The 278,384-nt window shown below is 34.4% G+C and overlaps 15 protein-coding genes, 2 long non-coding RNA genes and 1 pseudogene across 41 annotated transcripts; 11 read left to right on the forward strand and 7 right to left on the reverse strand.

Moving 5' to 3' along the window:
• The first annotated feature begins 8,111 nt into the window (after positions 1-8,111).
• On the forward strand, positions 8,112-16,367 carry LOC128159094 (mitochondrial inner membrane protease subunit 2-like). Its single transcript, XM_052822147.1, has 7 exons — positions 8,112-8,265; positions 9,055-9,197; positions 9,505-9,614; positions 11,694-11,759; positions 14,972-15,019; positions 15,184-15,286; positions 16,078-16,367. Exons 2-7 carry the CDS (start codon positions 9,072-9,074, stop codon positions 16,198-16,200), a joined length of 576 nt encoding a protein of 191 aa, XP_052678107.1. The 5' UTR covers positions 8,112-8,265; positions 9,055-9,071; the 3' UTR covers positions 16,201-16,367.
• A 2,088-nt stretch (positions 16,368-18,455) lies between these two features.
• Positions 18,456-31,254, reverse strand: LOC128157806 (leucine-rich repeat neuronal protein 1-like). Of its 3 annotated transcripts, none has more exons than XM_052820436.1 (2): positions 30,997-31,254; positions 18,456-22,058 (listed from the first exon to the last, which is right to left on the reverse strand). In XM_052820436.1, the coding sequence occupies exon 2, from the start codon at positions 21,537-21,539 to the stop codon at positions 19,386-19,388; it is 2,154 nt and encodes a 717-aa protein (XP_052676396.1). In that variant the 5' UTR covers positions 21,540-22,058; positions 30,997-31,254; the 3' UTR covers positions 18,456-19,385. The 3 variants fall into 3 exon arrangements, with proteins under 3 accessions (XP_052676396.1, XP_052676398.1, XP_052676397.1); XM_052820438.1 differs by lacking the exon at positions 30,997-31,254 and adding an exon at positions 22,218-22,369; XM_052820437.1 differs by lacking the exon at positions 30,997-31,254 and adding an exon at positions 22,149-22,369.
• Positions 31,255-34,504: 3,250 nt separating this feature from the next.
• LOC128157809 (tumor suppressor candidate 2-like) lies at positions 34,505-36,786 on the reverse strand. The gene is made up of 3 exons (XM_052820440.1): positions 36,573-36,786; positions 36,301-36,409; positions 34,505-35,998 (listed from the first exon to the last, which is right to left on the reverse strand). The coding sequence occupies exons 1-3, from the start codon at positions 36,710-36,712 to the stop codon at positions 35,915-35,917; spliced, it is 333 nt and encodes a 110-aa protein (XP_052676400.1). The 5' UTR covers positions 36,713-36,786; the 3' UTR covers positions 34,505-35,914.
• A 238-nt stretch (positions 36,787-37,024) lies between these two features.
• Positions 37,025-41,747, forward strand: LOC128157808 (uncharacterized). Its single transcript, XM_052820439.1, has 3 exons — positions 37,025-37,104; positions 40,015-40,145; positions 40,994-41,747. The coding sequence occupies exons 1-3, from the start codon at positions 37,086-37,088 to the stop codon at positions 41,558-41,560; spliced, it is 717 nt and encodes a 238-aa protein (XP_052676399.1). The 5' UTR covers positions 37,025-37,085; the 3' UTR covers positions 41,561-41,747.
• A 1,004-nt stretch (positions 41,748-42,751) lies between these two features.
• LOC128157805 (uncharacterized) lies at positions 42,752-82,450 on the forward strand. Of its 2 annotated transcripts, XM_052820434.1 has the most exons (34): positions 42,753-42,809; positions 45,929-46,889; positions 48,080-48,185; positions 49,182-50,269; positions 50,633-50,804; positions 51,508-51,681; positions 53,747-53,889; positions 54,453-54,563; positions 55,054-55,359; positions 55,674-55,844; positions 57,033-57,113; positions 57,339-57,462; positions 58,737-58,852; positions 59,063-59,165; positions 59,984-60,165; positions 60,733-60,846; positions 61,910-62,080; positions 62,473-62,583; positions 62,917-63,048; positions 63,291-63,486; positions 63,988-64,117; positions 64,320-64,489; positions 64,791-64,870; positions 65,162-65,356; positions 65,793-65,923; positions 68,309-68,393; positions 68,487-68,684; positions 69,499-69,636; positions 69,773-69,918; positions 75,727-75,850; positions 76,840-76,959; positions 77,277-77,423; positions 77,838-78,079; positions 79,945-82,450. In XM_052820434.1, exons 2-34 carry the CDS (start codon positions 45,945-45,947, stop codon positions 80,093-80,095), a joined length of 6,603 nt encoding a protein of 2,200 aa, XP_052676394.1. In that variant the 5' UTR covers positions 42,753-42,809; positions 45,929-45,944; the 3' UTR covers positions 80,096-82,450. The 2 variants fall into 2 exon arrangements, with proteins under 2 accessions (XP_052676395.1, XP_052676394.1); XM_052820435.1 differs by lacking the exons at positions 68,309-68,393; positions 68,487-68,684; positions 69,499-69,636; ... (4 more) ...; positions 77,838-78,079; positions 79,945-82,450 and adding an exon at positions 66,442-67,421 and having other exon boundaries at positions 42,752-42,809.
• Positions 82,451-83,402: 952 nt separating this feature from the next.
• Positions 83,403-86,876, reverse strand: LOC128159333 (uncharacterized). The gene is made up of 2 exons (XM_052822389.1): positions 86,403-86,876; positions 83,403-85,316 (listed from the first exon to the last, which is right to left on the reverse strand). Exons 1-2 carry the CDS (start codon positions 86,555-86,557, stop codon positions 84,266-84,268), a joined length of 1,206 nt encoding a protein of 401 aa, XP_052678349.1. The 5' UTR covers positions 86,558-86,876; the 3' UTR covers positions 83,403-84,265.
• Positions 86,877-89,070: 2,194 nt separating this feature from the next.
• LOC128159141 (uncharacterized) lies at positions 89,071-119,832 on the forward strand. Of its 7 annotated transcripts, none has more exons than XM_052822191.1 (6): positions 89,071-89,169; positions 94,929-95,075; positions 115,645-115,904; positions 116,567-116,702; positions 116,973-117,179; positions 117,610-119,832. In XM_052822191.1, the coding sequence occupies exons 2-6, from the start codon at positions 94,994-94,996 to the stop codon at positions 117,717-117,719; spliced, it is 795 nt and encodes a 264-aa protein (XP_052678151.1). In that variant the 5' UTR covers positions 89,071-89,169; positions 94,929-94,993; the 3' UTR covers positions 117,720-119,832. The 7 variants fall into 7 exon arrangements, with proteins under 7 accessions (XP_052678151.1, XP_052678156.1, XP_052678154.1 ...); XM_052822196.1 differs by having other exon boundaries at positions 89,072-89,169; positions 116,985-117,179; XM_052822194.1 differs by having other exon boundaries at positions 89,169-89,186.
• LOC128159140 (uncharacterized) lies at positions 96,118-102,088 on the forward strand (annotated as a pseudogene).
• Positions 119,833-121,620: 1,788 nt separating the features above from the next.
• On the forward strand, positions 121,621-126,862 carry LOC128160182 (uncharacterized). 3 transcript variants are annotated; one of them, XM_052823466.1, is made up of 4 exons: positions 121,621-121,667; positions 122,493-124,895; positions 125,073-125,240; positions 125,888-126,862. In XM_052823466.1, the coding sequence occupies exons 2-4, from the start codon at positions 122,531-122,533 to the stop codon at positions 126,652-126,654; spliced, it is 3,300 nt and encodes a 1,099-aa protein (XP_052679426.1). In that variant the 5' UTR covers positions 121,621-121,667; positions 122,493-122,530; the 3' UTR covers positions 126,655-126,862. The 3 variants fall into 3 exon arrangements, with proteins under 3 accessions (XP_052679426.1, XP_052679427.1, XP_052679425.1); XM_052823467.1 differs by lacking the exon at positions 121,621-121,667 and adding an exon at positions 121,715-122,304; XM_052823465.1 differs by lacking the exon at positions 121,621-121,667 and adding an exon at positions 121,715-122,282.
• Positions 126,863-131,978: 5,116 nt separating this feature from the next.
• Positions 131,979-164,897, reverse strand: LOC128158287 (membrane-associated guanylate kinase, WW and PDZ domain-containing protein 3-like). 13 transcript variants are annotated; one of them, XM_052821054.1, is made up of 24 exons: positions 164,252-164,897; positions 162,761-162,871; positions 161,472-161,591; positions 158,413-158,695; positions 157,505-157,587; positions 156,108-156,140; positions 150,654-150,711; positions 150,178-150,239; positions 148,876-148,983; positions 148,283-148,321; positions 147,721-147,906; positions 146,424-147,062; positions 145,231-145,268; positions 144,979-145,090; positions 142,595-143,550; positions 142,057-142,246; positions 141,680-141,784; positions 141,031-141,078; positions 136,518-136,685; positions 136,349-136,383; positions 136,028-136,092; positions 135,137-135,359; positions 134,615-134,753; positions 131,979-134,384 (listed from the first exon to the last, which is right to left on the reverse strand). In XM_052821054.1, the coding sequence occupies exons 1-24, from the start codon at positions 164,601-164,603 to the stop codon at positions 134,227-134,229; spliced, it is 4,311 nt and encodes a 1,436-aa protein (XP_052677014.1). In that variant the 5' UTR covers positions 164,604-164,897; the 3' UTR covers positions 131,979-134,226. The 13 variants fall into 13 exon arrangements, with proteins under 13 accessions (XP_052677014.1, XP_052677011.1, XP_052677010.1 ...); XM_052821051.1 differs by having other exon boundaries at positions 141,668-141,784; XM_052821050.1 differs by having other exon boundaries at positions 141,680-141,805.
• Positions 164,898-169,111: 4,214 nt separating this feature from the next.
• On the reverse strand, positions 169,112-171,314 carry LOC128161161 (high mobility group protein HMGI-C-like). Its single transcript, XM_052824388.1, has 4 exons — positions 170,913-171,314; positions 170,294-170,368; positions 169,726-169,764; positions 169,112-169,422 (listed from the first exon to the last, which is right to left on the reverse strand). The coding sequence occupies exons 1-4, from the start codon at positions 171,003-171,005 to the stop codon at positions 169,384-169,386; spliced, it is 246 nt and encodes an 81-aa protein (XP_052680348.1). The 5' UTR covers positions 171,006-171,314; the 3' UTR covers positions 169,112-169,383.
• A 9,422-nt stretch (positions 171,315-180,736) lies between these two features.
• Positions 180,737-193,971, forward strand: LOC128161738 (E3 ubiquitin-protein ligase TRIM71-like). Its single transcript, XM_052825117.1, has 2 exons — positions 180,737-180,768; positions 190,040-193,971. Exon 2 carries the CDS (start codon positions 190,059-190,061, stop codon positions 191,727-191,729), a length of 1,671 nt encoding a protein of 556 aa, XP_052681077.1. The 5' UTR covers positions 180,737-180,768; positions 190,040-190,058; the 3' UTR covers positions 191,730-193,971.
• Positions 193,972-203,789: 9,818 nt separating this feature from the next.
• Positions 203,790-207,836, reverse strand: LOC128159221 (uncharacterized). Its single transcript, XM_052822289.1, has one exon. The coding sequence runs from the start codon at positions 207,834-207,836 to the stop codon at positions 203,790-203,792; it is 4,047 nt and encodes a 1,348-aa protein (XP_052678249.1).
• A 4,577-nt stretch (positions 207,837-212,413) lies between these two features.
• Positions 212,414-217,265, reverse strand: LOC128161740 (uncharacterized). The gene is made up of 3 exons (XR_008240405.1): positions 216,799-217,265; positions 216,508-216,589; positions 212,414-212,532 (listed from the first exon to the last, which is right to left on the reverse strand). It is a non-coding gene; the product is annotated as an uncharacterized LOC128161740 (long non-coding RNA).
• A 6,373-nt stretch (positions 217,266-223,638) lies between these two features.
• Positions 223,639-224,688, forward strand: LOC128160070 (uncharacterized). Its single transcript, XR_008240231.1, has 2 exons — positions 223,639-223,900; positions 224,357-224,688. It is a non-coding gene; the product is annotated as an uncharacterized LOC128160070 (long non-coding RNA).
• Positions 224,689-227,247: 2,559 nt separating this feature from the next.
• LOC128158062 (E3 ubiquitin-protein ligase TRIM71-like) lies at positions 227,248-237,326 on the forward strand. Its single transcript, XM_052820747.1, has 2 exons — positions 227,248-227,353; positions 234,341-237,326. The coding sequence occupies exon 2, from the start codon at positions 234,357-234,359 to the stop codon at positions 236,028-236,030; it is 1,674 nt and encodes a 557-aa protein (XP_052676707.1). The 5' UTR covers positions 227,248-227,353; positions 234,341-234,356; the 3' UTR covers positions 236,031-237,326.
• An 11,555-nt stretch (positions 237,327-248,881) lies between these two features.
• On the forward strand, positions 248,882-258,476 carry LOC128157892 (uncharacterized). The gene is made up of 7 exons (XM_052820553.1): positions 248,882-248,951; positions 249,028-249,098; positions 250,694-250,770; positions 251,058-251,281; positions 257,012-257,108; positions 257,658-257,806; positions 258,166-258,476. The coding sequence occupies exons 2-7, from the start codon at positions 249,037-249,039 to the stop codon at positions 258,352-258,354; spliced, it is 798 nt and encodes a 265-aa protein (XP_052676513.1). The 5' UTR covers positions 248,882-248,951; positions 249,028-249,036; the 3' UTR covers positions 258,355-258,476.
• A 5,919-nt stretch (positions 258,477-264,395) lies between these two features.
• Positions 264,396-273,958, forward strand: LOC128160397 (uncharacterized). 2 transcript variants are annotated; one of them, XM_052823708.1, is made up of 7 exons: positions 264,396-264,468; positions 264,545-264,615; positions 266,386-266,456; positions 267,328-267,569; positions 272,050-272,146; positions 272,882-273,027; positions 273,638-273,958. In XM_052823708.1, exons 2-7 carry the CDS (start codon positions 264,554-264,556, stop codon positions 273,830-273,832), a joined length of 813 nt encoding a protein of 270 aa, XP_052679668.1. In that variant the 5' UTR covers positions 264,396-264,468; positions 264,545-264,553; the 3' UTR covers positions 273,833-273,958. The 2 variants fall into 2 exon arrangements, with proteins under 2 accessions (XP_052679668.1, XP_052679670.1); XM_052823710.1 differs by having other exon boundaries at positions 264,439-264,468; positions 264,554-264,615.
• The last annotated feature ends 4,426 nt before the right edge of the window (positions 273,959-278,384 follow it).

Here is a 278,384-nt window from a genome sequence, read left to right on the forward strand (position 1 = left end):
TTCATCTATGGATATAGGACTATCGAAATATATAAAAATATTTTTGATAATGAAATGTTTGATATGCAAAACCTTTGCCGGAATGAGCTGTGGTCGTAAAAACTAGGTGCCGGTGTAACGAAGAATATTGACCCGGGTTGAAAATTGACCCGGGGGTCATTTTTCAACGTTGAAAATTGAGACCAAAATCGTGAAATTTATACCCGGGGTCATTTTTCAACGGTATGAGAAAGATTTTTCTAAACTCTGATGACATCGACCCGTTGAAAATTGATCCTGTTGAGAATTGACCCAAACCTCAGAGTTTTGATCTGAACTGGAACTTACTCTACACGGTTTAAATGTACAATCATGCACATATTTGAAAGTTTCAGTTTTAAAATGTACATACTGTCCGATACATATGCGGACGTGGCTAATTTCTTTTAGGCTGATATGTCCAATTAATCATTTTGTTTTTAGATTGAAAATATGATATCCATTTATTATTACAATACTATGTAAATAAAGCTAAGAAGATGACCGTTTGCTTCGGAATCGAGCAGGCGAGTAGGGCTAGAATACTTTTTGACATATATATGACATGGTTTTCATTCCCTCATGTGACAGAATTTTAAGTTTAAACTTGTTACAATCTCTGATAAGTATATCAAACAAACATATTGCCCGTTATCGTCACTTTTAAGGCAATTCAACAGAGCTCTTTTCGACAGGCACCTGACGTTGTATATTTTTCTAATAATTGAAAATATATAACCTCTGTACTGCTTTATTGGGTAAAGGGTGTATATATTTATATCAAGACAAAAGGATATAATGGCAGAAACCTACGCTTAATTTGAAGAAGTCAGAATATTTCACTGACAAAATAATAAATAAATGGTTGTCATATTTTTATCCTTTTTCATATATACTGGGTTTTTTATACATATGTATACAGCATATACATATTTACACATGTTTTTAATTTTTTACGACTTAAAAATAATTTTTCATAAACTTGTCTGATTAACTTTATTGAAGCACCATCCAATTTTCTGCATATACAGTCATAGTTCTTCTTAAAAATGCAATTTATTTCTATTATTTTGAGTTTTCAATTCTATTATTTACCTGTAAATTAGAAACACAGGCAACTGACGTAATATATTTTCTCAAAATTAAAAACATATACCCTCTACAGCAAAAATGTTAACAATTTTAAAAAAGTAGGTTTGCATCTAAATATGCAGTCGGAGGATGGTTGATCTTATTATATTAATGGTATATACATGAAAAGGTATGCGAAAAGTATACAACTGATAGATATGTTATTTGGAGCAGCTGTATCAAGGAAAAATCCGAATTGCTTAAACATGTACAAATTAAAGCAACCAGGACAGTGCCAGGGACCAGAGTTAATTCTTCTAAAATGATTTTATATAGTGAGATTAATTTGGAAACCTTGCAATCTCGAAGGGATAGCTATAAACTAATTATATTCTACAAGAAAATAAATAGTTTAGCACCACAAGATATGTTAGATTGAATTCAATCATATTTTCTTACTGAACATGCATATAATCATAGATCAAATTAGCTTTTTTACTATCTACCACTATATACTTATTACAATAGCTTTGCTCCGTCTACATGTAAATTATGAAATAATCTTCATGCAGAAAAGAAAATTTCATCAACTTTATCTTTCTTTTAAGTCAAAACTTAAAAAACAAAATACACCTAGAGCGTACAAACCTTTCAGTTAAGACAATAGGAAATATTATTTTACGCCAATTACGGAATAAAGCTAGTAAAGCTTACTTATTTAAGGATTTTTTATCTGATGTGAGTCGATGTTTATACTGTGGGTCTGAATCTGAAGGAAATGTGATTTTTCCCCTGGATATCCAAGATACACTCAACAAAGAGACGAACTTCTTAAACAACTTATTGACATTAGTGTACCATTTTTTATGAACTATATACTTTATGGTAGTTCTGATTTTTCATATAGATAAAATTGAAAAATTGTTTCTCATGTTTATACTTATATTAGATCTCCAAAGCGTTTTTGATTCTCTTAAGGTACACTGTTTTAACCTATTTAAGTATTATACCTGTATATTTACTTAATATACAGTTCCCTTTTATTTACTGTTCTTTTCAAATGGGCTGGATCATGAAAATCTCATTCTTATGTTTGTATCTCTGCAGGTATAAATAAAGATGATATGTTTGTTAATATAGGTGTGAGTGAACATGTCTACCAACACTATGTAATACAATCATATATGATAAATATTCAAATAATTATTTAATATTCAAGTACCTGATCATGTCTTATATATACATACTATACACATTAAACACGTTTAAATTAAATTAATAATGTAGGTGGCTGTGATAGGAACGTCAATCATCTACTCCAACGCTGCTGTATGATCTTCCACTACTATTTCTATTCAAAAAATGCAAGTTACCAATATATTGACGAAAACAATTACTGTTAGTAAATTTATGTTAATGTTTGTGATCAAAGCAATTTAGAAACTTTAAAGCAAAATTCTATTGTCATCCTGTACAAAAATTAGGTTGCTAACTTGCTACAGATTCCATGAAGCAGAATTGCTAATGCCTAGAAAAATTAGCGATTTGATGATATTTAGTTACATCAGAAGTTATTCTAACGGAACAAATAAAACACCAAAAAATCGGCTTCAAGATATAGTTACTACAGCATTGTTCATGAAAGAGTACAATCATGTTAGCATATCATCATTTTGTAAACTGTTATTGGTGGATGGGTGTGAATACAAAATTCAGATAGGCACAGTTTTAACAAACTGAGTGGGTGCAAACACAAAAATCTCAATATGACATACTGTAATTTTTGGGAGTTGATTTTAATCAACTCTCCTTTGCAGTTACTCCGGCAAACCGAAAGTGAAACCGTGTTTGGACCTAAGCACAAATCAACACCGCTGACAACATTTAGTTCTAATCAATAAATTCGATGAAATGAGTTCTTAGGCATTGTTTTTCAAGGAAACTAATTTATAGATACCTTGTAAATAGTCCGATTTTAAATGATACGAACAATTTAGATATTTTTTGAAGTCGTACATTTTATGCATTCCTACGCCAGAGTTCAATATAGTCTCGTTCAACCAGACGCTCGGCTGTCTCCGTAAATCTCCGACAAGCAGAGAGTCTCTCTTGCTTGTCGGAGATTAACGAATACAGCTGAGAGTCTGGTTGAACGAGACTAGAGTTCAATTTTGCTTGAATCCATAAAATTTCTCATAACTATTTCGATTACTGATACGCAGTTTGATGGACTAATTCTTTGAATATTACACAACATGATTGATATTGGAATTTCACGAATTTCCTGTAGGAAATATTACATGTATAAAAAATATTACATAAAAAATGTGCGTAATTCAAATACTTACAGGAATTTACTTGCCATGCATGCACAATTACAAATCGCTGATTTAAAATAAAAAATAATCGATAAAATCAACTCCCGTCAGTACTTCAGTACTTTGATTTTTATTTACACCCACTCAGAAAATTTTCAATGAACAATATCAAAGTTTCAATTTACTGGGTGAACGTAAAACCAAAATCAAATAATATGACATATTGTAATTTTTTAAAATTATTTATATTTGTACACTTCTCCAGCAAATTAAAAAAAAATAGTTTTACTGAATTGAATATTTTAACGTGTAACCATGTATACTAATATTATTAAGAAACATATATTTCTTTAAAAATATATAGATATCACACAAAACAGCATTATACGCGATTAGTTTATTATGAATAAAATAGTTATTACATGTACATATTTAAAGGGATACTATGTAAATTCAAAAAATAGTTATTTAAGTCTCATTTTAACGCAGTTTGTGCATGCATTTCAACGGACGGGGGTGGAAGGGGGTTCCACCCCCGTCCGTTGAAATATGTGAACATATAAATCTAAAGAATAAATATATAAAAACTGATAATTTTTAATTAAATAAACTCAAGTTATAATATTGATTCGTTAATTTGTGCTTCTTTGCTGTTGAATTTTGAACTGGTTTCATGATCAAAATTCCACGATGCGGGTCAATTTTCAACGATTTAGGGTCTTTATTCAACACCTTTGGTCTCAATATTCAACGTTGAAAAATGATCCCCGGGTCAATTTTCAACCCGGGTCAAAATTCTTCGTTACACCGGAATGAGGTAGTCGTCTTCATAAAAAAGTTAATATCTCAAAAAGTATTTAACATTTTTTCATTCGGACACGATTGCTTTTAATCATTACGACCATATCTTTGTAATATGTAAAAATTTAATCCATATGTTTTGATTTGATTTAAACCTTTGCCGGAATGAATTTTATTCGTTGAAAAAGAATGCCGTTAATCAGCTGTTAATTGCGTGGACCCTGAGGTCCACGCAGAAAATATATAAGCGAGGTTAAACCGGATGCTATGGGGAAAATTCAGCCTGCGCATGAGCTAGCTTGGTTCCTGTGCGTAATGGGTAGCTCAGGGAACCAGGCTAACACGATTATCTGGATCGGGATCGGGATTTCGTGCCATATGCACACATAAGTTCAAAGGCGCTGTAATTGTAAAGTACAGAAACAAAGTATTCCTTTTAAAGAAATGATTGGCATGTGATATGAACTATCAGTTTTATGAAATAAGTTAATGTTATGCCGAAACTACAACATGCATCAAATAGCATAATTTGCAATGTTTTGTTGTTTTCCGAATACACATGTAACTTGAATATACATTTATAGTAGTCGAGGCTAGAGAACTTCCCGATTAAATTTTTTTCAGCATTTTTAAGTTTGATTGAATAATTATGTCACTATAAAAGTTTCAATCTCAAGAAAAATGCATCAAAATATGAAATTTTTAATTTACACAAAGCTGTCACTGCATAGTTAACAAAGTAGTGCGAATCGTAATGTGTGCGCAAATAGTAGAATTCACCGAATGCCTGATACTATACATGCAAACTTCATTCATAGATAAATCAAAATTATTATATAGAAGTATGAATCCTTTAAATTCTGATATAAAAAGTCAGGGCTATACATACATGTATACGTAATACAACGTACAAATTTAGTGGTTAAAAGCAGAGGGCTAGAGTCGGTGGAATCTCTGATAATCTTAAGTCTTTCACGTTTTCGTTGGAAACACATGCAAATGGTCCACGTATTGTAGTCCTTTTTTAAAGGACAGCAACTTGTAATATTTATATAGGAGATATTGAAAAGGGGCGAAACCACTCGGCGCGAAACCTCTCAGCGCGAACAAGCGATCGGAGCGAAACCACTCGTTACCCCGTTATCAGTTATCGTGCAGTCATTCCGACATAATCACTTGTAGCTTTAATACCATTAAATATTTTTTTATTCGGTAAAGATTTTTTTCATCCTGGGATATATACCTTTCAGAAAATATATAGTTTTGTATAATTAAATAAATTTATCGCATAGGCCCCTAACTCCGTCACTTCCATAACTCCCGTCACTTTCGGGAAACTCCTCGCCGTTTGAAATCAAGTACGTTGTAAGAATATGTCAAAAAAAAAACCAGAGTTAAATCATGTTCATTTTATGCACCATTAATTGTGTAAAATCAGCTAAAACTTTTTCACGGGTGCACTAAAATATCGATATTTCTGACATGCGGGCCCATTCGATCATTTACGGTGGTCAGCCATTTTTAGAGAGGTCAAGATGAAACATTTCACATGTAATACATTTTTGATTAAGGTAATTAATACATTTTTTTCAGACCGCAATAGCCTTTATGCACTACTCTTGATGGTAACGTCAAATCGCTCATGCCGATACTTTTGCCTTATACACGGTATATAGACATATCCGGTATATCGCTATTTAGAATATGCTACATTTCTAAAAATGTAATAAATAAATAATTTAATAAGTAATATATTAATTAATGATATAAAATATTTGAAATATATAAGGACATAAATCAAACGGCATCCATAAATTCTGAAAAGGCCATTGTGATTGTTGTTACATGGACCCATTTTTTATTCTGGCGGTCATTTCATTTCGATGAAATTAAATACAATTTTAATTGTATGCACCATTTTTACTTATTATAACTTGGCCTAGATACAAATTGAGTTTTAACTAAATTGTTAATGTGTCTTCATTCCCTGCCATATCATAGAGCATGTGGGTGACGGAGTTATGTTCATAAGATATAATAGTCACGTGTGATAAACGTCGTATTCAGTGGGCTTATTTGAATAAAAATAAAAATATTTTTGTTAATAACTTTATAAATTATATTGTTTCAGATTATATTTAGTGATTGCAAATAATAAAAACCACAAAAAATAATTTACAGAGAAACGCGGGAGGTTTTCTGCTTATGGTGACGGAGTTTAGGGTACTCGGGGATAAATGCTCAAAACCTTTGCCGGATGAAAATTTTACACACAAAATTTACAAATCTTAATCGATTCACTGAGGTATCGCTCGTGTGTTGCTAAAATGCGGAACGGAAAACGGAACGGAAAGCGGAACGGAATGAAATACGGAAAATGTTATATAATGTTATTCACTTGATAGATTGTGTTAAACAGGCTAAAAATTATATACTTTATGTATTTTTGATATTGTTAAATCTGTTATCCATATTCAAGTTTATTTATTTAGAAAATGTATGATTTAAAAAATAATGAAATAAACGTTGCTAAATTAAATTTCCCATTACTTTTCAATTATGAATACAATACCCAAATATTTCAGAGAATGATTAGCATGGTCTTCGAATAATCGCCGGTATTACTGTCTTATTAATCATACAACATTAACCTGTTAATTTAATACATGTGTACAGGCACTTCAAAGACAATAATGCTTTAAATCCCGAAAAAAACTCAAGTATTTTTATCTTGGAATATTCATGTATATGTTTTATTAATCATTCATTGTTAAGAATGTATTCGATGCGAAACATCGCGGTGCGAACCATCTCAGCGAGAAACAGAATAGGTGCGAACAATCTCAAACCATATATGTCTCAGCAAGAAACATGTTTAGGTGCGAAAGATTGGCTTTTCATTCGCTCTAAAACGCGTTCGCCCTTGATGCCGTTCGCTCTAGTTTTCGTTCGCCCTAGGTCCGTTCGCTCTTGACGCCGTTCGCACTGCGTCCGTTCGCCTTAATTTTATATAGAATTAATTTATTTATATATTTTTGTGTATTCTGTTCAATTTAAACATTTTGAAAGATATATATATAATTAATGAAAACAATACCACCCTTTCCACTTCTATATAATAATCGCTTTTTACCAGGTTTATTAGGAATATTTCAATGTGAACGTTGTTTTTTGACAACATTTGCAACATTGTGTGGGAGGATTTGCGTAACTTTTGACAAGTAAGTTGTTTTTTGACATTGTTTACAAATCGTGTCCTACTTTCCATTCTTCCCTTGTGTATTATTTATATATATGTCATAGAGTGTAGAGCGGATACGATGCCCCTGTGGATTGTGTTATGTAAATTCTTCAAAGACAGAATAGGTGATAATCATTTGCTAAGCTTCTGAATGAGCCAATTAAAGTCTAAAATTCTTTAATTGTTAAAAAAACACCAAGCGAATCATTATAAAAACAAGAAGAAGGTTATCAACAATTTACGGCAATAAAATCTTACAATTATACCAATTACGTTTTTTTTTATGAAGGAAAAACATAGAATATACGAATAATTAATAAAATTTAGCAAGTTTTATGTTAAAAGTAAATGAAATAACTTATATATGGTTTACTTATAAACAAAGAGCGAACGAGGTTTAAGGCGAACGATAATTTTGGCGAACGATAATTAGAGCGAAGGGACCTAGAGCGAACGGACTTAGGCGAACGTGTGGATAGGGCGAACGCACCCGATACCGGTGCGAAACATCCCGTACCCATTGCTCAACCGGTCTCAGGGCAAGTCGCCTCCAAGACAAGTCGTCCAAATGACATTCGTGTAAAAAAAAAAAGGCTCTATGACCCATAAAAGCAACAAAGACTGAAAAGTTAACACAGTTAATTTGAAAAAAAATCACAGTAAGTCATCCGACCCTTGCATTAAAAAGTGTGAAAAGTGGCTGAAGTGTCGATGGGCTGAAACGTGTTGATACCAATTTTAGGACGAACAACATATCGAGGCAATGCTGGCTAAGTTTTCAGCATGTTTATGTTAAGTCATACTAAAAACCGTAAGGTAAAATAAAAATTATGTATTCTTTAGCTTGGTAAAAAAAAAATCCTCTATATAAGATATACCTTATCAATCTGTTCCATCATTTTGTTGTCAATCAATGCAATGGTACATATAACCATGTTACAACTATAGAGGGGTTTTTCATGAGCCTCAAGTGATGAGAAGAGGGTGGGGTTCCCCGTCCCTGACGAATAAAACGTAGTTTTTTTTTTACTACAGAGTGTTTAATACGAACAGCAACTTTCACATTAGTTATATGCCATTAGCCCATAACACTTGCATATCTCTGAAGGTTATAAGCAAGTGAAGGCATTTCAAAGTTATAAAAATATTACATAAAAATTTCAACCACAGCTATTCAATTTACTATAAGCATACATTAGAGATTATAAGGATAATAAAGTATCCAGAAGAATTTGCAACAATTTTAAGTAGAGCCCTATTGTTAGAAACTTAATTGTGCTCAATATAAAATTAAAGGACTTTGCACATAATGGTACATGTAACGATAGGTTTCAGACATTCACTACACCATATTTCATACATTATAACATTGTTTATCACATACTGTATTTGCATCATTTTTCAGAGAATATTAAAAAGATTTAATATAATTTTGATGTTACATTTACTCTTGAAATGATGTTAAACCCTGCACAGCTGTCGTACCAGGCTTAGGACTGTGTCCCCAAAGCCAGGAAAAATGCAGAGTGCCAAGATGCACGCAGTGAAGTGATGTGACTTGTGAGTAATTTGAAGAGTAGTTTATTTTGAGTACTTATTTTGTAGGTTGACTGTCTACCATTATGAGAGAGACTTTGATAAAGGCGGGTAAGGTATGCCTGGGGGTGGTGATGACCACTATCCCAGGGATGTACGCCTTCCGAGAGGCAGTGGGTTACGTGGCCCGGGTCGATGGAATCTCTATGCAGGTTTGTTAGAAGTTACAGTTCTGCTTTTTAATAAATATCTCTTTACCAGGATGTGTGTTAGTATCTTGCTTAAGCAGGTATGATTCAACCATTATATGGTTATAAATTTCTGAGGTTTATACCAGGATATAGCATCAGTGTTGATAGTTGGGAGGGGGGGAGGCTCATCCAAAATATTATTGACAAGCAAAAAAGATAATAGATTCAATTTTTTTTTTCTTTTTTTCTGAATTTAGAATTCAGAATTTTGCTGCAATATAGCACACATGAATACAACAATTACGTTGTATCATATAATATATTTCAGGAAACTTTGAACCCAAGTGACTCCAAAAGTCATGACTACGTTTTCTTGAGCAAGTCCAACAGTCTTCTGAAGAAAGGAAATCTCCGACATGGAGATATTGTGTCCATCAAGTAAGTCCTACCTATAATTAATGTACCTGTATACTGTACACAGAGTTATTTTAGTCACATGTACTTTTCAGCCTGATATACTTGCAGTAAGTTTTGCCCTGTCTCAAATTGGCAAAGACACAGTTGTGTTGAAAGAGAGATAATTTGAGACATTGGAATTCGTCCAGTCTTAAATTCACTGACAATGGGAGTGAAAGGGACGAAAATAAGACGGGGGCGAATATTTCCCTGTATACAGTATTAATACATCTGTAAATCTCAGTGGAGTATGAATGTGTCGGGGGTCTTAACATAAACTGATTACTATACGTGAATAGATAAAAATGACTACCAAGGTAAATGCTTTATTATTTGTTTTTTTAAGTTCTAGATCGTCCTTATAAATAAAAGAAAATGCATATATCATCAGTTGCCAAAAATTCGTAACAATCCTAGAATCGTGTTCCTTTTGTTTTCCTCCTGTAGCTCACAATAATTAATAGAGGTTGATGAAAAAATAATGAATATATGATTTAAAGTATTACTACAGTAAAACACGCTTATAACGAAGTCCCAGGGACGAGCAATTTAACTTCATTATAAGCGTAATTCGTTATATCCGTCAAGTTTACAACATGAAATTGAGTCTTGGGAATGAAATTTACTTCGCTATAAGCGTCAATTCATTATAAGCGTGTTCGCTATAACCGTGTTTTATTGTATAAGAAGGCTTATTTCATGTCACGGCTATAAAGTAGTTCTTTAAAATACAGTGTTATAATAAGTTTAGGGAACCAATTTTAACCAAGAACCTAATGTGGCACACATTCTAAGGGTAACAAATCATGAGTCTTGTAGGATACATGTACGAGGGTTCAGAAATTATTGAGACATTTTCTCTTATTCTTTTAATAAAAAAGATAAACTCTTGAAATTTCACCAAAACGTAAATCAGGATAGAGATTATCAATGTGAAAAGTTTCCTGTCCATGGCATGAAAAGATCATTCCTGGTAAGCTGACCAACGTGCCTTCGTCCAGTGACCCGGCGCAACCGCAAACTTTTCGCAACGTCATTTTATCGCTTCTTATTGCGCCTGTTTTTTAAACACCTTATAAACAAACGGAAATAATAATTATTCTTTATTTCTCATCTTTTGTTTTCATTTCAAGATGTCATCATTTACATTTTCTCTCATTCTTGTTTTTTTTTGGGGGGGGGGGGGGGGATCGAGTTATTTTTACCCGAAAGTCTAATTACTGTGAATGTCTCCTGTAGTCATTTTCATATATATTTTAAAATTGTTGACAACGGTAAGTGTGTCAAAAGTACTTGATAACTAATCCCTAAGGCCTAATTCTAGTTAAACAATAGTGAAAAAAATATAATGAACTGAAGCTCTATACCTTGTCTTGTCATCGTATAGTTATTTTAAGCAATTGCGTGGCCTTAAAAGGTCTTCTTCTGATATTTCCACTAGTTTGACGGTTTTCAAAGCGTCGCCATGACGTCAAAATTCAATGTAAAGTCGTTCTCAGATTTCTATTGTTTAGTAAATATGTGTGTACCATATTCGTATTTCAACTCGAACATCAGTGAAACTTAATCAAATGTTAGTCGCAAAGAATAGCAAAATGAACATATTGAATTTGATTTTTTTAATCATTAGCTGTAATTCTATGGACACTTATAAAATAGATGTTAAAGTTGTTAAATCTCCGAGTTCATGGCTGCGCCGGGTACCCCGACCACCGACTTGTTTATATATCGTTGTAAACAAAATATTAAATATTCTTTTAATATTACTTTGTTTTATTATTTGTTGGCGTTTATTCAGTGACTATGCCAATCTTCACCAAAATTTTGCAATTAGAAAAGAAAATATTCGAGTTGTCTCAATAATTTCCGAACAACCCTCGTATAAAATAATATATACATGTATATACCATTGTAACTTGCTGTCAAAGTTGGGGCAAGATTTCGAGAATGACTGTATGTGACATTGGATAAAGGTCTGAGATTTGGAACAGGCGTTATAGTCACAATATATCTCACTGAGATAACTGAGATAGGAATTAAGGTTTAATGTTCTGTTTACAGGTCTCCCAGACATCCTGCTACGTACATCATAAAGAGGGTGGTAGGACTGGAAGGAGACATCGTTCAGTAAGTCACAGAACCCACGACTGTAGGTGTTACACCCAGCATATAAAGGATGTGAGATGATAACACCCAGTAATGGCCCTGTGTTGTTAAGCACAGATTCTTTGTAAAGATCATTAAACATTTAATCCTGTCAGCATTGTTTCAGTAAGTCACAGAACCCACCACGGTAGGAGTTACACCCAGCTTATAAAGGATGTGGGATGATAACACCCAGTAATGGCCCTGTGTTGTTAAGCACAGATTCTTTGTAAAGATCATTAAACATTTAATCCTCTGTGTTGTTAAGCACACATTCTTTCTAGAGATCATTAATTAAATATTTAATCTTGTCAGCATGCGCAGTAAGTCCCAGAGTCCACAACTGGAGGAGTTAACTAGACTCATAAAGGATGTGAGATGATAACGCCCAGTTATGGCCCTGTGTTTTTCATATAGATCCATTGCAGAGATCATTGTATATTTAATCCTGTCAAGGTTGTTGCTATACTGTAAATTCCTTATATTACGAGAGTACTTAATTCCACAATCCCACTGTTTTGTATCAAATCATGAGAATATAAAAGCGTGAACGAGTAACATTTATCCATATTTCTTATAGTTCCCAACCGTCAGAAAATAATAGCGAGAGTTTGAAATTTGCAAGGGATGCTTCTCGCAATTTTACGTGGACAAAAATTCCTCGCGTTTAAGTAGAAATTTACAGTAATCAGTTGTTGCCTATTGTCAGATGTTTTTATGCCAGTATTTAAAAAAACAAGTGAGATAACAATTATGGTATAAGATCATATTTAAAATGTGTTTTTAGCTCACCTGAGCTTAAAGCTCAAGTGAGCTATTCTGATCACATTCTGTCTGTCGTCCGTCTGTCTGTAAACTTTTCACATTTTCAACATCTTCTCAAGAACCACTGGGCCAATTTCAACCAAACTTGGCACAAAGCATCCTTAGCCTTAGGGGATTTAAAGTTGTGAAAATTAAGAACCACGCCCTTTTGCAAAGGGAGATAAGTAGGAATTTATGAAAATTTTCGAGAAATTTTCAAAAATCTTCTTCTCATGAACCATAAGACCAGGAAAGCTGAAACTTGTGTGGAAGCATCCTCAGGTAGTGTAGATTCTAATTTGTGAAAATCAGGACCCCCTGGGGTAGGGTAGGGCCACAATGGGTTGGTCGAAGTTTTACATAGGAATATACAGAGTAAATCTTTAAAAATCTTCTTCTCATGAACCATAAGACCAGGAAAGCTGAAACTTGTGTGGAAGCATCCTCAGGTAGTGTAGATTCTAATTTGTGAAAACCATGATCCCCCGGGGGTAGGTTGGGGCCACAATGGGGGGTCGAAATTTAACATAGAAATATATAGAGTAAATCTTTAAAAATCTTCTTCTCATGAACCATAAAACCAGGAAAGCTGAAACTTGTGTGGAAGCATCCTCAGGTAGTGTAGATTCTAATTTGCGAAAATCAGGACCCCCGAGGGTAGGGTGGGGCCACAATGGGGGGTCGAAGTTTTACATAGGAATATTCAGAGTAAATCTTTAAAAATATTCTTCTCATGAACCATAAGACCAGGAAAGCTGAAACTTGTGTGGAAGCATCCTCAGGTAGTGTAGATTCTAATTTGTGAAAATCAGGACCCCCGGGGGATAGGGTGGGGCCACAATTGGTGGTCGAAATTTAACATTGGAATATATAGAGTAAATCTTTAAAAATCTTCTTCTCATGAACCATAAAACCAGGAAAGCTGAAACTTGAGTGGAAGCATCCTCAGGTAGTGTAGATTCATATTTGTGAAAATCATAACCCCCGAGGGTAGGCTGGGGCCTTAATGGGTGGTCGAAGTTATACATAGGAATATATAGAGTAAATCTGTAAAAATCTTCTTCTCAGAAACTAATTAGCCAGAAAAGCTGAAACTTGTGTGGAAGCATCCTCAGGTAGTGTAGATTCAAAGTTGTGAAAATCATGACCCCTGGGGGTAAGGTGGGGCCACAATGGGGGGTCGAAGTTTTACATATGAATACATGTATATAGAGTAAATCTTTAAAAATCTTCTTCTCAGAAACTAACCAGCCAGGAAAGCTGAAACTTGTGTGGAAGCATCCTCAGGTAGTGTAGATTCAAAGTTGTGAAAATTATGATCCCCGGTGGTAGGGTGGGGCCACAATGGGTGGTCTAAGTTTTACATAGGAATATTCAGAGTAAATCTTTAAAAATCTTTTTCTCAGAAACTAATTAGCCAGGAAAGCTGAAACTTGTGTGGAAGCATCCTCAGGTAGTGTAGATTCAAAGTTGTGAAAATCATGATCCCCGGGGGTAGGGTGGGGCCACAATGGGTGGTTGATGTTTTACATAGGAATATATAAAGTAAATCTTTAAAAATCTTCTTCTCAGAAACTAATCAGCCAGATGATTCTTTATAATTGTTAAGACTTTGGCCCCAGGACAATTCTTTGGCCTCACAAGAAGGTTCAGATTTTGATGTACATTTATATCCCATATATAAACAATTGTTAAGGATCTTTTTGAGAACTGCAATACTCAACATATGATATGACTATAAAATCATCCTGTTAGAAAAGGGACTAATGATTATAAACATAAGAATATCCAGGGGAAAAATGGATTTTATTTATACAGGATCTACATGTATTATTGTACATTGTCCAGATAGTTTGTATTATGACTCCATTAAGCTGATTTTATCATACCTATTGTTCCTCAGGTGAGCGATGTGGCCCATGGGCCTCTTGTATTTATTTCTCACCAATAATACATCATGTTAGTCAAACAAGAGAAATATTGACTGGTTTTCAGTTTTGATTGTTGACTGGTCTGCAGCAACATTTCAACTAGCTGTGAAATGTATATTAGCAATTATAGTTCATGATGCTTTAGATCGCTGAAAATATGTTTACCACTGTGACAGTAACTAGCTATGTATACAAATTCATCTTTCTGAAAAAAAACCTGTTGATCCAGTCGTTGCATTTATTGAATTATGAACACAGTTGATTGTAAGGTATGTGGTACATGTATGAGGTTGCAGTAGGTGTATCAACATTGTCCAAGAATCACTCAGTTTATGAGGGTACAGCATATGTCTCTGAATATTTCTGTTGTTTATTGTCTGTTGTTCCTAACTATATACATTTGCAGTGTACATAAATCAAGCCTTACGTTTTCAATTTTTTACATCGCTTTATCTTCAGGATTCCAGAAAACACAAAAATAAACCCACAGTGGGATAATCCCAAAGGGTAAGTGAACTTAATTTCATTTTGTAATTCTGTTAGAAAAAAATATTAAAGTTTATATGTGGGGTGTTATTTGGTTAAAAGTTTTGATTATGGAGAAACACCACGAGCCTGTTTTGATGGTAATTGATACAGTATTGCAGTTGTTCTCTTTATGTCTGTTTTAGAGTGTTGAACTATGCCAAGAAGACAATACAAGTTCCTAAGGGCCATTGCTGGGTGGAGGGCGATAATGCTCGACTCAGTCAAGACAGCAGGTTTTACGGACCTGTAAGTATTCTCACCTATCTTTGTACAGTTGTGTTAACCCATTCTGTATCACATATAAAATCAAACAGTGAAAATTTTTTCATGTGAAAGGTAAGCTCACCTTAAGATTCAAAGGTGTCCAACTTGTAGCGGTACGTTTTGTTGTCCTCATAGCTCCGGATGACTAACAATGACTTGACCTTTATTAAAAGTCATTTCCAAAAGGGTCAAAGGACATAAACACGATAAATCCATTCATGAATGCCAATATTTTATGGCAGAGAAATTCATAGTAAAGTTTTGTATTCATACCTGATGCAAATTTATGCAAAGGTGCTAACCTGATGCATTTGATAAATGCACAATAGCACCTAATGCATTTGATAAATGCACAAACGTATCAGAACCCAATGAACTTATTGAAGTTTTTGCAGAATATATGAAAATGTAGTTTAAATACCAGGAAAAGATTTATTTTTTGATGGGGCCAATGATGATTATGATGCTGAAGGATCATTGTGCAGTTTTTGATTTATGTCAGACTTTGTACTTTGCCTTAATAAATTGTACATGTAGTTACAGCAACATATACATGTGTAAATGTAGACTGCATGCCTCCATTTCAACACAAATAAGTAGATAACCGTTTTAAGAGAGATTGAAATTTTGACTTAGTTACGTCTGAGTTTTTCATGATCTTGAGACCATATTTTTTTTTATTTCATTGAGGTTAAAAGGTTTGAATTTTGTTATTGCATCTTTTTTCTGATAGTGTAACAGATTTAGAGTTTTCTCCCTTACTCTGTTTCCAGATTTCGCTAGGACTTATAACTGCCAAGGCAACACATGTAGTATACCCCCGCTGGAAGCGGTTAGAGTCAGTCGATGTGTCGGATGGACGAGTGATTAAGGAGCAAGAACGACTGAATATCTGAACACTCGCCACATTCGGGTGAATTGTGATTTGTAGCAATGACAATGTTTTATATGTCACTGATGTGTTGCTTTCTGTTAACTCTCTGAGTGATATACAGGTTTTTATGACAGAAAGTGATTGTTTTGTAATTCTTGGTATATATTGCAAATAAAATCTGAACATTTTTGTAAGTTGCTGCATTTGTGATATGTGATCAGTTTGGCATTCTTTAACTATGTGTTATTTTATTTTGCTAGTTATCAATCTTTAAATCAATTTAAGGTAAGCGATTTACAAAATACTTCAGAGATTCTAGTCTCATCTGTATTAGTTGGCAGGAATCTTATGACAGGTCTCTTTTTATTATTATCATTGAACAGGAGATTTAGTGCAATGGTGCTTGATTGATAGAATTTTGGCTAGACCACATGAAATTACTCCCAGCTCAAGAAAAGATTTAATGCATACTTTGTGAAAATGTGTGTTTGAACCAGGAATTGAACCAAGATTCATTCAATCATTGTCAGTTGCTTTTCAATTGCACACTTCGGATGAAATCCATATTCCTCATACCAGTGATTAAATTCATTTAAAAGATACAAAAAGTGTATAGCTTTATGAATTTTAGACAGACAGTTTGTAAGATGAAGTACCCTGATTTTGATAGTGATAATCCTTTTGAAAAGTATGTAAAGATATTTTTTTTTTTTATCACTCAACTCAAATCTTTTTTAAAAAAATGTCAGTCCAGACTCAATATCTCTGTTAAATACATGTGTATGAATGACACTGACAAGGAATCAACATTTAATACAGCCTCTGACAAGTTACCTGGGAAACAAGCAGGAAGGAATAGGATATCTTTTGGGTAAGTGTATGAATTGATTCAAATTATAAATGGTAAATTTGAAGTAAATTCACACATTTTGAAGGATGAAATAAAGTTGCATACATGTACGTATTTGCTTTGTAGCAGGGCTGTCATTGAGAGAATACTGCTTATACTGACCGCGGTTTTCATCATTTGGTCTCATTGGAATAATTTCATCATTCAGTCATCATCATCATCATCATCATCACAAGTCCTGTTATTTTACCATGGTATAGTATTTCATATTTTATCAAATAACCTTTATAATTAATAGTATCAAATAGTCAATTTTCAATGAAGCTTATTAAAATTTCACACAATCTCTCAAACCTTCACTTCTATTAAATGTTCTTAAGATTCCTATAACAGTCCTATTCCTTAAAAAGGCTGGCTAGTCATGGCCTTTTTTAGACTGTATTGATCTCCTTTAGAAAAAGAGCTCTGTATAGAAATGTAGGTAGAGGTAGATCTGATGGCTAGTTGTTGACCGCCAAGCCAGTGAGCCTACTCTGGGGTTTTTGATAAACAATGATCTGTCTGTTTCCCTCTCTCCACCACCATCAAAAGTAGTATCTGTCTGATCTGTCAGCTTTTCTCTCTCTCTCTCTCTCTCTCTCTCTCTCTCTCTCTCTCTCTCTCTCTCTCTCTCTCTCTGTATTATACTTACATTCAGTGTATATTTCCCCTTGTGTTTGCATTGGAAATTTGCGAATTTCAATTTTCCATGAATACACTTTGCTAATTCATGCGCCATGAGCACAAATACAAACGTCTTCACGTTGAGTATATATATTTTTGTAACATCAAATAAAACTTTCAATCTTACATAACCAATTTGATAAGTACTTTTGCAAATCAATCTTTAATATTTATCTACTCCGTAATAAAAGATTTGTCCCCTTAAAGTTTCTGCCACAATATTTTTCGTCGCAGAAGCTAACTAAATACCATGTTAATGTGGCTGTTCCATGTATCCATGACTAAGAGCGCAAATAATGGCTTTATAGCGGCGATACACAATATTTCATACAAATATACATCAATATAAGCATTGAATGCTTATTTTTGGATGTCGTCAGTTCTATAACACACCAAGCCGTGCAGACAAATTATCATACTGTGCTAATCCGCTTTTTTCAATTTGTCTGCACCGCTTTATGTATCATAGGACCGAAGACATCCAAAAATAAGCATTCAGTGCTTAAATAATGATATTTTGACTTTGAACACTGTTTTATGACACACTTGGCTCTGTATTCCTTTTTAGTATTTTTTTGCAAAAAGCAGCTTCCACTTAATCAAATACTTCTCTTTATATCATGGATATATCGGGATAAGATGAGATAAATGAATTCAGAAATGTGCACAGTCAAATCTTTACTATCTTGTTGTGAAATCAATTTCAGCCAAATTTCTTACGGGCTAGATATTTTATGCTTACAGTAATTATACTTGATGCTATAATTCAGTGCAGCCTTTAAATAGCTGAATTTGATGTCTTTTCAGAAAATGTTCTTTTTTATGAACTGTTCCATGATCAAATTTTTAATTGTTAAACATATAATTTGAGAATTATGTTTTCCATTTTTGATACCGGTAATTCATAAAACTCACAAAATGCACCGTTTTACTCAATCTGTATCAATGAGATCCTATTCATTATATTGATTGAGCAGACCATAAACTCTGGTCCATTATTTACCCTGATTTAGGGTACCTTATGCTCAATTTTTTCCGATAGAAGGTTTTTTCTATAGATATCTAAATCGTCTCTAGTTCTGCATTGCCAGCAATATGCACTGCATTTTTAATATCAGTGTTCAGTGAAAAGAAGGAATGCGATGCATCAAAGGTTGTCTGCATTGAAAAGTTTGCATGCAATCCAACTCTCTTGAGGAAAAACAATCATATGCATTTGTGAGAGGAAGAGTTATTCATGGTGATTGAATTCAATGTCATAATATTCTGTTGTATCTCAAGAGGCTAGTCAGTCAGGAACAGAATAAACGTAAACAAACACAGCAAGAAAGGCAAAACAACTTAAAATGTACTCAGAATTGTATTTGCTCTCTCTCTCTCTCTCTCTCTCTCTCTCTCTCTCTCTCTCATATCAGTTTTTTGAAAAGATCTTTAAAAATTAGTTAATATGATTAAGGTTTATTTGTGAATCGGTAAAAATGCCCTAATATGTATTGTATACAGTTGAACACACTATTTATAATACTTTGACAACAGTCATTGTGAATGACAGTGTATGTAAATCGTTATTTTTGTACTTGTAAATTTAAAGACAAAAACTGTCCTAATTTTGATTCCATAGCACCTGTTGGAAGTCAGTCCTGAGACTGAATCAGCGATGTGCGTGAGGAGCATGCTGCCGGAGTTGTCTGCCCTTGGTACATTGATTCCAAGGGTATTACGTCTATTAGACTCTCTGTGTCTTTACTGTACAGCGGTTCCAGGTAGTCTTTTCGTTTTCCAACACGACGAACAACAAGGACACAACATCCCAGAATCAACAACATGAATATTGATGTCACAACGCCCACAATCATCTTGGAGTTAATGTGTGTGATCCCCGTTGTGCTCAGATCTTTGTCGCCTGTTGTAATGTTCGTGCAGTGAACAGTGTAAAGCTCTGTTTCAAACACGTACACAATACAGAACATGTAGGTGGTTAAAGGAGACAGATTGGTAAATGTGTAACGAAATTGTCGAAGTCGGCGGTCCAATGGAATGATTTGAAATTTTTCTGAATTGTCCAATGGCTTGTAATGGATCTCGTAACCAGTCATGGACCACTGGTTTCGAGTCCCATTCCATGAAATGGTAATGAAATTTCCAGCTACATATTCTGCTGAGATTCGAACCGGCTTATTATTGACAGTCACTGTCGAGGATTCAGTGTCGAATCCTGACACACTCTGTGCTTCACAGGAGTACCTCCCTGTATCACTCTCATATAGATATCTCAGTATGAACCTCGAGTTATTACGAATTTCATAACGACCTGTGCGTAAATTTTTCTTGTCTAATAACGTACCGTTTGGCAAGCGCCAAGTTATCTTTGGAGACGGTAAACCCATTGCGTAACACTCTAAATGCAGCTCCTCCCCGATACTCAGATTGTAACTTCTTCTGAACAGGGGGATAATTACAGGGGCACATGTAAAATTCAGAGCGGAAAGAGGCAGATCTCGCAGCAGAATGCCCTTTCTGTTTGGAGGGGAGCCACACTTCAACAAGGAGTCCCCGAAGAGAACAGATCTATAAGTTTTGTTTGATATTTCTCTCAGATTTTCCTGTTTCATCCACATTGCATTGCAGTCACATTCAAGCTCGTTATTGTACAAGTGCAGGGTTTTTAAAGCAGGCAGACTGTCTTTTAAGACGGAAGACACACTTTGAAGTTTGTTATTATGAAGGTATAAATTTTTTAAGTGTGAACAATTCACAAATGCGTTGGGATCAATATATACAAGTTCACTGTTATCGTGCAGTTGTAAAGTCACCAGATGCTTCAAATTCAAAAAAGACTCTTTTTCTATAACTTTTAGATGGGGCATGTAACTCATTGTGAGCATACTTAAGTTCATAGAATGAAAGGCGAGTGTAGGAATACGTAGAACGGGGTTCTTGTCAAAATACAGGTACTGTAACAACGGAAGATTGTGTAGTTCTTGTGATGGAATGGTTTGAAGGAGGTTGTCAGTCAGATATAGAATCCGCAGGTGCGAAAGTCCATTAAATGCACCAGGCTCGATGTAAGAAATCCGGTTTTCATCAAGCTTCATGGTAAAAAGCCCGGAGAGCATTTCAAACACATTAGCTTTAAGTCGACCAATTAAATTGTTAGACAGAAAAAGCCAGCCCAGGCTTGGCATGCTGACAAACCACTGAGGCGACAAAAAATGCAAGCGGTTACCCTCCAGGTTCAGTTTTTTCAGATAATTTAATCCGCCAAAGGTATGGGGTTCGATTGAGTAGAGTTGGTTGTTGGAAAGATCAAGTACCTCTAGGTACAGCATACCACTGAAAGCACCGTTCTGTAGATAGGACAAACTGTTGTTTCTCATGATAAGCTGTCTCAGAGCTGTTAACTTGTGTATTTGCCTGTCCATCACCTTCAAATCATTGTATGAGATGTCCAAGAATCTCAGATGCTTCAGCGTTAGTCTCAGACTGAGACGAGTGAGACGACAGTGGGATAGGTCCAAGATCTCAACATCTAGAGGAATGTTTTCAGGGAAAATGTTATTGAGGAATTGGACTCCAGTACACACAACAGTCTTGTTAAAAAGACTCCTGTATTTGGGGTAGTCCATGGCTCTGCAGGTGCAGTTCTCTGGACACGCCTCCCCTGACCCCCAGCCAGAGTCTGTGGTATTTGTTGCATCGCTTCGCATGGAAATCATGTGTGAAAATAAAAAACTCATGACAAGAAAACTGAAAAATTGAACAGACAGGTCTGTGTTCGCTTTCAGCATGTCGCTATTTTAAACATGTTGTTGAAGTTTTCCATTTGGTAATTGTCTTCCAGTAGGGTCCTGACACATGGTGCTGGTTTATTTCACTGAAGGCAAAGTATTAGATCCCAGAACAAAAAAAAAAATTGGAAGACAGTGATTAATTCTCAACATAACATGTCTGACAATGTCATCACTTCAAGCTTCTTGCCAAATCAAGATCACTATTTTCTTAAAATTGAAAATGAACAGAAGTCATTTTTTTTTTCACTGAAAAAAGTTAGGAAGTTTATGTAGAAACTTCTTGGGCATAAAAACAATCCACATGCTCCCTCACTAGAAATGTTGACAATCCGTCTGCTCGGAGAGATCCGCTCATTTCACATTAGACTCATTTGACTTGCAGACTCTCTTCACCAATTCTCAGCAGTGGTTTGATTTTTTTGTAGCCATGCGATTCTAATGTAATAAGATGTTCCTGAAGGCAGCATTCACAGGTCTCCAAGTGCTCACCAATTCCAACAGCTGGCTTCTACACATCTGAAATTTAAGAAAATACAAATATCATTAACTATATTTAAAAAAAACCCATCCACTTTAAATATAATAATATCTGAAACAAACACACACCCATAGGGAATCTTGAGCCTGCAGAATTAAAAGCACATTTTTGCGCAGAGAAATAAATGGTCTCCTTACACTGGTAATGTAATCCTGTTTTTCCCCATTATTTCTGTAAAGAATGAGAGGGGGGTAATTTAGAAGTCAGTCATAAAGGTTAAGAGTGGTGACTGGAGAATCAGTACTGAGTATTCACTTCTGAGCCAAGGAGCCTAATGCTGGGTTATATAGGCTGGTCTGGTCCTCGTCCATACAATCAATACTTAGCATTGAGTTCTATTGCTCTCCAGAATGATAGAAAACTCTGTCAAATCTCCTTCAACAGGGTATAAAATTTCTCGACAACCTCCACAAAGGATATAAATTTTCTCAACAACCTTCAGTAGAAAAACACTTTTTTTTATCTTTTTAATCTTCTTTATTTTAAGACAAAGAACAATATCTGTGAAAGGGAACGGTGGAAAATTCTGTTTGATCAAAATTTGCAGCTTTTAAACAAATGAAATTGTTATTGATGCTTTCTTCTTGGCACTGTGCAGCTTCCCGGTTGGTAGGAAATATTTGGGATTCTTTGTGCTTTCATTTGGTGTTTATTCATTTAAATCAAAAGTACACTTATGATAAACAATTTAAATCAAAAGTAGATTTCAAAGTGCACAGTGTGTTGCATTTTTAAGTTTTTGTATAGATTTGAAAATAATTTATAATCTACAGTTATAGAAAGTTGCTGATTTTTAAATGCATGGTTTATAGTCTTATATCGTACTGGTTTCTTCCCATTTCTTTTTATCTACCTCCCTATTTGTCTACTTAAGGATGACTCAGTAGTCAGATCTACCTTAATTTTTAGACATGATTTGTTAAGCTATAAATTATCATTAATTAAAGAAAAATTCCATTTAAAATTTGATTATTTTTTATACCTTTATACAGAACTCTTCTTCTAAAGGAGATCAATAGAGTCTATAAATAGCCATGACTATCCAGCCCTCTTAAGGGTGCAAAGCACAGTTTTATATTTAACGTCATAAGGACGTTTTTAGATGACAAGCAAAACTGACCCGTATGAAATTAAATTGTAAAAACATTTTACATACATATCTATATATCAATAGAAAGATAAAATTGTGAATTTTGTAAATATTTAAGAATGATGCACACATGTAACTTATTGCTAGAATTTATTTGCCATTCAAAACATGAGGAAAATAGGCAAAACAATGCCTCTAAATGCAGTACACCCATGCATTTTAGGCTCCCCCTAACAGCAGACTGCAAATAAATCATCCATTTTAATTTCCATGCATTTTCAATAGCCTTAGGTATCATTTTATAGTATTTTCAGGGTACATTCACCAGCTTTTTAAAGAGCTACATTACCAGCTAAAAATATCATGAAATTCTGCATGCGTAAAATCCGGATATTTTTGGAGTTACCTCCCTTTATTTTATAGTGTCAAAAAATTAATTTAAAAATTTTTCTACTTACTTTTTTCATGTATTAGAAAGATAAACCTCTATATTATGCAATTGAGAATTTTAAAAATCAGTTTTCATGTATACCGTATAAAAATAGCAGGAAAATCCCTACCCATCATGCTTTTCCCCAGAGAAAACCCCCCTGGATTTTATACGAAACCGTGTTTAGCTACCTTAATCAACTCAATTTTCAATTTGCTATTTCTTCATCTGCCCCCTTCTACCTACTTGATAACATCCCTTAATTCATTAATGACATTTTCCTACTTTTATTAACTTGTCTACAACTCGATTTGTCTACCTGTCTCCTTTATCAACTTGTCTACTTTCCCAATATGTTTATTGGCTGGCTGCCATTTATGAGCTTGTTTACATCCATATCAGCCTATTAGTGTCTACTTATTTACACCTTAATTGTCTATTCATGTCTACTTGTTTACATCCTTATCTCTTTATTTGTGTTTACTTATTTACATCCTTATTTGTGTATTCATGTCTACATGTACTTGTATACATCTTTATCTGCCTATTTGTGTCTATTGTAAACATCATACTCTGTCTATTCATGTCTACTTGTTAACATCTTTATCTGTCTATTCATGTCTACTTGTTAACATCCTTATCTGTCAATTCATGTCTCTACTTATTTACATCCTTATCTGTCCATTCATGTCTACTTGTTTACATCTTTATCTGCCTATTCATGTCTACTTGTTAATATCCTTATCTGTCAATTCATGTCTACTTGTAAACATCATAATCTGTCTATTCATGTCTACTCGTTAACATCCTAATCTGTCAATTCATGTCTACTTATTTACATCCTTATCTGTCTATCAGTCTGCCTCTTTTATGTCTATTAATTATCCTCCTTACATTTTATTTGTCTACCTTTGTATATATTTTCTCTTGTTTTAGCTTAAATTAGTTATTTTTCCTATCGGCGTTGAAGTTTAATTTCCATCTATATACTGAGACTCTGTGCCTGATGCATTCAGGCCTTTCCGGCAAGCTCAGAAAAACACCTTGAATGTATTACCTAGGTGTCCATGACAACCCCCCTTTTTTATAAAACTTGATATAAATACAACACATTTTACGATCTGTTGAGATGTAAGCTAGACTTCATTAAAGTAAATGATTTACCCTTAAATATAACACAGAAGCGACTTATAAGGCTTTCTAGCCGATACTTATATTAATGGGATGCAACTCCATTTTGTATAAAATTCTAACAACCGGTAATGTTAATACATTCGAGGTGTTTTTCCGAGCCTGCCGGAAAGGCCCGAGAAGTTGCGATTGTGCAACAACTCTCTCAGCTCAGAGAAATTGTAAAACAGGTTGGTAATTGATATATGATACCATTAAAGACAATAAGTAAGAAACAGTCTTTTTATTGCACAATTCACTTCTTGTTCCGTAAATAACAAATTCGACCATCCCGCAGTTCTTTGCAAAGATACAAGCATGCAATTGATCTTAAAATGTTCTATGAATAGCATGCATTTTTATGAAGAAATTCTGTATAACTGGGCAGCTACTGATTGTCCTATAGCTATATAAAAAGAGAAAATGCTTCAGAGAGACCTATTGTCATTTATAATGTTGTAGATACCACAAGGAAATCAATGAAGGATGTCTTTTGATTGCACGTCCAGATAGGTTTTTTCTTACAATTGATAATTCAGTTACTTAGGCTTCCTGATTTTTCTCACATAAGCAAACTCTGGAGCTGACAGCAAAGGCGGTAAATTTGCCAGTTGCCAGCTTTGCAGGAGCTGGGATTGTCAAGTTCTCTCTCTGTCACGCGACAGCACTGGTCAATATACCTCTGATGTTTGATGGAACGACTTTGTAATCAGATACAGAGCATGGTGTTTTTTATGAGGATTTTCTGGGGTTTATCAACACTAAGTGACATATTCAATTGATATCTAGATGTTTACAACACTACTGCATAAAAACCAATAAGTATCCCTCTTCATCTGCACGACACTTCTGTGGTATTGGTGTTTTCTCTCAAAAATCCATGTAATTATAAGAGTTTGGTGAATTAATTTTATCTTGCTATTAACACACACCACCCTTAATAACTTGGGAGAATAGGGGCAGTAAATGTTATCATTATTACTGATAGGAACAGTACTATGATTTACAGATAGAAATATTAATTATTATATCCATTGATAGAAGAGAAAGGACCAATAGTATTTACTATTAATTTCCATGAGCTACATTCATCTACAGCTCTGGGGCAAATTCTATAATATCTGATCAGTTCAACAACCATTAAATCTATCTGATCCAGATCTCAATTCTCTCCCAAAATTTTCTGCAATATTTCACCATAAATCAGAAGGGTTTATTTGCAGATTAGCTCAATTATCCAGGATTATCTGGATGTGTAGAACAAAGGCGGAGATGGTCAGTCCAGATTGTAAGTGATTGCCGATGATGGTAATGGGCTGGTCCAGGTCCCTGAATAAACACCCATCAAATCGCCTTCGTTTTAGTCTCATTGATCGGCTGCTCATATGTTCTTGTATAACAAAGAAATGGGTGTGAAAATGGTTTATATTTTTTGTTTTATCTGTATGTATAAAAAAACTTATTTACCAGACATAGATTAGATCTATTATATTCAAAGACAAGTCTATGATAAATCATGTCTTTGTTTACTAAATATTAAATAGTAGTTATGGCAGCAAGGCCCGAAAACACACTAGAATCAAGATGTAAGAAAATCCTGAGAATGACCATTTTTTCAAGATATCTTTTTGACATTTTTTTTGGGGGAGGGGGGGAGGGAGTAATATTTCATGATAGGTAAATATATCTCTTTTAATGCTTCTTTAACTTATTTCAGCCATTTTCAAGTCCCTCTTTAAAAGGAATTTTCTATGGAGCTTTTAAAGGGGAGATTACTCTCCAACAGTGGCCAATTTTATCGAGAACATGCATAATGGATTGAAGCATGCACCAAAGCGGCACATGTTTTAAGTCGGTTGCGCATTCTGCAAAGATATGATATAATCTTTATTGAAGTGCCAACAGATGTAAGCCACAGCTCAAGAGCCTGTGGGATTTTTAATGAACTAAATGAATAGCTGTTTTGTTGTTCAGAACATGAAGGGAGACTTGCTCTGTGATTATTTTTCTCAGTAACTTCAGTACAGTTCATTTATGATATATGTCAGTAAGAGGGATAAAAGTTGAATTCTCTAAATTAATTAATAATCTTTCAAAACCCGGGGATAAAACAATACTCTTTCAAACACAGATGCATGCACCGAAGTACAAACACACAAAAATCCTGAAAGGTTGCTTTTTGCTTACCATGCATGTTAATCAGTTTCAGGGTGTACAAACTTCAGTATATTTCATTTATGGTGTTTAAAAATGCAGGACAAAAGTTCAAACAATCGGATCAGATAAACATAGAAAAATATACCCCCCTCCCATCCCACAAAAAGGTTACCCGGTGAAAACTTTTGTTGGGAGTCATGTAACGATGTAAGGAATTAAGGCAATGGATGTACATCATGTCTTTCTCAATAGACTCTTTTAGGGCAAAAAATTGTCCAAGATTCTGAGAATGCCTGTGCTATGAACTTGGCACAAGGTCATTTGATGGAATTCAAGGTCACTTAACTATTCAATTGAATTTCAGTGTGAATTGGACATTGAGTTCTTTAAGAGGTCATTTTTAGTTTTAAAGATTCTAATAAACATCACTGGTTGTTATTTAATTGAACTGATACCTAGCTTTTGACACAAGTCATGCATTGATGTAAAGTCTGTAATACAAGGGAAACAATTAATGCAAAAAAAAGATAATGTTCAATAAGAATTAGATAAAATTTATCCATATGTTATGTCAAAAGGGGTTTGGTTCCCCCAAAACATTGTTACTTTAATAATCGATGATTATCTAATTCAGGAAACTTTGTTGTTAGGAATAGCAGGTTGACCTTGCGAAGGGAAATAATTACCTCTCATGTAATATTTACTACAGTTCCTGATCAACACATAGGATCAAGTATTAAATCATGCTGTAAAAATTCCTGCCTTACGCACTAGTAGTTTTGCACTTTTGATGTTGGAAGGTTGCGTAGTTCTGGTCGGGAGTCATTGTCGAGGAGTTAATGATGCGTTTATGTCAGTTTTCTGCTTCATCGTAGAGAAAACATTCAACCATGCAACTCTACTTCAAAATATCATTGTATCTTCTGAATCTTTAATGTTTTGTTTTTCTTCCATGAGCTGTGAGCTCATTAAGTTTTCACTTTTGTAGATTGGTGACTGTTTCTTCGAAAGTTTTGGTATTTATTAAAATGCGTAATAAAATTCTTCCAATAGGAATTCTTACAAATTGTTAAGCTAGACTAATTCTGTAAATCTAGCGTGGGATGTTCTCTTTTATCAGAAATTTTACATTCATAAGGATTGAAGATTGTTAATTCTGCTAATAAATTAGACTTAGTTAAGTAAAAGGATAATTCCTTAAAATAACCGACTCCCTCTATGCACTGATAGATTTTAGCAATTAAATCAAACAGGCAGTTTTGTGCATCTTAATGGGTTATTTTGAGATATCTTGTTTATTTCTGAACAGCAGTCTTAATAATTCTCTTTCAGATCATTTACCTCTGTTATGAAATTGCCTCAAGTCTTTTAAGATTTATTCTTTTAATTAGTTATGTGTGTTAATAATTTGTTGCAGAAAATCAAAGCTGATGTCAATGGATTGCAGCAAGCATGCAGAAATACTGAGGTGGTTTGAGTCATTTTCTCTGGGCATTAGTTGCAGACATGAAATGATCATGCAGAATTCCCAATAATTTACAAGTATGAAAATCAATTTATCTGCCAAATGAAATCCTTTAACAAATAGAGTTGTTTGGTTCCTGGCAGTCAGTCTGGCTCTCCAATTAATTCCTTTTGTTCAAATGCTGGGTGTCCGGAATTCATGCATTTGTTAGCTTGAGATCCATAATGGAGAATAACTCACAATGATGCCCCATTAAATGACCAGTGCATTTTAATTAAGGACTAACCCCAGGGGCTGTTCATTTGTGGTCGGTGAAATTTATTTCCGTTTTTGGTTAATCATCACATTGAGTAGATTTATACACAGATTGCAAGCTGGGTAAACAAGTTGGCTTGAAACACCCGTGAACACACCATGATGGTGTTTGAATTTGTCAGATAGCAATCAAAAATACAAAAAAGAAATCAATGAAAACCCACATTTTTTATAATTACCAGCTATTATGCAACCAATGCTCTTAGCTACAAAAAAGAAATCCACTGGTCCAGATTTCATGCTATCTTGTCCTTTAAATTTTCCTGCTTTCCTACTGGGTAATCTATGGATATCATTGAACTAGAATAAACATCATTTAGATAATTAGGTCACATTGATATTGGGGACTTCTGACCAATTACAGATATTCTGCTTTGAAGTGCAGATCATTGGACAGTTTTACAACGTCATTTCTATGGTCTTTTAACGGTAATCTGACCTGGGTCCGTCCAATAAAGGTTCACTCAATCCCCCTGCTGAATATCGGACTGGTTTTTCCTAGCAATGGACAGCTGGAGCAAAGTTATATTGAGATTTAATTACAGCTATTAGCGCTTTGATTACAAAAGCAAATATTTTTCTGATTGATTTTTTGCATTGATTTTACAATCGCTGTTATTGATATTGTGGGAAGCTTTTATTGTGAGAGAGTTTTGAAGGACACCTCCTGGGTTTCATCAGGTTGAAATCAAGATGACCCGGTTTGTAACTTAATACATATTATTAGGGTTACGTAACAGAAGGACATAAAATGCACAGAATTATCCCATCAAAAGAAATTGGCCTATCTAGTATGCATAACCTAATCATAAATAAGAGTATAAAATGTATAATTATTTTAATTATGATTATCGAAAGTGCATGGGTTTATATAGCGTTGTTATATGTAGTTATGTAATAATTTAGAAATGGGGGAGGGGGGGGGGGGGATCAACATCATTATAATATTACATCATTTAAGCACATCTTACCAAAATCTATACTAGTATATATTGCATATTTGTATACTTTGATTCATTTACTTTTCTGCCTCAAATACTCCCAGAACGCAATATCCTAGTCTGAGGAGTGTATAGACAATTCAGACATAAAGCCGCAGGAAGTAGATAGATCCTAACATTGTTCGTAATTAAACTTTGTTCCTCGTGATCTGTTCATTTAGAATTGGAAGGTTAATTTAATTTAAACTTGTGTTCGCATTTTTTCCCCTTAAGTTTGTCCCATTTAATCAAATTGAAATCTTTTCAGGCAAATGATTAAAATAACAGTCTGGTAAAAAAATTTTGATTTTCAGTATCAGACGAGGGGTCTATTCATTAAATTTTAATTAAGATTGTGAGAATTAAATGATCTTTATAAAACTCTCTTAAGTACGGTAAATCTGTTAAACTTATTCAAAAAAATTTATCATGAAGCCATTTATAAATTATTATCTTCAGTTGAAATAGTCTATAAAAAAATTCAAATTATTTATTTATCAAGGTATGAAAAATGCAATGCAACATTAAATCATAGTATTACATAGTACCGGTATATTGGGTCTTTTTTTTTAATGGCTTTATCCTTTTTTAACATTTATTTTATTTATCCGTTTAGGTCCAAATCTGTTACAATGCCGTAATATAAGGTATCAGACTTGTGTTAGTAAATAGTACAATCAATACAGTGCTGAAAACAAATCGGGCAAAAATATTTTACGATACAAAAATGCAACACAGATGTTCATTAGTTTTGTTAGGTTTGTTTACAGTGCAATTACGATTCAAGTATTTCAGGAGGCTTGCACTGAAAACCATTACAAAACAATCAAATACAACCTATGCATGCATGCAACTTTGCATAATGGATGTTCAATTGGGATGGAAACTCTCATCGACATATTTTTTTAAATATTTTCTGACATTATTAAAAAAAGTGTCAGAATGTCCAGCACATATTTTGTAGATAGGCTAATTGAAAAGTTTATAAAGAACTCTTCATTTGAACACACATCTGATAGGTAATTATACACTAGTATATATTTTAAATAATTATATTTTTTATATACTTATCTATCATTCTACCTGTTCAACTATAACATTATCAGTGGACTACAATTGACACACTGAAAATTGACCTACTTTCCTGATGATTTTTAAATTGACTTGTAAATGTTTCTTGTGACAAGAATTTTTCTGAACTTTGTAAAAAAAATTCCTGGAGATGCATTATCATTTAATTCAAAGCTATTTAGAAGTATCAAATTTGATTGAGTTTGAATCAAAGAGTAAAGGAGAGAAGCAGTCTTACCTGTTGTGTGGCAATTACGAGCTGTGAATTTCAGGTCCCCAAACACCTGACTCCAATCACACATCCCAGAAACGAGCAGGTAAAAAACACACGGCATCTGTAAATATGAACTGCAGAAACATTGTGGTTATGTTATGAGGAATTCTCGGGTTGCTAGCAGAGATAATGTTCATAAGAATCAATTTAACGGTATTCAGTTATCTCTAAACCCCGCACTACTCTGGAAGTTAAAACAATGCCAGAGCACGCAATAGCCCGCCCATCTGTGCTTCATGGTACCTGGAAAGAACTATTGATCTTAAGTGGGGGGAAAGATTTTGCAAATTTACACCCTTCACTCAAGTCCCCAAAAAATTAAAATCAAAGAGATCCTTAGATTGCAGATGTATAACAGGTGGATTTCTGCCTCAATATTGCAGATTTTCAATCCCCCCCCTCCCCTTTAGTGATTTCCACACTTTTGAGAATTTAACTTTTTGCCTCTTCATTCATCAATGTCATATACATGTAGTGTCAGATGCTGGTGAAAAACAATTATCTGGGTTTAAATATGATTTTTAGAACATTGTTCAAGAATGTTGAATCCTAATCAGGTTTCAAGCCACCAGTTGCTCCCATCTGTCTGTCTGTCTGTGTTATAAGAACCCCTTTGTCATTACAATTATAAGATTCTCTACATCCCAGCTCCTGTAGACTACCAGTACTCCTAAGATTTCAAGGTCCCATCCCTGGAAAACTCATCACCTTCTCATGCTAAGTGGTTGAAGGGAAACAATATGAACCTCCGCAGATTGATTCATCATTTGGCAGATGGATACGATCAAGCCCCCACTGTTCTACCCCCCACCCACCCCCAAATCAGGCCCAGAAAGTGTTGAAAGCAAAGGATTTCAAACAATACTTCAAAGGACTACCTTTAGGCCAGCGGTTGTTTTGTTTGGCACCTCTTGCATATTTACACCCAGATCACTAGAAATTAGTTAATTCAATACAAGAATGATGAAGCCTGTACTTTCCTCCCATTGCACCAAGCTCTGTGTCGATGATTCACTCAACACTGCCATCACATCATTGTGGTTAAGTTTTAGATAACTCAGATATTCATAGCTTAATTATCTGGAGATTCCTGATGATTTTCACCTGATTAAACAATGGCTAAGTTTTTTTGCTGTCATTTTGTTGTTGATCTTCCCAGTTGCCTTTAGTTAATTGTGATATCAATTAAATTGTCAGTAAAATACTGTACTATCATTTTACAACCATATCAATAGTGTATATTTCCTTTGTTCTTGAAAATTGTCCCCTTCAGTTATAATTGAATGTATATGTTGGATAGTCTCCCTTACATTTCCTGGCTCTTCTTTTTAACTGGCAGGCCAACATTTAAGAATGTTAAATAACTCCTAGTCGTCTACTCATTGTTATTGTTATCCTGACACTCTTAATTTACATATGCAGATCTGTGAACATAAGTCATTCAATACCGAGTCTTAAATGTATATATTTCTTATAAAATGTTCTAGAGTAATTATGACATACATCTATTGATATGATAATAATTAGCAAGCCAATGTAGTTACTTATTACTGTTTATTTCACTATTGCTAATAATGCCAGAATTAAACCCTTGCCAAAAATTCCTTTTCTAAATCGTTGATTATTGATACTTTTCCTTCCTTTGGATCAATTAGCCCCGTGTGTTTCCCTCAAAAGCCTCATTCAAGTCCATCTCAGAAAGTAATGTACAATGTCCTACATACTTAAAAAATATTGCAATAATATATAATTATGATTTTTTTTTTACATAAGAGAGGGGATAAATACCGGGTTATCAGCTGATCCAAGTTCAAATCAATATCAGCAATGGGGTCAATTGTAATTCTGTTAAATCGGTAATAGATGATGGTTTTTGTCTTGTTTGCGAGGTCTTTTTTAAGCCATTAATTATAGAATTAATTGATCTGCATAAAGATGCCGTTTGATTGATTTTTGTCGGATTCATGTTTACATTTTTAGCACTTCAGAACACAAGTAGAATTGAGCTAATAGCCATATAGCGCTCGGCGTACACTTATCTTGGGGAGAACAAACTTGTTGTGCAACCAGGCTGTTGTCCTGATAACACTGTGTTCACTTTGTGTATTGATTCTCTATAATTCATAAAACAGATATCTATACTTATTACAGTGAAAGTGAATGGCAAGCTGGATTAAATGTTTTATTTATTGAAAAAATCTTTAAAGGAAGGTCTTTAAGTTAAAATTTAAAGCCAACCAGATCTTTGATTAATGTTAACTTTTCTACTTGTTATTCATTGAAAAAATGCAATTTAAAAATGCTTGTTTGCCTTGGAAAACTCCAAGATGACTCTAAATGGGGGTGGTCATCGACTGTTTAAAGAATACAGGTTTAACCATCTGGACTTATCTATTCAAAAGTCTTACATGTACATACATCTCTCAAACTTCATATTTGTATTTCTCAATGTATAAACTCTGCTGGACAAACATTGCTAAATTTCTTAATGACATTTTTAAATTTCTTTTGGTTTTATTATGCCCCCTTCAAAGAAGGGAGGGCATATTGCTTTGCTGCTGTCTGTCGGTTGGTCGGTCGGTCCACCAACTGTTTCCGTTCATTTTCTTCGCAGAGGATAAACATATTGAAATGAAATTTGGTATACAGGTTTATAATGATATTATCTAGGTCAAGTTGAATATTGGGTACGATCGAGCAATTTTCGACAGAGTTATGGCCCTTGGACGTAGAAAAATTCCAGTTATTTGCAGTTTCTGCTCATTTTCTTCGCAGAGGATGAACATATTAAAATTTGGGTACGATAGAGCAATTTTCGACAGAGTTATGGCCCTTGGACGTAGAAAAATTCCAGTTTTTTGCAGTTTACGTTCATTTTCTTCGCAGAGGATGAACATATTGGAATGAAATTTAGTATACAGGTTTATCATGATAATATCTAGGTCAACTTCGATATTGGGTACGATCAAGAAATTTTCGACAGAGTTATGGCCCTTGGACGTAGAAAAATTCCAGTTATTTGCAGTTTCTCCTTATTTTCTTTGCAGAGGATGAACATATTGATATGAAATTTGGTATACAGTTTATCTAAATAATATGTATGTCAAGTTTGATATTGGGTACGATAGAGCAATTTTCGACAGAGTTATGGCTCTTGGACATAGAAAAATTCCAGTTATTTGCAGTTTACGTTCATTTTCTTTGTGGATGTTTCCAAGGGAGGGGGGCATAAGTGTTCACAAACATCTCTTGTTTCATTTTGTAACATAGATATTTTGAGAACATTGCTTTATTACATGTGTATTTGTTAAAGCTATGAGAGAGAGAGAGAGAGAGAGAGAGAGAGAGAGAGAGAGAGATTCTGAAGGGGAATAACTCTGAAAAGTCAATTGATATTCATTAGTTAGGTGGTTTGTCCTCAAATTGTCTGAAGTACTTGTCAAAAAGTATATACACTGTACCTGTATATTTTATTGCCGTATGCAGAAACAAGACTTTTAAGTCTAATGCTTTTCAATTTTTGTTTTGATAATACGGGAGTGTAGCTTTTTTACTTAAATAGTTAACATAAATGTCACACATTAGGATAAGAAAAACTTATAAAATACTGACCATAAATTCTGTATTTAAGATAAAGATGTACCATAATCATTTGTGTGGGTAATGTACATATTAAAACAAGATACAACAGGAAAAGTACTGGAACTTAGTACACTAGTGACCAGTGCCTTACAAAGAAAATTGTACAGAAGTGACCAAAAAAAAAAAGTCTTAAAATTGATTAAATTGTAACATCAATAATTACAGACTCTTTCACTTTCTACATTTTCATTTGACAGCCTTTTCAACCCAATGCAATCACTCCATAATAAATTCTTAACACATTTCAGCCTCTTATACAAAGGTTATAGATTCAGGTTCTGTAGATTCCTTATTTTACGCGAGTACATAATTCCGCAATTCAACGGTTTCATTAAATCGCGAATGCAGAATTTTTCACAGAATTTCTTTTAGTTAAATCAAGTTTTTAGAATCCGCGAGATGAAGGTTCTCACTATTTTACTCGAATATTAATTCCTTGCTTTTGATTACAAATTTACAGTATATTTTAAAGATTGACATCCTTGTTATGCACTATAGATGAAGCTACAACCACAAGAACAAAGATTTTTTAGACTTAGATCTAGAAGCTTCATAGTATAACACTTGATTGTGATATTAACATTTATATAGAAATATCCAGCAGATCAAATTTCATTTTACTTTATATTACAGTTGTAAATCTACCTAACACCCTTTATCTTAATCTGTATAGGAATTTGCAAATCCAAGCGAATGTGTTGTTGAAACAAAATGTACAATGAATAAACATTCTTTTTATGTACCAGTACACACTTTCACACGTCAAAAAAAACTATAACATTCATACTACTGCATGTAATATAATAAATATATACATGTATTACAGACATACAGATACTGGTATGTGATCATGCACAAACATACCAAGTTATTTCACAAATCACAACTTGTCAACTTTGTAGGTACTTGATGTAGTATATACATACTGTATGTACATTGAATACCTGAAAACATTTTGTACTCACACATGTTTATACACATTTTACACTGACACCTTTCTCTTTGGCAATCTCAACTAACTACAGTACATCACTAACTTTTCTTCCATGACAAGCTACTACATTTACTGCAGTTTATACAGAATGTACAATGCAATAAATATTTAATGTACACTGCTGTAAATATTTGATTTAAAAGTAGAACACAGCTATTAAGCAACTTCTCACAACAGAAGGAAATAATTCAATATCTTCACATTAATGATGAAGTCTTTAAATTTTCACATGTTTCAGTAGCGGTACTACCCTGGACCTGAATAAGGTGCCTCACATATAACAACAGGGAAATCCACATGGAGCCTTGGAATGCGAAGTTTAACCTCTCCCTGGAGAAAAAAAAAACAACAATAACAAAATTAACAGAAGACAGAGTAATTGAACGAAGAAACTATAAAAACACAAATGAACAGATAAATTGAAACATTTTGTTTGTTTGAATACAGTGGATAAACAAAACCAGCTGGGAGTCCAAATCCCCATTTCTTTATGCATGTACCTTTGCAATGTAATCTCCGATCAGAAGGTTTTTTTATTGGTCTTACATATGATATATGTAAATTTGACTATGACATCAAAGTTAAATTGCTTATAAATATTTCTGTAATTAACTAAAATAGGTAGAACTGACCTCTGGTGTCAGATTTCGCCAGTGTTGTTCCATTATAGAATGGCCACCTATATCTCTTTCTTCATAGAATTCATGGGCAAGGTCTCCATCTTCATCATAAAACCTTGATCTGCAGAAAATAATTGTAAATAAACGATATTAGAATACAAGTAACTATATTATTTCAAATAAAATAACAATCTTTTAAACAAGCAAACAATTTTGTGCCTGTATATGCAAACTAGTCAAAAAATGATATAAAGATAAAATTAATTATGTGAATTCTAAGGTACCCTTTCTTAGTATATATAAATGGCGTTATCGCTAATGCTGATGAGTGGTTTGCTCCATCCTTGTCATCACCCGTTGCACCAAACATTGATGATACTGACTGTGACACTTTTCGTGCCATGGATGATGTTTTCTGCCCCATTTTGTTGCATTTTAGGACCAAGAACTTATAACATGACTTTGATCACCATTTTACCGGAAATGATGTTATTCACACTAAAAAGAGAGTGGTGTCGATTTTCATTCCGGAAAAGTTCGTGCTTTGAACATTTCAAAACTGGAATTTTATCGAACAGCCAAAAAATAGTTTCTGTTCTAAGAAAGTTAATAAAGTACTTCATAAAGTGTAGAACAAGTTTATAAAGGTTAGAATAAATACAAAGTTAAGCGACATAAACGTTGATTATATTGCATTATCGGTGACAATACTATTTAGTTAAGGACTGCTCCCTTTTATTGGTAGCAACAACCAATAGGAAAGGCGCACTTCTAAAACAACAACAAAGTGAAGCACGATGGATAAAGTAAAAGAAGGTATGTTATATTAATGGTGTCCTCGGTTTATATATCTAAAGTTAACGACACTGAGCGCACACCGTATCTCTTTGCAAGCGTACGTGTTTATCATAAACCAACAGATGTCAAAGCTGTGCACTAAACGCTCACATTGGAACATGCGATCATCTAGCTACCTGAATTGTCGAATTTTTTGTTAACTTGAGGGAAATAGTGTGTAACCTATACTATTGGAATAATCCGGGTCCCCTGCGTTACTAATCCGACGAGCACTCTATAACATCGGTCGATCATCGGCAAAGTGTTAGTTAAAATCCAGCGGACCCGGGTTCAAACCCTACGTACTGCCCATGCAAAGACAATATATCAATGTAAAGTAAAGAAAAGTCCTTTATGATTTAAACTTATGCACTATGTAGGAACGCTTTTATTATTACATTCCACAAAACATATATATAGAGAGGGAGTGCATATCTAATGTACAAAGTTGGTGAATTGTCACCCATTGTTCTGCAACTGCCCGTTTTGGTCGTGGCTTATGGGCTTAAATTTTCCTTGTAATTTTTGAATATGTCAGACCATAAATGCGAAGCTAATATAAACACCATATGAAATTCACTGCGTACAATTTTAATGATTTAAGTCTTGGGTACAAGAATACAATGCAAAACAAAGCTAACCTAAAGAAACGAAACAATCGAAACGAAAAAAAAAAAAATTATAACAGAGGTTTTGAGACAGCAGTTGCACATATGTTTTGAAAGTAACGTATCCATGCTAAAGGTATGCCAGAGGGGTATTTCATGACATGTACAGATTTGGAAAAAGAGTGCATGATTTTGCTAACTATTATACAGGTGTGGAATATTTGTTAAATTCATTATCTACAAGTGTGAGCAAAACTACAGTATGACAAAAATAGTGTTACTGTAGTAAACAATTAAACCAGGCTTTAAATAATAAATGCATTTGATTAGCAATTAAATTAAAATAAACAGAATTTCCCAATTTTAGGATTCTTGCAAATGCCGCTTTCGATCTGCCTTTGTCTGAAAGCAACCACATTATAATTTAGATCATGCCCCAGAGCATGTGCACTAATGCTTTATTTTGAATTAATAGGGGAAAAAAGAACTAGTATTTGAGAAATCGGTTTAAAATCAAAATGTTGAAGTTCCTGCACTATCACAGGATATCCAATTTAAATGCAATCAGTTTTAACTATTGAATCATCTACGATAAGATTTCGATATGATCTCCATAATTACTTGTATATGATTCAAATACATGTACAGTTTTTAAATACATGTATCTATATGATTTTGTTTTTACATGTGCAATCTATAGTATATCTCGTACATCTGCATAATTGAACAAGTTTATTCTCTATACATATGCGGGTTATTTTTTTTTGTAAAAAACGGTTTACACTCTATGTCCCTGTCCGGCGTAATTCAGAAGAGTGCACTTTTGTACAGATCTGGGTTTATGAACTTTTTCTTGTATATATTTAACGCTGTCGAAATGTACGAGGCCCAAATTTATTTATTTTTTTTTTATTTTTTTTTTGAAATACACATAATTACACCCGCACAAACCAGTACAAACACACTAACTCGTACTCACGCATATCTGTTTTGACAAATATTTGCAAAATCTATATGCATGTAATTACATTATAATGCTAAGCAGTGGTTACAAACAAAATATAAGATAATAATAGTAAGGAAAAGATATTATAGTTGTAATAACATTCAATGCTGAAAAGAGAGAGAGAGGGAGAGAGAGAGAGAGAGTTATCAGTCAAAATGTCTTTTCAAACAACCCATTTATTTATAGCAGGGAGGCTCTAATGTTGATTACATGTACTCGAATAGCTAGTACTAACCCCTGATTGGCTAGCAGAGATGGAATTTGAATTGATTTAGTAAACATGGTAAATATTTGTCCTTCTGTACCGGATCTAAACCTGCTCACACACACTATGTCCTTGGGTTACGGTCTTGTTTTATAATGTAAACTTGACCACTGCAACATTAAATATACTGGCCTGTAAAGAATGTTTTCTTTAACTTGAGAGATTACACAGGCGAATTCCATATACATGTATTGCGTGTTACCTGTAGGAACGTTATATATAATTGCTCGTCCATATTGCCATTACACAAGAACCTATTTCGTATCTTTCTTTTTCTTTCGATTTTGTTTTGTTGTATTTTGTTGAAAAGGAGTTTCTATATTTAATTTCGTTAGATTTTGTGTCGTTCGCATTTTACAAATACCCAATTATTTTTTTTTACATTTTCCCATAAAAGACCAGCAGCAGTACGTTTAGCAACACCAAATATGTACGCGTAGAACGTACCGTTATTTTCGTAGTTTGATTGATCAGAGTGGTGTAACAATACATCGATATATCGCGATATGCATCGATGTATCGTGATACAGAAGTAGTCGATATGATACATCGGTACATTAAACGAAGAACCGATATATATATTTCGATACTACCCAGGGTTGTGAAAGTGTAAAGATGTGTGTGTTGGTTTTAAAATTATTATATTCAAATAAACATATAGATAAACAACAACCCGATTTTCGTAAGTAATTTTGTTTTGATTTAATCATGGTTAGAACTTATTTAAAAAGATTAATACATGCACGTTAAGAAATGTGAAAAAATTGTCAAAATGTATATATATTCTTTTAAATCCGCATATAAAAAAACACTATTTAACAATTTGATAAATTCTGATAAATCGATATTCTATTTTCTCAAAATTAATGATATATCACGATATTTCCTTCATAATAGTGTTGTTCACTGTTTAAAATTGTACATGTACATTATGAATTTAAGTCGTGGGTTAATGATCAATGTTATATGTATAGCTACGCATTGCATTGTCTGACTGTCTTGTCATCCAGAGGCGGAGCGCTACAGTGAGTACGTCCGGGAGAAACTGGGGGACATCCTGTCGTCTGCTGTGGCGGATGTTGCGGCTGCGCGCCCCGAGGATCCCATTGACTTCCTGGCCCACCGACTGTACACCACCAGGGTGAGTACTTAGTAGTAGAAGATTCTCCAGCAAGACCGAATAGGAATGATAAAGCAGTCAGTTATACCACCCCCCAGTCACGGATCATGTTATCCGGTTAGTAGATCGCATTGTGTTTTACAGATTTTACTTTTTTCAGGAGATTGATTGTAAAAAAAAATTTCTATTATAATTATGTGTATGTCAAGTTTACTATGCTTAAAGCCCTTTTTAGGGGAAAAGGGGTTCTTGAAAAGCACGTGCTAGTTAGAAAAATTAAATGCTGCACCGTTGTGTATTTTGTTGATGAATAATATACCTTTTGCAGAACGAGGAATTAAAAAAGAATTGTTTACTTACATGCAACTTTTTGCCGGGGTTTTTTCCTTTCTTTTTTCTGGTCATATTTTTCGTGTGGGAAATTATTTTCTTCAACTTTTATAAAGATAAAGGTTGCGAAAGCGGGAAAGTTAAACAATTTTCATTGCCCTTATATACAGGAAATCTTCATATAGACCTTATATAGTTAACTGTTTTATAAGTGATGTAGATTGGACCGTTGAATTCAGTGGGTATTTTTAGATATTGACGTACTGTTTTGACATCGTACATATATACATGTATATGATGTCTTTTATTTAACGGTTTTTACTACTCATATATGTACATAGTTTCAATACATTTACTTATACTTTAATATGATTTAGATATTCCTGCAAGCATGACTCGTTTTACAAACCTTTATTTTAACCTAACCTGTTAACTCTTCGTCCCCGATACACAACAAAAATAGTTGTACATTAATTATTCCCGTAAACGAATTACGCAATAAGAGGAAATACCAATACAGGTTTCTTGCTTCGTCACAGAGACAACACATGGTCACGTGTTCAACAGGAACAGTCACGTGTTCAACAGGACCAGGACCGGTCCCCACGAGACCTACTTTCGGAATTGCTACCCTCAGGCCGCGACAGAGTCATGGCAACCGGGCTACAAGGTCAAGGTTAACGCGATACAGACCGGAAAATGAGATGTCTCAAATACATGTTAAAAATGTCAAGAAAACGGAAAAGGCAACAACGAAGGATGCATCCGGAAACAGCTCCTCTGAGCTGGAAGCAAGTGTCTTAAAGAAACTGGGACTCAATGAAAATGGACAGTTGCCAACAGCAACTCAACAAAATCAAAAGGAAAATAAATTCTATGGAGGAAGCTTAGGAACAACAAGAGTAGTGAATTTGCCTGGTGATCACGTGCTACAAGATGCTACGTCATCAAGTAGCAGACGCAATGTGTTTGCAGCAGACGATGAAGGGTTTGAGGAGACAGTGTCTTATGGTTCTATGACAAAGCCAGTGTTTGTCCACTTGTGTCTTAAAAATAATTTAAGCGGCCTTCACTGTGATTTGTTTGATGATTACGATTTGACCTGATCTTTGTTGAAGTACCTGAAAGCAAATATTGGAATAGCTACATGTATTTACGTACGTAAACTTGTTGGTGTGCCAAGCAAAGAATTTATACGCGTGAAATATATATATGTGTACATTTAATTTGTTAAACAGTTTTATAAAAAGATAAACTATTTATTTAAAGAATGTGTTTTTGCTTACTGGTATATAGGTTGAACTTTTAGATATTGACTTTTACTAGTTGACAATTATACTGAATACTGATTCCAGGTATACATTTTCTTTTGTTGATATACAGCATATTTATAAATAAGTAAGTAAGTTATTTGGGCCTATAGCCTATGCCACTTTAAACACACACGTTATAGATGAAAGAAAAAGAAAATAACACAGCGCCAAGAGCTAGACAAAGATATGATTAAAAATATACATACGTGAATTTAAAGACTCCATCATATATGTTGACATTTTATTTATCAATTGTCTTGGAAATCATCGAGAAAAAAATGAAGAAAAGAAGAATGGGAATTAATTTCTATAATGAAAATTAACTGGACAGAAGTGTTATGTATATACGTGAAAAGATTTTCAACTTTTCTTTCATAACAATGCACCCGTATATCAACAATTGAAATACAGTTATTGTTGAATTTTGGTGTAAGCATAAAATAAATGCGATACATGCATGCATTCTTTAAAATCTTTTTAAAATAAGACTTGTTAAAACCTCTCCTCATCGAATATCTCAATACTTGTATTAGGCCTTTGCTGCGTGTCGTAGGGAAGAAGTTTTACAAGTCTTAATTTTTATAATTTGTAGATACCTGTCTTTACCAGTATAGATCAAATACATTTATAATGTGAAAAAGAAATAAATTAACCCAAAATTATTCAGTCTAGCTTTCACAGTGTGAAATGCCAATGAAAAAGATAAAAACATTTTACATTTCTGTTATTAAAATTGTCCTATGGTATGTAATAACTTTAAGTTGCTTAAATTGTTGTAATTTAAAAAATATTTCGGGAGATTGATAATCCTTTGAATTCATAAATTCTCCCCTCCATGATTAGAAATGATTTTAGAAAGAAATTATTTGTAAATAAAATGTTTTAATATTAACATCCCCTTTTCAAAATCAGTATCGTACCATAACTCTCGATGTCGCAGTAAAACTATATTTTGAGATTACCCCTAATTTGCAAAAATAATGACAACTCCCTGAATAATTACTCTTCTGTGAAAGGAGGTACAGCATGGATTGGTGAAAAGGTACGTACTCCAGGTATAAACAGGTAAAAAAGAAAGAGAAAATAACACAGATTCGTCTCTTTGTAGGAAGATTTAAATAAAGATTCAGAGAACTATTTTAATTTTAATTAGCGTGACTTCTCTCGCCACGAAATTAAATCTATAAAGGGATTTTCAGTTATCCCTTCACATTCCCAGAATTTGAATCTTGCAAAATACCTGTCAAAGACGCATATTATTTTATGTCAATTTCTTCTGTAAGACTAGGGACTTAATGTATCGGTCTTTCTGTGAGTATTTCTTGTAAAATGAAAATCTTTGAGAAATTTCATTTCAGCAATTGTTTTTAAAGAACTGAAACTTGATACATTAATTTGTAATACCAAATAAACAATCGCAATGTTCCGTAACCAAGCTCTGTCTTTACTTCTGGAGAAGCACGTTTATAGTATTTACATTAATTTATGAGACTCAAAACATATCATGACTTTCTATATATAATTGGTAATTGGATGTTTCACTGCTAGGTCTATAATGAAAAATGACAATAACAAACTGTCAAGAAACTCAAAAATCCATAAAACGAAATACAAATTCTAAACAGAGCAACACGGACCACTAAAAAGATAGATGCCTAGAAGGAGTAAGCATTTCCTGCTGATAAATATGCGATAAAATTTACTCCATATAGCCTAATACAACTGTAATAATAACACTGTCAGATATTTACAATTACAAATCATATGCCTTTATTTTATTTTCCTTGGTCCAGTAAGCAACTTGTTTGGATGCTGCTTACGTCACTAAGATAACAGACAATAACGGCAAGCCTAAGCCATATTATAGCTTTGAAAGTTAACTGTCATTGTAAGGGAGAATTATATAGAACATACACTGGCCTGTTTCTTTTCATTTGAAAGCAATAATTGTAGCTGTTCATTGAAAAAAGGTAATTCACTAAATTTGGAGTAAGGTACATTGTGTTATTATCATAGTAAGGTGTAAACTTTATGACATAAAAAGTACATGCTTGTGTAATGTCTTTATGCGCATGGTACAAGATGAGATAAACGAGGTTTAATATAACTAATTTAAGGATCATAAATCAAAAAAAAACCCTCAAAAACAAAAATAAGATGGACAGTGTGACAATGACGTGTATATAAACTATCTTACAACCAAATTAAAAGACGTTCTGAATCAGGTACTAAAACATGAACTGCTTCTCCATTGAAAAAAAGCACCTCATTCAGAATATTTTGTCTTAATCAGGTTTATATTTTAAATCTAGGAACCTTTCTTGCATTGTAATATCTTATGATTCATAGGAAGGAAGGGAGATGAGATGGGCTTAGTGGCTGGCACTGTGTTTCTGGAATAATGATTTGGTCTGTTAATTTACTATATTCAGTACAAAAGAAACATAAAGATTTTGATAAAGCCTTTGTTATTTGTTGAAATGATAGGAAAGTGTGCTGTGTTATTTTTTTTTTTTATTGATTATACTGAATTGCTACATTGGAATAAGTATTATTGTAAGTAATTATATCATATTATTGAACTCACTCAGTACAGGAAAACATATTATAAATACAATCTGGTTTATTCACCAAGGCAGGCAAATGGTTAGATCAATTAGATATTTGTTTAATGACACAACAAGCAGCTTTGTTCAACTTACACTACACAGAACAAATATTTATTGTGATATTGATTTAATTCCATGATTTTGATTTTGCTCATTGAACCAAACTTACCAGGAAATCAATGAAAAAACCCTCAGATAAACTTTAAGTAATTTAGTCATTATCTGCCCAATGATCAATAGAAGAAATTTTCATGTTTGATTACAGAGTAGAAATTGTTTACCTCATGTTTGTGTGTTTGAATGCACTTTAGATTCCGTCTGCACTTCCTTATACAATGTATGTTGTGATCAATGTGTATACAGAACAGTTAAGTGTTCATCAGATGTGACTACAATGTAGTTGAGTCTTCCTAAAGTATGACTACAATACAGTTAAGTGTTCATCAGATGTGACTACAATGTAGTTGAGTCTTCCTAAAGTGTGACTGAAATACAGTTAAGTGTTCATCAAATGTGAATATGATACAGTTATTGTTCATCAGTGGGACTACAATACAATTAAGTATCCATAAGTTTGAGTACATTACAGTTAGTTGTTTATCAATGTAACTACATTCAAGTTATATTTGTTCATTATTGGGACTACATTACAGTAAGTTGTTCGTCTGACTATGTTACAGCTAGTAGTTCATCAATTTGACTACATTACAGTTAGTTGTTCATTTTTGTGACTACATTACAGTAAGTTGTTCTTCATTATGACTATGTTACAGTCAGTTGTTTATGTGTTGGACTACATTACAGTTAGTTTTTCATCAATGTAACTCAATACAGTTAGTTGTTCATCAATATGACTACATTACAGATAGTTGTTCATTAATATGACTACATTACAGTTAGTTGTTCATCATTATGACTACATTACAGTTAGTTGTTCATCATTATGACTACATTACAGTTAGTTGTTCATCAATATGACTACATTACAGATAGTTGTTCATCAATATAACTACATTATAGTTAGTTGTTCATCAATATGACTACATTACAGATAGTTGTTCATCAATATAACTACATTACAGTTAGTTGTTCATCATTATGACTACATTACAGTTAGTTGTTCATCAATATGACTACATTACAGTTAGTTGTTCATTAATATGACTACATTACAGTTAGTTGTTCATCATTATGACTACATTACAGTTAGTTGTTCATCAATATGACTACATTACAGTTAGTTGTTCATTAATATGACTACATTACAGTTAGTTGTTCATCAATATGACTACATTACAGTTAGTTGTTCATCAATATGACTACATTACAGATAGCGGTTCATCAATATGACTACATTACAGTTAGCTGTTCATCAATATGACTACATTACCGTTAGTTGTTCATCAATATGACTACATTACAGTTAGTTGTTCATCAATATGACTACATTACAGTTAGCTGTTCATCAATATGACTACATTAAAGTTAGTTGTTCATCAATATGACTACATTACAGTAAGTTGTTCATCAATAGTATATGACTACATTACAGTTAGTTGTTCATCAATATGGGGTGTGGAACAAGCAGTCAAACAGTAGAGAGCCCCAAGGGAGCGGGGTCAGGGCACCAAACCAGGAGAACCAGCAACACCCAAGGCCGTGCTGATGGTATTGTGGCAGAAAATCCAACAGTACAAAATATGGGACAAGCAAGTACAACAAAGCAAGTAGAAAGACAAAGTGGAATATCAGAAAAAGAAGCAATACGGTCCTCCTCCAGGGAAAACTCACAGTTGTCTGTAAAAAGCAATGGTGTAATTAAAGAGGAAACTAAGGATCAGGTGTCTATAAAATCTAGTAGTTTGTCAAATTGCAAAGAAGACAAACAAGAGAGTGATCTGTCTGAAGAAAAGGCTCAAGATGGGAAGAAGGAAGAAAATGTAGTGGAAAATGAGAATCTGCAAATAGCTATGGAAGAGAGACCATTATCTGGAGCTGATGGTATGTCTGATGTCAAAGAAAGGGAATCAAGAGAAGAGGAAACCAAAGAAGCTGATATAAAGGAAGAAAATAGGATGGAAGATGAGAATCCACAGTTGATGAATGAGGACAGACCATTGTCTGCAGAAGAGAGTAAAGTCAATGCTGATGACTCTTCTAACATTGAACCAATCACAAAAGAGGATTCACAGCTGTCAATCATGTCTGCTTTCAGTGGAGCATCCAATGGTATCATTTCTATGACAGAGGATGATAAAATAACAGCAGAAGAATCGGCAGCTTTGGTTGCTAACGTGATACAGATGGCAAATGAAAATGTTCAACAACTGGAGGAAATGGAGGAAGAAAATGACAGCAGCCTTAATGAGGGGTCAGTTCAAAGTGTGAAAGATGAAGAGTGGGCGTCATCGTCATCATTGAATGAAGATAAAGAAGATAAGGCAGAAACGACTTCTAAACCACGGACCGCAGGACAGGTTTCACTTCATGAAAAATCAAAGGGAGAGAAGCAGGTTAGACTGTTGGACAGTAAGATGGGAATCGTTCATCTCACTGACCCACAAACGGAAAAACAAAATTCAGAAACTTCATTAGGGATGCTAACTTTTAGAAAAAAATAAATTCACTGACACTGTCATTGGCAAATATAATAGTTAATAGCACATTGATTTAGAAGTTTTGTTTTCTGCACTTTCACTATCTTTCAGAGTATTTTTTCTAACCATCTACAATAATATATTGAAAGTTTTCTTAATAACTTGCCTAGATATTATTTATTTATTTATTATTTATACTTACAAAGTCTATTAAAGCAATTTACTTAATTTGTTTAACCTTATTTACAGTCCTTGAATCATTAATTTTCTCACATTTTGCTCTCCATGTATCTATGCAGTGTACTCCAACACACATTCTCCATATTGCCCTACCATTCACTATTGTCCATATTGCCCTACCATTCACTAACTGCTCTGTGTCATCAAGAAATGGTCAACCTCGTTCAGTGTACCTTTATTCCCTCTCTGAGTATTCATTCCATTTTCAGTCCTTTTTAATTGTTTTTGCTCATTTTTTCCCCCAATATTTTTCTTTGGTAATACATGTGCTAAATTCTTATCTGAAGAAAAATGATACCTTTTAGCTACCTTTTAGACTTTTCTAATTTTACAAATATGTATTGACCAAAAAATATGTCTTAAAAAGTTTGGAAAAGTAAAAATTATAAAGGTCCCAGAGGGATTCGTTGTCATGACTTACAGATTCGTAGTTGACGCTCCAACCCATTGCGCTACATGTTTGGTAACAAATTTAGGAAAGAAAAAATTATAAAAATCACACTTGATTTTATTGTTTATTTCAACAGGAAGTACTTCACTACATGGAGGTGTCCCATATACCACCTTATGTAAATCGTTTTGCCTACATTTTGGATTTAAACTTAATTTTAACTCCTGTTTGGGTTTTTTTGTACCATTTTTCATTTGCTGACTATTCAGTGTATGCCCTAAGCGTACATTCTCTATTTCATCTACCTTTGGTCAGTGTCTGCTCAATGCTGAGTGACGGTTGGGAAAGTAGTATGTTTCAGGGACTGTAATAACGCATACTTGTATCTATGCTGATTTCTTTTTTTTTTTTAATGAATTTTTAAATTGATTTAAGCTTCATTCAATGTTTTATGTGAACATTCCTTATTTAACAGGAGGAAAATACTGTATCAAATGAAGATAAACCAAGGGAGATAATCAATGATAATGTCTGTGATGAATCCACAGAGTTACCTCCCCTACCTCAGAGGGAAAGGCCTGGTAAGAAATTGTAGACAGTGCTATTATCTTGAAAACTTAAAACACAGAGAGCTATTAATATCATATTTTCTGCACTTTCCCCATGGCATTGACATTACTACCATTATTTCACATATTTTGCAGTTTGCTCAGCTACCAAGAAATTTTGAGATGTTTTAATGAATTTTCATAGTTCTTAAGGTATTTGATCCATAATAGCCCCAGATTCATTGAATCTGGGATCATAACAGATATGTATGGACTTAATACTTAGTATACTTGGACATAATTTTTATATTTAAGTATCAGTACATAACAGTGGAATATGTCCTAATTAATGACCTTTCCCTTTTTTGAAGAGTTGTCCCCCTTTGCTTTTATTCCACAAAAATTATTTCTAGAAAAATCTATTCGGTATAAAAATTATTTTCTTTAGGTTTTGTAAATGCATCTTTCCACCAAAGCATTTATTGATATTCCTAGTATTAATATTTTATTTAAAAAAATATGTTTGTTCCCATAGATCATAATGCAATCTTAATTAATTAATTACTGCTTACTTAATAATATTTTTGAAAATTTCTCTCGGTAAATCTTTATCTACTCTAAAATGCTTTTAATTAATATCAAAGTATTAAATACATGATTGATATTCAAGGTTGGAAAAATTAGGTCCTATTATGGATTCCTTGAGCACTTAGTTTCTATTATAGGAGCTATATGTATGTCATTATTTTTACCTTGACCTTGACTTTTTTCTAATTTTGGATTAAAAATAGTCTGTTCAAAATGTTTCCATCAAGATTCATTTCCAGATACAAATTATAAAAGAAATATTTTTTCTTTCACAATATTTCACTGTACAGAGATGCATTTTGTTTTTGTTTTTTTTTATAAACGTACTACATTTATTAGGTGGGGCATTCATGTCTTACTGTCTTACTGAAATATTTCTAGTTTTTCATCTATGATGTTTTGTTCACAACAATTACAGTTGTATTTTATATTATTTTCCAGCAAATTTTAAATGTCTCACAGCTTTTGGTCACTCCAAATGGCCAATTAGAAATTTTGCGAAGTTAGACTTCAATGTTAACTCTGGCCATGGAGGCTGTGCTGGATTGCTCCTGGCATCAGATTTCTACGGAGGGGCAGGGAAATGCTGCAACTCGAGGATCTCCTTCCTCAGGTGTGGCTTTGACTGTAACCATTTCAGCCATGCTAATCTAAAGGACAGCAAAGGGGAGCACTTCGGCCCAGAACAGAAATATATTGTGGATGAGGAAGGGGGATTTCTGGGAGACCTGCAATTCGGAAGCAACCATGTGATGTTGCTGACCAACGATTCCAAGAACGGCAGGCTCGGTAATGGGTTTATGGTGGAGGCGTCCGGGAACGAGACTGATCTGTGTGTCAATGTGAATGGGTCAGAAGGATCCAAAAATGGTGGGGGGACCACCTTAATCTTATGCAGTGGAACAGAGGAAAACAAGCCTGTAACAGCCATCTACATGATCAGCACTGGTGGGAAGGAGAATTATATGGCCAGTAGTTTAATGTCAGGAGGTGACAAGTGGAAGTTTGGGGTGACAGCTCGTAACACTCTAAGTGTGAGTGGTCCCAGTGACAGTCGCTATGCAGTGTACCACAACAGAGAAGAGCTTGTCTTACAAGAGCCAGGAATGAAGCAGTCAAACGTTCTGATGACCCAAGCTTGGGATGGAACAGAACCCACAGTACTGGCAGACGATGTTCCCTCACATGGCTGCTTTGTTGTCCTCTGCTCCAACAGCTCTGGAGCTGACGATCATACTTGCGCTGCATTTTACCTTGTTTCTGTCGAAGCAGATGGCATTGCTTATAAGCTGGTGAGTAAACTTCATGGAGAAGGCTACACCACGGGAGATTTGTGGAAGTTTGAGAAGTCTGGGAACACCATAATTGTGACTGGTCCAAAAGGCCCCTGTCGCTATGTGGTTCTGTCTAACAATGAATACAAGGACCAGCAGTATATATTCCAGGACGTGTGTCTGGCCACCGGCTCACCTCAGCCAATCAGAGGACAGGTGGAGATCACCATGCAAGGAGTACAGGGCATTGTGGAGGTAAAAGATCTGTTGTACCAAGATGATGTTTTTGTTGATGAAATACCTATGTTGGTTCATTTTCATGTCTAAATGGTGTTACTGCAGAATCATTTAAGTTCATGGTGATCTATTTATTTGATAGGTTTTTGGCAATATTGTTTCATGGATGTGATGTTTGAATATTAGTAAATATAGGTCAAACTACATAATTTGATGAAGTAATTTTGTGGATCAATGATGCCAATAGAATCCATGAAAATTGTGTCACCATGACTGAAGTATATATCTCCAGACTCCTTCTGATTCTGTTTGGATGCCTTTATTGATACGAGTTACTAAAAAATAGCAGACATCACTGAAATGACATTTTTTCATCTTCAGAAACCCAGCAAAATTTGCATCCAGGTTGATGGGAAAGTTGTAAGAATATTTGAACCAGACAACCTGAAGAAAGTCAAAGACGGATTTGGATTCAAGCGGCTCTGGAAGTCAAGAGAACTCCATTGTGGGGCAAATTTGATCAAGGTCACCATTCTGGGGAAACATGTGACATGTAGGTAGTCTGAGGTCAAACCAATAGAATTGGCAACTTTTAATTTTTATTAACTTGATGACAGTAATAATGGAACTTAAATGAGACTTATCTCTCAGAATTTTTTTTATAAATTAAATTATTCATAAGTATATATATTGATATATTTTCAGTTAGAGTAACTTGGAACACATAAAAATGACTTTAATTATCCAATTAACCTTAGCTTTCTGTGTCTTGAGATGAATGCTATACTAAGTAGTCTGGCATACTTTATTGTGTATTTAGATGAAATGCAACCCTTATTTGTTTTAATGAAAACAAATCTTATGAAAGTTCTAAATTGAATTCTAAAGCAAAGAATCTACAATTGGAAAATAATATAATGTAATATATACATAGACAAACTAATAGGTTTGTTGTTAAACAATATTTCAAAACATTGTTACAATGTACAACAAGTACTGCTAATGTTCAATTGTTAAAGTGGTTATTTATGCGTCTGGGAAATTTACACTAGTTAGGCAGTAAGCTTAAATCTGCCTAATTACCCCATGCATATTGTAAAAAATCAAATCTTTAGAGAGGTAAATCGTGTATCTGTGTTTTAACCGGGTCATACAGCATGATTTTTTTTACTCCAGAAAATGCGTACTTATCCACTAACATAAATAACCACTTTTACAGTAAATCTTGATAATTAGATAAATTTGTTTCCCTGTAGTGGGTACGGAGGAGGTGATTCCCCTGCAGGGATCCCCCTGCCAGCTGGAGGTACAGAAGGACTTGGTGTACTATGGTTTGAACTGTGGGGGACCCACTTATACTGCCCTCAATGGTGTCACTTACACCAGCGAGCACAGACAGTTTGCCAGCTTCACCTACGATTTCAACTGTGGTAAGTGTTTTAATGTAACAAGAAGCTGTGTAGTACCAAAAGCTGTGTAGTACATGTACCAAAAGGGACCAACTTTGTCAGATATCGGTATTGTTGATTTCTGTTCCACCTGTAGTGTTACTTGTATTTTCACCTGCCTAACCATAACTGTACTAATGCCTCCAACCTACCTGTACTAATGCCTCCCAAATACCTGTATTTATGCCTCTCACCTATCTTTTATTTATGCCCCCACTTACCTGAACTAATGCCTGTATTTATGCCTCCCACTTACCTGTATTTATGCCCCTCACCTACCTTTTATTTATGCCTCCCACCTACCTGTACTTATGCCTCTCACCTACCTTTACTAATGCCTCCCAAATACCTGCTTCCCACCTTCCTGAATTTATGCTTCCCACTTACCTGTACTAATGCTTTCCACCTACCTGTACTAATGCCTCCCACACCTTCCTGTATTTATGCCCCTCACCTACCTGTACTAATGCATCCCACTTACCTATACTAATGCCTCCCAAATACCTGTATTTATGCCTCTCACCTATCTTTTATTTATGCCTCCACTTACCTGAACTAATGCCTGTATTTATGCCTCCCACACCTACCTGTATTTATGCCCCTCACCTACCTGTACTAATGCATCCCACTTACCTATACTAATGCCTCCCACCTACCTGTGCTAATGCTTCCTACACCTACCTGTATTTATGCCTTCCACTTACCTGTATTTATGCTTCCCACCTATCTGTACTAATGCCTCCAACTTACCTGTATTTATGCCTCTCACTTACCTGTACTAATGCCTACCACCTACCTGTACTAATGTCTCCCACCTACCGGTATTTTTGCCTTCCACCTGTTCAAAAACTCACCACACCATCAAATTAACAAATGAAAAGGCTGTAAGGATTTTTTTTTTTTAATTGTCATTGTGTAATTCCTTTTATTTCAAGTCCTGCCTCGGAAAATTTTTACATAGGCCTCAAAGGAAAACAAAAATGTAGATAGCACAGATGGACAAAGTTCGAGATCATGCATGAAAACTTCCATTTAAAAAACATTATCTTGACAGTTATATCTTATTATATATCTATTATTTTATGGCTCAAACGATGTAATAATTTGTGTCAGTACTAGGTGGCACATAGTCTGAAACCCACGGCCAGTCTTGTATAGACATACTGACCATGGGCCAACTCTAAATATACCATTTTTGAATAAGTGTTCTCGTTATGTCACAAATGAGATAATTTTATTACTATGCCCTGAAAATTGCTGAATCACACCGGAAACAGTTATATTGCCCTCCCGGAAACAGTTATATTTCATAGGAAATAGTTATATTGCCCTCCCGAAACTGTAATATCACCATCGCGTGCAAGAATTCTGCATATTAATTACGTTGGGTTCGAAATTCAACGAGCCAGTTGCTAAGCAAACGTAAACAGATCCGCGAATTTTAAACATTTCAGGCCAACGTCACCGGTTTGTTCACCTAAATTCAGATGAACTCGATAGTTTAATTGATGAAAAAAATTCGGCAAATACGACAAAAGTGATAAACTCAAGCGTTGGTGTTTTAAAAACATTTGCCTCTGCCTTGTGAATTACAAGTAAATAAATATGTTGATAACCCGAGTTTGATTTGTTTAAAAATGTTATATAACATATATTACATGTCTTCTCGGGTGACAATACCAGAATATTTGTCCCTCGGTGACAGGAAAGCCCTGGAGTGTTATGTCGCCCTCTGCCTTCAGCATCCGGCAACATAACACTCCAGGGCTTTCCTGTCACCTCGGGGCAAATATTCTGGTATGTCGCCCTCGAAGCCATGTAATATATGTATAATATTCCTCTGTCTCATGAATATCAAACATCTCCAATCTGCCTTGATTAATTATAAAGCATAATACCTGTAGTTTTTGGAGCCATGAAAGCAGAGCTATGCTGTTTTTTATTAGTTCTGTATACAGTAGTTGACAAAACAATTCAGAATGATGTTTAATTGGATGCTTACAATGTGGGACAATTAATTACTGGATGATCAATATCTATTCTACAGGGTCCCGATGTTTGGCTTATGGAAAGAGTTGTGGATTAGTGACCATTTATGAGCTAATAAACAACACTCACGATGGATTTCTGTATGCCACGGTCAGAACAAAGTACACAGAACCCCTCGATGAGCAGAAAGTTATTTACACTGTAAGTTCATGAACTTAGTTAGTGGTTAATGCTGAAAATATAGCTCAGTCACCATGGTAATTCAGTAGTTAAATGTGCATGTAGCAAAGTCACTACCGGTATTTTTAGTGAGAATGAAGCAGACCTTTATGTTTTTTTATTTTCATAAGTTGATTTTTGCAATTTCAAAGTTTAAAAGCAAATAACAACAGACATATTTTCACCACGTTATATTTTTTTGCAATATACTGTTAACTGAACATGCAGAAAAATGCTGATTGCTGATGCTAATTATGGATACCGTATATTCGGTAATTTTCGCGATGATCTAATTTTTGCTTTATTTTGTGTGTGTGATCTCCTTTATGTCACAAATAATTGAATACGCAGAAATTATATCCTGTTAGTATCATTTTCCATAAAAAAAAAATCTTTTTACATCGCAAAAAATGACTGACGCAAATTAAAAAGAGATTACAGATTTTTCCCATTTTCGCAAATTTTGTGACTCACCAAAAAAAAGGATATATATGGTATTCAATAGCATAGTTATGTAGACATTAGCCTTATGACATTATCTATAGGTGAAGTCGCTACAGATTCCTGATGGACAGTATATACTACGCTTGCATTATGTCGGTAAAGGCTATAAAACACACAGCATTTCCTTTAACGGGCAATCCATTGCATCCCAGGTAAGAGTGGAATAGAGAATTTTAAAGTACTTCTGCATGTAGAACAGATTTTAATTCAAAATATATTCCATAAACTTTATTTTTCTTTAAGATATTGAAAAATAAATCAAAATTTAAGTGTGTATTCTTTTGGAGAACATATTTGTCATCAAATCTTTAAGGTGCTGAATATACTAAGCAGTTTTCAAATATCTATAGGTCCCCAGAACTTAGCTATAATTGTGTTTTACTATGTTGCATAGCTGTTACACAAAAAAAACAGGTATTAACTGTTGGAGTTTTTTTTTGCTTGCTTGGAGAACAACAACATTTTGCTCTGTATTAATCATCTTCTTGAAACAATGAGGTGTTGTTGCCTCTATGTTTGCTTTGATACCTATGATTTTGTTGTTACTACAGAATGCTTGGCCTGTTTTTAGAAAGAGGCCTATGATTTTGTTGTTAGCACAGGATGCTTGAATACAAAGTCCAATGATTTTGCATATTGTAGGTTGCTGCTGCCGGAGATAAAGTGATGGATATCGGGGAGCAGGGTCTGACAGCATTCCATGCAGACATACTGGTCACCATCAACAACAACCAGTTTGTGTTGAATTCCATGGCTCCCATTGCAGGCTTCGCTCTGTTAGACAAGGCCTTCAAAGACCCCCAAAAGTCTGAGGAGGAACTCAGGAACGATAGAGAGGAGAAATCCAGATTATCAGACAAAATCGAGCCAGTAACAAGAGCCATGTTGAGGAAAGAAATGGAGATTGTGGGTTGGTCTCAAAACCTGTTAAAAAACTTCAGTGGTGAGGTAGGTGGAAGCTCAACCTGATATTAAGGTCGTCTCAAAGTTCAAAATTTTAAAGTTCATTTATTTAGCAATGATGATCCTGCTAAGTGTCATATTGTGTTTACGGTATTAGAAACCTTGAGGTCCTGGAAAGAAGCAATGTTGATAAATGTTCAAATTAGTTTATTTGAAGTGAACAAATTGATTAAAACCCATTAGATTGAGATCCAGTATTGGCAGTAGCCATAAGAACACAATCAAACTTTTTGAAAAAGAATTAAAACATGCTAGTAAGTATATGTTAAAGTTATTTTTTTCCACATGATTATTTCTAGGAAGGCGACTTATCCCATTGGAATATAAGTGGTGACTGGGTTATCCATGAAGGCGGGTATAACACAGAGAAAGCCTTCAAGACGTCAAACATGTGGTGCACCAAATACCAGGAAGTGGACCTGACCCAGCACTTCTCAGAGCAGTACCTAGACACAGCACCGGACATACAGGTGTGTATCACTCAGTGTACACAACAACTGGACACAGCACCGGACATACAGGTGTGTAAAACTCAGTGTACACAGCACCTGGACACAGCACCGGACATACAGGTGTGTATAACCCAGTGTAGACAACACCTGGACACAGCACCAGACAAACAGGTGTGTATAACCCAGTGTACACAGCACCTGGACACAGCACCAGACAAACAGGTGTGTATAACCCAGTGTACACAGCACCTGGGCACAGCACCAGACAAACAGGTGTGTATAACCCAGTGTACACAGCACCTGGACACAGCACCAGACAAACAGTTGTGTATAACTCAGTGTACACAGCACCTGGAGAATGTACAGGTTTGTACAGTCAATCTCTTGCATCCCTTAGACACAGCAATGGCTAAATGTAGATATGTATAGGTATGTATACCTCAATGTACAATATCTCACGCCACCTAGACACAGCATCAGACATCATATAACAATACCTAAACATGTGTGGATACAATATCACACAACATCTGAGCACAGCACTAAACATACAGGTGTGTAAAAACAAGTGTGTGTGTGTGTATATCTCAAAGCACCAGGGCACACTTTCTGACATACAGGTGTGTACCTAAAACAAGCGTACACAATATCCAACAACCCTTCACAGTGCGTTTTACACAGAGCCTTACATACAGGTGTTGTACAACTAAACACCTGATCCAGGTGTGAGTACAATATCTTACAGCTCCTGGACACTGTATCATTCATGCAGATGAACATAACTCTCATGAACTTAAATTTTATTTTCAGTTCTATCAAGTTTGAGATGACAGGGTTTCACTGTGTTTATCACAATGTGATATCATTGATACTGACTCAGTATTTCATTTAAGTAGGCTGATTTGGATTTTTTTGGCGTAAAAATTACAATAGCATATTTATCGTAATGTCACTACAAAAGCATATTTATCATAATGTCATAGAAGCACTATTTGGCAACACACATCTATTGAACAATGTTAAAAAATTTCAGAATCGGAAAACCTTTCTTTATTGTGTTTGATATCCTAATTAGTATTGAAAAATTCCTTAAAAGGTATAAATTCACTGTATTTTACAAGATTGCACAAAAACATGTGCAATGAAAATAATTTAAAAGTGAAACACGTTAGAAGATGTAAAAAAATATTTTCTGTTGTAATCTAGGTGACAGAGTGGTACAGAGAAGGGGTGTGTGGAGGTGGGCACTACAAAATGGAGGCTCATCTGCTGGACGGCGAAGGCAATGTAAGTAATGTACTCTCTGTCTGTCTGTCTGTCTATCCATTCCTCTGTCAGCTGTCTGTCTGTCCATCTGTCTGGCTGTCTAACCATCCCTCTTTCAGCTGTCTGTTCTTGTCTTACTAATTTCCTCATCTATCTGGATCGTTAAGAAAAATTACAATCAAATAAGTCTGCATTCAGTAGTTGAACCCGGCAGTAATATAATGTTTGATTGCCTCTTTCATGTAGCCTATCAAGAGTCATGTGATGCCGGAAACGGGCCGCATCTACCGTAACAATAAGTGGGAGCAGAGTGGGACCGTGTTCTCAAACTACGGACCAGGGGTCAGATACGTGTCCATCGAGAGCTCAGGTAAGAGTTAGTGCATACATGAACCATCACGGAAGAAAATGAGATTTGTTAATAGAGTTGAGATCATTGTTGTGTGATCAATGGTTGAGATCATCATTGTTATGTGATCAATGGTTGAGATCATCATTGTTGTGTGATATATGGTTGAAATCATCATTGTTGTGGGATCAATGGTTGAGATCATCATTGTTGTGTGATCAATGGTTAAGATCATCATTGTTGTGAGATCAATGGTTAAGATCATCATTGTTGTGGGATCAATGGTTGAGATCATTGTTGTGTGATCAATGGTCAAGATCATCATTGTTGTGTGATCAATGGTTAAGATCATCATTGTTGTGTGATCAATGGTTGAGATCATTGTTGTGTGATCAATGGTTGAGATCATTGTTGTGTGATCAATGGTTGAGATCATTGTTGTGCGATCAATGGTTGAGATCATTGTTGTGTGATCAATTGTTGAGATCATTGTTGTGTGATCAATGGTTGAAATCATTGTTGTGTGATCAATGGTTGAGATCATCATTGTTGTGTGATCAATGGTTAAGATCATCATTGTTGTGTGATGAATGGTTGAGAATCTTTGTTGTGTGATCAATGGTTGAGAATCTTTGTTGTGCATTCAATGGTTGAGATCATGGTTGTGTGATCAATGGTTAAGATCATCATTGTTGTGTGATCAATGGTTAAGATCATCATTGTTGTGGGATCAATGGTTGAGATCATCATTGTTGTGTGATCAATGGTTAAGATCATCATTGTTGTGTGCTCAATGGTTGAGATTATTGTTCTGTGACCAATGGTTAAGATCATCATTGTTGTGTGATCAATGGTTAAGATCATCATTGTTGTGTGATCAATGGTTGAGATCATCATTGTTGTGTGATCAATGGTTGAGAATCTTTGTTGTGTGATCAATGGTTGAGAATCTTTGTTGTGTGATCAATGGTTGAGAATCTTTGTTGTGTGATCAATGGTTGAGATCATCATTGTTGTGTGATCAATGGTTGAGATCATTGTTGTGTGATCAATGGTTGAGATCATTGTTGTTTGATCAGTGGTTGAGATCATCATTGTTGTGTGATCAATGGTTGAGATCATTGTTGTGTGATCAATGGTTGAGAATCTTTATTTTGTCTGTGAATCTATTACAAGTTTATCAATTCATTTCACCAGTGTAACAGATATAAAATCAGAACTGGCTATTTTAAGGAATGTAATTACTATATACTCTGAAGTGCTGATTTATCAATGAAATATTCTGTTTTCTGTAGGGAAGGATGACAAGTATTGGGGCGGCCATTATGGAGTTATTATGTCAAACTCGGTCATCCGTGTCAAACGTGAAGTCCACTCAGCCGAGGGCGACAAATTTGAAGATATTGAAATGGTAACAAAGTTTTACCTGCAAAAACATTCTGAAATTTTACTTGCAAAGAATACTATCCCATCATGTGGATTACTGAAATCTTAGAAAATTCCTTTTTTATAATATAAACTTTATTTTGGTAAAATAATGGTAAACATGTCATAATTTTTCAAAGTTGAATGTTATTATATAATGTTGATTTTTTTGTGACCTCCACTTTTGGCTGTACAGGACCCTGATGACAACTCTAAGCTGTCCAGCAAAGTGGATGGTCTGGTGGGGAAGGTTTTGACGGACAACAGCGAGCTGCTTAAAAACTATCTACAGGATCTAGGTAAATAGGGGACACACTGTACAACTCTACAGGATATGGGTAAATAGGGGACACACTGTACAGTTCTACATGCAGGATCTGGGTAAATAGGGGGACACACTTAACAACTTTGCAGGGTACAATGCAAATTAATAGGGGACACTCTGTACAGTTCTACATATCTACAGGATATGGGTAAATAGGGGGATACACTGTACAATTCTTCAGAATCTATGGAAATAGGGGATACACTATACAATTTTACAGGATCTGGATAAAAAAAGGGGGAGTCAGAACACTTAGTACAATTTTATAGCATTTTGGTATAAGAGAAAATACACTTGCAACTCTCCTGGTTCTGGATAGAAAGGGCGAATTAGAGCACACTGTACAGTAAAAAGTCTCATATCTGAGAGACGCACAGTGAAACTTGTGTATTTTGACATCCATACCATCATCAGATTCAGCAAGTCACATGGTTTCATCATTATTCTTTACATATATATCAATTTTCTTGGATGTTTTGGTTGGGTTTATACAGGACATTAAATGTCCTCTTCTTGGTTAAACCTTAAGCCTTAAAAATCATATGTCGTATAAAAGAATTCACAGAAGGTATTGGACACAATAGTAACTATAAAGTGAATAAGTTTCCCTCAAACAATCATTTTTTCATACATATATGCATTATTATCCAATTAAATCATTAGCTAGAATCATCTTTTAAATTTTAGAAAAATGTTTTTGATAAGATTTAACCCTGTTGTACGCTGGGGTTATTTTTATCATTGGGTGAATGAACTAGCCATTTTGAACGTTGACATTTGACCTAATTGTAGTTGTCCCTGTACTTGATGAGAAGTTTGAGAAACAAGTCGAGATAAAACCAGAGGCACCGTCCGGACGAGTCAGCAAGCCGCGGGTCAAGCGGAAGAAGAGGGAGATCCGGGTGTTCGTATCCAGTACATTCAAGGACTTCTCCCAGGAACGCGAGGAGATCATCAAGAAGAGCTTCAGAGAGGTCTGTCTACTGTACCAATCTAATTAAAATCAGATCCTTTGATCTACTCACGAGGATCGCTACACTAGGATCTACACTAGTGTAGCAATCCTCGTGAGCGGATCAAAGGATCTGATTTTAATCAGATTGTGTACTTTACTAGATGCCTAATTAAATGCATAAAATATTTGCATTAAATAGCGAGAAACACACTTCATGGTTTTGAAAATCTTGCTTTCATTTTTCTGACAGATGTAAATTAAACAAAACTAATTTTAACTAAGCGTTCGTGATTTTATATTCTGGTGATTTGTACTCATATAAAATAATGAATCTACAGTAATTAGATAGGAATAGAAAATGTCCATTTGGGTTAGATTCAATGAACCTGTGCATTGATGAATTTGATTTAGATAAATATATAAATGAATTTGTTTTGTAAAGCATTTTTTTTCTGGTAGAAGATTGTGCATAGATTCACAGTCTTATAGCAATGTTTTGTGTGTGTGTGTGTGTGTGGGGGGGGGTGCTTTCTTATAGTTGAGTTTTATTTTGTTACCTACCAAGACATTATTCTTCACATTGTAGATTAATAAACTGTGTGCAGAGAGGGGAATCTTCTTTACCTATGTGGACCTCAGATGGGGAATTTCAACAGAGCAATCAGACAATGGGAAAACTATAGCTATTTGTTTGAAGGAGGTATGGATTCTTCTGTTGCATATAACACACACACTTTTTAGAGGTGTTTGATATGATTTAATTTGATTTATTGATTAAAACTGCCTTAAAAAGCTTCTAATTATTTAAAAGTATGATGCATTAAATTGATATCTCACAGTTTGATCATGAGTAATTGAATTATATACATTGATATCTCACAAGTTAATCATGATTAATTGACATATATTGATATCTCAAAAGTTAATTATAATCAATGGATTCATACATTGATATCTCTCAGAATGACAATGATTATTGAATTCTCACATTAATATATCACATTGTGAATTAATCATGATTTATTGATTAAACATTAATATCTTGCAGATTGGTTATGAATAAATGAGTCATACATTTGTACCACACATTAATCAATGAATAATTGATTTTTGCATCTGATATCTCACAAATTAATAACTATTTTTTGATTCATTACTGATATCTGACAGATTGATATGATTTGTTGATTCATTCACTGATATCAGATTGATACAAACTGTTGACTCATTCACAGATATCTGACAGATTGATACGAACTGTTGATTCATTCACTGATATCTGACAGATTGATAAGAACTGTGTATTCATTGCTGATATCTGACAGATTGATACGAACTATTGATTCATGCACTAATATCTGACAGATTGATACGAACTGTTGATTCATTCACTGATATCTGACAGATTGATAAGAACTGTGTATTCATTGCTGATATCTGACAGATTGATACGAACTATTGATTCATGCACTAATATCTGACAGATTGATACGAACTGTTGATTCATTCACTGATATCTGACAGATTGATAAGAACTGTGTATTCATTGCTGATATCTGACAGATTGATATGAACTATTGATTCATGCACTAATATCTGACAGATTGATACAAACTGTTGATTCATTCACTGATATCTGACAGATTGATACGAACTGTTGACTCATTTACAGATATCTGACAGATTGATACGAACTGTTGACTCATTTACAGATATCTGACAGATTGATACGAACTGTTGATTCATTCACTGATATCTGACAGATTGACCGTTGTCGTCCTTATTTCCTGTGTCTGATGGGAGAGAGGTTTGGCTGGTCACAGAAGGTTGGCACTGACGATAAATTGCTCTCAAAGACGTACGATTACGCCATCGAGAATGAGAAGTCCCTGAAATGGATAGAGAATCACAGATATGATACCAGTGTTACTCAGGTGTGTAATGATACCAGTGTTACTCAGGTGTGTAATGATACCAGTGTTACTCAGGTGTGTAATGATACCAGTGTTACTCAGGTGTGTAGACCTGATTATTTTAGAATATAAAAAAACTGTAAACGGACTACTAAAATCAAATTATAGATTTTAAATATCTTGATTTACAATAGCAAAATGTTTGAATATTGATAAGGTTATATAATTTACAAACATGGAAAATTATGGAAATATATCATTTTAAAATTATGTCAGAAATCATACTTTGAATTGTGCAATGAGTTCATTGTCGATTAATGGTCATAGGGCCTTGATTACTTTAAGAAGAAATTGCAGTTGGTTAAACTTAGCTAAGATCTGATGTGAAAATATTTCCTTCTCCTCTTGTTCAGCTGGAAGTCCTGCATGGGGTCCTTAATGACGTTGAGGCTAATCATGACAAAACCTTCTTCTACCTCAGGAACCCAGTGCAGATGGGCAGCATGGACGAGAAGGAACATAAGGTCACTGATAACACATGGTTAATCACAGAATCTGTCGACTGCAATCTAACTTTTATTCACAATTGCTTTTTTTCTAGATTTAACAAAAATAAACTATATGGCAAACTTCATGGCAACTATATTTTCATGAACAATATGAAGGTTATCTTAAAATGAAATACCAGAGGCATTGATGGCTGGTTCGCAGCAATAAATATTCGCAACAAGGCTCTTTCAAACTTCGCTAAAATTTCTTGCACGTACACTAATAAAAGTTGGTTTATAGTATTGCCTACTGATAAGAAGAATTGATGACTCTTTCTGATTGGATAATTATAAATCTTCCAAATTTAGAAATTCAAAGCTGAGTCTGAGTGGCATTTTGAGAAACAGAACATGTTACGACACATGATAGAGGAGCATGCCGGCAAGATCAATGTCAGGAAATTCTCCCTCCCGGCCGAGGTCTCCAATATGATCAAGGAGGTATGCTTCTTCAAATTACTTTTTATGATGTAAAAGACACAGGTGTATATTTTTATTATATATTAAGCATGTATCTCTTATGCAATGCTAATGAATCATTAATTATATAATTCAGTATGGGAAAAAAGAACTTTTCATTATCAGAAGTTATTTACTGAAATTTTTTTTTAAATTTTTTAAACATTTCTGAAGATAGACTGAAATGATTGTCTTTATAATATATTTATCAATTTTCTCCTCAGGATTTACAGGCATGCATAGAGCAGGATTTTCCTGTAGGATCAGAATTAACTCCCCTTGAGCGTGAGAGAGAGGCTCACCAGGCATTTGCTGATGTTCGCTGCCAGGTGTACATCGGCAGGCAGGAGTACTTCACTCAGATTGATGAGAAACTGGAGGCAGGAATTGGGGAACCTATGGTCCTACTGGGGGAGTCAGGTATGTTTATAATGTCACGTAAACTTATAATGGGGAAGTCAGGTATACATATAGTTATACTTTAATGGGGGGAGTCGCATATCCTTATAGATATGGAGTCAGATATATTGGGAAAATCACATACCCTTATAAAAGGGAAATTAGATATACTTGTAACAGGACAGGTACCTTAATATTTGTATAGTCAGGTACACTTTTGATGTGACAGTCTACATTTATACTTGGTAAGTCAGGTATACTTATGATGGATTGGGGGTCAGAGGGTTGGGGTAAGGTATATTTAAGGTATATTTATATTATGTATTTATATTAATTTACTGAGAATCAGGTACCCACTTACTAAGTCTCTATTCCTGGTGTAAACATTTTTTTTCATTGAAGTATATTTTCAATTGGTTTTTCAATTCAAACTATATTTGTTTGTTTCCCCAAAAATTATTTTAATTCTTAGAGGATTTTAAGTACATGTCTCATACAGCTGTCTTGATTGATATAATGTAGGCTGTGGAAAATCGGCACTGGTAGCCAACTGGGCAGAGAAAACTCGGACTAAATACCCAGAGGCCTTCATGTTTGTCCACTTCATCGGAAGTTCTGCTGAAAGTGCTGGATACTTGAAGCTGTTAAGAAGGTAAATGGTCCACCTCTTCCTAATAATTCTAATAATGCTTCATAACTTGGAGCAATCTTTGATTTAAGTAGGACGTGAATGTTACATTGATTTTTATTCTTATGCAATAGGGAATGAAATAAATGCAAATTTAAAAATTGGAAATTGTGATGATCCCAGCAGGTGTTGATATTTTAGTCCTGTTAGTTCCTTTATTTTCCAGATTGTATGAGGAGATGAAGGCTTTCTATGGACTGGATATGGAGGTCCCTACCTCTGAGATGGCATTGGTGAGAGACCTCAGCAAGTGGCTGAAGGCTTGCAGCAGGAAACAGAAACTGATCATTGTTCTGGATGCACTCAACCAGCTGGATGATGGCTCCAAGGAAGATGGTCAGTATCAGGGGTCATAGGTTAACGATCAAAGTACTGAAGATTTCTTATTTTACGCAAGTATTACACCATTTTGAGTCGAATTAAGGGAATATAAAATTAAGAGCATCAAATTTTTTATAATTTCACATACTTCATAACTGTCGAAAAAAGGCAAGATTTTAAATCTACTTGCAAATATATGAAGATATTTAAAATTCCTTGCATTTAATTTAGAATCTATAGTAACAAAGGTCAAGAATGAGAATAAATTATAGCTTGTCAAGTAATACATTAAAGTTGTTTCCCTTGCTTTAAAAAGGTGTGGAGCATGACCTTCATTGGATACCTGGCAAACTTCCAAAGAATGTGTTTATTCTGTTGTCAACTTTACCAGGAAGGGTAGGGCATGTGATGTGTAATGCTTGTGCTTAAGGAATGGGCAAAATCTTGATATTATTTGTAATAAAATATGTAATGAAGTGTTGACTGTAGAGTTCAACTATGAAATAAATGATTTTGAAAGCCATTGAAAGAATTGATGGTTTTAATCAGTTTTGCATAATAGCTGTCAAATATTTGCTTAATATAGCATAATCATTTACACAGAGACATAAAAAGAATTCAGCGTTATATTTTCCAAATATCAAACCTGTGATCATGAGTACTTTCAGTACTTTGATTGTGTTTCAGGCAATGAATGCTGTGGTCAAGTTTGGCTGGCCCACTATGAAGGTGTCTCCCTTAGACAATTCTCAGAAAATGGAGATTATTACGGGGTATTTGGAGGGGATCTACGGTAAAACCCTCAGCCAGGAGCAGAAGGAGATGATAGTAGAGGCCAAGCAGACCAACAACCCCCTCTATCTCCGCTCCCTGCTGGACGAGGTCAGTCGAAATTATATCGTCTCATCTGTTTCGTTGTCGGACCAACTGTTATTCCATCTATTAGTCAAACAAAAGAAAATTCAGAACTTCCTACATCTCATTTTAAAATTTGGTGTCAAAAATGTGTATTGATATTAACTTTATTTTTCAATTCTTGTTGTCCAACCATCTACGCTCTAATTTGTTAGTCACACAAAAGAAGTCATTTGAGCTTAGATGATGTCAACATTTGATCTTGGAGCTTTGCATTACAGACTTAAATGTTATTAATCTAATTAAAAGGTTAATAAAGATTCACATGATCCAGGCAAATAATTTCTACTTAAATGAATGCAATATCTACTCTACTTTATTTCAATTCTTGAATATTAAAAACTTGAATGTAATTTGTTCACCATCGAATGAATTGATTCATTTCATTTGGCCTGTGTTGTAGGTGAGGATGTACGGGAACTTCCGCATGTTAACACAGAAGATACAGGATTATCTACTGGCAGACAGCCCTGGCGTGCTCTTCACAAAAATCCTCGAAAGACTCGAGGGCGATTTTAATGAGGAAAACTCTTCGTAAGTCCTCTGTCCTCAAATCCTCAAATTAAACATTGGTGAGAGATAAATTTAAATAGATACATAATAGACATTTTACTGTCTTGGCAATTCATAGTCTAGTCTAAAGTATAAATTAACGTGTAAATTTTGAACTATGCAAAATAGAGTCTCATTAACCGGGACACCCTGTACCCAACCAAACCATCATTGAACTATCTAGATATGAAGTAAATCAGTGATGTTGTAACGTTTCAACATTATTTGAAGCATTGATTAACATTTTCTTTGTCTGAAATATTAAGTGCCCCCATGGGCCTGGATTGTTAAATTTTCACAAAAGCAGTTCAATAGCGATCTGATTTGTACTAGTAAAAAATAAAAGAAGGATTAACTTTTCTATTCCAGTATACATTGGGTATTGTTTGGTATTGTTTAATATTATAATTGGTAATGTAGTAAAATCTCTCTCTCAATTTAAAGCAAGAATTATTATACATGTTTATTTTATTATCTAATATTTGTTTTTATTCTGTCAGGTTGTACAGGTCAGTAGTGAGCGTTTTGAACAATAAGCAATACACATTGATTGAATACTATATAAATCAAGACAAACCTATTTACAAAAAAGCTATTTCATTCAGTTACAAGAGTTTATGAAAATATTAATCATATACTGCTATGATATAAATTAGTGCAAGACTTTCTCACGCATGCAGATAAGATTTTGAAGTTCAGATGTTTTTGAGAATAAGTAAACCACTCATTTTTTATTAATAAATATGGACATAGATAAGGCTAGTGTGCTGACGATTCCAATGTAGTGTTTAGGCTAGACTCCTGGCCCGGTAGATTGGAGTACCCAGAAGGCTTCCTGAGGAAATCATAGAGCATGTGTCTTTTATTTCTCTGCACAATTTTGAGACTAATAGAATCATTCATTATTACGAGTGTGGGATAGTGAAATTCCACCAAGGGGACAAGATTCACGGTCTAGGATGAGGCTTTGCCGAGTGAATCTTGGCCCCGAGATGGAATTTCACTATCCCACATGAGTATATAATGAATGATTATTTTTCTCGCATTATTTTACATTAAAAAATCATGTCTGACAACTTTCTGTTATGACATTCAACAGATTATTTTCGGTTTATCCCTCCGTGTGCTTTAAATAGTGCAAGTCAAAATGAGAGCACACGACAGTTTTATCAATAAAAATAGGATAAATTGTAATTAACTAAGCTAAACAATTACTTAATGAATAATCTCAATCAATCATTTTGCATTTCCCTACAGCAGAAAACGTTTGTTTACGTTTTAAAGCGGCATAGTAATACACAGTGTAAGACAGAAAAATCTCACATTGCTGTCTCACACTGGACAAACCGATCTCACACCGGTGATAATGCGAGAAAATATCTAGTCACAAAAATGATGAACACTTGAATTAAACATTTTCTCTCCCCATCTTTGACATATTTGCTTATCATGAAATTCTTTACTATTAAAGGCATTTTTTTTCTTCAGTTGTAAAGTTTAAATGTATGCATTGTATTTGTTGAACCACGTCGTGCACACATATTTCCAAAGCCAGTCACAGCAAGGACATTTAAGATTCTGTGGTTTGGAGAATCTAAAAATCTTTTAGCATGGTTGATCAGTCAGCTATCTGGACATTGACAACTTATAAATACATGTACTTGTAATTCATATACTTTGTTAAGTGAATTTCTTCCTTGATTTTAGTAGATATTGTTTGAGTTTTACTTTGATTTGATTCCCCGAAAAGTACTAAATCTAGTACCGGTAAGTAGAAATATTGATTTCAGAGTTGTGATTCACATGTGTTAAGATCGGCAAGCGATCTTTCTGTTTTCTTGTGTGCCTACTTCACAGATACAGAGAACTGAAAATCATGAATTTCTATTATCATGTGTTGTTGTTTTTTCACGAGCCTGAATTACTCTAGATTCCTTATTTTACGCAAGAAATTAATTCCGCAAATAAACCCGTTTGCATCAAATTGTGAGAATATAAAATAAGGAATGCCAAATTGTTAGCGTAGTCTCATTTAGATTACATATGTCAGATAAAATAAAGTGAGAATTTCAAATTCAGTGAGATGTGCTTCTCGCGATTTTACACGGAATCATATAAATTCCTTGCATTTAATTAGGAATCTACAGTACTTTTAATTAAAAAAAATGATTGAAGACCATTAGACTTGTTACAGACATATATCTTTACATACAGTATATATATATACCTACATGTAATTAAGTTAAATTTTCTTCACCAGCTCTTGAGATTTAAAATTACTTGTTTGAAAAAAAGCTAGAGTTCAGAACACTTTTGCACAATATATGATAATTTTATCAACCTGTTTCTTTTCTTCTTTTTACTCAGTAAGAACATAGTCCAGGAAACCACCACTGCCCTGTGGTGCTCAAACCGCGGGATGGCTGAGAGCGAACTAGTGGAACTCCTCGAGGTAAGACGGCAGTCTCGAGGGAAGGGAAGGGATGAGCTACTGAATACTTGGCCTAAGAACAATAAAACCACCATGTGATTGTCTAACATTCAGGTACCTATGGCTGTGTGGTCTCCGTTTTACATGAGCCTGACGGACAGCCTGGTCAACAAGGATGGGATCCTGAACTTTTTCCATGACCATCTGCGGCAGGCGGTGGAGAGGAAGTACCTGAGCACCGCAGAGGACAAGAGAGCCACCTACCACAAACTGGCTGACTACTTCGCCACTAAAGAATTGACAGACAGAGTGGTGAGTCAACCACATTGAAGGGGTCTTCTGTATGGGGGTAAGGGGCTCAGTGATCAGACAGTCAGTGGGGTTTGTTATCCTTTCTTACACCAGTAATAGAGTATGGCTCATTCAGTGAAGTTAACTAGCCATAATATTTTGGGCTATTTCTAACTGAAGCTAGCTTCGAAGACTTCTAAAAAAAATGAACATATTACAGAAACATAAATGAAGTCACTGATTATCATCAAGCTAAACACTTCCTCTAGCTTTTTTAAGAAAGTCATATAGTACAGTTAACAAGTCAAAATATTTCTGGGTACTTCTAGTAGTGAAGATAGCTACATTGGATTATTTCTAATTAAACAAACAAGCAACTGACCAAGTAATGAATAAAGCCACTGATTTATTAGGACTTAAGGTTGCTCACTACACCTTGAAATATTTTTTCAAATCAGCAGAAAATTACTTGATTATGATAGATATCATCATGGATAAGAAGTATTTAGGTCAAACAGGGCCAAAAAATGTGCAATTTTGGATGAAAAATTACATTTTCAAAAATTTGATTCAGTAAACATGAACAAAAGCTCCAGGCGGACTCGAACTCATGATCCGCAGTTCAGAATCCCAATACTTTAATCACTGAGCTACGACAATATACAACCCAAAGGAACAATTTAAACGCTTCAACAAAACATTTAAATCGCCATCTTGTGACGTAGTGTCTTAAAAAGTGTAAGTCTGGGTGTAGTGAGGTACCTTAACACTTCCTCTATCTAGTAAAGCGAGTCAAGGTCATTACATTGATGATTGACCTCTGTGACCTCTGTAGGTGGATGAGCTGCCCTTCCTGTTGGCCAAGGCCGGGGAGCTGGAGAGACTTAAGGCGACCATCAGTGATCTCAGCGTGTTCCAAAGGCTGAGTCAGGAGGAGGACCGCAAGTTTGAGCTCATCAAGTCCTGGCAGATTGTAAGTCTCGTTGTTACGACTACTTACTAGTAATTTCCACTAACTCATCAAGCCCTGTCATAGTTTATAGATGATATGTCATTAGATAGAATTAATGGAGTAATTTACATTACATCTATCATTTTACCATCATTAGCTAGGTGACTATAACCTGGTAAAAGAGGAATACTTCAAGAAGCTCTCGGAAATCCCGGAGTCTGAGCGGGGCACAGAGAACTACTCCAACCTCCTGGATAAGTTAGGTGGTTTCTTTGTGGACCTTGGGCTGTATGAGGCTGCCAGGTACCAGTAATTCTAAGTGTAGAAATATGTCCTCTTAATTAGGGCCCCGCAAGGATTTGCGGGTGCCCTATAGTAATCACTCTGTCCGTCCGTCCTTCTGTCCATCCGTCTGTCACTCTTCTGTCCACAAATTTTCTGTTTTTGTCTAATAACTTTTTTTATGGTTGCCCAATCAAGTTCAAATTTGGTATGGTAGTTCAGTAGGCAGAAATACATATTTTGATGCTAAGTTTGGTTCTCTTTGTCTTCTGGTTTGGAGCTGGGGTGGTGGGGTAGATTTCTTAACTATGCATAAGAATGAATGGGCAAAGAGAGATAACTGCTGAGAATGTTACCATCCCTGTATACTTGGAAGGCTGTGCAATATTTGTCCTTTGGGATTAATTAACCTTCCACAGGAAGAAAATCCTAAGCTTTATTATACCCCCGCAAACGAAGTTTAGGGGGGTATATTGGTTTCACCCTGTCCGTCTGTCCGTCTGTCTGTCTGTCCGTCTGTCTGTCTGTCCGTCTGTCCGTCTGTCTGTAGACGCAACTTTGTCCCCCCTATAGAATTTTTTATTACTGCATGGAACAGTTTGAAAATTTGTACATATGTTGAACACCATCTGAAGATGTGCACCTGCAATTTTTTTTAAGATCAGACAAGATTTAATGATTTTATGACAGTTTTCATTTTCCTTATTCTATATATTGTACACTAATGTTGAAAAGTAAGGGAGGTAATCCTTACAGATTTTATTAATTAATTAATAGAAAACACTCTAAAATATATTTATATAAATACATCCAGATGGAGTTTTTTGTCTTTATGTCTTAATTAATAAAAAAAAAAAATTATTTTTTATAAGTATAATTCTATCAACTGACAATGCAAAGTTTTTGTTTGTCAATGATAAATTCTTAGGAGCTAATGAGAACATCAAAGACAAGTGTGGCTGAATCCATTTGTCCCAAGGGAGCCATTATCTGAGCCATGGTTCAGTTGGAGCATGTGTTTAGGGGAAATTGATAATCTGTAAAATGGGTGATGGTTTTGGGGCTATTTTAAAACTGTTTCATGTAAACCAATAGGTCTATCATTATAAGGAAATAGATAATATTATAATTATTAATAAAGAAGTTAAACTATTTTTAGAGGTTGTTTAAATTTATTTGTCAAGTAATTTGATGAAGTGACACTATTGGGCATTAATTTAAATGAAATTCAAAATTACTGATATGATTGTAGTGTTTTGGCAATTTTAAAATTGTTTGTAATATTAAATTTTCTTTTTTACATATTTTTACATAGTATGGTAATTATGGTAATGTTTTGGAGTTTATTAAATTTAACAAGCTCATCAAAGAAAATCATAGTCCTATGGGATCAATTTTCTGATATGGAGTTCAATTGTGCCATAGGAGAAAGTGAGGAAAATTTGAAACAACTAATTGCATCTATCAAGACTCTTATTAGAAAGATATTGAAAGTTTTATCAACAGAAGAGCATTGCTTGGCTACTGGCATTTCTATTCACTGCAAAGGGAGGGGTTATAGTCAAGCATCTCAATAACTTCATTCTTGAAAATAACATTTTGTACAAATATCAATCAGGTTTCCAAAGTGGAGACTCAACCACTAATCAGCTGGTTGAAATCTACAACACCATTGTTTCCAATTTAGACAAAGGCAAAGACATAAGGTTCATATTTTGTGATATATCCAAAGCTTTTGATAGGGTTTGGCATGAGGGTATCATTCTTAAATTAAAACAGTATGGCATTTCAAGTCAAATTATTAACTGGGTAAAAAATTATCTATGGAATAGAACACAAAAGGTAGTCTTAGATGGTTTTACATCTTCATTGGGTCCTACTAACTCTGGTGTCCCACAAGGATCAGTGTTAGGGCCATTCTTATTCCTATTGTACATTAATGATATTGCCTCTGACTTGTCCAATAATGTTCGACTATTTGCTGATGACACATCACTCTATGTTATTGTTGATCAGGATATTATGGAAGCAGCAGATTCTCTAACAAAGGATCTCGACAAGTTAGATAAATGGTCCAAAAAATGGATGGTTGATTTTAATCCTAAAAAAACTATAAACTTAAACTTTACTAGGAAAAATATTCCTCATCCTACTATTAAATTTGGTAATAATGGTCCTGATATTACAATACAAAATAATCATGTTCATTTAGGACTTAATTTCCAGTCTGATGCAAACTGGAAATTACATATACAAGGCATATATGAAAAGGCTTGTAGTAGATTAAACATGTTGCGTATGCTCAAACACACACTTTGTCGCGATGCATTAATAAAAATATATCTGTCCTTTATCCGACCTGTTTTAGAATATGGCGATGTTATTTGGGACAACTGCAATGACAGGGAATCAGATCTTTTAGAAGATGTTCAAATCACAGCAGCTAGAATTATCACAGGCTTAAGAATCAATTCCTCTAGAACAAAGTTGTATTATGAATTGGGATGGGATATGTTATCAGAAAGAAGAAAAGTGCACAAGTTAATTTTGTTTTATAAGATGGTAAACCACATGGTACCTACTTACCTTGAAAATCTTTTAGAACCATGTATTCCACCTATAACCCCATATCCTTTAAGAAATCATGATGAATCTACTTACACTATCCCTCAAGCCAGAACAACATCTTATTTAAAAAGTTTCATACCATCTACAGTTAAGCTATGGAATGATCTTCCACTAGCTATTAGAAGTCTTCCAAAGTTGGCTTGCTTTTCAAATGCTATTAAGAAATATTTTTTTAAGACTCCAACAAAACTTTTTAATTTAGGGAATCGGAGGGAAAACATTATACATTGTCAACTAAGAAATAATGCTAGCAGTTTAAATGCTGACTTATTTTGTGATTTTATTCGAGAAAATTCTGTTTGTGATTATTGTGGTTTTCATACTGAAAATGCAAATCATTTTTTCTTTGAGTGCCCAAAATATAATGATGAAAGAAATTGTTTCTTGCATCAAATATCTATGTTAAATCTCCAAAAACCAATTACCTTAGATCTATTACTGTATGGAGATAATGATGTTTCATATGATGAAAATGTTAAATTGTTCAAGCTTGTACATGAATACATTAAAAAATCCAGAAGATTTGTGTAAAGAAAATAATGTAATTAGCACATATACTGAAAATGTAAACAAAATTATGCATATACCTATATTTATATATATATGCTGTAACCTTATTGACAAAACTTGATAATTCTGTTCTACTTTTGTTATAACCGGTTTTGTCAATTTTATCTTTTTTCCCCCTCTTTTTTTCTTTTGTTCACTTTGCTACACAAAAAAATCATGTATTCTTAATTGTATCATTTAACTCTACAATTCTTGTATTTTATACATATGACTACCTTGTACCTAGTGGAGAAGGCTTAAATAGGCTTTGCCTGCTGCCCAATCCTATTATGTAAATATTATTTTGCATAATAAAATATGTTCAAATCAAAAAAAAAAAAAAAGGGAGGGGTTATTGTCATTATGTTGGTTTTTCTTTAAATCAATTAAATTAAAAAAATATATCATCAAATACATACATTTGTAAATGTATTACTGTTATAGATATGTATTTAAGGTGAAATTCTGACAATTTTGATTTTAATTTTTCTTTGTTAACTATTTTTTTTTTTTTTTACAATTCTAGAATTTTTTTTTTGTATGTGTTCCAAACCTTAATTATTATTCAATTAAATTATTTGTCCCATTTGAAATTAGCCTAGCGGGGGTATTAGTCCCATTAGGACAGTTCTAGTCTTTATCTGTCACATTGAGATTAATTAATGCACTGCCTGTGTCTGCAAATGAACTTTGTTTTTCAATTTTGAATGATGTCTAGTATTGTGTACATTCTTTGAAATATGGATTTAAAACATAATATTCATACTTTATTTTGGTTAAAATACTGTACACAATGATTTATGATAATTTTATTGAATTCTAAAATCAAGATATACCGTATATTAAGATATCCCTTTTCACTATTTTATTTTTTAATTATTTATTTTATTTTTTACTGCCTTTATGCTGTTAATTTTAACAGGTACGGTAATCAGATAATTGTCATTTCTGAAAAAAAAATGTTATTGTAAATTTAGAAGAAAAGGATGAAAGATCAGAACAATTAATCCCCTGGGATTAATTATCTTGCCTGCTGCAGAAAATTTAGAGGCTTATCTCTATCTGTCATATGAAGATAAATGAACACCTTTATCTGCAACTGATGTTTGTTTTGAAGTTGAGGTCAACCCTGGGTGATACAATGTATTTGCATTCACTGAAGGATTGCATTTTATAAAACACGTACCTGTTTAAGTCTTTTTTAAATACATATTTAATTTAGTTTTTTTATAAGACATGAGGTTATCCCTGTTTTATGCAGATACAAGGTTACTATTTAGAGTTTTTGGATATTCAGGAATTATCTTAAAATTTTAAAAATACAGTTGTTACTTGTAATTTTCATATTTTTTTTTACCACCTTATATATATTGCAGTTCTTTACATCTTATGCCGGGCATTTATTTTTCATCATTGTTAATATAAAGAGGATGGAATTCAAAGTTTTTTTCACTTCTCTATATTAATTGTCATACCTTCCTGACTGGTCAGTTTTCTAGTTTCTGCTTGATATTATTTTTTCTGCATTTAAAAGAAAACCTTTTTGAATTTTTGATGTTAAGGGTATTATTTACTCAGGGTTTGAGTTCTCAAATTCTGATTCTAAAAAAGTTCAATGTAATGAGTAAAATTTGTTCTAAACACAAAAAGTATTTAAGAAATGAATTATTATTGACAAAACATTCAATAGTTTTACTTTATTTTGGAATTATGCTCAAACAAAAATTGACTTTTACCAAACAGAGGAAATTCGGACTAAATTTTGCAGATTTTGTTTTCTTCTAAAAAAAATTTTGGCAGTATTGTAATATCAAAAGTTAAGATTTTATATTTAAGTCTACGTAATTTTGCATATTTTCCGTTGGTTTTACCTCACTTATTCATTAAAATAATCTTATGGCACGAATAATAAAAATATTGAAAAATGCTTAAAAACGATAAAAGACATCATATCTCAAAATTTTGATCATTGACCTCATATAAATTTTATGCCAACAGAATAAGATCAATATAAGTGGTTCAATATCATAAATGTTTTTGTATTATCATCACTCAATTTTTTGTAAAATTGTATCAAAAATGGGTAGGGATTTGAAAACTGATAGAGGAAATACGGACTGAATTATTTTTAAAAATTGATGCTGAAATCTTAATGTTGTGTACTTATTTAGTGCCACTATCATTCCTGAACTGTATTTTATTTTTTAAAGTGTTTAATTATTTGTAATATTTTTAGAATTAAGAAAATCCCAATCGTAGTGTAAAATTTTATGGGATTTTTCTTGATTTTTCAATAAATATTCAATGGCCATTAACTCAAAAAGTAGGTCATTGACCTACTTTTCTGAAAGTTAAAAATAACAATACAAGCAAAGTCTATAACACACAATAGATGGTTTTTCATTATCATCAGTGGATTTTTTTTTACTTAAGACAGTTAATATAAAATGATAAACTGTCTCGTAACAAATTGATGCTTACAGTGAAGTCATTTTTATTCCTGTAATATTTGAATTGTATTGTAAACAAATGCAATGTTGGAATTACATGCACAATGAATCAAAATTTGCTTACCCCTGCTCCTTTGTAAATATGTTTAACTGGTTGTAACCCATAATGATGAAGCTAGCCTTGCGGTATGTGACATTGTAGAACTGTGTATGAGATGTTGGTTGCTGATCTTGAGGCTCGGTACAGGGAGAGCCACACCACTGTAGTCTACAACGCCTTCGCTCAGAACTGGAAGTACAGAATAGAACATCCACAAGTTCTTAATGTAAGTATCTAATAAAACATTCCTCAGGTCCGTTATGTAATTTTCTAATAAAGGTCCTTAATGTAAATATCTAACAAAGTATTTCTCAGGTCCTCAATGTAAGTATCTAATAAAGCATTCCTCAGGTCCTTTATGTACATGTAGGTGTCTAATAAAGTATTCCTCAGGTCCTCAATGTAAGTATCTAATAAAGCTTTCCTCAGGTCCTCTATGTAACTATCTAATAAAGCATTCTTCAGGTCTTTAATGTAAGTATCTCATAAAGCATTCCTCAGGTCCTCAATGTAAGTATCTAATTAAGCATTCCTCAGGTCCTCAATGTAAGTATCTAATAAAGTATTCCTCAGGTCCTCAATGTAACTATCTAATAAAGCATTCCTCAGGTCCTCTATGTAACTATCTAATAAAGCATTCTTCAGGTCTTTAATGTAAGTATCTCATAAAGCATTCCTCAGGTCCTCAATGTAAGTATCTAATAAAGCATTCCTCAAGTCCTTAATATAAGTATCTAATAAAGCATTCCCCAGGTCCTCAATGTAAGTGTCTAATAAAGCATTTATCAGGTCCTCAATGTAGGTATCCTATAAAGCATTCCTCGGGTCTTCAATATAGGTATCGGATACAGCATCCCTAGTTTATGAATGAGAGTGTACTTAGAACTTATTGAAGTACTCAGAATACTCAGAAGTATTGAATAAAGAAAGTGTGGCGGTCTTAGCCCAATTTTGGTCATTGCAACACAATCTTTCCTCTGAGAAATCTAAATTTTTTTTTACTAAGGTAGCGTTGACTTGTCATTATATTGGTCAACACTTTGCTCTCGGGGAATTTAAAAGCCCATGGGCCTTTTGTACAACTTTGTGTGTAAATCATTTTTTGATTGGCTGATTTTTGTTGTAGCATCATGAGCTTAATAGTCCGATCTGTGAGAAACTAATAACTACAATATACATGTACATGTAATATCTAAACTCCATTTTCTTTTGAAGGCTCTGCAGAAGCTTGGGTTGATTTGTGAGAAACTGATGGAACTGGATGCCAGTGAGTACTATTACAAGGACGCCACCACCAGGCAGAACAGAGTGGTCACCCCCTCACAGAAATTACAGGTAGATATACCTTTACAGCAAGTGGTTGTGATGATGAATAATCTAACAGTAAATGTCATTGAGCCCCCCCCCCCCCACCCCCACACTGTCTAAAAAGATTTGGAAAGATCACATTGTGTTATAGTAAATAGGAGATTTTTTTTCCTTTTTGAGATTACAGCTTATTTACACTGCATTAAAAGAGAACTGTTTGAGTGAGTCAACAGAAACATGTATGGGTTTAATTTGTAATGAATAATGCACTGTATTTCAACATTAGACTATTCTTCATGAAGCAATAATGATATCTGACATTAACCTTTATCAATTTTTTTCAGTTGTGTAAGAGTCTGTTGGGGTTAGCCAGTGTCATGAACTTGAAGAACAACATGCCCCAGTCCCGGAAACTCCTGATCCGAGCCCTGGAACTGGCCACGGAAGTCCTGGGGATGCAGCATCACTTTGTAGCAACCATACTGAATAAGGTAAAAAATGGTGATAACCATACAGAAGAAGGTAAACTTTGACATCCTATTTGACATGGTAAGGCCTGGGTTAGGTCAAAGCTAGATGGGATGTGATTCTTAATCATTGTGTTTTCTGTCTAAGATTGTATTATATTGCATCCCTCGGTTAAGAAAGGTAATTATAACTTGGGTAAATTACATTAAATTTGTTCTTTGGCAGAATTGCCTTATGGATCTTATACATGCACCGGTACTTGTACTGACATTAAATGCAAGTAATTTATCCAGACAAATATATGAAGAGTTATATTTTATATACACTTAAAAAAAACCCAACTAGTCTGATGTACCTGAAACATCTTAATAAATGCTAAATACAATACAACATGTAAAGAAGTCAAGTCACATGTATCGGGTACATGATTTTTACAGCTTGGAGTGTTGGGGTACACCCAGAGTCGTGTGGACGAGGCCCTGGCCTACTACCTACAGGACTTGAAGCTGACCCGCAGTGAAGTGGGGGTCACTCATCCCCGCGTGGCCCGCATCCTGGGCTCCATTGGGATGGTGTACGACGACAAGAATGACAAGATGGCAGGTGAACTGTATGAGAGCAGCCTCGCCATGTTGCTGGACACGTATGGATCAGCTCATGTTGATGTGGCCACTGCTAGGTAAGCTCAACTCACATACACGGCTCATTGCTAGGTAAGCTCAACTCACATACACGGCTCATTGCTAGGTAAGCTCAACTCACATATACGGCTCATTGCTAGGTAAGCTCAACTCACATACACGGCTCATTGCTAGGTAAGCTCAACTCACATACACGGCTCATTGCTAGGTAAGCTCAACTCACATACACGGCTCATTGCTAGGTAAGCTCAACTCACATACTTGGCTCATTGCTAGGTAAGCTCAACTCACATACACGGCTCATTGCTAGGTTAGCTTAACTCAAACACTCAACTCACTACTAGGTAAGCTCAACTCAAACACTCAACTCACTGCTAGGTAAGCTCAACTCAAACGCTCAACTCACTGCTATGTAAGCTCAACTCACATACACGGCTCATTGCTAGGTAAGCTCAACTCAAACACTCCACTCACTGCTATGTTAGCTCAAATCAAACACTCAACTCACTGCTAGGTAAGCTGAACTCAAACGCTCAACTCACTGCTATGTAAGCTCAACTCACATACACGGCTCATTGCTAGGTAAGCTCAACTCAAACACTCCACTCACTGCTAGGAAAGCTCAACTCACATACACGGCTCATTGCTTGGTAAGCTCAACTCAAACACTCCACTCACTGCTATGTTAGCTCAACTCAAACACTCCACTCACTGCTATGTTAGCTCAACTCAAACACTCAACTCACTGCTAGGTAAGCTCAACTCAAACACTCCACTCGCTGCTAGGTAAGCTCAACTCAAACACTCCACTCACTGCTAGGTAAGCTCAACTCAAACACTCAACTCGCTGCTAGGTAAGCTCAACTCAAACACTCAACTTACTGCTAGGTAAGCTCAACTCAAACACTCCACTCAGTGCTAGGTAAGCTCAACTCACATACACAGCTCATTGCTAGGTAAGCTCAACTCAAACACTCCACTCGCTGCTAGGTAAGCTCAACTCAAACACTCAACTTACTGCTAGGTAAGCTCAACTCACATACACGGCTCATTGCTAGGTAAGCTCAACTCAAACACTCCACTCAGTGCTAGGTAAGCTCAACTCACATACACAGCTCATTGCTAGGTAAGCTCAACTCAAACACTCAACTCACTACTAGGTTAGCTCAACTCAAACACTCCATTCAGTGCTAGGTAAGCTCAACTCACATACACGGCTCATTGCTAGGTAAGCTCAACTCAAACACTCCACTCGCTGCTAGATAAGCTCAACTCAAACACTCAACTTACTGCTAGGTAAGCTCAACTCACATACACGGCTCATTGCTAGGTAAGCTCAACTCACACTCAACTCACTACTAGGTTAGCTCAACTCAAACACTCCACTCAGTGCTAGGTAAGCTCAACTCAAATACATGGCTCATTGCTAGATAAGCTCAACTAAAACACTCCACTCGCTGCTAGGTAAGCTCAACTCAAATACATCACTTGCTCCTAGGTAAGCTCAAATCAAACACTCCACTCACTGCTAGGTAAGCTCAACTCAAATACACAGCTCATTGCTAGGTAAGCTCAACTCAAACACTCCACTCGCTGCTAGGTAAGCTCAACTCAAATACATCACTTGCTGCTAGGTAAGCTCAAATCAAATACTCCATTCACTACTAGGTGAGCTCAACTCAAATACACAGCTCATTGCTAGGTAAGCTCATCTCAAGTACTCAACTCGCTGCTATATAAGCTTATCTCAATTGCTCCACTCACTGCTAGGTAAGATCATCTCAAAGGTTACCTTATCTGAAATACACCACATATTGCTAGGTAAGCAATGTATGAAACAGCACTGAAAGCACTTATTTCTTAACAAGATTTGTAATACACAATAAGTGTATTTTTTTTGTAGATATAACCTTGGAACCTTTTACTTTGCCACTAACTACTACGCTAAGGCAAAGTTCCAGTTTCAGGAGGCCTATGATGTCTACAAGGCCTTTCTCTCTGATGATCATCCCGACACACAGGCAGCCAAAAAGGCCCTAGAGGCAGTGCCTTAACAAAATTATGTACAGACAGATGGGCTCTGAAAAATAAACAACTGTCCCAGATTTAAGTTTAAAAAAAGGGCTTTGATGGAGAATGTCAAATTGCTTGAAAGTTTCTGGAAATCAACTTTGTTTATTTATTTACAGTATTGACTGTATTGTTGCAAAACCTTTTTTATTTATTCTACATATTTATATTGTCCATACTGTGATATTAACCTTTTTTGTGGCAAATTTCATATATCCCATATCTTTACATTGTTAATATTACCAAGTTAGCCATTTTTGTGGCAAAAATGTCCGATATTATTGTTCTTGTTACTACAGTATGTAGTTTGCTGGAATTATTGGTCATTATTGGTCTATTTGATGCTATATGACATTTTTTTTATTTAGATATTTCAGTGTTTAGAGGTTTTGTTTTGATTTAAACCAAGTTTAAGATTTGAGGATTTTTAGAATCATATACCAAAGATGTGCTAGTTGTATTAAAACAAGGTTTTTAGACAGTATTGAAGGAGTTAGGTATAGCTGTGTTAAAATGTTTATGTAGCTTACAGCTGGCTTAGAAGCCTGTTAATGACTACAGGCCATGCATAAATACTCAGATTTCTCAAATGGTTTTTTTTCTCCACTTAATTGCACCATGGACATGTACATAAAACTTTGGTTTTAAGTATACTACAGTTGTAGATTTTATTCCTTTCACAAAGTTTTCAGGCTAATAGCACCAACTAATCTGTGTCCACTTCTTATGTTACAGTAGAAAAATGATTTGGTTTTCATGACTGGTGAAAGCACATATGTTGTCTACAAAGCTGTTTCATGACCCTCAACCAAAGTCATTAGATGAAGGTCAGGGTCATGTAACCTTGTTCAATTTTGGTTTTATTGCATCCAAAAATTTTTGATTTACACAGAATTTCATGTTTTGGGAATAAAGGGAGTCACTGTGAATCTGAGGGTACATCTGATTATCAGGGAAACTTTGTTGAACATCAGTATGTGATTTATATAAACTTTGTGGTCCGTGGTTTTACTGCAAAGAGACATCAGAGGTTCGTAGTTGGCACCACTAATGTTCATTATCTTGAGCATTGAGAAATACTGCGTATCCTATCTTTTTTTACATTAAATTATTATACATGTCTTAATTTAAATGAGGTTTTTTGGCCGAATCTGTATTAGGACATGAATTTCTTTCTGACAGCTGTGGTTTATTTATCTTTATACATTTACATGTATATTTTTATTTATATGATATGTATTTTGGGTTTTTTTTCACTCTGTCTCATAAATTTTGTAATGTGATGAATATTTCCACAATTTGTATTTTATTTTACATATGTAACTGGCTGTGGTATTTTATGACAATCATTTGTTGTATATTGTTTTGCCTGTAATATAAAGTTAATAACAAAGAATTAAACAGTATTTATCCCAAATACAGGGTCCTTAAAAATAATGACTGTATCTTTAATGATATTTCTTTTTTAATTGGTGTGTGTGTTTTGTGTGTATTTTGAGGTCTTGTGGGTCAAATATTTTGACTCCTATGACCTATGAGCCTTTTTATACATGAATGTACAGTTTAACTTTGATATCTCGAACACTGATATCTGGATTACAAAGAATATGTCCAAGTGATTTGTAAGTCCCAACCACTTATTTTATATGTATTTTACCTTCGATAACTCAAATACTCAGATATGTCGAAGTTTTTGAACAGTCCCATCTAGTTCGAGAAAACGAAGTTTGACTGTATACACATTATTGTTTTTTCATGGAAAGATGGTTTCATTTTATGAAATTGTTTAAGAATGCATTGAAGTTTACTCATTTGGAGTAAATCAAGATAGTTATAGTGCAAGATGCAGGTGATATTGAACTTGTAAATTAAAACTTTGTTAATCTTGCTAACAGCATTTAAAGGTGGTTTAGGACACTTGTCAATATGAAATTCATATTATGAATGTGGATTAAAGTACATTTTAATCAAAATACTTAAACCATTTTCAAATTTTTACATTTTTTGACCCAAAAAAAGTTTGTTTTAAATTTTTTGGAAAGGTAAAAGTTTCAAAAGCTCTAGTATGATTAAAACTCATGACTTACAGATTCCCTGTCAACGCTCTAATTCATTGCGCTAGGCTGTTACGAGAGAATATAGGTATAGGAACAGTTTTTTAAATTATACCTGATTTTATTTGTTAATTCAATTGAATTGTTACAATTATAGGAGGTGTCCCATTCCACCTTTAATTTATTTAATACTGTATTTACAGTGTATATCTATTGATTAAAACACTCCGTCCTGTAAGCTGTACATCTCTGTGATTTCATATATTAAACGTTTTAAGTCCAAAATCGTGTTGTTTCTTTTCTTTTTAAATATGCTTCATAGGCATTTAGCTAAGATGTGTAAGAGAGGCTTATGGGCAGTATTGTCCACCAAATCATTGATGTCAAACCGTGACAAGTTTTGTAAGACCTTTACTATATCTAATAATTCAATTGAATGTATAAAGAAGCCCCCCCCCCCCCTTTAAAAAAAGCAGTACTGGCCTTTCTTAAAACTGCAACTGTACTGTAGCACTAATATTTAAGACCTTAAAATATTTAAACATCTTGCGTTTCTTTACATCAAAAATAAAGTATTTTCCTCAGAATTTTACTTGTGACCTCTGCTTAACCCAAAGAAATGCGATATAAATGGATTTGAAAATCACTAGCCATCTCTTATCCACCATGCATAAATATATATATATATATCACATCTCGAAAGTTTTTAAGTACTTATAGTTTAAATTGTTTTCATATCAATTCGCATCTCGTTTTCTGTAGAATAATTGTATTTGTTAGTTGGACTCTCACATCCCCTGTCTGTGGCCCCTCTCTGGTCTAAAGGGTTATTGCTTCAATAAAAATTATGTGCGTGATGGGTTTTCGTACGTACTCGAATGGGTTTCGGGTCAGGTGGTCAGGTAATATAAATAGAAGGACCATGCGGTTTCGTGGCACTCTGAGCTCACTCGCTTGTAGCGATTCAAGTTAAAATGGCTGCAGATGATATGGAAAGTGTTGATTTTTGGCTGACAGATGGTTGTTTGGTATGAGCAAGCCGACCGGGGTGTCATTGTATGAACGAACGTCGACTTGAGGCATGTTTAAGGAAGCTTTACATTTTAACCTCACCAGAACATTCAGCACAGGTGAGCTAATAAAAAAAAAAAAACAAACACAACACAACACCTTGTATTTCATTGTTTTTTATTTAATTATGAATGAAGATGATTCACCTTTTTGATGACCCCCCCACCCCCACCATTTTATATTAATCGACATAATGAACATTTTTTCTGTCAATCTGGAGAGAATCAAGTTCTAAATAAGGCATTAGCGTGTCCAAACATCGTCATGATTTGAGTGTGTGCACTCAGGCACAGTCGTCTGTAACAAATATATATAATTTAGGTTTGTCAAGAAGGCAAGAAGGACATAATTTCAGATTTGCCACTAAAGAGAAATGCAATTAATTTTGGACATGCTGAGTTGGTAAAGCAAGGTTATATTCTTGAATCTTTAATCTTCTTATTGCATGAATGAAAAATGTAGTATATTTATGACATGAAATATTGTGCATCCTTGTTTATCAAATGACACCATATAAAATGATGCCGTAAATATACATGTGGTATGGATACTAGTATTCAATGGCCATTCTCGCAAACGTTCATGAGACTCTGGTCGTGGGTTTCCGATGATGTTGATATCTTCAAGAAATGTCATTTATGATAAACCACCCAAGTCAGTTTTCATTCCAATTTAATACTAACAAAGAGTCCTGAAGTCCTGAAAGTTAGACACTAGAAACTTAGTTCACTGTGTTTGGAAGATGACAACATAACGATTGTTTATAAAGCGTGTTGTTCATGATGAAATCTGAAAAATTGTTATGTGGTGGTAGTATAAATGAAAATGTTTTCTATGTAAATTGTTAACGATTAATTTAAATATTCTAAGTGAAAACAAATCTGGCATAAAAATAACATTAAACATAAGTATTTAAAAAAAACAATATCACAGTCAAAGAAATTAATACTAATTAGTTATGATTCAGTAAATCATGGTGTGTTTGTATATAGTATAATTATATGCATATATATGCAGACATTTCTGCCATTAACTATCTGCATATTCATCAGATATTTCCTCTAAGTCGTCACGTAGTTGCCGTCTTTGATCTAGCAAACTACGCAACTCCGTGGCAACGTAACTTAGTCTTCGCCCCAAATCACGCACTTCCTCTAGCTGCTCTTGGCGCCTGCGCTCACGAGTTTCCTGAAATTCTGTCAGACCTCGACGTCCTCTTTCCAGCTCGGTTGAAAATGACGTCATCAAGGTGTCCAGACGCTCTCTGCTCTCCCTCAGTCTCTGTCTGACATTAGTGTACCCAGGATTGGTGGGGTTAGGGTTCGTTCGGACCCCTCTAGACACGGTGGTGGTTGTTCTCGGCTGCTGCGGGGGTTGCGGGACGGTATTTGTTGCTCTAGATCGATCGATACGATTCTCGTTCGTTGTTGAGCGCAGCGGAAGCATCCTTCCTTCTTGTGCTGGCGGAGTCTGTGAATTATTGTTGATAATACTGGGTAGTGTTGGCACCCGTCTCATTGCTTGTCCCGTGGGGCGGGGCGTGGTCGGTGGGTGCGGGGTCCGTGGTGTCGTGATGGCGGACGCGCTGCTTTGTTGCGGCGATGCACTGGCCGTGCCGTTGGCGGGGTCACGTGCGGTCTGAGTTCCCGCCAGACGGCTCCTGGTCAAACGATTTGAAGTGGACGGGGGACGCAGGGACAACCTCGTGCCTGATTCGTGGCTGCCATTGTCCAACCGCGGCAAATCATCCTCTTGTTCTGCCATTTCACTGTACATACTTCGATAGTGCTCATCGAATCTACTCCTAAACGGAAGTCCAGTTCGCGTGTATGTGGTATGCCTGTGTTTTGGCAGTAATTTTAAAGGTCCTTTCCATTTACACGATTCTAAGTGACATTTAACCCTAAGATTTCCTACTTTTTCTTCTAGTTCCTGGTCCCGGATGTAGTAGCCCTCTGTCCGACAGACTGGACACTTCCGGTGGTTTGCGTGCGGTCCGGAAGTAGACCACACAAAAATACACGTGTAGCAGTATTTGTGTCTATTGCTGCATCTCCTTGGGTCCCGCAGAATTTGATAACTGAAAAAACAAACAATTTTGGATAAAATAAGAAATACTTCATACTACCGGTATGTTCAGGATAAAATACGATATTCCATAGTAATTGTTCGGAAAACAGAAATGAATTTACATTAAAAAAAACACCATACTGTGCACATAAAAAATCTAACTAAAAAAATTCACACTGTATACGTATAGATATGAGTTTGTGGAGAGAGAGAGAGAGAGAGAGAGAGAGAGAGGCTTCTTTATCAACAGCATATAAATGACCCCCCTCCCCCCGGCCAGACGGTCACAAGTATAATGCTAACTATGGGCGAATCTACTGGTATATATACTGTAAATAAAAGTATATATACAGTCTATACAAAAAAGTTGCGTTTCTGCGAATCAAGTATTCAATTTTAAATACCAAAAAAAAGCATTTTATAATCAAAGGTTAATTCGTAGCCTACATTTTAAAGTCATGTAGTTGTGTATGTACTTTTATTTCTAGACCACTGATTGAAGAGATTAAACATTTTAAATCCCTGGTCTTTTTAGACAGGGTGTTGATACATGTGTTACGATGTACAGACGATATATATCCTGTATATTGTGTGTAAGAATAGCCGCGCGTGAATGAAAGTGGGATAACATGATTCTATTAATATAGCGATTTCAGGATTTGAATATTAACTACAATGACATTGATCTCATCTATTTAAATCACTTTAAATTGTTGACTAAATATAATTAGACTCAATGTCCCTATAAAGTTATTTAAATGCAGTACCAAATAAAAGTTCTAAATTTTGTGAAACTAACACGTTATATGTGAGGATCAAAACTCTATTCTATTTGATAAGTTTTTAAGAAGGCCTGTTAAAACGAACTTTAACTCATTTAACGATCGAATTTCACCACAGACCATAACCTAGCTCATGCGCTTTGTTCTTTATTATAGTAAAAATAAACTATGAAGGCCTCTGATATGAATTTAAAGCAGATTTAACCACTGAATCAATAACCTATATACATTTAAGTGTGCAGAAAACAACTATGTGTTTCATGTTAGTATTCAGATTTTAACAGCACACAATGCTATAATAGCCTACTTATTACCATATCGAGCATTCGAACTCCTCTTTCTGCTCTGGGGTCAGGCTCAGGAACAGGTCCTCGCTGTACCCCCCGGCCTTTACGTCCACCTTGGGGGCGGCCAGGTCAATCATGGCCTCCAGCAGAGTCAATAACGGTCGAACGTTCAGATCTGACATTTTGATTTCTCTCCTATTTATTCCTTTGTATTTTAAAAATCCCAGACACCTCAGAAATATAATGACTACTGGTCCCTTGGAGCTTGTCGTGAATCGACCATTAAAATCGATTTTTTAACAGCGTTGGTATCTTTCCTTGAATCCCGCATTCTCACTTTTAATGGTTATGTGTAAGTCCTAATGAAGGAGTCGTTGTGAACTGAGAATACTTCGTCTTCAATGAGACTCCGCCGGAACCTGGAAAATCTGCCCTGGACTTCTGCCAGGGTTCTGTAGCGTCGTTCGTTACCAGCCCGCACGACACATTTAAATGTACGGCGAACTGACCCGGATAAAATCCAATACTTCAGAGCGAGTGGCAGGAAATTACACTCAACGGTGTAAACCACAATGTAAATTCTATTTTGTGTCAATTTTAATCGATCAATATATATGTCTCATATATTTTTTTTAGAAGATATGATAATGAATTTCATGTACGGATCTTTAGAGGTGGGTGTCGTGTTCAATGCGTGGATCAGAGAGGGAGGGGGTGTCAAGAGGGTCCAGACCTCCTTGAAACACTAAAAATAGTCTTTAGACACCCCCCCCCCCCAAAAAAAAAAAAAACCCGTAATTTTTTTTAATCCGTACATGTGTCCGAACGCCTTTGGCAAAATCAGAGTTCCAGTACTTGCATTCAAATTCACTTAGTATTTAACAATCTCCACTATCTAAAGGTAAAGGGGTTCGAGCCATAGATGCATCGGTACAACCGGTGTTTTTTTTTTCTAATTTTATCTCAACTTATATTCATCGTGGCCAAAATTGCAATAAATTCGTATGATGCATGGATGCCATCAACAAAACTCTTTTTTATTTATTTCATTTATAAAGTTTGAAGGATAAATAACATTTTTATGATGAAAAAAAAATACGTTGAGGCCGAGGATCGGAGTACCTATCCTCCCTCAACCTACCTTAGCCACACATCAAAGAATTTTTGGATCCGCGTCGGATCGAGCTGCATGTCTTGAATGAAAATCTATGTTATATCATCTAACAAGAAGAACTCCTCGAGTCTTTCACAACGTTTCAACAACAATCTGTAGTCCACGTACAATTAGCTAGCATACAGTAAGATGGGGGGGGGGGGGGGGGGGTCGTACATGTAGTACATTTCGACAATGATTAGTGGGAGGCACGATGGATGTTTCAATACTGTAATAGATAAGTAAACCTTAAAATATAATTTGAGTCAGAAGCGTCCATTAAAACAAATAGAAAATTGCCTACATATAATTTTGATGATGTAAAATGTGGAAATGTTATGTTATCAAACATAAATTCATCTTCCCAAGTCAAAGGTTTCTGTTTACCCATCTCCTGACAAACTTTAACTCCCCATCTTTTGCAGGGGACGGTGGCGCAGGAGACACTATATTGAATGATGCACCAGAAACTATAATGGCTTATGAAAGAAACAGAGTTGATACTTTTTTTTAAATAAAACAATAAAATAATCTGATAAAGTTGCACTGAATCGGTTTTCTTATTTTAGCAATACAATAATACTTTCTATTAGGTATCTTTTTAAAGGAAAAACGAAATATATATTTATGAAATCAGTTAATTCAATGTATATGTGTATTGTGTGTGGAATATGAATATATAACAGTCTAACAAAACGACAGAACACCATCGAAAATTCTGATTTTTAAAACTAAATTAAAAATCATCAAACAGAGAGTTTAGTGACATTTCGTTTGCGCCCTTTTATTTTATTGTTATTTTATTCGGTCCTTGCCATGGATATTGAAATCGTTTAATTCAACAGTATCCAGTCTGTTTCAATGACATAGTTGGACGAAGATAGATTCGTTCATGTACATTTAAATCAAATAGTTTTGTAACGACAATGTACTTGTTAAAAAGAGTTTTCCAGCACCCCCCCCCCCCCAGCAGGAAGGGGGGGGGGGTTACCCCGACAACGTACAAATAAAATTATCACTGGGAACACAATATATATGAATGAAATCAGCCTAAATTTAAAATAACCCTCACTAGGCATATAACTGTATAGTAAAGACTGAAAATGTAGACAGTGCATGGCGAAAATCCTACGAAAAACTTTGAGGGGAAACGCTCTAGAAAATGTAGCAAACACAAATGCATAATTATACATGTAAAAGACACACATTTTTTATTTCTATACATTAATTATATATCATAGCGCTGTTCTCTATTCAATTTACATGTACATTGTTTCACAAGTCTAATTTTAATTACATTGCATTGTTTCCATGCGCGGATCTAGAGGGGGGTCGGGGGGGTCCCGACCCCCCCTGGAAAATGAAAATTTATTAAATTTACATAGTAAAATTATCGCGAAAATATGCCTCGGACCCCCCTGGCAAACACAATTATCCTTCGGACACCCCCTGGAAAAATTTTCTGGATCCGCGCATGGTTTCGGCAATAATTCCAAAAAAGTTTTATTTCCGGAACTATTTATTCTGTGTCGGGTTTCGTTTTGTACGTTATTCCTTACAAAATACGCCACCTAGCGGCGGAATATTGCTGCTGATGCTGGAATGTGTGGGTACCTGCATTGTTTGTGTGCTGTCTGTCAGGTAACGTGTCTTGTCAGGTAACGTGTCTTGTCAGGTAACGTGTCTCTTGTCTAGAATTATTGCAGATTTAGATAAATTGTTACGGAATCATGATATCGAATGTGAATTAGGTTATTGATATCTGGTTCACGGTAAACCATGCAGTCGTTCGACCAGTCTCGAATTTAAGAGGAGTTCAAGTTTCATACTCATAGGAGCCGGTTGATAGCGAGCGCAGCTCGCCGGCGCGCAGCGCCGGCGAGCGAAGCGAGCTCTAAGAACCAGTGTGCGCGGGAAAAAGAACGAGCTAAACCTACAGTTCATCAAACAAAATTTTTTGTCTACGTCCCATAATGCTCTCTAATGTTTTCACCCGTGGTGCTATACCAAAAATGGCCGACTTTTAGCTCGTAATTTTCAGTGACTTAAAGTTTGAAGACACGTTTTGAGTACCGCATATGCTTTTGCGAGACTCAAAAGATTTGTTACATGCTTCCATACCTCCGTATTGAGTCGAGAAACGTAAACAAAGACGAACAAAGTCATGGATGACGTCACAGTGCACTCGCGCTATATTTCCCGCGATAAATTTAGAGGTGGATCAAACATCTGTAATGCGTGTACTAGCTATTTCAGTATAGACTGCGATACCTGCCTCATTGACATATGATTATTATTATTATTTTTTTTAATATACAGATTTTATGTATATATATTAGCAAGAGCCATACTTTACTGTCATATCGATCCATTTTTAAGCTAATTGTGCATGCATAAGTAGGGAGGATTTAAATAAACAATAGGACATTTTGAACTAAATAAAATGAAAAAATAAACACTTTAAAAAATTATGTAGATATTGCATATAGTCAGACCATTAAATTTAAAAGTGGGGAATTACACACCTACAAACAGGTACCGGACTCTCTCTCTCTCTCTTCTTCTCTCTCTCTCTCTGGGAAGGGGGTTGCGCTGTATGTATCATAACCATTAAAATTAGTACTTTTGGCATACTTATTGTAGAGCAATACTCTCTCAAAAATTCTTTGACGTTCGTTGATACCTAAATAAAACTATAAATTGACAATGATGCAAGGTATGTGTAATTCTTGCTGCGCTCGCCAGAACGGTAGCACCGTAAAACATATTATTAAGTACAATCAAGTGATGGTTATTTATTTATTTGTTTGTTTAAAATTCTTATTTGGACCGGATGGTATGGTATTGTTAGCAAAGTACAGACTTCATTATATTTTCATTTATTTATTATTATATTTTATCTGTGCTATTAATGAGATGACATATCTGTCTCAAAATGTTTTAAAAATTCAACATTAATTGTTCATTTTGTAATTTTCAAATTAGTCTATCAGGGTGAATACTTACTTTTGTTTAGTGTATATATACATATTTCTCTGTGACAAATCATTCAGACTCAGTTCTAGTTTTAATTTCATGAAAGTTACATTTCTTTTTTGTCAGATAATGAGATTCTGAAGTTCTACCTGACATTGTATCATCACAAATCATATTTATATCAAAATGGAAATTCATTCATAATGGCTGTGTATAGTTTTTTTAAAGTGTAGCAATGTTGACATAATAAAATATCCTTTTTTTCAGTCACAGTTAATTGTAACAGTTAGCTATTCTGGACATTTGAAAAATTTGACATATTAAATAGTGTTTTTCTTAATATGATACACTGTAGAATCCTTATTTTACACAAGTTCTTAATTCCGCTATTCAACGGTTTTGCATCAAATCGCAGGAATTAAAAATGGTGAACAGCGAATTTTCATCATAATTTCAAATAGTTTACATCTGCCCGAGAAATAAAGCGAGATTTTAAAATCTGCAAGATGTGCATCTCACAATTATGCACACGAATGTTAATTCCTTGCATTTAATTAGGAATTTACAGTGCATGTACATGTACTGTTAGTGTGTCTTACTACAAAATTTAACCAAGAACTACTTACAGTTCGTACTTATGTTTATTATCATGATATAACAAGGCAACGATCGAAACAGGGAATGGCAATGCTGTGAATACTTAATCCTAGTAACAATATACAGATGAGCACTGGAGATTAAGTTTTCCCAGGCGGCTATGTAAACAAGAGTCTGAGCATAATGGATACCGTTATATCTTATAAATAAATAACTTTTAATGATTTCCTTGCACCTAATAACAGTTCTTCACTTTCCCTACCATAAAAAAAAATACATGATTGTAAAAAAAGGTCATTTAAGCAAGATGATTTATTGCATTTAATCAAAGCAAAGAATCTACAATGATTTTATTAAGTCATTTAAGGGGATGTGCAAGTATTTCTATCATTTGAAATAAAAACAGTTTTTGAACTTTCTAAATAAACAAATAGACTTGTTAATAGTAAAGTAATAATCACTGATAAATTAACAGTACATGTAAAATGATTTCGGTGTAAATACCAGGGCTGCGTTTTATCAAAGAACTTGCGACAAAGTCGTAAATATTTTCAGTCTCATGGAATGGACTTTAATGAACAAAATTTATATCAAACCATTTATTTACAAATATTTTGATTTCTATTATTATATTTTACAGATATTACAATAAAACATTGATTAGTTTTGTGATTAATAAACATTCATTAATTTTGTCGTAAGTTCTTTTGTAAAACACAGCCCAGATGGTGATGAAATGCTAGTGAAGGTTAATATTCAAAAGCTGGATCAAGAGAAGTGAGAAACATTTTAAAGCTTTTAAAGCTGTTTTTTTTTTTGTTTAAATACCTACAAGAGAGTTTCTGTCTGCTCCTGGGGATGGGGGATGGGAGGTTGTTTTAGATAAAATATGTATGTTATATGGGAAAATGATTTTCTTTAAGATTCTTGCACCTTTTCAATACCAGGTCATGTACTCTATAATGATCTTTTAAGTTTTTCGCTAAAATCATAGGTTTCATAGTCATTTTTGAAAGATTTCAGGCAGGAAGGTGGTCTTTATTATATCATAATTTTTCTACTCCTGAATGAAACATAATTAAATGCAAATATGAGACTCCACGACAAATTTGTGTATGGGCAATGGTACTCAGGTGACCGTTACGGGGTATTGGCCTCTTGTTTCCAAAAAAAATTGTAAAGCTGTCCAATTTAATTCTACGTAACCTGCACGCGTGGGAAAAATTGGGGGGTTTTAAACTCCTATTTTAATAATTTTTATTTTTTTCCATTTTGATTATGCTAAATACTGTAATCTGTAGAAATTTGAAATGTTTAGAGCACATTATGAACAACAGATAAATCAGATACCCAATGCTATTATCAGGAAAAGATCACTATTAAAGAAGTATCTATATGTAGTTTGAATAATCACTGTATTTGTATTAATATGATTGAATAATAATCATTTGTTGGAAAACTGTGTTTGTTTTGAATTTATCGCCCTCCCTCATAGGTTTGATATTTTGAAGTGGCGTTGAATGGAAAATTAATTTTGGGCGGCTTAATGTTAAAAAATTGCAGGAAATATTTCTGAAAACCACTAAATTCAATTATAACAGATTTTCGTAAATTTCTGCAATAATTAAATGGTTTTTTTTCTTCATTCTTCAGATAGTGAAAATACTGGGAGCAATATTATGTCAATCAAGTAATAATTAGACAATTTCCCTGTTTTCACTGAATTGATATCATAGGTATGTATATCGGTATTTATAGAAAAATCATTAAAAAAGGTATAGAAAATGAAATAGAAAGCTGTCACAGAAAACAAAATACTGGCCTGGCCATCATCAACTTCATCAACTTTATTCTCATGAGCCTCAACTCTCAGTTTTACCTCAAATTTTGTTTGTGACAGTGAAGTCTGATAATTGCAGAATTAGGACAGCATTTCATCATTCCTAATAAGTTTTTAAGGTATTCCTTATATTGAATGTTAGAGAATCTGTATATTGAGGTATTGGGCCTTATTAGGTCCTATATATAATCAAAGTTATCAAAGCCCCCAGTATAATTTTTTTAAGGTCCTCCATGTGGAGCTGTTTTGCGCCTCCATGTTGGTACTTGTTGATATGGCTCCTTTTATATCTGTGTATTTGCCTGATTGATTGATCTGCCGATCTTGTTGATGCCTTTTAATACAATGGCCACAAGGAAAGGCCCTGGCAGCTTTCAGTGCTTCATTGATTAATAGAACCGCTGCTTAACTAGGGGATGTTGAGGTATTGATCCATCTTACCGTTGATCTCTTTACTGTATGAGAAAAAACAAAACAAAAGCAAGCTCCAGCAGGGTTCTGTTTCAGTGCAGACAGTTAAATGATTCTGGAGAGTTTTTGGATTTGAATTACTGGATAATTTCTCACTCCTACCAGTATGTATTGAACTTAGAGTATTGTGGCTAATTGTTTATGTATTGTATAGATAAAAGGATTGGTCAATATGCCATGTCATGGCAGGACTCTTAGATAATTGTTTTGTCAATAGGTTTTGTTTGTTTAACAATTATTACTTTTATAGTTATAGAGAGAGAGAGAGAGAGAGAGATAGAGAGAGAGAGAGAGAGAGAGAGCCGCAGCGCTAATGTTTTCTTTTCTGGTAGTACGTTGTATACAAAATTAAATGGAGGAACTTCACTCATGGGCTTGAGTAGACTGAAAGGTCTTTCAATTTTATTTGGAAATATTCTAGACTAGTACATGTACAGATATTACACTACCAAGAAACCTAGTGCCTTTTCTGTTATGATCGATGCAGCACATCAACTTCTATGTAGAAAAGCATTAATGATTATACATGAATATTTCAAGAAGATGGTGTCGTACTACAAGCTAGTACTTTAAATTTGTAATGTAAGTGCTGGTGTTTTTATTTATCTTTTGGGACCAAGTGCTCTATTTAGCCAATTGTTGACTACTGCTATATTCTTTGTTGACGTAATATTCAATCATGACTGTCAGATGGATCCAGAATTTGTTTAATATGCGAATAAAAAAGTATTTATACAGTAACAACAGTACATATCGACGACTGGCTGTATATGTATTTAGGGAGAGTCCATTTAAGCATCATTGATGTTGGAAGTGTGGTGAGATACTTTTCACCTATTAATTTCTCACATGGGAGATTTCATGACTTTATACGATACAAACCATAATATACAATCAACAATGCAGAGATCAATACAAGCTTCTATGCATGAAGATAAAAAAAAAAAAAGGTATTAATATATGCACATCTCAAAAATTGGTAAACCTTTTTTTTGCTGTACAGTATACAGAAGCTGATAAACATCTGTTGTATATTCATCACCTGTTACACAAGGTAAACGTGTGTTGCACGTACTTCTGCATATTAATACCGAGTATACATACTTTGGAATGAGAGGAGGGACAGATAAGCAGCAGGTGACTGGTCTCTATTACTACAGTAACATATTGATTGAAACCTCACTTCTCTCACTCCGTTATTGACTAGAAATTATAATGTGTTAATTTTTCTGTGTCCTCAGATTGCAAGTTTCAGTGATAAGTGGAACACAGCATTATGGCAGTACTGTGAAACAACTTTTGGATGCCATGTAAATTTACCCATCATTGTCTTTGAGTAGCCTATCTCAACGGATATAAGAGTATGAATAATGAATCGATCATAGAGGCTTTATTTTATTGCTCTTTGAGTCAGACAGATTGATACCGAGTCCTGTATTTCTCTGTAATATTTAGATTTTCAATTGTAGGACACATGATGTGGTTTATATGTTACTTATGTAAAGCATTGTTGTAGGACACATGATGTGAAGTGTACTGTCCATTAGGAGACTATAGGACGGGGAATTCCCAGGGAACAGGATGGAGCCCCGCCCAGCTGCACTCTACCCCCTGATTCTCCTGATATCCTCCACCCTAGCGGCCGACATTGGAGCTATAGACAGTAATTTATGAATTTCTAACAAATCTCTGCCTGTTGTCTGTGTGTATTTGTTTGTTTATTGTAGTTGAGCCGCGACGGATAGAAATCGACCTTATCGGTAAAAATTACGATTTTTAGCTTTAATTGTATTCCAATAGCCATGACACTAGGTAACAAAAATCTGAAAACAGAATTGAGATATCTTAAAAAATAACAAAGATATTGCATTTTAAACAACATGATTTAATTAAAATGATTCCCGTTTCAATGGGTTTCGAGAGCCTTTTGTGACGTCACAACGTTATAAATGAGACATTCAATATAATTAAAAAGTATCGTATATAACCATTATATCTATAGCAGTAACTTTAAAATGTGAGTTTTAAACGTATTTACAAGTTAATGCATCTAATAATAACCACGGAGTTGGTTATTCCTCGTCAGGAGCAGGGCACGTCAAGTCTTTGTACGGCGCCCTTACGTAAGGTCTAATCTCTTTGAAGAGATAGCGTTTTCTGTCTGCTGAAAGTCCAGCTGGAGCGATAATATGGAACGCCATAGCTGCCTTATGTGGTTATTTAACGAGAAGGTGGTGCTTTATTATGTTATGCTGTGGTTATTTCATGTGAAGATGGTGCTTTATTATATGAAGATGGTGCTTTATTATATGAAGGTGGTGCTTTATTATATGAAGATGGTGCTTTAATATATGAAGGTGGTGCTTTAATATATGAAGGTGGTGCTTTATTATATGAAGGTGGTGCTTTATTATATGAAGGTGGTGCTTTATTATATGAAGGTGGTGCTTTAATATATGAAGGTGGTGCTTTATTATATGAAGATGGTGCTTTATTATATGAAGATGGTGCTTTAATATATGAAGGTGGTGCTTTATTATATGAAGGTGGTGCTTTATTATATGAAGATGGTGCTTTAATATATGAAGGTGGTGCTTTATTATATGAAGGTGGTGCTTTATTATATGAAGGTGGTGCTTTATTATATGAAGGTGGTGCTTTAATATATGAAGATGGTGCTTTATTATATTATGCTGTGGTTATTTCATATGAAGATGGTGCTTTATTATATGAAGATGGTGCTTTATTATATGAAGATGGTGCTTTATTATGTGAAGATGGTGCTTTTTTATGTGATGGTGATCACTCGGAACTCCTCTTATTTTGACGACTGAGTTTAAACGCTATTTTTCAAAATTTTGAAAGTTAAACAAAAGAATTAATCTTATTAAAATCTAGTTAATACACAATTGCTAGCTCCTCTTCTTCTTTGCGTAATAAGTATATACGCCAACGAGATGATCTGTGTTCATGTACGACTTGACCTCAACCGAACGTACCATTATTGACGAAAATGGCGGAACCGACAAACTCAATCATGCCGATGAAGAGAATATTAGAAGAACTTAAGTTAAGTAACCTAATCCCGACTTTTGAGTCCGAAAAAATTGATAGTTCTAATTTTTTGAGTTTGAGCGAAGAGCAAGTAATTATATTAGGGGTAACTGCCCTAGGAGACAGGATAAAACTGGAAGAAAAAGTACGGGAAAATCAGAGGGAAAAAAAGACAAATTTAGCTGATCTTATAAAGTCACAACGAGATGTCCTTTTTATTGGTAAAAGAAAAGGGAAAAAGCAAAGAAATACTAGCAAGATATCCTCATCTAATAAAAAGCCGCGTGGAATAGGTAATAGACGTTGGACTGTTACAGTTGTATGTTTACCAAACAAAGATTCAAATTCTATTCCAACTGCACTGCAGAAGGAAACAAATTTCAAGGCTGGCCTTGGACCGAAAAAAATCTGCCTATCAACCAATGACACTGAATCTGAGGTAATGGCAAAAATATCATCAGATGCTATAGATGAGAATTCTGAGAATTTGGGAATTCCTCAGTTACAGACTTGTGGAGGGTTTGAGCTTTTAAAATGCAGACAGAATTGTCGTGACTTAACATTGATTGACTGTGAATGGAATGCAATGACTTTAAAGAAGTTTTTGGGAAATCAAGCAAAAATATACGTCAGACCAATTCAGAGAAGCTTGTCGACAGATCCAGTAAATGAACATAGCGAGCAGGAACAATCGAAAGCCCACTGTCATTACTGCAGGCAGATGTTTAGTGTTCGGGAACTTAGAGAACATTTACATGCATGTGAACTCCGGTCTAATCTAATTAGTGAAAGTGAGGATGAATTACCTGACCCACACCTGACACAAGATTTTTCCAATAAAAAAAGTGACTTTGAAGAAGTGATAGATCAGAAAACTGCTCTTGAACAAGTTGAGGATTTTGTCAGTGATAAGAGTCCAGAAAGTCCTGAACAATTAAGAACTGGCCACTTGACCGTGCCTGAGAATACCAGTTCTGGTGATTTATTTGTTGATAGAAGTTCCGTTCAAACAGAATTTTCATCTCAAATCTTAAATCAGACAGTCATTAATGATGTCACCCCTGCTGAAGACATGGAAGATGACAGTCAAGGAACCACATCTGATGCATGTGGAGGCCCGATGGACTTTATCATAGCAAAAGCCATAGACTATTGTATTTCTGAAAGCATCCAGGACCCTGTAGAAATTCTGAGATACTTGCAGTCTGTTATTGTTTGTGGCAGACAATTGGAAATCACAGACACAACACAATGTGATGAAGGAGACACAAATTTCATCATAGTGGACAGAAACAACATATTGGAGACAGGATTCGAAGAGGTCAATTCCATATCAAATCTACAAAAGACACTTGAAGTGCAGTTTTATGATGAGGTAAATGAGAAAATTTTATTGTATTAATTTCATTTCAAAATAGCTATCCTTGCATATATGCACTGTCCAAAAATTTGATTATCAGTTAAATTTAATTTGTGTATGAAAGTAATATAACCCTAATTCTATTTTTTTAAAACATGTTTATGCTTTCCTTGTCATGTTCATAACAATTTAAAGCAAAATTGGCAGATTTAAAAAAAAGGTCCCTTTTTTTTGGCAGACAGCCATTGATCAAGGAGGCCCCAGAAAAGAGTTTCTGGCCCTAATTTTATCAGCCATAAAAGAGAAATATTTTGACAAAGGACTTCGAGAGTTCATGGCTGCTGACTATACTGTGATCGGAAAACTCATAGGTGAGTATGTATTGTAAATCAATTATCAAAAACATAAAGAAAATATAACATGAATTAAATATACAGTTTAATAGATAAATTATTCAGAAGTTAGCATCTAGACTATTAGTTATCCAGGTTCAATCAAGGGTTTACGAGGATTAAAATGAACATAAATAAATTTACACCTGGTGTATTTTTTAATCACGTGAAAGTAATAAAATCCAAAATGCACACCTTTAAATTAATTGCAAATACATTTAATTTTGTTAATGCATATGAAAGCAGTTTCTGTTCTGATAGTAATATGATAAAAAATGTGTTTACATATACTATATAGTGAGTTTCATTAATTACATTAATTAGATTAATGCTTAGATCATATACAATATTAGAAAGGCAAAGCTTTTTTGCATGTACGTGAGTTTCATATATTTCCAAATGTAAATTACATATTTTCAGGTTTAAGTATGCTACAGAATGGACCTGTGCCAAAATTTTTTGATGAAAGCACTCTAAACAGGCTTTTTTCAAACAACAGCTCAGAAGAATTTGAATCAGCATGTGTTCACAATTTGAAGAAAGGTTTAGATTGTCTTGGTCTGATCAAGGTAAATGATGATAAATTGTGTGGAATCTGTTGTCTCCTCCATCAAACTCATATTAGTAATAAAAATTGATATACATATTATCATTAATTTTATAAAAAAAAGTTACATATGTTTGGTAAATACATGAATGTATATTTAATATACATGACAATTTTAGGTTGGCTGTGTTTTGCCAATGTTCCGCCATCTTTTTCGACCAAGCAGTTGTACACTCACAATTAAAGCTGTGATACAGCTTTTGCAGCCAAAATTTTCAGAGGAGGGATCAAACAGCAAACGATATGAGAGTGCAGTTTATACATTATTTCTGAAATATTTGAGAGCAGTTGCAAGTAAGCTTTTTATAACTCTTCCATCCTTCAAATCTTAGGAAAAAACTAAGTTGGTGAAGACATTTGATGTGTCTTTTTGTTTGTAGATATTTCAATTTACAAATTGATATAAGAAACTGATTTTTGGTTGGTTAAAATGTTTAAATCTTTGTGTGTTACAGTATTATTATTCAACAACGTTACACGCAAAGAATATGTGGAATGTAAATATAAAAGATTGACCACTAAAGGCATGCAAGTCTCTTTTTACCAAAACTTTAGAATTGTTGACCCCTGAAGCTAGGGTATAAATAATCTGATCATCATCTAATGAACATCTGACCCCCTACCCCTTTTTAATGTATTGATGTTTGTAAAGAGCAAATAGTACAAGTGGAAGAGTCTTGGATTAGGGTTAAGACTCCTAAATGAAGCTTAAAAATAAATATGAAAATACGAGACCCCTGACAGGTCCATCTAAGGGCTATGGTGACTGTCAAGGCGGTGGGCCTCTTGGATTTTGATAATGCAAAACATTTAGTGCAATTTAACTCCTAAATTGCAAAATGAAATTCAAGTTGGATTGGGGGTTCATGTATCTCATTTTCACTAGGCCTCTAAAAAAAAATTGTGTGTTTAGGGTAACATTAATGAAAAATTTAGGTTAGGTAGGTAGGGATATTTTTTTATTTTATCATATTTTTTTCTGCATGAATCCTAAGAATGTTTGTTTGTGTCATACTTAAAACCAGATTTTTTGATAGAAATAATATAAAATCACAATCGGATAAAAACAGACATCTAAAAATGGTAGGATCAGGGCATTTTTGTAGGTTAGGTCGGGTTACACTAAACTTACAACTTTTTTTTATAGCAGGGACTTGGTATAATATTCAACCATTTCCATGAACACAGAAAGTCAAATTTAAAACAGTAGTAAAAGTGCAATATGTGTATAAATTCTATGACTTAATATGAGAAATTAAGAACATTGTTAAAGAGGAAAAACCACAATTGGCAACAAAAATATGTATACCACAATGCTTCCTTAAGAAATTTATATTTTATGTTTTAATTTATAGAAATATATTTATCCATTTTGTTCGGAAACTGTTTTGTAGGTGGTAGAAGGGGAACTGTTGGTCTCAGGGATGTACTGCAGTTTGCTACTGGAGCAACAGAAGAACCTGTTCTTGGTTTTGTCCTGCATCCATCCATTGAATTTGTGGAAAGCACACCGGGCACCTCCTTTATTCCAACTGCAAGCACTTGTACCAACACTTTGAAAATACCCAGACCATCTGCTGAAATTCCCCTCCCACAAGAAAAGGATCTTTTCTCTTACTACGATTATGCATTTTCAAATGCATATTTTGGTCTTATGTAACTTGAAAGAACTATTTCTAAAATTGATTCAGCACATCACATCGCAGAACCAACATTGCTACATGTAACACTTTGATGGAGTAACATTCTCTTATAATATGAAATGCATGTAAGGCCAAGGTGTAAAAGAATGTGAATAACTAAAAGATGTCTTTATTACAGGTTTTGAATAATGTGTGGTAATTGATTAATTTGGACTCATTGATCTGCGAACACCTTGTAATTTTTTGAGTTGAGTTGTTGAACAGATCAGCGTGTATTCTTTTTACCGGTATATGATTTTGCATATTTATTTTTTAGCTCCCCTGAGCATCATTTTGTCTGCCACTGGTTTGTCTGTCTTTGAACTTTTAACATTTGAGTATTTTCTAGAACCATTTTATTTTTTCGCTAAAACCATATGGCAAAAGCAATTGACACTTATGTGGAAACATCCTCAGTTTGGGTAGATTTAATTTCATTCAAATCATGATCCCCAGGGGATAGGATGATGACACTATGGGATTGGGGTGTTATTATTTTTACACAGATGTTTTTCAAAATGTGTGTTCCATTTTAAAATATGTGTGGAATTTTAGATATTAACTATTTGAAAAAAAACATGACATGCTATTTTTTATAGAAATTTCTGTTTTTCACTTTTTAAAGCTGCTTGAAGTATCCTTATCATTTGACTGATGTTTCTCATGTGAGAGTGAGGATTGTGGCCCCTGCTAGTTTTGCATTTTTTTAAAGCAGTAGTTCTTAGTCATTAAGGTGTTGAGTTTGATTTATTTGTTTTAGCTAATACTCATATGTGAAATTAAGGTGTTGAGTTTGATTTATTTGTTTTAGCTAATACTCATATGTGAACACATTTTATAGAATGTATTACTTCAAAGAGAAGTGAAATATGTGTGATTTGTTATGGTAATTATACCCCCGCTCCGAAGGAGAGGGGGTATACTGTTTTACCCTTGTGTGTCTGTCTGTCCGTCCGTCTGTCTGTCTGTCTGTCCGTCCGTAACAAAAATTTCTGTCGCATTTATCTCAGAAACTATTTATCGCAGATGCTTGAAATTTTAAGACAGTGTTTGTTAAGGCATGCCATATCGTGGTATATATTTTTGTACTAATCGGACGTCAACTTCCTGTTAAATGACGACTTCGCTTATTTTTTAACCAAAATTTTCAAACAAATTTTCGTCAAAGATTTCTCAGCAACTATTTATCGCAGATGCTTGAAATTTTAACACAGTATTTGTATAGGCATGCCATATCGTGGGATGTATTTTTGTACCAATCAGACGTCAACTTCCTGTTAAATGACAACTTTGTTTATTTTTTGCCAAAATTTTCAAACAAATTTTCGTCAAAGATTTCTCAGCAGCTATTTATCGCAGATGCTTGAAATTTTAACACAATATTTGTTTTGGCATGCCATATTGTGGGATATATTTCTGTACCAATCGGATGCCAGCTTTCTGTTAAATGTCGACTTTGCTTATTTTGCATATTCACATCAGAGCGGGGGTATCACTAGTGAGCATTGGCTCACAGATATCTTGTTTTCTTTTATTGTTAATGGTAAAGAACCTTCACATTTAAATAAAACATTTCACGACTTTCTTGGTTATTTTAGATTTATGTCAAGCATCAGTGTGCCCATCTTTTTTTTAAACTTTCACCCTTTAATAAGGGAGATAATTATAAAGAAGTTCTCAGAGACAAGAGGTATTGAGAAGCAAGTTACTTATGATTAATACAGGAAGTTTTTAATATGCTCATAAAGCTCGACCAGGGTAATAAAGTGATCATAGAAGGTATAATGATGTACTGGTAAATTAAGGTAAAATAATATTGTTTTTTCTGCAGTCTGTAATGAAGCATTATACACCAATCTACAAAGTATGACAGTCCAAAACTGTCCTTTTAAATGTTTTGATTTATTTCACAAAATATTTGAACTTGAATTAGATGTGGTACAATTGCTTGTATCTGTTAATCTGTTGGGGCGTTTCTTTCAATGATTTCCAAACATTTCAGATAATAGTCTATTCCAAAGTTAATTGTATGCCTAGGTGGTTCCATTGACAATTCTAGCCTGCACTGATCACTTATCCTGTGATCAAAGGGCTGGAAGATTGGTCTACCACTCTCTTCTTCATTGCTGTTTTCATCAATGTACCCTTCAGTTCCAAAGTCCTGCAGATTTGATCCTAAAATTCCAGTGGGGTGTTGAAGTTGTCCACTTGTCCACAAACTCATAGGAGAGGATTTTACAGTTCTTAACTTATGTCGAGCCCACGCTTCTTGCCAGAATTGCAATTTTCTATTTATTTAAGACAAGAAAACATAATGTAAAGAAGTTGTGTGGATCAAATTTAAAGGATCAAGAAAACCTTGATCTTCCATGAAATAGAACAGATTGTAGAAGAAACTAAGCACGCCTTCAAATACATCTCTCCATAATCTCTCAATCCTCTGATTGTGAGTGCTCTTCCCTGTAATCATACTATTTTGTCCGTTTTGATTCAACATAAAGTCAGCTACAGAAACATTTTCAAGCCCTTTGTCTGATCTGACTTTATTTGGTATCCCATATTTTTCAACACCAGACAAGAAGCAATCTAGTATTGTTTTTGACGTATTGTTGTCAGTGCATTTTAAAAATGTTACTAAGCGGCTAAAACCGTCAATACCCCCAACTATAACAAATCTCCAACGAACAAGTTTGTGATTTGTGTCAATATGCCACAGGTAATTTGGACCAGGGACATCGTATACTCGTCTATGAAGTCTTCCAGTACGTCTGTCGTGCACGCCTTGATCATCCATCCTATGAATACTATCTCTTAGCCTCCATCTTTGAATTCTTATTCCTTTTAATATAAGCATTTGTCGCAACATAGTTTCACCACACAAAGGAAACTCTTTCACAATTTCGCCTAGTTTAAGGTCTAAATTATCGTCGTCAATTTCTGAGAAGGTCATTTTGCTCAAACCAAACTCTGACATTCTTCTATAAACAGTTCTTTCAGACACAGAAAGTAGTTTAGAAATATCTGAAATTTGCATGTCATTTTCTAGGGCATTTTGAAGGAATGATTTGGGTATTTCAAATTTTGGAGCACCACAATTTGTAAATACTTTTGGGGGCAAAATTGCTCCATATTTAATACATTCAGTCCTTAATTTCATCATTTCTGTCCTGTTTGAAATGCCCAAACTTTCCAATTGATAAGCTGATAATCTACAAACAACGTCTGTACTAATTTTCTCCCTCTCAAAATTTGGGATTGCATGGTCCAAGTTTAATCTTTGTAGAATCTGTTGCAAATCTGCTGATCTAGAAGCCATTGTAGCTCTTCCAAAGAAGAAAGATTAGGATTAAAGGGGTTCCGAATGTTATTATTATTCACCTAAATACAATCACATAACAACCGAACCATAACCACAGCATAATATAAAAAAGCACCTTCATATCAAAATGCACCTTAACATAATAAAGCACCTTCACATAAAAAAGCACCACCTTCACATAAAAAAGCACCACCTTCATATAATAAAGCACCACCTTCACATAATAAAGCACCTTCATATAATAAAGCACCTTCATATAATAAAGCACCACCTTCATATAATAAAGCACCACCTTCATATAATAAAGCACCACCTTCATATAATAAAGCACCATCTTCACATGAAATAACCACAGCATAACATAATAAAGCACCACCTTCATATAATAAAGCACCACCTTCATATAATAAAGCACCACCTTCATATAATAAAGCACCACCTTCATATAATAAAGCACCACCTTCATATAATAAAGCACCATCTTCATATAATAAAGCACCATCTTCATATAATAAAGCACCATCTTCACATGAAATAACCACAGCATAATATAATAAACCACCATCTACATATAAAATAGCCACATAAGGCAGCTATGGCGTTCCATACGATAACCTCTGGAAATCCGTGGAGAACTTCATCCATGTTTACCCTCTCTTTAAAAAGGTTGATCCGGACTTCAGGGGAATCGAGCGTGTGTTTGGCAAACACAACACCTGGCTCATCGGCAGTAAATCGGAAGTGCTGGAATTTTCCGATACCCTTTAAAGGCTTGAAGTGAGTGTTGAAGAAAACATCCAATCCATACCACTGCAGCCCATTCCCATTTCCTCCAAATCGTGCCACGGTGTTGCATTTTGCGGAATTTTCCACAACTGTTTCAAGTTCGTCGATGCCATTCACCTCCGATCTGCGGAATTTCTTCTTGAGCATGCCGAAACAGGAATCACAAAGGCATTTCGTGTGACCAGCAATCATGAAATGAAGTTGGATTTCTTTATGTCGTCCAGTACAGCAGCGCCACGCAAGATAATGCAGTGTCGTTTTGTTTTTATTCTGTCCAACACAGTTATCTGCATGAAAATGGCACGCTATTTCTCCATAACTGCTGGCATTTAAGTAATGATGTACCATGCTTAAAACTGCATTAGGTCCATGTGTTTTGCTTCCGTTTTCCCCTATCGTTTCACTCTCATCGATGAGGTAGTTTGTCTGAACGGGGAAGTTCTCATCACAGATGCCGAAAATTTGGACCTTTTTAGGTTGAAGGAAGAAGAGAGCGCCGACTTGCTGTGAGGAATGGGGTATAGTGATATACTGCGAAAAATCAAACGTGTAATGAACTTCAGTGAAGGGCGTGGAACATGACTGCAGATATTTTTCATGAGGTCTCTCATCATTCTGTAGCTCACTTCTAGCTTTTTCCGTACAAAGCTTGTAAAAATCACGTTCCTGTTTCGCCTGTTCTACATGATTCATAAGTCGCTGTGTTAACTGTAATTTGATTTCTTCTGTAAAGGCACCGGCTATGTCTTCCCTTAGGTCATGGCATGTCTTGCACAAGTCAGTTTTTGGTTTGATAAACTGTATGTAAGGAACACAAGAGTTCCACGCCTCTTTAAAGGTCGTCAGCTCCATAAAGGGACTTCCAGTTTCCAAGCATGCCTCCTTATATTTCGCATGAATTGACGCTTTACTATCACTGCATGGCAACAGTACAGGAGCTGTGTCGTCACGGGCTCTTGGGGCAGCAGGTAATGGTAATCCAAATTGATCCGCATATCTCTTTATAAATAGAACAGCACCTTCTACAACACAAAATTGGTGACCGTGATTTGATGTTTTCCCTGTTAAGCCATGAACGCGGGGGGATACACCATTTTCTTTAAACTGTCTTTTCAAATTTTTAAATTCTGAACGTCCCAGTTCAAACAAGGATCTCCATGCACTTTCACAGATTTCTACTCCCTGAAAACAGTAGCGAAATCGCTGCCGTTCTCTTTTTCCTCCACTTGTTCCGACGTCCTTTGTGATGAGCTGATCTTCAAGTTTAGACAAAATGTATATGTCTCTTTCACCTTTTGTATATTCTCGAAGCCTTAAAATCAAGGAATATGCCTGATCTTTGAAGGAGGCAAGTTTAAGGAAACACTTCTCCGTACATCCGCATCCGCTTTCAAACGTCCGCTCTATGTACCCCATCTCCTCATTGGTGTCCTCGCTTTGGTCTGAGACTGTCGCGGTAGGCCGATCGGTGCAGTATTGACCCACTCTGTTTCTTATATCATCTTCGTCAACTTCATCTGTATCAGCATCGTCATTCTCTGAGCGACTTAATACCGACGGTGTTGCAGAGGGGGGAACATACTCATGAAAGTACTGCGTAGCTTCCTCTTCAAAGTCATCGGCCCCGGATCCAAGATCCACAGAGAGAATCGTGTCCATACTGTTCACTGAATAAAGAAAGTTATTTTGTGATCAAAACTGAACGAATTAAAATCACATTCTTTTTTCATTCTAATATTATTCAAATATCAACTTTTAGTACTTTAAATTTATAAAACTGGATTTTTTTTAAAGGAAGGGGCTAATCTGCTTCAGCTAGTTTACATTTTTGTATAGGAGTACAAGAAACATATGTTGCTCTCACACACGGGCGAATCCAGAAATTTCCGAACCGGGGGGGGGGGGGGGGGGGTTGTTAATCTCGAGTACGTAACAAAGCAAAGTTGGGAAGGGCAGATTAAACTTACCCCAGAAATGATTGGGGAAAAAATTGTAACAAGACAGGAAACATTAATCAAAACTTCTAGTGAAAGTGTCTTACTATCATAGTGGAATAGACAAAAGGTAAACATTGTAATATTACATGTAAAACAAACGAAAATACAAAAACAAAAATGTCACCTATATTCAGCCTTTTTATAAAACACGCTATGTATCTGTCGAATTTTAACGCAAACATGTACATGTATCTTCTGCGATATTACCTGTATGCTGTTATGTAAAACTTTTGATTTAGATATTCAAGATTTTTTTTTTGCCATAAACAGGTTAATTACGGGTTTTATATAATTGTTGTTAATAAATTTTGAATTGTGAAGGAAAACGTTTTTAAAGGACTAAATTATCATAGATAGGTATGATATAAGTATTCATAAGAAGCATAGGCGTCGGAACCGGGGGGCTAGGGGGGGCTTAGCCTCCCACTTTTTTTTGCAAAGTTAGACCTAACCATTACGCACATAGCATCATAGCCCCCCCCCCCCCCCCCCCACACTTTTTCGCGCCGGAAAAATGTAATTGTTCCTAATTTTACCTTGAAAGATTGAAAAGTTGAAGTCATAGGCATACTCCCCCCCCCCCTCCCCTCCCGCCACTGACTAGGATTTTCATGATGGGGGGGGGGGGGTAAAAAAAATTATGTGGAACTATAGGTATACCCCCTCCCCTTCCGCCACTGATTAGGATTTTCATGATTGGGGGGGGGGGGATAAAAAAATCATGCGGAACTATAGGTCTACCCCCCCCCCCCCCCCTCACCCCCACGGATTAGGATTTTCACGATTTTGGGAATTAGGTTTTTTCTCAATATTTCTGAGGATTAGTCTAGCCCCCCACTTTCAATTTGCTTCCGACGCCAGTGAGAAGAACACTAGGGAATATAGGGAATGCATCATAAGATCGAGGACGAAAAATTTCACGCAGACAAAACTAATCTTGCTTCTACTTCTAAGTTTATGAAGAGAAAATATTTTTTTGGTTAAATTTTCGTGAGGACTGACAGCTTACGTGGTATATACTTATGTACAAATGGGCAGATAAATAAAAAACAAAACAGAAGATCGATATCAGTTGTTTTTGTTTTTGTCTTAAATGAAATATTAATGTGAATGAACATACATATTAAACAGAATATTAGCACCGTTTAATGTTTAAAATATGACAATTATTAAATAATACATCTTAATTTTTAAGAGAGATAAAATTGTTTTGTCCTCCAAAAAACGTGGGGGGAGGGGGGGGCAACTCCATGATAATTCAATTTTTTATATGTAAATTTTAAAAAATTACTTGCTGCCAGAAAAAGTGGCGGGGCCAGCCCCCCCCCCCTCCCCCCGATGCTACGTGCCTGTTTAAGAACTCACTGCATGTTACATGTAGCTCTGTATCTCGATTATAACTCGACAACTGATATTTCAGTAATTTATCGATATATCCTAATAAACATTAAATATTGATAAACACCAGAAATCGTGAACATTCCCTTAAATTTCGTATTTTGTAGTTCAAAGCTCTGGAATTGTATGGGTGAACATTTTTTTATTTTTTGTTTTGTTTTTTGTGGAACATTCTATAAATAACTGTTGTGCATATTATTTCTGACCAATAGCAATTACATTTGATTCTTTTTCCCCATGAAATATTCAGAAAATCAGAAAAACGTAAAACCTATCATGTCTATGTGTTGTAGTCACTATATGCGCCCATGTACACATTCACAGATGTTTATTGTTCGTCGACAGGTTCATGCAGTCTAGCTGTGTTTATTTTCCGTCATTGGACTAAATTACACAAACAAAGGAAAAATATCGTTATGTATGCTATGGAATATGGAATTCTACTTACCTTATATGTGAAATAGATGTAAAATTCTTTATCGCTGTTAATCATCTGCTCATAGTCTTGTATCTTCTGCTATTTTATTTAACGTCGGATTCGGTGTTCCGTTAGCTTCTGTTTACATACAACCATGGAGACGGGGCTCAATACGGGGAAATATAAAACCACACGTAGCCACTCAAACTCAATAAATGAGTGCAAATAAAGGTGGGTATTGGAAGAAAAATGAAACAGTGTCCTCATCGGTGGAATATTGTTTTTCCAAAAGATTAATATATAAGGTTTATTTTTCTCATTTTTTTTCAACATCAAAGAAAGCGTTTTATTGTGAGCTCATTTCAAACATTGACCATTTTTCTGTGATTAAAGTGCTAGGAAATATCCGTTACTAATCCACCTGTGGCTTGTAAGTGCTTCAAAGAGACATAAAAGGGAAAGGACCCTAATAAATTTTTATTTTTTATATTAAGTACATAAAATAGCTGCAAACCAGTATTAGGTTTTTGCTGATACTTCCGATTAATTTCTATCTACTGTCAGCTAAAAGAACAGACCCGGATATGTTTTTACAAAATCAAATGTCATGTCATATAATTTAATCATACAAACTATTTCATATTTGATAGACATAGACTAGAACTACCGGTTTGCTCAAATTTTATTAATTTAACTAACACCAAAACATCTAACCATTTAAAGAAAATCAAAAGCTTTGATAAATCTTTCAAACAGAGATTGAAAAAATAGTACCTCTATTGTAACGCACATTACAGAATAAACAATTGTTATATCAAAATTAAAAACATATCTAAAGGGTCATCTTGCATAGTATTTATGTTCATCCTAAAAATACAGTGACTGATACTTATCCTATTTTCAATTAAAATTGATACTGATACTGATGGGTATTAATCGATTTTATGTTCATTTGTGTATGAAATATTCCACAGAAATAAGTTTAGATACATGAATTCTAAAATAAGTTTAATTTCTTAAGCAAATGTTTTGTTTTTGGAAAATGTAGTACACTTCGGATTAATTACAAAAACATCTAAAAAAAAAAAAACCCAACATATTGTGTGTAATACAACAGAGACCAGTGTTGTAATTTTCGTTACAATGTGCAAAATGTGTAAATCTTAATTATTAAATTCTTTATAAAACTTTTTGTTTCTTGTAAATGATGAAGTATTTAAAATAGAAATAGCAACTTAAACATCAACAAAACCATAGTAGCTCAGAGTAACATATTTAAACTGTTTTTGAATCAGCTATAGGAAATGTCCGTTACTTAAAGATTATCAAGTTTTCCCCAAAATTCATTATCGATTAGAAATAATCTTTAAGACTTTCCCAAGGGTTTTGGCTCTTGATTTGGCCTATTTGCTGTTAACAAATTAGATGATTTCGCTGTTTACCATTTCTTTGAGTGTAAAAATGTCAATGAAATGTTTGTTACTTTCGTATGAAATGTACGTTACTCTAGTTTACAAGGATAAAATTTGAAGATACTCCATTATGCTCACGTATTTCCTATTGATAGGTATAACATAATTTCAAAAATATATAAATATGTGTTTAGTTAGGTTTTTTTTAACAGCCTTTATTTATACGTTTGTTTTAAATGCTGAATTATATTATGTAATTATATAAGTGCCTGTCCTACGTTGATCTACGATGCAATTTATGAGATAAATCCCACTTGAGTAGCCAGAAATTAATCAAATATGATGCTAAAATAAAAATGTGTGTATGATTTCAATTTAAAGTTATTTATAATTTCAATAGTTGTTAAAAATTACAATGCTTGTCTATTGAAATGTTCGTTACAATAGGTAACGGATATTTCATTCTTTTTTTAGATATACTACAAAAATATGAATAAACATGTGGATCGTTTATAATATAAGATCTGATCTACATGACTTTTGTTTTATGTACCCATTTAAAATTGTTCGATACACATGATATAAACTAATAAATCCTTATGAAGGTGTATGCATACTGATGGGGTCAGACGTTTAGATGGTTTTAGCAGGAATCAAGCTGTCTAATTGTCCTTGGCACTAATGGCGGATGTTGATGTACCAACAATTTGTCACGTGTTTTATTTGCATCAACCAATTTGAGCTAGGATTGAAATAACAAAGAGTTTCGTAAAAGTATCATAACGAACATTTCGGTAACGAACATTTAGTAACCAACATTAATGTACCTAGGCGGCTTCAAAATAAAATTGTAGTGTTTATCAAAGACAGTTTTTTATGGCGACAAATGCTTATCGTATGTTCAATACTCAAGTTGAACAGTTGTTGCATTTACTTTCTCAGTTATAGCAGTAACGAACATTACAGTCTTAAATCTACGCTCAGACTTTTTTTGTTTTTCGTACTGATATGATTAGACAAAAGGAATTATATGAATTTTTTTAACATTTATGTGGACAAAAAGACCTCGTAATGTTCTTTATAAGATTTTTGTATTTTTTACTGGAATGTACAACTCTTGCAGTGGTTATATATCTAAAGTAACGGAGATTACATCGAAACTGGAGACAATGTTCAAAATAATTTAAGAAATTCTTGGACTAGTGAAAATAACTTGTTGTCTTTAAATCATTAAATTTTCTTACTGAAAAATAATATGTAAGAACTTATTCCGCACATTGTCCAGTTTATATGGCAAAACATCCTATTCAAAATGTAATTATCAAAATGGCGACAGTAACGAACATGTCAGTTTAGGCATTTTGTATAGATTTCTCGCTGAAAATAAACGCATTCCATTGATCTTTTTATGTGTTTTGGAAACACTTATGAACTAACTTTGTATTACAAAATCAATTACAATTCTGCTGATTTTAATTTTTTTGTAATTTCATGGCGACATCAATTGCACCCATTTATTGAGTTTGAGTGAGCATATACCAGTTGACATGTTTGAAGTCTCTAAGCCACATATGCTCTTTTAAAAGTTGTGTTTCAAAGGATAAATGAATTCACACACGTGTTTACATGTCATTACAACATACATAAAAAATACGCTAAAAATGTAATGTTTCATTTCTTCGTGTTTCTCATTATGACGTAACATGAGATAAGGTCGATTTCTATCCGTCGCGGCTCATATGTTATTATATGCCATGTGTCAAATCAACTCATTGTCTGCTACATAATGTTTTGCCACCTTTTCTTGGAGTTTTAAAGATTTTCTTCATCTTTATTTTATGATAAAGAAATTATAAGATAGGATAAAACCATATAAAATCTCTGAAATTAAACAAACTAATTTTCTTTCATTCCCTTTAGATAGTCTTAGAGAGAAAACCTCTTGGGTTTTGGAATTTTTCATTCATTATAGAAACATGAAATCCTACTTAAGTTAGGCCTAAACTAGGGTGATGGATTGGGATTGCGCCAGTCAAAACTCCTTATCTCATCAACAAGAAATGGATGCTAGAAACTCCTTTCTTTCACCAAGTTAAAATGCTAGGACTTTGTTAAAATTAGATTATAATTATGATATTTATGTACTTCTGATTTTTATTTCTTTCTTCTTACACCCTCTGTTGAATTAAAGATCAAGTTAGTTTTACAAACAGTGTATTGATTTTTGTGTTGTAGGAAAACAAAGTTTTACTTAATTTGTTAAATTGAGTTCATATGATTTGATGTTGTAATCTGCATGACCTTTTTTTTTGTAGTTTTGTTTCTAAGCTTCAGTTTTTCCTGCAGTTTGATTTCAGTAAGTTTTCTTCTTTTCTGCATTTATTTATTTACATTTATTCATATAGATATGTTTATGTAAGTTGGAATTCCCAACCACTATTTCATTGTTAAATAATTTACTATCAGTATTTTTTTTTAGGAGCCATCCCCAAAAAAGTTGCATGTTGATACAACCTCCTCACAAAGCTTGATATTTACACTTTACAATTAAGAATCTGGATTATTCTGTATCTGGGTTAATTGTAAAACACATCTGTTTTTGAATTGATTACCAGTAGTGAATGACTCATTAAGCCGTAAGTTGTATATAAAGTTAGACAAAATTTAGTTATGTAAATGGTTACAAGGGGTATAGAATTTTAGCATACCAGCAGGTATAAGAGTGACTTTTTGAATATAGGAAATTATTCCATACCTACTAGACCAATTTGAATAGATTTTGATATAAAAAAAAAAGCTGCAAAGAGCTTATTTGTGTTTGTGTGACATTTATGTATAAATACCTTGTAAAAACATACAATTAAGAACCCTAGGGTGGTAGAATGCATCAAGAAATATGTAAATACAAAAAACCAATGTAATAAAATTGCAGTAAGATACTCAGCTACATTTGATTATTACTTCTTCCTGCCTGGGAAGTGTTCCTATAAAAAAGAGCAGGATGAGAAGGAAGCATGGCAGACACAACAGCTTACTTCTGATCTCAAATGTTCAAGATCATTAGTTAATATCCCATCAAACATATTCTTACTTTTAGTAGAGGAAAAACTTCAGCTTCTCGACATAAGACTCATTTCAGTAAGCATTTATATGGCTTATGTTATTGTATTGAAATCTAGGTGGTTGTATTACAGTTCAACACAGATAAGCAATGTTGTCTATGGGCCTCTCATTTTTTTTTTTTTTTTGGGGGGGGGGGGGGGGGGGGAGGTCATTGACAATTGAAAATCTACATATTTACCTCTAATATTTTATAGAGGTATATCAATGCATAGCCAGGATAAGTTTCTATAGAAAATCTGTTTGTGGCCTTACTTCACACTTTGGCTGGTAGATGACCCCTGTTTATTATTGAAGGTCCAGATGTACCTAGTACATGTATATATACTACTAATATCAGGTTTATAACTGATCTGGAACTAGAATTATGCACATTGCTGGGCAATTCATTTAGGCTTACATGGTAAGGAGGCCAGAAACTAGACACCAAAGGACCACTCATATTGATTTCAAGATACACAAGAATAAATCGGTATTCATGTATCATATAAGCAGGGATGGGGTAATGGTAATTTGTAATGGTAATTGAGTGTAATTAATTACAATTGTTGATGTAATTGAAAGTAATGTGTAATTGACAATATTTTCAATTACATTTAATGGTAATTTAATTAATTACTTTCAAAAAAGGCATGTACCGGTAATTCAAATTACTTTTTCAATTACATTCAATTACTCACTGATGTATTATGTGAATAAGAAATTTGCATGTCCCCTATCCATTGTCTCCCACACTTCCTATAGTACATCAGTATTAAACAAGCAAAGAAGACAGACACTAGGGTAGCTGTCAAGTTAGGAAGAATTGTTAAATGCATTAACTCTTATTGTTTGTTTATTATTAGATATACATGTTTTTAACATAAACTTTTTTAATGAATGACGATCTAGTCATAAGGATCCCAAATCTATGAATATCAATGTGACAAATATTTATTAATTTGTTAGAAACCAAATTATTTTTATGGTATGCTCAATCTCTTTTCCTTAAAATGTTTATTATTTATTGGAATAATTTATGTTTCTTATTGAGTTGGATAAAAATTATCTGTTTATTTTACAATTAAAATCAATGTTATTTGTTAATGAATTGCATAAATTATGAAGTCATGCTTTTTAATTGACCTTGAGCTATGGCTTCAATATGGTTTTCAAGTTTTTATTGCCAAATCTGTTCACTTGGTTGGTTCCAATAATGACCATTAGACCAATAGGTGTGAATTGTGTTTTGATAACAACTATAGCCTGCTCTCTATCCCCGTTTTACCTGTATTTTTCCGATGTGTTTGTAGGAAGAATTGTGGATGTAAATGTTGAGTTTCAGTGTCCAAGAAAAGACTTATAGACATGATAGATGTAGGTTAGGGGACATAAATAGTGAACGAGAATGAGCATTAAATGCAGTTGAGAACATCTGTAGGTGTTGTAGCTAAACCAGTTTTCATTGACAAAATTTGTACACTCATGTCAATTCAATAAATGTATTTTTCTGAAATGTAATTTGTAATTTAATTAATTACATTTGCAAAGTAATTGTCATTTAATTAATTACATTTGAAAATCCATGTTATGGTAATGGTAATTTAATTGAAGGATTTATGCAAGTAATTGTAATTTAATTAATTACTTTCGAATGTAAATGACCCCATCCCTGCATATAAGTAGGTCAAGTAAAGGTTGGTGGAGATGTAAGCGTTCTATTATTTATAGCTGTTATAGCCAGGGACTGGCCCCATGACTAGGCTATTACAAACACCAGAAAACATTTGTGCACATTAGACATCATAACCTTATCTAAAGACAGAAATTAAGGCTGACTAAGTTATAAATTAAATTTTCTAAAATACAATTATTTATATATTATAGATTGCAGTGGTATACCAAACAGAATCATTTTTTTATGTTCACAAACTAAGGATAAATATTCAAAACATACAAAGTAACAACAATTTCCACATTGGAAATTACCGTACTTGTCTTTTAGCTTCTTCAACAATAATTATTTATATAGAGCAAGCAAAAAAATTTAGCTTCTTTTGGGACTTAACGTGATAGGCTCCTGGGTAAGTCTTTGTAAGAGAGGAGACCTTACGATTGATTTACGTGTCCAGGTCGTCAGTTTCAGAATCTGAATAGAAAGGGCAATATCTACACCTAACAGACACTACCTAATGGACAGTAGTCACACAATGCAACCACTACAGGGAAATCAGGAATCTCCTACTGCTAATAGTTAAAGGGTCAACAGGTTAAAGGTTACAGACTAAATACAGAAATCAGAAATACTATACTGCTCATGAATTCAGGGTTAAGAGAGATTTGTAGACCAAATACCAGTAGTTGATTTTGAATGACCAGTATCTTTTTACATCAGTTATGGTTCTTCTTTTTAATATTTATCTTATATTGTATAATGATATAGTAATAAATTTTGATTTATTTGCTTATGATAGCTCATTAATCATTGTATGTCTGATGGTAATTACCCATCAAATAGAATGCATGAATTCATATATACATGTACATGTAATGTACATGTAATGTACACAATAAATATTGTCCTATTTTAGTAGACATGTATATTACTGGTTTACAAATTACAAGAATGGTTTTAAATTACATTTTTTCCTCAACAAAATGTATGTGGAGACGGTCCCCTATCCTAACAGTTCCCTGGTGACTTTCAGTGTACATGGACTCCTATGGAACCTGCCAGCAGTCTTCCTTCTTTGAGGTCCATGATGAGGGGTACCTGGTCCATGCTAAGGGCAGCGGCCAGGCTTACCAGACCATGCGGTGCTCCCTAAGGTTCAGAGCCGCAAGGGACCAGCAACTGTGTGTCAAATTCAACAACTTCGTCATCGATGACTGCAGTGTTAACTTCAAGGTGTTCCAAGAAAGCCAGCCAATAGATTTTGCTAGGCAGCCAAAAGATGAGTGTCTATTTGTAAGTACTAAATGGGATAGATCTACAAATGCAGTTAAAAAAAAAGAAGAAAAATATATATATGTGTGTGTGTGTGTGTGTGTGTGTGCGTGTGCGTGTGCGTGTGCGTGCGCGCCACTTTGTGTAGTGGTGTATGCTAGTGAATAATTTTCTGATGTAGAATTGATAAGATTAGAATTTACTGTTTTCAACATTGATTTTAACATAGTGTAAATTTAGAAAAAGATGCATTTGATAGCAATGTTTGATTTGACGTTTCGTATTTTTACTAGAGGAATGTACTCCACTTAAAATATTAGGTTGCAAAAGTAGGGAGAAATTCTGGAAAACTCAAAACTGGGAGTTTTGACAGTTAGCAATTCAATGTTTTGTTTGATCAAAATAACACACATGGGAATTTAAAAGATCAAGTGATGTAATTTAAGGGAAAAAAAACAACTTTGAAAACCATAATTTTAATTTTAACAAATTCTGAGACCATATGTGGTACTCTTTTGAAAAATGGGGAAACCTGTTGAGCATGTGCATCGAAAGTAAAAAGCCAGTTAAACTTTTAAATCAAAATACAAGGCTACTGTTGTAGTTACAATAATATTCTGTTGGAAATTTTATTTGGATATATAATTCATAATATGTATGAAGCATGGAGTTTTGTCTTGCAGAGACACTACAGTTGCCAAGACTCGCCTCAGATCGTGTGTAGCACGGACCGTTATCTTACACTCCAACTGTACAAGGAGCGGATCGACGCTCAGGGCTACAGTCTCCTGCTGCAGGTGGTCCCTAAAACCATGAAGAGTTAGTGTCTCGTGTTCTTCTGATGTTTGATTTACATTAGAACAGCACATTGTTACTATTGTGCTGATATACCAGCTATAGATATATATATAAACAAACCTGAAATGTGATGGCATTCTTTTATTTTTAATCTCATTCCTTTTGCATCTGTTTTAAGAATAAGCATTAAAAATGGTGCCTTTATAAGATTAGTATCATTAATTTAAAAAATCTTAGCTGCAATCAATTGCCCTCCTATTGCATCTACTTTAATGATTAGCATTGACACAGGTGCCTTTTCAGATGAGATCATAATGTCGTTGTGGATGATTGTGGGCGTGATTCTGGGTGTGGTGATTGTCATCGTGGTGTTAGCGGTGGTCATCGTCCTCTGCTGCAGGAAGGACAGGCACCACGGGAGGGTGTTCAAAAAGAAGAACAGCAAGCCTCGCTCTGGTGCTCAGGGGAGACTACTGGAGACTGGGCCAGAGCCTTCGGGTAGGTGTTCATCCTAAATGAACAGAGGTGTTTTTGTAGAAATTCTTATAAATTTTAATGCTTTTCTCGAAGATGGCTCAAGATTAAGTTGTTAGGCTTATCCTGAATTTGATGCAGCTTCAGTTTATGCTGGCATAAATAGTTTACTTGACTGCATGACTGAAGTTTAATCAAGTTATTTCACAAATAATTACGGTAGTCTGAAGTATGTAGTAATATAAGGTCTCCACACATCTATTGTTGCTGTAGCAGATACACAATGCTTTATTTGTTCACACTAGCCTATTTATTGTTACAATAGCTGATACACAATGTTTTATTTGTTCACACTAGCCTATTTATTGTTACAATAGCTGATACACAATGTTTTATTTGTTCACACTAGCCTATTTATTGTTACAATAGCTGATACACAATGTTCTGTTGACAGCTCCTCCCCTGGACTCTGATGTGGAGATGCATCACCACATACTGAATAGCTACGGACAGTTTCCAAACGAGCCCCCTCCACCCTACCAACCCAAACCTGAGCCCGTCTAGCAAAGGCCAAAGGAATAACAGATTCCATGACAGGGAGATAACTCATGCCAGGACAAGATAAACTCATCTACTCAAAACAGGGATGCAGCAGTTTTATTTTTATAATGGCCTCAAAACAATAACTTTTTGTGAAAAAAATATGTTCACCGAGGAAGCCATGTTTTGTCACCTTTACCAAAAGTTATTATTTTTTTCTTAATATGAATCATGTTATTTGCTTTATATGATGAACAACATCTTTTATATTTGATTTTTAGAGTTCCGCGATTGAACATGTCAGTTTATTTCATATATGGATGTGCCATGAAGATAATGCAATGAATATTCAGATTTACTTAGTTTTATACGATTATTTTTTCTGAGAAAATTTTTGAGTGATTTAATTTAGACAATGGACTCATTTGTTATCATCTCATTTTAATGCCATTCCTATATTGATGCTACAGATGCAGTAAATATGAATTTACAGTGGAATTTGTATGTTTGTTTAAAGATAGTGTGGCTAAAATTCAGATACATACCATTATTGTTATAATAAGGAATAGATAATACATACATAATAGTAGAGATTCGGTTCATGTTCTGATTTCATGTTTCTCCAAAGGTGATTTTTTTATATGTAATGTTCATAAGAAAAAATGTGCAATGGGCACCTTTTGATGAAATATGTGGGTATTCAATGATGAGAAAAGTTGTGTATTTAACTGATAATTCACTGGAACAGAAGAAAATTTACCAGGAAGATTGATATAACCCATAAATGCCACCAAACAAAGAAACTATTTTAGTATGTCTGTATATCGTGTTTTAACTTACCCTGGTTTCATAGAAACAAAGGAATAAAAATGATTTATTTTTGTTGTAAGATGCAAGTTTGAGATGTCATCATTGAATTGTCAGAACTGCAAAAAGTTTGGATTGATTTTCACTAAAGCAAAGTTGTGTGTATAACATTGATTGGCGTCAGATATTGAGAGGAAGCAGAGACAATGTCAGATGATGCCCGATGAATTGTGTGTATTTATTTATTTGATATAGCTGTTGTATTCTCATAGGTTTAAAGCATGTTGTTATTGGCAGATTTTTATTTTACGTTACTTTTTGAAGCAGTTTTGTGATGTAGAACTAATCAAAACAAATTAATTGTTGCTTATTTATAGTATTTATTTGTAATTACCAGATGCAAGTACCTGTAGTGCAGTTTATTTACTTCGCAGATTTTTGTATGAGTAGTTAACTGAAACTGCAAAAACATGTAGGTTATGTATGGAATGCTTAAAATGTTTTTAACATGATTTATTCAGCTGTATTAAATCTTAAGACAACTTGTAGGCATTGAGGCTTTTGATTAAGTATTTATGAACATATAACTACTAGTACTAATATTAATTTGTGACTTTAAGGGCTGTTTTAGCCAAGTTTTTTTGTTCTGTACATTGACTTATCACAGTTTACACTAGATTGTAAACCAACTTTTATTTGTGATGACTTTATTTTTGGTTTACCCATTGATAAAATTATTATGGGGAACTATTTTGCATGACCAAGCCTATGTTGGTAGTTTTAGACAATTGTAAGAGACATTTAATATCTTGTTCAGGGCAACCAATATCAGCAACAATGAGACTTTCAAAATTCTTGCAAAATTTCTCACACACAAATTTAATGAATAAAAGTTGGCTTTTGTACAATATCAGTATTTCACAATCATTGGCAGAACACTGCATTAATGAATACTTCAACTGTCTCATTTAATATGTTTTTGTGTAAATCAGAGGTCCACAAAATTGGCATATCATTCTTTTACAAAATGCATATTTTTATTTATGCTGATCCAATATTTGTCATTGTAATCTGATTTATATTGTATAGAGCTATATATACACATGATGCAATGGGCCATATGACTAACATTGATGTTCATGTATACCTGTTACAAGAACTATAATTTGTTCAGCCTGACTGCAGGCTAGTCTTAGATTATGAAGCTATTAGGTTGGAAATATGATACATGCCTAAATGTGATCACATGTTGATAACTTTTGAGTTTATATAAGGATTATCTGTGCTTCAAAGTGCTCTTAATGTTTACATAAAACAGTGAGCCATGTTTTGTTGGTGTTATAATTTTATCGACTGAGTTTTCGCCGGGTTCTTGGCTTCCTCTGAATATCATTAATTAACCTCCTCTCTCTAACATCAGTGCCAATGAGAAATGTTTAATTGTAAGTTGTCGAACTTGTTTCTTGATCGCTATGAAATAGATATATAGATCAGTGATCAATAGGAACTGTAGATTCCTTATTTTACGTAAGTACTTAAATCCGTGATTCCGCCGTTTTCTATCAAGTTGCAGGAACATAAAATCGCGAATGCCGAATTTTCCTAATAGTTTCATGTAGTTAACATCCATCCAAAAAATAGAAGCAAGATTGAAAAATTCACGAAATTTACTTCTCGCGATATTACGTGGATATTAATAACTCGCGTTTAATTAGGGATCTACAATATAGGATAAGATCTATAATTGGAAAACGTACATGAAGATCAATTTATATCATTCAGTTAAAGACATTAATTAGAATGAATTTCTTGATTTGTTGCAAAATATAATGTACATGCATAACATGTCAAATGAAAATTGGCGCGGGTATGATGTTGCGAAAAGTGGCCCAGATGTTGTTTACCCATAATGATTAGCCTGATTCATGACATTTGGCAAACTTAGGGCCTATTTTAATTCCCCAACAAATATTCTTTCTAACTACAAGAGTTTTGTGATCATATGCCAACAGTAAGTCCAACCAAGTTGGCCCCATAATACATCACCAACTATCAATATTTGGTGTTGGGCCACCGATGGCTTAATAAACTGATAAATGTAACCAAACGGCGACAATACAACCACATTATGAGACTGGGCCAACGATGTGCTGCTAGCTAGGAAAACACACAGATAATTTGTAAAAAGGTTATTATTATTTTTTAATAACTTATAAATAACATAGAAAGCAATTTCACAACACAGTCAGTTCAACCTCGCGAAACAAAGTATGGCCATGAGAAGTGATAGATTTCCATTTGAAATACTAGAAATGATCTTTTCGGATCATAGTAATATTGATATCGCATGTAAAAAGGAAAAACACGAAATAAACGCATTGATTGTAACGGTACTCAACATGCAGCTAGTGATATTAGTATCCTTCTTTGGTGTTTTAATCATTAAAATTAACACATATTGACCTCCCTATCTCAAGAGCTTAGCCCTGGGGTCTCAACGGTCTCCAAATTTAACTTAATTAGATAATATATAGAGGTTTCGAAAGACAAAAAAAATAAAATTTATTTTGAAATTGCATTTAAAATATAGATTATATACTTATTTTTATACGATTTGCCTATTACTGATTTTTTTAGATTACTGAATTTTTAACCGGTTACCATCATTCCGACCGAGTTATCGGTTAACCGGTTATTGATTGCCATATCCCTATTTAATTTTTTTTGAAAATGAAAACAACTAAAAAAAGAAAAAAAGCTAATTTGTATTTTAAAAAATGTACATTCATATACATGCGTTTATATATTATTGAATTTGATAAATAGTCAAAGCTACTGAAAAAAAAAAATGAAGTTTGTGTTTTTCAAACTGCCTGACTGGCTGGGTTAGGACTCTACCTGATTGTAGGCCTATATATTGACCAGGTGAGCAATTTGGCATTTGGGGCCTCATGTTTAAAGACAAGGTTTTAAAAACTAAAAAAAATAAAAATAAAGCATACGTCCACATTATAATGATTAATATATTATGGCATGTTTAAAAAGTTTAAAAATAAAACAGGAAATATGCACACTTTGTATTGTTTTCATGTACAACTTAACTTTCTATGCAAATAAACGAAAACGTCACATCCGGCTTCATGGCGCTTGGGGAACATATCAATGGTAAGATTGTAATGTTTACGTGTTTTGTGAATTTTCATGTTTTACTTACGATATTTCTTTGACGTTTTTTATCTTAATACCTCACAGCAATTTATTTGATAAAACTATTTGCACAACTTCCACGAAAGGTGCAGGAAATTTCTACTTGTAAAACTTGTGATGGAAGATGTGACGTCACATTTACTTTACGGCCTCATTAATGCGACAGCAACGGGGGTCTTTTCAGAAATGATAGTTCTGAAAAGTGGGATATTCTGTTCATGCCATCCGAAAAGTTTCTCTGATCAGATCTGTAATAACAGCGATTTGTACATCTGGGTTTTTTTTATATGCAGAGGTATTAGCTCTTTAAACCTCACAAAGGAATATTCTGATATTACACACACCCCTCAAAATCCGCCCCTCATTAAACTCATTGTGTGTATTATCACACTGATAGCTTTGAAAATTGTTCATTTTCATAACGTTTTATTTTTTAGGCTACGTAAATTAATGCATGCAGTATAGCTTAAGTATTAAAATTTCAGACTGGGAGCTACAGACCTGCAGCTATAGATATAGTCAAACTTTGTTATCCAGAAGTTGAAAGGACTTTAAACAAGATATTGAGAAATGGTGGCTTCTATTTCACTTCAATGTATCCCAGGATTTTAATAAACCAAAAAATAATTAGCTAGATTTGATGAATAATTGGTCTGTGTATTTTAAAATCTCCATATATAATAAAAATGCAAAGGATTAAGTCACAATATGTTATATCTAAATTTATGTGTCTATTTATAACAAAATGAAAAATGTTAAAATAGTTATTGTTTTTCTTTATAGAGCCTTGGAAGTAAGAAAATGAAGAAATAGTGTAAATCATGGCTTACAACCTACCAGACAGCATGAACATTGGCATCTACACGGGGCAGCCCTTGCCACAGAACATCATGATAGCCCAGCACAACCCTCCAGGCCCCTCCCAGGCCCATGGGCTTGTTACACGGCCCAGCACTGCCACAACCTCCCACTACTCCCACACCAACACCCCTGGCTACATCATGGTCCCCACCAACAGCCTACCCCCTACCACTCTCAAGTCCAGCACAACCAGCTCAGAGACCAAACTCATGAAGCCGCAGATACTGGAGAAAATGAGGGCGCTCAGGGATCGCGGCAAATACTGTGACGTGGCCATCGATGTGAAGGGAGTGAGGTTTCATGCTCACCGAAATATTTTGGCGGCTTGGAGTCCTTACTTTGATTGTCAGCTATTGAGTGAGAATCATGTGATGCGGGACTTGTTGATTGTGAACTACGACAGCTATGAGGTGTTCTCAGACTTGCTGGACTTCCTCTACTCAGGGACCATTGCCCCCAGAGAGACCAACTTTCTCCAGCTTCTTCATTTAGCTGTCAGCTTTCAGATTGATCTCTTGAAACATTACTGTGAGGAATTCTTAAGGAGCAACCTCCATCTTGGAAATTTTCTTAGCACGTACTTTTTGTCACGAAAGTATAACCTGAAATCGCTGGAAGAGTTTATTGTTAGTTTTATTCAAGCTAACCTGTCTGATGTTGTCAAACAGATTGAATTTCTGACTTTACCTGCAGATCGTTTTAACGCCATCTTATCCAAAGGGTACATGGTGGACCTGAAGCCAGAAATCAAACTCTTCCTCATCATTAGCTGGGTAGGGTACGAAGTTCGGGACCGTGAATGCTTCCTTATTCAGCTCTTAAGACATATTGACTGGTCCATTGTGGCAAGTGATTTTCTGCTGGAAATCAGTAGAACAGAGAACTTTTTCACCACTCATGAATCCAGTCTGTATCTTTTGTTACAGACCCTGTTTAGTTCGGGGATTTCCCTTGGTCCGTACGCTGATCATTTCCCTAGCCTTCGGCAAACATACTCCCACATGCTCAACGACATTGTGAAAGCAGGACTGATTGACGCATATGAAGAAGAATTCTATCCTGTGACTGCCTCTGGAGTTTGTACAAAGTTTTTGAGGTCTGATGCCTGTGTTGGCACAGATAATTACTATCACACTACAACAGAAGTTGAAAAGACTTGGGAGGAACTGCGCAGTGTTGTGTTTAGCCCACCTACCCAACAAACAAGTGTCTATGAAAGACAAATCAATGATGTGGAAAAAGAAAACAAACTGTTTTATCAAAGTTCAAAGCAACAGAGCAATCAGACTGAAAATCGGCATGTAGAGGAAGAAACCAAATCCAGTAAACGAAAAGGAAAACCAAGAAAAATGGTCCTTGCAGAAACTCCAGAAAAAGTACATAGTCGGGAACTAAGTGAAAGTTATAATCCAACAAAACACCAAAGAACTGTGCATTTGGAAGAGAAAAAAAGGGATGAAAATCCACCGAAGAAAAGGCAAAGACAGGCAGGGAAAGGAAGAGGGAGGCGATCCGTGAAATGTGAGCCAGAGAGTCCTCCAGAAATTGAAAATGCTGCAGTGGAAGAGGATGATGAAGAAATGATTCCAAGAGTGCAGAAGAAAAGCAAGAATGAAGAAAATGTAGATGATGATGACAGTGTTAATGATGATGTTGAAGAGAGAGAGACAGAGGAAGATGAGGAGGAAAAGAATAATGAAGATGATGAGTTTGAGGAAGAAGGATATTATGACAACGAAGACATGGAAGAGGATGAGGGGGATGAAAAGGACATTCTAGACAGATCAGAGAGAGACTTTGAAGGTGAAGATTTGCATGATGATTCAGAGGAAGAGGATTGGGTCCCGGAGGAAGGTGTCAAAAAAGAAGCAAAATTGAAAGGTATCCGAAGGTCCAGCCGACCGCCAAAACCTTCCAGGCTTGTCCAAAAAAAGAAGAGAGCAAAGCTGACACTAAATACATGTAGTAGCAAGAAAACAAACAACAAAGAAGTTTTCCCATGCAGCTTATGTGAATACGAGACTAATACCCAGAATAGACTTGATACTCATATGAAACGAATTCACGAGTGTCATATGACATACAAATGCATGATGTGTGACTACTCCACAAAATGGAATAAGGCATTCTCGGAGCATCTAAAGGAGGAACATTTCAAGGGGCCTCCATTTAGGTGTAGTGAGTGTGACTTTACGGGGAAGAAACTCCATGTGCTGATGTCACATCGCACTAAGCACGGGGAGGACCGTCCTCACGCCTGTGATTTCTGTGACCAGCGATTCAAAACAAGAAACAACGCCCTGGCCCATATCAAAATACACTCAGGTAAATCAATGTTATCTGGCTTCTTTATTTAATCAAAAATAGATTATTGAAATTTTGTGGCCTTGTAATTGACATTTTAAATTTGAAACACATGCTTTTGAAATTGTCGACACCTTATCTACAGTAAAAATATTTGACAATCAGCTATTATTTATTTTGATCATTTCATATGTATAGGGCTTCGACCTTTTGAGTGTGACATTTGTAAGCGTACGTTCGCCACCAAGAACACGATGGAGCAGCACATAGTGACCCACAGCAGTGACCGTCCGTACCTGTGTGACGAGTGTGGATTCTCCTCCAAGTTCCAGTCTCACCTTATCTCTCACAAACGGATACACACAGGTATTAATTATAGAGATACCTATAGCTGCTCTAATACTACAAACCAGGTATTGTAGGCGTATGATAGATATCTGTGGTATCGTCCACAAAGGATACACACTATTATACTTACTGTCTGCAATATTTCTGACAAAATGATACACATTGTGACACAGGTAAATTAACGTATAGGTACCTATAGCTGCTGTTATATGGCAAACCAAGTACCATATTTGTGTGATAAATGTCATCAAGATTTGCTAGTGGTCATGTTCATGTGTTTGCATTCATGCAAGTGTTAAAATTTCCATCACACAAGTTTAGTTTAAGAAATATATACCGGTATTATTCAAAAATATACATATAAGTAAATAAATGAATCTGGATTGAACAGCAGGCAAAAATAGCCCATATTAGTTCTCTCCATCACATAAGTGTGATATAACCAATCAAAATATGGCATGAATTATTCATGAAACTCAGAACACATAATATGATTATGGCCCTTGGTCAGTAAGCCTATGCAAGACTTTTGATGGGTTTCTGGTATTGCTTTTCAAGGAAAAACTCAATTTGAAGATTTTGAACTCTTTTATGCTTTAATTATATACCGAATTGCATTACAAAAGAATCTTAATGATAAAACAGGATTTTAATTTTTTTGTCAGGTGATCTGTTTGCATGCAGCTATCCTCAGTGTCCGTACAAAACACCAAAGAAAAGCCAATTAAAATGTCACATGAAAAGTCACCTGAACATTCGCCAGCATATCTGTCTGACTTGTAACAAGGCCTTTATTGAGAAAAGCCATTTGGTACGGCACCAGAAAATTCATTTAAACGAAAAACCATACAAGTGTCAGGAGTGTAACTACCAGACGACTCGACCAGACAAAATGAAAGAGCACTTTGCAAGGCATCACGGCCCGGACGCTTCTGTGAAGACTCCGTATAAACAGAGGAAGCCACGGGCCCAAAGCCGGAAAGTGAAACAGACGCCGCCATCATTTCCCCATTTTGATCATGCTTCATACACGATACCCCCGAACCACCTCCAGAGTGACCACGAAGCATACACACTGCAAGAGAAAGAAAGACCGTCAGATTTCAATTCTTTTATTCAAGACATTCGCATGCACCTTTCTGTGGAAAACAGCAATAGCGGAAATATGGAGAGCATGACAATAGTTAACGTGCCGATCATGGCGGATCAGATGGTGGACTCCGCAGTAGGAGACAATAGACTGGCCATTGCTGATGCTGCACAGAACTCGGCGGCCACTTCTACAACAATGGCCATCATTCAGGATGAGCACCAGGCTTTTGTTGCACAGCAGAACATGCAACAAAATAATGCAGCTTTGCAGCAGAACATCGGGCAGGGGGGACAGAACCAGGACTACGGGGGGCTGGGGGCGTTCATGACTCTGTTTTGAGACTTTGTTGTCTCTGTATTGTTGTTTTACCAGTTAAATACTAGTCTTACTGTTGATATTTAATGTTAAACATTTTACCATACTGAGTTTTTGTGGATATATTTCACCCGAGACATGTTTGTTATATTGTCATTGTGTAATCATGGTTGTATATTTATGCATGAGAGAGAACAAATAATGAAATATTAAAAGAAATATTACACCAATATTTCAAAATGCTTTGTTTAATGTGTCTGACTCGGGTTAGCCTGAAGACCAATGAATTTATTATGAAGTACCAAAGTGAGGATAAATATAACTGAAATGTAATTGTTTAATTTCTGCGCTTTAAAGTAAAGTAAAAAAAAATCTGTTAGTAATATTTTGTAAAATATATGAAACTCTTCAGATAACGACCAAAAATAAATTGTGTGCATGCCCGCGGCGCCTCATAACAATAACGATACAGCACAGAGATCGTGCAGGAATGTTGAGAAAATAAACCAAGAAATAAAACAAATTAGAAAAGTACCAAGTATAAATGTATATACTTGTCAATGTGTCAGACAATGCAGTTCTATATTAAAACAAGTACAGATGCACAACTTACAAGAATGTATGTTTGTTATTTCTGCGATGGATTTGACAGGCATTTATCGCTCTTGTACTTTTAATGGTTTTTTAAAAAACATTTCGAAATGGATGTTTGGTTACATATTTGTTCAATTAGAATTTTTGCAAATAATGATTTTATTTAATTTAAATATGATGTACTTTCATGCGCATCAATTTAAGGTGTTCAATTCCACCCTGAGCTCTGGTTTTGTTTTATATCCAGACTCCATTGATCATAAATGATCGATCAGTAAAACGGATTTCAAATTGTAAAGCAAACTTCCTCTCACAATATATATAAAAGATCGCTTGCATAACATTTATTTTTACACTTATTTTGTTTTGATTTAACATTGTTAATTGTAGTCCCTGGAACTTTTAAAACATTTTAATGGGGTTTTAGTTTTATACAGATTTGAATTAATATAAGAATATTATGTAGATATTACATTGACATATCAATTATTCATAATATAATAATTACTGATATCAGATAAACTTAAATGTCGTAACAAACATTTCTGATGCATTGTATACATTAAAGATCTATACAATTTCTAATTTTAAAACAAATCATTAAAGATTTGTGCAATTTCTTATACAATTTTATTTTCTTGTTATTTTCCCTAACAATTTATCTTAAAATTACAATACTGAGTCGGCGTAAGAAAAGATATAAATTGGCATGAATAAAAACTCGAATAAACAATGAACGATGTAACACATTTTCATATTTGACTCACCGGAAGTTTGAAAGTCTCCAATGACGACGGCGTCTCTCTCTGCTAGGTATGTAAGAATAAATAAATAATTCACGAAGATAATGCATAATTATTTCCGCCAAGTTGTAGTAAATTACACATCAAAGCCTATTCAACGTTTTATCTATAGAATAATTACAGTGAGAGCTTTTCTGACGCGTAATCTTGCGATATCAATTTTCCCACCATAAAATGTCTTGGAAATCGTGAATGATTAAAATATTACAACACGGAAGTCTAATGAGTTAAAATAGCTTATTTTCTAACTTTTTTTTTAAAAACATTAATATTATATTTGATATTTTATATTTGGATCATTGTTCAAAGTATGTTTTTTTAGTGGTATTTCTATGATATTTTAAGATATGTCAACAATATAAAAATTAAAAAGATATAAAAATCCTCATCAGCAATTTTGTTTCAATTAGTATAGCCTTGTGGAAACCGCATTCTACAAAAAAAAAAATAGAATATACAATCAAATGTGATGATATTACTCATGTGCCTTCTGCTGTAAATATGCATATACTTTTTATATTAGATTTGTGGAGTCATGCAATTGCAACATTTTTGCATCCTTATTTGTTTTCTAGTTTGGAGAGAAAATGGTAGATAAGTGACTGTTGCCCAGAAAATGACCTGGTAACAGAAAAGAGGCTGAAGAATTAAGACGATGAAGAAACCTCAATAGACAAGTTCATAATCATATGACAGGAATTCACCCAGACATGGTACTCACCAAAATGTTAAACATATATTTATACATATGATTAATAAAAAGAGTCCAAATATAAATAAAATTAGGAAAGGGTGTAATTCACATAAGGATAGATATACATTCTATCAAAATTCATGGGAGTCTCTGTTGTTATTTGTTTTAATTATTCATGTCGTTTTCAGAATATGCAGGTATAAACCTGGTAGAGTTTCAATAATGCCTAAATATTAAACAAATAGCATCTGTCATTAAAGTCTTGTCTGTAAATTACAAAATTTATGTTTGTAGCCTGGAAAGAAAAAAGGTGGAAAGAAGTCTGGGAAAAAATCAGGGAAAAAGGGGGGAAAGGGAAAGAAATCGGCCAAATCGAGGTCACAATCCGCGAAGTCTGATAAGGGAGAGAAATCAGCACCCGATATAATGAGTCCAGCAGCCATGGAGAATTTATACTATATTGCACATGATGCGCCTGATGCACTAGACAAACGGGGGTTTGGATGGCCAGACGCTGGGAAAAAGAAAGGGAAAAAGGGCAAGGGGAAGAAGAAGAAAAAATAATGACAGCTTTCCTAGATTCTTTGTTAATATATTTTAGTATAGCTGTTTTTATGGAGTGTTTTGTGACGTATGTACTGCATGTAGAAGTGGCCATCAATATTTATAGAACCATGATCTCATTGCCAGAAGTGCAGTGAAAAGTTACAATAGTTGTGCCAAAGATTTTACCCATAATCTTCAGGAGAAATTTTTGCCTTTAATATGTACCCATCAAAAACAGCATTAGTTAAGGAAAAGAAAAAAAACTATCGTTAGACCTTCAAGCCAAAAAGAGGATTTGAAGTGAATGGCTATGTAAACTAGCATCTAATTCAGAGTCTTCATCTGAATGCATGTCCTTGTTCAGATGAAGACAGAGAGAACTTGGGTTCTGCAGCACCCTGTGATGTGCTGGGTTTAGCTACATATGATTGCAGCTTCAGTTTTGATATGAATATTAAGGATATAACCCCTGCATATCATTGATTCCATGAGCAGCCTGCTCTGAAAATATGTATATATCCCCCTTTAGATTAAAAGCTGTTGAATACTTAATGCTGTTGACAAAATGAAGAGACATAATTGTTACAGTGAACTATTTTGGCTCAATCTCAGAATGAAAGTCATTTTTAACGATGAAATGAAATCATGTTCATTCCATAACTAACCAAATATAAGGAAGAAAAAGAGAGAGACAACATATTTGATTATCAGAAAATGAACGTAGCAAATTTGGTGCTGTTTGTGAAAATTGAAGGAGTGTATATTTTTGTGTAAATGAATTCATTTTTCTAGTTTTAATTTAGAAAATTAATATTCATTTTGATTGGGTGATGGTTTCAATGATGTTGTACATCTATTTCTTGTCAAAAATGACCTTATACATATACTAACAAATGAATTCCCATATCAATTCTTTATAAGTTTTTAATGATAAAGTAGCACATTATTTCAACCTAAGGTAGTACTAGTGGGTGCAAATGAATCTTTTTTTAATAACATTTTAGAAATTGAGAGAATACCGTGAAGAATTGTTGAAATGTATAAATTGTATGGTTATATGTTATGTTGCTAGCACAAAGTCTACACAATGTGTTGGGATATTGAAAATATCTCTGATGTCTAGGTTTTTGTTTTCTTTGTTTCAAAGACATTTTTGGGGGGCATGTCTTAGTCTATAGGTAAGAACAACAAATTCAGCAGCGAACTTGACACAGGATTAATTTGTCCAATACTTGCAATATGTGTATGGAAATGTTTCCTGTTCAATAATTTCTAGTACAAGTAAAATTTGCCTAATGCTGAAGGCAAAAATGATGTTTTTTAAATTTTATTTTCAGTTATGTAAATGTCCACTACCTTGCCTTAAATGTACAAAACTTTACAGGGTTTTTATCTTTACAGTCCATAGTGCAGGGTTATCTTTTTTTTTAAGTGATATACATTTAACATGGTTGATTTCATACAAGGTATTTTTTTTCAAAAAGCTAAAATGAGTGAGTTTATTTGTTAGATTATACATTTGCAGAGACAACTTTTTTTATGAATATTTTATAGAAATATTTGATAGATATTAGGTATTTTTATTACTATTTTAGCCCACGTCTCTGAAGTTACCTTTGTTTATGCATGTTATTTAGTGTTCAGGTTTTGCTGTGACGTGTCAAAGGAAATAAATGTGTGCCAAAGATCACAGTATGATTTCCATCCAAAAATAATGTTGAACTCAAAGCAGGTAGATTAGTGGAAATTTAGATTTCATCAGTGATTAATGTTTCCAATATGTTTCAGTTGTACTTAAATTGAAATAAGTATGGTACACTTTTATTTACAAAAGAAAAACAAGAGCCTTCTATATATATCTACTTTGCTCAATATGACTGCTGAATGTTAACATAGAAACTAAACACTAATTATTTAGATTTATCTGTGATAAAGTAATAAATATGTTATTGCATGTTTTTTTTATATTAAGAAGTATGTATATTTTTTAATAGAGATGCAAATTTTAACAATAAATGTAATGGAAAAATTCTGCATTAGTTTAGCTTATCTAAACCCAGAATACCTTGTTGTTGCATATAGACCGAGTCGACAAGTTTCACTTTGTAACAACAAGCAAGTGTTGTTTGTCGACAGACCAAAAACTGGTCATCTGTTATTTCCATTGATTTGCCTGATTAGGCTATACATGCAATGACATTGTGTCATTGGATAAATTTCTATAATTTCTGATGGTAATTACTGGTACAGGATAGCAACCTGGTGTCATATTACCTGTTCATATACCAGTAAATATTCAAAGTATTCCTTCCTTGTTTAATTTAACCAAAAAAAAAAAGTTTCTGTCACCAACAACAAAACTATGTGCAATATGTTTGTTGCTCAGTGTACAAAGCAATATGTTCACTGACATCTCAGCGCAACAAACCCACCGTTCATGTTAGCACAACTTGACATACTCCCATAGTACATGTATATAAGCTGATAAACTAAAGCAGATTTGCTTCCCATAAAGTATAAATTGAAACAGCTGCTGTTGAGAAGTAGATTTATCTCCCTTTGAATGCGCTTGTGCGTGTACATACATGGAACATATATATTTTTGGCAGTGATAATGGAATGTAATTCAGAATAAATCTCTCATGTATTAAGGGATTTAAACATGGCTTAATCAGGTAAACTGTAAACTAATACAGAAAGAAACAAGAAAGCACATTATAACAAGTTTTATTATTGGATCTGTACACATGAATTGATTCTGTACATTACGACCTAGTTATCTGTACACGCTATGTTATTTACATCCTCACTATCTATATTACACATATATTCACTGTGGTATGAAGCCTGTGCTGCCATTAACATCCGATAGTTAAGAAAATGAATGCAGGGGGAGGGTGAAACCAGGTCAAAAAAAGAGAAATATACGACTCAACTCACAGAATAAATAGTAATGTCAAAATTACATCACAAGTTTAAATGCCATAAACATGAACAAAGAATATGAAACTATTAAACAAGAATGCTGATAATTTGATGGGCAGGGATGTAAAACAGTAAATATGCCCACCCTAGTACAATTGTTTCATCTAACGTGAAATTGCTACCCAATATTAACGTCAACTTTAAAATTATATATTCCTTAAACAATAACAACCTAGAGAAGTATAAAGTATATGAAGATACAGGGCGTAAATAGTGTATAAACTTCCTCTATGTGTATATATCATCAGTCACAACTTGTGTATAGGAGTAATTAATACAACCATTAAGTTAATTAATATGTAAATGCCTTCTGATCACTGATACAGGTCACTCTCTACAATCAAATACAAAAATTAATCTTTCATGCAAGAAATTCAAATCAAATAAAGAAACTTGTGGGTTTTACATTAAGGTACACTTTGAAAATTAATATGTCTATGCATTGTATAAGATATTTACAAGAAAAATTAAACCATCTCTCTACCAGACTCTGATTAAACAGCCCATTAAAATTTAGAACAGGTGTTACAGCACCTATTAGACTTTTTCTGATTTGTTGTTACAAATATATATATTGTATAAGGTAGTACATAAAAAGGTATAGAGTTCACTGCAGCACTATCTGCCATTTCACTGGGGACATACTTTTACAGATAACAATAAAAATAGAGCTGTCCTTTATAAGGCTTTCACAACACCATACCGAGTCAAAGAAAGAAAACCTGTCAAATCAGCAGAAAAATAAAGAAAGAAGTGTTCTAAGAACAGTAAAACAAACCCAGCTACAAAAAATAAACTGAAGCCATCAAAATAACAGACAAGGAAATTCACTTTACAATATAGAGGCATGCTGATTATTTAAGTATGCATATTTTATAACACAGCATTAAAGAAAATAAGTTGTAAGACTTCAAACATTTTGCATACAAGTACATGTTTTTCAACATTTCAAACATTCAACTTTAAATAGACATATTTTTATCTAACAATTGTGAAAGCTTTAGGACTGTCGTCCTGTTGATATGTTTTGTCTATAAAGGGTTGCTGAACATAATTAAAAAACAGAGATCACAGATTACATAATTCAGTGTCAACTTATTACGACTGGCCCCAATTAGTAATAATTAGTTTTGTAACCAAACAAACCTTTAAAAATGTACATGTATATGTATTTGTTTATCATTTAAATATTGATTACAACCTTCATCAAGAAGCATTAGACTTCAAGCAGATTTGACAACATTATACATGTAGTAGGTAAATTTAAAAAAACATGTTAATAAACAACTTTTACAAATTACTTCCATTGCATCACACATTTACAAAAAACTGACGAGCACTAGGTACAGTTACTATTGCTTTCAATATGCCCCTAAAAATGACTATTACTCACACCACATTTCAAAATATGTTTGATACTTTACTCCTTCATGCCTGGCTGAAAAACTGACAGGAAATTATTGATTCAAAGTTGCAGTGAAAAAAAGTTAAATTGATAGGCAGCCTTTACAAACTGTAAACTGAACCAACAGATGGCTATTTAGCTTGTATGTTTAATGGTGTAGTATAAAATGCATAACAGAGCATATGTAATTGGGTTAACGATGTTAATGACAAGTTAATCAATGAAGATAATGTCAATCGCAAATGCTTTGTAAACATGTCTTACGTAACAAGAGGCAAAGTACGAAAATTTTATAAAAATGCAAAAAATTCACTCTTTTACAACAGTTACACATCTCAGCAGATTCACTGAAACCACTTACAAAATATCACATGACAGTAATATCAAATGTGTATCACACTTCACAATCTCTGCGGTCCTCCCTGGGGGCCTGGGGGTGGGGGTGGGACACCCCTCCCGGCTCGGCCCGGTTTCTTCCGTCTCTCAGCCACCACGTCTGGCTTGGTTTTTATTTTTTACACTTCCTTTGGTATTTGGCACCTTGATGCATTTTCGTTCATTTTTGTTCTTTAGCCAGAGTACTGCCGATTTCCTTGGTAACCAAAATAGTTTGTTTCCCTAGTGTCAATTTGGCGGCGACCTAGATAAGGTGAACTTTGACCTATTGGGCCGTTTGTCATTGGTACGTTGTTCGATGGGGAGTATCCTCCACCCATAGGACTAGGGTCTACAATAGCAAGAGTGACACATTAGAGTTTTCATCCACCAAAACAAACCGCAATCAATGAAAACCATGCATGTATATTTATAATTTGTGGTATGTTTAAAAAATATTATGGGGAAAACTAAACTAGAAGGTGGCAATTGTTATATTTTAACTTCATAATTTTTTTTCATTCAAATTTTCAACATTATTTCACAAGTTAACAATGAATTGGCCAATGAGAATGAATTTACCGAATGCTGGCGGCAGTTTGCCTGTCCTCCTGACCAACAGTCGCACTGTCTGGCCGCCGTTCTGGATGATGTCGATGGCGTCCGAGTGGGTCATGCTCTCTGTCTTGTAGCCGTTTATCTCCAGAATCTGGTCGCCCACCTGTTACAGAGATTGTATACATAGTACTAAGTACCATAGTTACACAGTAAAGATAGTATCAACTATCAGTGACAGTGATATAACATTGGACTAACTTCTGGTCGCATTGGAAAAAGACCTCTCTGTGACTCGGATATAAATTGACAAAAGTTTACAAACGGATAAAAAATTTGACCCAAGATGATATTGATATAATTCATATTGATAATAAAACAATTTGTACTGACCATTGGTCACATTTATATATTCATTCTGGCCCCTGATCACATTTACTTACATGCATTCACTATGACCCCTGGTCACATTTATATATTCGTACTGACCCTTGGTTCCATTTATAGATTTATACTGACCCCTGGTCATATTTATATATTCGTACTGACCCTGAGTCTCCCATCTAAGTCTGCTGATCCTCCCTCTGCGATCCTGAGCACAAACAGCGGCATGCAGTTAAACTCCTGCCCCCCGCGGATGGAGAATCCAAACCCCCGAGATCCCCGGGGTAGTTCAACATAGTAGTCACCCTCCTCCTGGGGCCGGGACATCAGGTGGAGTTTGTTGGTGTCCTTGTAGCCCCTGTCTGCCGGGGAGGGAGGGGGAGGGAACCTGTAAGCAATAGTCAACATCAGCCTTGTGTTTACCTCCCTGACTTAAATGAGTGCAGAGAATTTTTAGCATTTTGTATTTGAGTAATTTTTCAGCGTAAAATACAAAATGGTCAAAATTTACTAGTTACCAGTATATTATTGTAGCTTTCTTTTACATTTAGTGCACAGTTCATATAAAAAATAATCATGTAAAAATAATCATTTAGAAAACAAGCATTTTGAGAGTATTGCATAAGCAATACACGTTCCCTACCTGTTTGTAGAAATTGTGAAAACAATGCACTGTTATGCAGAATATCGAACCCGAACATTAAAAAATTAGAATATAAAAAATTAATTTTCTCGAAAATATGTCAACCAGACGCTACAAAAGTGTAAACTTGATCTGTAGTTTGACATTTTGAAGCCGTTCAGCAAATTTCATATTATTCCTCAAACGCAAAGAAAAAAAGTGTGGAAAACTGAAGTGGGACAGACAGACGGACAGACGGACATTTGGACTGACGGACGCAGAGGAAAGCTATAGTCCCCTCCGGTGAAAAACGATAGGGGACTAATAATCACTGATCAATATTGCACATCACAAGGGTCTTTTCTTATTGATATTTATTATCATTTTCACTTGTAACAAATCATCTCAATCCTTCGGCCTATCAAATTGCCTACCTTCTGAGTTCACTGTCCGGAACAGCTGGATATGCCATAGCATTGACCATGGATCCCTGAGGGCTCTGAAATGTAAGATGTGATGGTAAAAACCTGTCTTTACTAGATAATTACAATACAATACACTGATCTATTAGCGATAGAGAGAACTGTACACTTGTTATTGAAGAGAAGTAAAACAGGCTATTTCTGCCTGCTGTTTGATACATTTTCACAGTATACTTAAATGAAATATTTTTACATTTAAAATAGTGAAAACCTGCATACACTGGAATATTACATTACATATACAGTGTATTTATCAATGAGTAAATAGTTTACCTTTTGGGAGTTTGATGAATTACTGGCAGTGTCATCTGTAAAAATAGACAGGGATAACACTATTTATAAACCTCAACTATTGCTACCACTTATACATACATTTTGAAATTTTCTACAGTAGGTCTAAATGAAAGTCCCCTAGGAGGCCTCATAATGGCGCTAGCTTTACCTATGGGGGGCCCCACAGTCAGGGTGACTGAGTATCCCGTGTCCTTGATGAGGTTGACGATGTCCTCGTGGTGCATGTGGGAGATATCCACCCCATTGACGGCCAGGATCCTGTCCCCCACATGAAGACGCCCACACCTCTCAGCTGGACTGTTCTCTATGATTTTACCTGCAAAACAGTATTGGACATTTAACTAGGAGGAAATCCTGGATAAGGTTCGAAATTTATTCTTCTAATAATCAATCAACGGTCCACCTAGTTATCTTCTCTTGCAAGTGATTTAAAAAAGTAAGCAATACATTCACCGCAATGAATGATGCTCTAACATCATAAGTTCTAATCATAAATGTGCAGTCATGTGCCACAGACAGCCTCGATTTCTACAGTTTAATTCCAAACATTGCATAATGCACAGAATGATGACACAGTTCATATCAAACTTCAAATGCTCAACACAAAAAAATTGGCAAGGGAAACCCTATTAAAAAAAAACAAACAAAAAACCTGCACTAACAATCAGACCTCTCGACATCAAATGAATGAAACAGTCACATACTGACACACATACTGTGGTTTCATTAATATTCAAGGGTATCAATTTTCATGGATAAAGTAAAAATCACAGTTTCAAGGATACGTAAATTCGAGGCCAATGACCCTATCAATACAAAATCTTAATAGAAATTGCACTTCAATGAACATTTAATTTTGTGGATCAACTTAACAACAAAGTCCACGAAAATTGGTATTCAACGAATATTGATGAAACCACAGTACACAAAATGCAAAAAATTCAGTTGGACTTGCTGTTGGATTGTGATTGTGATTCAAAAGCATGGAGGATGGACAGGGTATGTACATGTATGTATGTGCTAAGTAGCTCTAGGAGTAATGAGGACTGATGGAGAAATGTGACAGATGGAGGAAGGTGGAGAAGGGGGGGGGGCCGAATTTGGTTATCTGTTGTGCAAAACAGGAAATTCCTACATAGAAGTTCAGACTGTCCTCTCCATGTAACTAGTAAACCTTTTCACTCAAACTCAATAAACGAGTGCAAATAAAGGTGGGTATTGGAAGAAAAATGAAACAGTGACCTCATCGGTGGAATATTGTTTTTCCAAAAGATTAATATATAAGGTTTATTTTTCTCAATTTTTTTCAACATCAAAGAAAGCGTTTTATTGTGAGCTCATTTCAAACATTGACCATTTTTCTGTGATAAAAGTGCTAGGAAATATCCGTTACTAATCCACCTGTGGCTTGTACGTGCTTCAAAGAGACATGAAAGGGAAAGGACCCTAATAAATTTTATTTTTTATATTAAGTACATAAAATAGCTGCAAACCAGTATTAGGTTTTTGCTGATACTTCCGATTAATTTCTATCTACTGTCGGCTAAAAGAACGGACCCGAATATGTTTTTACAAAATCAAATATCATGTCATATAATTTAATCATACAATCATTTCATATTTGATAGACAAAGACTAGAACTACCGGTTTGCTCAAATTTTATTCATTTAACTAACACCAAAACATCTAACCATTTAAAGAAAATTAAAAGCTTTGATAAATCTTTCAAACAGAAATTGAAAAAATAGTACTTCTATTGTAACGCACATTACAGAATAAACAATTGTTATTTCAAAATTAAAAACATATCTAAAGGGTCATCTTGCATAGTATTTATGTTCATCCTACAAATACAGTGACTGATACTTATCTTATTTTCAATTAATATTGAGACTGATACTGATGGGTATAAATCGATTTTATGTACATTTGTGTATAAAATATTGCACAGAAATAAGTTTAGATACATGCATTTTAGAATAAGTTTAATTTCTTAAGCAAATGTTTTGTTTTTGGAAAATGTAGTACACTTCGGATTAATTACAAAAACATCTTTAAAAAACCAACATATTGTTTTTAATATAACAGAGACCAGTGTTGTAATTTTCGTTACAATGTGCAAAATGTATAAATCTTAATTAAATTCTTTATAAAACTTTTTGTTTCTTGTAAATGATGAAGTATTTAAAATAGAAATAGCAACTTAAACATCAACAAAACCATAGTAGCTCAGAGTAACATATTTAAACTGTTTTTTAATCAACTTTAGGAAATGTCCGTTACCTAAAGATTATCAAGGTTTCCCCAAAATTCATTATTGATTAGAAATAATCTTTAAGACTTTCCCAAGGGTTTTGGCTCTTGATTTGGCCTATTTGCTATTAACAAATTAGATAATTTCGATGTTTACCATTTCTTTGAGTGTAAAAATGTCAATGAAATGTTTGTTACTTTCGTATGAAATGTACGTTACTCTAGTTTACAAGGATAAAATTTGAAGATACTCCATTATGCTCACGTATTTCCTATTGATAGGTATAACATAATTTCAAAAATATATAAATATGTGTTTATTCAGGGTTTTTTTTACAGCCTTTATTTATACGTTTGTTTTAAATGCTGAATTATATTATGTAATTATATAAGTGCCTGTCCTACGTTGATCTACGATGCAATTTATGAGATAAATCCCACTTGAGTACCCAGAAATTAATCAAATATGATGCTAAAATAAAAATGTGTGTATGATTTCAATTTAAAGTTATTTATAATTTCAATAGTTGTTAAAAATTACAATGCTTGTCTACTGAAATGTTCGTTACAATAGTTAACGGACATTTCATTCTTTTTTGAGATATACTACAAAGATATGAATAAACATGTGGATCGTTTATAATATAAGAACTGATCTACATGACTTTTGTTTTATGTACCCATTTAAAATTGTTCGATACACATAATATAAACTAATAAATCCTTATGAAGGTGTATGCATTCTGATGGGGTCAGGAGTTTAGATGGTTTTAGCAGGAATCATGCTGTCTAATTGTCCTTGGCACTAATGGCGAATGTTGATGTATCAACAATTTGTCACGTATTTTATTTGCATCAACCAATTTGAGCTAGGATTGAAATTACAAAGAGTTTCGTAAAAAAATCATAACGAACATTTCGGTAACGAACATTTAGTAACCAACATTTATGTACCTAGGCGGCTTCAAAATAAAATTGTAGTGTTTATCAAAGACAGTTTTTGATGGCGACAAATGCTTATCGTATGTTCAATACTCAAGTTGAACAGTTGTTGCATTTACTTTCTCAGTTATAGCAGTAACGAACATTACAGTCTTAAATCTACGCTCAGACTTTTTTTGTTTTTCGTACTGATATGATTAGACAAAAGGAATTAAATGATTTTTTTAAACATTTATGTGGACAAAAAGACCTCGTAATGTTCTTAATAAGATTTTTGTATTTTTTAATGGAATGTACAACTCTTGCAGTGGTTATATATCTAAAGTAACGGAGATTACATCGAAACTGGAGACAATGTTCAAAATAATTTAAGTAATTCTTGGACTAGTGAAAATAATTTGTTGTCTTTTAAATCATTAAATTTTCTTACTGAAAAATAATATGTAAGAACTTATTCCGCACATTGTCCAGTTTATATGGCAAAACATCCTCTTCAAAATGTAATTATCAAAATGGCGACAGTAACGAACATGTCAGTTTAGGCATTTTGTATAGATTTCTCGCTGAAAATAAACGCATTCCATTGATCTTTTTATGTGTTTTGGAAACACCTATGAACTAACTTCGTATTACAAAATCAATTACAATTCTGCTGATTTTAATTTTTTTGTAATTTCATGGCGACATCAATTGCACCCATTTATTGAGTTTGAGTGTAAATGAGTCTTTGGGGAAATCATAACTTGTTAGGTAGCAATAAAAAGAAAACCTGTGTCAGTATTTTCAGGCATTATTCTAAATTTACTTAACAAAACAAATACATGTAATATGAAATGAAAATGCACATTTTCTAGAACTGCATCCACTTTGCTGTAACTAACATGCCATACCTAGAGTCCTACCATAGCTACAGTCTGCACAAGACACAGATCAATTACCACTTCACAAGCATCTAACTTAGGACAATAGCGACCACCAGTAAGATCGCCCCACGCCGCCATGCACGTTTTCACCCTATGGATACATCCCTACTGTCTATTGCTACATGATTCCTGACCAGCTCTATACAGTCAGGTTTACAACTGTACAGAAATTACAGTACAAACACCAGTGTTAATTTCTCTGTTGCTAGAATATGATTTGTCTGATACTATATCTGGTGATAAATGGTATCTTTATATGTTCATTAATGCCTGTCATGCCACTGCTAGTACTCCTATAATAACAAAATCCGCCAGTTTCTCATACAGGGAAAACATCACACTTCCATCCCTCCCTGTCTCTACCAGCTAGAACACACAATTTAATTTCTCATACAGTTCTAAACACAGCAGCTGCAGTCAACATAACCACTAAAACCATTCTGACTGACGGTGAACATAGACAGAGGTGCAAGGCAGGACAGACAGGAAGGAGTATAGCATTCTGGGTAATAATATCCAGGCAAAACATGGGGATGTCTCACCGATCCATGGATACAGAGATTTCCTATCTAGCCAGTCACTGACTCGGTCTGCAAGAACCAACATCATGTCATTGTTTTCGAGAACCAGTTCTATACCTCACCTCCCCCTACTTATCCTATAGAGTTCACTCTCACTTGATGAATAGCATAAGTACCCTAGTACAATCTTTTACCTCCCGTGTGTTATGAATTAATTTTGCATGTTAGTTCAACAGGTTTTATATACAAATCAATACATTATAATTTTCAAAAGATTGAAAAGTAAAGTTTCAAAGTAATTTAAGTTACTCATAGTGGAGGAAAAAGAAAGTTGCAGTATTGATAATATTTGTGATGTTGTATATGTATAGTTCATTTTAAATTTCCTTTTTATATCTTCAAACGTAAAACTAAAAGCACACTTCAAGTAGAGACTCATATAAAATCTTCTCATTTAGATGCTGTTCAGTTACAGAATGTAACAGAATGATATGGAAGTAAAGAATTCAATACACAATCCCCATAAACCACCCCTATTTTATGATAAGTTTCTATGTAATCCATTGTAATTCTTACAAAAGCTGAGGCCCTCAAAAGGGATAACCCAGTAGCTCTGTTAGCATTAATTAGCAGACACTGATAAGCCGGCTGTACGTACCTATGGACTCACCTATCACGGATCCCATTTTGGATATGGAGGAAATGATGACGAATCCGAAGCCCTCCGTCTCCCGCCGGGTAACCAGGACGTCGTATGGATACATTTCTGATTGTCCTAAGGATAGATAGCCAGAATCTAATAATAGAATGAAATGGATATCACTACTAAAAACAATCCCAAAATAGAACAAAATGTTTGTTACCAATAATAGACAGAATCAAACAATAGATCAAATGTTGCCAGAATATAACCATAAAATAAAATATAAATTATGACTGAAAAAATTTGAAGACAGGACAAAAATCTCTTCATCATTTTAAAGTTTGTGTCCTTAAAATTACCCTTACAAAATTTGAATCCTATCAAATGGAAACAGTTCTAATTACCTCCCAACACACGCCTTCGTACACCGAGGGTCACATGACCCCTCTGTCCAGCCAGCGTCATCAGGGTCACCACGCGATGATGTGAGGAGTTGATGACGTTTTGTCCATCCACGTGTGTTATCTCATCACCCGTACGTAAACGGCCGTCCAAATCCGCTGATCCATTTGGTACAATATGACCAACAGACACCTAGAAGATTGGACAGAAATTTTATAAACTAAACCGAATTCAAAATCAATTACATTGCTTGTGAGTAACAGTAAATTTTAGTGTATACATCCCTTGTATTTCGAAGTGGAAAAAAAGCAAAAGTACTTCACTAGTTCAATGCTTTTGATTAATGATTTATCTGAAATGTCTCTTATAGCCAACTTGGATAATGATTCACATACAATTGAAACAATCTGTCTCAGCCTACAATGTAATAATGTGCAATGGGGCCATATTTTCTAAATGCCTAAAACAGCATACTGATAAATCATCAATATGCAGTGCACTGTAACACTGTCAACTACAAGTTCATGCAAACATGTTTACCTGAGAGCCCTCCTCTGTGCCTCCGATAATCCGGAAACCAAACCCTGTCTCCTGTTTTTGTAACGTGATGGTGAACTCCATGCTTCGTATCGGGTCGTCCGTCTCAGGAAACCTGGCTCCAAACCGAGATTGTCCAGTGCTTCCGAAGGATGGTTGAGACTGCATGGGGAAGCGTTTGGGGACCTGGGTGATGTTACTGGGGGAGGGGGTCACATCCTCAAAGGAGGTGCTCTGTCTGGGAGGAGGCCCACTGCTCCACTGAGAGAAATTGTTCACATTGTTTCTATTCACTGTATCCCCTCGCCGTAGAGGGGGAGGGGATGTGGGTAAATTAGGGTTCTGCCCCCACGACCTTTGATTGTTTCCATATCCCATACGTCCATTCATAACATTTTGATAATGTCCGCCACCAAAATCATGGTTTGCGTTTGAGTAACCGTAACTATGCCCTGGTAAGGGAGTCTTGCTTCTCATATCGTGAGCAGTTGGGGTTTTAGGTCTCTGAAACTCATTTCTGTACTCTGAGCCTCGGCTGATCATTTCAGGGCCGGGGGTTCGACTCCTGAACATGCCTGGCTTAGCAGTCTCCCTGTCTCTGTCGTGATGGTTACTGCGACTATTCCCTGAGTCGTGAAATCTTCCATAAGGTCTGTGCTCAGATCTCGGGTCGAACCTTGACCGTGATGACGCATCGTTATTTCCCGGCGGTAAGTAAAACTCTGATGAACCATGACTGATGTTTAAATCCTGGTTATTAGTATTTTTATTGTAATCGTCATTTCTTGGGGGTGGGCGAGCTATTGGAGGTTTCCCTCGCTGGTCGTTCACAAACATTCCTGCATTCCTTGTTGGGGTTTTGGGACGATTTTCGAGATACGTTGGGGTTTTGGGTCGAGATTCTGTGGATGTTTTAGGTCGAGTGGGGGGCTCCATTCCATCGACTGCATCCCGGTTATCTGATAATAACACAAAATACATTAGATACAGTGTGACTATCGGCTCTCTACAAATAAAACACATTGTACAATTTTTGTAAAAATACACACACTTGTCAACCTATCCTGAAATGCTAGTTTAGAGAAATATAATTCCATACTTTAAAATTTCACTCTAAAATGAACAAACCTCCTGTCCTTTTGCTCTTCGAATCAAAAACTCATTACATAATACTCTATGGGAATGTTAGCAAACTCTTTCTGTTATTAAAACCTCAACTCCATGGAAACAGAGGAATGTATTTCACTAACATTTCTGAAGATGACAAAGACTTTTTCAATTTCAAATCTACAATATTGATTGGAATTTTGAAAGAGCTGAATCAAGAAGTCGGAAAAACTCGTCAAAATGGCTTTTTGTTCTAACCAGTGCTGCTCTCAGCATACAGTGTGTTGTGATTGATTTCTTCTCATTTATCCTGAGAAAATTCATCAATCCCTTCTTAGTGCAGTGACGCTGTCTAATATCTAGTTTATCGTATGACAAAAAAACATTTCTAGCTTCAATTCCATGTTTTAGATGTATATCTACAGAGAGATAACATAGAATCATTTTAACAAGACCTTGGACATAAGTTGAAAATGATGCTGGTTTTAAGCAATATATGCACTGATTGTGTAGCCTGAACTCAAAAGCCAGACAGATCTTGTTGATTTGAAAGAGCCATGGCTGAGTGGCCAGCAATAAAATAGACAGACCTATGTCACATTACTGTTTGACACAACTTCTCACTTTTTTCTGTTTGATACAACTACTCAAAGTCCAAGCTTTTGTTAAAATGGTTCTAAGACAATCCAATTCTTTAAGCAATACTAACATTATTGGTTATTCTTATTTGATAGCTTGATAAAAAATAAAATTTTGTTTGATTTGATAATATAAGAATATTTAGTTATGGATTTTTTTTTAGAATAATAATAATCCTTTATGCAACACTTCAACTTTCTATGTAGAATTGTTCTTTTAAAGCTTAAAGCATTGGGAACATTGATTTCAGAAGGACAAGTTCTTTGACAAAATGTCAACAAACACTGAATCAGCTTTCCTCATTCATATGAGTGTGCACTGCATTTTAATGAAGTCAATGCAAACAAAATGGCAAAAACTAGCATTTCTTATTTATATGTTCTGTCTTGATTGGGTTTTAATTACACATACGTCATTCAAATGAAAGTGAGAAATGAGTTTAGTTTTTGGGGTTTTCACGCAATGAGAAAAATGACAAATATATGAGATATATCTGTATTGAAATCTAATTATCACTTTACTATGCTTAAACATTTCAGCAATTAATTCTAGATGTATAAATAACATCAACTAAATACAAGTAGTAGATACAAATACAGCATGGTCGGTTAGTTAACCTTCCGGGATTGAGGGAGACTGACCTAGATTCTGGGAGTGGCCATCAAAGAAGTAGTGTCCGGGCGGTTGGTTGGTGCTGCTGAAGCTGGTGTCGGACATGTTGTTATTGGCTTTACTCTCCTCCAGGGAACGCGGCTAGAAATCGCACAATTACAGGGGACATTAACAAACATCAATAAAGTAACAGGGGTCATAAAGAATGAAATTTTTATTGAAATACTTATAGTTATAGAAATATCATGCCGTCATTCATGTGCATTAGAGAATAAACTTACAGATGATCGGGAGGGTTTCTTCACTTTCGGTGGGAGTCCTAAAATATCAAAGTTATTTGAGACTTCTTATCAACACATAATAATTTATCAATGATTGGAAAATTCATAGAACCATTAGGCTACAGAGACAAAAAGGCAATTAAGATATATCATCAACTCAAAAACGCTCGATTACTTTTGATAAGCGATTGATTTCTCATTTGATCTTTAAGACATGTTTCGGCCCAATATCCAAATAACATTAAACCAGCAGTAGTAATAAAGCTTAAAAACAATTACCAAATGTGTGATCTTCTATCAAATCAACCCTAATATTATAGAGCTTAATTAAAACTAAACCTATGTTAGGATACAAATATCATTGATTTCAAAGTTCAAACAATATGTCTAGTGCTGATACACAGTGTACAAGTAGCAGTGGTCTGTCATGTGAAGAGAATAATAAATAGAATCCCATCCCCAGCTTAAGAGTGTCTGTCAATTTGTTTGATTCAGTAGGAGTGCAGGAGAATAATGAAATGAACAGGACACCAATAATACATTTTTCCAATTGGGAATTTGCAAAATTAGAGACCAATTTCAGAACATTATGGGGTGTTGTGCAGAGTAATCAATATAAATATATGATACAAGGATAAACTAGCAAATTCTACTGTCTCACATTTGTTCTACTTTGTAATATTGCATCTATAGATTTTATTTTTAATTTTTAACTAATGAAATGAGGATTTTACTCAGACACATTGTTTAAATGTCGACTAGCTAGCAAGCATTCTAAAGTTTGTTCATCTTACAAGCTACCAATGATTACCTATTCGATAGACTGAAATCAAAGAGGAATAGAAGGCTTCAGATTTTAAAATAACAGTTGTAATTTTTTTGTAAGCTTTAAAAAAATCAATCTTTTGCACAAAGACTTTAACTGAAATGCCAATAAATGCAGTGCTCACTTAAAAAGGACATTTTAGGATAGGAAAGTGTATTTGCTTTATATGTTTCTACAAGATTTTTCAATATTTTTTTGAAGCCTTTGCTAAAAAATGGAATACAACACAATTTAATATACAATCTTAATTCTTCTTGCTTCTCCTTGTTAAAGCGAACAAAAGCTAAAGGAACATGGTTGATTCCTCTACATAAGAGATTTCAATATGGGATAAACACAAGATATTCTGACAACAATTGGTGCCTACCTCCCCTCTGTACGATGATGCGAGACTCCACGTTTTTGGGGCACTCCTTCAGGACCTGTACGATATTGGAGTGAGCCATCTCCTGTACATTGGTGTCGTTAATCCTCTGTAAGATGTCGCCCTCCTGAAGGTTCTTACACCGAGGCTTGTCCAGAATCTGTTTCACTTTCTGACCGTACACACTGTCCGCTATAGTGAACCCGAAGCCCATCTCCCCCCTCACAATGTTAATCGTAAGTATCTCCGGTTTCTGGATTCCCAGCACGTCCGGTGCTTCCCCGGTTCCGTTGGGTTGATTGGAAGAACTCGGACTCAGCTGAATGTTAGTGGACCGCGTTAAATCCGGCAGAGATTTCATGCTTTTTGCTGACGTATTATGCTGGTCAGTCACACCACGAGTCTCTTGAAAATAGGAGTAACTCGGGGGCTGCTGAGTGACGTTTGAATCGTTAGGTAAGGTCACGGCCACAGTCACTATGATCTCTGTGTTAGGGTCGTCTGGGTCAAAGGGCAAAGGGTAACCTCGACACACAGTTAACGTGACACTCTGGTTTGGGGGTATTGTTTGAAACAGATTGACTATGTCTTGATGGGAATATCCCAGTACACACCGATCACACACATTGACCAGCACATCTCCTGTAAAAACAAACAACATTGTGAACCAGATGTTTTTAACATTTCTATGTAAACACAATGACCAACATAGTCACAAGTAAAGCAGCTGCAAATCCAGGGAGCTAAAAAAGCCAAAAAAATCAATTTGATACATGTATTCTAAGATCAACTTTCTCAAAATTCTCAACTTTGTGTTAATAGTGAAAAGTTGTAAAACTAAAAGTTAGGGTCTGTAAAGGATTTCTGTATCAATGAAATATCAAATATACTGGAGTCTTTCAGTTTGACCTTCTACAAAATAACAAACCACTTCACTCAGCTGTTTATAAAACAGAAAGTAGAGCATCAACAGACACCTGCCCCGGATTACATAACCCAAGGACTGTTTACAATTACACACATGCTTCAATGCTTTGAGGGGCATCCTATTGCAGCAAGAGAGAGCCAATTAGCCCACTGTAGTTATTCAAGGTAACTAGCAAGCTCTTCTACAATCAATATCTAAGAGAACACCTCTCTGTTTCTAATCAAGTAACTGTATTAAGGAAAGGGATATACTTGTATAGCAACTTTTCCTTACAATCCAAAAAAAATGGTTGTAGGAAAAACCCCTATAGCACAGAGGTACATTTACGTTAGACACTGTTGGGGTTTAGGATATCAGTCTTTCAGTACTTGCCTGTCTGTAAGGTTCCATCTATATGTGCTGGTCCGTTTTCTACCACTTTCTTGATTTGTAAGAATTCCTCGTCGGTGTGATCTCCCCCAATGATTGTAAAACCGAAGCCCCGAGTACTCTTAACTAAGGTTGTTGTAATTATCTCCCCTTTTAACTCATCGGGGTTCTTGGTAAACACACGCCTCTCTGAAAAATTCAATATTTTTAAATTTCATTTTTAACAAAAAACCGATGGTATTAACTTTTTCCAAAGAGATGTTATTCCATTTAATAAGCAGTTTGCAATAACATATGCCGGTTTACATGAAGTTTTTTTTTAATAAGCTTCTAGCAGAAAAACTATTAAATGCATTATATAACTGTCAAAGGGATTCCAATGACATGCACACATTTTCTCACATGACTAATTCTCTCTATACTCTACTACACTTCACTCATTAGAAACAATTTACTTCTGAACTTTAATGGCTGGGAAAAAAGTGCCTGAATTCCTATCAGATAAAAAAAAAGAAAAAAAAAAAGCTTTAGAGTGAAGTGTGGAAAGTTAGTAAACAAATCCAACCTCTTTGTTTTCTGTTGACCCTGCCCAGCTGGTGGTACTCTGCAAACAAACACATGCCAAATTACACACTAGTTCACACTAGTACAACCAGGGGTCACCATGCACAACACAACAGTCAGAGATTGACCGAGGACACAGAACACAACAAATACAGACCCTGCTCAAATGCAGCAATTACATTGTACGTACAAGGCAACACTTAGTTTAACTACCAGTACTCTATCCATGGAAGGTTTCATCATTTTCAGACCTTAATTTCTTGTTACATTGCAGCTAATGATAATGATGATGACTGATAGTTTGTCAATCCATGGTAATATTAAATTCTATATGTGTAAACATGCATTTTTTTCCAAGAAATCTTGTATCACAGATTCAATTTTGACAATTTATTTCAAAGTTTTATGTATCTGTGGAAAAACGACCTCCATTTTAATGTTGAATATATATTTATCTTTTCAATGTGTTTTTTTTAAAATAGGAATAAGCTATTGCAGTTCAATTCAAGCATTTTTTCTATTGCATATCATGAAATGATTAAAGCTCTTGTTATAACCACAGCAGGAAACCCAGGGCTTTCTGGGATACATTACCAGGCGGGGCTCGCCCGTTCATGTTGTTATCACTGATGGACCGCTTGGTCGTGTTGCCGGAATCTTGACTCCGTTTGGTTCGAGGTAGTGTGCTGTTTACATCCGTGCCTGTAAATAATTAATCAGCCATTATTTAAAACAATGGTTCACCTTAACTAAGCATCAGCAACTCTACAGAAAAAGTTCATTCATAAATCACTCCGAAGGCTCATCAATACTCGCTCTTTAAATATCTTTTCAATGACCAAGCCCACAACAGTTGCGTATTACATCTCACTTGCTTCAAACATTTTTGAAACAAATCCAAAAAAAAAATAAAAAATGAAGATAACGGAAACCCTGTTGTTTCTCTTTCGTCTAACAAAATATTTCATTCAAGTAGTTCACATTAAGGCCAAGCTTCCTAATAGAAACTCACTGATTTGTCTATAATTGATTTTTAAACCTTTAATTCAACATAGTAAATTAAATATTAAATTAATTATTTTTTTTGTTTATTTTTGCATCTGTGTGGTGCTTTCCAAGCCAAACAGTTTCCTGTGTATCAAAGAAACCTTCCTCCAAGTCTGCATTACTCAGACTCCTACCTAAACTACATTTTAATCCTGTGTTTGTAGAGATTTGATATAATCCCTTGATATATATTACCTGCTAATTAACTATCTACCATGTAGGTAAGTGATCGTTCAGAGGACTCAAAGCCTCCACATGTTTTGCTAGCCTTCATGTTAAACGTTGTTTTTGTTAAGAATCTAGCTATCTACAACCTGAGATGAACTATGCATAGACTGAGGGTAATGTTTAGCTGGTGTCAGTGATGTCTTGTCTGAGTGAGGAACTCCCTCTACAAGTATCTACAGAACTCAGAATCCTGGCTCTGTCCTCTCCTGTACATCTCAACCTATGTCCTCCTGCCACAAGATTGCTGGCATACACCTCACTTCTTGATTGGTTACACCCTTGTGTCACAAGGTTCCCCACAACATCTTGCACTCCTCCAAAATCACCTTTGTTTACTTATGCAATGATTGTCTTTTGGCTTGCAATACAAAGTTTGCACACTACATTACCCAAAGGTTGTAACTTACACAAATACTGTTGTTGACTAGTACTGATTTTGTCGTTAAATCATATTATCTTCATCTTCCTTTACCTAACCCCCCACCCCCTAAAAAAACCCAAGCTTTGTATTTCCTTTTCTTTTTAATTTACACAGATGTTTTTCTCTGGCCTGCACAGCATCCCTCATCGCACTTAAAATCTCTGAGTTACTTATCTAATAATGTCTTTTGTTTCACTTACCCTGATTTTGTCTTTTGGCCTGCGCCACTGGATTCTCATATTGAGTCCGTCTGTTCACATGGCTGCAAAATAAAAGATAGAAATTATTTTCGTGTGAGACCGAAAAACACAAATGTGTGTAGTGAACTGCCAGAGAAATCAACCCGCAATGTTTTTGATGAAGTGCTGCAGTTAATTCGCCATCAGCCGTGCACACATACACAGTGCTTCACCAGCATCTGCTGAACCCAACCTCTCAGGTCACAAAAAAAATTTGGTGGTATATAAACTGGTCAAGATTTTACTAGTTTACTCTGTTCCATTGTTCATCAGAAGGAATTCTTATATTCACACATTTCAGGGAACCGTTCCAAGAGCTCTCTCACAGTTTACATCCAGGAAAACCAAGAATTTTACTATCCTGTTTCAACACAGTTTCTTTTAACTCACATATGAAGCTGATTAGGAAACGTGAATGAGTTGAATTAAATACTTACTCTATGTAATAAGTCCCATAGTGGGGGTCCTCAACTTTCTCCCAGCCAAATGGAAGCTCTGCAAAAAAGAACAAAAAAATTCTTAATACATAAACACACACATCAGAATTCAGACAAAAAATGCTGCTGATTTTTCCGGGCAGCTTTTGAACCTGGAGCTCATCCAATTTCCTTGGCAGATAATATGATTTATATTTTTATCATAAAAAGATTTTTCCAAAAAGCTAAACAATAAGATAATGCATTTTTTTTTACTTCATAGAGTGCACTTTCAACTGTTCAATTATATCAGAAAAACAAATCAGCTTTTTGTAAACAAAACAATTGAGAGACTGTAATGACCACTTCAAGTAATATGCCTGTTGGACTGGTATCTCTCTGAAAAATCAGTTATTTCTGTACAAATAAACACTTGACATTTAGAATTTTAAAGCTATAATGGTCCCAGAGATCTGAATCTTAGAGACTGTATCAAGCAGTCTCCCCATACATCCTGTGTTAGTACGTACTTTGGTGATTCGTGTCACCTTCTTGAACATAGAGAAGCCTGGAGGACACATACAGAAGCTGCCGAAGCTGATTAACAAAGCCTCGCACAAAGAATTTCTTGAGCCTTCCATCCATGCTGCTAGTGCTATAATCCTACACACCAAATCCACATCCTCTAACCATGCTTACTCAGAGCAGGGAAAAAATTCCTTTATCTCTTTGAATTAAAGAGATTTCCTCTCGAAAATAGCATCAGATGCCCTACGAAGCACTGTAATCCACAAAAACAACACAGACAAAAAAAATGTTCTGGAGACAGCAAAATGCACTGCAGTATCATCACACACAGGAACAAATACATCAAGGAAAAGGGGGAAATTGGAAATCAGTTAGAACCATCTGCATTGAAGTGACCAAGAGACAGGCTCACAAAGAAAAATCAATGACCACCGACTGATTTATCGCTGGCTTCAGATTACTAATCTGTAGCAGGGGGTAATTAGCCCCACCGGTTCAAGCTGTCCAATTAGTCAGGGCTAGGCTTTTCTCACCCATCATCTTACAATTAGTGCCTCTTCAGGCTACAAGGTAACACTTAGTGACTATGACATATGTGTGCAAAACTTGTTAATGGCAGATAAAAACATTGTCTAGTTGGTGTCCATCATTAATATTGGGTCAGATTATCTATGTACACCAACCTTACCCCCCAATTTGTTTGTTTGTTTGGGTTTTTGTGTGTGTTCTATAACAGATGGAGCACTTGCTTAGCCTATTTGAGCTAGCTGGCTTCCATTTTTATCACCTCTAAAATGCTTGATGAAAGTAAACACACCCCAGAGATAAAAAGGACTTGCACAAATCTAGCAGACAGACTCATGCAGGGGGGAAAATGAAGAAAAAAAACCTTACCAGATTTTTCTAAATTTCCCTTTCACAAAATTCCAGATGAACAACAAAAAGTTTCCAGAGTGGAAATATACCTCCTGAATACAGTTAAGGTTCCACTTTTCCTGCGGAGGAAAGATTTTGGTAGCTTCTATAAGAATAAGATGGGGAGGAGTTCAACACATGGAGAATTGTGGAGATAACAGAAGCTGGGAAAAACTGCCTCAGATGGAGATTTAGATAATGTCTATTACAACTCATATACTAGCGGTTTTTATGCTTTGGCAGTCATAATCATTTGGGTTGTTACGTAGCAAGCATTTTAGCCATGCATTAATAGCGCACCAAAACACTAGGACGGTTGGCACACAAACAATGGAGGCATGTAGGTTTTTGTAAACAAAATTGTTGCCACAAGCTAAATCAAAATCAAACTTTTCCTTAATAAAGCCCAGATTTTGATGGAAAGATTACAGAAATATGTGAAGTTCATTTGCAGCACATGGATAAAAACAAACAATAGATAATTATCTGGAGACAAATCAAATGCATCAAGAATTTGCACTTAACAACGTGATTGCAAAATACAATTTGATCAACAGGAAATTATAGGATAAAATAAATGCTTTGATTGATGACATAGTGATTACAGAGGGAGATTACGTACAGTATGGAGTCCTACAACAAAATACAGTGGTCCAAATCTAATAGTCCACAGAAAGAGGCAACTATTATTGGTCTGAACTTTAAAATACACCAGCATTAAAATAAATTTTTTTTCCCTTACAGTAATAAAATTTAGAATTATAACACAGGGTACAATGCCAGTCTCACCGATACTTGGTCTGAACTTATTTAACTTAATTCCCCATTAACATTCAGAGTCCATGACTATAAAAGAATCAGGGAGGATGTGTCCTACCTTTACAAGCCTTGAACACCACTTGACATCGGCAGTCCTCGTTGTTCCTGTGCTTCTCACATCCCGGCGGGGGGAGGGGTGGGGGTAGCAGAGGGGGGTGGGGGGACTTGACCACTACAGCCGGTTTAGTCAACTCGCTTTTCGATAAGTCTAGGTGCAGATTTGGATGGCTTCTTTTCAACATGGCAGTCGTCTGGATGACAACCATCTTTTGAAGCATTAAATAAAATCCCAGCAGCGGCTCAATAGAATGGCAGATTGTAAGTGTAAACAATATGGAGAAATTTGTTTACATGTACATCAAGCCTGGCTCATTGTGAACCAGTGTATATCCAAACATCATCATCAAAAGTGGGCCTTTCACGTGTTTAAATGGATACACTTAATGGTTCTCTTCCTATTCAGGCCCACGAAGAGTGTAGCCACTCATAACATTTCACCCCGGCTCATTCAATTAAAACAAACGAGGAAGCCATCTCCTCCCAGGGCTCTCTACATCTGTCCTCTCACAATAGAAAAACACCAATTCGTCCCGTTCAGTTTTTATCAAAAAATCTATATGACAGCCATCATGTTTTTTTTATTCTTCCTCTCGGGAGGACAGCACCGGAGGATCTATATGAATCAAGATAGGGAGGTTCACATCGATTGGACGGCAATCAATGCCCCCTACTTCCTTCCCTTTGTGGGCCCGTCAAAGAAAACAGCTTAAAGTCTCCCCACAATGTAAACATGTATAGTCTCCTGGTAAATTTAACCTGCCTGATTGAGTCAACAACTAAAATAATTAATTAGCTTTCAGTGATCTAGGTGTGAGAAACAGCCTCTGTACAGCAGCTGTAGAGGAAATAGGTTAAATTCTTAAAAACAGTTTTAAAATTGGTTTTAAAGAAACGTCAATATTTGGTGCACATATGGAACAGGTAGCGTTTTTCCCTCTTAAGTTTCACTTTCACCTCTGTTTAACAGATCAGTTGTCCAGGGTTTTGTAAGTCCTACCTCCAGGTTCACAAGAGATCATTTTTACATCTCATATCAAATTTCAAAATTTGTCAATAATTGCTGCACATATGGTAAAGGTAGTCTTATTTCACACTTTTGTTTCACTTTTCCAATCTGTCTATCAAATCAGCAGTTCTTAGTTTGGAAGTTCTGGGATAAAGACAGATAACTCTTAGAACTGCTTGAAATTTGAAAGAGAGTACACAATATAAGTGTATATAATTAATAACAGATTTGGCATTACAGAGACCAATATTTCACCATCTATAGAAGTGACAATGTCATATTTGTGCATCATACACACATCAATGATGTATATGGCTGGAAGTGGGCAGTAATTCAATTAGTCTGTGCACAGAAAATTAATCAGCATTACAAAATTACCAGTCCTTTCTCCCCCCGAGAATCAGTCTCTAAAAACACAGAGATAAAACAGCTGTACAGGAGAGAGATGCACGCACGATGGTCTGGCATTGCCTGTCACACAATCAAACAATAGGATGATACAGAACTCCACCCCAGAGAGAAGACCGCCGAACAACCCCACAGCACAGAGCGAACAACCCCACAGCACAGAGCGAACAACCCCACAGCACAGAGCGGACATCAGAGGGGAGCTGTCACATATAACACACTGTACACAGTCACAGAGCACATGGAGAATCCTTCTACTTTAAAAGATTTATCAAATTGATAAGTACCTCTAATAAAGCAAATATTGATAGATAATTCGTAGAGTCCTCATGGCACTTGATTTGATACATGTATCTTCTCCGCCTACATTACAAGGATTATGGTATCATAAGTAAACCTCGTCCAACAAGATATACATGACAATCTGGAGTAGACAACGCGGACACACAGCACGTCAAAATAGATCAAACAGGCAGGTTATACCACTTATATTGACCCAATCACGGGCCTGGTCTCACACCGGGTCATAAAGGTTACGTAATACACACATCAAAGGTAGATAAAGGTAAGAGGAGGAGCAATGTGATGTCTAGATTGTCACCGACCATGTACAACGACAATGTACACTGTACAACACAGTAATAAAAGTCACTGTGGCATTGGCTGGGCCTAACACAGGACACGGTCCCTACATCAAGACATACTGTCAGTACCACACACTATTGTGTGACCAACGTTTTTCAAACGACCATTCATTAGAATCATAAGAACTGATTAAAAAGCAATGCAGTTAAGTATTAAAAAAAGTCATGCAATGTTGAAACACAAATTGTAGAGCAATGACGATGTGATTGTTTTCCCAAATGGTCAAAGAGGAATAACTCTTATTTTTGCATGTACTATAGTTACAGACGCCTGCCTTAGGACGGTAAACATGATGTTGGACAGCCTAGACCAATCATATGATGGTATTAAAGCAATAATGAACAAAAAACACACCAAACTTTTAATGTTATCTGTTAATGAAAACTGTTCTGCTACTTCTATTATTTGGAAACTATTTTTCCATTATATTAAAAAAATTCCTATTAACACAAAAATACCAATTAAGTTTAAAATACAAGTTATGTTTAAAAGGGAATTAACTGAACAAGTTACAGACTAAGGATACATGTGTATTATGTAATATATTTTAATCGTTTCACTATCGTCTATTCAGGTAGCTCAATATTAAGTTAAAAATGTACATGTATACATATATGATATTACAAATATACAAGAATATTATTTGATATGGCATATATGCATACAATTGGAGATTTCTACTGGTAGAAATTAACACTCAAAATCTGTGAGGTGGCTCATGCATTGAAGTTCGAAATTAATTTTTTAAAAACGTTAATGTTTCCTATTATGACTGTAAGTTTAAGAGTGTGTGTACCAGTTTACTGTTGAACCTTATTGGTCAATGATGATAAATGTATGCTGTGTGTATACTGTGAGTGAATGTTTACAGCAGTTTAACACTCATTTTTCCTAGCTTTCAATTATAAACTATCCCAATATGTGCTTTAATTATTAAATGGGGGTGAGCATGCACTGCAAAAGAACTGTCATTACACTGTAGTGTAGCTGTGAGAAATAGGACAGGAACAATGAAATACAAAGTGACAGGGTCGGAGTGAGAGATGGGCGGAGTGAGAAATGGCGCAGAAGATGGTGTCTTAATAAGTCCTTACCTTTTCGCTTGTAGCGCGGAAATGTATGAGTACCTACATTCAAACAACGAAACTTAATAATCTGCTCAAATGGGCACAGACTCAATGAAATTTTAAGATATTAGTATTAAAAAAAATTTCAACAGGCTCTATGTGCACTGATGATTAACAACACATGTGAGTAAATAATCTCATATTTTCACAATTAATGCTGTAATTGCATTACATGTTCATGGTAACTTATAGTACATGTAACTAACTGATCCAGCTTTCTTGCTCCATGTAAAAAAGTAAAATTTTTCCCATCCACATGCTCTACATCTAAGAATTTCTGGTGGCCATATACATGTATTGTCCCTGACATTTTACACCACAAAAAGTCTTTGACAAGTGGTACATATATTCCAACATCTGACCATAGCACCTAGAAATTCTTGAGTCTATTATCCCCCTTTCTCAAAAGTAATAGTACCAACATAAATTTCTCTGCCCCTATACTATGGTACATTGTACTTCGAGAAAATTCAAGATCACATATTTCCCCTGCCTAAACTTACTACTCTTGACTCATACATCAATTGATCAATGCAGGAGGCAGTAAAAGCCTGTAGGGCACCATTTTCATCACGCATAGTTGAAATAAAGTGATCACTCTACAGGACCGGTAATTATGGGTGCACTTAACACTCGGAGTGTTAGATCATGCTGCCATATTAATATCAATTATCAGTCTCACTGAATTATTAATGCTAGGACGGCTCTCTTCCATAATGCATCTCCTGTTTCTGACACCCTCACACATATCAATTTGGGGCTGGGAAACTTCATCAGTTCATGTAGGAGAACACTTGCATGCTTGGGTTAGTAAAACATGCTCCATATAGGGGCTCTACAATGTCTTTGCTATTCAAACCATATCCCCTTCAGGTTTGTGGTACATTTACTAATGTTTTGACAATTAAGATGTTTGATCCACAGGATAAGAAAAATCAATAAAAGAAATAATTTTGGTACGATTACATTATTAAAAGAATGTAAAGTACTTCATTTTGGAGATAGGCTTGTTGAGCTTCATACCCCATATACCGTATGTATATTACTTTATACTATTTTACTTAAGAGTACCATGTGTTACTGTTATAAAAAAAATGTACATGTACATTTTATTAGCAGGATGATGAAGATGGACATATTGTATCATGTGTTTTGTTTTTTTTACATAGAATGTTACTCAATGCCCCTTGTATGGGCATATTTGTCATCATTACAGTCCCCTGCCAGTTATTTGACCTTTAACCTCTGACCCCCCCCCCCCCCCACCCGACCCTAACCATGACTTCCTGTCATCATTACAGTCCCCTGCCAGTTATTTGACCTTTAACCTCTGACGAACCCCCCCCCCCCTGACAGTGACTTACCGTCATCATTACAGTCCCCTGCCTGCTGTTTCTGGAGCTTCGCCAGTCGGGGGTCTAGCCAGTGAGTGGTCTCAGAGGTGTGGCTGAAAACAGAAACATACGGTCACTTAGAATAGGGGAAATCTCCAATTGTGGTGTATTCTCTTTCGAAATAAACCAAAAAGTTAACTCTAATAATATTATTGTTTATCCAATTTAACTTTATCTTAAGGTTGTATGGGTTATACTAGCTGAGTAAAGTGTGATCAGTACAGTCCCATAAGACCTTGAATAGGTGATTTGCCATTCATGAGAATAGATTGATGGTGCACAAGTAATCAAACCTAATTTGTCCAATCAATATAGTAGAATCATTTAGGGATAATACACATATATATACAGATATCAGACATAGTCTTGTGATCAGACTGTCTGATGGAAGGGAGGGAGAGAGTTTATCTTGGAATCCTGATAAATTCCCTGACAGAATATATCATATCTACAAGCTCTTTTATAACACTGATATGTCAATTTCAATGGTCAAAGATGGGTCTTTATAACTACAATAGGATATCAATACTATTGATACACTATACACTGACATTATATCTATACCCAGTAACAGACAAGCCAGTGTCAACAGGGAAAATTTCTTTTCATATTGATTGATAAACTTTTTCCCTATTTATAGGATGTAAATCAGATAAAGACTAATGAAAATGCCTCCAAAATTTCCTAAATATGGGAACTTTGAAATAGTATACTGCACACTAATAAGTGAATGATACAGTGTAAAGAATAGACATACAATAACTCTAGACTTGATTTAATAAATAGAATACAGTTCCAAAAATATTCCTAAAAGGAATAAAAATCTTCCACAAGATCAATAAACTCCTCTCTAACAAAACCCCAGCTCAACGACTTACTCGATGAAGTATGGAATCCCTTCCTCTGTCATGGCCCGCTCCCAGTTCTGAGGTAGAGGACCTAACGAGTTGTCGATTTGCATTTTCTCCATCGACTTTTTGCGCTCTCCGTCATACTGGAACGGTACCGGTGAGGTCCGGGCGGACCCTCCCTCAGTGTTACTTCTGTTACGTCGCCGTTTGCCGTCACCAGAGGAGGGCAGGGCATTGCCCATTGAAGTGGACCGTCGCAGGCTTGGACCCTTGGGTTCACTTGGGGGCTTAGGGGTCCCATAGTGATTGCCTGAAATACAAATGGGAAAATTAGAAAACCACTCCTGTCACATAACTTCTAAATGTATACACTCATGATATAAAACATTTTATTTCATAAAAGAAATGATTCAAAATTACCTAAAAATTCTTTCTTTACTTTAAATTTTAGAAACCTTCAACAACTACATGAAACTTGATGTAAGAATGGAACAAGGAAGACTTTGAAAAGATTCTAAACCACAAACAAATCAAAATACTCGGCAATATTTCAAAGTAAAATTGAAAAAAAAACAAACCTCGAACCTCAAATAGGCAAATAACTATAAAAAAAACAATTGAATCTGACAAATATAATTGTCAGTGTATTTTTGCATATTGATATTACAATGCATCTACCCCCCCCCCCCCCCCCCAAAAAAAAAAAAAACCATTTGCCCTCATAACTCCTTTTTATCTACTTTACTCTGCAGCCTCTTATGAATATTATACATGTACATATGTGTCCTTACAAAGAGAACAAAGCCGTCCTTTCCTAATGACTAGGAGACAATGTCACTCAATCAAATACTCTATCCTCTTTTCTGATCAACAGCGGGTCACTGACCAGACTTATAATTAAGCACAGCCAACATTTGCATGCAAAATAAGCATTGCTCAGGAAATCTTGTTATCGCTTCCACATGAATGCATGTCACGATTCCTCCGATTTGACATCCAACAAGAAACTACTAAAAGAATCTTTATTCAAGATCAACAAATATGCATGTTGTGAGAGCCATCAGGTCAAAAAGCCTGACAAGTGAATCCACAGCACCTGTATCAGGCCCTATACCTGGAAACACCTTGTGACACATGCCAACGACCTGTTAACATCAAGACTCTGATGTAGAAAGCTTTGTTTTTACAACAACATAAAAAACAGAAAATGGAACCTTGTGCCTATTTTTGCTCACATACATGTACTAGGAATTTGCTTGATACAGTTAGCAAAGGCTATAAATAATTACTGCTACAATGTAAATGTATGTCATTTCACGCATGCTTCACCTCCAGTTTGTTCAATTTTACACATTTCCAAAGAGAGCTGAAATACATTCACTAATAATACGCTTGAATGCAACCAAACTCTCTTACTGAAGTCAAACCAAATATCAACATACCTCATATTTACCATCCTATGGACCACTCTATAGTACCCATGTACTACCGTATTTTTCGGGGCATAGGCCGGTATTTTTTTACTCCAATGCGCGAGCATCGGCTTATCCCCCGGGATCGGCTAATCATAGGCTCAAAGTTGAAAAAATTAAACAGTCAAATTTAAAATCCACTGTTTTTAGCAGTTTATCATCAGGGTTGTTTTTTTTTCGTCCGTTTGAACTATTGTTCGATAGTTGCAGATACATAGATATAACAGAGCCCGTTAGTATATACGTCTCTGATAATTTTTGTAATGACATTGCGAGTAATAAAATGTACAGTACTGTACGAGGTATTTCTTTACAACCCCAATCAAAAGAATTTTTCCCCCACGTTCACGTATGAATCCTGGAAACTATTAATGCGTAGTAAAAAAACAAACGAAACCGGGTAGAATGAAATATGACGGAACTTTTGTGAATTTCTTCATGTCTGCGTTCGTGGGAATCACTGGTCTTGGGTGCAGAATAAATCAATGCTTTGTGTTTTTACAGTTAATTTTCTGTTGGATGAAATAACGGTATTCTGGTGTCGTGTGTATATACAAAGGTGTGAAACCCGTGACTAAAACACAGCCTGGGGGCACGTAGTGTACACCCTTACACCTCACCGCATTAATTGTGTTTTTAACATTACAACTTCTTTGCATAACGGCAAGTCACTTTTTAATTTATTAATGGAAAAGAACACAAATTAAATATTTTATGTGTGGTATTTCGTTTTCTCATTCATGCGATTACGGGAGATAACTCTATTTGAATATGAAACCACGTGTTGAGCTAATGGACGCCATACCCCGATCTACAAGTAGCTTTCAAAGTATTACTTGATTAAATGAAATTGAGCAGTAAGGTTTTAATAAAAATATAAAAGGTTTGGTAAAATATCATACTTAGTTCTATCAGACAGTACCACAGAGTTTGGTGTTGCAATTAAATTTACATTATGTAACATTACGATACCTAACGATATATACCGACGAATACGGAAGAGACCAAACAGCCACAAAACACAATTATATTTTTTTTAAATGTTTAAAATATATATGTTAAGCAAATTTAATAACTTTAATTACTCTTTTGACTTTCTACATCGATATTCTGAAAGTATATACTTAATACGTCAACTTAAATTCCTTCATCATGCAGCGGTCATACTTTCACCATAGAAATCATCGATTGAAAATCGGCCTATCCCCCAATTCGGCTAGTCTATGGATTTTTCCTGAATTTTGTCTGAAAATGAGCAATTCGGCCTATGCCCCACATCGGCATATGCCCCGAAAAATACGGTACATGATAAATCTAACATGTACACTAACATACCATAATATAACAATTAACCACTCTCTAAAAGAAAATACTTACTAATAAAATACTTGAACCAAACTTAACAATAAGAGAATACACAATTTTTAGAAGTAATACTGGTATACTTTCACAATAACCCAGTCTAAACAATAACATACCATCAGACAGGTAAACAACTTTGATTACTTCATATAAAAAATGTTTTATATAGCACTAATTTAACAATCAAATACTGACATAAAACCCACTCCCTTTAAATGTTCTCATAAGACCATGCACTGAACAGTTACATACCATCATACAGGCCACTTTCTAGGAGACAACCACTTTTCTCTAACTGGTTGAATTCCTCAATGGACAGGAATGTGTAATCTACACCATTCTGTTCTCCTGGTCTTGGTTGCCTGGTCGTACCTAAAAAACAATAAAACATGTGCCCAATTTACTCAATCGTCTAAATAATGTCTATATTTCTATAATTTGTCTACCTTTATCTAATGCTGAATGGGACATTTAGACACTGATACAGGTTAATATACACTATTATGAAAATTTAATAATATGATTATCTTTAAAATTTCTAAATCTGCAATGTTTGACCATCAAAGTTTTTGAAATAATCTTATAAAAGTGTAAGGAATAAACCAGCCATTCTCTAAGACTATCTCATGGCTGTTGGATCTAGCTTTTTCTTTCACAATGATATTAATCAAGGAGAATATACAATTAGGGTTAATTTTTTCTCTTTCAAAATACAGCACAAAATAAATGTGGACCATTAATACTTAATATTCAGATATTGTTTATCCAGCAAGAAAATTAAAATTGTATAAAATTTCTAGTTAAATGATGACTTTTTTATGCAACTAATCAAATTAATTTATAATAACAAAAAATCAAATGGTCATATAAAACCAAGACTTGAGAAGATTAAAAACCTCTGAATGTTTTCTTGTCTCTATTTCTGTTTAAGTATCAAGCAACTACAGTTTACTTTTTATATAATGCAAAGTAATCAACATAGCATGCATCAAAACCTAACCAGCTTTTCTTTCTTGGCTTTAAGGTAGTCCATCCATAACTAAGACGAATTTAACAATTTTGATTGATCTATACTACATCAAATACATCTTTTAAAGTTATTATGAGGTTGACAAAAACCAAACTCGGGGGTATGTATGTAGTTAGGTAATTGAACTTTTTTCACTGAAAACTTTTTAAAAGAGTTGTCTACCCTTTACAAAAATTTTAAAAAATCAAATATGTATGGTCAATTATGAATTTTTTTTAGCATATTCAAATAAAGGGTAAATTTATGCAACGTTTTACCAAGAGAAATGTGGAGAAATTACTTGTACTAAAACAATATACTTAAAAATGCATTTTTCTCATAGACTTCAATGTAAACGTCAACATATGATAAATTTGTTAATATTCAATATTTTTTTTTAATTGCAGAGGGGAATCTTTATTATTCAATAAACCCCTTAAAATCATACTAAGATTTTAGTGATCGAACTTGCAACCTTTTAGATATGAATGTGATTTTTATGGATGGACTACCTTAAGAAGCGTTCACTTACATGGTACTGTCCGCAGATACAAATTATCCCGAATTGTCTGCTGCAGTTCATGGTCAACAGAACCCTTCGGAAATCGAGAAGTCAAAAACTGACGAAGTTCTTTGGGTAAACCTGAAAAACCAATACAGTTATGCTTATCACGCAAATGTAAAACATGTTTTTTTTAAAACAAAATTTAAAAATATAGATATCAATACTTGGACATTACACTTCACTTTACTTTCACATAAAAATAACTAAAAATGCCTCTAAAATATCATTATTGACTAAAGTGATAAAGATTATTGTCATGTATAACAGAAAAGTTGTAAATAAAATAATATAAATATCATTATAATATATGATATATATCATATTGAGTTGTTCAGTGAATGTTAAAAATCTATATCGTAATGCAATATACTTATACCGAGCGAAGCGAGGATTAATGGTAACACGTATATATAACAAAATCAGTGAAAAAAAGAAAGTTGAATCAGGGGTACTAAGGCCAAAAAAAAATTCTTCCAGCCCTGGGCGCCGCCATATTGGCAGCCATTTTGTTTTTAAAAAGTTAGTTCGATCATTGTTTGACCGGTACTTATCGATGTTTGTTGCCCATAAACTCGGTTAAAATGTTCCAGTGTTTCAATAGAAGGTAATTTGAATCAAAAGAAATAAAAGAGGACACGGGATAAGTTTCAATAGTGCTTTAGTCAAGAAACACGACTAGTTCTATGTATGTCTTACCAAATTATCAGATGGAAAATAAAAACATTAATATCAAGGAACTGGTCTTTTAGATACTGAATAAAGTATTCAATTTTATTACCGCAGCATTTATATGAATTAAATTGATAACAATGAAAGAAGAAATTTAAAAAAAAATTCGGAATATCGTAACTCTCTTCGGCTATTTCCGAAGACAAAACGTGTATTACGTTTGAAACATGACGTCATAATGTAGACTGAGCACGCGACGTTTCGTTAAACTTTGGCTAATGCTTTGAGTAGGCAACCAGGCGGATCTTACTGTGTGGATTTCAAATAAATTTTATTCTACAAAAATCAAACTGCACTGTGTTAAATATGCGCTCGGTCCAACGGTCACACCGTTTACATATTATACTTTTAATACTGTACACCATTACCTGTTCACAGAGATAGTACATATATGTATATTAATTGAAACATAGATGTAGTGCAATGTGTGTGTTAAAGGTATCAACAAGAGCTTTTATATATCAAATCTTTATCATCTGATGCTGTGTTTTTACAATTTGAATAAAATGAACAAAAAAAATAATATTGTAGCACTTCAGATGCATTGTTTCTATAAAACCACACGTAGATTTTAAATTTTTTATTCGTCTTCTATTAGTGCAAAAGTTAGCAATTTGACATCAACTGGGTCAATATCAATCAAAAATGAAATATTAAACACACACAATGTCCAATATTTGAATGATGATATTTACCACATCTGATGACAACAATTTGTCAGAATCTTACCTATTTTGATACTCTTGATCATGACAGGTGCCCCATTCTGGCTGACCTGTTTGAGCCAAAAGTTGGCATCCTTTAATGTATAACCAGCCACCTTCTGTCCTTGGATCTCTAGGAGTATATCGTCTATGTGCAGCTTTCCGCTGTGATATGTAAGATGGTCCTCCCTGATGGTGTCTATCCACACGAACTGTCCGTTGTCTGCCCCACCAGACAGCGTGACCCCCAGGCCATCCTCCTGTCCCGTTGACACGACCGTCTCATTGATACACTGGGACCAATGTCTCTGCTCTCGGCGTTTTGGGGCTAACGGCGGAGGTTTGTTTGTATAGGAGTTTGAATTCGGATAAGACATTATTCGGTACCTACAGTGGATCTGCAGATGCACTTACATTTTAATGAGCTGAAATACCTTTGACAGCTAACACTCGGATTTTCTCCATGTTCACTGCAGAGGGGGTACATCGTCCCAAAGTAAAGCATATAAATATCACATTTTTCTTAGCATAAACGACGTAACAAGCAGACCGGGAACATAAAGTACTCAACAAAAACACACAAACATTAATGGAAAGGGCGATATATAAAACGAAAGGGTCCAAAAATCACTTAATCTTCCGCCCTACATTCAAAACATTACGAAGTATACAATGATATGCGCATGCGCGAAAAGCCAATAGGCGATTGTCGCAAAAAATTTATCTTTACATCTTATAACTCTTAAAATCTTTGCAAAAATTCAAAACATCCATTCTTTTTCATTGGCATAAAATACAATAAAATACTAGTTCTTGATAATTTTTTTTTATCATTATTCCTAATGTCGTTAAGTGGGCGGGCATGCATGATAAATTTGTGAGCGGATCAAAAATTTTAAAGGGCGATATTTGGAGGACCATTATATACATTGATCAGTTAAAATTTTTGTTTGTTTTTCTTTCACTTAAATTTTATTTATGATATTGCATTTATTTCATGTGATAGCAATAACTGACTAATTTCATATACGGTAATTGCAAATTTTAGAAACTACTCGGGTTCAGAGGCTGTGCAAGCTAAAATGACACATACTCGCCGCCTAGCTACAACTATATGAAAAGTGAAATGATGAAAATTCAACCACATTTCAACCAAGTTTAGATATTGTATAAGCACCTGCTGGGTTGTATACAGAACCGAACAAAATCAGAACAATTATTTCAAATCAGAGTCCAGAACAGACACGTATGACATTATTATAACTACAAGAGAAAGCCCTGAAAGATATGCAAATGAACATCATCAAATTGTTAAAGTATAACAATTGTAGTAAATGACAAACAATTTTGTATCATTTCAGTGAAAAGTGGTACTATAGCATGCTATTATTTATAAATTCGTCCACAAAATTCAGAATCTCTTTGTCAATATTGAGTAACCAAAAATTTTTTTGCTCATTATCTATAGCTGAAAATTTTGGAAATTTCTGTTCTTTTTTGATCATATTTTCCACATGTAATCCAAAAAATGAGTTTCATCATCTATACTGTTAGAATTTACATCTATAAATTGAGTGTTATTTTCCAATTGTGAGAGACCCCTTTAGAAATACTCCAGTTTTGGCTTTCATTGGATATCATGTAAAATCAATCACTATACGAGGGTCAATAAAAAGATACGAAGACTTTTGTCATATCTATGTTACTTAACGTCATATCATTACTAAATTTGGTAGACATAATTTAACAATAGTTTCAAACAATTTGCAAGAAAAAAAGTGAATAAATTTCTTTATTTCTAAGAATTATTTAGAATTTAATCCTGCAAAAATGAGGTCACGGCGCACAGTCAAAATGTGTGTTATGTCAATAATAAACCATATTATGTTGAAAGTAATATCTCCATAAATTGGGCTTAAAACCAAATAATATTGAAACTTCAAATTTAATATAGTTCATGGTATTCTATGTACTAAAAAATGATGGGATATATTGTTTTGTCGAACAGATAATATTAACTAAAGTCAGATAGTCCTATTTAGAATTGACTAAAATCATCGACGTCGCCGGACATCACGGCGCAACGAGAAGTACAAATAAAATGTATTTAACTCATGAAAAACCAATACAAGCTGTGAAAATGCTCAATGGTGCAAAAAATAAGTCAACAATTATTTGCAAGTTTGTGTTTAACTGTAATCAATTTTGTGGGGGTGGTCATTGTATTTTGAATATAAAAAAGTCCGAAATAGAGTAGAATATCTGTAAATATTTGGTCAAAAAAGAAGTAACGTCCACCGACGTTCAGGATTATCCTTACTGTAAACTAAGAGATACACGGTTAGAAAATGAAAACTTTGAAGAACTGACTTATGATTCTCGTACAAATGTGTGCAAATAAGATGTTAAGTGGTTCAGTGCCATTTTAAATTGTAAGGAGAAAGGCACAAGAGACTAAGCGCGATATAAAGATGGGGTATATCTATAAACTGTGCGTGTTTTATCTTGACGTCATGTTTTGAATGTTACCGTGCGTCGTGGTGACAAAACATGTTGTTTTTAAAAAGGGGTAACAAAAATACCATTTCATCAAATGGACTAAAACTTTGCATATCAATAACATAAGTGTTGGTGCACAGATTAATCTGTTAAGTATGACTTTCATGAAAAATATATGATAAACAGCCACATTGTCTTAGTATTTTTTGATTGACCCTCGTATACACTTCTCTTGTTACATGCATAAACTTATCTTTTATAGTTGTATACATACAATTTTAGTGCTTTTAAAATCATGTGATAATTTGTGAACATAATATGAACAATTACCAAACAAAACAGACAAATCCAATTCGAACTGTCTATTAAAAATGAATGAAATTGAATTTATAAATAAATTTAAAACGCGATAATTTGTGTAACGATCTCTCATATTTACCATTGATAATTCCATTTAAATCCTACATTAATTAGGAAGCGGGGGAGACAGTTTTCAGCCTGGGTCCATTTTCTTTTATTGCCAACCCAATGATAACTGCATGTTAACAGCTCAACGTTTATTTTTTTTTACTGGCCTTAGTATATATATTACCCTTCAGTCCCACACACATACATCCTTCAGCCCGGCCCTAAAATTAACACAATTTGCCTCTTTGTCTCCACTTTCAAAATCGCAGGTATACGTGATTGTATTTTAGGACAGGATTAATATAAACGGTAATGCAAACAGGATTTTTTTTTAATTTGTGTAAAGTCAAGGCATGACATTTTTATGCATTTATTTGTTAAACAGGTTTTCACATAGACACTTGAAGACATATAAGAAAAAAAAACCCACATCATTTCTTTTTATAGGTAGATATTTCTCCATCTATTACAAAACGATGGACTTTATTTTTACTTGCGTGGAGAAGTATTTAGAAAAGAATAAATTTAACGATTTTTGGACATTGATTTTTCAGTTTGAAATACATGAGCTAACAAAAGAATTGAAGTTTCCTTGAATTAACTATTTAGCATTATGTATAAAATCAGGGATCATGATGAAGAATATGCATGTACAAGATGTTACTACAAAAAACTATATCATTTTTTTTTTCAATTCAACCTGGTTTACACGACCAACATGTTTTGTTATCAACAAACACTCATTGATAGGCAATACGAAATTTACATACCCGGGGGCAGGTGCTTCTTTTTGGTTGCTGAAGAAATTAACGTAACGAAACTATATATATAAACTTAAGTCTCAAAAGCAAGAAGGTGTCAGTTTATGAGAAGTTCTTGTATAATAACATACGTAGTTTATCAAGAATCTGTTCACCTCTCAATTTTGGAACCGCTGGGGGGGGGGGGGGGGGGGCAGGGCATTAGCGTTCAACATAGCGTTAGAATGAAAAAGAAAAATAGGAGTCAAATAAGAAGCATACGCTGACCTAACGCGGATCTGGAGGGGTCTCCCCTTCGAAAATTCAAATTTCTTGAATTCACTTTGCAAAATTTCCGAAAATATGTTTCGGACTCCCCGGCATTTATCCTTCGGACCCCTCCTGAAAACACTTTCTGGATCCGCGCATGAGAAGCACGAAGAAACGGTAATAGGTGCTGTGGATTCCTCCTTCTAGAAACCATTTCGTATTTCCTTTATGAACTTAATCAAATATTTGCCATTATCTCTGGCTAAAAGACAACAAGTTGCCACTGGTTGAATCAATGGAGCACAACTGACATAACTTCTGGTTATTGGTAAAACAGTCTCCTCCTATCTAAGTAGAATATGAGTAACGGCCATTGAGTATCCAGAACTGTTGATCACGTCGGCGCCTAAAATGTGATACAGGAAGGACTCATCTACCTTGGCCGAGTGCTCTTACAAAAACAATAACACATTTTCAATGCTTATACATGTACACGTATACGCTGGAAGTGGAATCTATCCGAATATCCTGTTTCAGTAGCAATTGCTTTACCGACTCCCAACTGAGATCAAGGGAAGTAATAGAGACCCATCGCAATGGATTTCATAAAAGAGGAATAACTCCCAACATTTCATATCATCTGAACCCAGAGGTGTTTGATTGACTTTATGTGTTTTGATTAAAGAATCTGAAATTCCATCTTAGTCATGGATATTTATCATAGAGAATTGTAAGAAAAAAGGTATGTATGTCTCATGTATTTCTGAATATGTTTAATAATTTGTTAATATAAACTGGGTCTATGTGCACTGACAGACCCTGGGATTATTTTGAACACAATAGGAGGAAAAAACACCTAATCTCTGTTGAAAAAAAACCCAGAAAACTATTTTGCACCGCATTTTCAGTTCTTGTCTGCATACTAGTGATTTAAGAACAATCAACAAACAAAATAAAACAACAATATATTGATGGAGATGAATACATGCGTGATTTATTAATGAAGATGACGTCATGAGGTTACATTAATGAGAGGCGTTACATGGGAAATGAAGCATGAGGCAAAGGTTATACAGTATATGTAATGACTGAAGCAATGATCAGGGGTGAAATGGAAAGTCAATTTTAAAAAATCTAAACTACACGGCTCTTATACATTTGAACACATTTACATATTTCAGTTTTTGATCAACACACGGTCAATTGTCCAGGCCAAAGGAACGCGAGCTGACACCACAGATTAACTCTTTTTTTCTGTCTTTTTGGGAGATTCTGCATCCTAGAGAGAAAGAAAACATACCCAATCAAATCACTGCTCAGTGATATCTTGTTCAACAAACGTTGCATCGCTTACTTATTTTTCTACATTTTGTTGTTTTTTTTAATTTTTTTTTTGCTTTTGTAGTGTAAGTAGATGAATAGTGATGACTTAATATTATTGAGCATTTTTTTTTCAGGTATTTAATATGTTTATTGATAAGTTTTTGTATTGTGTTTTCTTGTCTGATTTGTTTATATATTGTTGTTATTGTTTTTATTGAAATTTTAATGAATAAAGATAAATATCTCTGTATCTCTGTACCTTACGGGGTCTTCCTCGTGATCCTTTGGGCTTTTCCTCCTGAAATATAAAAACAACAGGACAAGAATATAATTCAGCGCTAAAAGAAGACAGATTAATACGTAAGCCGTAGAGAGAGATTTACATCGGAGCGACTGTGTTTAAGTATGTTATCATAACTTATTAATCTTGGGAGAGGCATGGAAAGTCCTCAGTATTGCTATTAATAAGGGTTATTGTTTGCACACATCCCCAACAGTTCCTTACGGGCTTGATGAATATTCTCTCTCTCTCTCTCTCTCTCTCTCTCTCTCTCTCTCTCTCTCTCTCTCTCTCTCTCTCTTTTCGAACAATGCATTTCTGCGTTGTTGGTTTTTTTGGACAAAAAATAATGTTTTCCCGCGTTATTTTTGTTGACAAGCTAACCACACAAAGAACTTGCCCCCGATAATCTGACCCAGATAGCAGCGGATGTTTATCTCACAGTGCATGTTCACTGGGTCATATTATACCAAGAAAAGCTCCCCCTTCAAAATACTTTGAAATCTAACAAGATGTCAACTTTCAAGAGCGCTTTCTCTTTTTGTACCGTGGGTCTTGGCTTTTTAAAGGTGCCCTTGGGTCGTCCCCGGGGCCTCTTTGGTTTAGGTTCAGCGTCGTCGGGCTGCAAAACAAAGAACAGAATGCTCACACCCGAGAACAAAGGAACCTGAACTTCATTGTTCCATTGTTATATGTAAAACGTAAATGCGCAACATTCGCTGCACGATAAGTTTGGGGAGGTAAAAAAAAAATGACGATCTTTCCTAGAAAGTAAAACAAGTAAATGCAGAGATAAGAAAATACATTGTGTAAATATTGGCGTTGTTTCATTTTGACAAGTGCATTAGATAGAGGACGAAAATATCTAAAATATTTAAAGTTGTCACAACCTGAAAGTATTTTTAAATGCCGATAAATCATTACCATACAGTTCTAATAAAAATTCCTGTCTTGGAAAAAAAAATAACTAGAAGATAAATCAATCAAAGAATGGAAGACTTGGGGTCGACGGGCCACAGAAAAACAAGCAGTGGAGATAAGGCCGCGATCCTCGCTCCCTATCCCACAGCGTGGTTCCGTGTATCTGACCGTCCCTTTGTTGTGGAACCGTATCGTAAAGCTGAGAACCCGACAGGCGAGACAAAGGACAGAAATCGCTGCCTTACCTCCTCGGTCTTTTCCTTCCGGGGTCTCCCTCGGCCCCTCTTTGGGGCTTCCTCCGCTACCTTGTCCGTGCTGCTACTCTCTCCCCCCTCCATTCTTTAAATGTCTGTAATGCTATATCTCACGTGATAATACCTTAGAACGTCAGTGTTTCATTCAGCTAATTGCCACCACGCAAAAGATGTCACCCACGGTGATCAAACCATTGTAGAAATCTATGAATGAAACGTGTTCTAGTCAGCTGGAGAATTCGACCCAAATACACCATGCGTATATAGGTCACATTCGTTTACACTGCGGTAAAATCTAGAGACCTTCCAAAGTTTCGTTCCGCGCGAAAAATCACGCAAAATCCCACACGCATTCCTTAGTTTCGCTCATCCGATGAAAAGCACTAAAAGAACTTCACACGGCACAACCTTCCATAAACCAGGTCAACTTGTGGTCAGCGGGTCAACGAATACAAAAACGAGGCTATGGACAATCAATACTTCAACTAATTAGTTATAGGTTGCACTACAGTATTAAATTCTCCTATATATTCTTACCAAAATTACCTACCTTTACATGGTCATCACTGATTCAAAATGAACTTCTCAGAAAATACCTTTTCACATCTTGTAGTACTAGTCTTACTTTACAATTTAGTACAGAAAAATACTTACCCATCCAGCAAGGCGTGAAATTTTGTTTACATCAAAGTCAATCAGGTGCTTTGTAACCATGTCTAAGACCTTATCACCCCCATATTAAAGAAAAAAAATTAAAAATAGTTAACAGTTTCAAAAAAAATTTTCATTTCTATTTTCTGATTAGACATACCCAAGTTTACAACTCATAAAAAAAATGGACACCTACCTCTCCAGGAAAGTCCTGAAAACAAGGAAAAAACTCAGGAATTATTTCCCGTCGGCCATGTTTTGACGTGAACCTGGACTGAATTACTGTAATGACACCTGCAAAAAAAATAAAAATTTTCTAATGCTGTTCTAATGATTGAAATAAAAAGTTTAAAGATATATATATGTGATTTTGACATTAGAAATTTTTCTGATATCCTTATCTGGTAAATGAGGCCAAACAAAATAATGGTCAGTTTTCAATAAAGTGATGTTGATTAGGTACTATCAGGGGTGATTTTAATTTCAATTTTTTAGTAACTTGTGTTTTGTCATTTGTAATGATTTTTTCCTACAATAATGTTTAAATGTTGAATTGTGTAAAATTGTGTTTTATATGGTTCTGTGTTGCTCAAGAGGAATTCTAGGGGGAGAAGTATACAGATTTTGATATGAAATATTGAATATTTCTCTAATTAAACTTATTAAACTTGAAATTTGTGTTGTGTTTTTCCTACCAATTTCTGTTGTTACCATGGAGAATTACCTTGTCTTCATTGTACTGCAAATGAGTTCAGGATCTGCCAACATAATCAGCCATGAAGTCCCAATTTGCCATGGTGCTGTCAGCAAGAGCTGGCCATTAGAGTCTGAAGAAACAAGAATTAGTCATGGGTAATAGATAAGCTGTTGTTAAATGGGGGCCCCAAATCTTGAAGCTTAGTATTCTGAGTAAAGCAAGAGAGCAAGCAAAGCAATTTATAAGCAACCAAAGCAATAGTATGAGAGGAAAAAGCAAGAGCAAAAGCTGTTATTTCAAAGTCGGGGATGGCCGTCGCAGGGGATCACCTCATGAGGGATGGGAAAAAAGACAAGGCGGGTCCAAGTATGTCAGGGGACAGACAACTACAGACATTAGCAAGACAGGGGAATGTATTTTAAGAGACAACGTTCTGCATACAGAGCCGAAAGAGACCATAATGCAACTCCGCACCAAGACACCGTGCACCATGCCTCAGCCTAGCCCTACCACCGAGGCTGAAAGAGACACGTATAGACTGCTTCATGCTGGAAAAACATGCGACATGTTCAATGCAGCATACCATATGCACATGCTGCAGAGCCCAAACTGCCCAACAAATTTACAATTTGACTTCGAAAGGGAAAAACAGAAGGGCGTCTGCTGGAAAGAGACCCTAAAATGCATTTACTGCAACTTCCACTCGGAGAGCACGAAACTTTACGAGGAGACAGAGTCAGAGACCCGTGGGGCTAAGACAGCAAAGCCAAACATTGGACTGTGGGTTGCACTCATGGACAACCCAATAATGGGGACCACACTACAGGAAATCTTCATGGCTCTAAACTGTCCTGCCCCGTCATACACAGGCTTGCATTACACTGCTAGCAAGGTGGGACCCCAGATTGTCAACATGGTGAGGGAGGACCTGCAGAGAGAAAGAGCTCACCTTAAGGACGTTCTCGAGAGCCATGGATTCCCTCGCCAAACACCCATTCCAGTAGAAGGGGACGGGAGGTATAATAACCCGCTGTACTGGTCGCGGGACAGAACACCATTCCAGCCAGCAACTCAGATGACGTACACTGTATCCGAAAATGTGACGCCTGAAAAGAAAATCATAGGCATAGCACTTAAGAACAAGCTGTGTCACAACAGAGTAATAGGAAGGACATGTCCAGACCATCCTGGGAAATGCACCGCCACCCTAATGATAGATGAGCCCATCGGCAGAGAGGATCTGGCCACTGAGGAAATTTGTCAAGAATTCCTCAGTGACCCCGAGCCAACATACGTCAGCCATATCACTACCGATGGAGACAGTGCAGCCTCCCGAGGAGTCCAGAAGGCCATGGGTGTACACGGACAGACAGTGGAGGCCCTCCGTGACACCCGTCATTTGGCACAATCACAGAAAAAGGCCATTGATAATGCCAAATTCAGTGAGAGAATGTTTCCAGGAAGAACAGCGACAGACAGACAAGGAACAAAACGAAAATTCTCCATTGATTTAATGAAGAGATGCTCAGCCGAGTATGACCTTGCCATCAAGAAGCATTGTGGGGACACAGAAAAGCTGGTGAATGCACTGAGTTATGCCACAGATTCCATTGTGGACTGCTATGCTGGCAGATGTGGCAGGACATGTGCCGATCATTCTTTTGTGTGTAAGGGACACCCGGAAAAATGTTGGCCGAAGGAGTACCTCCCACCCCATGCCAGGACACTCCACCCTACTAAAGAGGATGAGGATACCATACGAGGACTTGTCAGTTATCGGTTTAACAGAAATACACTTACAACCACCCGATATGGAACCAACACCCAAAAGTCAGAGGCCTTACACAGAGGATATTCAAAGTCGAACCCCAAAAATATTACCTGTTCTGCCAACTTTGGGCCTAAAATCTTCTCCGCAGTCCACCGCTTAAACCATGGTCCAGGAGAATCAACTACGCTCAAGTGCTCTGCCCTCGGAAGTCCACTGCCAAGTGGTACTCGTGTATCCCATCAACTGAAAAGGAGACAAGAGAAATACAGCCGTGATCGACAGAGAAAACAATCCTCCGCTTACCGTGCAAAGAGACATGCTTGTGTTAAAAACAAATTTGAGATGTACTTTCAGCGTAAAACTAACAGTGAAGTGGGTTATGTAAAGGGGATGAATAATCCTCCCTTACCTAAACCTGACACCGAAAAAAAAAAAAAAGAACATTCATACAGCAAAGCGCGCAAGTGACTTACCTCAGTGCTGCTCGAACAGACAATCTGGATGTCCCGCATGCTTTAAACAGACTTGTGGAATTAACTTTTTACATAACTGTCTTTCATTATTTACATGTGGTTCCTCTAAATTTAAATGTAATGGATTGATGCATAGACTGTTGTGACAAAGATGTGAAATGTGCATACCATGTGGAATCTGTAATGTGTTTGTGTGTAACATGTACATAAATCTGTGTGCTAATAAAACTTTTGTTGTATTGTCTGAAAATGTAACTTTAACTCGTCCATACATTGGTCCTTGGTTAGCCCCCCTCCTTCTTCTATTAGTAGCTAAATTATTGTCAAAAAAATCACACCCCAACCCATTAACCCTACCCCTATCAATTTTCTCTAGCAAAATCTCTAACTTTTCCCGCCTCCACTCAGCATCCATGATGATCTGTAAAAAATCCTCTCTGAGACCTAGACTCCCCATGTGTAGTGAAATGATGCTGAACAAGTCCGATAAATAGAATCCCTTACCTTCCGAATTGCCTCGCTGCAGGTTGCACTACAGTATTAAATTCTCCTATATATTCTTACCAAAATTACCTACCTTTACATGGTCATCACTGATTCAAAATGAACTTCTCAGAAAATACCTTTTCACATCTTGTAGTACTAGTCTTACTTTACAATTTAGTACAGAAAAATACTTACCCATCCAGCAAGGCGTGAAATTTTGTTTACATCAAAGTCAATCAGGTGCTTTGTAACCATGTCTAAGACCTTATCACCCCCATATTAAAGAAAAAAAATTAAAAATAGTTAACAGTTTCAAAAAAAATTTTCATTTCTATTTTCTGATTAGACATACCCAAGTTTACAACTCATAAAAAAAATGGACACCTACCTCTCCAGGAAAGTCCTGAAAACAAGGAAAAAACTCAGGAATTATTTCCCGTCGGCCATGTTTTGACGTGAACCTGGACTGAATTACTGTAATGACACCTGCAGTATAATTGGCGGGAAAAATGAGGAAGTTAAACCCTGAAAAAGGTGCATGACTGCAGGACCATACCTCCTTTCCGCCTTCACTCTATGATGTAAGAGAATAATTAATTAAGATAATCATGTATAGTTTATTGTCCTAAATGCAGACTCCATATAAACATATGGTTAAGTCACTGAATTTTAAATATATAAGAGAGTTCATTCAAATTTACCTTTTGCGCAATAACTGGTGCACACCTAAATGTGTACTGTCGTGGGCTGCATTAGATACTGACTATCCATAAAGGTATGTTAAAGGTGTAAGGAAAGCCAAGCCCCCACTCACCACCACCGCGTGCATATTTACATGTATACGTTTTACATAATTTCGTACGTCCCACCCTAAATCTCTGTTATTTACGTACGTTGCATCAATTTTTGACAGCGGTTATTTCCTTGTAACAAAAAAAATACCAATCGAACATACAACATTCTGACTCCAGTATGCCAGCCCTTGAGTTGTCTTTCGTTTGCCTAGCTACACACGTGTATGATATATAAAAAGAAAAGACGAATATATGTTATCATTCATACTTTGGTGTCAAAAGTTTTTGTAGAGGGAATGCCATTAATGAAAAATTGCATCGTTTGTGTCCATTGACATTTTTGTTTTAGACTTTTTATTATCAATTTTTTTATCACAACTTTATAAAGTTTTGTTATAAAAATGAGTGGTTCCACATGCAGTGCGACAAAATATTTCAAGAAAAGGGGAAAAAGCAAAGCAAAATGAAAACCTGATTCAATCATTAAATAAACTATATTGTAGCTTTTGTGCCAGAGAATCAGATGTTAGATAAATATACTTTTACCCAAATAGCAAAAAAAAAAAAAAAAAAAAACAAAAAAAAAAAAAAAGAAAAAAAAAAAAAGATGCTAAACTGTGTTTTTGAGCAAGTGCCACATTTTATGAATCACAATGGGTTTTTCAATGCTCATTAATAATGGTATTGAATAAATTAAATATCCTTCTTTGTTTTTATATATTTTTTTTAATAACATTTTTACAGAAGGGTTACATAAGGGGCATGTTTGGGGAGAAATGGCTTGAAGAGTCCATAGTTTTATGAAAAGAAATACACTGTTTTATTTTGTAGATATCCAGAGTAAAAGTTGGTGTTTTTTGTATTTGCACCAAGTCAGGATCTGAGAACAATATACTTTATGCTGTAAAGCTCATAACGCAGTCGCTGTGGATTTTACAGTGGCATGGTCTCGAAAAGAGATGAAAATGCTCAAAATTTATTACTCTATTTTTAATGCATACAATGCTTTACTAAGGTATCATTTCTTAAAGGTAACCGAAAATTGAATGTCCTGTGTCGGTTTACAAGCAGGATAAAACGCTCACAATTCTTTGATATGCTCACGGCATTGTTTCTATATGTTGGAATATCCTTATTCAGAGAATGTGTTTGCTTTATATCCAGTTCGCACATGAACCCGATTAAACAGCATCTGTTGTTTTTGCATTTCCAGCAACCTTTATTTAAACGAAAACATGACACTGCCTTGTTTATTGAACAAAGAGTATTGAGCTCTGCTTCTTGCTTAAAACTTAACAAATGACATTCAATTTTTTAATGACCATTATTAATACGTTTGATAAGAACTTTCAACCATCAAAAATACAAAAGAATTTAACCTCAACATGATTGTAAACATGCCCTTCTGAAATGAGTTTCAATTCGAATTCCGTATTGGAGAAAAGAGGCCTTTGTTTTGTTAGCACAAAAAGACTGTTTTATTTTGGATTTCGAAAGAAGCAAGAATCAAAAGCTAATATTTGTTTTGGTTACACCATGTCTAGTTCACAAAGACGACAAAAATCATCGATTAAAAAAAATATTTGAAGTAAACCATAAGAGCGATTTGCATATTTTACACCAATACAGAATGATTTGAAAGCCCTATTGTTTAAAAATGATTTTTTAAATGTTTTTTTTGCCCTTGTTCACATAACTACTCACATCTGCCAAGAGCAGAGCGGATGGTATCTGAGAAATAGTTTCAGGTGCTCACCTATTCTGCATGCACATTGACAGTCACTTATCTTGAAGTAAAGTAAACATACATTTTTATGGTTTAGTTTGCGACTTCGCGTGTTGAAATAGCAACTCTTCCTCTAGGTGAACTATAATTATAAATATTGGAAAGGTGAGTCCTATACCATTATTTTTTTCATCCCAACACATAATGTATATATTAAATAACGTATAAATTTTGTTGTATAGATGTCTAGTTTTCACCGTCAAAAATGGTTTACTTGTACCCATAGAATATTGATTTTAAACCATTCCAAATACATTTGTTTACAGATATTTATCTGTAGAGTTTTTAAAAGAGATTTAACGTTTTAAATAGTTATATTTTTAACCATCGAGAGACAAGGATGAATCAGCAGCATTCTTAACGAATGATAAATATACTTTCAACATCTTCATTAGTAAAATTGAACCGGAGAAAATGCCTGTTCCAAGAAAAGATATGAAGGGTACAAAGGGACCAAGTTGACGACATCCTCTCTAAATATATCATGTTTTGGACATATTGCAACATTGCAGACCTGCAGAGGTTTAATTATTAACTTTTTAGAATCTAACCCATATGCAGTCTTTAATCCTGAAATGCTTATACTGCTAGTATAACCAAAAAGCAGCGAAATAAAGATGAACAGGGAGTTACAGGAACTTATATTCACTTTATTAAGGTCGTGTCCAAATGGTAAAAAAACTGAAAATAACAAAACACACTATTACAATAGATATCAAATAACAATATTTAAAAATAACCATCCTGGATTGTGACAGTTATTAGTGATCATACTTTCTAAATTTAGACAGAAATTCTCTTTAAAATGAGCAATTTGAACAGGATACACCTATAAGTGTACATGTAATATATACCTTTATTAACATTTATGTGATAACTTATCAGTATGTAAACAGTATGAACTCACTATCATAATTAGTTACACAATCTCACAATAAACATTTGCCACACAAAAACATGTGTAAGAAAATACAGATGTATCAAAGATCCATTCCTTTCAAACGTATTTTAAAATATGTTTTAAGTACTAAGTAGTTATGTTAAAAAATATGAAAAAATGTATGAATTGTACAATTATGTACCATGATAAATTCATTCCGAATTTCATCTTACTAATTAAATAGTTGCATGGAGTTTTATATTTGGACTAGTAAATATTTTTTTTTTAAACTTCTAATTAAGAAATTATCATGATTAACACTTACGCAGTGCAGGGACAGAATCCACTATGATAAATCTTGCTATTAAAGAGACATAAAACATAGGAATCGTGCTCAGAAGCACATGCTGATGCTATCGCAAAACGTTTGTACAACGTTTCTATATTATGAATTCAAAGAAAACACAAAAACCTGAAAACTATATTACGAAGACGGAACAACTCAACTGATATTATTGTTACCAAGTCCATCATATTAGAATTTATAACCGTGTACAAAATGACCGATATTAAAAATTGATCTAATAGCATAAGCAACTCTTGTATATGATGCAATTATATAAATTCACTCATAAATTTGATGGTTAAGCAATGAATCTTCCTTTTTTGGCAAAAAGTCTTAGGTCAACATTTAAATTTTATTCTCATTCAAAATAAAATTTAGGAAGTTAAAAAAGTAAAATGCTGTTTAGCTGTCGCATAACATTCCCCACACGTCAAATCATTTACTATTGAAATTTGTATACAAAAGAAAGACTGTACAAGTAATAATTTAGACCATCAAATTTGATTTGATAAATGAAAAAAAAATCTCTGGTCTGTTCTATTGTTTTTTGTTTTTTCTAAAATACATGTTGTGTAATGAAACCCAAGTTAATTAAATGTAATTTTATACATATCATGAATTCTGTTGAAGATTACGCCAAGCGATGGGCAAAATCTGAAAAAGAAAAACTTATTAAACGACTGAGAGGTCAAATGAAAACCATTTATTCTTCTTCAATAAACCAGATGTGAGAAAAGAACTAGTCAGATTGAACGATCAGTATGTACTGGTCCCTGCTGATAAGGCAAGTAACAACAATAACAATTGCTATTTTCATACTTACGTCGACTCGATATATCCCAGTGAACTTGAAATAAAAGATACCACAGAGTCTGCGTCATCTGTTTCATATTTGGATATTTTAGTGGAAACGGATATTGATGGTAACCTAACAACAAAACTTTATGATAAACGCAATGACTTCAATTTTTCTATAGTCATCTTTCCTTTCTTATGTAGCAAATAACCTTGATCACCTGCATATGGCGTTTTTGTCTCTCAGTTGATTTGATATGCAAGGGCATGCTCTTCGTATGGCGAGGCAAGCTACTGACAAACAAGTTGATAAAACAAGACTATCAACAGTCTCGTATGAAGTCTTCTTTTCGTAAGTTCCATGGTCGATACAACGACCTTGTCAGCAAATACAATCTTCCACTGGGTCGCATGCTGATTGACGTTTTTCATACTAATTGTTAGACCATAATTAATCACCCAATTGTCTACGGACTTTTCCGGGTTTTTTTTCCCGATTACGACAAAGACCACACGGTAGGTGTGACCGGTCAGCAGAAGATGCTCTCTCCTCCTAGGCACCTGACCCTACCTCTATCTATTTGCAGGTCCGTGTTGCTCTGCTTTCAATTTGTATTTCGTTTTATGGATTTTTGAGATGGTTGGCGGTTGTTATTGTCATTTTTTCATTCATCAATATTTCATCATGAAATCTTTAAAACAAAATTAACTTGAATTAAATTCAACTGAAAGTTCATTAATGTTCCTGTAATTGGTATGCTAAATTTGAAGTCTAATTAAAAGAAGTGTACAAGTCATGTAATAGAAATAGTCAAGAATAGAGAGACAATTACCGATACGAAAGTTAATTGGTTTATGACATCAGTCATGAACTAGTGACTGGCAAGAAGTAAATTGTTTTTCAATGTGTGTATTGGGCGGGGGGGGGGGGGGTCGGTCGGGGGTAAGGGAGAAGGGGATTATTAATCAACTAAAGATCCTATTAGGGGAGGGATTCTTGTTTCTTTAATTCTATATATCTATACAATTTTCATTTTCACATATTATACTATTAGTGAAATGGATACCTATACAAACTAAATAAAAATATTTGAAAAAGGCCCACCTATTTTGGCCTCTTGTTGCTACGTAATTATAAAAAACATGGCGTACATAGATTATGATTAAGGTAAGACATAAGCTGTTGTTATATTAGCAGATTGCTCCGTAGAAATTTAAATTCAAACACATTGTAAAAGAATGATGAATAGGCATCTGAAGTTACTAATTTGAAGTAAAATGCTCACTATTACCTATACAAACTAACGATATATAAAAAAGGCCCATGCACCTCTTTAGTGCATAAGATGTTTTTAGCTACGATTCGATGCGGGGCCATACACAGGTTAGTTGTGAAAGTAATACAAGGGAATAAACTTTGATATTGTTTACAGTAAGAAAGTTCAATGTAAATCTCTCTCTCTCATATTATTGTGAACAACGCATAGTTTGAAAATAATAAAATGGCATATTGGTTGAAATTTTTAGACGTGCTTTTACTTTCATTTTAAAAGTTTAGCAGTTGTTGAAAAAAGCAGTTTTCCCCCATAGTAGCTTTTCCGCCCGGAAAACCTGCTATATAGAAGCCATTCCCCCAGGGAAAAAAGCTACTTTATATTAGTTTTTCTCCCATAGTCGGGTCTTTTCCTCACAATTTTGGTTCAGCTACATTTTATAGAATTATTAAGTAAGGATTTAAATCAAAGGTTAACACCCCAGGTTGCGTATACCTGTATCCATCTGTACCGGCTATTATCGTTTTGCTGTTTTATTATTTTTTATAGACAATGCTGAAAATTGAACATACGTATCATGATATACATAGAACTTTATTAAGGTAAATATTTGATAAATTACCTGGTTTGACAAGGTACTAGTATTCACTCATATGCATAACCATGTGTTCTAAATTTGTAAATGAAAAATGTTTTGCGAATTTTTGGATAAATCTATCAGTCCGTCTGTCTGTTTGTGAAATTTTGTGGCTAAACCTTTGTTTTAAAGAATCTTTGAAAGAACTGAAGGATTGCTCATGACGTAATAGTGTATTAAGACCTTAACCAAGTTTGTCGAGGCTAGATTATTGATATCATTCGAAAGTATATATCATCCCGAAGTAGATAAAAAAGACATTTAGGAAATGGTTTGATCAGAGTGGGCATGAAATATTTTTGTTCATATCTAAGATTTAATTGATAAGAATTATTAATTCAATATTCTGGACTTGCGAATGTAATAATGCTCATATGTGCGAAATTCGCTATGAAATGATTCATCATTTTTGTTTCGTATGAATTTACATTGAATTGAACCAAGTTGAAATACTCGAGAACAATAATCAAAATATCTTCGATTTATCTTCAATGGTTCATTTTTTTTTTTAGAGTTATATGGATTAATACATCAGAGCGTTCGTCGTTACATCCTGTCGTCACCGGAAGCGATTGGTGTATTTTAATCTTTAATATTTATAAGATTATATAGGTTTGATATTAAATGCAGAATATGGATTTTGTATTAAAATTGATTAATGCATATGCTTGACATTTGTCATTAAAATTCCCCAGCGACGGTCTCGGTGACTTGATTAATGGTTTCTCATTTGATGACCCGCGTCCAATCCTCGTTATAAATTAAGTCTTCTGGTATCATACTGGTGTAAATTAATTTCTAGTACAAATACTAGCATTACAAATATATTATACCGGTACTTGTTAAACCAGGCTGAAAAAACTACCAGTACTAACCCTTGGATTGATTGTATTCGTCATATTTTTAACTCATGTGGTTTATCAAATGTTTGGCATAATCAGTTTTTAAATATTGTTAACCAAAAATGGGTTTCAACGGCAGTTAAACAGAGATTACAAGATCAATTTATTCAAAAGTGGCATGCTGATATAAATTATTCATCAAAAGGATTTACATATAAAATTTTTAAATCCAATTTTGGATATGAAAAATATTAAGATATTTTACCCCTGAAATTCAGAAAAATTCTTGTAAAATTTCGTACTTCAAATCATCATCTACCAGTTGAACTGGGAAGATGGGAAGGTATACCATTAAATGAAAGATTTTGTCCTCTCTGTTACAAAAAACGTATAGCCGATGAATTTCCTTATATTTTAGAATGTGATGCAATATGACAAGTCCGGAACAAGTTTATAGACAAAAAATTTCGGCTAGACCAAATATGCTAATCGTACCTTATGACAACATGTAACATGAAATTGTTGACAAAATTGTGCATATTTATAACAAAGATATACGAGGTAGTCTGTCCTCCATGAGGTTCATTTTGTATAACTTTTTCTAACTTTATAACCCTTACATTTACATCTGTTTACCCTTGACCAATTTATATGTATATTTTAATGTTATTTTTGTCCTCATGTACCATATGTTTGAAATGGTTTTGAGCGAATAAATGAACTTGAACCCTATCTTAATTTATCTTAAAATTGACAATTTTTTTCCATTTAACATGGTTCAATAGAATTTAAAAACACTCCCTTTAGAACATCACTTAAACTTCATCTCAAAAGAAAATAAAAGATTTAAACCGCTATTTTTTTCCGTTCCGTGTGTCAGACCTTCTGATCTTAGTATGTTTTCACAGTTTTTAAAAATGAGATTTTTTTAAGAATAAAAATCCTTTTGCAGTAGATGTTTTGAACTAGGGATTTAAGATAATCCTCCGTCACTTCCGAACTTGATTTTTTTTTAAACTTTAGTTTTGAGTGATTTGAATGATATAAGTAATTTGTGTTTCAATTTGATACCAAAAGTATTTTTAAAAATATTTTTTTTCCATTTCACTTTCAGTTTCTCATCATTGCTCCATGTCTCCTGTTTGCTATTTAGAAGTAGACATATATAATTACATTTAAGATCTTCAATTCTAATCTAAAGGTGTTAACTTAAATTTAAAGCCTTTTGGTACAAAGGGGATAATAAATCCTCCCTCTGCAAAATTAAGTCAAGATTATTCATTTATTTTCCTGGGAGGAGCTTAATTCATAGAAAATAATGCATGACGAATCTGTACCATGCATGCACCCCATAATCAACCCGAGACTCCAATATCAGCCTAAAAGCCATAGTGCTAATATTGGTTGAGGTTTGATTTGAGTGTGATACAGATTTTGCCATGTACTGTTGTTTTTATTATATTTTTGAAAGATACATATAACTTGTTTATATTTTCATGTGAAAAACTTTATCCAGCTTTATTCTAGTTTTGACGCTCAAAAGTATTGTGACGTCTTCTGTAAACCAAATGTCCATATCATAACGTCAAAGACCAAACTGCTGATATGCATCGGGTAAAAGAAAAAAAAAACAAAAAAAAAATATCCGAAGTATTCCAAAATCCGAAAAATAGTTGTAAAAGTGTTCCAAAAAGGTGCAAAAAAGGGTGAAATAAAGTGTAATGATGGCGCGTGCCCTTGTTCATATCAGGGGTGATAAAATGTACCTTATATTATGTACTTATAAATGCATTTATAACCCTTTATTATGAGTAATCAATATCATCTAAGATATTGCAACGAATGGTCCGTCATAAATATGACCGGTATGTAAAACCGGGGGAAAATCTACTATTTAGTAGGTTTTCCGTGAGGGTATTCTGGCTATAAAAGAGCAGAAATCCCTCTATATAGTCAGCTTTCCGTGGGAAAAAACTGCTATATAGCCATGTTTCTGGTGGAAAACTGCTCTATAGCCATTTTTCCGGAGGGTAAAATGGCTAGGGGGAAAATCACTATATAATACAGTCATTCAAATTGACTTAACGCAGTACAGTTAAGGCGCCCAATAAAAATATCGGCAAATTTTTGTGATGAAAACACGTATACTTTCGTTCAACTTGCATTTCCTTTTTAAAATCAATAACAGTCACTCAAATGCAACATATTTCTAATATATATATATATAACAGTACATTCTACTACAGTGATTGCCGAGATCAAAGAGATGCCGCGGACATTATATATATATATATATATATATATATATATATATATATATATATATATATATATATATATATATATATATATATATATATATAACACTACAGTGATTGCCGAGATCAAAGAGATGCCGCGGACATTATTCTCCAGTATACCAAGAAACGTCATCAGATCAGAAATACCAATTTGTCTCGCACTGACCATGAAAGTACAACTTCAAACCGTAAAACTATTTAAACCTATGTCAATTTCACGTGTTAGTTCCAGTCAAAACGATGTGTATTGCTTCAAATGTTTTTTTTAAGAGATCAATGCGGCTGTTCCTAGCACATTTATATAAAATATATAACGTGTAGTAGTAATAATTGCATTCAATTGCCCTTGAAATATTAGGAACATGATTCAAAGATATTTTATAAATAAGTAAAGAGTATTAAAAATCCAAAGAAAAAATATGTCGTCTGCATGTGATTCCTTTGATCGATACACATGTAAACATTACTAACAAAACCATTGGGGTTACACGGAACAGCCGTCAAAATGACCTAGATCGTCTCTCTATTGGAGAAACGATCTGCAGAAATACTGGGCTGTTAGTAGAATAGAAATAAAATTCTTGTTATCGTGAATGTTGCAGGATAACCCCCTCGGTCTCGAAATGTTGTTTGAAATATAAATATATCTCATAAACTCATCAACTGATTTCCACGATATTTTTAGAACTTGTTTGGTATCGTAAATACTCGAGGTTATTAAACTTTGAGCCAATGACGTCACTTCCGGTTTCAGATAATGACGATTTTGCAAATTTTTAAGGGTCATTTTGTTCACGCATCTCCTCCAAAACTAATTGAGATAGAAGCTTGAAAATTTCAGGGTTTATAGATATATGTCTGTAGATGTACCCCCATGCTTCCAATTATGAAAATTGCTGAAGGCCTCGAAGCTCGCCTGAACCTAAAAATTAGCACCAACTTTATTCACGAAATTTTCGCACATCTTCTGTAATATCTTTTGACGTATAAATGTTTTGTTAAGGCTTATAATTCAAAAGTTGTTTTAAATTTCACAGGATTTCATTTGATAAAATATTGGGGCTGGCCCCTCAAATAAGGGGCCAAGAGGGCTCTAAAGTCTTTTTGCAATAACTTTTAACTAAACAATAATTTAGTATTAATTATTGAAACAAAAATGTTCACTATACAACTGTTTATCTTTACAGTACCATACCTAAGTCATATAATATAATAAGGGGTATCAAGGGGCCAGAAATTCAAAACATTGATCATTTATATCTGAAACACAGTGTACGAACACTCATGATATAGAAGGATTCGAAATATTTAATACAATATCTTAAAAAAATATCTTAAATCTTTTCTTACAAAAAATTCATACCAAGGGTTTATTACTCCATACATTCCAATATATTATAAATGTACTAATGTAGTGTATAGACAATTAAACTCTTGTAATGTAATTCCTACTTCCATATCCAAGTGGGAATCAGAGTTAGTTCAATATGGAGCCAAAATATGTGTTAATGGTGCTAGCGCTTTTAATGTATGCTTTAAAACAACCAAAGACACTCAGCTACAATGGTTACAATTTAGATTTCTTCATAGAATTCTACCTGTGAATCATTACTTAAAGAAAATTAAGGTGGTGGCCTCTGACTGTTGCTCATTTTGTAAACATGAAGTTGAGACAATTCAGCATGTCTTTATAAACTGTGAAAAAGTATCCACAATATGGAGCAACCTTAGCTTGCATATTTACCATGCAACTTCCTTAAGACTTGGTTTTAATGTAGTTAATATTTTGTTTGGTGAACTTCCAATGTCTAAAAACAACAAAGTCATTAATTTTATTATTCTATGTTCGAAACAATATTTGTTTACTTGTTTAAAAAAAAGGCAAACTGCCATGCCTTTTTGGTCTTTTATCTTATTTATTCAACAAATACAAGGTTGAAAAATATATAGCTTGTAAAAATTTTGAAATGCAAAATTTTTTCAATACCTGGCAACCCTGGTATTCTATATTTGACACTATGATTCAATCTTAGTCATGTTATTAGTCTTAATTAATTAACACTTTCTTCATTAATTACCAATTTATGTGCTTTCATCCGTTCTAATATTCTTACTCTTATATATTTACCTTTAGTTATGATTTTTTTGTTTTTGTTTTTGTTTGTTTTTTTTTTCGGGTTTAATTCTTTTGTTATTTTTTCAATTTAAGCAGCCTCTACCAATAAGATTGAGTGTGAGAGAGTGAGCACGCGTGTAAGAATATTTAAAAAACTGTATTGAATTTATTTATTATGTTTCTTGAGAGTAAAATTAAAAAAAAAAAAATCTAAAAAAAATAAGTTGCACTTACCCCATCTGCATATTTAGTGTTTGAGCTTTTCCAAAGATATCTTTACTTCCATGTAGCTAGAGGTAGTTTTTCAATAATCAATCTTTGTCTGCAATACGTTTGGTTATCAAAATTGAGTTTAGTTAAACATAAGGAGTCTTTGATTACTTGATAACCTACTTTCACAGCTTCAAAATCACGGTCCCGCGCTATGTACACCGATCACAGACCCTGCATGTGTGTTTGTACACGGTGCACATGTGCTATGCGTAGATAGAAATGAAAGAGATGCCACTCACAATTTGTAAAAATGTTTAAATAAATCTTGATATTGTTGTCAAAAAACGTTTATAAATGATGAATACAAACATGGCTGAAATCGTTCGTTGGTGAAGATTTTTTAAAGGACTACACGTAATAGTAGACATGATGCTATTTGATAATAAACTTTACAAAACCAAATCGTCACTTTTTTAAAAGCTGTTAAGAAGTAGATACAAGTTTATCAAGTTCATGGCATTTATAACATGTTAATATTATATATTAAAGGGGCATATACACGAGTTGATCTAAAAATTAGTTTTCCAGATTTAATTTAATAATGATTTGAGTGTTTGAATTGTGAGAAAAAATTCCAATGCTAGATGTCGGGGACCTAAAATGCGAAGTATGGTCTAATTTCAATCATGCTTTGCACAAAACGTATTTAAATGTTGGAATTTAAAGTTGTCTAAAAACAAGAGGCCCAGGGGCCACATCGCGCACCTGAGCAACAATTGCCTTAATTCTGATCAAATTAGCATTACAGTATCAAAATATCCTGACAACTGAGTACAGAAGATCTTGCTAAAAATAATTGAAAATCTGCCAATTTTATCCACCTCTTATTTTTTGGTAAATACCAAGCCCCTTTTGTTGTTGTAACTGTAAGATTTTTCTCTATTCCTATAACCCCCCTCCCTTTTCGTGGCCCCACTTTTCTCTAGGGAATCATGGTTTCATCAACCATAAATCTGCATAACCTGTGCTTTCACACTAAGTACTGAGTTTTTGACCGAAAACTTTCCCAGAATATTTTTAAAGATTTTCTCTATATATTCCTATGTAAAACTTGATCCCCCAATTGTGGCCCCACCCTATCCCCGGGGACCATGATTTGAACAAACTTGAATCTACACTATCTGAGGATGCTTCCACTCAAATTTGAGCTTCCCTGGCCTAATAGTTTTTGAGAAGAAGATTTTTAAAGATTTCCTCTATATATTCCTATGTAAAACATGATCCCCCTACTGTGGCCCCACCCTACCCCCGGGGACCATGATTTGAACAAACTTGAATCTACACTTCCTGAAGATGCTTCCAATCAAATTTGGGCTTTCCTGGCCTAATAGGTATTGCGAAGAAGATTTTTAAAGATTTTCTCTATATATTCCTATGTAAAACTTGATCCCCCTCTTGTGCCCCCCCCCCTTCCCCTGGGGACCATGATTTGAACAAACTTGAATCTACACTTCCTGAGGATGCTTCCATTTTAGTTTGGGCTTTTCTGGCGTAATATATTTTGAGAAGAAGATTTTTAAAGATTTTCTCTATATATTCCTTTGTAAAACTTGATCCCCCTACTGTGGCCCCACCTTACCCCCGGGGACCATGATTTGAACAAACTTGAATCTACACTACCTGAGGATGCTTCCACTTTAATTTGAGCTTTCCTGGCCTAATAGTTTTTGAGAAGAAGATTTTTAAAGATTTCCTCTATATATTCCTATGTAAAACATGATCCCCCTACTGTGGCCCCACCCTACCCCCGGGGACCATGATTTGAACAAACTTGAATTTACACTTCCTGAGGATGCTTCCAATCAAATTTGGGCTTTCCTGGCCTAATAGGTTTTGAGAAGAAGATTTTTAAAGATTTTCTCTATATATTCCTATGTAAAACTTGATCCCCCTCTTGTGGCCCCTCCCTTCCCCCGGGGACCATGATTTGAACAAACTTGAATCTACTCTATCTGAGGATGCTTCCATTTCAATTTGAGCTTTTCTGGCCTAATATTTTTTGAAAAGAAGATTTTTAAAGTTTTTCTCAATATATTCCTATATAAAACTTGATCCCCCTCTTGTGGCCCCTCCCTACCCCCGGGGACCATGATTTGAACAAACTTGAATCTACACTAACTGATGATGCCTCCACACAAGTTTAAGCTTTTCAGGCCGAATAGTTTTTGAGAAGAAGATTTTAAAAAAATACCAACACATTTTCAATAATTATCAATTATCTCCCCTTTAAAGAGGGGTGGCACTTCATTTGAACAAACTTCAATCCCCTTCACTAGTGGTGTTTTGTGCCAAATTTGGTTGAAATCTGCCCAGTGGTTCTTGAGAAGAAGATGAAAATGTGAAAAGTTTACGACAACGACGACGACAACAACGACGACGACAACGACGACAGACAACGGACAAATTGTGATCAGAAAAGCTCACTTGAGCCTTTGGCTCAGGTGAGGTTAAAAAAGGCCACATACACTTTCGACAGAGGATAATTCAGAATGATTAAAAATGAATGATTGAAAAAGGTCTTCTTAGAAATCATTTGGCCAGAAAGTCGAAAACTTGTGTGGAAGCATCAAAAAGTAGCATAGAGTAAAGTTTCTTCAAATCAAGATCCATGGGGTATTTTGAAGACATAATGGGATGGGATTTGGTTTTCTTTAGATAGAGATAAATAGAAAAAAATCTTTGATCGAACTTTTTTCAAAAACTATAACAACAAAATGGTTTAATTTTTAACATAAAAATATGACGAAAAAAATGTGAAGAACATCTAATGCAAGATCTACACAACTATTTTATAGAAGAATTTTGTACTTGATATCATAATGCTGATTTGCTCAAGGTTATGGCTAATGTTGCTCAGATGAACGATGTAACCCTTAGGCCTCTTCTTTCGAATGGAAAAATAAAAGGCATGTAAGATATATAATTGCAATCAAGGTAAAACTTATATGTATGGATAAAAGGCAAAACTATAAATCAAAATTTTGATGCTTTTTGTAGGATAAGAAAAACAACTAATATGGCCGAAGGTGGATGTGGTCTAGACCCAGTTTTATGCGATCTATGTGAAGACAAGGCGGCACAATTCTTTTGTCGGACATGCGATGGCAATATGTGTGTAGATTGTAAAGATGATCATAAAAGAAAGAAAATGTTTCTACGTCACTATGTCGTAAAAATGACATTGACCAGAAAAATGGAAATTGATGGTTATGGACCTTGTAATGTACACCCTGAAAGCAAGTACGAGTTGAACTGCCAAGCATGCCAAATACCCGTATGCACAAAGTGTATCGCCGGCAAACACAACGGTCATAAAATGAAGGAAATCTCGACTGCTTACCTCGAAGCCAAAAGTAGGATCTCAGAGATTATAAATGAGGTTGACAGTCACCTTATTCCGGCATACAAGCGAAACATAGAGGATCTCGAAACGCTCCTTGATGATGTAAAGAAACAAACAAGAGAATTAGAACAAACGGTGGTAAACCAATCTCAGAAATTAACGGATTTCATTCAGTCGATTGAAAAAGAATTTCTGCAAATGATTTGCTCTGAGAGGACAAGTTACAATGATCAAATCAATACAGAAAAGAATGAAATCGGAAGTCACGTTTCGTATTTGCAAACACTTCATGCTTCATTAGTAGAAATACGAGATACCAAGAGTTTGACCGATCTGATTTTATTCATGGCTAACTATTCAGAGCTCGAAACAAATAAAATTTTCCAAATACCCTCATTTCAACCAGCATGTTTCATCACTAATTTTCCTTACAAAAATGTCTTCAGTGTCATATTTGGATTGTACTTGCCATCACGAATGGTGAAACAGAAAAGAAAGCGATGCATAATGGCCAAAGCCAAAGAAATTAAGAACATAAGAACCACTGTAGTATCACCAATAGGTCTGTTTGTTTCTGACCAGAATCAAAGCATTGTATGGATACGTGGAGGACAAGCCACCGTTCATAAAATTGACATGCAAGGTAACGTGCAAGCAACCTTTTCTACGCAGACGAAGATTGGTAAGCCATCTGGCCTGATTGAAACGAAAGACGGAATCATGTTTTACACTGACTTAGAAAACAAAAAAATCAGAAAAGTAACAAAGGACTTACACGAAAAAACTGAGATCAACACCGAATGGTATCCAATGGGAATGTGCATCAGTCTTAGCGGCCATATTCTAGTCTGTGTCGCGCAATTGAAATTATTGGAAACAAATGAATCTGACGTAGGAAAAATTCTGAGAATGAATTGCCAAGGAAATATTTTCCAAGAAATTCAGAGAAAGAGCGACAATGAAAATCTTTATACTCGACCAATTTGCGTTTCAGAAAATGTCAACCAGGATATCTGTGTGTCCGACTGCACTAAGTGTTCCGTTATTGTTGTTGATCGCACTGGCATATTTCGGTTTGCTTATGAAGGAGGTTTTATCCAAAACGATGACAGGAGTTTTGGTCCCGCAGAGTTAGACACCGACAAAGATGGAAATATTCTCATTTCTGATTATGGAAACAGCCTTGTTCATCTGCTGGACATCGATGGACGGTTTTTGCAGTACATTCTGACGGCAAAAGATGGGATTTCAAAGCCTCGAGGTTTAAAGGTTGATGACGAAGACAGACTTTGGATAACTGAAATAAATGCCCAACGCATCAAAGTATTTCAGTACCTTGATTAAAAAAATTTGATTATTCAAGAAAAACCAAACAGCTATACGAGAGAAACAAATATAGCAAAAAAAAAAAAATTAAAAAAGGAAAAATATATGTCGATAGTGATTGTATTATATGATTGTAATGTTTATACATCGCATTGTAACTCACGATTGATATCTACATGTGTGTTTGATGCAATTGAAAACCCCAACATTTTGACATTATTTAATCTGTGTATTTAGTGATTTTCAAAATCAAATGCATGTCACAAACATGATTTTATCGATTTTAGTGAATTTAAAATCATTATTTTAAAAGAAATTTAAAAGAGAGGATAGAATTTTAAATGAAAGATATATTTTTTGAGAAAGTTTAAGAACTTTTCACAAAGAGTTTAACCATTCAGCATTAAAATAAATGTAATGTGGAGTCATCAATATTCGTTGAATACCAATTTCGTGATTTTCGTTGTTAAGTTGATCCACGAAATTGAATGTTCATTGAAGTTCAATTTCAACTAACATTTTGTATTGATAGGATCATTGGCCACGAAATAACGTATCTTTGAAACTGGGGTTTTCAGAAAATCCACGAAAATTGATACCCACGAAAATTAATGAAACCACAGTATTTAGAACATATGTTCATTTATTTCAATGATTTATATACACATATATCTAAAGTACGACTATCAGTAAACCAATGATCATTTTTCCATCTCCAGTTACTTTCAGTATCATGGGCTCATATTGATCAGACTCCAAAAAAATGATTCTGCCATTTTGAGAGATACCCTGAAAAAAAATGTTCATAGCTTGATAGCATAAAAAGTAATGTTTTGTGTTCAATCGATGATTTTTAGGATTCTTTGGATCTACTTGAAGACCTTTGTATCAAGGAATAAATGCTATTATTATTAAAATAAGGCAACAATCTGTCTTGTTGTGATGCCAAGCTTTTAAACACAAACAATTGCGGTGTGTTTATCTCTTGGAAAATATTTTTCTGGGATAGCTGTAAGAAGAAATATTTACAAACGCTCCCATCGAGGACCAAATGGCAGTCTGTGGTTCCTGATCTATGTGTGGGAGACATTAAGTGTTCTTCTTAAAGACTTATCCACTGCACGGATCGAGTGGCCGATTGAAATCAATACTATGCTTTAAAGATTGTTGATGGCCTGGTACGCAAAGCCGAAGTCAAGGTAACAAATGATGGGAAACCAATCAACTACACAAGGCCAATACCAGATATAATTCTTTTAATGCATGACGTGTGACATTCTCATTGTTGTACCGCAATTCACTGCATTGCTAAATGTTTTGGTAGTATTTGTTTGTTTAAATTTGATATCATGATATATTTCATAAAGAAATATGTTAATATTCGGTTTATTGTATTATATAGGAGTGATATTTTCAATATCAGGTGGGGAGTGTAGTGTAATTCATAAATATCATTAATTTAGCTTCATATGTATGCTAGAATTATCCCCCTTTCCTATTAACAGCACCATTTGGAAGCTTGTGGTTATATGTGCTACTCTGTTTGTAAACAGATAGCCATGCTATGACCTTGAATTGCTAGTATTACATATTGGTCACTATGACACTTACTGCGCACTGAATTGTGGTATTGATGACTAATAGAATAAACTCTCTGACTATTGTAGCACTGCGTAGTATTCCTAAATGATGTTATGAAACCAGGTGCATAATACGGGCATAATAATATCCAAATTGAGAGTTTATAAACAAGTGTCATATTTGGCGATTCTGTGTCTGCAACAATAGCTCTGGTACTCTATACTGAGTCATGTATTGTATATTCTATATACATGTATTAACCTTTGTAACCTTTTATACCATGTATGAATGAATGTATTATATGTAAGTGATGCCTCATACCTAGGTGGGGGACTCCGAGACTCAAATCTTTGATAGGCAGTTTTGATAGTTCTGTTACTTTATTTAGAAATCAAATATTAATCTAAAATTTGAACACTAAATGTTCACTCATGATCATCGTAGATGGGCCGAACTAGTCAGAACTATCAATCATAAGTAAAATGTTATATATACCACTGTAAAATGATGTTTAACAGTTGTTTAGTATTTGAGACTTTGAGGAATTTTTAGATTTTTTATTTAGAATTGTATTTTGGGTTTTGATTCCGCTTATAGAGATTCTTTGATTTGGACTGTTTTTAGTTAATGTAATTTTAACTGCACGATCACGCTTATTAATAAACTATCGGTGAAAGAAGTACTGGACTTCGTGGTTACTGGGCTTGAGTCGCATCTCCAGGAGATAACTTGTTGACACAGAACGTTAGCCAATTTTAGTGCTTTATATATTCAAAATAACTTGCTAAGTACCCATATTTTAGATCCGACACTTTAAAGAATGTTTAAAAAAAATAAAGTTGACGTTTTGTCATCAAATTACATAAGTTTTGAAATTTCTGCAAGTTGTACAATTTAATTCAAATGCATTGTTAAAGAATATATTATATAAATACCAGATAATAGATAAGTCTTTGAGCTGGCAATAATCTTCTGATGTTTACTGTATAAAATTTAATGCAAAGAAGAGAACCAAAGTTGATTAAAAGCAATTATTAAAACATAGAATTTATATTCTAGCATATACATTTAGTGATGCGCATTTATTATGGAAACTTGGAGCTACTCTATATTTGTGTAAAAATTTTAAGATTACGATGGGAACAATACATTACATTGAAAAAAAATTAACATTCATGTTACTAGTTTCTTTTCCTATACATGATCATTTACACTTATATAATAAGACACTTCATATTGAGCTATATAATGCGAAAAACATCTCATATTGAGAAATATAATAACAAACATACCTCATATTGAGATTTATCTCATATGTGTGGTGTAATTATTATCCGTGTGATAAACCTTTGCTTTATCAGACGGGTGTTGCTTTATAAAATACTTCCGGTCCAAACTATTTTTGACACAGCCCCTTGCTTCAACGCTTCAGTGACCTATTTTCGAAGATCTGCTAGTACTTTCAACTCAACGGTATCTACTACCAAAAAATGATAAAAAAAAAATTTGATAAGATTTTGTCAAAGATTTAAATTACAATAATAAAGGAAAACACATAACTGTTTAGCATAGGCGTCGGAACCGCAAAGCTATTAAAAAACGTAACCGAAGACCTTTTTTTTGTTTGTCAAGTTTTATGATATGGTTACCCCCCCCTTTTTTCAATTTGTTTCCGACGCCACTATGTAGTTTATAAAACTGCGAATCACGTTAGCTATCGAGGAGTTCATTCTGAAGAAGCGACGAAATCAGAACGCTTTAGTTATGTTTATATATAAGAAATTACCAAAATAATGTTTCTTTAGAAATTTATTCCACCACTAGTGAGCATCCGTATTCAATATTTTCAATTTTGCATCATTAGGCTAGTGTTTCTTTTATAAAACATCAACAACTGTTCCTGGTTTGAGATCGAGTCAATTTAAACTAACGAGCATTCGCAACTTTGTGTATGTCAACGAACTTGATTATCTAAGTCTTCTGCTCAGTATTTCTATTTAATCAGATGATTACGCTTTAAGAAAATTCATTCAGAGCTAACAATTTATTTTAAAGTTTATTTCAGTGAAACTTTACATTAAAACAGTTAGATTCATCTCCGAAATGACGTACTAAATTGTATTGCGCAAGGTCACAATAACCGCGTAACACAACGTTGCATCATCTTTTTTTTAATCTTTGAAAAAAAAAATCAATTCGGGTCATATAAGGGACTGTCTCAAAAGCTTTATAATATAAATTAATTGTATGAGATAAATGATTAAAATGGTTATATTTGCTCGGCAAGCCTCGCGAATATATACACCATTTTAACTCGTTGGATAAAGCAAATATAAAATCACACAATATATATATCCTCTATATATAATGACAAATATACGTCATATTGGGATATATAATTATAACAAACATACCTCATATTGAGATATATAATAATAAGAAAGACACTCCCCACTGAGAAATCGCTAAGGTAGCGTACGACACTACCTGCTGAGTTATCTGATTCATTTTATTTACCGATATATCGGTACCTGATCATGGCATGGAATATACAGAGTATATTTATATTGTGTGATTTTGTATTTACTTTATCCAACGAGTTGAATTGGTGTAGATATTCGCGAGGCTTGCTGGATGGATTGCACCACACGTGTGAGATAAATGATATAGGATGGTTGGCGATGATATATGATTTTTATCCAACGAGATGTGTGTTACCAAGGCTCGGGGATAGAAAAGAGAACTCTTTGGATAAAATCATATATCATCGAAAATCATGAGATTCTTTTGATCATATGTTTTGCCAGCCTTTTTTAAAAACCTCAATCTAGTCTGTAAAAATTACTGTGGAATCATTCAATTTCATGGTGGTTCAATTTTAGAGGAATCTCACCCAAGATTTAACATCCTCCACGAATTACTAGATCGGCGTTTTAAAGTCATGCCTCTTTTTGTAGGTAAAAGAGAATTCATGAAATCAAATTTTAAGGAATTTACGAAAATTAGCCCCCGCGAATTTTAATGATTCCACAGTATTACTTTAAGCCGCATAACACACTGACAACCAGGCGTCAACAACTTTAAGCATGGAAAACGTTCCTTGAAGATTAACAAACACGATTTTTTTTCGAACACATTTTTATTAATTCATGAAAATATAATAAAACACCATTAAATGCTTCAAATTTACAACTCCACATTTTTCAACTGAATTATCATTTCCATTTTTATTCTATGTCAATAAACGCCTTAACCTACGAGGTGTTTAAAAATGAAGTCACGTTGGTAACAACACACAGTGTAATATCAAACGTTTATTACGTTACTATATTGAGATAAGCGTGTGCTAGAATTTGTATAAAACCGCACATTTTCTTCGGCGACAAAACATAATATTATTCCCATAATTTACGAACGGGAAAAGGAAAGCGGTTGGTCCTCATTATGTGACGTGCAATTTTGTATATACAAAACATGGCGACGATATTTTAGTATACAATATACCTGTATATTTATCGATATCTTTTCCCAGCTAAACATTTTTAAATTTGTTTTTTTTATATAAATAAGCTGATTAAAAGTTAAAGTAATTATGCTGTCCCATGTTCAGATATAACACAGACAGCTAGTAAACATCATTTATTCACTAGGAATAAATTGTAGATACTACAATATAAACAAAATCACTTATTACACAATTGCATGAACTTGTCATTACATAATATAGGTTGGGGAGACCGTTACACATAAGTAAAAAAAGGTCAATCTAATTTAACTCTATTCATTTTCTTGTCACAATATATATAAACCCGTAAGCATAAAAGTAAACAAGTATGCACTGAACTTCATATAAATTAACTGACATTAAATAATACATATCGTAGATATGAAAAAACATGTTTGTTTACTGCACGAAGTACATATAGCCCATTCAAATAGTAAAATATACCTTAATGGAATTTATACAAGTCAAAGTGCATAAGAAAGAAATATACCGTTCATAACTCTATATGTTATATAAAAAATACAAAAATACATACACTGTGGGGTCTCTATATCACCAAAAACTGATGGAACGTGGTTCCGTGAATTTGTGCATCGCGCTCGTGGAGCGGAGGTCCTACTATAAACTCTGAACCGGTTATGTATATATAAATCCGGATTATAACTGAACATAATAAACAATTCCGGAATGATTCCAGAACACTCCCCACCTAATATTTTCACAATATTACCCTTTATATCAAAAATTGTAACAATTTAAGACAAGACAAAATAATACAATTTACATAAGAATATATATATGATCAATTTTCAGCCAAAATCAAATGGTGCAGTGACCAGGATAACATCACCATAAAATGTGAAAATGAATGATTGTCATAATGTGGGCAGATTTAAAATTTACAATATCTAATTATTTACCAAGTTACGCTTGTTCTTGTGCGCAGGTGGATTGAGTTGGTGAACACTTTCTTTACTTTTCTATTGGCCGTTGTTCCCATTGGCTAGTATTATCGAATCAGATCATTTCTATTATTATAAATCCCGGTTACTTTTGATTTTGTTTCACTGTGGGTCCGGCGATTTTGTACACCAACACCTCGCACAAGGTATTTATTGTATTAATTTATATAACATAACTTTTCTTAGTATCTACATAAAGTAAACTAAGATTATAATAAAGTTTAAAGCTTTATTTAAACCGTAACGAATTATTGTGTATAAATTGTATATATATTTATATGTGTTTATATTTATTTACAGAATCACCTTTTTGTACATATAAAACATCCTGAACACAGAACCGTGTCTTTATTATTTACTCGGTCACAAATGGCGTCGCCGGTATCTACAGTCAATGGTGATTCTTGTGTGAGGAAGAATGTCTACAAAATCCAGTGAGCAGTCATCGCTGAAAACAACTCACCTGTGAAAAGTCCGGAACGTACCGTTACCTCTTTTGATAGAAATACCTTTAAACGCCGAACCATGACGACAAAGAAATTAAGACAACAAATAAAAACTCTACAAAAAGAACTCGATAAACGCATAGATGAGGACAACGAAGAATACAAATCCAAAACTACTTATCTAAAACCAGTCCGTAATGTGCAGAAATTCAGCGGAAATGAAGATAAAGACGATATTCATGTCGACGACTGGATAGAAGAAGTTGAACATGTCATCAAAAGTCACCGTATGAATAGAGAAGAAAGTACCGACTTCATATATTCAAATCTGACTGGATTGGCAAAAGAAGAAATCAAATATCGGCCATATGAAGAAAGAAGCAATCCAACAAAAGTGTTGCGTATTTTAAGTGAAACGTTTGGAGACAAAGAAGGAATAACAGTCCTACAGAGAAATTTCTTTGAGCGAAAACAGATGGAAGGGGAGTCTTTACGAGAATACAGTTACGCTCTGATGAACCTCATCAAGAAAATTACGACGAAAAACACAGATATTATTCCAAACCCTGATTTGACCCTGTGTGAACAATTTGCGCAAAATGTGAATGATATCTCATTACGTAGAGAATTAAAACGACTTATTCGTCAACAGCCGGATATACATTTTTTGGACTTCCGGGACGAAGCAATATTGTTTTCAGAGGATGAAGAAAAGAACCGCTCAAAGTGCTCAACAGACAGACATACTACAGAAAAACAGGCCGCTGAATCTTCACAGAAGTCAGAGAAAACTACTCACGGAATTGACAAATACTTAGAAGTCATACAACGGCAGGAACAAAACATCGACAATCTTACAAAGTTACTTGAACGGCAAACTGTATCCAAATCGAAAGAACAATACCGATTACCATATCCACAGTTAAACCGCCGCCGTTGCTATACATGTAAAAGCGAAAATCATATCCAAAGAAACTGTCCACGAAATCTCACTTCGGCAAATTACCAACAATCGGGAAAATAGATCCTGCTGATGAGCAGAGTCCGACATCAGTAGGAAATAAAGAGGACTCCACCTGTGTCAATCATATTATTGGTCAAAGCCCTACAGTTAAAATTAAAATGTTTGGTGTAGAAATTAACTGTTTATTAGACACTGGGTCTATGGTGACTACAATAACGGAAAGTTTTTATAGAAACAACATCGAAACACTCTGTAAGAATATAAAGAATGATGTGAAATTGAATTTAAAAGCAGCAAACGGAATTTCAATCCCTTATATCGGATACATAGAAGCTGATGTTGAATGTATGGGAAACGTTATAGAAGATCGCGGTATCCTGATAATTAAAGATACAGAAGATGGAATGACTCGGAAACGTAAACACAATATCCCGGGCATTTTAGGAATGAACATTATTGGACAGTGCAGAGACATTTTTATTCAAAAACATGGAAATTATTATCACGAGAAAGTATCTGAAATATCCTGCAATTCGAAAATTAAGTCAGCATTCCGAGTGTGTGATCAAGAGAACAGGACTGTGTATGGTTTTGCTAAAGTGTCTGCGCGACATCCCGTTAGAGTCCCCGCAAGATCTGTGATCGTGATCAACGCTACTGGGCCGCCAATACCTGGAAATTACTCAGCCGTAGCAGAACCATTGTCGCATAGCGAGCACCTGAGTGACAGCATTGTTATAGTCCGGACATTCGTTCAAGTGATCAAGGGCCATTTCTATTTGCGGCTAGCGAACATAACTGATTCTGATGTCTGGATTTCACCTCGAACACGCATTGCTATATTATCAAAAGGAGAAGAAGTTATCAATGAAATTAGTGACCCTGTGCAATTTTCCAATTGTGGCACAGTACAGGAAATATTTGTGCAGTGTTATGTGACAGAATCTACTAACGAACGTTCCTGTGATCCAGAGTTCCGTATTCCTGTAAACTTGGACAAAGTTGACGCGACAGACCAAGAGAAACGAAGCATAGAAATACTATTTCACAGATATCATGACGTATTTTCAAAGTCGGATTTAGACACAGGATTTACAGATACGGTAAAACACAAAATAACGCTGACAGATGGAGTATCGGTCAATCTACCGTATCGACGCATTCCCCCGACGCAATTTGAGGAAGTTAAACAACATATTAGAGAGCTATTACATAGGGATATTATAAGAGAAAGTACCAGTGCGTATGCATCACCAATTGTTATCGTTCGCAAGAAGAATGGTGAATTACGTCTGTGCGTTGATTATCGGAAGTTAAACTCTAAGACAATCAAAGACGCATATCCTCTCCCCCGTGTTGAAGAATCATTTGATACACTGTGTGGTTCCCGTTATTTCTCGACCATGGATTTGACTTCAGGATATAACCAAGTTGCAGTAGAAGAGAACGACAAACACAAAACAGCATTTACTACACCATTTGGACTATACGAATTTAACACCATGCCGTTCGGTTTGTGTAACGCTCCCGCCACCTTTCAGAGACTTATGCAGCACTGTTTCCGTGATGAAGTTTTCCAGATACTCCTGGTATTCTTAGATGATATTATTGTGTTTTCACGGACTGTAGAAGAACAAATTCAGAGATTGGAAGTAGTATTTCAGAAACTTCGTCAGCATGGACTTAAATTAAAACCATCTAAATGTGATTTTTTCAAAGAGGAAGTAAAATACCTGGGGCACATAGTATCAAAGCATGGAATTAACACAGATCCTCTAAAAGTGCAAGCTGTGAGTGACTGGGCAACACCGTCAACACCAAAACAGTTACGTTCATTTCTTGGATTGGCGTCATATTATAGACGTTTTATTCAGTCTTTTGCGAAAGTTGCAGCGCCATTGTACAATTTAATCAGAAAGTTTCCGAATGCATCTAAGAAGCTGTTCTGTGAAAAGTGGAATAGTGAATGTGAAAAATCATTTGTGTTATTAAAAGAATTACTTACCAGTGCACCAATTCTAGGATATGCCGATTACACAAAACCTTTTGTGCTTGAAGTCGATGCAAGTCTCAACGGTCTCGGAGCGGTACTTTCGCAACACCAAGATGGTCAATTACGTGTTATTGCGTACGCCAGCAGATCACTTCGTCCCAACGAACGGAATGTACAGAATTACAGTTCGCGACGTCTGGAACTTTTAGCATTGTATTGGAGTATTACCGACAAATTCCGGGATTATTTAGTGAACTCTTCTTTTACCGTTTATACCGACAATAATCCGCTTGTGTATTTACAGTCTTCTAAATTGAGTGCATACGAACAACGCTGGGTGTCACAGTTGGCTCTCTTCAACTTTGAAATCAAATATCGCAGTGGAAAACACAATTCGAATGCAGATGCTCTTTCACGTAAGTCAGTGAGTGAAGAAGGAATACTTACCTCATCAACCAGTCTAGGAAATCTCTGGTCTTCTGAAATTCCAAAAGATGTTATGTGTGTGCAACAGAGATTGTGTCAAGAATCATCCGATGTGATATGTGTTGAATTGCAATGTTCTCTTCGTCAATACAGTCAAAGTGATCTGAAAGGCTTACAGTCTCAGGACAAAGACATTCATCAGTTTTTAAAGTTCTGGAAACAGGGGGTATATCCAAAGAAAGAAGAAAGGAAAAACTGTGAAAAGGCTGTGAATATTCTTCTCAGGCAGTGGAATCGTTTAAGTATGGATAACGGAATACTTTACAGAACTGTGTGTGATCCTGTTAATGGAGAAACCAAACAGTACGTTTTACCATCTTCACTGAAACTAGAAATTCTTAAACAGTGTCATGACAACCTTGGTCACCAGGGAATCGAAAGATCATTCAGTGTTATTAAAGACCGGTGTTATTGGCCTAGAATGTTTAGTGAGATCAAAGAATATTGCAAGAACTGTGAACGTTGTTGTGTAGCCAAATCAGAAAACCAACAGATTAGACCAGCTATGAACCACTTACTAGCAAACCGACCTCTGCAAATTCTAGCCATTGATTTCACAGTATTGGAACCATCTAAGGGTAAGGAAAATGTACTTGTGATGACAGATGTTTTTACCAAATTCACACAAGCAGTGGCCACCCGTGATCAGAAAGCTTCTACCGTTGCGTTGTGTTTGATTCAACAGTGGTTTCATCACTATGGTGTACCGGATAGAATTCATAGCGATCAGGGAAGAAACTTCGAGTCGGATATTATTAAACAACTCTGCAAAATCTACGACATACAAAAGTCAAGAACAACAGCTTACCATCCCGAAGGCAATGGACAGACAGAACGTTTCAACCGTACACTTCACGATTTACTCAGAACTCTACCACCGCAGAAGAAGAAACTCTGGCCAGATCATTTATCTGATGTAACTTTTGCGTATAATGTGTCTCCAAATTCCAGTACTGGTTACAGTCCTTTCTATTTATTTTTCGGCCGTAAACCTAAAATTCCAGTCGATTTTATTGTGTCGTCAACAGTGTCGGATTCTGTCTCGGATAATGATGTGAATTACGATGAATTCATTCAAGAGCACAGAAATAATGCTAGTGAATTATTCCAGCATGCTAAAAGAAACCTGGAAAAAAAATGCATCACAGAGGAAAGATCGCTTCGACGCAAAAATGGTGGATCATCCGATTGGTGTGGGTGACGAAGTTTTCATAAGAAACAGAGGTTTTACAGGAAGACACAAACTTCAAGACCTTTGGAGTACAACAAGATACCGTGTTCAAACAGCCAAAGACAGTGTGTATACAGTTGTTTCAGACACTGGACAACAGCGTACCCTTAATAGACGTGATATCAAACGCGTACCGCCGAAATATATAAGCAGTGACAATTGCCATGCACGTGACGTTAAGCCATCCTTATCTCTTCGTCGGAGTTTGCGATTACGCGATAAACAGAAGAGTATGTGGGATTAAGAATCATAGACTGTGAATGCGATACGTGTATTGAACATTTGATTTATAAATGATATTATGTTGATTAGTGGGTGTTTGAATTTTGATTTTTATCGAGACGATAAAATTCAAAGCAGGGGAGTATGTGGGCAGATTTAAAATTTACAATATCTAATTATTTACCAAGTTACGCTTGTTCTTGTGCGCAGGTGGATTGAGTTGGTGAACACTTTCTTTACTTTTCTATTGGCCGTTGTTCCCATTGGCTAGTATTATCGAATCAGATCATTTCTATTATTATAAATCCCGGTTACTTTTGATTTTGTTTCACTGTGGGTCCGGCGATTTTGTACACCAACACCTCGCACAAGGTATTTATTGTATTAATTTATATAACATAACTTTTCTTAGTATCTACATAAAGTAAACTAAGATTATAATAAAGTTTAAAGCTTTATTTAAACCGTAACGAATTATTGTGTATAAATTGTATATATATTTATATGTGTTTATATTTATTTACAGAATCACCTTTTTGTACATATAAAACATCCTGAACACAGAACCGTGTCTTTATTATTTACTCGGTCACAATAACATTGATCATTTTATGCCTATTCAATTGTTCTTCACAATGTCACATTAACACTGAATATGAGAGTACAGTAAATGTTCAACAATAAACATCTATTCAATGAGGTGAATTAGTTCACTGATAGGTCTCATATAAGTACATGGTTTCCCATTCACAATAAGGCGTACGCGGACTTTTCGCACAAGTTCATCAGCACTTTGGATAACTTCCTCCACAAGTCCCACAGGCCACTGGCATCGCGCTATATCTTTATCTCTAACGATCACAACATCCCCAGGTTTAAGGTTTGGTGTTTCAGTGGTCCACTTACGGCGAGACTGTAAGGTATGAAGATATTGATCATTCCACTGCTTCCAGAAGAAATCGGAAAGTACTTGCACTTGTTTCCACTGTTCCTTATACAGGTCACGAATGCTAACATTCACACAGGTAGAGAAATGTCCCGATATTTTCTGATTCAATAGTATTGCAGGGCTCAACACAAAAGGCATATCTGGATCGCTTGATATCGTAGTAATCGGTCTAGAGTTCATGATTGCTGTCACTTCGGCCATCATTGTACTAAGAACCTCATGAGTGAGATTCTTTCCCTTTGGTCCTAATAGTAGAGCATCTAAGATACGTCGTGTTACCCCTATCATCCTTTCCCACACTCCTCCCATGTGGGAAGAGTGAGGGGCGTTAAAAATCCACTTTATCTTTGACTGGTCTAAGAAGTGCTTTACTGGACCTTGTATCACATCTATGTTAAGATCTCCGGTAGCTCCAATGAAATTTGTCCCACGGTCAGATCGCAGTTCACAAACGTTTCCACGGAGGGCAATAAATCTTCGTAATGCATTGATGAATGATGAGCTTGACATGGATTCCACCAGCTCGATATGAACAGCTCTTGTCGTCAGACACGTAAACATAATAGCCCATCGCTTGCTTTCAGCAACACCTCCTCTGGTTTTACGTGTCACAATCGACCAGGGGCCAAAGGTATCCACACCTACAGCACTAAACGGAGGTCCTGGAGTTACTCTAGATGATGGTAAATCTGCCATTTTCTGAGACATCAAGTTTCCACGTAATCTTTTACACACAACACACTTATGAATCACTGATGAAATCAGTTTCCTTGCACCGATCACCCAGTAGCCATTATTCCTTATGACACCCTCCGTAATGTGCCTTCCCTGATGAGCACCTGTTTTTTCATGGAAATGTAGCACAATCAATTTTGCAACATGCGATTTCCTAGGAAGGATAATTGGGTTCTTTTGCTCCATTGGAAGTACACTAAGGTTTAATCTGCCTCCTATTCTCATAATACCGTCCTGATCCAAATATGGACATAGATTCCTTATTGAGCTGTCTCGAGGCAATGGTTTCTGGTCTTGTAAACACAAGAGTTCTTCTAAGAAAAACGTTTTCTGTGTTTCTTTCACAACAAATAGTTCACTTTCTTGTTTTATGGTTAAAGAATCGAATGTCATATGTTTCCATTTTCTAGCAGCTGTTTTTAGCACTGTAACTGCAGATATTAGGGAATTCCATGTAGAAAATCTCTCAAAACGATTTGTGAGGTCTGCGGTCTTCAACATTAACTTGTTTGCATTTATGCGGATTTCTTTATCGTCATGAGGGTTCACGAGTGGAAAGTATTCTTTTACAAGGTCTTTGCTGATATGCAGAAATTCAGGTCCTTTAAGCCACTTACAGCTCAAGTCTTCGGCTGTACTTAATCCTCGTGTTCCTACATCAGCTGGGTTTTCCTCAGATTTTACATAATTCCACTGGAAAGGGCTAGATGATCGTAAAATGCGTTCCACACGATTGGCCACGTAGTTGTAAAAACGTTTGGTATGATTACTGATGTAACCTAGCACAATCTTGCTGTCGGAATAGAACCATGTGTTGACAAAAGTAATGTTTAAATGTCTCTTAACAGTTTCTGCTATTTCAACTGCCATAAGAGCAGCGCAAAGTTCTAATCTTGGCATTGAATGTCCATGTAAAGGGGCCAATTTCACTTTGCCAAACACAAATGATACTTCACTCCTTATCTCATCTGGAACTTTGATGTATGACACTGCTGACACTGCTTGTTCAGAGGCATCACAAAATACATAAAGCTCTACATGGTCACAAAGGCTCAAAGATTTTGTGATATACATTCGAGGAATGGAAATGTTCTGAAGTGATGAAATGGACCTTTTCCAAGATTCCCATCGATGTACATATGAACTATCGACATCGTCATCCCAATCACATTTTGTCGTAATTTCGCGAAGGATGATTTTTCCACAAATAACGAGTGGTCCAATGAATCCCAGAGGATCATATATGCTGTGCAACATAGACAGGTAGCCACGTCTAGTGTTTGGTTTCTCTGGGAAGTTGACATCAAACAGGAAACTATCAGTTGACAAATCCCATAATAGACCAAGACTATGGTGTACAGGAAGAAGGTCTTTCTCTAAATCCAGTTGTTTGATTTCTTTACTCAGGTCTTCTTTGGAGAAAGCTAACATCACTTCTTTATTGTTTGATGCAACTTTGTGGAGATTGATGTTACCATTGGTTTTCAACGCAGTCCGAGTTCTTTTCAATAGGTCGATCGCTTGCGAAGCATTTGGAACAGATGTTAAGGCGTCATCTACATAGAAGTTGTTATTCACAAAGTCTTTGATATCTTGCTCGGAATTCTCCACACTTTTGCGTAATCCAAAGGTAGCCACAGCTGGCGATGGACAATTTCCAAAAACATGTGCACGCATGCGATATTCCACAAGATGCTTACTTGGATCATTGTTCTGGTACCACATGAAGCGTAAATAATCCCTGTGGTCTTCCCGTACAAGAAATGAGTAAAACATCTGTTCAATATCTGCTGATATTGCAATGGAATCTTTTCGGAAACGCAGCAGAACACCAACTAAGTTGTTAGTCAAATTGGGTCCTGTAAGTAGAACACTGTTGAGTGATGTTCCTTTGTACGTTGCAGATGAGTCAAAAACTCCACGTATTTGGTCTGGTTTCTTAGGATGGTAAACTCCGAATAATGGGAGATACCACACTTCTTGTCCAACTTTAAGTTCTGGGGCAATTTCTGCAGCGCCACTCTGAATAACTTTTTCCATGAATGTAAAAAAGTGCTGTCTTTTCTCACAGTTTTTATAAAGACTGCTATCTAAAACCATAGCTCTCTTGAGGGCCATAACTTTGTTATTTGGTATTGCTGGCTTATCCCTCTTGAACGGCAGAGGAGCTGTCCAGTTTCCTTCTTCTAGTTTCATTTCATTTTCCATAATATGAATAAACTCACGATCTTCGACCGAGAGGCCAATTTCCTCATCATCTTTGTGTTTTCTGAATATATCTAGCTCCCCTTCTACTGACTGGATGTGAATTTGAAGGTCTTTGTCACATGGTTGAAATATTGTAGGTCGACCGTTTGGTAAAATGTTAGTTTTGAAACTTGTTACACTGAGATCCCTCACACTGACTTCAGGTAGGTGTTTACCATTCAAACAGACGTCACCAATGATGACCCAACCAAAACATGTCTTCTGAGCAAATGGATGGTTTTTTGGTCCTGTTATCTGCTGATAAACATAATGTGCGTCTGTTAAATCTCTTCCAATAAGAAGTCCAATTTGATGATTTGGATCATGTTTCGGAATTTCCGAAGCAATAGAACGAAGGTGCGGGTAATGATATGCGATCTCTGGTGTAGGAATTTCTGTGACGTCTTGTGGAATACTTCGACATTCAATGAGGGTTGGTAGTTTCAACACTGTCGATGAGTCAAGAGACTGTACAATAAATCCATGAGCTTGACGACCAAGAGTTTGTCCTCTCCCAGAACATGACATTAAATTATACATTAATTCGTTTCCTTTCACACCAAGAGAGTCCATTAACTCTGTAGTTGCTAATGTTCTATTACAATGTCCATCTAACATTGCATACACAGTCACAGATAATTCTGGGCGATTTTCTGGGTACACTTGGACTAACACTGTTTTTGCACAAGAGCGTCCATGGAAACCATCACATATAGAAGTACACTTTGAATCAACAATGAATGGTTCACTCTCCCCACCTTGCACCGATTGAGGAATATCTTGATTTCTAGGCTTTATATGCATAGCAGTCACATGATTGCCGCTGCCACATTCTTTACACTTAATGTAAGCTCGGCAGTGTTTTTTATTATGAAATTTTGTACGTAAACAACGGAAACAGAGTTTATTTTCTGCTACATATCTGCGACGTTCTTCCATAGGTTTTCTCATGAAGAGTTGACATTCATCAAGATTATGCGAAATTGCATGTGGATGTAAAGAACACATTTCTTTTCTGATGTTTTCTTTTTCTTCCTGTACTTCAGTTTTTCTTGACATTACTGTTGCTGGTCTCCTGGTGAATCTTTGTTTATCCATTCCTACAGGTGATGAAGATTCAAATGAAAAGCTTGGGTCATTCAAAGATATGCTAAGTTCATGAATGAATTTTACAAACTCCTGGAAAGGTGGATATGGAACAATGTTTTGAATCTTATATTTAACAGCACGATCCCTCCATTAGTTTTGTAAGTTTTCAGGCAGCTTGCACACGATTGGATTGACACCAATTGGGGTATCATAATACGACAAAAGCATGGCATATCTATCATTGTTTTTATGACACTCTATTTCTGCCAATAGATCTGCAAGGTTATATAACTGTGTTTTGTCCTTTGGTAAGGTAATCACAGGAAATTTCTGTACTTGAATGCGCAGTTTTGATTCTATCAATTCGGGGGATCCATAACGTTCATCCAATCTCTCCCATATCTTCTGAAGAGCTATTTTCGCATCATCTGGGTTCGCTCTTCTTATACTGGTTACTTGAACTGTAGATTCAGGTCCGAGCCATCGTAACAGCAAGTCTATTTCTTCTAAATCACTTAAGGTGGCTTCAGATACAATAGTCTTGAATGTCCCTTTCCATACGTTGTATGAGGAAGGGTCATCATCATATCTTCTAAGTCGTTGTGAAACTAAGTCTTTTTTCAATAAATAACAGTTAATAGTATCACTAGTCACCGCACTGTCAATAACACTAGACGAAATAGGTTGATATTGATGCCGCGGTGTAAACGTAGAATCCAAGTGCGGTTGTGCTATAGGAGGCGGTCTGTACGACTGTGAAGTTGGTGTAAACCTAGGTTGCATAACCTGAGGAGGGAACCTAGGTGGTAACGGTTGAGGTGTATACCTCGGCTGCATCAATTGTGGCATGTATGCCTGTCCAGGATATTGCATAGGTCTCGGAGGATACATAGCCATCACAGGTTGAGAAACTGAATGCTGCGGCGTTGAAGTTGACGACTGTGCGAAGTGCGGCACTGCTGGAGCAGGAACTTGTCTTGGTAGTTGCTGGTTTACAATATGCTTAGATACTTGTCCAATATACCTGTCTTGTTTTTCTTTCTGTGATTCAGGTTTTACTTGTTTCGGACCCAAAGTTATTTTTTCTACATACTCTCTGGATTTATCGACACTGTTTATCCTCGGTAACCCCAAATCACATACATGTCCTTCATCTTCCATCATTTCAAATTTTACCTTCGACTCTGCAAGCTCCAGTTCTCCCTGACACTTCAACAATTCTAACTCATTTTCTAAATCTTCCTGTGCTTGTTTGTATTTAGCAACATTCAAGTTTTCTTCAATGATCAGTTTGGACTTTTGACGCTTTAATTCAATAGCTCTCTCTGTTATTTTCAACTTTGTTTTAGCTTCTTCTAATTTCTGAAGAGATTTAATGCTTAATCTACTTGACGTTGACTCTTCATCTGTTTTCTTCCTGGTTTGTGAAGGTTTCAATTTTTGTAAACACTGAATAACATTGTCATGAAATGGAGTAAAACACTTGTTCATCAAATCTAGTTCTTTGAAACTTTCTTCATTGTTCTGTCTATTCAAATATTCACAACACTCATGGTATGTATTCTCATAATTTTTCAAATTAGCTTCAATCCTATCACACACTTTAACAAGAACTGCTGAATCGGATGTTGAAGTAGATTCAAGAATGTCAGAATTAATTCTTTTTTCTAATTTAGCCAACTTGCTTTTCTGCTTGTTGAGATTTTCTAAATATAGTTCATGTCCTTTCTGTGTTTTCTCATGTAAACGACCTGAAGTTCTTGGATCTTTCTCCTCCATTTCCATGTTTCCTTGATCATCCAAGTGTCCTTGCTGAACCTTCTCCCTTTCATGTGTAGACATCTTAGGATTGGTGAAGGCTGAGTACCAGTTATCTACTATGCTGTCCCATGTTCAGATATAACACAGACAGCTAGTAAACATCATTTATTCACTAGGAATAAATTGTAGATACTACAATATAAACAAAATCACTTATTACACAATTGCATGAACTTGTCATTACATAATATAGGTTGGGGAGACCGTTACACATAAGTAAAAAAATGTCAATCTAATTTAACTCTATTCATTTTCTTGTCACAATATATATAAACCCGTAAGCATAAAAGTAAACAAGTATGCACTGAACTTCATATAAATTAACTGACATTAAATAATACATATCGTAGATATGAAAAAACATGTTTGTTTACTGCACGAAGTACATATAGCCCATTCAAATAGTAAAATATACCTTAATGGAATTTATACAAGTCAAAGTGCATAAGAAAGAAATATACCGTTCATAACTCTATATGTTATATAAAAAATACAAAAATACATACACTGTGGGGTCTCTATATCACCAAAAACTGATGGAACGTGGTTCCGTGAATTTGTGCATCGCGCTCGTGGAGCGGAGGTCCTACTATAAACTCTGAACCGGTTATGTATATATAAATCCGGATTATAACTGAACATAATAAACAATTCCGGAATGATTCCAGAACAGTAATCATCATTTTTCCGTAATTAGTCTTGCTTTCTGTGTGTTGGTTGATCGTTTAATGAATATCGAGTGTCAGACTCGGACGTCATTGACCACCCATAAGATTTCAGATAGAGAACTACCTGAGGCGTCTTTTTTTGATTAGGATTTTTGTTGCAATAAATGTACAACCTTTTTGGTTTTGTTTCCTCTGCCCTATATGGGGAATAATCGCTAATCTTAATTAAACCCATGGTGTGGCTAAATTTTCTATAATTCTCAGCAAGAATAATTGATCAAATAAAATGTAATACTTGAAAACAAATGAGTGAAATCATCCCTGAAGAAATTACCCAATTTTTAACAAGGTCATATGATATTTAAAGGGGTAAATGGATTCGAGTTGCCAATTTTGAGTAATGTCATGAAATTTCATATTTAGGTTACTTAAGACACAAACATCAATTTTAACCTGCTATTGATTCCTCATTGCACGGTAGCTACATGTAGTAATGCAAACGTAAACAAAATTGCATTGCTAAAAATACTAGTTTCACAAATTACTAGTTTCACAAATTACCGGGTATTTTAATGTTAACTGTATTTTAATTTTTAATGTCGTCAGTCCTACGGTTTTTTTTCTTCCATCTCAATGATACTGTATCATCTGTATGATAAAAGATCGTCTAGAACACCGAAAATTCAATTTTGATGTAAGTATATACATGTTATTGTACATCATATTTGAAATATAAAAATACTCAAAACACGCATAAAACGCTTTCACTAACTGCGTACCTTACGCCGATATGCCAGCAATACCATATGAGAAAAATAAGTAAAAAGTTATAGCTAATTTGCTCGTTTAATAATGTTAATTTTTCACAATTCGTATACATTTGATTTTTCCGTTTCGTACTCAACTAAAGCCGAATGAATACAATGCTATAACTGATAGACATTCATATGAATATTTATAAGATAACAACATGTTGATAATCATTCATTAGATATAAATAAAAGATACAAAGTAAATCGTTTCTGGCCAGTCTATACCCTTTTTTAGCGATAAACGTGATGATATTTTCCATTCCGTTCCGCTTTCCGTTCCGTTTCCCGTTCCGCGTTTTAGCAACATGCACCCATACATACATGTCTGTGTTTTCCGTATGCAGAAGGATTAGTTAAGATCAGCTAAAGGAATTCATTATTGTGTTTTAATTGGATTATCATTATGATGTTGACCAATTTAGGTAAGCATAATACATGTAGTAGCAGTAGCAGAATATAATGAGATGCCAGCATACATATATAAGTTTGCGACGTTTTCTCTTAAGGCCCCCAGAGTAGCATCAGGGGGTGATTTTTAAAAACAGTATTTTTTCAGATTTTTTTCTCACAATCCCCTCAATTTGAGCATGCTGATTTCAAATTTAACAACCATTTCATTATAACTTTTTCCATTGCATCACAATTAAGAGGCAAACATGGGTACCCTCACGCAATTTCAATAGGCCAATTTTCTGACTTTTAAAAATATCTGACCTCACATTATACTGAAGAAAATATATCAAATAAAAGGTAACTCAATGTCTTTTAAACCTTTTTTGGGTGTGCTTAATCAAAATATGAACTTAATTTATTGAAAATAAGAATTTTTATAGCCTTAAAATACTAATAAACACACCTACCCTCTGTCACCTTGACTACCGCACATGGAAAATTACATTATTCTTGTATTAAAGTCTACACAGATACCATTGTTTCATTAGGTTTATGTTCACAATCCCTGACATTGATAAAAAAAAAAAGATTTATAAAATTGTGTAATTATCAAATTTAATACTATATAAAATCTACATTGATCATTCTTCCTTTAGAATCACTGTCCTCTTTTTATATATACCTCTCCTCTATCCCCTCTTCACAAAACAATTGAAACTGAAAAAGAATAAAAAGAAATGGTTAAAAAGAATTGAAATGATAATTATTATTCTTAAATGTTGAAGAAAATGTTTTCTTTAGTTTTTTATAATGATACCCACATTTATTTGAATGTCTCAACTTTAGTATGAACTGAAGGTTTGTGTTAAATTTAAAATAAAGTTTTAAAAAATCACAATGAACAATAGGAAACTTCATGCAAAGAAAGAAACAACAAAATCTTATTCCTAATGTATGTAATACCAAGTCAAAGTAGAAAAACACACTTAAAACTCTATGGATTTCTTCTATATTTGCTTTTGTAGCTTTGTTCTGTTTAATTATTGTTCTGTTTAGTTATTATATCTTAATGTACATCAACTGTGTATAAACTTGATAAAAAGTGATACCTCACTACTTCTTGACATGATCATGCAACTGAAACAACAAAAACCAAACTTCTCAACAAAAGTGTCAGCTGCTTACACTGAAATATGTGGTGTCCTAGCAGTAGCACCTTGTCTAAAAACTCAAAGAGATACTTATTAACAAATTATATAAAAATATTTACAACTGCAAAAGTCATATCTAATAAAACAAAGTCCTCTTTATTCTGCTGAAACAACAATCTTTAGATCTCCCTTCTTGTAATCATCAAAAGATTGTATGCATACACTGCTGGATCACCCTCATATTTAACATTATACCATTGTGGAAATCCTGGAAGAAGAGATATGACAAAACCTTTGTATACTCCGTCCGTGAATTAATGCTCAATTCTTTTGCCTACTAGAAGAGGCAGTCCTTCATGCTCTTTTTCATGAGTTGGAACAGTAAGAGTCAGTGTCAATACATTTTTTTAAGGGTATCTAATGGCAACTTTGTGTATTTACCTGATTCTGTCCTACTACTTAAATTGAAAACTTTTTTATCCGCATGCTTCTGATGAAGAACATTTTTACGAAATTTTATTTGAGACTTCAAAGCTTTTCTCTTCTCACTTTCTTTATCCAGTCTCTCTAGTCCTTCATTGAGCTGGTTTAAACTTTGAAATAATCCATAATAGCATATGTCACTTGTAAATGCCTCTGCTTTCTTAATTCTATCTGCTTCTTTCCTTTCCAATTCTTTTTGTTTTTCTTTTTGATGCTCCAATCTTTTCTTTTCTATGATTTCTATCATTTCTTTGAACAAACAACGTATCTTGATTCCTTCTTTTCTTGATTCACTAAGTAATCTGTCCTTCTCTTCTTGGTCAAGTCCACAAAGCCATTCTCTTGTCTTATTAAAACTATACATTAAAAAGCTTTCATAGGTTAATGTTGTTGCATTTGGTCTTGTTCTCAGCAGTTGATCTAATTGGCCAAAGGTAAATTCTGGTAATTTATTATGCTTCATAACAGATCGTGTTTGTTGTTTCAGCTCTTCGGTTGGATTCCAAAACTGTCCTCCAGGAAGATGATCCTCTACCATTCTTTCTAACAGTTCTTGTATTGCTTTGAAGAGGCTTTGCAAAAGAGGAAGAAGAATTTCATCCACTTCAGTGTCTTCACTTGCAAGATGTACGGTTACCCTGTCATCTTCGTTTATTGTGGTATTAAATGGAGTTACCTCACCCCTGATAAATTTACAACATAATCCCACATCATTAGATGCTTCTTTAAGGAAATCTGTCAATGTTTTGAATGTTTCATTCATTTCAAGAATGTGTCCTGGCTCCTCCAGTTTTCTCCATAGTGGAGCAGATATGAATTCGGATATTAATCCAATTGATTTCACACCAGCCAGAAATAGAACTTCTTTAATGTCCAAATTCACTGCTTTCAGAAGACTTTTTGTTGTGCCATGAACAGTGTCAAGGAAATAACTCATATCTTTGGCATGGTAATAAATGCCTTTACCCAACACAAAAACTAAGTTAAATCAATTGTGTTTAAACCTTGTCTTTAAATTTTTTTCATTTTTTTCCTTAAGATGGGTTTTCCATTCCAGACTTGCTCCACTCTTTTCATCTTCGCCCACAGCAAACGCCTTTGAGGAAGTTCTGAGCAACCGCAGTGTACCACTCTCAGATCTGTGGTATCTCTTTAGCTCGGCATGTACAGTAGATCCTTTATCTTTTCCATCTGAATGGAAAGGTTCAAACTTTTTCACACATAACTCACACACATCTGCCATTCCTACTAAAAGGTGGAGGCCACAAAAAAAAATGATTCATCTTTGAACAGGATTTTTTCTCCTCCTTGTCCATGTCTGCCCATCCGTCAATTACTTGAGGCAAAATCTCAAGTCGGTATTCCTCAAGTAACCTATTAAAAGCTTTTTCTGTCGAAGCTCTGTCCGACATAGTATCTCGAACGTTGGCCAATATTTGATAACCAACATTCATATTACCTGTCAATTCTTTTACATGGCAGCTATTTGTAATGTCACTAAGTATCTCCTTGAATGTGTCTAATGTACAAACACCACTTTTATTCAACATTTCCCTAAGTCCAAGAATATAACAGTTTTGTTCAGTCTGTAACTAAATATGCTTCTAAAGTTTTCCCATATTTACGTGTTTCATCTGTGTTTATGGTAGAATCTTCTTTTTTAGACAAAACTGTGCCTAACTGTTTTTGTGAGACAGCAATTTTACTGTCAACAATAGTATTGACTGTTCTTGTGGAAGGAATTGCATTAGGTTTTTTTCCATACAAATGCCCTACTGTTTGAATAACTTTCTCTACTTTATCAGATGGTACTTTAAGATCTGTCAAATTCATTACACATTCAACAGTGCTGTTTGTGTACTTTCGCTCATTTGCATCAAAAAGTATGACTTCACTTTGATCTTCTAGCAAAGTTTCTAAGTAATGAATAGATAACCCCTGATCATTGACTTTTTCCTGTAGACTACTCAAACTTGTATTATCAGACTCTGCCTGCAGATTTAGGATTTGTTTTTTAGCACTAGCAAGTTGAATATGTGCTGATGTTAATTGATCTTTAAGTAATGAATTTTCTTGTCTGAGATTTTTATTCAGTCTGTAAAACTTACTACTCTTTGCTTTTTCTGATTTTAATCTATTGTCTTTTAGTCGTTTTACTGATTGTACTTCTCTCATAACTTTATCTTTTTTCTTGGCATCCTCCTCAAGTTTTTGGATTTTAGTTTTAGAACTTTTTTCTTTGTCTATTTGTCTTTTCAGTTTTCTGTCAAGCTGTTTACATTTTTCATTCAAGTCTTTCACTTTTTTTCTCCTCTCATCTAAAAGTTTTAATGTATTAATATTTGGAGATTTTTCCTCTTGTAAAACATATGTTTCTGTACTCTGTAATGTTTGGGTGATTGTACCCACAGGTAAAGTAAAAGGTAAGTTTAATTTTTTTTTTATCATCGCAACGCTTACTTGCACTAGTCTTAAAGTGTCTGTGAATTTTTGACAGAAAGGCAGGTTGATTTATGGATACTCTGGGATTGTTTGTCAACTTTTATATCCAAAGAAGCAAATCTTTAACTTCCAATTTCTTCACTTTCATATAATTATAAAGTTCTAAGATTACACCAATGGGTAAAGTATTTGTAATAAAGGGAATGCTTTCTGGGCTATCTATAAGACAATCTATAGGTATTTCCATTTCTCTGCATGCCTCCATTTTTTTTATATCAATGGGATTTGTTTGTTGTAGCTATTTTTTGACAAGATTTGTTGTTCATTTGGAAAGTTTGGACAAGGTAATTTTCTGTATATATGTGGAAGGTTGTTAATTTGAATGGTCCTCCCATTTCTGTTTGACTTGATCTGCTGTTTTTTAATAGGGAAGATATGATTGTTTGTGTTTCTTTTTCATTGGGTGTGTGTGACATACCCATTTCTCTCTCATCATGTTCATAGTAAATGCCTGTTTGATATGATGGTTGGGATTCTTTTGTCTGTGTTAAGACACTTTGACATGAAGATTTTGCCTTTTTTCTATAATTCTTTAAAATTGATTGCGAAAGTTCACCCTCTGAATCACTGGAAGCATCCGACTCCAAGAAGAGTAAAGGACTTTCAGGTGTTACTGTTAGCTGATTCTTAAAAAATTCCTAAAAAATAATTTTAAAAAGTGGTCTGCAATTACAGTTTACTTGACAAAGACATTTCAATTTAACATTTCACATATGCATTAGATTTATTCATATCTTTAACTTTAGCATTTAAATTAATTAATTAAATTTTATATTTTTAATTATTATAAATCTGCAGAGCACATATCAATTTATTATGATAAATGTGTAAGCTACACATAACTGACCTGGGTCTCTTCAGGGTCTTCTAGAAGTAGAAGTTCTTCATGTGGCTTTGACATAATCAACTTTCACTAATAATTCGACAATGTGACTGTCATATCGTTCTGCAAGTGCAAGAGTTTTGGTGGCGGTCTTCGATTAAAACTTGCAAGATAATGCCATCTAACGACAGAATGAAATGTTTCCATATGTTTATAAATCAAATATAATATATTTTTGATTTTTTTTAAGAACATAACAACAGGAAAACTTACTGAACCGGAAAAATCGGCGATTTAATGCATTGTTCTAAAGTACACACAAATCAAAACATTAGAGTTATCGTTCTTGTTCGTTTGACCCTACCGGATTGAAAATCAATTTAACATTATTATCCGAGCAAATACTTATTACCTAAACATTGTTTTAAGCTTAGAAAAGATCAAATTATTCTCAAATGACCGTAAAATCTGCGTATATTGTCGATTTTAGGTCTTGCAAACCTTTTTTCTCGCTTAAAATATCGATAAGTTGCCATTTTCTTACCACATGCTTTCTTTAAATATCATATACGTCATATTTGAACTCATGATTTTAGTTTCACACCATTACTTTCGTATTTTAACCCCAGGTTTTATCATATAAGACCGGGAAAAATCCCAAACACAACGAGGTCAACTTTTTATGATTGCGGGAAAAGTTACCGCCAGCGCCACCTAACGACGGCGCCCAATGCTACCCAGAGTCAACGCTAAGGGATCTCCTTGTTCCAGCGTCAAAAACTTTTGTGGGTTCTGTGTTTTACTTTAAGAACCAGTAGATCTTAATAAATCTATTAAAGGCGAACACAAGTTTCTGTTGAATCAAGTGTATTATACGAACAAGTTGTAAATGTACATCGAAATGGCTCTCTCTATCCTAGCTCTCTTCCTTCTGGCTCTGGCTCCCGGCTCTTTCTCACATTCTCTCTCTCCCCCTTTTATACACTGCCCAGAGACCTAACGATGTTAGGGCATTAGGGCAGCAGGCTCCAGTATTAGGGCCTGCTACACCATTAGGGCACCTGTTAGGGCAGCAGGCTCCAGTATTATGGCCTACTGAACTATCAGGGCACTAAAATTAGGGCACCATAATTAGGGCACCAATTATAAAACAAATTAACAGTAGTTATTTATAAAACAATAATGCATAATACAAAAACACTACAAGTTCTACTTTCACTTTCTAAATGTGATCTCCCTTTGACAGCATAGTGTATCATCATCTTTTAATATTTAAATAAGCTTATCATCGTTACCTATCCTATCGCATTTGTAAAGTTTCTGTCATTTTAGTTTCAAAAGTTATTTTTTTCATTTGTCAGACTGCATACACTATTGAGTTGACCCCATATTGACCCTGTATAAACAATTTCTTATTAAATTTGTGTATTACATGTAAGTAGGTGTAGACACTTATCATTTTTATATGAGTTATAATAGGAAGGAAGGAGTATTTCTTTCTTAATGTATTATAATACATCAAATACAATGTAGGTCATGACCTTATGGGACGGTTCTGACCCCACGAAACAGGAAAATACAAAATATCTTCTAATGTCATTATGATGCATCAAATGGTGTAAAGTACATTAATGACCCCCAGGTGTTGTCTTTAAACCCCCCCCCTCCCCCCCGCCTTAATGAAATAGGAAATGATATGATACACTGTATATTTTGTTAACTTCTGAGATCTGAGATCCTCATCCCTAAACCATATAATTTAATTTTGCTCTTTGTGTTATTGCGCGTAAAATTGTGTATAGATTATGCCCCCTTGGAGACACCCTGACATTTTAGAACTAGAGATAATAATGTATTTTATCTTATTCATATGTTATACAGTACTTTTTGATCCATGTGGGTAATTCCTAGCCCAATGATGTCAGTGCTTTGTTAAGGAGACTTAATTTACAATTGCCCCAAATAGGCGAATATACATGGAAGTGATGCATATAACATTTCGTTCATAAATCTTAAAAATTAAATTAAGCAATTTCCAAAATGTTAATGTTAATCACGAGAGAAAAAGCAATCAGGAAATGATTTAAAATTTGCTACTGTACACATGTAAGAATGTATTAAGAAGACTGAATCTTTATAACCAGGTTAGATTGGGGGGGGGGGGGGTAAATGTGCAGTATAAACATTTATAATTTGAATCATTTATTGTTATTAATTCTAACTTGTCAATGAATACTACTTATTGATCCCAAGGTAGAAATATGACCTCTGATCATATCTCAATAGATCATTTGTCAATTATGCAAGGTGTAAATATAATTTTTTTTAAGAATAACATTTTTTACCAGTTTATAAAAGTTTTTAGACACCCAAATTATATTTTGATTTTAATTGATAATTCGACAAGGGGGGGGGGGGGGGCAGTTTATATTTGAGTTTGTTTGGGAGTGGGGGTTCCAAGTCATATATTTGACAATTTTTTAATGTAATTTAAAATAAGACAAAGCCATACTACAGTCATGAACATGAATAGTATAGAACAAAACACAAACTAATACATGTACATGTATATATATATATACATAGAAAGTATTACAAAACAGATGATTGATCTATATCTGGGTTCTTTAATTGAATCATATATCATGTACATATTATATTATTGTTTCTTTGTTCAAGGCATTTAAGACTGTATGTAGGTCATCATCCAAAGTGCTCTTCCTGAAATTATTAAATATCATAAAAACCATTGAGATCCCCACCTTAATCCAAAGATATTATTCCTCCTCAGGTCATGCAGGCGCATCAGATCATTATGGCATGTCCTGACCCCCTTAGAATCAGAAATTGTCAATTATCTTTAAATTATTGATGTTTGATGATCCTATCTCTATTTAATCTTTATTATTAAGTCTCCCGAATGAAATTTGGAGACTTATTGTTTTTGTACGGTTCTTAATACATGTATTATTATTATTCATCTTTTTTTTCTTCTTTCCTGCTCTGAACTTGTTTCTCAGAGATGGCTGAACAGAATTGTACAAAACTCTAGGATATGATAGGCCTGCATATCTAGTTGTGCACCCTGGTTTGATTTCTCTCATTTTGGGTTAGACAACCACTTTTCAGGGGAGGGGGGGTGTCAAAAGGGTGTGGGGTCTAACATTGAACCTTGTAGGAAGAATTGTAGACTCTATTGTAAATGGTAACTTGAAAACAGACAAAGATAATAATATAGGGTTTTCATAATCATATATTGGCTGTTACTGGCAATATATAGGGTTTAGTAGATCTGACCCCTGGGGTCATCTCCACGCCCAGGAATTTGAAATTACCATATATCTCAGAAACTGTTATAATCATGACTCCTAAACCATATATAATTATGTTTCTGATGTCAAGGGGCATCAAATGTTATGTAGGTCATGGGCCCTGTGGGTGGTCCTGAACCCCTCAAACAACAAGTCCATTAATATCTTCAAAACAGTTGAGATCCCCACCCTTAAACTATATATATTCTTGTTCCTTGTGTCAAGGGGCATCGAACGGTATGTAGGTCATGGGCCCCGGGGGTGGTCATGACCCCCCTTGAACAGGAAGTGCACAAATATCTCGAAAACGGTGTAGATCCCCACCCCATAACCATATATATTCTTGATCCTTAAAGGGCATCAAAAGGTATGTACTGGTAGGTAATGGGCCTCAGGGTTAAATTTAATTTTTCAAAACCGTAATGCACATCTATGGAACAGTTCCTATCATATCCCAAGATATGATGTGTCTATCCATTAAATCATAAAAGGAGTTCTAGGATCTATGTTTTTTTGAAGTGATAAACGTCAATTTTCTGCTGCTTTTTGACTCCCTGGATGAAATTTAAATTTTTAAAGCCTTACTGCACATCTATAGAACAGTCCCCCTATCATATCCCAAGATATGATTGTCTATCCATTAAATCATAAGAGGAGCTCTTGGATCAATGTTTTTTTTTAGTGATAAACGTCAATTTTCTGCTACTATTTGACTCCCTGGATGAAATTTAAATTTTTAAAACCTTATTGCACATCTATAGGACAGCCCCAATTATATCCCAAGAGATGACGTTCCTACTCCAAAAGTTGTAAGAGGAGTTCTGGGAACCATATTTTTTTGCAAAAAAACGTCATTTTTTGTTGCCCACTGATCCCCTTAATAAAAAATTCTGGAACCTGGTCACGCCTCAATATGAGACCCCCATTTTGGCTACTGCCAAAAAAAAAGACGTTTTTGAAACCAGTTTTTTTGTAAAAAACGTCATTTTTCAGCCATTAAATGACCCCCAGGACAAAATTGAAAATTCCGAAACCTTAGTGCGCATCTATAGGATACCCTAAAACATATTCCAAAAGACGATTTGTCTACTGTTGAAAATGTAGGAGGAGTTTGAGGAAGAAATTTTTTTTTGTGAAAAAAACTCATTTTTTACCAATTATTTGACTAACAGAGAATTTTTGAAACCTTTTTACAAAACAACATGATACCCCAAATCAAACTCCAAGAGTTCAGTTTGCTGGTTTATAACATGTAAGAGCAGTTAGAGAAAGTAAAACGTGACGGACGGACGGACGGACGGACGGACGGACGGACGGAACAGGGTAACAACAATATACCCGAACTTTCTTTAGAAAGTGCGGGTATAATAACAGTTTCTTTTTCTAAAACACTATTTTAAAGCGACAGTACAACTGAAAACACGTGTGTGATTAACTTCAGATTTACCCGTTGGGAAATAAGAAATAACGTTAATTGTAATAGTTGAAATACATAAAAACCCCTTTCCCAATTTCCCATACCCAATTAACGTAATTATGTGCTTCCGGAAATTTAAGGGTTGTACAAACCGGAATATTCTTATATCGTTTATTTGTACCACGTGGACTTTAATTGACTGTAATTGACACGTGCTGAAAACTACAAGATCTTCGTCCGACTACGGTCATCATGGTATACGAGGTTAAAGGGACTCTTTAAACGGAACACATTATCAATTTCTCGATAATTCATTGATGGTTTACCAATTTTGGTTCAATTTAAAATGAACAGACATAAATATGTTAAACAACCCCTCAAGGGGCCTCATTTACAAAAATAAATTTAGGTTGTAGCAACTCCATAGATAAACACGAAAAATACATGCTTATTGTGGTTATTTTAAAAATTTTGAACAATTTTAAGTAGAAGTAAAAATGACATACTTTTATCAACAAAATGTCCAGGAGAATTTTTGCGAGCCCTGTATTGTGTTTTGTTTACAGTAAATACGCATGCGTATTAGTATAGAAGGCTGAACACCGGAACACGTTGCGATGTATATGTTTGATAGGTTATAAGTATTTATTAATTTTAATGAAATAATATGATTTATTTCATGGAGAACTTTGTAATTTTCTGAAAGTTTATACATTCATGAGAAGTACCGATCGGATAATTTTTTCAAGTCAGTTTTTTGATATGATGCGCCGTACTGTCTCTCTGATGTATTTAAATCGTACCTTTGAAACTAGACTGACAATGCCTGTCTGCTATGCACGTGTGAGCATGACAGAGAGAGAGGGGACTAGCCTACATTAAACGGCATTCATCGCCAAACGACAATTCGCATTGCGCAATGAACTTGTTTTAGCTCACCTGAGCTGAAAGCTCAAGTGAGTTTTTCTGATCACCTTTTGTCTGTCGTCCGTCTGTCCGTCTGTCTGTCCGTCCGTCTGTAAACTTTTTACATTTTGAACTACTTCTCTAAAACCGCTTATCCAATTTCAACCAAATTTGTCACAAAGCATCCTTATGGGATGGCGAATATAAATTGCAGAAATAAAAGTCCGATCTGTATTCAAAGCGGAGAAAACTTTGAAACTGTAGAAAAAGGGGGGTGCATTTCTAAAAATCTTCTTCTCAAGAACTACTGAGTTCAATTCAACGTAGTTTAGCATAAATTATCCTTATGGGAAGGAAAATATAAATTGCAAAAATTAAGTTCTAATTCTGTTTCAAATCTGAGTTATTACGAAAATAATAATAAAGGAAAGGCGTGTTTCAGCTTGGGTTCGGCATCCGGTAAAATGGGTAGGCAAGACTTGGCCTGGGCAAATCAAAAGATTGGCAGTTATTAATCTGCCAATCTCATTAAAATTTCAGGATATTTGATGGACCAGTAATATTTGTATTCGCTGTAGATATTGCCGCAAAATAATGCGTATTTGGAATTGACGATTGCCGATCTGCCCCGGCTTTTATTTTGCCACGGCCCGGGTTTGCATACCCATTTTACCAAGACTCGTATTCCATACTTCTAAAACGAGGTTTTTTGTTTAAAGCAGCCATGACATTATACGAAAAAGGATCGATCTTACTATGATGAATTTGTTTGTTATGCAACAGTTCGCGTATAAAGGGAAATTTTTGAAACATGCAAAATATATTGGTGCCGATTTTGTGAAGTAAATTGAGGCTAAATATTTTAATGCGTTGACAGTTTTCACACATGACGTTGGTGTCAGCTTGTTCTGATTTTCGTTTCGTTTTCATTAATTATGCTTTGTAACCTGGGAACTCTCGTCTGTATTTCGTGATTTTTACGTATCAATTCAAACAGAGACTTCGGTAAATCAAACAGTTAACTGTTTACCTGCGCAAATTAAGCAAAATCTGATGTATCAAAAAAGTACTGAAATACAATTCATTCTATCGGTAATTCGGCATTATCTTTTGCGTAATGGTAGATTAATGCAATAGGTTTTGTTGAGATGCTCTGCATTTTCTCGAGTTTATTCAGTTTAAATAGAGTTTGATATCGCTGACGGAAATATGTAGGTATATACTGTCACAATCAATAGATTTATTCATTCTTACTATTTTCCTATAGGGTACCTCTGATTTTTATTCTATGTTCATATCCTTTTTGGTGCCTCAATTTTATCAATTCAGGTATTGGTCAATATTGGACTATACTCGGACTGTTCTATTTGTTTACTATGATGCTATAAATACCCATGTTTTGGTCAGTGAGCCGGGGTCCATTAGCACGCACTGCAGTAGTAACACGATGTATAGCTAAGTGTATTTTTTACGGTAACCATCTCCATTAGGGGTAAGTTCGTTTTTCCTTATACTTTAGTCTTGTTTATAATATTTAAGACTTTAGGTAACTGTTCTTATACGTGTTCGATAGTATTTTCGTGTTAACGTTTTACATACTTGTTTATTTACCGTAGAGTTATGGTGCGTTTGTGTGACAAGCGTGGTTTGCTAGTTTATTTGTGAGTTTCTATTTCGTAGTCTTATACGGCGTTTTTGGTCATACATTGACTGTTTTGTAATGTTAAGGGGTCTTATACACTTAACTATATTACATGTTAAGAGGTCTTATACGCTTAACTGTGACTGTGTTTGATACGTTGAGGGGTCTAATACACTTAACGGTTTTGTAGAGCGAGTATTGTTCGGTGTGATTGTATGGCGTGCAGTTGCGGTAATTAGGTAAATAAGTATATTGTGAAAGTGAAACGTTTAATTGAAAATATTGTTATTTATATATTATTAAAAGGTTCCAGCAAGGCTCCAGCAATGTCCCAGTGATGATTCGGCCATAGTCACCAGTGTTCCGGTATTGAACATCTTACCACCCGTGTAACCTCCTTCGAGTATTCACTTACTACGCTGGAAGCCGGTGGACGGAAGCCGTCATCTTAGGACGTGGTACCGAAGGAGGACACATTGGAGGAACACTGGAGGGACACTGCTGTCCAATATACCACCATAGGACATTGACGAATCAGATATTAGAAACATTTTTTTTGTTAATATTTTGTGTGTGTGTGAATGTGTATATTTGTAAATTTATTGATTTTATATATAGATAAAGATTGTAAATACTTATTGTTGTTTTCATTGCTTGACTGGTTAGACACACGACGGCTGTCGTGACATATACATGTATATATATGATTCATTTCGAAAAAATAAATTGTGTTCTTTATTTGTTATAGTGCATGTTTCTTGTGTTTAATTGTTTACAATTTCTATTTACTAACCATATTTGAGTGTTAAGCTTCGGATTATAAGCAAGATATAGAGATTTGTTCACAATTCTGTTTGTACACAGATCTTAAAAACTAAAGATTAAAAAAGTAAAAAATTTGTCAATATTTATTAAGGTGGCTCGACACACCAATGCATTATTTGATGGATCGATGAAGAATTCTCTTTGAGAAATGATTATTCAAAAAAGACACCTATATCGGCCTCTGATTATTTTATATGAATTTTTTTGTATTTTTTTAGAGAAACCGGAAACATCGTGATAGCTGCGAACAAGATATATTAGAGCTAAAAATTTGTTATCAATAAATGCACAATACAATTATCTATAAATACATATCAAAAACGGCCAGATAAACTTTGAAATATTTTTGTAAAAAAAATATTGATGAAAATGAAAAAAAAGGATTGTAGATATTTTTTAAATCTATGGATAAAAACTGCAGATAAACTGTTACTCGCATTTAACAATTGCTGTACAATCATATTTCAACAAGAAATTGAAACCAAATAGTGAAATTAAAGTATAAATGGAAAATTTTAAAATCGAACCGATCCCGATTGTAATTAAACTGATCCCAAACGAAATCACATAAAGTTAGAATGAATCAGAATTTTGCAAAAATTTCAGGCTGTTTAGCTGTAAAATTGTTTCGTCATTTACTAACTTTATAATTTATATCAATTACTTAGAAAAAAACTGCAGTTTATTTGTAAAATTTCAATTTTAAAATAATTCTGATCGGGATCAGTTTTTTTTCAATCGGGATCGGCTCAAATTTGATAAATAGCAATTTTTCCAAAATTTCGCATTTTCATTTCAATTTCTTTGTAAAATATCATTATTTAGTAAATAGTTTATGTGACTATATGTTATTTTTAAAATTTTATCCATAGATTAAAAAGATATTAAAGAATTACAATTTTGATTTTCAGAAATATTTTTTTAATTAAAAAATTAAACACTTGACCAAACGATCTTTGGCATGAATTTATTTATAATTATATTACACATTAATTGACAACAAGTTTTAAGCTCTAATATATTCTGTTTGTCTGCAAAACAGTTTTTCCTATTTCACTGAAAAAATACAAAAAAATTCGTATAAAATAACTGAAAGCCGATATTGATCTCTGTTTTGTGGAATCATGTTTCAAAAAGGATTCTCTATCGATCCATAAAATAAAATTTTGGTGTGTCGAGGAACCTTAAGAAAATTTTCAAAGTCTGATCTTCCAGAAACCAACTTTAACAACTTATTGAATTGTAAACTTAACCTTTTTTCGTCATTATTACTCCTACTGTACATGTGATCCTTGACTGTGTTTGTGTACATTTGTATAAACTGATTTTGAACCTCAAATACCAGTGAACTGGTCTTGAGTGAATAAAAGAATTGAAAATCTTAGGCCATTCTTTTTTTTCCATTTTAAATGCTGAATAGGAAATACCAAGTTAAAAATCTTAAGCTGAATGTAATAAACTCATGTGAACAAAATATGACTCAAACCTAGGGGAACTGTGAGCTCTGTATCTTGCTTAAAATTCTACGATTGACGCGGAAATTTTGGTTGAAGATTAAAAATTCTTTATGAATTAGAGTATGTTAAATACTTGTACAAACAAAATAAAAGAATGATATTCTGTATATACCTACTCTCTGGGGCCCCCTCTTTATACAATAAATAATGTGAAATCTACATCAATTTTTATAGTTTTTCAGACACGAGTAAATAAAAACGACATCTTTAAAACAGTTTCCATAGTTCTGACACATTTCTGTTGCAGGGATAAAGTAATTATCGCTATTCCTAAGAAAATATCACAGCGGAAAATTATCCTGGTTTGTACGCGAGGTAAATAACAGTCATTTAATTATAATGGAGAAGACATTAAAATTTTTGAATGTTTTTAATTTGAGGAATTAAGCACATTGAGGTACAATTTTCTTCTTCACATCTATACATGTAGGATTTTTAAAATAAAATACAATAACTATTAAATTTTTTTTTAAAATACAATAACAAGTAAGTAGTTGATGAAAAAAATGTACCTATATGCTCTCATATATTTTGATCGCTTTACAAAGTGGGGGGGGGGGGGGGGGGCAGAACGAAAATATTGGAAGTTAACAACTTAACAGCGTACCCCTACCAAATGTTTAGTTTTATATCTTGCGTAGGATTTTCTTATTCTGGTAAAAAATAGTACTTCATGAATGTACAATGTCAAAGATTACGTGTATGCAAAAATAAGTGTAAAATTCGAATACTTGACAATATTTATTTTTTGTTATTCTACCGAGGGACCATATGGCACAATATCTTTTGAACGCCCATTGTTGCTCAGGTGAGCGATGTGGCCCCATGGGCCTCTTGTTGTAAGGTTGTTGAAAAAGGCCTGTTGATATAAGGGGCCAGTCCTCTTAATATCCCAGATAAGTTGATTTGATCAAGCAAAATGGCTTATATAAAATTCTTCCATAACGCAGATATGATTTAGGTAAGACTTATATTTTTTATATTTAAACTAATTGCTACTGTTAAGAATAGTTACCATACTCTCAAGGAATAGAGGCAAGGTTGCACTTACAAGTTTAATTTGAAGTAATACGATTTTTAAAAATCTTTAAACATGTACTACGACCAGACAGACTTGGAATTGGGGCCAGGCATGATTAATTCTTTTAGGCACCGATATGTGGATAGGCTTTGTAAGTGTCGAATTTAAAAAAAAAAATGGTAACAGATCGCGGAAGAAAGAGTGCCTTAAATGACTCCAAGTTCAACGTTCATAAATGAACTTTCATGATCTGCCTGTCATATTCCTTTCATTTGGAAAGATGAAATTTGCACAAGCATATATTGTTACAATAGAAAAAATAACTTTGTTGTAAATATCGATATACAGTTTCGTATCAAAAGTATTCGTAAAAATAAAATTGCGGCGATGTAAAGAAAACTAGGTCATCAATGTTTATCGTCAGTCTACATCATTTTACAAGTTTAATCTTATCTCAGCATTTTGTTAAACGCCCCTAAGCCTTTATTAATGCTTTGATTTTGAGTGGAATGCTCTTGTAAAGGTCCTGGATGAAGTTAGGATGGATATTTTCACCATACATGTTATGCGTTTCCAGGTCATTTGGAGATCTCTAATTTTGTACCCTTTTAAACAATTCCTGTTTTAATTTCCGCCAGCAGTTTTCAATTATATTGATGTCAGCTCTTTAAGCAGTCCATTGAATTGTTGGAATATTCTCTTGTTACATAAATTCCTTCCCATACCTGGCCCTCTGAACGGGGCATTGTCATCATAACATTGGTAATCATTTGATGGAAAGTGTCCTGCAACAAAAAAAAAAATGATTGCCTATAAAAAAGAACCTTATTGTAAAAATTAATATATCTGTGCATTAGTTTCTGTAGAAAAATCATAGGCCTTCAGGGGGTTTAAGTTTTTTAAAATGAAGGGTCAAACAAGAACGATTGTTTTTTTTTATAATAAATTTAAAAACGAAATAGTCAAAGTGTTATGAAATATTGTAGATTTAGGGTCGTTAAACCATAACTTTCTTGGTAAAAAGGAGTTATACTAGGGGTTAAAAATTCACCAAACATGACATATTTGATAATTTGTAAAATAATTACAACTGCTTGAATCCCAAGCATAGATAACCAAGCCAATAAAGTTTTGCTGTTTTTACTCTAGGTCAGAGATTGGCCAAAATAAGGGTGTTAATCTCCACAGAGAACGTACCGGTATTTACGTATATTATATTATTTGTGAAATGAACTGATGAGAGTTTTTAAGATAATTTATACCATAAGATAGAACTGGAAAGTGTTAATCTGAAATTGAAATGTACATCTTCAAATTTTCGACAAAATCATATGATTGTTATTTCAATGCATACTCTAGAATACTTGATTTATTGCGTGGACCCTGAGGTCCACGCAGAAAATATATAAGCGAGGTTAAACCGGATGCTATGGGGAAAATTCAGCCTGCGCATGAGCTAGTCTGGTTCCTGTGCGTAAAGGGTTGCTCAGGGAACCAGGCTATCAAATGAATCGGGATCAGGATTCTATGCTATATGCACACATAAGTTCAAAGGCGCTGTAATTGTAGAGTTGTCGGTAAACGGTACAGAAACAAAGAATTCCTTTTAAAGAAATGATCGGCATATGATATGAATTATCAGTATTATGAAATAAGTTAATGTTATGCCGAAACTACAACAGGCATCAAATAGCATAATTTGCAATGTTTTGTTGTTTTCCGAAAACTTCCCGATTATGAATTATTAAGCATTTAAGTATTATTGAATAATTATGTGACTGTATATGATGGATGACTGAATAATTCTGTCACTATAAAAGTTAAAATCTCAAATAAATTACATCAAAATATGAAATTAATTTACACAAAGCTGTCACTGCAAAGTTAACAAAGTTAACAAAGCGTAATGTTTGCGCAAATAGTAGAATTCGCCGAATGCTTGATACTATACATGCAGTCTTCATTAATAAAGATCATAATTATTTTAGAGGTATTGTAAGACTTGAGATCCAAGAATAACTCCAGATATATATTAAAATATGTATTAAATGAAAAGAATGATGAAAACACAGAGTATGACAAAGATGATATATCCGACAGACGGACACACTTGGCTCCAACGACTAACGTTTATCACACGCGGACTCACACGCGGCTTTTCTCAGCAGTTCCAAGAACCAGTCCAAAAACTCACACGTGACCTCTGGTAACACTAAATACCCGATAACACAAATACACACTTACACTTCCTCCCCCCTTAAGAAGCGTTTACAATAAATCAATTAAAAAGCTAATAAAATGCAAATTGTAAGTAAACAGTTAATTCAAACGGAATCATCAGGAACAATTAAGTCCTTGCTAACGATAATTGTCTGTCTAATGACAAGGTCTTTTGAATGGATGCGCAGGAAATCACCATACACTTTGGTCACGCGAAAACCAGTCTAAAAATGGGTTTTCCGGAATTTCGGGCCACTTAAAGTCTTGAGTGCTACTCGGTCACCAACACCAAACTCTCGAGAAGGTCGAGTCGCTGTATCTTGTTGACGCGATTCTTTTGCCTTCATATGGTTCTCATGACAAAAGTCCCATATTTCGCGCATACTTTCTTCCTCCTCACGCGGAATCATATTCTCCTCTGGATCCAGAAAAAGCTGTGACACAGAACTCTGACGACCATATAGTGCATAAAATGGTGGAATCCGTGTTGTTCTGTTTGGTACGGAATTATGAGCGAGAACAGTTTCCGGAAGTACGGAATCTCAATCGTCTTCTGAGGTAGCTGCTTTCTGTAGCGAACTTTTCAGGGTTCTATGTGAGCGCTCCACAGGGTTAGCTTGTGGACGGACAATAGGTGTAAAACTTTGCTTCACACTCCAGCGTTCACAAAACGATGCAAAGTTCTGATAGGGTAATCTTATCGTTGACGAGTTTGGTTAGTTCCCGAGTTCTCTGAGCACCAAAATGTCCTACGGAATGACATTTCTCGATAATGTCCACTTTAGCTCGCATCTGACGGGTCACTGCCATAACAGGTAACTCAATCTCATCGTCTTCTATAGGGGCACGACTTAACGCGTCACTAACCGCATTGTCACATCCTTTCACATGTTCCATATCAAATTGATATTCGCTCAATTCGAGTGCCCAACGCGAACATTTTGGTTTTGATGAAGTCATAATAAAAGTCAAAGGTATGTGATCCGTTCTGAGAAGAAACTTCCGGCCATACACATAATCTCGAAACTTTCGAATTGCCCATATAATAGCTAAAGCTTCATGATGAATGGTAGAATAGTTGCGTTCTGTCTTGGTAAGTTTTTTCGACGCATATGTGATTGCATGCTCGAGTCCATGATCATCAGCTTGCAATAATACACCAGCCAGTCCAGTATCACTAGCATCAGTCTGCACAATGAGTATGTGAGCTGTGTCGCTAAAATCAGGGTGTTTCAGAACAGGTGATGACATCAAACACTGACGTAATACCTGAAAAGCAGATTCGGTAGACGAATTCCAAATGTATCGCTTCGACTCAACGAGTTTGCTCAATGGTAACGCAATATCTGAGTAGTTCGGTATGAAACACATAAAATATATACAAAGTCCTAGAAAGGATCGGACCTCTTCCCATGTCCTTGGTATGGGGTAATCTCTGATTGCTGTCAGGCTGAATACCCTTTTCAGATAGCTTGAATCCCAAATAATTGACACTTTCCATAAAGAAATGACACTTCTCCGTTCGTAGTGTAAGTCCTGCACTTTTGAAACAGTCAAACACCTTTTCTAGGGTCTGTAAATGTTCTTCTAATGTGGAGGTGTGAATGAGACAATCATCAAGATAGATAAGTACATGCTCAAATCCTAAGCTGCCTATAACATGGTGCATTACTCTCTGAAATGCAAGCGGTGCAACTTTCAAACCAAAACACAGTCTCTGGAACTGATACACACCACAAGATGTCTGAAATCCAGTAAGACGACGACTGTCCTCCGTCAAAGGAATCTGGTTGAAAGCAGAACACATGTCAATTACACTGAAGAACTTGGAGTTTTTCAGGTGCATCATCGCCTCCTGTGGGGTCATCAAAGGGAAAGTTTCATCCTGAAGTTCAGTGTTAAGAGAACGAAAATCGAGGCAAAATCGCTGAGTTCCATCGCGTTTCCGTGCGAGAACAATAGGCGACAAAATGTCAGTTTTGCTGTGTTCAATCACTCCCGACTGTAACATTGACTGTACTTGACTTTCAATTTCAGCAGACATTTTAGGGTTGAACCTGTATCTACGAGATCTCACTTTAGACAGATCAGCATTTTTTTTCAGTTTCAGTTCACAGGGATATTGGCGAGCACATCCTAGTCCGGTAAACACATCCTCTTTGTATCTTGACAACAAATTCAATAACTTGGACTTTGGCTCTTCATCTAACTGACCGATGTTCCATGAAGGTTTGGCAGAATTTTCACACAACACATGATTAACATTACACTCTGTCTGATCAATGTTACTATCATCTAAGGTACTCCTGTGATCTTTCACTTCTGTAGCCAATCCAACTGTCTGGGCTTTGTAAACAGACTTACTGTAGGTATCTGGGTTCATCACAATATTCTTTGGGTTTTCTGTGGACAACACTGTGCGACCAAGCAGTAATCCAGATTTCTCTTCAAACTCACTCAAACGTTCAATGGGGACAGACGAACTAGACGAACAATCGACTGCCACACGCAACACACGCTGTGATAATGGTGGGATGACTGAATTTTCAGTCAGACGGACATTCATAACTGACTCTGAGTTCTGTTCAATCACTGATCCAAACTCCACTGAATTCTCTTGAGGCTTAAGTGTGACTTGGTCAAAATTACACATAATGTCCCAACCGATAAGAAATGTATCATTGTCCACATCAAGCACATGTAAGGAACAAGGTACTACGTTGTCATCAAAACAAATGTAGGTTTTCACAACACCATTAGTCTTTAACGGTAATGATGACGGACCAGTTAAAACAGCACTAGTATCTTTCAAGTCAAAGCCATGCGGAAATGCCTCACAAAGCATCTTGTATGAAATACACGAGACGGATGCTCCTGAATTAATTACTGCATTAGTGACGAGTTGTCCAATCTTCACGGACTTTGTCGGATACGCATCGTTTGAAGTTGAATCATGAACTTCATTGACTTTTCCATTTCTCTGTGGACCATGGTAATCTTTGTTTGGACAGTTCTTGGCCAAATGTCCCCGACGTGAACAAGAATAACACTTAGCACTTTTCACCCAGTCGTCTGGTTTTCTCTTGTCTTGCTTGTCCTGTCGATCCCTCTGTCGTTTGTGACACTTCTTAGCAAAATGTCCAACTCTGTGACAATAATTACATCTCAGATGAAACACATTCGAAGAGGGTTTAGAACTCTGAGTGTCCGTATCTGCTAGCCGTCTAGCTACATCAATCAGATTGTCAAAATTGGGCATCTTAGGCTCCTGACAAATCACAAGCTGTAGCTGGTCCTTCAGCTTGGGGTTGTAAATACCTTCAACGAATCGATGTGCACAAAGTTCTGACCGGTTTCCCTCAGCGAAATTCGGGTAGGCCTCTTCACATTTACGATATATTCTATGTCGATAATCATCAATAGACTCACCTGGTTTCTGTGTAATCTTGTGGAAATCCGATGCAGCTGTCTGCCGTTTCTCGTCCGTGCGATCTATTTCCTTGATCAGTACTGCCTTCAACAAGTCGTATGACTTCTTATTGTCATTATGAATATCACGGAATACTTTCGTGCACCATCCGGTTGGTAAAATAAGCGCCAACTGCTTCAGTTTCTTGTTAGAGTCCCAATCAAATCCCCAAGACTTGATTTCGAAAACATCGTCAATGTACTGGGTGAAAGTCATAGACTTCGGGTCGAACATCGGTATCTTCTGTTCACTGGACGCCGCCATCGCTGTCGTACTCCAAACGTTTCACGCACGTAAGTTCCAAGCTCCACGCTGCCACCAAATGTAAGACTTGAGATCCAAGAATAACTCCAGATATATATTAAAATATGTATTAAATGAAAAGAATGATGAAAACACAGAGTATGACAAAGATGATATATCCGACAGACGGACACACTTGGCTCCAACGAATAACGTTTATCACACGCGGACTCACACGCGGCTTTTCTCAGCAGTTCCAAGAACCAGTCCAAAAACTCACACGTGACCTCTGGTCACACTAAATACCCGATAACACAAATACACACTTACACTTTGAACCTAAACTCTCAGATGAAAAGTCAGGGCTATTACTATATAATACAACGTACAAATTTAGTGGTTAAAAGTAGGCGGCTAGAGTCGGAGGAATCTCAGATAATCTTAAGACTTTCACTTTTTCGTTGGAAACACATGCATATGGTCCACGTATTGCAGTCCTTTTTTAAAGGACAGCAACTTGTTAAATACAATTTTTCAGTCTTTAAGCACCCTTATCATTCACCTGTAGGTATTAAATTTTGCACTTGTTCCAAGCTCTTAAGCTTATTCAGTGAGTGATAAATATTTGGCTGTTTCATCATATTCCAATGTATTTATACTGTACAAAGTTTTTGAACACACTCTTTTATTTTGCTAGACCCCAACCCTTACACAATATAAATAAGATAAGAAGAGAACACGTCTTTTAAAATCTCATATGTGTTACATAAAAAACTAATTACAAAAAAGTATCCATGAGAATAAAAAAATCAAAAACATTTGGATACAATAATAAAAATCTGAACTGAATTGAATACATGAAGTTCAATTATTAATTATTTTATATCTTTTCAGATGTATTTGAAAAAAGTATACTCGAAAGAAATCAAGTACATTTTTTACATATTAAACGATAGCAAAATTATACATTAATTGCAATGCTTTTTTTTTTTTAGAATAAGCACAATCAATATGGCGGAAGGTGGAGTTGGGCTTGACCCAGTAATATGTGATCTTTGTGAAGACAAACCAGCACAATTCTTTTGCCGGACATGCGATGGCAATATGTGTATAGATTGCAAAAATGACCACAAAAAGAAGAAAATGTTTCTACGCCACGATGTTGTGAAAATGACCTTAACTAGAAAAATGGAGCTAGACGGCTTTGGGTATTGCAATGTACATCCTGAAAACAAGTACGAGTTAAGTTGCCAATCATGTGAAATACCAGTCTGCACAAAATGCATCTCCGGCAAACACAACGGTCACAACATGAAAGATATATCGACTGCTTATCTCGACGCCAAACGCAGGATATCAGAAATGATGAATGAAGTGGACAATCATCTTATCCCGACCTACAGACGGAATATAGAGGCATTGGAGTCGGTCTTGTGTAATGTGAAGAAACAAAGTAAAGAATTGGAACAAACAGTTGTACAACGATCAAAGAATCTTACGGACTTCATTCATTTGATTGAGAAAGAAGTCACTCAAAAATCACTTGTTGACAGTGCAAAATATAGCAATCAAATTGCTGCAAAGAAGAAAGAAATTGAAAGCCACCTTTCTTTTTTACAGAAACTACGTGCATCTTTATTGGAACAGAGAGATGCCAAGAGTATGACTGACCTAATTTTGTACACCAATGAAAATTCAAAACTTGCAGAAAGAGAAATAAAGTTCCAAATACCTTCCTTTCAACCAGCATATTTCCTCAGCGATGTCGCTTTTGAGAAGACCCTGAATATCTTATTTGGATTACTATTGCCATCAAGGTTGGTAAATCAAAAAGACCCACATTTGGTCTTGGTGAAGGCAAAAAAATTAAAGGAAATAAAAACCACCATAGAATTACCCTGTGGTTTGAGTGTCTCTTATCAGAATCAAGCTGCCGTGTGGGTCCGTGGGTGTGAAAACCGAGTTTATAAAATGGACATGAATGGTACGACTCTGGCTACATTTCCTACGGAAACTGGCTTTGGTAGGCCATCTGAATTGATTGAATTGAAAGATGGAAACATATTGTACACTGATATGGAAAATAAAAAAATAAAAAAAGTAGCAAAAAACTTGCAGAAAATGGGCGAAATTAAAACCGAATGGTATCCAATTGGAATGTGCCTCAGTCTTAGTGGCCATATTCTAGTCTGTGTCGCGCAATTAAAAGTATTGGAAACAAACGAATCTGACGTAGGAAAAATTTTGAGAATGAATTACCAAGGGAACATTTTCCAAGAAATTCAGAGAAAGAGCAACAATGAAAATCTTTACACTCGACCAATTTGTATTTCAGAAAATGTCAACCAGGATATCTGTGTGTCAGACTGCACTAAGTGTTCCGTTATTGTTGTTGATCGCACTGGCATATTTCGGTTTGCTTATGAAGGAGGTTTTATCCAAAACGATGACAGGAGTTTTGGTCCCGTAGAGTTAGACACCGATAAAGATGGAAATATTCTCATTTCTGATGAAGAAAACAGCCTTGTTCATCTGCTGGACATCGATGGGCGGTTTTTGCAGTACATTCTGACGGCAAAAGATGGGATTTCAAAGCCTCGAGGTTTAAAGGTTGATGACGAAGACAGACTTTGGATAACTGAAATAAATGCCCAACGCATCAAAGTATTTCAGTACCTTGATTAAAAAAATTTGATTATTCAAGAAAAACCAAACATCTATACGAGAGAAACAAATATAGCAAAAAAAAAAAAAAATAAAAAAAACGAAAAATATATGTCGATAGTGATTGTATTATATGATTGTAATGTTTATACATCGCATTGTAACTCACGATTGATATCTACATGCGTGTTTGATGCAATTGAAAACCCCAACATTTTGACGTTATGTAATCTGTGTATTTAGTGATTTTCAAAATCAAATGCATGTCACAAATAGGATTTTATCGACTTTAGTGAATTTAAAATCATTTTTTAAAAAGAAATTTAAAAGAGAGCATAGAATTTTAAATGAAAGATATTTTTTTTGAGAAAGTTTAAGAACTGTTCACAAAGAGTTTAACCATGCAGCATTAAAATAAATGTAATGTGGTTTCATCAATATTCGTTGAATACCAATTTTCGTGAATTTCGTTGTTAAGTTGATCCACGAAATTAAATGTTCATTGAAGTTAAATTTCAACTAACATTTTGTATTGATAGGATCATTGGCCACGAAATAACGTATCTTTGAAACTGTGGTTTTCAGAAAATCCACGAAAATTGATACCCACAAAAATTAATGAAACCACAGTATTTAGAACATATGTTCATTTATTTCAATGATTTATATACACATATATCTAAAGTACGACTATCAGTAAACCAATGATCATTTTTCCATCTCCAGTTACTTTCAGTATCATGGGCTCATATTGATCAGACTCCAAAAAAATGATTCTGCCATTTTGAGAGATACCCTGAAAAAAAAATTCATAGCTTGATAGCATAAAAAGTAATGTTTTGTGTTCAATCGATGATTTTTGGGATTCTTTGGATCTACTTGAAGACCTTTGTATCAAGGAATAAATGCTATTATTATTAAAATAAGGCAACAATCTGTCTTGTTGTGATGCCAAGCTTTTAAACACAAACAATTGCGGTGTGTTTATCTCTTGGAAAATATTTTCTGGGATATCTGTAAGAAGTAATATTTACAAACGCTCCCATCGAGGACCAAATGGCAGTCTGTGGTTCCTGATCTATGTGTGGGAGACATTAATTGTTCTTCTTAAAGACTTATCCACTGCACGGATCGAGTGGCCGATTGAAATCAATACTATGCTTTAAAGATTGTTGATGGCCTGGTACGCAAAGCCGAAGTCAAGGTAACAAATGATGGGAAACCAATCAACTACATAAGGCCAATACCAGATATTATTCTTTTAATGCATGACGTGTGACATTCTCGTTGTTGTACCGCGATTCACTGCATTGCTAAATGTTTTGGTAGTATTTGTTTGTTTAAATTTGATATCATTATTTATTTCATAAAGAAATATGTTAATATTCGGTTTATTGTATTATATAGGAGTGATATTTTCAATATCAGGTGGGGAGTGTAGTGTAATTCATTAATAACATTAATTTAGCTCCAAATGTATGCTAGAATTATCTCCTTTTTTAATTAACAGCACGTGCCAGCACACAAGACGAGAATTTTTCCATTTGGAAGCTTGTGGTTATGTGAGCTACTCTGTTGTTTAAGCTTATGAAAACCTTGCATAATAATTTTTCTTAGTATAATTTACTTATCAAAAGATTTAGACAGCAATGATGCCAACATATTACTTTGGATGGACTTATTTTTTGCCCAGTTTTAAATATTATTCCACTATATTTCAATACTTTGAACTGTCAGAATGCTAAGAATTACATTATATATGTAAAAGTTTGTGTAGGATTTATTAGTTTTCATAGTCCAATTATTTTCCATTTTTTAATGTATGAAACGCCTTTTTGTGTGAATTGGTTTCATTGGTAGTCTTTTAAATGTGATTGTTTGTTCTTTTGTAGCTTTTTACCTGCTTGATTCAATAAACAACATAAAATGAATACATGCAATATGGTCCAAACTGTCTGTAGTTGAGACATAACATTAACCAATTTTAGTGCTTTATATATTCAAATTTACTGGCAAAGTATCTATATTTTAGATACGACACTTTAAAGAATGTTTTTAAAGAAAAAAAAAGTTGGTGTTTTGTCATTGAATTACAGAAGTTTTAACTATTTGCAAGCTATACAATTTAATTCAAATGCATTGTTAAAGAATAGATCAAATAAATACAAGATAATAGATAAGTCTTTGAGCTGGCAACAATTTTACTGCATAACTTTAATTCAAAGAGAATCAAAGTTGATTAAAAGCAATTTATTAAAACATAGAATTTATATGCTGGCATATACATTTAGTGATGCGCATATATTATAGAAACTTGGAAATACCCTTTATTACCTGTAAAAAATTTAAAATGTCGATGGGAGCAATACATTACATTGAAAAATATATAAATAACATACATGTTACTAGTTTCTTTTTCTATAATTGATCATTTACACTTATGTAATAAGAAAGATACTTCATATTGAGCTATATGATAAGAAAAACACCGAATATTGGTATACATAAAAAGATATCTCATATTGAGATATATGATAAGATGGACACCTCATATTGAGATTTATAATAACAAACATACCTCATATTGAGATATATAATAACAAACATACCTCATATTGAGAAATATAGTAACAAACATACCTCTTATTGAAATATGTAATAACAAAGATACCTCATACTGAGATATATAATTAACAAACATACCACATATCGAGATATATAATAAACAACATACCACAGACACACACACACACACACACACACACACACACACACACACACACACATATATATATATATATATATATATATATATATATATATATATATATATATATATATATATATATATATATATATATATATATATATATATATATATTTACAATGACAAATTAGACACTTTCCACTGAGAAATCCCTAAGTCAGCGTACGACACTTCCTGTTGAGTTATCTGACAAGAAAGATTCATTTTATTTACCGAGATAACATATTCTGATCATGGCATGGAATATACAGAGTATATCTTTATTGTGTAATTTTGTATTTGCTTTATCCAACGAGTTGAATTGGTGTATATATTTGCATGGCTTGCTGAAGGATTGCACCACACGTTTGATATAAATGATATAGAATGGTTGGCGATGATACATGATATTTATCCAATGAGATGTGTGTTACCAAGACTCGGGGATAGGAAAGATAACTCTTTGGATAAAAATCATATATAATCGCAAATCATGATATTCTTTTGATAACATGTTTTGCCAGGTCTTTTGTTAAACCTCAATCTAGTCTGTAAAAATTACTGTGGAATTATTCGATTTCATGGTGGTTCAATTTTAGAGGAATCTCATCCACGAATTAACATCCTCCACTAATTAATAGATAAGCGTTTTAGAGTCATACTTTTTTTGTAGGTATAAGAGAATACATGAAATCAAATTTTAAGCAATCCACAAATATTGGCCCCCGCGAATAGTAATGATTCCACAGTATTACTTTAAGCTGCATAACTCACTGATAACATGGCGTTTACAACTTTAAGCATGAAAGAAGTTCTTGAAGATCATCAAACGAAAATTTTTCTTCGAACACATTTTTATCAATTCATGAAAAAAATAATAAAACAGCATTAAATGCTTCAAATTTACAACTCCACTTTACCATTTTCATTTTTATTCTATGTCAATAAACGCCTTAACCTACGAAGTGTTTTAAAATGACGTCACGTTGGTAACAATACAAAGTGTAATATCAAACATTTATTACATGACTATATTGAGATAGACATGTGCTAGAATTAGTGTAAAACCGCACATTTTCTTCGGCGACAAAACACAATATCATTACCATAATTTACGAATGGGAAAAAGATAGCGGTTGGTCCTCATAATGTGAAGTGCAATTTGGTATATACAAAATATGGCGACGATATTTTACTACATAATATACCTGTATCCTCGGAGGTCCATGAGTCGTTACCCTAAGAATGTCTGCCACTTTAATCACTTAATGAAAATTGTGACACTAAATTATTAATAGCATATCTAAAGTTCATCTATTTCATCGTAAAACTTTATATTGTATTCATTATTTTTTATTTGATAAACAAATAAGTGAGCAGTCTAAGCACCAATGAAGCGTAGACGGCCATTTTGAAAACTGGTCCTAGAGTCGTGACGTCAGATATAAACAAAACTATGAGGCCAAAGCAATCTAAACATTAGTTGATGATGGACAATAGTGCTAACAATAACGAATTGCACAATATAACAGATTATAAAAAAAAAATTAATTATTTTATAACAAATTGATCACAATATAATAAACCGTAACACAATAACACCGGACTCTTTCAAAAATCTGTAGTCTCTGGGTCAACTTTATGAAAAACTTTATATCTTAGAGTAGTAGTCTGGCACTTTAAATATCCTTGATGCCTTTTTTACAGAAATTTTCATATTCCTTAACCATTTTGTATGCATTGTGAAATTTGTTGGGGAATATAATCTGTTATTGTTTCTTTTTGGACACGGGATAAACCCACATTAACACAAAACAAACTTCAAATGCTATAAGGAACTTTACTTCTCGTAACTTAAAATTATCCTTGTTTGGCCTTGAATATTTAAATCAGATCACATGACTTTCATTGACTGGATGTCAAGAGGGAAGACAACCGCTTAAATTTTAGGTGAAGACGTGTATTTGGCCATTTTCATCTGAAACTTTATTTGGGAATAAAAAATCTTAGCAATAGTTGAAGATAAAATTTGAAATAAAAAATGTCACCGTTTTTTATCGCATTACTGGCTGCTGAATAGTAATAAGTGATGTCACATATCGTAGTAAATGTTTATTCACGGAATGCATAGCCTAGAAACTAATCTCGAGAAATACGCGAAGAAAACAAAAGGGACACGACTCAAGGACCATTTAACGAATTTAGGACCTCCGACGATATATAAAGGATATTTCTTCCCAGCTAAACATTTTTTAATTTGTTTTTTATAACTAATGCTATAAAATATGCTGATTAAAAGTCATGGTAGTCATCATTTTCCCGTGATAAGTCTTGCCTAGAAGCTTTCTATTTGTTAGTTGATCGTTGAATGGATATCGAGTGTCAGACTCGGATGTCATTTACCACTAATAAGAGAATTCAGATAGAGGACTACTTGCGGCGTCTTTTTTTCAATTAGGATTTCTGTTTCAATAAGTGTACAACCTTAACAGTAACTGTTTTTGTTTCCTCTGCCCTACATGGAATATCAAGTTCATGACTAATCTTAATTAAACCGATGGTGTTGCTAAATTTTCTATAATTCTCAGCAATACTAATTGATCAAACAAAATGTGATACTTGAAAAAAATGTAGTGAAATCATCCCTGAAGAAATGACCAATTTTTAAACAAGGTCATATAATATTTAAAAGGGTTAAATGGATTCGAGTTGCCAATTTTAAGTAATGTCATGAAATTTTATCTTGAGTTTACTTAAGACACAAACATTAATTTTAACCTGCTAATGACTCTTCATTGTCCAGTAGCTATTATGTAATTTCCTCAAATTTCTTTGACCAGTTAATCATTTTGCGTTTAACAAATTCACCATACGCCCAATGTGCTTCATGTTTTAATAGTTATGATATACGATTTTCAACCTTGCGGAAAACCAAAGACTGAAAGTATTGACAATGGTTTTTTAAATAAAAGGCAGAACTATCTATCCTGTGTTGGCACTATCATACTTCTTTTAAAATAAACAAGATCACAGAAAAATAATCAAAGCTACTTAATTTGGTAAAAAGGAGACTCAACGTTATTATTCGAGTAATTTATTTACAATACCTTTTATGATCAGAAATCATCAAACATGGATAAAAAGCTTCAGATTTATGGCATACGAGATATCACAAACTCACCCGTTTACCCTAACTACACTTAGAAATACGACAGTACTTAACAGTTACATGTAATTGAACTGGGGTTTTGCTACTGTTCTGCTTGAAAGGGAGTTTTGTAGGGCGCATTCCACAGTCATTCACGATCTAGCTGCTTTATAATTAATTCGAGTGATCAACAATTCTGGAGACTTTCAAAATGTTTTTTTTTAAGAAAAAAAAAAAACATAATTATTTGATTTAACACTGAACAATTTTTCACTTAAACACAACAACAATTTTTCAGTGAAAAGAAAAAAAAACACCAGAAAATAATCATAACTTCATGTGTATAGTAATTACTTTATCTACTTCGAAATACTACAGATTGAAACTTAAAGTCCGCTGCAGGGGCGTTTAAGGGCATCTTTAAATTCGACAACATTGGTGAAATAAGTGAGAGGATTTAATAATGAATTGATGTTTGTCAAAGGAAAGGTAATAAGTAATGATTCTTGATTTGCAACTTCACTAATTGAAAGAAAATTACGCACTACCATAGGGCCCGAAAAGACCAACAGTGCAAGTAGTAACACGCTGACAGACTTCATTTTTCTAAAATTCTATCGGAAAGTGTTGATTTTTTTTACGTTTAAATAATTTTTTTTAAGACTAAACATGGCCGAACAGTAAAATACGAGGATCAAGAAGATGCACACGACCTCTGGTATAACAATAATGCAAAATACGATGTACTTATTTTCATAGAAAACAGTGTCAGTTGAACATGTGTGATCAACTTCAGTGGGAAGCGGAGAAACAAAGAATGACAACGGAACAATATGCAAAACCCAGCAAGCCATATACCAGATGTACTTGCGTTTTTGTTTGAACAGCTTTTTGTCCCAATCAGAACCTGAAATTACAAGATAACGATGCAAACTAATAAGAGACATTTGATAAAGAGTGGCCAAAAAACACGTTGGAACAATTAAATTTGATAAGATACACAGCTCCTTAATTTTGGAGAGCAAATTGGACAATCTTCGAATACCCGTTAATAATGTGGCCAACCCAAAAATGAAATCGCTTACTGAAAGCGTCAGTATAAGATTGAGATACGTGTTTTGGCGTAGTTTTCTTGTTGAGAAAGTTACAATAATAACACTTATATTAAGAAAGGAGACCGTAAACCCAATCGATACAAAAGTAACTGATACAGCGTTGTGGAAAAACGTGTCACTGGATGAGGTACCATTTAAAGAAGACCCTGTCGTGTTTCCAACACGTTCATTGAACGTTTTATTACTGATTAATATGATATTGTCGCTAGCCGAATCAGAATTCAAAACCCTGGTTTCATTGTCATTGATTAATTGCTCCCTGTCATTTATGTGTTCAGATCTTTCACTGGCAGTGATGTTTTCAGTTTCTGGTCCAAATGCATGCTTGTCCGTTGATCTGACCAGGGCTGTTGTTGTAGTGGATAGGGTATTTATTGTGGCATTTTTTTATGAGTAGCCGTACCGTTCAATTCAGACAATTCACCAGCTTGCAAACTTCCGTAAGATATTTCTAGTTGAGCTATTAGGATGGAAAATTTCAAAAGGAGAACTGATCTTTGAAAACTAAAATATTTTGTGACAAATAAAAATTCCATTTTCGGCCAAATTTTCATATTGAGAATGCAGTGCCTAAAATATAAGAAAAATCATCTTGTTTAAAAAGTAACAAATAGTATTTTTATTCATTATATGTTGTTTTACTATGATATACATATAATCATCTGTTTCGATTTCTAAAAAACATGGTTGTTTTCACATGAACTTTATATTTCTTTGTGAATAAAACCTTATAGATAAATAAATTTTCATTTAAGAAAACATAACAAAGCATCGAATTTAAAAGCAATAACATATTTGCAATTTTTCATTAATTAGTGCAAACTATGGCTAATTATATCATGTCTCAAATTCTAAAGTAGATTGGATGAGTAAGTTGTTGACCTTTGCCGTCTTAAAAGAGAACTTTTTGAGGTTATACACATATGTATAATATGAATTTCTAGTTTTAGACATTAGACATTACATATTTGCAAATGTAAATATTGAAAATTAGTTTTTGGGAGAAACCAATGGATTTGATATAAATGAACGAAAGAAAAAAATATTGGGGATTTTTTAATACTCTGCAAATAATGCTATAAACAAAAACGAAAAAAATCTTACCTTATGATGAATTATATCAGTCCTCTTTGCACGTGAATTTACTAATAAGGTATCTAATGCATTCCTTTACTCTCTCGTAGTCTGAACATTTTATCACATTTTTTTATTTGGTTTCTCTGTTGGACCACTACCAATCCAGCCAATCAAACCACAAAAACCATATGTCCGCAAACCTATATGAATATAAAGAGTCAGTTAATATCATTAGATCCAACATAATTTGGAAATCGATAATTTTATCATAAACGCGTATCTAACATACGACATTTAATACGTTTTAAAGATTAAATTTTGGAAAACGTTACGGACTGGTCAACACTGATCCGACACTTCCGTGTCCGAATTTTAACTTAGTGTTTAGAGCACGTAACTAATCACCTCTTGTAAATATCAAACTATAGCGATTTTAAGAGCGCTTTGCGACTATGTCAACCTGTATGAAATGATTTTACATTTTATGGTGATGAAGAATAATAAACTGGTTTTATTGTGACAGATAAATAACATTTCATCAGCAAAGATGTATTTTTTTTCTGCAAATAATCATTGTATATAAAGAGGTTTTACCATCAGTCAGATGTCGTAATCAGAGAAAACAAGTAGTAGATAGTAATATTAGCTTGGGAAAGATTGTAGTTTGTTCACTCTTTTTCAAACCAGTAACACTCCTGCGAATGTGTTCGGAATGTTTTCTTTATCGTTGCTAAGAATTTGATAAATCCAGAGGTGCTCGAATGAAAGTTTACGAGACTTCGCCGAGATATGTTCTGTTCCTTTGATATTTCAAGCGGATCGATGTTCGGATTATATTCTCAAAATACGTAAGAACTGGTCGTTTTTCATATCATATCTTACTTTGATTTATGTTAATATAAAATATGAAAACCTTTTAAGATGTATGTTTTATTTCAACATCTATTATTACATTACGGTTATTTACATTAAACGATGACATTCAGAACAGAGTTATCGCTTGTGTTCAAGCACGTGTAGAGTGTTTGAAAATTTATATTTTCAACATTTGGTTGCTTAATAAAATCATAGCTATGTTTGATGCTTGCTGTGTGCAATACCATGTTTTTAAAAAAAATAATGGGTGTCTGTTTTGCATAGAAAATTAGTTTATCGAGCCATTTTCAAGAAACATTCTGCATGAAATAATATAGTCTGTTTCACCATTGATGCTAGTACTAGGTCACGCGCGGATCAAAAAATAAACCCCTAGAGGGGATCTCTACTAAGATCATGTTTCAAGCATGTTAATTGTCGCAACAGCAGAAAAAATATTGTCACATTTATATCTAGAACACATTTTATCAACCAATTAATGAACAAAAAGTTTAAAATCAATAAATCTCTTGATTTTATATTTGACTAGAATATAAACACGAGGCACAATTTTAACTGCAAAACTGAAAGGGTCAAATAAAAACACGAGGTCTTACATTTAAATGACAATAAAATTCGCAGGGGTGAATAAGCAATTTCATTCAAACTTTTTAAGAATTATATTTTGGTGGAAATGCTTGCAATTACAGTGGTCACAGTAGTGTGCTATTGACGCTGAACGTCTGTTCAATACTTTATAATTGTTTATTACTAAAAAAAATCATTTTGTTCTACATGTACCAAGTCAACATTTTTTAATTTAAGGCGATCATCAGTCGACACAGGATAGGTATAATAATCCCACATAAACTGTATCAGTATCACTCAAATTGTGAGCGGTGATAGTACAAATTCTGTACGCAACGTAGACGACTTCAGTTGCCGTTTTGTGCACATTCGTTTATGACGTCTTAATTGATACATCTCTAGATTTCTAGTTACTAGAATTTCAGGTGCCAACCCCCTTGAAAAGATGAGCTTTATAAAACAAAGTAAGTTAAATATGACACGTTTATAATGCACCAAATAAATTAATACTTGTATAATAGTGGATAGAGATTGCACCTTCAAATATGGAGGCAACTTACTACCCGTGCCGCGCTTGGCCAAATGTTTCCAGTGCGTTTTCTTAAGTGGCATTTGTTCTGTCCGGTATTTGGGTTTCTACAGACACAATAGTAACCAGACAAATGGAATTCTACTAGTTGTGTGATGACGCCGTCCTTTATTACAAGTAATTTGAATGAAATAAGAGCATCATCAAATATAGATGATTGTTTGGGTCTGGCCACACTTGTATGTTGTAAATTTCAATACAATAATTCCACCAAAACTCACAGATATAATTCATGATATTTTGTATAGTTGTAAAAGCGTATATTAGACACAATATAAAACTGCTTCAGTCAATATTTTAAGGAGGAGTTTCAAGCTTTCCTTTCTATTACCCATAGAATAAATCATTCATCAAAAATACCAAACTTTAAACAGGTTTTTGGATGAAAGAGATATCAATATTTTTTACACAGTTGTAAAACTGATTCTTATATCTCTTTAAGTACTGTATTGTAACAATATATACATGTAATCTTGAAATAATCGGGAAAATGAAGGTAGAACTGATTAGAAATTTTATGTAAAAAAACTGGAAACAGAGATTGTGTGATTTTCTGGGTGTTTAACAAACGTATGTCCTGCACTTCTTTGCTTTTTTTGTGTATAGCATCTGTATAAAAAGACCCCAAACAATATTGTGTTTTTAATTCCGATCATTCGCCGAAAGAGATTAGACTAATCCATTAGACAGTCTATACACTGATTGACGTTTTGTTCCTAGAAGTAAGAGATCTAGAACATTTCTAAGTCTTCCAAACATCAACTAATTTTTTTAATCAGCCTAGTCTTTGAACACTTATTTTTAAAACATTAACATACAAATCCAGCGTATAAATTTTTTTTTGGCTTTTTGTGGAATGTCGTTCTGATATCAATTTCACCGTTTGTTAACTTTAAATTGATTTTCATCAATATGAAAGTCATTGGCAATAAATTCAATGAAACAAAGTTGAAGTGATGAGGAGCTGTTTCATTTTATAAAACTTGAAATGTCTAGTCATAGTTGTAAGAAAATTAGACCATCAATAATAACAGCAAAAGTTTACTATCGCAGCAAATAAATTAAGAATATTAGATGTATATGAAAATTTTATAGGTATATCCATTGTCAATTCATCATAGAAAACATAATAGATTTATTATGTTCAGAAAAGCTCTTGTTTATGTTTGTAACAATATTTGCTCCGATCAACAAGATCAAGTTATTTTTTTATCATATAATATTGAAGGTTTTGTATACATTACATAATAAATTGCAATTTTCTAAATTTGCTTTGGACCATTTTTGCTTTAAATTTGATTCATGTTTCATAAATGCTAAAAATGTAAATCAAAACAAGTTAGAATACAAAAATATTTTCACTCTCCGAATAAAAGCCCTTATTCCATTTAAGACATTTGAAATGTTATGTTTCAAATGACGCAAACTTAGTTTAGAGTTTGCAATTGACCTAGTCATTTCTTTTCAATAACAATACATTTGGCCCTATGAACTTGCTATAGAGAGAGATATAAAATTTTTCCATACAAAGATTTTCTGGCCTAAAACATTAAAAATGTATTGCTCATATAGTGTATTAGTACATTGATGTAGTTATGTTTGGAAAAAATCCTAATCAATGTGGGATGGAGGGGACATATTTGTTTCTTCATTTTAAAAAATTGATTTGTTCGTTTAGTTTCCTGTAATTTTTCTTTAATTTTCTTCAATTTTTAATTTCTTTAATTCAAAGTTTTCTTTATATTTTTGTGCCATCCCAAAAGTGGAGGATGAGTTGGTTCAAAATTTTTGTTCTAAATGTCGCTCCCCCCACAGAAAAAAAATGGGCCCAACATCCCTATTTGTTGCTACTTGCCTGCATTTTTTTAGAGTAAACAGAAACAATGTGTTTTTTTTAAACAGAACTTATCTTTCTTATTCATTCCAAGGTTGCCTTTTGGTCAGAATTTATTTTACCGTTTATAACGTCAACAACGCTTTTGTCCGGAATTTCTAATATTCACCTGAAATTTGAGTTATAAGAATATACAGAGCTCACAAAATTTTGTTATGTAAACAATGTCTAAATCACGTCTTTGGTTACATTTTGAATGTTGAAAAGAAAATTCCAGGTTTAGACCTTAACTGAATGTTACTTATGCTACGAACTGTTAATTCACGTTTAAAACGAATCAGCCAATTAACGAATTAGAAAAAAAAACCCAGCTTGAAACAGCACTTTTATCGATATGTTGAACCAATGATCATGATGTTTTTCACAGTCTCGATCCCGGGGTATAACTGAGATAGTAACCTACGACCATCTCGGTTCTTCTCCCTTACCTTAAAAGAATATTGTTTATAGTAAGATATGGAACATGATTGTTTCAACAGCTTATTTGCAAAACAAATCTTAAAGGCTGCTACTGCCTGATGATAGGCTTCAGATAACAATATGAATATCATGACGATCTTAAGAAAACAGAATCAGACATATCTGCTTAAATTTCTCTTTTCATTTCCCTGAATTCCCTGAAATCAATTTCTTTTCACCCTTTTGCACTATCCATAAAGCTTATAACAAAATATTCGCATAAATGTGCAATCAAATGAATCATTGTTGATTTAAATCATTTTGCACCACTGATTTTTTTCTGATGTTTCTTTATTTGATAACACATGGGGCCAATTTTTTCCCCCACTAATCCCTCTTTTATGCTGTCATCCCTTTCTATCTCGCCAACTGTTGACATCCGCCATTGTTCAACATCGTATCAAAGATGTATAAAAATGAAAATCAACATACCTTTACTTTCAGTTAAAAAAATTTTTGGTGCAATTTCAAGTAAGTAGAATTACTTTATCTTTATAATTTGAGTATTAGAACCCTATATTTATATGTAAAAAATCAATGTTTTTAGGATCTAAGAATGAAGATCATAGTAGTTTTAGTGCTTCTTCATGGATATCTGTGTCTTGAGGATTCATCCACGTAAGTATTGTTTCTATTTTTTAAAATTCGGTTTGTACTTGAAGAACAGATTAATGTGTATATTTGAAACCTCAAGTATTAATTGGCTTCTTTGAAAAGAGTTGTCATTCCTTCTAATCAGCACCCTATCCATTCTAGTCAAATAAGATAAATAATAACTAAGAAAAACTAATTCTGACGATAAGATAAAAATGACTGCATTTTCTACAACTAAAAATTTGATATTATCGTAAAAACACAAAGCTTCATTCACATTTAGTGATTGTTTTTTCTTTATGAAGACTTTTCGGAAAAGATTTCGAAATACAGACGTGGAAATTATTTAATTCTTTTTAGTATCATGATTAAGATAGGCTAGTCTTTTGAGAAAACATTCTTACGACCTCTTATTTTAGTATGTTTAATGAATAACAACAAACTTTCAAAAACAACCCTATCTATATATAGCTACAGATAACAATCTGTTTTTTTTTTCACAAGATAAGTTGGCATTTTTTTCGGTTATAAAAGTTTAGGGTTGTATGGGATACTTGTTAATATTAATTTGGATTAAAGTATATTATATTTTTTTTCACTGATTTGAAATCTTCAAACTAAAACAACATTTGACAAAGAAGGGTTTTGAAAAAAATTGAAAGGTAAAAAATTTAAAATCTCTAATGTGATTTGAGCTCATGACCTACAGATTCGTTGTTAACGCTCTAACCAATTGCTCTTTGCTATTAGGTAACACGTTTTGAAAATATGATTATTATAAATTTATACCGAATTTAATAAATTACTTCGATATGAATTATTTCACAATATGGCGGTGTCACATACTACCTTAGGACAATGCAAGAAAACAAATTCAAAACGCAAATGATAAAAATTATAGTAAAGTTTTTTTTTCGAAAATTGTAAAATTGCAAATAACCCAAATAAAAAAATAACATTTCAATACTATTAACAAAAATGCACTAAAAGGAAAAATACTCGAGCATAATTAAATTAAATAGGTCTTTACTACCTTTTTGTAAAATAATATATATAGTCTTTGCAAGCGTTTAAGGAAACAAAACAAAATGATTTAAATAAGTTTAAATTTAGTACTGTTGAAGTAGATATAAAATTGAGAATATAAAACTATTTTCTATTGATACATCATCTGGTTTAACCCAGAGAAACTCACTCTCGTGTCCTCTGCAATGCACATTCAAAGGGTAATTTTTGTTGGAATTTTTTCTTCCCACTAAATGAACACCGTTTATACTTTGATGTATTCATGATAAACAAATGACTAGAGAGAATGTGTGCCAAATTAGTATATTTGGACAAAGTATAATACATCTCGGTGTACGTCCTTTGGGGTTTGGTCATCTACGTGAATGGCCAGCTCCGTATAACCGCAATTACTTCAATAGTATAGCCTTATCATAAAAAACCAATTTAATATATATACTTTCCTATATCTTTGTAAAAAAGTTCCATAATGGAATCTAGCGTTAACGAAGCTTTCTAATAAGCTGTAAACTAATGAAGTCAAAATATTTTGAATTGATGTCTCTAATTGTTAATGATATGAAATACTAAACACATTTCGGTTGACATTTTAGTTCCCAACCACATCTTCAGGAGGAAGTATGTTCAATACTGCACAAGGAAATGGGTTCATCTTCATCTACACGTGAATGTAAAGGAATCTCATATTATGAATACCCTTTTCCTCTGGCATGAACTGTTGCTTTATCTTATTTGAGTAACAAGGTTATAGACTAAGCATGTGATTTTATACGCTCCAATATTTTGCTTACTACCAGGTACCCCCAGTTGTCTTTTTAAAATACAAAATCCTTTTAAAGAAGCAAGAAACGTAAAAATCTCAACGTCGCACGTCGACGGTCACAGACCAATATCAATAGTTTACCTGAGTGACTCAGGTGACCTAAAACTGGCTAAAATACTACATTTTCTCTCTAGTCACAGGGCTTTTGGAGATATCAGTCAAATTTATGGAAATGGATTTGTCTAATCTACCTCATCATTACCTTGGTGGATACTTCAGAAACCTAGTCCTCCCACAGCCACCCCACACCAGGCGAAGGAAGAGGAGTTACATACTTCCGCCTACCCACAACATGCACAACACTCAGAACACGGATTGTGTTAAGAAATACAGGGTTGATGTCAGTCAGATCTTTCAAGTATGTTTAAGTACTGAAATTTAACACAATGGTTTTATTAGAATATGAATTTTTTAAAAAGAAAACTGCAGGTTAGAAATCTTAAATGATGAAAACTATTTATCCAGATCCCATTATCACCTCCCAATACTTGGGATTTCATCATTTACACATCTAGTATTAAAAATTGTAGAACTAAAGGTTTGAATACCACCCGCATTGCGTCTTTAGACCATGGACTTTGGAAGCAACATCTTCATTTTATTTTTGCTCCATAAAGTATCGCTTACTCTAGAACTCCGCCGCAATATAATAATGCAATAAGGATTATATGGTGAAGCACGGTCACCTACATATGTTCTATTTGTTTAAGGATCTGTAGATACATATTTGCATTTTCGCTACGTATGTATAATTTCTATCTCAAAGATTTCGAATAATAAAAAGAAATGTTTGTACTTGATTCCACATTATTCGAATATATTTTAATAATTTTCATGTAAATAATATTATCAAGTTTTGTATCTTGTGAGTTCTTCTTCAATTATTCATCTCCATTATAACTGAACATTATTAAGGTCTTCCGTTTCCAACGGAAGACCTTTCTATTATTGTGCGGGAAAAAAATTAAGATTATTCTTATTTTTTTTTTTTTTTTGTTTCCTAGACGCGAACTTTGAGGCTTCATATCTTGCTCATTTCTAAACGGTTTTTGCTCAAATTTTCAGGGCTAATGTACTTTACAAAACACTATCTTAAGCAATTCATAAAATGTAGAATTCCCTTTCCGTTAAAGAGTTATTCCCCTTTTAAATTTTTTTAGGGCCTTTTGTTTCCAGACAAAGGCTCCGAGACTATGATAGCAGGGAATGGGAATCCAACGAATTTGAATAACAGAGACATTGTAGTTGTGCACATCTGTTTATGTTTTTAGATTACGTTTTTTATTTAGGAAAAGGTAGGGGGTCAAAAAACAGGATTCAAAAAAGTGCAAAAATTTAGACATGTTTTCCTTTATATCTTTTGAACGAAAAAATTTTTGTAAAGACATGTAGAATAAAAGTTGTGCAAAATAACAAGGGCTTTCATTTGACACCAATAAAAAGGGGCTGGCCCCTTAAATTAAGGGCCAATGGCCCCTAAAAAATTTTGCTTAATAACTCAAAAACGGTTAGGATTTTGATATGGCTGTCGCTGGAAAAGTTGTTTGTTGGGATCTCATGAAGGTCGTTTCAATGTTATTTTGTAAGTGGTTTGTGTAGTATGAGTGTAAAAAGCTTTACATGTTAGCATGTACCTGTTTTTATTTGACAAGTTAACGAAAGACTTTGTGCGTACAACTGGCATGAAGTTACCGCAGAAAGTATGCTGGTTTATACAGGAGGCATTAATTCATAAGAATTTTTTTTTTAGAATACATGCTTTTTTTTTAGGAGTTTAAGTCGTTGTTAAGTTCTTATAGTGCACAATCCTTAAAAACGGGAATTGGAAAACAAAACATTCTTTTTCTTTTCTAGTAAAACACAAAATATGGAATGAAAAAATATATGCATTACCTTTTTAATATAAACATCATGCATTCAAAATCTACCTTGAATCAGAGCTGTGTGTGTACCATTACGTAAGCTCTCCCTCGCCCGCGGCCGAGAAAGTCGGTCACCGTGGTCGCGGCTGGACTACCTAGCGGTCAGTGGTTATCTAATACACGAGAGTTGCGTCTCTCATATATGAATTTATTTAGCCGCGAACTCAAGAATTGTTTTAGTTTTGATTACACAAAATCTTTTGTGGATTAAACGATTGGATGTCAAGTAAGAAATACATGTAGTTCATTTAATTAATAAAAGCAATGTCATTCTCTAAAGCAATAATAGACATAGATCAATTGTGGGTTTTTAGTTTAAAATAAAGAACTTCTATTTGATAGAGTAAGGTCATTATACTGCAAACTTTTCAAATCTTCCTTGGTTCTGAGCTGTGCGTTTCTGTGCGTTGTACCTTTACGTAATCTATCCTTCGCCCACGGCCGAGGAGATCAGCCACGGCTGCATTACCTAGCGGTAAGCGGTTATTTAATACACAAGATTCGCACACCGCGACTTACACTTGCATGCATATGAACGTGTTTGAGTTAATATAGCCGTATATACAAGAACTGTTTTAATTTTATGTTATAAAGGTTTGTCCTACTTGTATATATTTAATTAAATATTTGAGTGTAAATGAATATTAATGAACGATATTACTCCATATCGGAAAAATCGTTAGACATAAACTAATGGTTGGTTGGTTTATGTAAACTACTTTAAAAACTGTACAATTAATGTTTTAAATCAACACCCCCACCCCACCCCCCTCAAATATTAAACCTTTAAATAATGATCATCCCTCGCACATGGCTGAGGAGATCCGGCGCGAGTGGTTAAGTGATCCGTGGTCGGTTCGTGTTCTTCTACATGTACCTTATGACGCGTTTATGTTTCATATTTTGCACGGACACAACTTTATTTTATTATGTTTTCAACTATTATATTGGTTTAAGATAAAGTTATTTTACTTTTACAGTTGATTAAGCATTGATTTATACGATAACGTACAAGGTAGTTTAAAAATCAAATCAAATTATAATCAAAGTTCCATGTTACATGTTTGCGGTAGGTGCTAGCACGATAAAGGAATGCCCTGAATTGAGGCATTCGATGATTATTTTAGAAAATATTCACATGAGTTTAAACAACTTTAGATTAGATTCTATCGGTCACATATTAATCACTTCTGTAGTTTCATTGTGGAAGCGAACTCATTGCTGCCCCCCCCCCCCCACTCCTCCCGCCCCGCTGACAGGTGCTCGCGCTGGATTTTTTTTTAATTGGAGAAAAGATATCAAGATCTGTCGAAAAACATTTTTGGTGGTTTCTTCTTATGTGTAACATTTTGTTTCACTTTCCCACCCCTTTGTTTATTCGGCCAGTCTGTGTTAATTCAATTGCCGCATGCGATCGAGAATCTTGTGCCGCTTCAGCGCACACAGCTCAGAACATTTATAGCCCCAGGTCAACAATTGTTATGTAACTGAGTAACAGTTGGAAGGGTGATTTTACTACATAAAATAATAAAATCATAATATAATCTATTTTAATTGAGTACCATGCGTACAGATTCCCATAATAATTAATTTTTTTTATTTCCTTTCAATGTTTACATTTAATTTTGTTCAAATAATTAATACATTTTCTATCATTTAAATTGTGTGCTTTATCAAATTCTGATTCCGATTACCTTGAATTCATTAATTTTCCATTGGCTTTTGACAAAAGAGAGACGCCTGACCATCCAATGAAAACAAATACACAGAGTTTGATTGACAGGTTCAGCCAGGTGCAGGTCTCGCCCGATGTCCGAGGTTATGTGTGCTGCTGTACACAGCCGAATGGTCTCAGTAAGAGTTATCGATGTAAATAGATAATAAAAATACATGCTTATCAAAACATGATCGTGCAAGTTAAAGTTGATTTAGGTTTGTTCCAATAGAAATCATGTTTCGCTAACTGTATTTAATATTTTTTATGTATAGCGAATTTTAATATTGTTTCAGTACTGAAACATCGCATGAAAACGTTAAATATACATGTACTCTGTAACTAGTCGTCTTTTAATACATATACCTTTCTTTTGTTTGTTAAAAATTCGTTCAATTTTGTTAAAGTAATGTAAAACACGCGCACCATTTTGAAACAATTAACTTGTCAGAGAGTTCCGAATGAAATCTGATGAACGTTTCAAACGGTTCTCGCACGCTTTGCTCGAAACGATTTACACGCTTTGCCCGAAACGCTAAACGGTTTACATGAAACTCTAAAAGGTTTACACGAAACGTTTCTCGCACGTTGGCCGCACGCTTTTTTGGTGTAGTAGTACGTTTTAGGGTCTGTAAATTTTGTCAGCACGCAATTCTAAACTTGCACATAGTCTTCTAAAATTTAGAAATATTTTAATATAGAAGTTATCTTTGAGAAAAGTTTACGTGTTTTGTAGGCGAGTTCAGTTTAAAAAAGAAATACAATTCCTGACATGAATCATGAGTACATACTGTTTAATGTTTATAACAATGCTTGCTACCCTTTGAAAATTTAACTCGCCATTAAACATGATCTCATTTTTTAAACAATGTTTGAAACGATTACATAAACTCTGCTCGACAAATAGTTTTCCTATAATATTTTCTTCCTTTCTTTTTTCAAAACACGTTTTATATACAGACTTTCAATTACAACACATTTTTATAACAAAAGCAGAACTGAAAGTATAGTCATTATAATCGTAACATATATTTTCAACTCGCAGCAACAACGGAAGACCTACTCGGGGCTTTGCCACGAGCTCTGCTCTAGTTTATTCTTTTCTTTTTGAATTTAAGTATATATGCAAAGCGATTTAAGTCAAGCGTCCGTAGCAGTAGATTTTTTCACCAAATATTTCTTTGAGAACCAGCATTTTATATATTGAATTGATAAGTTTATATTTTTTTTAAAGAATTTTTAGCATCATATTTAAATATTTTCCCAACGTTTTGTTCCAGAGATTTGTTATTAACAATTCGAAGTAAGATTTGTCGACTCCCTCTTGCAAAAGAATTGTGTATTTGGAAGTTTACAAATGAATTGTCAAAACACTATTTCAAAGTATTTAAAAGTACACATTGAATATACTGTTATCATTATAGATTTCTTCAAAATATGGCAAAAGATAATAGAAAACCTTTTATATTAGTTTTGTTTTCAATTAGATGTATAGGGGAAAAGAATCTCTTATAAAGGAATGATCGCATACGATATCATTTGTTTTCAATTAGATGTATAGGGGAAAAGTATCACTTTTAAAGGAATGATCGCATGCGATATCATTTGTTTTCAATTAGATGTGTAGGGGAAAAGTATCACTTATAAAGGAATGATCGCATGCGATATCATTAGTCAGCTTCATGTTAATGTAATGCGAAATCATTACATACATGTACAATTAACAAGATAAGTAGAATATATTCTGCCCCCAACCATTCTATGTTATGTGCTTGGATTTGTTAATTTCCGAAATAGCAAGGAATTAAAAAAAACCCTACTCTTATCAGTAGCTTATAGGCGATGTGGATTTCTGGTTGATGTTAATCATGTAGCTGTGTTAATGTTTAGTCTCAACGCAAGTAATCTACATGTAACTGAACACAAATAGTGAAGTTTGACGGATGCCTCACTCGGACTTGAACTTTCGTTAAAACACTCTTTTTTTTTATCAATTTACTTTCTTCGTCACATAATAAGCAATTGAAATTCTTAGTAATTGGCCGATTCGTTTGACGATGAATGTAAACACGACCATGAAATAATAATTCATTTTAGGAATCATAAAAAAGATCGCATTTGTAGTTAAACCATTCGGAGTAATTTTAATATAGATCCATACATACGAATTTATAGTTAGCTAACATTCATTAATTTGATCTGTTCATTTTAATATCGGACAGAAATATACAACCATGCAGCGCCTGATAGCGCGCATCAATGTTTTGCACCGTTTTATTATTCTGAAATTTAAACTCGAATCTGATTGGCTACAGGATGCAGGATAGGATAGGATATAACTTAACTTTTATATTTTTATCATGTATCGTTCATCCTGCATCCTAACCTATCCTTGTCGATTTTCAGAATGGCAGCACTGTATATGCATTCTTTGTCGATTTTTTTCCTCCAGAAATATCCATCTTGGTCGACCTTGCTAAATCAAGGGGAGACAATCAGCGTATTTGGTTCAGACCTGCTTCAAATAAACGAGAACTTTCTCGTCACAGGTACATATTTTCTCTGGTTTAACATGCACTCATAACTATCATGCAAAATGTTTTACGACCCCCGCTAATAAGCTTATTACAAATATTATGTTTTTACCGAAGTTATGTTTAAAAAGAGGGAGAAAGCTTTAACATATCGGTGCATACCTAATATTAAACTGGTGCGTTTGTTGATATTAGTAACACCTAAATTAAGAACAACGGATTAAGAGTTTATTAATCTGTTGTAGAATATTATTTGAACTTCATCAATTAGCTGTAATATATCCTTCCACATTTTTTATGATTTGTTCCAAATAAGAATGGAACAATGACTCACTGTATAAAAAATATAGCTTGAACATCCCATTTCATAATATTGATAAACTTTGTAGAAACTTTTTGGAGTTTTGGGCAATACTGAATGCATATGGTTACGTGCACATATGTTATGAATGTAATAAAAAGTGAAATGTCTAGATTAAATTTATCGATTTTTTTTAAATCTGTAGTTATGTACGAAAAACCCAGAAGCAAATCAAAATACTTAAGTAGCAATTTGCATTGTAGTTCAATATGTAAAAGGAGGACAGTGTGCGGGTGAATGGAAAATTCTTAGCGCTCGGAAATGGGATGATCTCAGCGCCTATCAAAGAGATCTTCTAAACGATGGAACGTATTTACAGAACTGTGGTAGTAATACGGAGGTCCTTCAAGAGGTAAGAAATCAAATGCACGTTTTTATACGTTAATTCATATAAGTAAATGATTTATTATAGTGACATTTGTTTCAAAAACAATTACGAATATATTTTGATAGCATTCGGTTAGTACGTAAACACATGACACATCGAACGGTTAAATAACCAATTGAATAATATAGGAATGGTTAATTAAGATGACCTACTTTTTAAATCCACACTCTAACATCACAAATATTACTTCTGTATTTTTTTTACTTCACCCATTCTAAGTAGTACTAGCTTTGAAAAGGATCGCTACGACATTCGTTAATCAACGTAAGTGAAAACTAAATTTGCCTATTTTTGTGCACTGACGTACTTATGTTACTTTGTAGTGCTTTAAGCCACCCTCAAACCGTAAATCCTCACTCGGCAGGTATGCTAGCTGCTCTGACAAATACTCATACTGTGCACTCGCTGGTAAAACACCCGCGAGGCTTGAGAAAAAAAACCGGGAGTTCAATTCGTGTGTCAACGACGTCAAAGTTACAACACCGAGGCCTCTGATCCAACCTGTGGCATAATGACTCCTTTGTAACCGCTGTAGACATGTTTTCAGCTTTACAAATGGTCCCTGAAATTTTTTTGTGATGCATCAATTGTACATTCAACACGTTAAATCGAATAAAATTCATACAAATTGTCATTGTTTTTAAGTATGTAAATGCTTTTTATCTGTTTCGAGGAATATCAGTACACTGTGAAATCCCGACAGACCCTTGTTCGACGTCATCAAATCTCATAAGGAAAATGGCTGCGATTAGGAAATGATCCCAAGAATTTAAGGTAGAAATGTCACAGACCTGCACATTATAATACATTCGAATTTACCAATCTTGTTCGAAAAAATTTGGAATCGTTTTTATTTCCTACTTAATTTCCCTTCAACCTCTAATTTTTCCCACTGTGTCAAAATTATAGTATCATGCAAACTCTTAAAAACAATTTCCCAAACAAAGGCGGTACATCACTCTATTGTTTGAAATTTTTTTTCTGAATATGATATATAAACAGCTTATCCATTATGAAATCTTGCTGATTTGTATGTGTCTTGCTATGAATTTGATAAAAAATTGATTTATTTCGTTTGGATTAAGTAAGTAGATAGAGGCGGATCTTAAAGATTTTGACGAGTTGTCAGATTCAAATGTTATTTATTCTGGCGTTTAATCGCTGCCTGAAAAAGGATTATTATACAGTTAAATCAGTGTTGATTAATTAGGTATTTAATCAGATTCTTACTGATTCATTTAAAGCATAAATATTGTCTTTTGTGAAGGCATTTAAACAAAACACACATCAATATAGAAGTAAGCTAGTATCAAACAATATCCTCAAAACTTGGCATTGAGGAGTTTCCAATTGTGTTTTTTCCTACGGCTTTTTATTAAAACACAATACTGTACCAATGCAAACAATTATTTTAAATGTAAATTTATTTTTTTGAGGTATTTTTCATATGTAAGAGAAAAATGAACTGAATCCAAAACACAAAAAAAGAACAAAAACATTGAAATGCTATCTCTTGATATTAAACAATTCAACCAAAATACCACAGTTACCCTGGTGTACAGGTCACCGGACGTGGATGCTGACAGGATCTCGACGAATGAAAATGCTGTTGACGAATAAGTAACACAAGGTAGTGAAGTAGTGAGGTGATTCTGCCATGCGATTTTAATATTGCTCTACTTAAAAACACTACTTTTAAATCGACGATGGAAATTAACGATCAACATCGCCCAGGCAAATCGAGTAACTGCGCATTCAGAAATTCTGATCGACCTTATAAATGTTATTTATCAGTTTCTGCATCCAAAATCGGGTGTAATTCCCATAGAAACAAGTGATCACTATCTTATGTACACCTTTAGAAATAAAACAGGCAATGAAAATAAAGAAAATTTCTTCATTAAATATAGAAACACAAAACACACCGATGAATACGCATTTTCCCGACTTACCTCCAACGAACTGGAACTCTATTTAAAATATTGAGAATGTCAACAATATGTGATTAGAGATAGTATATTATCGGACAACTGACGAAAATTGGAGAGAATATAAGGCATAAAATTATAAATCAGTGCGGTCAAGCTCGAATTATGAACGAGGCTAGTAATCAGGCACACGCCAGATATGTGGGAACGCATAAACCTCTACCGTCAATCGAACCCAAACGAAAACGTCACACTTGGAATACGACGGAGAGAAAGATAGTTGCATATCCTTTCGAAGTTACCTGTCCTATCGAAATTGCGAGCAAAATCAGCGACTTTTTCTCAAATATTGGTCAGATATTTGCTGCGAAATCTGAGAACTCTTAACCATCTGTGAAACAATTAATGCCAAACGATTAGTTCTCGATACCATTGATCAGTAAACAATTTGTCATAAAGGAAGTATCTATATCTAATTCTAGATCTACAGGTTTAGATGATATTTTAGATAAACAAGGGACATTTTGACGCATATTATGAATTGTGTTCAATCAAGTGGTACGTTTATTAATGACTGGAACTGTTTAACTATGTTAAAAACGAATAAACAGGAAGAAAAACTGAGTTTGAAGGAGATTTTTTTTTACAGTTTTACTAAACCAATGTATACAGAAACATGGCACAAAATTTTAAGCACTTGATCTCGCTTATACTCTACGAATGACTGTCAAATTTTGATTGTTCATTTAAGATTACTGAAGTACGGCGGCCTGGAAGAGCCAGTTGAAAAAAAAAATCTTGTTCGGACAAATAAGTTCTTTGTTTGGGCGAATTAGCCATTTGTTCGGACGAATTAGGATTTGTTCGGACAAATAAGTTTTTTGTTCGGACAGATAAGTCATTTTTTCGAACTAATTAGGTATTTGTTCGGACAAATAAGTTATTTTTTTCGAACGAATTACGATTTGTTCGGACGAATCACGATTTGTTCGGAAGAATTAGGCATTTTTCGGAAGAATTAGCTATTTGTTCGGACGAACTAGAATTTGTTCGGACAAATAAGAGAGAGAGAGAGAGATTTCATTATCATGGACATGCAGATGAAAAAAGTCTTAATCAGTTTACGAGATCATGTGCAGATCCAGGAATATTTCCCAATTAGTAGATAGGGGTTAAAAATAATTTTGTTTGCCCCCCCCCCCCCATCCCCCCACCCCACTTGAGATTTTGAAAACATCCCCTTGAGATGCCCATTCTAGGCAACACAGGTATTTTAAAGTAACTAACATAAAAAATTCGCGCTATACCATAACAAATAATAATACTCCCGCAATTTATCGACATGCTAAATTTTGACAGATTTTGAGACTTGGGCTTATATTCTGGCAGCAAAATATGCCAGATATTGTATAAATGCAGGAGCATCGAAGGTATTTAATATTGTGGCAGCGAAATAATCGGTAAGTGGGGGGGGGGGGGGGGGGGGGGGGGGGGGAAACAAATTTAAGTTGTAATTCTACAGTGTGCAAATTGCAAGTTATTCTTGAATTTGATAAATTATATTGTCGCTTATTTGATGGCACTATATTAGAAACCAAGCAAAGTTGCACATAATCTTTATTTCTTACCTTTGACGCCATAATATGTGTATCAAGATAACGTAACTCACATTTATATTAAAGAAGTTTATGTGCATCAACCGTATCCCTTAGAAAATTCAAATTTCTTAAATTTAAAAAGTAAAGTTACCTAAATAGGACCCCCCCCCCCCCTCGGCAAACAAAGATATCCCTTAGACCCCCCCCCCCCCAAAAAAAAAAAGAAAAGAAAAAAAAGAAAAATAGATTTCCGTGAATCAGTTGCTAATATTATATATATATATTTTATAGCTCATAAAATATATGAGATTAGTTGTTTTTAACTTACAACTTTATTGTCGAACCTATGTAATTAATGCACTGTTTATATATTTACACTTGCAAATGTTTTTCCTTATGTAACACTGTTTAAGCAGTCCGATGTTATTCCTGCATAACATCAGCATGGATCAAGAGGTCAAAGTGAATAATCTACATTTAGGTAACTACTTTTCTTTGTACTCGAACTAACCGACGCGACTTTTTCTATAAAACACACCTTATATCGTAATGTACGTATAATTTAGGCATATATAAAATAAAATTTTCTGTATTTTGTTTTACGAAGTGTTATTCATCCAGTTTCTTACACTATAAGTTACATGAACACCATCTATTGTGGGGACAAATGATCATGGCTTAATATTTACGTAAGATAGTTCAATCTTCATCGATTGACATTGTAACGAAATATTCTTGAAAATTACAATCGCGATTTGTCAAATGAGCTCAAATCAGTTGTAATTCATTTCTGACTCTTATTACGAGCCCCGATCAAAATCGCAAACGCAATATCACAGACCTTTCGTGTTTCGTCCACTCACGGTCAAATTCAACTCCTTCTGCTTCTGTCCGTTTTGTTCCGTGAAAAAAATTTGAATAGCTTGCCTCTATAATGTCGGAGAAAAATAATTATGATCTCTAGTTTGAATCTGCGATAGAATAACCTCTGAAAAAGCCAAAGAAGACTCTAACGTGCGTTTATTTCGAATTTCCAACCCCTCTACGACTTAAACAGAAGTCAAGCTTCAATTTTTTTTTCTAATTGTACAAGTGAATTTTCTTTACTGTGTCACTTTATTATAATGAAAAAGTGTTGTCTTTGTCAAATTTTTTATTATGATAATCAAATACTTGCAACGTTTTTGAACTACTTTTGTTACGTCATGTTAATGGAAGCGGCTTTCTAGATCATCACAAAAAGGAAGTATGGAGCAATGTTATCGTCATAATTTGCAACAAACGTAAATATAATTAATAAGGTATCATTTTTAGATGTATATCGGGATATAAATACGGGTAAGTACGTGATCAAATCTTCAATAAGGCCCTTCGGGTTTCTTAAATATACCCCACTTTTGACTCTGTTAACAATAAAGTTAACACTTTGCCGTATTTTTGAACAAAAATATATCATCGCTGCTCCAATGAATATAGATCGCCGTTATTTCAATTCAGCCTCAATCTTTTGAATTCATTTTTTGGCAAAATTATTCGAGCGAAGACCTCCTCTGCCGTCCTTGTTCGAACATCCTTAAATTATCAGTGACTAGTACGTAAAGGAAAAACGACATTCAAGGAAATGCCCGGGGTGGCTTGATCACAGACCCTCTCCCCCTTTATCATCTACATTATTGCCAGATCAGATAGTCTTGTGAATTACTCATCAAAAATTCTGTTTTTATTTACAAATAGTCGTAATTCGTCCGAACAAAGAGCTAATTTGTCCGAACAAGTCGTAATTCGTCCGAACAAATCGTATTTTTCCGAACAAATCCTTATACGTCCATACAAATAACGTATTTGTCCGAACAAATAGCTATCTTGTCCGAACAAATAGTTAATTCGTCCGAACAAATAACTTACTCAATCGAACAAGGCGTAATTCGTCCGAACAAATCCTAATTCGTCCCAACAAATCGTAATTTGTCCGAACAAATCTTAATTCGTTCGAACAAATAACTTATTCGACCGAACAAATAGCTAATTCGTCCGAACAAATAAGATGTATTTTCTTCATCTAGCTCTTCCACTCCGCCTTTAGAAAGCATAGTAAACAGTCAAGACAGAAAAATAAAATTTGACCAAAATTGTGACCATGCCCCTTCTTTTAAAATACAATTTTGTTTAATAATTTAGAGAGAATGCAATTACAATTAAACTATCGACGACTTTTAAATAACAATCGTAGTAATAGTCATTATCTCAAATGCAACTAAAAATTACTAAAATAATTACACTGAATAGAAGATTTTTACCCACTAATTGCTTATCCGCTTTCATAGGCGCTCTCTGTTGTAACCGAAATAAATTACCAATTTTTTTCCTTATTGGTATTTGTTGAATATTTTAGCTAACATGGCCATATTTATGGAAGTTTTTAATTCCTTTAACGGGTGCTGCTGCTCACAATTTATTTACCTTATTATTTATAATGTAGGTGAAAGCAAAGGTTATGGTACAATGCGGGTCACGATCCCGGGGTACATGAGATTAGGTTTTTCCCTACCTCGAAACAATATAGTTCATAATAAGACATGACATATATATATATATATATATATATATATATATATATATATATATATATATATATATATATATATATATATATATATATTTAGCATACTTGGGTTTTCTTAAAGGCTGTATTTTTTTGATGATTGGATGAATAACAGTATGAAGTCATGAGGATGTAAAGAAGGTACACTAGCTCTTACACATCTGCTTGAATTTTTCTTTTCATTTTGCTAAATTTATGTTTTTTACCCTTCTGCACAATTCGTAAAGCTTTAATCATAACGTCCGCATAAATATGCAATCAAATGAATTATCGTTGATTTTAATCATTTTGCTACACTGATTTCTTTCTGATGTTTCATTCTTAAACAACACATGGGACCAAGTATTATTTCTCTAATCCCTCTTTTATGCTGTCATCTTTTCTATTTCGCCAACTGTTGACATCCGCTATTGTTCAGCATCATATTAAAGATGTATATATAAAGATAACATACATGTACCGTTAACATCCAAACGAAACATTTTGGTGTGATATCAAGTAAGTACAGTCTCTAGAATCTGAGTACCAGTTCACTTTATTGTTATGTGAAATAAACAAATTCAATGTTTCTTAGGGTCTGAAGATGAAGGTCATATTAGTTTTAGTGCTTCTACATGGATGTCTGTGTTTTGAGGATTCATCCACGTAAGTATAAAGATAGGTTTCTAAAAAAATTTTTAGTTTCAGTTTAAATGCAAAAAAACCCATATAAATAAGTAGTTTTTTAGTAAAAATTACCATTGCATTTTTCAGCACCCTATCCAAATAAACCAAATAAGATACATCTATTTCCCACGATCAGATAAAAATAAATGCCTTATCCACAACTAAACATTCGACATTATTGAAATAATAAGATTTATTAAAAATAAGTGATTTTTGTCTTTTAAAGGCTGTTGAGAAAAGATTGAGAAATACAGACCTGAAATTATTTGCTTCTTCAAGAGTATATTTACATGTATGATAAAAAGGATAGGCTAGTTTTTCTTTCGACAAATTTTCTTACGGCCTTTTTTTCTATGATCAATGAAAAACGACAAGCTTTCAAAACCTAACCATATATCTTTAAATCACAATTTCTCATTTTTCGCAACAAGTTGATTATTTTTTTTGGTGATAAAAGTTAAAGATAAAAGTTGGTATGAAACATTCGATATTATTGTGGATAAAAGTATATTATAACAAAATACATTCCCTAATTTGGCTTTTTTAAATTTGTTAATATGTATTATATGACAAAAATATGTTTTAAAAAAATTGAGAAGGTAAAAGTTACAAAAGCCCCTGCCCAGCTAGAATCGAACTATTAACTTAACAGATCTGTAGGTAACGCTCTAACCCATTGCAATTTGATTGATTTAAGATCACAAAATTTGGAGATAATTTAAGAAAAATGAATACTTGATTTCATCGTTCATTTCAAAAGGAAATACATTATAATGTGAAAGTGTCCAATACTACCTTTAGGCGATAAGAGGGAACAAATATAAAACGCAAATGACAAAAATTGAAGGAACTAGGAACTTGGAGATGTTGGCGTATTTGTTAGCGTCGACCGATTTGGACACGGTAGTCTCGGGTACATGTCCGGTCTGTCGCTATCGCGGTAACATTGTTATTTTAGGCAAGTTGCTTTACTTTACTGGTGCACTCTCTCCACTTGGGTAAAAAATGTGTTCTTGGAACATTAGACTAGCTATATAAATGAAAAAGCTGCGTAATTTGACAGCTCTGCTTGAATGCTCACCATGGAGTTGAGGATGCGATGGATTGCAAAGGTCTCGCTAGGGGGTAATATGTAGAAGTCGTGCCAGACAGTGTACTCTGCGAGAAAAAAATATTCCCTACCTTTTTTTTTTTTTAACTCCCTTTCAAAATTGTAGAAGAATTCTAAAACACATAAATAAAAAAGAACATTTTCCATACTATTCTGCAACAACAAGAAAGGGAAAACAAACACAATTAAATTAAACAATATCTAAAGTTATCATTCGGTGAACTCGCATGCCTTTATCAATACAAAATAAATATAGACTTTTTAGCCGTGTATTGAAATCTGACAAGCTAGAGGAGGCTTTTTAAAGGGAATATATTGGGATTTGTTCACTGAATGAACATTTTTTAAACATTAAGGTATTTAAACTATCAAATATCTTAAGACAGTCGTGAGAGTATAGTTTTTCTCAATGTAGGTTTCCTGGATTTAGACATCTATGAAAATGGCCAGCTCCTAAATACTGCCAGTATTTCAATAGTCTAACAGTAAAAAAACCCACCGAATTTGACATGAATACTTTCCTATATCTTTGCATAAGGATTAATAATAAAAACGAAACTTTTTAATACGTTGTACAAAAGAAATGGTCAAATAATCATTGATATGGCATATTTAACAATTGTCGTTTGTCATTCCAGGTCCCAATCACACCTTCAAGAGGAAGTATGTTCAATACAACACAAGGAAATGGGCTCAATTATGCGTGAATGTAAAAGATCTTCATATAATGAACACTTAGTATCCCCCCCCCCAAACATTGGCTGTTGCTTTACTTTATTTAAATGACAAGGTTATAGACTAGACAATTGATTTCATAAAAAATTTCATACAACTCCAAAATGTCCTTTTTCTGCAACTGTCTTTTAAAGTATTGTCTTATTACTTTAAGTGACTAATTAAAAAGTATACATGTAGCTTCTGATTTCCTCAGTCCCCTAAAATCTCTGTATCGTCTTACATGTAGTAAAGTGGTGTTGGAATGTGTATGTCACGAGATTAAATCCCGCTAGAAATTTTATAATTTTTTTACCTTTCCAAAATTTTTAAAAACACATTTAATGATACTGTAAAGATTAAAATTCTAAACCGGTAAAAATTCAAAATAAACTTCTAACCACATTATTATCAATAAGTGTTCGATTGCATCTTAAGATTATCTTATAAACTTCAAATAATTAAAAGCAGGAAAAAAACCCCAATAAACAATTGTATGCATATATTTTTCGCCATGAATTTCACAAATCTTGAATACGGCTATATGGACATCATTACCATTTAATATATTTTTTGCACATATGTAAGCAGAGAAGCGGATTTGTTATTAAAATTTGGCCTCCTTTTGCATATCTAGCCCCAGCCATTAGTCCTGGATGTGGTAATGTATTAAATTTCAAAATTGTTATTCTTTTCTTCCTAGATATGTCCCAAACCAAATTATAGAAAAAAAGTAACAAATGCTCTTGTAGTTTTCAAGAAGTTACACTTCTTTTTAACGGATGACACACGACACCGGAAAAGATCAATCGCAATCTCCCACACCTGAATGACACAGATGACTTAAAAATGAGTTTTCTCTCTAGTCTCGGGGCTTTTGAAGATAAAGGTAGGAAGAATGGTAATTGATTGGTCAAAGATGGTTCCACCACCACCACCACCACCACCACTTCCTTACATTGGACATGACTATATACAATACATGCGGAGGAGGAGAAGGAGGTCGTCCGATCCTTACCCATTGATCCCTATCTTCTACAACAAACACCCTACCAAGCATACCGATTGTAACAAAAAATTCAATGCTGAAATCATAAAGGTTTTTCAAGTAAGTCCAAGTACCGAAATTTAACCTGATAGTTTTAATTTAACTTTATTCTCTTTTTTACATGTTAAATATAAATCCATCGCTTCTTTCGTTTTTGGGAGTTAATTTTCATCCTATGCAGTTACTATGGCAAACCGGAAGTGAAACAGTGTTTTGACCTTAGCACACATCATCATTGACTAGGAAATATTCGATAATTTTGTTGTTATGTATTTAGAGGCATTGTTTTTCACAGAAACTTATTTATAAATACATGTATATAGAAAATAGTCAGATTTTTATTGGTAGGAACAATTTAGATATTTTTGTTTCTAATTTCTTATTAGAGTAGATCTTTCTATATCGCAAACACTGTAATTGGTTTTTATTACCAAATCGTGAAATGTGGAATTTTTTACCCAGATCCCCAGATCACCTTCTAACAAAAGACCAATTACATCCTCTTCACAAAAGCAATTGCCAACTCAAGAACAAACTCAAATTTCGAATACCACACATTCAAGGGACTCTCTAATTAAAATGTTAACATTTTCATTTCGATGAAAAGAACAATAAAAATCTTTGTTCTCTTTTATTGCTTTGTTTCATTATTATTATTAATTTTTTTTTCTGTCACGTTTTTTCAAAAAATGCTTCAGCCGATTTTGATAAAATTTTCAGATCTTATTCATGACAAAATTTGTAAGAAAATTACACGAGATATTTTTTGTCGTCACTTCCGGTACCGATATATCAAAGATTTAACGTTTTGCTTGTTCACAATTTTTCTGAAAAAGTGTTCAAGATAGGACTTTCAAATTTTCAGAGATGGTAGTAGTAAACGGCTGCAGTGCCCTTTGCATATCCGAACGTCCGCCGTCACTTCCGGTCGTCACCGGAAGGAAATGAAAAACCTTAATTTTTTAATTTTTGGACTTGAATTTTTTTTAATTTTCCATTCCATAGAGACGCTCTCAAAACTTCCGAATATGAAATTTGTTTAAAAATCGATACACGCATTCTTGAGATTCTGGGCTCCAAAGGCCTGAAGTATGGTCGCGTAGCTCAGTCATTAGAGTGTTTGACTTGTGCCGAGGCGACCAGGGTTCAGTCTCTGAGTGCCGAATCTTTTTTCTCTCTTTTTTGTGCTTTGATTAATGATTTTATCTTTAAAATGATGGATTTGAATGTTTTCCGTTTTATTTTTGTAATAAATAAAAATATTAGCGGCTTTATTCAGTACAAATATAGAAATTTTTTTCTGTCAGCAAGTCTCTAAATTCCAACGCTCGTCGCATCGCCGACATCAAAGACATACCGCCGAAGCACCCCTGCAGTTCGAACGCATAAGAGTTCGCTGGGTCGCTTTGTCGGCATCAAAGAAATGCCGCCATCTCAAAGACTGTCTGCACACAACATTTAGCAATGCACCCACATTATTCTACACGGCTTAAAAAAGGACTGATTAGTATTTATTCCCATATATAGATACACACATGCAGGAATACATGTTCATTGACACATCTTGCTTATATATTGATTTCCGGAACACTATAAAACACTATGAAATCTCTCTTTCTCTCTCTCTCTCTCTCTCTCTCTCTCTCTCTCTCTCTCTCTCTCTCTCTCTCTCTCTCTCTCTAACCCTGACAACCGGGTGTCTGCGATACGGTGTGAAAACTGACCACCCGTGTATGTGTGTTTGGGCCTAGGTATAAACAGATGTAAACACCGATCGGGGAAATTCACTGTTAAAACAAAGAGTCTGATTATTCACTTTCGATAAAAAAATCATTATGGCAGGGTGGACCGGAATTATAATCATTTAACATCAGTTTTATAAAGTTATTTACAAAGGTCTACAAACATGTATATGTTCGCCCAAAAGCGGGATAAGTGATTAAGCATCGGGGTCAAAAATTTAAATTTCCTATCTTATTAACCGATTGCCTAACACTGATCGTTGAGACATAACACTTGAGTATCGAGTGGATTCGGGAAAAGGGGGGGGGGGGGGATAATTACATGTAACCATGATACATTTGTAAGATGTATGTTATTTTATTTTCTGACTTAACTGACTTTTTTTTATCACACAGTGTTAGTCGGAAAAGACAAACTTGAGACAAAAAAATAATAATCGATGTATCAAAGAAGCAGATAAAATCAAAGTACTGACGGGAGTTGATTTCATCGGTTATTATTTATCTTCAAATCAACGATCCATATGTTATTTTGCTTGGCAAGTAGTTTATAATCTCTATTTAAATTACGCACATTTCTAAAATATTTTCTGACAAGAATTTCGATAAAACCTCTTTTCAATCATGTTGTGTAATATTTAAAAATAGAATTGATTTCATCAAACTATGTATCAGTATTCGAAATATTTCAAAAAGTGTATGGATCCAACCAATAATGAACTCTAGTCTCGGTCAACCAGATGCTCGGCTGTCTCCGTTAATCTCCGACAAGTAAGAAATACCAGGTCACGTGATAGCTTGATGATGCGACCTCTAAATATAGACTGACTCTCTGCTTGTCGGAGATGTACGGAGACAGCCGATGGTTGAACGAGACTATTTAGGTCTGGCGTAGGAATACATACGGCTGCAAAAAAACTTCTAAATTGTTCGTACTATTTACAATCTGACTATTTCTTAACTATTTATAAATAAGTTTCCTTTAAAAAATGCTTCAGCGTACATTACATCGAATTTATCGATTATTTTCAAGAACTAACTCTTGTCAGCGGTGATGATTTGTGCTTAGGTCCAAACACTGTTTCAGTTTTGGTTGTCCTGCGTATAATCTCTCTCAGATGGGGATCCGATTATCATTGATGAAATAAAATGATTAATATTATTGGTGAAATAAAATGTTTTTCTATTAACTTATTTAGCAAAATCAAAATACTGAGGTGGATTGAAAATACATTTCTTATAACAACAGTTTCAATGTTTTCACAGACGTCCGCGTCAATTTGTTCCGACCTGGTGCTTCGATTCAAAATGTTGTCCCAGAAATGATGGATTTTAATAATTTTTGTTTGAATTTTATCAAAAATCACAGTAACATTGTCTTTTCCTAGTATTAAGACATGTCTGTTGAAATCCTTAGAGAGGCTTACTGGAATTTGAGAAGGTGTTGAGAAATTAAAGAAACTGTCCCGATAGCCTTTTTAAGGTGTTTTCAAACGGAAGACCTCTTGTTGCTCGCAACAAGCGTCTAGTTTTGATTATATTTTCGATCAAATTTATTGATGAGTATAGATGCATCTTGTGAGTTTTTCTGGAACTCTTTACTTACAGTATACCTGACTATGATATAATTCGTATCTTTTAGAAAATATAAATATCATGTGGTTTTAATAAAAACAAGTTTCAGGGACGGTGGAATACATAACAATTTCCAATTTGAACTTGCACAGTGACTTGATTAGGTATAAAGTAACAATTATAATTTTGATTAATAATAGAAATGTTTAAAAAAATTATTGCTAGCGCTCTCGAGCGCTAGCAACTACGTTAGTCTTTTTCACTGGAATACGCATGCTCGACTCCATAGTAGGGGATTCTGGGAATACTGTACTACTGTAGATACACTGTACCATTTGAATTTCGTTTTATCATCTTCACATGAAGTTATGTGTTTTATTGTAAATGTCAAAAAGTAACAGTAGCTCAGGTCTTATAATGCAAAGTTATTTTCAATATTATGATAAAAAGCTATCTTTATCTTAAATTCCTTCAACCTCGGAAAACAACTTCGGATATGTTTTCCGAGCTTGTCGGAAAGTCCGGAGAAGATACGATTTCTTCAAAAAGGAACCAATGGTTCTTGAAATTTGTCACCTCGAAATTGAAATTACAGTTTATACATAATGATTAAGGCACAGTCAATGAGCTTTGTCATTGCCGATGTGAACCCACTCTAGATTCACAATTCTAAATTGAGACCCCACTCCAGCACAATTCCAGTAACCACTGTGCCTTCTTATTGTTAAAATTAGTCGATTCAGAAATTTAAACCAGTGTTTTAGAAATCTGCTTCTGTGTTTTGTCATGGCTACAGCGCTAGCTCACCAATCTTTTTAAAAGATAAGCTTGTTTAAAAAAAGTTGAACTACATGGGAAGAGTGCACGTTTTCGACAGTATGTTTTGGATTTTTGTAATCAAGATGAACTGTGTCTTGTGTGCAATTTTAAAAAGATATTATTAACGTTGTTTAACCATTAAGAGTTGCATGCATGAATTTTCATAAATAACCATGAAGAAACGTGTCCTATTTGGTTGAATCAATAACCTACATTCGGATTTTGAGTTTCTTATTATTTTTTAAATTTCAAATCAACTACAATTATTCTCTTTTCAAATTTTTACAATAGTTTTTCTTAAGTGATTGGTTAGATCACATATAAGACAACAATCACGCGTTGTTTCGTAGTTTACTTCTTTGTTTGTATATAACATTGTATTCTTTGTCCATTTCATTCTCAAGAAATACCCATCGTACACGACAAAGCTAAATCAACGGGATATAATCGCCGTTTTTGGTTCAGACATGCTCCAAGAGAACACGGAGTTTTTCGCCACAGGTACTGGTTTTTGGTTTTCTTTCGTTCATGCAGATTTTAGCACTACCTTTTTTTCACGAGCAAGCTTCTGTCCTTTCTATGTTTATAAAATGCAGCCATTAAAATTTTTAAAAAACAATTATAATTTAAACACATGTATTACTGTTTAACACAGTCATATATATATCATACTTGTTGAAACTGTAATGAAAAGTAACATTTGAAGGACATGTTTTTATTAATTTAACTTTAGCCATGAAGGCATATATTTTTTTAAGGTGTCCTCTTCCACGTATCATTGTTGCAACAGAGTCAATATATGTTTTAGGAAAAACTTTTGTTATAAATACGTTGTCATCGAAGATTTTCAATAACATGTTGCATGACGTTTCCATAATAAGAAAGGTTTCCTTCTATTTTAGACCCTTCGCAGACTTTCTTAAATAAAAATTGACATTATATACTCTTTAATAGAGACCCCCCCCCCCCAAAAAAAAAAAAAACCAATACACCAAAAAAAACCCCTAAAAAACCAAAAAAAAAAAACCAAAACAACAACAACAAAGGTATCAATGATAACGATCATTTCTTGTCACAAAAAGTATTTGCTTTGTTCAGAAAGAACACGTTAGAACATTATGTATATAGAATTGATAAATAAGTATATAAATAAATAAATGAATAAATCTAATAAAACTAGATTTAAAAATATTCAAAAAGCGATAAAGCATCAAAATATAACACTATTTTCTGCAGTTCAACTTGGAGCAGTTTCATGTGGGGATGCATGGAAGGTTTTGAGTGCTCGGAAATGGGATGATCTCAGCTCCTATCAAAGAGATCTACTAAACGATGGAACGTATTTACAGAACTGTGGTAGTGATACAACGGTCCTCCAGGAGGTAAGATATTTAATGCACGTGTAGATATGGTAATTTTTATAAGTAAGTACATGTAAATGATTTATCATACCGACATGGTTTTGAAAATCAGTTACGAATATGTTTTGATAACATTATGAATTTAAACACCCGAACTCTCACATTTTACCTTAAAGTAAAAATTAGCATACGCGTAGCTTTTTGTATACAATATAGATTGTCTATACATACTTGTATAGCTGAATTAGTGAATATAAGAATTTAGCAGTTTGTCTTAGAAAGTTAGGTAGACGATAACGAGTGCAATATTATTCAGTGAACACAAAGCTAAAATTAAAAGGTATAATAAATAATGATTAAAGTGACGTAGACTTGATTTAATTAAGAGTCTTACATATGAATACGATTACCAAATTGATTTTGTTCATGTTTTTGCCAATAGAAGCATCAAATTGCATGTTTAACAACCTATTCAACAGAATACGAATTTCGTGTAAGATTTCCTACTTTTTTTAAAAAATCGATACTAGCTTTCCAAGGAATTGCAACGACATGTATGTTTATTTATCAACGTAGGTGAAAAATACACTTTCCGTCTTTTTTGCACTGATGTACTTATTTTAATTTGCAGTGTTTTAAACCACCTGCAAACCGTCAATCCTCACTCGACAAGTATGCTACCTGCTCCGACAGATTATCGTATTGTGAAACATTCCCTGACAAAACACCTGCAAAGCTCGAGAAAAAAAATCAACGGGAGTTCAATTCTTGTCTCAACAATGTGAAAATTATAACACCAGAGCCTCTGACAGGACCAGTGGCATAATGAGTCCTTTAGAACTATTGTAGGCATTTTCCCAGTTCTAAAAATGGTTCCTGAAAATACTTGTCATTGTGTGCAAGAATTGCACATTCAACAAGATCAGTTGAATAAAATTCACACAAACGGTCATTGTTTTGATCTTTATTAATTATATTTATTTATTCTATAGAGAATTTCTATTTTGTATAACCAAGTTAGGTCGGTATGTTTTTCGACCAATATCTCTAACTTTGTTTCGCTGTATGAATATTATGGAATATCATGCAAACTCTGAAATGCAATTTCCAATACAATGGCGATATATCACTCTTTCATGAAAAAAAATGTTTTTTTCTGAAGACATGTGTATATGATATATCTACAGCTTATCCTTAGTGACCTCTTGCCTATTTTTAATTTTTGATATGAAGCAAACAAAATTATTTATTCGGCTGAAGTAAAAAGTAGTAAGTCCGGAAGCTTAAAAATTTTAACGAGTAGCTAGATTAAAATATTATTTGTTCTGCTTTTCTACGCTGCACGAGAAATTTTTATTTTACAGTTTAATAAGTGTTAATTAATTAGGTATTTAATAAATTTGTTAATAAGTCATAAGAGCATATCGGTTATCTTTGTCAATACAATAAAATACAAGAGGCCAATAGGCCTTAACGATCACCTGAGTAGCATATAACCCATACACAAACTTGTTGAGGAGTTTCATATATTTATTTAATTGGGTTTCATTCTGGAGTAGAAAAATTATAAATTTGTAATGACGACCACCTCCCTGCCTGAAATCTTTCCAAAAGAACTGTGAAACCTATAATTTTGGCGAAAAACTTAAAAATCTGGTCTACAAAATCATGAATTCAGTTTTCCTTTCAGGTGTGTGGGAGTAAAGAAGATAATTTTTTAAACATTATATGCATTAGCACCTATACATCCATTTTGGCCTGCCCTAGAGTCAAAACCCATACTCCAGGGGACATCAAATCTAAAATTTTACTAGAGGACTTCCTGGTAAACATAATTATGAAGTCAGTTTTTCATGCAGATGTGTGAGAATAGAGAAGAAGATTAAAAAAAAATTATATGCATTATCACTATATTGCCATATTGCCACCCCCCCCCCCCCCCCCCCCGTCCTGAACCCCTGACACAGGGGCCATCAATTTCACAATTTAGGTAGAGGAGTTAGTGGACATCATAACCATGTATTCAGTTTTTTGCCCACTTGTTTGGAGTAAAGACGATTATTAAAGATTTAATACATTTTTACTGTATTGCCATATTGGCCCAACCCTAGAACCTAAACATCTGACCCAAGGGTCAGGAATTTCACAATTTTGGTAGAGGGCTTCATGGACATCATAATCATGCATTTAGTCTTGAACAAATATATATGGGAGTAAGAAGAAGATTTTCTAAGATTAAATACATTTTTAATATATGGCCATATTGGCCCCACCCTAGAGCCTGAACCCCTGACTCAGGGCTCATGAACTTCACAATTTTGGTAGAGGTCTTCATGGACATCATAAAAATGCATTTAGATATTAACAAATACATATGGGAGTAGAGAAGAAGATTTTCTAAAAGTTTAATACAATTTTACTATATTGCCATACTGGCCCCACCCTAGAGCCAGAACCCCTGACCCAGGGGCCATGAATTTCACAATTTTTGTACAGGGCTTCATGGACATCATAACCGTGCAAACAGTTTTTTCCTCACAAGTGTGGGAGTAGAGAAGATTTTTGAAAATTTCGCTTTTTTTTTGCATATTTGGCCCCACTTGTGGTGCCCCGGAGGTGGTAGAGCCACGAATTTCACAATTTATATACCGGTTACCATAAAGATGCCTCACACCAAAAATGGTAACAATTAGCCTTGTAGTTTTTAAGAAAAACTAAAAATGTGAAATTGTTACCGCACGGACGACGCAAGTCGCACGACGACGTACGAAAACGGATAGCAAAAGGTCACCTGAGTTTACTAAAATATACTATATTTGTAAAATATACAAAAATATGGAAATGTAAACTAGTATTAAACAATTTCTGTCAATTGTCCTCAAAACTTGGCCGTAAAGGAGTTTAAAATTGCCTTTAATTTTTCGTCAACATTTTAATAATAAACAATACTGTATCAATGCAAATACAAGCACGTGCATAATTCAATTTCAATTTCTTTATTAACCAATTAAGGGCCCTCAAGGGGCAACATGAAGACTGTACATACAACATCAAATGTACATAAAACATTCAATAAACATACATGTATACAAGAGGGAAAGAGTTGGATGATTGAAAGAGCTAGGACAGACATGAACATTTAATTAGTATATATATGTATGTATGTTTCTATACATTCAATACAGTGTCTTCTATATATTTATGTTAAACACCATACAAAAATATGTCAAAATACAAATGTACATACAAATTTGAAATAGCTTATCAAATGATTGAAAAGTAAAAAAAAAACAAAAAAAAATTACAGGTTTATAACACACAACTATATAAAACAACATTTAAAAAAAAAAGCATGCAACTAATGTATTTTACACTATTTCACGTGATGATTTTCAGCAAGATAAATGTAGCAAAATCTGAATTAATTTTTAATATGTGCACACTACATTAAAAAGTTGAGTTGAAAAAAGACAAATAAAGATGTATTGAAATGATCAGGAGCAATGGATAAGGCAAGCAAAAATCTCTAGCTGGTTCTCCTATTACTTTGGAATAATTAGAATTCGTTGTGGCTCTATTTTCGTGGTATTCGTGGGTGGCCCTCTCTCACGAATTTACATCCTCAACGAAACCAATTTTGAAAGAGTTAGCTTTCTTACTGAAAATCTACGAAATTACATCCCAACGAATAACAAAAAAAAACAAAAAAAACAAAACAAAAACCCACAATCCACGAAATTAAACCCCCCAAAATTTAAATGATTACACAGTATCAATAAGCAAGTTACATAACTTTATGTATAAAAATGTTTGCAGAAGTTTACATTTGTTTAAAAACTCTAAGTAGTCTAATATTCTGATATGTGAAGTAAGTGATCTTAACCTTTCTTAAGTATTAAATCATTCTACACTGTTTGAATAATACGGCTTGTATAATTTGTAAAAAAGGATGTCTTAATATTGAAATACAGACCGTGTTAGCCTTTCAACTGTAATTAATCTCGTTTTTTCCTAGAAATATAATTAAAACTGTGTCAATAAGTTTTTTTCTGCAGAAGTAATCTCTTATTGAGGGTCATTCCACTTAAAAAGGTCAGAATTTTAGTCAAAATTTATTTTACTGTCTTTAGCGTTAACAATGCTTTTGTTTGGCATTATACTTTTATTGGTATTTAACCAAAATTTGAGTCGGACATCGAGTTTTAAGAAAGATGTGTATAGAGCTCACGTTTCTTTTTTTATGTAAACAAAGCTCTTGTCAAGTTATTGTTTACATTTCGAGAAAAAACGAATTGGCAGATAGAATAATAAACAGAGGCCGATGGGTCACATCGCTCACCTGAACAACAGGTCCTTGTATTATCATATTTCAAAGTTAAACATTTAACCCTTTTTGGGGTCCCAGTAATAGTCTTGGATCACCATTTAAACAATTAAGTATCTGTCTTTCTAAGAATGCTTGCATAATAACTGTAGCATTATACATGTAGTTCTTAAAATATGATTTTTAAACTTTTTTCCTATTTACTTCTCCATAAAACTTTGGGTCTGGGGTTCTGAATTTGAACAATTATATAAAGATGTATAAAGTTTTATCTTAAATACCAGTTTTTATCATTTACATGATTTATATTCATTTAAAAAATTGATTTACAATGATATAAACACTTAGAGAATATTAAAATGTTGATCAACAATAGACAATTGTAGGCAAATTTTAATTATGCTCACCGAATTGCACAGAGCTCTTTACTTAAAAATTATTCATACAAAATTGGCTAGCGAGTATTCGCGGACAAAACCCCCGCTCGAGAAAAAAAAATCTGGAGTTCAATTCTTGTGTCAACTACGTGAAACATACAAGTACGGAGACACTGAACAGATCGACGGCATTATGACTCTCTAAAGATAACCGTTGCAGACGTATAATAACCTTTGCAACCGATTTCTGAAAATCTTTGTGATGCAGCAATTGCACATTCAACAGATTTTTTCTAATAAATTCATACAAATGGTCATTTATTCCTTTAAAATTTTAAAAGAATTGACCACGACATTGTAAGGTAGAAATGCCACAGGCCCGCAGATCATTGCCTATTTTAACATTCAAATTTTAACAATTCTTGTTCGGAAAAGTTAGGAATTTCTCTTATTTTTTCTCGCTGTATCAACATTGTGGGTCAGTGTTAATATTGTCATGCCAACTCTTCAAAACAATTTCCCAAACAAAAGTGGTCATCACTTTTTCATCGGAAATACATTTAAATATTTGACACATCTGCAGCATACCCATCAAGCCCCTCCTCTCTCTCTCTGATTCCCGTGCGTATTGGTACCGGTATGAATTAAATTTATGAATAAAAATCTGATTTATTTCA

This window comes from Crassostrea angulata, chromosome 8, assembly GCF_025612915.1.
Source record: "Crassostrea angulata isolate pt1a10 chromosome 8, ASM2561291v2, whole genome shotgun sequence".
NCBI lineage: Eukaryota > Metazoa > Mollusca > Bivalvia > Ostreida > Ostreidae > Magallana > Magallana angulata.

Coding starts and splice junctions, on each gene's coding strand:
- LOC128158062 (XM_052820747.1), top strand. CDS start 234,357: ATGGCGGAAGGTGGAGTTGGGCTTGACCCAGTAATATGTGATCTTTGT.
- LOC128157808 (XM_052820439.1), top strand. Junction 40,146..40,993: donor ACCGACTGTACACCACCAGG/GTGAGTACTTAG, acceptor GCTTCGTCACAG/AGACAACACATGGTCACGTG.
- LOC128161161 (XM_052824388.1), bottom strand. CDS start 171,005: ATGGAGGGGGGAGAGAGTAGCAGCACGGACAAGGTAGCGGAGGAAGCC. Junction 170,369..170,912: donor GGAAGGAAAAGACCGAGGAG/GTAAGGCAGCGA, acceptor TTTGTTTTGCAG/CCCGACGACGCTGAACCTAA. Junction 169,765..170,293: donor TTAAAAAGCCAAGACCCACG/GTACAAAAAGAG, acceptor TTTATATTTCAG/GAGGAAAAGCCCAAAGGATC.
- LOC128159094 (XM_052822147.1), top strand. CDS start 9,072: ATGAGAGAGACTTTGATAAAGGCGGGTAAGGTATGCCTGGGGGTGGTG. Junction 11,760..14,971: donor CTGGAAGGAGACATCGTTCA/GTAAGTCACAGA, acceptor CTTTATCTTCAG/GATTCCAGAAAACACAAAAA. Junction 15,020..15,183: donor CAGTGGGATAATCCCAAAGG/GTAAGTGAACTT, acceptor TGTCTGTTTTAG/AGTGTTGAACTATGCCAAGA.
- LOC128157809 (XM_052820440.1), bottom strand. CDS start 36,712: ATGGGGCAGAAAACATCATCCATGGCACGAAAAGTGTCACAGTCAGTA. Junction 36,410..36,572: donor TTTATATATACTAAGAAAGG/GTACCTTAGAAT, acceptor TATTTTCTGCAG/ATCAAGGTTTTATGATGAAG. Junction 35,999..36,300: donor GGCGAAATCTGACACCAGAG/GTCAGTTCTACC, acceptor TTTTTTCTCCAG/GGAGAGGTTAAACTTCGCAT.
- LOC128157805 (XM_052820434.1), top strand. CDS start 45,945: ATGGGGTGTGGAACAAGCAGTCAAACAGTAGAGAGCCCCAAGGGAGCG. Junction 55,360..55,673: donor TAAAAAACTTCAGTGGTGAG/GTAGGTGGAAGC, acceptor GATTATTTCTAG/GAAGGCGACTTATCCCATTG. Junction 60,847..61,909: donor TAGCTATTTGTTTGAAGGAG/GTATGGATTCTT, acceptor GATATCTGACAG/ATTGACCGTTGTCGTCCTTA.
- LOC128160182 (XM_052823466.1), top strand. CDS start 122,531: ATGGCTTACAACCTACCAGACAGCATGAACATTGGCATCTACACGGGG. Junction 124,896..125,072: donor CCATATCAAAATACACTCAG/GTAAATCAATGT, acceptor TCATATGTATAG/GGCTTCGACCTTTTGAGTGT. Junction 125,241..125,887: donor TCACAAACGGATACACACAG/GTATTAATTATA, acceptor TTTTTTTGTCAG/GTGATCTGTTTGCATGCAGC.
- LOC128159333 (XM_052822389.1), bottom strand. CDS start 86,557: ATGTCAGATCTGAACGTTCGACCGTTATTGACTCTGCTGGAGGCCATG. Junction 85,317..86,402: donor GAGTTCGAATGCTCGATATG/GTAATAAGTAGG, acceptor TTGTTTTTTCAG/TTATCAAATTCTGCGGGACC.
- LOC128157892 (XM_052820553.1), top strand. CDS start 249,037: ATGAAGATCATAGTAGTTTTAGTGCTTCTTCATGGATATCTGTGTCTT. Junction 250,771..251,057: donor ATCTTCATCTACACGTGAAT/GTAAAGGAATCT, acceptor TTTTCTCTCTAG/TCACAGGGCTTTTGGAGATA. Junction 257,109..257,657: donor CGAGAACTTTCTCGTCACAG/GTACATATTTTC, acceptor TTTGCATTGTAG/TTCAATATGTAAAAGGAGGA.
- LOC128161738 (XM_052825117.1), top strand. CDS start 190,059: ATGGCCGAAGGTGGATGTGGTCTAGACCCAGTTTTATGCGATCTATGT.
- LOC128157806 (XM_052820436.1), bottom strand. CDS start 21,539: ATGCTGAAAGCGAACACAGACCTGTCTGTTCAATTTTTCAGTTTTCTT.
- LOC128158287 (XM_052821049.1), bottom strand. CDS start 164,603: ATGTCTTATCCGAATTCAAACTCCTATACAAACAAACCTCCGCCGTTA. Junction 158,696..161,471: donor AGAAAGTGGCCTGTATGATG/GTATGTAACTGT, acceptor TTTGTATTTCAG/GCAATCACTATGGGACCCCT. Junction 150,712..156,107: donor TCCGCGCTACAAGCGAAAAG/GTAAGGACTTAT, acceptor TCTTTTTTGCAG/AGCTTCCATTTGGCTGGGAG.
- LOC128159141 (XM_052822191.1), top strand. CDS start 94,994: ATGGAGCCCCGCCCAGCTGCACTCTACCCCCTGATTCTCCTGATATCC. Junction 115,905..116,566: donor CAAAAGATGAGTGTCTATTT/GTAAGTACTAAA, acceptor TTTGTCTTGCAG/AGACACTACAGTTGCCAAGA. Junction 117,180..117,609: donor GACTGGGCCAGAGCCTTCGG/GTAGGTGTTCAT, acceptor TTCTGTTGACAG/CTCCTCCCCTGGACTCTGAT.
- LOC128159221 (XM_052822289.1), bottom strand. CDS start 207,836: ATGCATATAAAGCCTAGAAATCAAGATATTCCTCAATCGGTGCAAGGT.
- LOC128160397 (XM_052823708.1), top strand. CDS start 264,554: ATGAAGGTCATATTAGTTTTAGTGCTTCTACATGGATGTCTGTGTTTT. Junction 267,570..272,049: donor AAATCATAAAGGTTTTTCAA/GTAAGTCCAAGT, acceptor TTCATTCTCAAG/AAATACCCATCGTACACGAC. Junction 273,028..273,637: donor ATACAACGGTCCTCCAGGAG/GTAAGATATTTA, acceptor TTTAATTTGCAG/TGTTTTAAACCACCTGCAAA.